The 288,358-nt window shown below is 41.0% G+C and overlaps 1 protein-coding gene across 9 annotated transcripts; it reads left to right on the forward strand.

The window, feature by feature from the left end:
• The first annotated feature begins 71,800 nt into the window (after window positions 1–71,800).
• Window positions 71,801–201,880, forward strand: LOC117518764 (ephrin type-B receptor 3-like). Of its 9 annotated transcripts, none has more exons than XM_034179987.1 (16): window positions 71,801–72,502; window positions 144,360–144,424; window positions 151,113–151,785; window positions 165,445–165,600; window positions 169,818–170,153; window positions 173,050–173,174; window positions 173,822–173,984; window positions 175,295–175,403; window positions 177,159–177,211; window positions 177,459–177,665; window positions 182,039–182,286; window positions 182,791–183,006; window positions 187,589–187,774; window positions 190,161–190,360; window positions 195,631–195,786; window positions 200,125–201,880. In XM_034179987.1, exons 1-16 carry the CDS (start codon window positions 72,439–72,441, stop codon window positions 200,231–200,233), a joined length of 3,066 nt encoding a protein of 1,021 aa, XP_034035878.1. In that variant the 5' UTR covers window positions 71,801–72,438; the 3' UTR covers window positions 200,234–201,880. The 9 variants fall into 9 exon arrangements, with proteins under 9 accessions (XP_034035878.1, XP_034035877.1, XP_034035881.1 ...); XM_034179986.1 differs by having other exon boundaries at window positions 71,802–72,502; window positions 177,447–177,665; XM_034179990.1 differs by having other exon boundaries at window positions 71,802–72,502; window positions 177,459–177,581.
• Window positions 201,881–288,358: the final 86,478 nt, after the last annotated feature.

Raw genomic sequence — 288,358 nt, forward strand, 5'->3', positions numbered from 1 at the left:
CTTCCTCTTTCAAAAGCTCTAGTTAGGGGTCACCACAGCAAATTATCAGTCTCCATCTCACCCTGTCCTCTGCATCTTCTTCTGTCACCTCAATCACCTGCATGTCCCCCCTCAGCACATCCATAAACCTCCTCTTTGGCCTCTGACTTCTCCTCCTGCCTGGTTTCCACATCCTAAGCATCCTTCTAGCGGTATACCCTCGTCGTTGTCAAATCCGCCAAACTATGGAACCGCCACAGGTCAAGGACAGCAATCATCTGGGGAGAAATAGAAAATGCTCAAAATGTGTGAAGATTAGGCTACAAAAAGATTTTCATGACCTTGACCTTTCTCCATTTGAGTCCAAAACTAGCAGGGCTCTTGCAATCAGGCTATGTAATAAACATATGTGGGTTACTCATATTTGAGAATGTACAACAGTTAACACACAAGAAATTTGTTAAAGTTATCAAGTTAACTTTAAAAAATGATGCTGAACCACACATTGGTACTTTGAAATTTTCATTTGACTGACCCGCCTTCCAAACCTGAATTTGTATGATTAGAACTCATGTGATTTAAAAAAAAAAAAAAAGGCTTTATTCATTATGTAAGATGAAAATAAATTAAAGAAACAAGCAAGTAGGACTTTTTGACTATATCCTTTCTTGCATTACTCAGTGTCTTTAAGCTTTGATCTTCTTTTCTTTACTGTCAGATGTGGCTGATCTTTGTGGTGCTGGTTGGATGAATCATGCAGATAAGGACAACTGCAGTCAAATTCAGTAAATCCCCTTGATAGCATCCATTTTTCAGTGTTGTATTACACAACATTTCCCTGGAAGGAAACTATCTCACTTGGATCACAATCACACCTACACCCTTGGCCAATTTTCAACAACCCAAACAGTGCATTGGACAGTGTAGCCACTGTAGCCATCATATCTCCGAAGACAACACTTGTTGCCTCAACCAAAGAGAATTTGTTTGCCATTTCTCTCAATGTTTGTTTTTTTTTTAGCTTGTCTCCCATTGATAATGTTTGCCACCATAGTGACTAAAAAAACAATTGGGTAGCCAATGGTTCTTATAGTGCTATTGTAGAAAGTTGCAACCAATTGCAAAAATTTTAAACATGTTCAAAATTATGACGAGGCTGTGACCCATCATGATCCACAAAAGATAAACAATGGGATTGTATTCTGTATAGATAGCAACTAATATACATCTTTAATTTTAAACTTACAAACAGCTTTGGTTTTTACCCGAGGCCATCAAATATGGCCATCTAATATTGTGAAGGCTTTGCGTCCATCCATCCGTCCGTCTGTTCTAAGCAAAAGTCCAGTCCTATTACTGCCAGGGTCTTCAAATTGATGGGGAACATTCTTGGGACACAGACCTTGTACAAATTCAAAGTTGGCTAACTTATTTTAAAAGGTATTTTAAGAGGTAAAAAGTTTTGAGTGGAGGGTGTGACAGCCAATCAGAGTAGAGTTGCACATGACATCACGGCTGGTCTCTACAAATTGCTTTGTTTTCTATGTTTAAAAAAAAACCTAGCGAGAAATAAACACTTCTGAAACTGAAAGTGCTGTTTTTGGAACCCAATAAACCTCTGCATTATTTACAAGACATTTCACGGATGTTACATGGTGACATCACAGGCTGGTAGCTAGCTGGGAAAACTCTGTTTTGTTTATGTGTAAATATTACGGTTGAGCCGGATACTCATTTTAGTCAGTCAGTTTTGAAGCTGTTCTGTAAATAGTTCCTTTACTATTGTGATCAAAAACATTGAATCTCAATTCTGAGGCTGTTCTGTAAATATTCATTCCTACACTTAAGAATATTCATGTTCTGAGTTAATAAAAAAAAAAACTTGTTCTGTCAATAGTTCTTACTTTTGTGATCAAAATCATTGATTTGAATCTCAAATTTGAGGCTGTTCTGTAAATAGTTTTCAAATAAACAATAAATATAGCAACGTCTGATCAATCCGTATCAATTTCAGGCTTAAAATAATGTACCAATTTAAGCCCTGCCCATTTCTGGTTAAACCACACCCACTTCCGGGTTAGGTGCCGCCCACTCCGAGTACAGATACAGATCATTTAGATGGTTGAACAGATACAGATAGTGGTGTACTCGCTAATCCCTAGTAAATATATCCTCTTTATCATATACGTATTATGTAAACATGAGGGAGGAATAAATACTTCTTAAAATGAAAATGCTGTATTTGTTGATAACACCTCTGGAGTCATTTACAAGACATTTTGCAGATGTTAGCGTACATACTAACTCAAAGCTAACTTCCTATGGAGTTAAATTTGTCTCATTAATACCTGCAAATGCACAGAGGGTGGTCTATAAATATTCCTTGATTTGCAGAACTTCTGCTCTTAAAACATAAATATTGTTTTTGATTGATTGGTTGATTGATTGATAGATAGAGGGGCTTTATTGAACATGTACAAATTGTACATAAGACAATAGGATCTTAATAATTAATTAAATACTGCAAATTATAAAGAACACCATGCTTATATGGCCGAGGGTATTGCGTTATATTTATTTCTTTACTGCATCTTGAAGTAACCCATTTCTGTTTTAATGTGCATTTGGCTGTGCAGTCACTTTGATGCAAAGTTAAAATTACAATACAATGCAGGTTGTTTTTTGTTTTGGGGTCGAGAGATTTCATTGACCTCTGACTGAGCTATGATCGCGCGTGGTGATGTGCATTAGTTGTGCGCTGGGGGATTGGGGAGAGATTTGCACAACTCAGCAAGACAGCGTGGTGGGATGCACTGCGGCTCGGCAGGATGCAGGGCGGCTCAGTGGGATGTGCAGTAGCACCGTGCTGTGGCACACAGCTCCACTCATCACACTGGCATAAGCACAGTGGAGGTTTTCACAAAGCCTGTACAGAGAATTTGTTACATACCGGTAATGCACTCAACACACTATACAACTATTTTGTTTGTACAGATGGTGTTGTTATGGATGGCATTGTTATTATTTCATCAGTGCTTCTTGTAATAAATAATCTTCAAACATTTTTTAAAATTTCATTGAGTAGTAGCCCTTAGGTCAGCGAAGAGCTGATTACATTTTGGTGTTGATCCAGATCAAGGGGCATCGCTTGCCTTTCATCGTATTCATCTATCTAGTCCTATTCTGATTATTTGATGATGATCAAGAAATCCTTTGATCCTTGAACCTGGATCTTGGGCCTGCCCATGCTTTTTTTTTTTTTTTTTAATCCTGATTCTGCAAGCAGGAGTCTTTATTAATTTGTTCAGATAAAATGTCAGGATCTATTCCTTGATATTGAGTCCACTGAACCTGATTCACAGGATCAAAACAAGACAATAAATAAATAAATAATCATCATCAGTAAAGATCAAGAATTATAGTGTCAGAAAGTGTCAAGATTACAGATCAACAATCAGAAACAAAAGGTTATCAATCATGGTTAGGATTTAGCAATTAGGAACAAAGCTGAACAGCGAACATCAGGATAAAAAATGAGTGATCAGGAGCAAAGATCAAGATTACAGGTCAGCAGTCACAAAGATGATGAATCCTTATCAGAATTCAGCAATCATGATCAAAGCTCAGTATCAAAGATAAGAATCAAAGATGTGCAATCACAAACAAATGTCAATGCCAGGATCACAGGTCAGGAGTCATGATCTAAGAAACTTTGAACAGAGAAATCCCTTTTCACAATGAAAAGGAACAAGAAAATAGAACCGTAAACAGAGGGCTGTTAGACGTTGGCAGAGGAATTTACTCTCTGAGTCCCCTTCTTGTTTGGGAACACATATTTATGTGAATCCTGGGCCCCATTGCCCAAAAGTAGGATATGGGATTAAGCCAGGATATCATGGTTATCCTGGCTAAATTTATCCTTGATCCAGTTGCACCAAAGAGGGATAGTGGAAAGTGGGATATGTTTTGGCAGAAGACACCATGGAGATTTATTCTGTGGAGCTAGCCTGCTCCAGACCGGACTAAGGGCCAGGATCTATTTAATCCTGTCAACCCCCACAATGTGAATCAGCTACAAATTGTGAATTACCCTCAAACTGTGAATTGCAAAACGTGAATACTGAAAAAAAAAAAAAAAAAAAAAAAAAAAAAAAAAAAAAAAAATATATATATATATATATATATATATATATATCCTGAAACGTGAACACACATCTCGCAAAATGTGAATTTCTTCAAGATTTGGTGTACCTGTACCGTATGTGCTTGGCTGAGGAGCCAGTGGTTCAAAGCTACTATTTGTGGGATTATGACTACACGCCTCTCACTTTCATTGCACCACGGGGCTTTGTTCCACCCCTGGATTTGCAGTCAAACTCCTCACCTGCCATTACGGGTCACACGCAGCGGGGCTGGGCGCTTGACACCAGAAGCGTGACCCTGTCCTGGGCTCACCTCCCTGCCTCACTGGGTGTAGTGACACCCCTCACCAAAGAAAATAAAATATTTGTGCGGAGATAGGGTTTTTGATCAAGATTTCCTGAAGTAACTGATCCATAAACTGACATCTGTAAGCTATTGAAACTGAAAGAAAATCTACGTCATGAATGATGTTCAAGTTTTGTGACTTACATTCACGTTTTGTGGGATTTATTCACAGTTTGCAGCAAAAATATTAAGGCTTCACATATATTCACAGTTTGTGTAAATTTTCATTAATGGTTTGCAGATAATGCACAATTTACAGCAAATTCACATTTTGGGGCTCAACAGCCTCACCCCTTATCTCAGTCAGCAGTCACCTCAAATAGAAACCAATAGTTATTCCACTGCCCACTACACACTGTTATCACATTCAACTAGACCCACTGTCATTATTTAAACACCTCTGATCATTAATTCCAATCATTTTAGATAAATAATTATTTTAGATGACGTGACAATCGTTAGATAATTTACAGGTTCACACAAATACACTTGCATACATGTCGGCTAATGACAGAGCAGAGGAGCAAACATAAGAGGAACTTTTGTTTTCCCAAAGAGGAATTCAATTAAGTCCAATTAAGAGCTCATCTATTTATCAAAGAGTTATACCCTCTGATGGATTTATATTTACACACTTTCACTTGCAATTTCAACTAATTCAAATTCAGAGAAGTACTACGTTTTATGGTGATGTTAATTAACTATTTCTTTTGCGGAGCAGTGTGTGTATTTGTGCATTACATACGCATTCAGGCGGTCTGCAATACTTTGCCACACTTGCTGTAATTTAATTTAATTTAATTTATTTTCATTTATATAGCGCCAAATCACAAGAGACTTGCCTCAAGTTGCCTCAAATGTCAAAGTCGTGGTATTATTACAAGAGGAGCTGTGAGTGGAGACTGTAGACCAGCCCGATGTAAAATGACTTTTGGACAGAGTGCATTTGCAGTAAAAGGTCCACAGATCTGGAACACCATACCTACCTCTTACAGATCTGAATGACTTTAAGCACATAATAAGACAATGGCTTAACCTAAATCAAATCTGCAGACATTAGCCATATTTTATTGTGTTTTCTTGTACTGTTTTATTGCTACTGTTATGTGCTGTTTTATGATTGCGTAAGTGTCCTTTTTATGTTCTAGGGACCAGGTCTGCGAATTAGCTATTAGCTATATGACCTATGAACATGGCATCGGTTATTGTAACAATGCTTTTTGTTCTGTCCCTATCAAATAAACATATAAAGAAAGGGACTTCACACAAGTTCAAGCAAGCTTCACACCTTACTAACCCCCAGAGCAACAGTGGTAAAGAAAAACTCCCTCTGAGGAAGAAATCTCAAGCAGACCAGACTCAAAGGGGTGACCCTCTGCTTGGGCCATGCTACAGACATAAATTACAGAACAATTCACAAAACGAATATTCAGGAAATGTTGTTGCTGCACAGGACAGGCTGTCATTGTTTAATCACTGTGGTGGTTTTACCTTTGTTTCTCCTCGTCACCCTCCATGAGGACGTCCACCTCTGCCGGGGAGAAGTACGCCAATCTGGTTGCCATGGTGCATCGGTGAATCTGTAATCAATGGCAGGGTGTGTTTGAGGGATCTGCATGCGTGAACGTATCCAGGATTGGTTAGACCTAGCTCATTGGTTCTGTGTCTGCTCATCCTGTCTTGGTCTCTGTGCAACCAATTAAGCCGGAATGCTCCTGTCTTGGATTTGTTGAACTTAGTTCAGTCATTTATCCTGGATGTCTGAATCCTACATTTTGTGCAATGGTGCCCTGGTGCACTTCCCTGATGGGTTTTAGGATTTTTTTTTTAATAAAATGCCATTTAAAGCATACATTGTATGTGATAATTTGCTGTACTAACATAGATGACTGAACGGTGATCCATTTGAAAGCTCTCATCTCAAATCAACGTGGAAAATCTGCCTGCCCTAAAGGAATCTTGAACCATCATTAACCACTCCTCCAAAAAAATTACACCCTTGTTGGTAGATTTCTGCCAAAGCAAACACATAAACTCTGCCAGAGAGCAAAGCAAAAGCAAGTGGCTGACACCTTCATGAGGATGGTGGATAACTAAACTGTGAGCAGCCTCAGTGGGCAAACCCGGAGTGGAAAGTCAGTGCTAAGAATTTCCGCCTTTTCACAAATGGCCGATAAACACACTCTCCAAATGTTTTCCATGTCATTAGTCATACATCTGACAGCCTACGTCTGAGAAACAAATGGATTTATATCATTTCAGCCAGATCACATGATTCACCCCTTCGTGCGATTTCAACACCAAAACTGGCAAAGACCTCTTCCAAAGCTAAACCAACACACAACACAATGTGCTGTACACATTACGGTACACCGACATAGAGTTTGTGAGATAGAAAATATGTAATGAAGGTATGATTTATTCATTCATTCCTAATGTTAGTGCAAAAGATATAATTATTTCCAATGTTTAATGAGTTCCTGTGCACATAAGTGCCTACAATGTGCCGACCTGCCACGTGTGCACAAGAATCAATATATAAAATCCCTACAAAGTATGCATTATTATAATGTATTCATGTGAATAATACAAAACACAGAAATACATTTATTGAGCAGAGAATAGATTTTGTTGCTCAGAGAGAAATATGCATGTGAGCCAGCACATTGTTCTTTCCAGTGACTTTGCCCCATCTATCCAGCCATCCGTCCATCCACCTTTTGAATCAGCTTAGTCCACTTAATAGTAATGGGGGGGGGTAGATCCTACCCCAGTGGTCATTGGGTAGAAGGCGGGATACACTTTGTGCAGCCCACCAGTCCACCACAGAGCTGACATGTCAACATGTGCTGCCCAAAATTTTAAGTGTTTATCCATGTGCACAAATTACTTATCATGAGAATGAATAATTTGTCACACACATGCAATAATACAAGGGTCTGCTGAAACCTTCTTCCCTCTCCACGATCATTTAAATTACAAGTAACATGAATCACATATCTGCTTAAAGCTTGGAGTGTTCTTTATCGGGCAGTGTCATTACATTTCCACACACTTACACCAGTGCCAGACACATTTTTGCATCCTCTGCGTGAAGAAATCGTGTGTCTTCTCTTGGCACCAGTGATTTGCACCTCTGCATCATTAGTGTAATGGTCTCCCTTCAGGTGTTTTTTTCAGCATGGAAAAATTTTTAAAAAGTCAAATGATGCAAGATCTGGACTGTGGGGCAGTGTCAGATTTCATGGCATGGAATGAACAGTATGCTGGACACAGTATGCAGACTCAGATTCAAGAGGAATAGTAATAATAAAAAGGCTTTATATTAAAAAAAAAAAAAAAACAGGCACAGGTTTGGTAATCCGGTGATCAGTCAGTGTGGATAAAGGTAATAGGCAAACGTGAGGCAGAGATAAGGTAAAAAACCAACCCAGTCTCACGGCAAGTCGTGTTTCAGCAGCACAAAATATACATTAATCTATTGGTTTGTGATATTGTGACGAAAAGCCCTTCATTTTCGTCAAGGCAGCACAAATTCATTGTAATTAATTCCGTGATGGCTGCATGAAATTAATAGTAAAGTGGGGGTGGGGGAGTCGGGGGTGGTTATGGTTAGCATGGGGGGGAAAGAGTAAGATTAGGTTATGGTTAAAGGGTCTGGGGTAGGAGTAGGGTTAGTTATAGTGAGTTAAAAAACCCCTGTCACAAAAATTTGACTCATTTCGTCATGGAAGCATGAAAGAAATGTAAGACTGGGCTGTAAAAAAACAAGCTTGGTTCAGAGGCACAGAGTAACGAGGTTATCAGAGCTGAGACAAAAATCAGAGTCGAAAAAAAAAACAAGCAAGGTTCAAAAGCACAATGAGTCCAAATTCAAGAGGCTGTGGCAAAAGTAAAGTCAAACACGAAATAAGGTCATACACGAAAGAGCAAACGGTCAAGGATAAAACTTGGCTGAAACACAGACAAGGACAAAACAAACTGGCCCAGGCGTAAATAATAGGCAGTGGTTAAGAGAAGCGAAAACAGGTGTGTGGGATGGTTCAGGAAGGTGACCAAGCTGAGGCAAGCAGAAGCAAGATAATGCAGGAAAATAAACACTAAAGATGACAGAAATTTAGGCGTGAAAGAATGAGGCAAAGATGACGCGAACAGGTGCGAGAGCGTGCAGTAAAGGAAACACTAAGCAAATAGAAATAAAATGGAAGGTGAATTCCAAACAAAATGCAAAGGAATCTACACATGGAAGGAGCAAAGAAAGAAAACCAGGAAATCAAAGGTGAGGACTGAAAAGTGATCAACCATAGAATTAAAGGCTGGGCCAGAAACTAGAACAGAACTTACATGTGACAACAGCAAAAACTAACAGAAATTACAAGCAATGACTATAGTGGCAAAACGCAAAATAAAACCAGTGACTAAAGTAATCCTAAACTGAAAATCAAAGACATGGGATATGAACACAGACAAAACCAGTATGAAAACCCAGGCCCGGGGCAGGTCATGACAGGCAGGTCTCATGAAATTTGAGCCGCTGCAATGCATCATGTGTTTGGCAACTTGTGTGGACAAACATTATCTGCTGAAGAATGGTTTCTCTTCCAGGATGAACCCACTTCAAGCGTGTTTGCGGCTTTTGCTGCACTGCCAGCTCCAACCAACATGGTTGGAGCTGGTCGGAGCTGACAGTATTGCCATATTCCAAAAAAAATATCTGAACACTATGCCATTACAGCAGCACTTGAAGGTGTGCCTCTGTGGGTGTTATGTGGCACTAACTACATCCCTGCTTGTGCAGACTCATCACGACTAGATTTTTTTTCCATTTAAACTCTTTTCCCACCTCCTGACTATACTAGCAACCACACAGATTTTGCAATAAACAAGATTCATTTGTCACAGAATATCCACAGGTGTGCAACCCTCCGCCATAAGGAATTACATAACAGCCCATTGTTTCAAACACACATCCGTGCACATCACCAGTCTTATGGACTACTATGCGCATGAGATAATTTCAAGGCCATTCTGCGCATGTTTGAAATTACAGATGAAAACTGCTTGGTGTAGCGATAGTCACTATTCATTAGTAGATAGTCACTATTCATAGATAGTCATTATTCTTGTACCAGTGTCACTTTAATACCTTGCTTGTTATTAAAAACCAACAGCCCTTTAAAAAATGTTTGAAGAATATTTATTATAAGAAGCACTGATGAACAGCAGCCGAAGGGACTTACCTTACTTGTTATTAAAAAGATCATGTTGAAGGCAGAACTTTTTAACTCACCCTCCTATTTCAGGTACCGTATGTCTTGTTTTGTGTGCATCTTGGAAACAAGAGCAGTCGGAGATTTCTGCCGTCCACCAATCCAGATCAAATTCTGTGGAGTCTTCCATGCCCAATATGTATCTGTGGTGCAATTTTGGTGAGAATCACTGAAGTAGTTTTGATATAATACTTAAAAAAAACTAGAAAGTAAGATTTGATCTAGAATCCAGATCCAGACTGGGAAATTTAATATGTATCTGTGGTGCAAATTTGGTGAGAATTTGTGAAGTAGTTTTGACATAATCCCTCGAAGCCTATATAAAGTTAAATTTGATCCAGAATCCTGATCCGATTCCAAGTCCACTCCAAAATATAAAGGGGTCTTTCATGGCCTAATATGTACCTGTGGTGCAAATATGGTGAGAATCCATGCAGGAGTTTTGATGTAATCCTGCTAACAGTAATCTTTCAAAGACTATATAAAGTGAAATTTCATCCAGAATCCGGATCCGGATTTGGATCACCTCCAAAATTGAATGGAGTCTTCCTTGGCCTAATATGTATCTGAAGTGAAAATTTTGTCAAAATTTGTGCAGTACTTTTAACATAATCCTGCTAACAGTCAGACACACAAATAAATAAATAAATGCTAATGACTTTATCTCTTGGCGGTCGTAATTAAATCCTTTCAATGTGCACAGCTATTCGCTTTTGAAATAAATTATTTTGTTTCTCAATGTTTTAATGACAGAATCAGACTTCACTTCAAAACACAAATTCTTTACTGACATCTGGTGGACTTTCGTGTTTTATCATGTTTATCTTAGGAGCAAATGTGTGTTACCTTCATGTACCGCTGTACCCAAGTCACTCAACCTTAGCTGTGCAATTTCAACAATCACTTATGTATTCTTTCCAAAGTTTTCCTTTTATACAGTACAACGTTGGGTTCAAATAAGGCAATGAAAGACAGTGTTAAAAAAACAAGGAAGGAAGGATGAGCCACTTTTAATGTGTGCTGGAGCGACAGCTGACAGAAGCCACGTTGTCAATAGGGTGTGAAATTCCTACTTGGATGGAACTTCTGTGTGCTAAATAGCTGAAGGGACAAAAATGGGAGGAGGTATCGCGTCAGCCTGTCTGCCCACACTGCTCCCACGGGTCTTCCCATCATGCCCAACAAGAGAAGAGGGTTTATCTGTGTGGCTGCTGGTGGCCAACAAATCTCCCAACTGACCTCCATTGGCAACAAGCATGGCGGCTGTCATCAAGACCAACACTGGGCGAAAAGTCGCCTGTGGCCTGAGCGTTTACAGAAATAGCTTTGTGAGGATAAACCCAACCAGTATAGACCAAATCCTAAAAAAATGAAGAAAATACACCATTTATAGGCTCCTATTTCACACAGTTTTAGCACTTATTGCCTCAGCATATCAAAGTTAATTCAAAGTTGATGAAATGTGAAGGAAATGCATCCTTCAGTCAATGGAAAAAAACACAAAAAACAGGGTAATAGACTCAGCTGTCAACTCAAAAGCACAGCTGCCACTACAATATTTCTTCAAAGCACCTAGAGAACATCACACATATTGCCCCTTTTATAAAAAGAAATGACAACATAACACTTTTGGTGAGATGGGCTACTGGCAGGAACATCAGTCTATGTTCTTTGAAGTAGGTAGAATAGTGTACAACAGATGGTTGGTGCTTGTGCACAGCCTTTGACCTAACTCTACTCCACCCACCCTTTTTGGTTTTCCATTCACCAAACCTAATACCTAGGACCTGGTACTTGTCCCTGTCCACCTATCAAACGCTGACATTAAAAACACTGCAGATCGACATTTGGTTAGATAGAATCATCACTATCACTGATTTCCATTACCCTCCAAATTGCATAATTTTAGGTTGGGACTTAAAAATACACTCAACAAAAATATAAATGCAACACTTTTGGTTTTGCTCCCATTTTGTATGAGATGAACTCAAAGATCTAAAACTTTTTCCACATACACAATATCACCATTTCCCTCAAATATTGTTCACAAACCAGTCTAAATCTGTGATAGTGAGCACTTCTCCTTTGCTGAGATAATCCATCCCACCTCACAGGTGTGCCATATCAAGATGCTGATTAGACACCATGATTAGTGCACAGGTGTGCCTTAGACTGCCCACAATAAAAGGCCACTCTGAAAGGTGCAGTTTTATCACACAGCACAATGCCACAGATGTCGCAAGATTTGAGGGAGCGTGCAATTGGCATGCTGACAGCAGGAATGTCAACCAGAGCTGTTACTCATGTATTGAATGTTCATTTCTCTACCATAAGCCGTCTCCAAAGGCGTTTCAGAGAATTTGGCAGTACATCCAACCAGCCTCACAACCGCAGACCACGTGTAACCACACCAGCCCAGGACCTCCACATCCAGCATGTTCACCTCCAAGATCGTCTGAGACCAGCCACTCGGACAGCTGCTGAAACAATCGGTTTGCATAACCAAAGAATTTCTGCACAAACTGTCAGAAACCGTCTCAGGGAAGCTCATCTGCATGCTCGTCGTCCTCATCGGGGTCTCGACCTGACTCCAGTTCGTCGTCGTAACCGACTTGAGTGGGCAAATGCTCACATTTGCTGGTGTTTGGCACGTTGGAGAGGTGTTCTCTTCACGGATGAATCCCGGTTCACACTGTCCAGGGCAGATGGCAGACAGCGTGTGCGGCGTCGTGTGGGTGAGCGGTTTTCTGATGTCAATGTTGTGGATCGAGTGGCCCATGGTGGCAGTGGGGTTATGGTATGGGCAGGCGTCTGTTATGGACGAAGAACACAGGTGCACATTTTATTGATGGCATTTTGAATGCACAGAGATACTGTGACGAGATCCTGAGGCCCATTGTTGTGCCATACATCCAAGAACATCACCTCATGTTGCAGCAGGATAATGCACGGCCCCATGTTGCAAGGATCTGTACACAATTCTTGGAAGCTGAAAATGTCCCAGTTCTTGCATGGCCGGCATACTCACCGGACATGTCACCCATTGAGCATGTTTGGGATGCTCTGGACCGGCGTATACGACAGCGTGTACCAGTTCCTGCCAATATCCAGCAACTTCGCACAGCCATTGAAGCGGAGTGGACCAACATTCCACAGGCCACAATTGACAACCTGATCAACTGTATGCGAAGGAGATGTGTTGCACTGCATGAGGCAAATGGTGGTCACACCAGATACTGACTGGTATCCCCCCCAATAAAACAAAACTGCACCTTTCAGAGTGGCCTTTTATTGTGGACAGTCTAAGGCACACCTGTGCACTAATCATGCTGTCTAATCAGCATCTTGGTATGGCACACCTGTGAGGTGGGATGGATTATCTCAGCAAAGGAGAAGTGCTCACTATTACAGATTTAGACTGGTTTGTGAACAATATTTGAGGGAAATGGTGATATTGTGTATGTGGAAAAAGTTTTAGATCTTTGAGTTCATCTCATACAAAATGGGAGCAAAACCAAAAGTGTTGCATTTATATTTTTGTTGAGTGTACATTGAATGGGAAAATAGGTAATTCAATTTTCAAGCGAAACTGCAAAAAAGCCATATTTCACAAAATTGGAATGGAAAGACCTTTTCCACTATTTTAGGCCAGATGACATAGCGTAAGGGTCACGTGACATTGTGAAATACATGGCATGGTATGTGTAGAAGGAGTAAGAGATGGGGAGCTGGTGTTTCCTAGCTCTTGCAAAGGCTTGTTGCACCTGTTGTAGTTAGAAAACATATAATACAGGTGATCTCCAGAGGCAGGGTTGGTCATCCCTGGTCTAGACCTCACTTGTGTATTCCGCTTAAATAAACTGAATTGAAAGGAATGTCATCTAACACACTATGGCCATGTGGCACATTTTCCTGATTGTGACCCCAGTATGCAGGTGCCTCAATGCTAAGGACCCAACAACTAGACAAAGCCAAGTTGATGGCCACAAATCACCTAGCTACAGTGAATGGATAGATCGATACTTTCTAAAAATTGGGGTACACCGTTCGTCTGTCTAGTTGGTTGATCCCTGTGCTGATCTTAACTAATTTCAAGCAAACCTATACACTGTTAAACCGAACACTCCATTTTAATACAATAATTAAGTTAATGTAACTCAAACTTTGAAAAAGTTATAGTCACTCATTTCCATTAATTAAACTAACTCAAAAATGAACTGTTGTCTCAGTTCCTTTAAGTGCATTTAAAAGTTTAGGCCATTTACGTGTTGGTGGAGTATTTCCAGTGCATTCCATTCACTCATTTTAATTGAGTTTATGTAACGGAGGCCAGCAGGTGTCGCTGTGCATATGTAGTTAGTAAACCTCACTCCCAACAGCTCAAAAGAATTCTATGGTCACAAGGCCAGAGCCCTGGGTTTTAGCCTTCTTGTTAGAGAGTCCGACTTCCAGGCCAGAGATCGTGAGTTCGCATCCTGAGGGGAGCTAATGGGCAGAGTCATAACAACACAACACAGAGTCAACAAGTAAACCAAAGAATGCATCAAAAATCTAATCCAAAATGTAATGCAAATTTTTAGGCAGAAATTTATTTGTTTAATTGAAAACATAAAATAGATTTACATAAGTTTAATTAACTATAAATTGTTAAATTACTAAAACTTTAACAGTTAAATTTGTGAAAATTAGTTTATTTAAGTTGACAAACTCAAATGGTTTAAGACAATCGGTTTCCTCAAATCGTTTGAGTTCAACTAACTCATTGAGTTTTACAGTCCACAATAGTGGACATAACACCCTTGAAGTTGATATATAATGCTTAAAGTCTTTATCTCATTTGGTGGTGGGTGTTTTTCAGATTTTTGAGAGATCTTGAGGGCATTGTGCACAGCAAAGACAATGTGCACCCTATGAATTTTGCCAAGCTTTCACTGGATGTGGAAATGACCCGGTTCAAGTCTTTGTCTGGGGATGTCAACCTTGATTGACTTCACCTCAAATCCTGGGAAACATTTCTCCAAATGCAGCCTACTAATTTCTTCAGCACATTAAAAGTGTTCATAGGTAGGACAGATCCTTGCCCGGAGCTGGCCAAGTCGTCTCAGGGGGAAGAACACATGCAAATCTGTTTGTTTCATCAACTGTGAATTCAATTTGTGAGGTACTTTTTAATCTAGCACACCTTTGCCCCCAGCGCAAAGGAGGAGACTGCACAGCTTTGCTGAAGTTTTGATGAAAAAGAGCAAAACCAAGGATAAAAGGAGAGGTGGAGAATGTCAAAAAATGATAATGAAAGAGAGCTTCTGGCTGGTGTTAGGAAGAGAGAAAAACTCAAGGTCCTGCAACCTTTGGGAGTCTTTATGAAACAATGCCAGGATCTTTACTTTTTTTACCATCAGCACCCATAGGACATGTCCCAACATTAACACAGAACAGCAGAAATACACAAGACAAAATCTCCAACATGAGATAGATGGTAGATGGAGAAAAAGATTGGTGCCATCAGCGTTTTTGTACTTGTGCTTGCTGTTTGAGGACTGTTTTGTCAGGGTGTTTCTCATGCTTGTCTGTTGGATGTGTTTGTTTCCCAAGTGGATGCAACCAGTTGGAAAAAAAAAGCAGGATTTACTACAGAGGCAGAACAACACTTTTGTGCTGGAGTTTGTAAGAGGAGGCACCGTGGTCCCTTGCGGAAAGTTTCCCGAAACAAAGCGCTCACTGAGATGTGTATGAAAACACAAATACATCCAGATGAGGATGCATGCAGACACACATGCCCACACAGAAAGCTGCTTTGATTGACTCGTAGCGCCTCCAAACAGATTGGATCCCTTCTTACTAAGCCCCAGTCTCCACTGCTTAGACATGAAGCCAACATGGAAAAGAAAAAAGTTGCAGTTCTTTGAATGGCCACTTGAGATTGGTTCCAAATGTGAGTCACGCGCCACCCCGCCCTCCCACACACACACACACACACACACACACACACACACACACACACACACACACACACACACACACACACACACACACACACACACACACCATAGAATCTTATGTTAAAATCACCAACTTTACAGCAGAAATAATCATGTTGACAGCCTTGTACAAAAATGGTTTTGGTCTGTATACCTAGTTTCTCTCTTCTTGACAACTATACAGGGAGTAAATTATTATTGTTGTTGTTATTTATTACTCATTATTTTCATATATATATATCATGGAAAATTATGGGAGTGGTCATATTGCATGACAGTTGTGTGCTGCTGAGAGGAGTTTTCAGCGCCCCATGAGCTGGCAGTGACTACCTGAAAATTTACATAAATGTCTGAGATATAATGTGAGCAGGGGCAGCATGGTGACTTAGTGGTTAGCACTGTTGCCTCACAGTGAGAATGCCATGGGTTTGATTCCCACATGTGGCTTCCTGTATGGAGTTTGCGTGGGTTCCCTCCGGGTGCGCCAGCTTCCTCCTACATCCAAAGACACACAGGTTCTTGAGGTACCGAGGTCCAAGCGAACGCTCAGAGGGGACTGAGCATTTTCTGTTACAGCTCCAAAAATTTGGAATGATCTACCTTTGCACATTAGGCAGGCCTCTTCACTGTCTGTTTTTAAAACCAATCTTAAAACCCACTTTTATTCACTGGCTTTTTAAACAATGTGAGACTTTGCTCTGTTTTAGTTTGCTTTGTTGTTTTTTATGGCCTTCATGTTCAGCACTTTGTTTCAGTTTGAGCTGTTTGAAGGTGCTCTATAAATAAAGTTGAGTTGAGAGTTAAGTTGACGTTAGTGGATTGGAGACTTTAAATTGTCCGTAGGTGTGTGTGCAGGTGTGAATGTGTTAGTTTGTCTATATGTGGCTCTGTGACAGACTGACGTCTTGCCCAGGGTGTACCCCGCCTCACACTCTATGACTGCTAGGATAGACTCCAGCCTCCCGTGACCCTTAATTGGAGTAAGCGATTGAAGATGTGTGTGTGTTTGTGTGTGTTAGCACCATTAGCAGTTATCGGTAGCAAGGTAACTTTTGGTGTTATGATGGTGCAAATGTTAATGGTTCCTTGCACAGGACAGCATCCTTTGAGAGTCCATTGTGTATCCAAAAAATCTGCCAGGATTTTCTTTGCCTAGCCAACAAAGAAGAAGCATCCCCTGTCTAATTTGATGGATTCTGTCAATTCATTTTAGACATGAGCCTCGGGCTGCACCGCTGTATAAAATTCTGAAACAGTCAAGTGAAAATGCATGCTGTGGGTCTGTGCTGCATTAATATATGCCAGAGTGTACATTAATATGTACGTTCCAGCACACGTCAACACAGAGGTCACTCACATCTGATCACATCTCTTCTTCAAAAAAATAACAAGAAAAAACACATGCGTCAATGGCTTATCCACTGTATACTTTTTCAATAGTGATTAACTGGTTGATTAATTTTATTTGCCATTACACTCGCCTGTGGTAACCTATCAGTGTTGTATAGTAACGAAGTAAAAATACTTCACTACTGTACTTAAGTACGTTTTGGGAGACTTTGTACTTTACTTGAGTTTTTTAAATTCAGCTTACTTTCACTTTACTTCACTACATTTCCGACCTTGATTGCATATGTCTACTCCGATACATTTTCTATGCGCCATGCCGTTACTCATTACAAAAAAAAAGAAAACACACACACGAAAAAGTCGTGTTTTCACCCAGAGACACCACTAATTACTAGTGACTGCAACGAAGTCAGGCCGATTTGTCATGAGGCATGTCTGGTAGGCTTTTTTGCAGTTGTTTGTCAGGAAAATGATAATTTCTCTACATTGATTACAGACCTGCAGCGGCTCTGTAATCAACTTTTCTGCAGCGCGGCTTTGCTTTGAACATTAAACCAATCGAAGCAGTGATTCGATCTGCGATTCATGGATTCATTGTCGCTTTATCCTAATTATTCCCCGCTAAAACCCTGAAGAGCATATGTTTGTGAGTAATATTTTATATTTTTATGTTAAACCAACCTGTTATGGTCTTCTGAAACAGTTGATAGATGTATTTTATAACTAAAAAATGGGACCGATGCTAACACGTTAGCATGTCTGTGGCGTTTTCAATGTTAAAGTTAGCATTAAGCTGTTTGCATCAGCACGTTTGTGTTGATTTGTTTACTGTATAATTAATGGCTCAGCGTTTGTTGTCGTAAAAGAGTCAAATTGTATTTTTTTTTATTTTTTTTTATTCATATATTAATAATAGCATTACAATAATAGTCTACATAATAGACAATAATAGTCAATAATAATAGACTAATAATGTTACAATACAATTTTAGAGAAAGAGACAAAAAGAACCTAATGAAACAAAACACAACAGAAAAGATAAAACCATGTAACAATAAAAATAAATAAATACATATAGAAATAAATAACTGTTTCCTGTGAACACCTAGGGCCTCATGTATCAATGTTGCGTACGGCGATATTTGAACGTATATGGGGTGTACGCCAAAACGGCTGCGCTACTTGGCATTTATCAATGTGGTCGTTGGCGTACGCTGCACTGAAAATATACACCAGGTCGAGAGGTGGTGTAAATTATATACCAAAATGAACCAGCGCTGGAATCCACATAAAAATGAAGATGATCAACATGATAAACAGTGCCATTATACAAATCAATGCATATGTTACATAAATAACACTTTCCTGATTATACTACTTAATAATTAATACAAATCCCGCTTTTGCGGGATTGTTATGGAGCACGATCCGTGGCTACAGCGCTGACTGCAAAGAAAGCGCTGCTCGCCTTTTTCTCCAGACGTCGAGCCTGGAGCCAGAGCAGCGCTGAGCTTAACTTCATGTGGTTTGATCGTTTTAGACAATGGAATTGATAATTGCAACTGTAGTTTCGTCATTCCCTTAATTCGCCCGTGCTGCAACCAGGTTTTGTCGTCTCCATTCGTTTGTCACAATAAAATAAATAAAGAAATACATTTAAAAAATAAAGAAATCTGACAAATTAGGCGTGTCTTATTAATTGAGAGAGCAAATATCCACATGTCAAGAATTATTGACATGAAAAGAGAATACAGTGGTCCCTCGCTATAACGCGGTTCACCTGTCATGGCCTTGGAGTCTCGTGTAGTATTTAGTCCAATTTTGCATGCCTTTTTTTTTTTACAGTGTTCTGTGTTCTGCGTATCTGTTTATAAGAATCTTGTTGCCCAGAAGAGAAAAGAGCGCCAACAACTACTCATAACTGTGTTTGTCACACGGAAACAGACACCTGCAGCAGCGAGGTGTGAGTGGAAAAAGGCGCGGCGCCAGGACGCAGAGGAGCGATCTGTGACATACTGGTCAGTCACTATTAATAATTTCTTATGTGTCCGACCTTGTTCGTTGATCGTTAAAATTAATTTGCTAGTTCTAAATGCCATCATAATTATTTATAGGAAAACATTCTATTTTTATTTCTCAAACAAATGTTTGGGCCTGAAAACAGTTTGGTCTTATTTTTCTACTAAGGCTTGAACTTTGAGAGTGTTTACACACGAGAGAAAAGTGAGAAAATGTTCATGCCTGATTGAGAAAGTGTACGAGGTCTGTCAATAAAGTAACGGTCCTTTTAATTTTTTTCAAAAGCTATATGGATTTCATTCATATGTTTTTACGTCAGACATGCTTGAACCCTCGTGCGCATGCATGAGTTTTTCCACGCCTGTCAGTGACGTCATTCACCTGTGAGCACTCCTTGTGGGAGGAGTCGTCCAGCCCCTCGTCGGAATTCCTTTGTCTGAGAAGTTGCTGAGAGACTGGCGCGTTGTTTGATAAGAATTTTTTCTAAACCTGTGAGACACATCGAAGTGGACACGGTTCGAAAAATTAAGCTGGTTTTCAGTGAAAATTTTAACGGCTGATGAGAGATTTTGAGGTGATTCTGTCGCTTTAAGGACTTCCCACGGTGCGAGACGTCGTGCAGCGCTCTCAGGCGCCGTCGTCAGCCTGTTCAAGCTGAAAACCTCCACATTTCAGGTTCTATTGATCCAGGACGTCGTGAGAGAACAGAGAAGTTTCAGAAGAAGTCAGTTTCAGCATTTTATCCGGATATTCCACTGTTAAAGGAGAGTTTTTTAATGAAAGACGTGCGGACGGGTCCGCGCGTCGGGACGCAGCCGCCGCGACGCTCCGCCACAGGAAAAACACCTCTGTTGAAAGCCTTAAGGACAAGTTGGAACATGTCCTGCCTGTTAAACAATTTCTCATATACTCACTCCACTGAAAGCCATCAAAAGCCGCCTGGATTTTACAAATGGTTATCAACACGGAGGTGTTTTTCCTGTGCCGCCGCACCGCGTCGGCTGCGTCCCGACGCGCGGATCCGTCCGCATGTCTTTCATTAAAAAAAATCTCCTTTAACAGTGGAATATCCGGATAAAATGCTGAAACCGACTTCTTCTGAAACTTCTCTGTTCTCTCACGACGTCCTGGATCAATAGAGCCTGAAATGTGGAGGTTTTCAGCTTGAACAGGCTGACGACGGCGCCTGAGAGCGCTGAGCGACGTCTCGCACCGTGGGAAGTCCTTAAAGTGACAGAATCACCTCAAAATCTCTCATCAGCCGTTAAATTTTCACTGAAAACCAGCTTAATTTTTCGAACCGGTCCACTTCGATGTGTCTCACAGGTTTAGAAAAAATTTTGATCAAACAAAGCGCCAGTCTCTCAGCAACTCTCAGACAAAGGAATTCCGACGAGGGGCTGGACGACTCCTCCCACAAGGAGTGCTCACAGGCGAATGACGTCACCGACAGGCGTGGAAAAACTCACGCATGCGCACGAGTGGTCAAGCATGTCTGACGTAAAACATATGAATGAAATCCATATAGTTTTTGAAAAAAATAAAAGGACCCTTACTTTATTGACAGCCCTCGTATAAACTGTGTAGTGAGGGGTTTTACGCTTTGAAACGTCTATCATATTATAAAAACTACGTCGCGGTTTCGCGTATTACGGGCTATTTTTTAGAACGCAACTCCAGTGATTAATGAGGGACCACTGTAACACTTTATTGATTATATACTACAAAACAATTGATACGACGGCCGCTTTTGACGCTCTATTGGCACGCGTCGTGATTGGTGGAGGTTCTTTTTCATTGCCGTCTTCCCAGCTTCAGTGTTGTAAAATGAGGGTGTGTCTGAAGTGGAGTCTGAATATTTATGGGCGTGTTTATTATAATTACGATCGTTTCCACCCACCACATTTATCAAGATCACGTCAGGTGTACGCCAGAAATGGGCAGGTGCGCACTGCTTGATACATGTCATGGCGACTTTGGTGTATTTCAAGTTTACGTCGTAAATTTACGCCACAAGTGCGCAACATTGATACATGAGGCCCCTAGTGAGCAGCCTACTCTCGTTTAGGTTTTGAAACCTTGTTTCTGAAGTGTTTTTGTGTGATGTGCACAATTTTCAGTACTTTGACTAATACTACCAGTCATTTACAAGCCTAGATAAACTTTCTAATATAAAAAAATCAGTCTGTTTTTGATTATTAACATTTACTTGTACTTTTACTTTCAGTGCTTGAGTACATTTAGTTGTACATTACTTGTTATACTTAAGTACAATAAATACTAGATACTTTAAGACTTTTACTTGAGTAGCATTTCAATCGGTGACTTGAACTTCTACCAAAGTCATTTTTTAATGGGTATCTTTACTTTTACTTAAGTATGATTTTACAGTACTTATACAACACCTGTAAACTATAATTGTAAATAACAACAGCACTTTTTATTGAACTTTTTCATAAAAATCATGACAAATAGCCCCAGTCATTGTGCGTTTGAATGTCCGTTAGCTGACCATAGTGTTGTCTGTGCCTGCCTTCAGTGTCCTCCAGTCTCCGTTTCTCTTCTGTGTTTGTTTTGATTTTCAGTTTCAATTTAATTTCAATTTATTTCATTTATATAATGCCCACATAAGGATTTGCACCACAGCAGGGGGTCCATCCAGCGCCCTAGGGTGCAGGGCCAGTGTTCCTCCATCACGCCGTCAGTGGGCCTGTCACCGCGGCAAAGTTTATTCCAAACTCAGACTGCAGCATGCTGCATCAGCTTTGGGCATGGCATCTCATGGTCAGTCCCTCGCCATGTGGTGTGCAGCTGTCAGCCTTGTGTGATGTTGTCGGTACCTCGGACAGAGAAACAAAGAGCATAATCAGTCAGCCAGAAAAACAACACCTAAGGTATGAGTGCACCAGCAGCAAATTGACAGGAAAGCAGAGAGAATACTAAGAGGGTCGCTGGCCACTAGCCCTAAGATTCACTAACAGACTCAGAATTTCAATGAAGTGGAGGCTGAGACCTTGTTCCATTGCTAATAAGTTGAATTAAAGGGATAAGAAGTAACAATACCATACTATGCCAATATGCTAACCATACAAGAGGGAGAAAAGATGCGTCTTAAGTCTGGACTTGAATGTCTCTACCGAATCTGGCTGTTTTATCTCCATAGGGAGATCATTCCACAAAATAGGGGCACGATAAGAGAAAGCTCTGTGGCCTGCAGACTTTTTATTCACCCCAGGGACACAAGTAGTCCATTGCGCCCTGAGAACTCAGAGCCGGGCAGGTATGTAGGGTTTAATTATGCCAGCTAAGTAGGCAGGTGCTTGTCCATGAATAATTTTATAGGTTAATAACAGAAACTTAAAATCTGACCTCACAGAGACAGGAAACCAGTGAAGAGATGCCAAAATAGGTATAATTTTTTTCAAACTTTATGCTTCCTGTCAAGATTCTGGCAGCAGCATTTTGAACCAATTGGAGACTCCTAAAGCTGGACTGTGGTAAAACAGAAAATACAACATTGCAGAAGAAGAGACAAATGCATGGATCAGGGTCTCTGTATCAGGTTCCTGCACCCAAGGTTCCTCACTTTGTCAGAGTGATGTGTGCTGCATGAGCCTAGGTTAAGCGTTAGCTGGTCAAACTGATGCCGATGTCTCGCTGGACCAAAAACCATCATTTAGGTCTTGTCGGAGTTTAAAAGTAAGAAATTGCTGGACATCCAGCTTTCCACTGACACAAGGCAATCCTCTAAGGACTTTATGTGTACAACATTACCAGTAGTTATCGGCATGTACAACTGGGTGTCATCAGCATAGCCATGAAAAGTAATCTCATAACACCACAATATGTGCCTTCCTTCAGTGTCCTGTGTCATCTTTTCCAATTTTGTTGTAGCACATGGGACACAAAAGGGATTTCATCCCTGTGTAAGGGGGGGTTTTACTGAGGCAATATGCCAGAAATACTTTGTCATACCCACCCCAAATCCACACATTAGGATAACCACCATCCAGCTTATAGATAAATATAGGTGAATCACACGCACACTAATGTTAGTCCTTTAGCATTAGCTTATTTGTGAACTCTGAGAAAGGGAGGCATGTTAGGGCTTCAGCTGTCCCACCCAGGTCATGCTAGTCTTGACCATGCTGCATCTCTTCCCCATTCAATGGTTGCATGGGGGTTAGTTGGAATTTCAGCACTCCAAAGATGGTGACATCCAGAGCCTCCTCATTTGAGCTTCACAACCACTCTTCAAGAAACCTATGGGTGATGTCATGGAGGATTTGTCCAGTATATATAGTCTATGGTTTAACAACACTGTGAGCTCACTTAGCTGCTAAAGTAAACATCAACCAATGCCACCTAACATACACAGAATAGATTCTCCAAACTGGTGATCATTAAGCACAATGGAATGTGTTTGGACTTCCAAAACCAGACACTTCACTTTCTACACAGGATGATTCATTCATGCTTGAGTGGGTGTTGGCTGTGATGTGTGAGTGTGTCGATGACAGACAGCCGGTTGTCAGTACTGAGGCATGCAGTGGCATGAGTTTGTGTTATCGCATGAATGTGAATCAGCCCCCAAAGCAACAGCCTGCAAATCACAACAGCATATTCTGTGTAGGAAGGAAGAGGTTAGACGGATGGGGAACAGACTTCCAAAACCTAATGGAGATAATTGTGTATTCTGTATATCTGGTTGGGCGGCACCTTGGAGTTCTGTCATAAGAATGATTCTCATTCCCAAATTCTTTGAGTGGGTTTTGCCAATATTATGATTATTTGTAATAATATTAATAATCATCATCAAGCAATCAGCATTTATTTATATAGCTCTTTACAGCAGCCACTTTTGTCAACGGTGACCAAAGGGCATTACAGTCAAATCAAAAAATAAAACTGATAAGATTAAAAGTAAACATACAACAGAATTAAAAAACCCACATAAACGCAAAATATGTCACAGCACCGGGTATTAAGAGCAATTTTAACTAAGTTTTGAGCTTTGATTTTAAGAGTACTAGGTCTAAAATAGTGTGCAAATCAGGGGGTAAGTTGTTCCACAGTTTTGGTTCAGCTACTGTAACAGTATGATTGCCCCAAAGCTTGTATTTTGACATCAGGACTCATAAATAAAGTGGACCAGATGACCGTAGTACCCTAGTGCAACTGCAGACAGTTAAAATTTCAGACAGAAATGACGCATAAAAAACATTAATGGCTTTCAAAACAAACATCAAATCTTAAAATTGATTCTAAACCAAACTATAAGCCAGTGAAGTGGGTAAAATACAAGGGTAACATGCTCACATCTGGAAGTATTCGCTAAAAGATGAGCAGCAGCATTTTGCACAAGCTGGAGGGGTGAATGGGAAGACCGTTTAACACCAGGATAAAGTGCATTACAATAGTCGTCTGGAGCTGATGAAAGCATGGATGGCCTTCTCAAGGTGATGTCTATTGAAGAAGGGCTTTACTGTATCTGGAAGACGAAGATGGAAAATAGTTGCTTTGAGAACTGAGTTTATCTGTTGATCAAACTTCAAACAGCTGTCAAATATAACTCCCAAATTCTTTACAGCTGCTTTCAAATAATTAGCCAGCACAAAAAATGTTTGAGGGTACAACATTCGGCATGCATGAATGTCCAAACACAAGACCCAGTTTTACTGTAATTCAGATAAAGGAGCCTTTGTGACAGCCACTGCTTTATATCACAAATTCAATCAAATAATCAATTCAATGCATCACTTCCGCTAATCCTCATAGGCAGATAGATTTGCAAATCATCTGCATAACAATGAAAGAACAGATTGTGCTTGGCTAGGACAGATTGTTCTTGGTTATAATTAACCTGAAAGGCAACATGTACAGTACCATGAAAAATAGAATAGGGACAAGAATTGAACCCTGTGGCACTCCACAACAAAAGGAAGTTTCGATGAGGATGGGTCACCAGTCATCACAGAAAAACTAATAACAATACCAATAATAATGCATGTGCCCTGTGAATGACTGGCATCCTGTCCAGGGTGTACCCTGCCAATCGCCCAATGACTGCTGGGATAGATTTCAGCTCCCCCATGACATTTCAGTGGAATAAGCAAGTATAGAAAATGAATGAATTAATGAATGAAATCCACCAAACAGTTTGGGTGAAGGCACAGCACAGTGGCTTTGTGATGAGCACTGTTGCCTTACAGCAAGAAGGTCATGGGATCGATTCCCACCTGTGGCATTTCTGTGTGGAGTTTGCATGTTCTCCATGTGTTTGTGTGGGTTCTGTCAATGTGGTCTGGCTTGCTCCCACGTCCAAAGACATGCAGGTTAAGTGGATTGGAAACTTAAAAATTGTCCGTAGGTGTGTGCGCAGATGTGAATGTGTTTGTCTATATATGGCCCTGCAACAGACTGGCGTCCTGTCCAGGGTGTACCCTGCCTCACACCCCTATGACTGCTGGGGCTACAGCCCCATCCCCGTGACCCTTAATTGCAGTATGCGGTTGAAGATGAGTGAGTGAGTGAGTTTGGAAGACGTTACACTTATAACATCAATATCACATGATGAATCACTTAAACACAAAATTCCAGTTTTCATGCATTGAAGATGGCATACCAGAATAATTTTCTGTCATCTCATCACATCTCATCTTCATCCACATATCCGGGACAGGCTCCTGGGGGTAATAACCCCAGCAGGGTACCCCAAACATCAACTTTCCCAGGCCACATTAACCACCTCTGACTGATGGATACTGAGGCGTTCCCAGGCTAATGTGGAAGTATAATCTCTCCACCTAGTCCTGGGTCTTCCCCGGGGTCTCCTCCCAGCTGGACGTGCCTAGAACACCTCTCTAGGGAGGCACCCAAGGGGCATCCTTACCAAATGCCTGAACCACTTCAGCTGGCTCCTTTCAATGCAAAGGAGCAGCGGCTGTACTCCGAGCTCCTCATGGATGGCTCAGCTTCTCACACTATCTCTAAGGGAAACACCAGTCACCCTCCTGAGGAAACCAATTCTGGCTGCTTGTACCCGTGATCTAGTTCTTTTGATCATGACCCAACCTTCATGACCATAGGTAAGAGCAGGAAAGAAGACTGACCAGTAGATTGAGAGCTTCGCCTTTTGGCTCAGCTCCCTTTTTGTCACAGTAGGGTAAAGTGAATGCAACACCATCCCTGTTGTGCTGATTCTCTGGCCAATCTCATGCTCCATTGCCCCCTCACTCATGAACAAGTCCCTGAGGCACTTGAACTGCTTCACTTGGGGCAAGACCTCATTCCCTACCTGGAGTAGGCAATCCATCGGTTTTCTGCTGAGAACCATGGCCTCAGAATTAGAGGTGCTGATCCTCATCCTAGCAACTTTACACTTGGCTGCAAACCGACCTAGTGAGTACTTGAGGTCACAGTACCACATCATCTGCAAAAATCAGTGACAAGACCCTAAGCCTACCAAACTGAAGACCCTCCTCCCTCCGATTATGCCTCAATATCCTGTCCATGAACAAGATTGGTGACAAGGCGCAGCCCTGGCAGAGGACAGCCTCCAACGTAAACAAGTCCAACTTCCTGCCAAGCTCTTGCTTTGTGAGTACAGAGATTGGATGGCCCTGAGAAGGGACCCCCTCACTCCATACTCCCGCAGCACCTCCCACAGTATCTCCCAGGGTACCCGATCATACGCCTTCTCCAAGTCCACAAAACACATTTAGACTGGATGGGCATACTCCCAGGCACCCTCCAGGGTCCTTGTGAGAGTGAAGAGCTGGTGAGTTGCTCCATGACCAGGACAGAACCCACATTATTCCTATTCAATCTGAGGTTTGACTACTGGCTGAACCTTCCTTTCCAGCACCCTGGAGTAGACTTTATGGGGAGGCTGAGTAGTATGATGCCGCTGTAATTGGCACACACTCTCAGGTCTGCCCTTTTTAAATTTTCTCTCACGTACATATTTAAATGGTGGTCTACCATTGTGGGACGTTTCACTGAAATCAACAAAATGGTTTCAGAAAAGCAGCACATAAAAGGCTCATGGTCATATGAACAAAGGGACATTTTGATTATTATATACCCTGCCAACCAAGTTAACCCTCTGGGGTCCGAGGGCATTTTTTGTACAGTTCACTTGCCTGGCATAAATGTTTTATTATTGCTGTTAACAGCACTCCCTGCATCCCACAATCAAGTTTTATGTCTCTTTTTTTTCAGGACAACCTGTGCTTTCAGAATATATATGTTTTTGTTGTGTTTTCTAAGTGTAATAAAGGTTTACAATCAAAAATAGGCAAGGAAAAATTAAGTGAAAAATAATTTTCCACACACATTTATTCAAAATACACAGCAAACTATAATAAACAACTGTTTTGACACTTTATAAAGGTAATTTGAGGTCTTGTGTAAAAGACTGTACAACAAAAAGGTTCAAACAATAAACACAAATGCACATTTTCAACAATATATTCAAAATGGTGTATGCATTTATTTATTTTTTTTGTCTTCATGGTAAAAGCAACACAGTTATCCAGTAACATTCACATGCAAACTAGTAGAGCAATCCTGATAGTTACACACTCTTTGTTTGAGCACGTGAGATTGTCATCAGAGGCTCTCCGTCTGCTTTCACTGATCACTGTGCGTAATGGTGCAGGGCGCACTGAGTATGTACAAATAGTATGTACTCATTGGAGCACCCAGGGGGCTATTCAAATAGGCCAACTAGTAACATTTCACTCCTGAAAATGATCTTTGGCTTTTCACGTGAGGTAAATCTGCCCTACGATTGGATTTTGGAAAACCATGTGACGGTGAACCAATTCCGATTGGACACTCACATTGCGCACATCATCACACAGCTTCTATGAGGAGTACAAAGAGGGTCCAACGGCTGGCTCAAAAGTCTGCGGAGTTAACTTTTCAGTGAAAAAAAAAGTATGTTTCTATCTCATATCATTAAAAAGTTATTTATAATCTAGTAAAGCTTGGTCTTAGCCATCGTATACGATGGCGTCGGACCCAGAGGGTTAAGTCAAGTATGGAAACTGCCTTGGGTCCTGGATGGCAATCAACCAGGTACACAACTGATCTATTCCCATCTCTCGAAAGTTTGCAGGGGTGTATGACTAAGCACAGATACATCAAATTCTAATAACATTCCCTCCATATTAATATTTACCATCATGCATAATTCCCTCTGTGTATATTTGTTTGCGAGTTATTGTTTTAGCAATACTCTACGCATTAAATGACACATTTTCGAGATCTAAACCTTATTTAACAAAGGGAGCATTGCAAAATGAAATTTTCAATGTTTCAACATAACAAAGTTCAATAATTGAGGTGAATAGCATTTTGGTCGAAGTTCAGATTTTTCATTTTCACTCCTATTTGCACCAAACTTGGCACACATGTGGAGGAGGACTTTGGAATTTGCCAAAGGTCAGTGACTGGGGTCAAAGTCAGTTACCACATGGAAGACTCCATGGAAACGCCTTGGTAACCACCCAGGCAATGAGCAGACATTTTGGGTTAGAGGTCAAAATTAGTTGTTTACATCAATTTGCACCAAATGTGGCACATAAATGGTAATGGGTTTGAAAATTGCACAGCAAGATAAAATTTGCCAAAGGACACTCATCGGGGTCTTGGTCATTTCTGTCTGTTTGCTGCTTTACTCGTCAATCCCTTTTTGCTGATTTCTACAAAACTTGATGTGTCACTGAGAAGTTGAGAAGTTGACCCTGAAAATTCCCCTTTAAGAATTTAGTTTGGCAAAGGTCATGATTTTTACCTCAGTTTGGACCAAATGTGCACTGAGCTGGATTCCAGAATTGCCTTGCGCAGTGAGGCAGAGGTCAAACATTTGGGTGAACATCAAGGTCACTGGGGTTACATGTCAAGTCTTACTGTCCCCATGTCCACAGGGACTATAACAGATGATAATCTGATTTTTACACCCTTTGGAATAAATTGTTACAGCTTATCTGAAACAATGTGCGATTGCTTTTTTTTTTTGACAGTCACGGATGAAATACAGTTTTACTTTTAAATGCTTTAATACTTTATTCTCCAGTGAGCAGTCACTGTACCTGCTTTGAAGCTCATGAAAGCGTCGTCCTCTGTGAGAAACACTTAAACTGCCTTTTTGCGGCAATATGCGGCAGGAAAATGTTTTTTCCCCCCAAGAAAAATTACACAGAACAGAAACGGAGTTTTTTGTATAAATAAATTGTGTATTCCTTGCAAGGAGACTTTTTTCTTTCTTTTTGGCAGATTGTAAAGAAACTGAGGATCTGGCTTAAATCTATGTGACTAACCGTTCTGGTGACAAGTCGCCGCAGCCCACAGGGACAACGACAGGCAGTCCTGACACACACCATGCCGCTGCACCGTGGCACCTCCGAGAGTCGCGGTAATCCTCCCGTATACCATTACACAGCGCACAGACTAAACATGAGGCCAGGTGAGAGAGTGCGTGCATGCTGTACAGTCACGTGCATGCACTTACGTGTGCAGTTTTGGGGTAATTCTGCTGGGTTGTGTGTGTGTGTGTGTGTGGGCCTTTTGGCCTGTCTCAGTGCACAAATGTTTCCACTCCCACTGTTTGTGAACAATGGTGAATGTAGCGTGCAAACCTTCTTGTGTGTGTGCCGTCTAATTCAGAACAGCCATGCCTCTGAAAAAAAAAAAGTTACAGCCAGGAGGCCACTTTGAAATACCAGGTGCTCATTTGGCAAATCCAGGCAACTGGGGTGTTTACATTTCAGCAACTGAGAAGAGAAAAAAAACAGATGCCCTTTTGAGCTGCTCAGCGGCGTCCATGCAGAGATCGCTCCCATCGCCACGGGTGACAGTCCTGCGTGTGTGTGTGTGTGTGTGTGTGTGTGCACGTGCATGGACAGATGTGTGTGCATGTGTGTGTATGTGTGTTCCGGGAGGGTTTAGAATAGAGAGCGCTGGGCAAAGTCACTAAACACCCAGTGATGGCTTGCAGCAGGGAGTCATGAAATAATGCAATAATGCTGAAAATTACCCGCTCTGTTGAATTTTGTTTATTTGAACACAACTCATTCTCTCTCCTCAACTCCCACACGAACACATGCACACTTCTCATACACTCATGTGCACGTCCTAATCATTCATGAAGCAGGACTACCTGGTGCAGGAAGGTTCTTTCTGACCTGTATCCAAGTGTTGCCAGGAATTGGTGGTAATTCATGAATTTTTCACTCTAATTGAATTATTCACTTAAAAGACCAGTTGTTTTCGAGTTATTTATAAATGCCGCCACCACGCACTCACTCATCTTCAACCGCTTAGTCCAATTAAGGGTCAGTGGGGGAGGGAGGCTATATGAGGCAGGGTACACCCTGGACAGGACGCCAGTCTGTCGCAAGGCCACATATAGACAAACATATTCACACTCGTACGCACATCTATGGACAATTTACAATTGGCAATCCATGTGGGAGGAAGCCAAAGCAGCCACGCTCCGGCTGATATCGCCAGCTCCGAGGGTGCGTCCATCCTGGAGCTCAGAGGCATCGCTGGTCCGCAGGAGTCAGCAGGCTCTACTGACTCCGCCATGAACTCCTTCCAGCTGCAGGGCTGCTCCCCGGGGGCCACAGCTGACTTCTGCCAGTCACGCAGCCGACTGCCCGACTCCGTCATGGACTTCAGTTGCCTCATGGTTGGGGCTTGAACTCTGTTTTCAGCTCCTGTGGGCCGCCTGGCCGAACTCCAGTCTTTCTCCTTTGTTTAATGATGTCTCATTGAACCGGTGTCACTTGGGTGTTCCTGGTTTATTTGTTGAGTTCTTGGGGTTTTGATTGCTTTGTTGTTTGGTGTCCCCATTTTCATTTTGTGCCTGTTGTTTGTGCATTTGTTTATATATATATATATATATATATATATATATGGGGGGTGTTAAATGTAACCTGCCCAGGTTACATTTAACACCCCCCATCTCATATTCACCAATGAAGCTCAGGCTAACAGGCTAACTTTGGTTTAGCTGTTTAATTTTTAATTTTTAGTATTATTATTATTTTTGTTTATATATACAGTGGTGGTTTTCATAATGGGTGACTTGGGGGTGTGTATGATCAGCATATTGCTTCAGGAACCATGATGTTATCATTAAAGTTAACATCACCAAGCTGTCGATACCTGCAAATTAGTGCTAAAGTTGCTAATATACAAATTGAATGTTACTAAAATTTTGCTCAACAGAAATTCTGATGCACAGACTTAATAAAATGGTCTGTTCGGACAACTATTTGCAATAAAATGCTCAAAAGGACCAAGCATGCTTGAGCCAAGAGTAGCTAGCAACCACTGCTAGCAGGGCTCAGAAAGAGGCACATTAGCTGTCAGTCAAATCAACTATGCCCCCAGTTATTAATAACTTTACTTAAAATAGCTTAAATTGTTTAATTACTGACACCCCCCTACACACATACATGCACACATATCATGAAAGAGGATGCTAGTTATAGGCACCATTTTATTTTATTTTTTTTGCACCAGTCAGTAAACATGTTCATTTCTTCTATAAAACAGAACATTTTTACTTGGGTCTCCATGGGGTGTGCCTTGCTTTTGGAGCCAGTCTCAAGTGGCCTTTCAAATAACATGCATGATTTGGTACTTTAGCGCTGGTTCCATTCATCAACATGGAGTTTGCCGCTTGGCCGCCGCTGGCCCGTGACTCACCCTGCCCATTCACCACAACTACCTGAAAGGACAACACGTTTACACCGGGGAATTCATGTGATGTCACACATTTGGGATTTAACAAGCAGGCAGAGCGGCAGTTAACAATTAAGTCAGCCTGTTTTCAGTCCTCTGTCAAAGTTTCAAACCTTGTTCCGCGGCTCAGTTGTTCACTGTACTGGCTCTCTGCAAGACAGCTTGCGTGGTCACTGGCTCTCTCATTACCAATTTCTTGTTCATTGGCTTGGGCAACAGAGGCACGTTGCATGAAGGCTACGTCATCATTCTGTCTTGCTCAAATGGCAAGGTTTATCTGCGTGTCATATGGATGCACTTATCCCACTTGATTTTGAAGTGGGCTTCTCTCGGACCGATCTCGACACTCTTAAACTGAACCAACATAACCTGGCTTTTCAGGTGACGTATAACACTGATGGAGGTGGGGACGTGGAGGATGCTGACTGTGCAATCTGTAAGATGGAGTAAAGAATTTTAGAGGTATTTTATGGGCAAGGCTGAAAGTTGATTAATCCATGCAGAGCTGACAGCTGACAACAAATTAGAGGAATTTGTGAGCCAAAATTACAAGCAGGAGAAACTAGGAATGCCAATGAGATGGTTAGCCACACTGACAGCGTGGGAAAGGGGTTGTGAGGAGGAGGTTTGAGTGAAAAGAAGATTGATCTTCCTTTATTGGATTTAAACAAGCTGCATCATTGTTCTGTACAATTAAACAAATGCTCGTCATCTCTTTAGTTACATACCTTGTAATATACAGTTTCTTTCCTGATACACATGTACTTTTACTTCAACAGTTTGTGGGAAAAGGGTTCTCTCATTCAACACGTCAGAGATGAGTAGAGCACTCACAGCCTTGAATTCTGAAAATATTTTTATTCTTAGGCTTTGGAAAAACCCTAAGAATTACTGTCACATAAAAAGTGCATTCATCCTTTCTAGATTAACATAATTACTTAAATTAGATTAGATTCTAGATTATATAGAACTTTATTGATCCCTATAATAAATAAACAAATATAAATACCAGACATAGTGGTCAATACTGGTTTACTGGCTACAACTGTTCCTCTCATTCCCATCCTCTGTCTTCCTGTTGCTCCTGAGGAGTTGTACAGTAAATACAATAAATGCAACATATTTTCATGAAGCAAAATTTTATGCACAATATTTAATGCATGGTAGGTCCGTACCAAGGTCACTTGGGGTTGCCCCAGGAGAGCCGAGGTGGCTGCATAATCCGACAAATACTTATGTGCCTGAGCAGTCCTCTGCAATGCGCAAACCCGGGTTAGGGTTTGGGGTACAGGATGGATAAAAGTAATATCATCCTTTATTTTTTCACAACTGCTTGAGCACATAGGTTTAGAATTTAGGTGTATTTATTAGCAGACATGGAATATAGCATTCATAACCATCTGTTCATTAGTGTATATTTACCTGCAAAAGGACCTAGACAGTCGCCTTGCCAAGGCCAGCAGTTCTTTTGGTCGACTCTCAAAGAAAGTCTGGCAGAATCTTGCACTGCGCCTTTCCACAAAAGTGCATGTCTACAGAGCCATTGTAGTCCCTACCCTCCTGTATGGAGCTGAAACCTGGGTTCTGTATCGCCAGCAGATCAGATTACTGGAACACTTTCATCAGCGTTGTCTCCGAAACATCTTCGGGATCAAGTGGCAGGACTACGTCTCAAATGAGGACATCCTTATCAGAGCCAAATTGCCCAGCATGGAGTCTATTATACTCAAACAATAGCTTCGTTGAGCAGGTCACGTAGCCAGGATGGATGATACACGCATGCCAAAATTAATTCTCTTTGGCGAGCTCAAGGAAGGGAGACGAAACCAAGGGGCCCCCAAAAAGTGCTATAAGGACCAGCTGAAGAAACAGCTCTCCCTTGCAGGCATTCAGCATCAGTCATGGCAGCATCTAGCTACAGATAGACTCAGCTGGCGTTCCAGCATCAAATCCGCCAGCCTGAAGTTTGAGGCAGAAAGAAGTGAGGCCTCACACCAGAGGCGTCAAAGACAGAAAGAGCGGGCAGCAGCACAAGCCCAGCCTACTCAAGTGTTCATTTGCCCCAAGTGTAACAGGTCTTGTGCATCCCGCATCGGACTTTTCAGCCACCAGAGGGCTTGTAGAAAATAAACTAAAAAAAAAAAGGCCTTCCCACTATCCTGGCAAGCGAGGAAACTGCCAACAACAACAACAACAACCTGCAACAACAAACTGATGTGTTTTCTTAACCCTCTGGGGTCCGAGGACATTTTTTGGACAGTTCAGTCGCCTGGCATCAATGTTTTATTATTGCTGTGAACAGCTCTCCGTATATCCCACAATCAAGTTTTATGTCTCTTTTTTTCGGAACAACCTGTTCTTTCATAATATATATGCTTTTGCTGTGTTTTATAAGTGTAATAAAGGTTTACAATCACAAATAACAAAGAAAAAAGTAAAGTGGAAAATAATTTTCCACACATATTTATGCAAAACACACAGCAAACTATAATAAACAACTGTTTTGACACTTTATAAAGGTAATTTGAGGTCTTGTGTGAAAGACTGTACAACAAAAAGTTCAATCAATAAACACAAATGCACATATTGAACAATATATACAAAATGGTCTATGCGTTTATGCTCCAGTCTGAGGAGTGGCCCCTCTCCCTCCCCCCATTGATATGGTAAACAGTGCTTTACGCCAGAGGGAGAGAGCCACAGAGTAATCCAGTAACATTCAAATGCAAACTAGTGGAGCAATCCTGATAGTTACACACTCTTTGTTTGACCACGTGAGATTGTAATGTGAGGCTCTCCGTCTGTTTTCACTTTCGCTGTGCGTAAATCACACAGCTTCTATGAGGAGTACAAAGATGGCTGACGGTGGATTGAAAGTCCGCGGAGTTAACTTTTCAGCAAAAAAAGGTAAGTTTCTATCTCATATCATTAAAAAGTTATTTATAATTTAGTAAAGCTTGGTCCCAGCCATCGTATATGATGGCGTCAGCCCCAGAAGGTTAAGCTTAGAATGAGTCCTTTAATATCTACACAGGAGCAGGTTTCCACATGAGCAAAAGTACCTGGGGGCTCAAAATGTGATCTTCTTCCATGAAGAGATAGAAAACCTTGAACATTGGTGGATGAATTTCACTGAAGTTGAAATTCATGCTGAAAATAATGCAAGAACAGTATTTCTCCTTTGACATTTTCTTGGAGCAGAGGACTTTTTGAAGTTTCTTGATGCCTTTCACCTTTTTCCAGCTACACTGTTTGCGAATGCAGGCTAACAAGTTTGAAGACCCTTATTTTTGTGAGAGTATTATACTACTTTTCACAACAGAAGTCAAGGGAGTGTGAATCCCTGTCCCAGTAAAGTGAAAACAACAAGGTAATAATATCATGTCCACTGACAGTAGAATGGAATCTGCAACCTTTCCAATGGATGACACTAAATCCTACAGGCTGTACTTTAAAATATACAATTTAAAATCCAACACCAAATACAAACACATCTTACATACCTAACAAATAAGGTCAAATTGACATTAATCAATAAAGTAATTACACAGGAAATAAATATGTTTTCAGATGAATCATAAAAGAATCAGCTAAAGTGGACTTTCTAATATCAAGTGTCACAGTATTCCGTAAAGCAAGATCACAATATGCAAATTGTCTGAAGCCTGCAGACTTCTTAATCCTCAGTACACTAAGCACAACAATGAAAGTCAAATTCCTGGTTATGTAGAATCTGACGTAGTGGTGTAGCATAAAGAGAAAACAGCAACGGACCCAGAACAGAACCCTGAGGTACCCCATTCTTCATACTTAAGAATTCTGATATTGTGCAGTTATTTTGAATGCATTGCAGGCAACATGACAATTATAAGGTCAGCCATGAAAGTTCCAGAAATATTAAAATAGATTTCAGTTCTCTATCTTGTTGCAGGGAATGATCTAATCATCACACGCATGATAAGGAGCACCTCCTACTTACATATTTACACTACATGTGTGACTTGAAGTTGCCTGTTAAGTGAAATGAGCTTGTCACTTTCTTTCATTTCCAAAGCCTATAGGTCTGGTGGCCACCAAGGCCACCACTGATTGTATGACTCAGGATGTAAGTGATGTTGTGCACTCCAGCCAGGGACTATTGCTGCTATTGATCTGACTGGATGTGTGAAAGCAGGAAATGGTGTTGCTGGTAGTTCTGCACTTGGGTGTAAGTGGCAATAGTTAGGTGCAGGTGTTGACTCGGGCCTGAGGAATACAATAGCAATTCCTGGTCACTGCAGGAACATTCCCTGATTAGAGTACATATGTGAAAATCTAGCTCGTTTCGTAGGTTTACAGCTCTCTCCATCCTTCTGACTTTTCAATACCTCTATTGATGACTCCCACTGTTGACAAACAGTTTGCAACCAGCTCAAGTACTTCCTTATCTGTTAAGGAAACAATTGTGGGTGAGTAAGTGTGTGTAGTGTTAGGGGGGATGTTGTACTGCATGGCAATGACTCTCTTTACACACATATGAGAGCACCTTGCTCCGGCGGGTGCTGCAGACATTTTTATTATTTCATTATTTCGACTATCAATTTACAGGCACTAAATTCAATCTGTCTTGAAAAAAACGTTGCCTGTCAATTTTCCTCCCAGCACCTGCTCATAACAAATCACAGAGGCGCTCTTTCTGACTGATTACTTCTTGGCAGAGAGTCTCATGTTGTCTGTTTGTACTGACGGCAGGAAAATGGCTGCCGGTTGTGGGTTGGTGCGTGGGTTGTCTTTGGCATTGCGATGCAACGTCACTTCTGGGGATATCCCACTCCTAACGTAGCCTGGCCATAAGCACAGTAAATTTATAACCACAATATTCCATAGTGTTTAACAGAAGATTGTAGCACGAATAATGATCAACATTGGAACGGACATTGGGGAAGGAGTGTATCATTTGCAGATGTACAAATAGGGACACAGACAAACAAACAGTCTGGAGTTTCAGAGAATTCCAAAGGATTTTATGAGAAAACACGGAACCAGTCACAAAAACTGATTGGGACTGGAGGAGCATGTGGGGAGCAGTGATGCCGGTAATGCGTTACTCTGACCACTTTTTTCAGTAATGAGTAATCTAATGTGTTAATCTTTCCAAATCAGTAATCAAATTAAAATTACTTCTCCAAGTCACTGTGCGTTACTTTTATTTTTGCATTGCGGGTCGATCGCAGCATTAAACTGGCCTGTGGGCAGGGGGTCAGGGTTCAACTGAACTGCCCACTTCGCCTGCTTTCAGCGAGCGTTTCATCTGCGGTTTTCTGCAACAGCTCCGAGTTGAAAGAACAGTTGTCATCTCTCAAAGCGCGGTGACGACAACACACCTGCACTAAGCTTTTACAAAGACATTTTTACGCTTTTTTTCCTTTATTTAAAACTGAGCCGCTCTGTGTGTCCTCACTAAAAACAGCTGATCCACAATGCGTTAACAATGACCACTTTTTTTTCCACCCAAATGTACCTAAACTCTCTTACTGAGGATGCCATGATGTAAACAACGCTGATAAAACTTTCTTACCTGTCAATATGGTCGTATTTTCTGCATAAATAAACACTGTCCATTCTTCGTGCTCAAATGCCAAAACAGGGGTGAATCCAGGCGGAAAGGGGGTGTGGGGTGTGGCAGAGACGCAGCCCCCCCCCCACAACACCCCTAGATTAAAGGTCCAGTTTTGAAGCCTTTTTTAACTACTACTACTAATACTACTTGTAATAATAATCATTTCAACAACTAAAATGTTTAGAGAGAATTTAAATGTTAGAAAAATGTTAGAACGAATTTAATAGTTACTTTTTAAACAAAGTAGGCTAGAAATTGCACGTTTTACAGTTACAGAGCTGTCAACAGTTAAATATGAGGTCAAGAAAGAGGTCTTTATTTTACTTTTTATAAAACAAGTATTTATGTTCATTGAAGTCAAGAAAAGGTGACTATAAAGTGATTATTGGCAAAACAGGTTATCATTTTCATGGTGAGGTGGCAGGGGAGTGATGTCGGCAGCTGCTGAAAGTAACTAGTAATCGAACATAGTTACTTTTAAAATTGAGTAATCAGTAAAGTAACTATGTTACTTTTTCAAAGAGTAATCAGTATTTGGATTACTTTTTCAAAGTAACTGTGGCAACACTGGTGGGGAGTGATTTTGCCTCAAACTTAAGAAGACACAAAAATCCCAAGTTCTTCTTGGGGGAACAACTTAGTAACATAGTGAGTCATGACAAGGAAAATTTGCCTTTCTTTGGAATAACAGGACCAGTGCTGAAAACCCATGCATCATCACATTCGTTTTTATTCAGTGGTGCACACATCATTGTATCGAATAAGATTGTCCTATTTTCTGTTAATTCTACAAATTTTCCACTCTTTTTTATGATTTATTACTGAGTCAAAAGATAGCATTGCTAAAACTAACTAAATAAATAAAAAGTGTGCTTCATTGTATTAATGTCAGACTGTGTCACACTGTGTGTTATGTAAATGTAACTGGAGCTTTGGAATTTTTAAAATGTGGCCAAATCCAGCATGTTGTTGTCTGTGAAATACTTGCAGGGTACATTCGTGCGCGCACGCGTGTGTGTGTGTGTGTGTGTGTGCACTCATCTTTCCTGTTGTGTCATAAAGTAAAGGCTTGTCCATGCACGGTTGCCTGTTCTTGAATTACCTTCTCTGCCAAGGATTTGTTTGTTGGTCTGCAACACAAATCTCGCAGCCACGCAAAACAACATGAAAAATCACATGCTGTGCAGCTCATCTTTGACACTCTGAAGTATTTGCTTATGTTAGGCGAAGCCCTCCATGAAAATGGCAGGCTTCAGATCAACTGAAATGCAAAAAATGTGAATGCACTGAGAGCAGAAGATCAATTATTTATTTATCTGGATAAGACATGCCCTACAGAATTCCTCACATCAAAACTTGAATATAGAACAAATGCACGTGCACTTGCATTATTAGACCCTCAAGAGGTTTATGAGAGTCTGCTTTTAAATGAAGCTTTGATCAAACCTGCAACACAGTTCAGTGTGTATCTACCTAAGATTCAGCAGTGGCCTAGGTGGCTTCGGAAATGAAACAAGCTGACAAATATGCTTATTTGAAGCTCATTTGCAAGATTTCAACTACACCTGCTCCTAATTTCTACCATGCATGTAATGATAACATAAAGACAAGAAGCCTAGACATGTACAGCAGCTACTAGATAAGTAGTTATGATATTAAATAACCAAAATAAACTTTTTTAAAATCTCGATCTGGTGCATCAAAGTTGAATTTTAATCCGTTTATCCTCATTTTATGTCCTGTCAGTTAGGAGATTTACCAAATCAGTGGTGGACACAACTAATCTCAAAGTTTACTTTTATAATCGCCAGCCTGTGAACTGAAAAGTTAACTATGATATCGCCAAATTAGTCAACTGAGAAAACATTTACTGAAGCTACCAGTAACCTCAAACCTTTATTATATGAACTCATCTTTTTTCCTATAAAACCCTGAAAATTACATAAATTACATAAAAAGAACTGAAAATTTGATATATTGTCGTGTTCCCAAAGTAAGTTGAGCATATCAAGAGATGATGATTACGATGAACATAATTAAATGAACAAATTAATTTAAACAGTAGTTTCTATTCAACATACAGTTTATTCACAGAACAGAAAGTAAGAAATTAATAACAAATATGAATAAATAAAAATACATGTGGAAATTTATTTTAATAATCTAACTAGAGCACCGTGCTTGTAGAGAGCAAACCTCCACCAACGCAAGTTTCCAATTCCACAAATTTTTACCTTGGAAAGAATTTTCAAGGTCGAAGTCCTGTTAGATTATCAGGAGTCTGGAGTAATATCAGGAGTATGTATTGAACTCATGCACTTGAATCAAAGTTTTTTTTTTTTTGTTTTTTTTTTGTAGTGTTGTCAGGTTTATTTCCCAACATTTTCAGTTTCTGAATCCACAAACAATTGGTTATCTCTGTTGTACACAATTTGTCATTGCTTTTTGGCACTTGCTTTCTGACTGACAGGCATAAAGTTGGAACCTCCATCCAATTTTGTTGTTGTAGGTAAATCCATAACAAAAAAATCTGAGTGATTGAGGTACTTTTGATTGAGAAATAATGTAAAATGTACAACAAATGGGCTTTTCAATATTAAATTCAAATATCCACAAAATCTACAACCCAGATCAGATCTAGATCAAACTTTGTCAGGCCATAGTGAGTGCCAGTCTGAACCTCACTTTCAAATATGAGTTATTGGGGCATGTTTGATTAAGATCTATTGTAAAATATACATTAAATTGGGTTTTCAATGTTAAATTTAAATGGCCACAAAATCTGAAATCCAGATCAGATCTGGATCAAACTTTGTCCATTGATAAAGGATGCCATCCTACACAACACTGTCAAATATGAAAGAAATTTGATCTTTTTTTTGACAGCGTTAAGAATTTTAAAAAAATGGTTCAGTGTTAAAGGATAGGGACTTTTTTTTTTTCTTTCCAATTTTGCGAATCAGCTCTTGCCTATCAGGATTTGAATCCTCTGTAAAAATTTCAAAATGATATATGAAAAATTATGGGTTCCAGGCTGTTCACAAACAAACAATGGCAAAAACATAACCTCCACCCAACTTTGTTGGTGGCGGTAATTCATGTATTTTCTTTGATTTGACCTCCTGCTCCTGAATTTCCTCAAGATGACCTTTGCTGCTACATTCATGGGATATATAGATATTACTTATTGGATTAATGTATAGGTTCCAAGAAGAACAATCGATAGGAAGGTTTACAAATGTTCTTGATTGTTAAAGTTTAATCACAAAATATTAGCTAACAAAGTTAGCAGAACTATATTTTGTCTAAGCTAACTGGTCTATTAATGGTTTTTAAAGTTAGCTGAAGGCTAATCCACTAACAAAATTTAGCTTCACCTAATTAGCTGGTTGGCTGAACTGTGGCTACCACTGCAACAGATATTAGCATGTACTGTTTTGAGTTATTGTGTTAACAATCTCGAACGGATGGACTCATTTACCTATGTAATTATTAGGCCCATTTCCACAGCAGGAGTTTGGCCAACAGATTCCAGGAGCGGGTACAGGAACAGCCCGATTTTCAGCTGTTGTGTTTCCACTGTGGTGAAGAACCACCAGGCTCGCAGTGACGACAAACATCTAATGCTAGTGACAATTAGTAAACAAACTTTAACTTGATGTTAGGTGCAAAGCAACATAGCTATCCTATCCAACTTTAGCGTGCTAGTCAGAAGCTCAAGTCAGGAGTAATTTATGCTTTTTTATTATTTGCACTTTCCATTAGATTGCTAGGTAATGCAAAGTATCTGCATTTAATTAATTTTTTTATCTTCATCATAACTAGGGTTGCCAACTCTGAAAAATAAATAAGGGACACCTCACTGGCAGGGCTGACCGGCCCATGGAAATAGAGACTGGAATGGACGTGCGCGCCTCAATCTATTAGCGTCGCTCAGGACAGGAAGACGCCATTACTAAGGGTGGAGATGTGCAGATCATCAATAATAAACTGACCGCTTTTTTTTTTTTTTTGCACTAGCGTCACTATTTCTTAATGGATTTTAATAAATGTAGGCTTGTTTCAAAGCCCTTTGAAAGCTCTTTCCAATGAACCTATGCATGTGTGGGTGAAAAAAAAACAATTATGTAAAATGCAGAAATTTGGGGAAATTATGACAAACTGTGCTGCTTGTCTCTCTCTATTGTCGCTATTTGTTAACAGATTTTAATAAAAGTAGGCTTGTTTTAAAGCCCTTTAATTGCTCTTTCTAATGAACCCATACATGTCTGGGTAGAAAAAATGTTTTATGTAAAGTGTGGAAATTTGGGGAAAATATGCCATTTTTTTCATTTACTGTGATGGTTTTTTCCTGTCATCATAATCATAATCATAAGTAAATAAATAATGTAAATAATATGTAAATAATCATAATTCTCGATGGATTTTTATAAATGAAGCCTTGTAAGTTGTATTCATGCTAATTAAAAGCTCTAACGAACCCATACATGCCTGGATAAAAAAAAATCCTTATGTATTAAAATATAAATCTGAAGTATGCCTTGCCAATGTACTCATTTATCTTGCTGCTTTTTCCACTGTAATATTATTGCTAGTCTTTTAATGACAGCAACATATATATGATTTTTACTAACATTTTATTACATGTCGATATAAAGCCATTCAGAATTTATGACTTTTGACCCTCAGTCAGGGTAAAAAGTACCTCCTCCATCCCCCCTAACCACACTGTTAAAATTTAAATGCCTCCTGTGACCACCATGTACATATCATATTAAACAACAACTGCAAGTATATATACATAAATATATTTAAACATTTTTGTTTCCGCATGTGAACGCAGCTTAATGAAAAGAACTTATGGCGTTGAGTTATAGTCTCAGTATACTGACATTAAATTGCGGCATAACGACTTTAAAATAGACATTTGTTTTGCATAATTACATTAAGGCTATTGTACAGTTCATTTTAGTATTGGAGAATTTGTTTTTGTGGTTCGTGCAGTTGATAATGAAGCACTGGCTGCCTTTTTTCCCCTCATTTCGCTTCTGTTTAACAGGATCAAGGTCTCTCTCCACCGTCAGTAACGGCCGCCGTGCGGCACGCCGCTAGTCACGTGACGTCCAATCCAGTCTCTATTTCCATGGACCGGCCAACTGACCATTGCCTTCACCCTTCCCAGCGTGTGTGTGAAATGATTTTTAACCATTTGACTATTGACTTGACCCTGAATTTAAGTAGATGCACACATGCATTTGTTATGATATAACATGTGGGAAAACAAATGATTATTTAGCAATTTATTTTTAGTGCAAAATAAATTTTCACTCACAATTTCAATATGAGCATCCTGTCCTGCTTCAAAGTATATATAAAAAAAATATTTCTTTAAAAATAAATCTTTCTCTGTTGTGTTATTGCTTAACTTAAAAGTGTATAAATTAGCAAAAAAATAAAAAAATAAAAAATTGCATCATCCAAAACAATGTAACAGTGATAAAAAGTGCAAAAAATAAAGTCTGAAAAAGTAAACAATACTTACAATACTTATAGATGTTGTCGCGCACCTTTTCCACCCAGCCATTTTCCTTTTCCCATTTGCCCATGAACAGTATTTTTGCTTTCTTTTTTGTTTTGTTTTTTTCAAGGAGGAGTAACGACGTTACAGACATTGCTGTTCGTAGGCGTATCTGCAGTGCCAGTGTCGGTGTCTGTGTCGGTATCAGCCATGCTGATTTGTTATGGTCGTCTGACGACCGTCGTCGGCTCATGATTCTCGTCCGGGATCTTCTTGCGAGCAGAGATAAGAGTGATTCTGTATCGTCAAGTCGTGTCTGTCACCTCATTGGTGAAGAGCAGGAGAGAGGTTGGGATCAAATTTACCGTAAGTTTCCATATAAAGCGCCAGTCAATTCCATTGACATTTTACAGACTTTCTGATTCTCACAGAAATACGGGACAAACTGCGTCCCGTTTCAGGTCAATACGGAACGCACACTTTTATTTCCAAATAAGGGACGATTCCGTTTTTCAAGGGACGGTTGGCAACCCTAATCATAACATCCTTTCTAATTGCAATGTCCTTCATGAAACAAAAAGTCTTTTGTCCCCACGTTACTGGCGCACATAGTTCTGTAGCGCAGTATTCCACTGATTTTGCGGTGTTAGCCATTTTAATGTTGTGGTTGGTCAGAAGCTTCTAGTCCTGCATTGCTTTTCTCTTTTCTCTCTGCACTTTTCTACAGTGTGTTTGTAGGCTTCCAGTCCTGCCAAAACTTTTCTCTCTGCACTATTTCCATGGTGTATTTAATGCCACAGGTATCCAAGTCCACTAACGTATATGTTTGGATTCCATCCATTGGCTGTACGTCCTCGTCGGTCCATCTGCTGCTTTTTCTCTCCCTTGCAGTTCTCTCATTTCTGTTTGCGTTCACCCTCACAAATGTCATTGAGTGCTGTTGCCTTCCTATGTGTAAGTTCAATCTATCAGCATTATAAAACCAGAAATAGCAACAATGTGAACTTCTTCCATGAGCTTTAATATAGGAAACTTTGTCCAGTACTGGAGAGAAGACAGTAACTATGCATGACAACCTGTATCCATGACAGCATAACGTGTTTCGACTAAAAGTGAAATATTTTGGGTAGCCGTTTAACAATGCTGTAGTTTTACTTGTTGCCCCATATGCTGATGATGTAATGATGTGTAAGTGCTTGCTCAAGTCAGAGACCTGAGGCAAAGCACTAATGCTGTGTTGCCTCTCTGACTTCCAGTTTACTGGAAGCAGACCTGAATGTTAAACTGCAAGTTGGTTATGAATATTTCATCGACAACTAGACATTCAGATGATAGCGCGCTCACCTATGTAGTAACGATCGTACAGTTACATGAACCCAGCTTGAAAATTTTAGTTTTAGCAGGAGCCTTAAACTGCTTTCTCAAATAGTTGAGCTCAAAAGTTTAAATCCCCTTACACTGAAATAGCAAAAAAAGCTAAACAAATACTTTTTTCCATCATCATAATATTTTATAGTCATTCAACTTCATTGTCAAAAGTAAGTTGTCAAGTAATAAGTAACAACAATGGATAGTGAAATAACGAAAATGATATTGATGTAAAGGTTTGCATTTCCCTTTATGAAATGTCTAATAATTTGTATGCCCTCACCTTACGAGTAATTTTATAATCTTCTCCAATCTCTTTGGGTTGGATTTTTTTTTTCCTTAAAAATTCTGGCACTTTCTAATCATTCCATCCCCCAAGATGAATGTTGAAATAGTACTTTTATAAATGTTATTAAATTACTTTCAACAAATAATTTACTTTTGTCTCTGATATATTTATATTCTTTAAGGTGTCTGCAACATTTTCAACTTGGCATTTCCGAGTTTACCGTTGTCTTGTGTGCAGTATAAATACGTCCGTAATAGGCAGTTATTAAAACCTAATGACCGTGCAAGAAAGAAGTTAGTGAGGGAAGCCACCAAGACACCTGTGAAAACTCTGAAGGAGTAAAAAGCTAATGTATCTGTGATGGGAGAAAATGTGCACAATACAACGTTTGTCTGTTGCATCAATTATATAGCTTCATGGTGGATTGGAGAAGAGAAGGATTTTCTCAAAAGAACACATAAAATTTCTTCTCATGTCTCCCAGAAAGCACATTGAAGACTGACGCCTAGATTTGTTTTGCTTTCTTGGAAGAGGCATCTGTGACTGGCAATGCAACAAACAACGCTGCACTAAGCACAGTTTAGACGATCACAACCACAGAAGCCTATAACTCCATTATAGTTGTCTATGTATCTTGGTGGCTTTCCTCACTAGTCTCCTTTCACAATCTTTCAGTTTTTGATAACTGCTTACTACAGACAGATTTACCATGTGGTACTATACTGCTTGGGTACTGCTAGAATGACTTTCTATCAAACGAGTGGTTACTAAGATGAGCAGTATTGCTTGCATTGTGTGCCAGCATCAGCTTTACCAGTTTGGCCAGGTGCCACATTTCTCTGTGCTTGATCCAGCACACAGGTGCCTGAGTGTTGAGGACCCCTGTAGCTGGAGAAGGCCAAGGGGACACCCATGTTTCACTTAGCTGTGGCAGATAGACGGTTATTTTAGAGATGTATGAATGACCCCCAAGTAAAAAACAAGAGAAAAGCCCAAGGGATTTACTTACTAGGAATGAACTGGTTGTCTGCCTGGGTGGTTGTCATCCAGGACCCAAGGATGTTCTGCCGTGTCATGGATGCTATGACACAAAGCACCACCTCATGCTTCTAGACTTAACTGAGCTATACTACTTTGTATTTCTTAATGGTTAATACATTTGAAGCCCAAGACATATTCACTGATTTGGAAACATTCATGTATCGAACCCCTGACTCATCTCAAGAAAATTGGCTGTAAAAGTGATGTTTTTTTACAGAAACTAAACCTTACATTTCACTTGTTCAGTAACTGGTGTCTTCTGAAAATAGAGACACGATGTATCCAATTCCTAAGCAGTTAATACAATATTTTCTTACTTCTCTCAAGAAAAACTGGCTGTAAAAGTGATTTTGTTACTGGAAACTAAACCTTACATTTAGCCAATTAAATAACTGGTGTCTTCTGAAAATAGAGGCACTATGTATCCAATTCCTTAAACTGTTTAATACAATATTTTGTTGACTTATCTCAAGAAAACTGGCTGTAAAAGTGATGTTTTTTACTGAAACCAAACCTTACATTTAGCCCATTCAATGTTGTCTTCTGAAAATAGAGGCACTATGTATCCAATTCTTAAAATGTTAATACTATATATATATATATATATATATATATATATATATATATATATATATTTTTTTTTTTTTTTTTTTTTACTTATCTCAAGAAAACTGCCTGTAAAAGTGATGTTTTTCACTGAAACCAAACCTGACATTTAGCACATTCAATAACTGGTGTCTTCTGAAAATAGAGGCACTATGTATCCAATTCTTAAACTGTTAATACAATATTTTCTTGACTTATCTCAAGAAAACTGGCTGTAAAAGTGATGTTCTTCACTGAAAATAAACCTTACATTTAATCTGTTCAATAACTGGTGTCTTCTGAAAATAGAGGCACAATGTAACCAATTACTAAACTGTTAACTAATTCCTAAACTGCAATATTTTTGTTAAATCTTCACTAAAAGCACATCTTTGACAAATTTGAGGGCCGCTGTGGTGATATACAGAGCCAACACTGCAAAAACGTAGGTAAAAAGTTGCACCACTGTCCAAATACTTATGGACCCAAAAGGAACAAAGGACAAAATGTTCGCTTCTTAATGTCTGTGGCATTTTCTTTGCTGAGCGTGCTCACTAGTGATCCGGGAGTATCATCTGGTCCGTAGGAAGGAGATAATAAGAACAAACACACGTGTGCACAGACTGTGTCATGCCAGGGTAATGAGTACTTTGGTTACATTACGCATATGCTAAGGTAATAAGGACCTTGCATGCACACACCACCACAAACCCACTCACACTGAGGTAATCAGGGCTTGGCCTACACACACACACACACACAAGCACACACACGTGCACCATCTTACCAGGTGCCAGTGTTCTCTCACCACATCCAACCAGCTAAACAGTTGACCAGCTGATTCCAGCTGCAGATGGCACCTTTTTCAATCAGCCTTCTCCCTTTTTATTTGCCCCCTTTTCAACTTTCAGATCATTCTGCAGAGCTCCGCTTTTCCAATAAAGGCAAAGTCATTATACGGGACAAGCTTTTACGAAGGGATGTGGCTGACATTTCCTACTGGTTGCCCAGATTTTGGGGGGTGGCGGTGGTTAAGCCTCTCTGCTTCCCATTACGCAACTTTTGTGGAATGGTATGTCGTATACGGGCGGAATGATCATTGATCATACACGTGGAGAACAACCGGATGGGAGCCATGTTGATGGTAGCGAGGGCTAAACTGAAAACATGTGCTTCTGTGGTTAGAAACATTTTCGTGACTAAATACCTTGTGGAGTACCAAGAGAAGAAAATTCATTCTCACCTGACTGACAGAGGCTAGACGGAAATAATTTGTTACATTCTGATGCTCATAAAAAGCAGACATCAAAGCTATTGACCTCTGCCTCCTGTAACCTCAAAGGAAGTCTTCTTTTATGAGATGGGGAGCCACCCGAGAAGCCGAAGCTCAGCAGTAACTATGCATGACGGGGTTTGATATTAGGGGTGGGCATCTCTCCCTCATAAAATGATAGCACACATATAGAAATACATGGGTACATTAGAAAAAAAAAGATCCATGATTCAGTATCACCATTGCTTGCACATGATCAAAATGTACTCAATTAACATCTTTTTCCTATGTTTCTCAATTGATGTAAGAAAATTCATATTTGGGCATATGCTCTTTTTTGAATGTACATATTGTATTACTTTTTGTGGAAAAATTAGAATAAGCCAAATGTTGCATTGCTTACCTTCAATTACATATTACCTGAAAGTCCAGAGACTTTCTTTAGGTTTTTTGTTGGCGCTGCCTCTGCCTGCCTTTTGTTCACCACTGGGGGCAGCATTAAATAAAGTAGCAGAAAGTGGAGCATAAAATAAGGCCAGAAGAAGAAGCCAGCTGTTTTTAGCCTCTTAGCATAGCATCATTTCATTCATTCATTCATTCATTTTCAATGGCCGTTTATTCCAGTTAAGAGTCACAGGAGGCTGGAGCCTATCCCAGCAGTCATAGGGCAGGAGGCAGGGTACACCCTTGACAGGACGCCAGTCTATATATAGCATAATTTCCCATTGTGAAATGAAGATAAACTTCAAACAGATATATTTACTGTATACATTATATATATAGTGGGGTAAAAAGTATTTAGTCAGTCCCTGATTGTGCAAGTTCTCCTACTTAGAAACATGAGAGAGGTCTGTAATTTTCATCATAGGTACACTTCAACTATGAGAGACAAAATGAGAAAAAAAATCCATGAAATCACACTGTAGGATTTTTAAAGAATTTATTTGTAAATTATGGTGGAAATAAGTATTTGGTCAACCACAAACAAGCAAGATTTGCTGGCTCTCACAGACCTGTAACTTCTTCTTTAAGAAGCTCTTCTGTCCTCCACCTGTTACCTGTATTAATGGCATCTGTTGGAACTCGTTATCTGTATAAAAGACACCTGTCCACAGCCTCAAACAGTCAGACTCCAAACTCAACCATGGCCAAGACCAAAGAGCTGTTGAAGGACACCAGGAAGAACATTGTAGACCTGCACCAGGCTGGGAAGAGTGAATCTACAATGGTCAAGCATGTTGTTGTGAATAAATCAACTGTGGGAGCAACTGTAAGAAAATGGAAGCCATACAAGACCATTGATAATATCCCTCGAACTGGGGCTCCACACAAGATCTCACCCTGTGGGGTAAAAATGATCATGAGAACGGTGAACAAAAATCCCAGAACTACACGGAGGGACCTGATGAATGACCTGCAGAGAGCTGGGACAAAAGTAACCAAGGCTACATATTACTCAGAGAGGGACTCAAATCCTGCAGTGCCAGGCGTGTCCCCCTGCTTAAGCCAGTACGTGTCCAGGCCCGTCTGAAGTTTGCCAGAGAGCATATGGATGATCCAGAAGAGGATTGGGAGAATATCATGTGGTCAGATGAAACCAAAATAGAACATTTTGGTAAAAACTCAACCCGTCGTGTTTGGAGGAAGAAGAATGCTGAGTTGCATTCCAAGAACACCATACCTACTGTGACACATGGGGGTGGAAACATCATGCTTTGGGGCTGTTTATCTGCAAAGGAGACAGGACGACTGATCTGTCTTAATAGAAGAATGAACAGGGCCATGTATCATGAGATTTTAAGCCAAAACCTCCTTCCTTCAATGAGAGCATTGAAGATGCAATGTGACTGGGTCTTCCAGCATGACAATGATCCCAAGCACACCGCTCGGGCAACGAAGGGGGCAATGAAGGAGTGGCTCCGTAAAAAGCATTTCAAGGTCCTGGAGTGGCCACACCAGTCTCCAGACCTCAACCCCATAGAAAATTTGTCGAGGAAGTTAAAAGTCTGTGTTGCCCAGCAACACCCCGAAAACAACACTGCTCTAGAGGCGATCTGCATGGAGGAATGGGCCAAAATACCAGCTACCGTGTGTGCAAACCTGGTGAAGACTTACAGGAAACGTTTGACCTCTGTCATTGCCAACAAAGATTATGTTACAAAGTATTGAGTTGAACTTTTGTTATTGACCAAATACCCATCATAATTTACAAATAAATTCTTTAAAATCCTGCAATGTGATTTCCTGGATTTTTTTTCTTATTTTGTCTCTCACAGTTGAAGTGTACCTATGTTGAAAATTACAGACCTCTCTCATCTTTCTAAGCAGGAGAACTTACGCAATCAGGGACTAAGTACTTTTTTATCCCACTATATATATATATATTTTATTTTTATTTTTTTTCAAGGTGTCAAAATTGTGTCACCTTGGGTATTGACCCAAGTAGGAGATTGCTTGTTGGGGTGAAATACAGTGGGGACCTTGTGTGCCCAGTGGCCACTGTGGTAACCATGGATGCCCAACAGGAACCCTGAACATGGGAAAGCTGATGGGGCTCTGGTGAAACAAGAAGTCCTCAAAAGCGGGCCAGGTGGAGGAGGTGATGGCTTGTGAGCCGATGGCTGTGAAGGCAGATGAAGGCTGCAGCAGGTCCTTAGATCCCGATCGTCTGGGATCCCATCCATTGGACCAAGCTGAGGATCTGTCAAGGACTCTGTGTTTGTTGGCGTGCAATGACATTCCCACATTAAATGTTCCAATGCATAGGCATCTCTAGATCGACCCTGGATGTATAGATATTCCATCTGGGAATCAATCAATCTTTTTCACCACTGAGTGATTGCCACAATATATATATTACGAGGTCTATTAGAAAAGTATCCGACCTTATTATTTTTTTCAAAAACCATATGGATTTGAATCACGTGTGATTACATTAGACATGCTTGAACCCTCGTGGGCATGCGAGAGTTTTTTCACGCCTGTCGGTTACATCATTCGCCTGTGGGCAGTCTTTGAGTGAGGAGTCGCCCACTCTCTCGTCAATTTTTTCATTGTTTAGGAATGGCTCAGAGACTGCTGCTTTGTTTGATCAAAATTTTTTCAAAACTGTAAGGCACAACTGAGTGGACACCATTTGATAAATTCAGCTGGTTTTCGGTAAAAATTTTAACGGCTGATGAGAGATTTTGGTCTGGTAGTGTCGCTTTAAGGACGGCCCATGGTGCCTGACGGCGATCTGCGCTTTGAGGCGGCAGCGTCTCGCTGTTTCAAGTTGAAAACGTCCACATTTCAGGCTCTGTTGACCCAGTAAGTCGTCAGAGAACAGAGAACTTTCAGAAGAAGTCGGCATGAGGAGTTTATTCGGACATTCCATTGTTAACAGACATTCTGTAATGAAAGAACGTGCGGGTAGACGGTCCCCCGCGGTCGGGTCGCGACAGGAAAAAGACCTCCGTTGGAAACCTTAACAGGCAAGTTGGAACATGCCCAAGCTGTTAAACAATTTCTCAGTTACTCACTTGTTGAAAGCCATCAAAAGCCGCCTGAATTTTACAAATGGTTTTCAACACGGTGTTTTTCCTGTCGCGGTGCACACAGATTCGCCGAGTCATCACGGAAACGACTCGGCGAATTTGCGCTCACGTCTTTCATTAAAAAATGTCCTTAAACAGTGGAATGTCCGCATAAAGTCCTTATGCCGGCCTCTTTTGAATCTTCTCTGTTCTCTCACGACGTCCTGGGTGAATTAAGCCTTAAATTAGGATGTTTTCAGCTCGAAACAGGCCGATGACGGCGCCTGGAAGCGCTGCGCGACGTCCCACTCCGTGGGAAGTCCTTACAGCGACAGAAACACCCCATAATCTCTCATCAGCTGTTAAACTTTTCACCGAAAACCAGCTGAATTTCTCAAATAGTGTCCACTCGGATATTCCTCACAGGTCCAGAAAAAATTTTGATAAAGTAACGCGCGCCGTCTCGAGCAGCGTGTGAAACAAAGGAATTCAGCCGAGAGGGCTGAACCACATCTCACTCAAGGCCTGCCCACAGGGAAATGACGTCACCGACATGCGTGAAAAAACTCACGCATGTGCACGAGGGTTCAAGCATGATTGGTGTAATCGCACGTCATTCAAATCCATATAGTTAAAAAAAAATAAATAAAAGTGTCGGTTTCTTATCTAATAGACCTCGTATATACATTATACATTATTTTACCCTTAATATTTTAGAGCTAGAGTGCAAAGCTCAGTAATTCGTGAGGAGCTCGGAGTAGAGCCGCTCTCCTTCGTGTTGAAAGGCTCAAGCTGAGGTGGTTTGGGCATCTGGTAGGGATGCGCCTCCCTAGGCAGGTGTTGCAGGCATGTCCTGCTGGGAAGATACCCCAGGGAAGACCCAGGACTGGGTGGAGAGATTACATCTCCACACTGCCTTGGGACCACCTTGAGATCCTCCAGTCAGAAGCGGTTAAAGTAGCCCGTGAAATGGAAGTTTTCGGTCCCCTATTGGAGCTGTTGCCTCCTTGACCCGATCCCAGATAAGCGGTTGATGATCTATGTAATTATGTATTATTTTACCACCCACCACTATCAAACATGTCAATTTTAATTTTACTTTGCAGGTAATGTCGATGTTGCCTCTTGCTTGCCTCTACTGGTGGTTGGCTCTCACTTCGGTATTGTATCACTTCCTGTTCCGGAGCACAGCGGTGTTTTGCTGTATCTGTTAGCTGTTTAATCTGCACAGTTAAATTGATCTAGTTACCTAGATAACGATTTGCTTCACAGTGTAATCTTCACGTGCCTTAACTAAAGCACTCCCTCTGCTGAATCACCTCTAAATTATTTACACATTATTCACTTTGTGTGTTTTTAGGAATCCGCTAGCTTAGCGCAGCTACTAGCTCTTAGCCGGTTTAGCATGGCGGCTTCTCCTGTCTCTCCCGCACTTTTCTGCTCTGGGTGTGAAATGTTTAGTTATTCCTCGGCCTCCTTTAGCGGTAATGGTACTTGTAATATGTGTAGCTTATTCGTAGCTTTGGAGGCCAGGCTGGGCGAATTGGAGACTCAGCTCCGCACCGTGGAAAATTCTACAGCTAGCCAGGCCCCTGTAGTCGGTGCGGACCAAGGTAGCTTAGCCGCCGTTAGTTTCCCTCTGGCAGATCCCGAGCAGCTGGGAAAGCAGGCCGACTGGGTGACTGTGAGGAGGAAGCGTAGCCCTAAACAGAAGCCCAGTGTACACCGCCAACCCGTTCACATTTCTAACCGTTTTTCCCCACTCGGCGACACACCCGCCGAGGATCAAACTCTGGTTATTGGCGACTCTGTTTTGAGAAATGTGAAGTTAGCGACACCAGCAACCACAGTCAATTGTCTTCCGGGGGCCAGAGCAGGCGACATTGAAGGAAATTTGAAACTGCTGGCTAAGGCTAAGCGTAAATTTGGTAAGATTGTAATTCACGTCGGCAGTAATGACACCCGGTTACGCCAATCGGAGGTCACTAAAATTAACACTGAATCGGTGTGTAACTTTGCAAAAACAATGTCGGACTCTGTAGTTTTCTCTGGGCCCCTCCCCAATCGGACCGGGAGTGACATGTTTAGCCGCATGTTCTCCTTGAATTGCTGGCTGTCTGAGTGGTGTCCAAAAAATGAGGTGGGCTTCATAGATAATTGGCAAAGCTTCTGGGGAAAACCTGGTCTTGTTAGGAGAGATGGCATCCATCCCACTTTGGATGGAGCAGCTCTCATTTCTAGAAATCTGGCCAATTTCTTAAATCCTCTAAACCGTGACTATCCAGGGTTGGGACCAGGAAGCAGAGTTGTAGTCTTACACACCTCTCTGCAGCTTCTCTCCCTCTGCCATCCCCTCATTACCCCATCCCCATAGAGACGGTGCCTGCTCCCAGACCACCAATAACCAGCAAAAATCTATTTAAGCATAAAAATTCAAAAAGAAAAATAATATAGCACCTTCAACTGCACCACAGACTAAAACAGTTAAATGTGGTCTATTAAACATTAGGTCTCTCTCTTCTAAGTCCCTGTTAGTAAATGATATAATAATTGATCAACATATTGATTTATTCTGCCTTACAGAAACCTGGTTACAGCAGGATGAATATGTTAATTTAAATGAGTCAACACCCCCGAGTCACACTAACTGCCAGAATGCTCGTAGCATGGGCCGAGGCGGAGGATTAGCAGCAATCTTCCATTCCAGCTTATTAATTAAGCTGAAATGGGTTGGTAAGGTTAGTCCTTACTGGCGTAAAGTGCCTTGATTCGACTTTCTTATGATCTGGTACTATATAAATATAATTATAAGTGAATAGTATATTGATGTGTATGTCTGTGTGTCGACATGTAGTAGTGAAATTATATTTATGTAAATATGACTGATTAGAATTGTTGGACTTGTACTAGCAGGGGTGGGCGCTAATAAGCTTTGCTTCAGCCCACACCCTTTCGGACTCACTAGTTTTGTCTGTTTGTTTGTGGAATTGTTCATTTTTTTCTATTTGAATATTTTGTGTGCCGAATTAAAAAACTTTGTCACTTGTCACTTAATCAAAAACCCAGAGCTTTAATTCATTTGAAAGCTTGACTCTTAGTCTTGTCCATCCAAATTGGAAGTCCCAAAACCAGTTTATTTGTTGTTATCTATCGTCCTCCTGGTCGTTACTGTGAGTTTCTCTGTGAATTTTCAGACCTTTTGTCTGACTTAGTGCTTAGCTCAGATAAGATAATTATAGTGGGCGATTTTAACATCCACACAGATGCTGAGAATGACAGTCTCAACACTGCATTTAATCTATTATTAGACTCAATTGGCTTTGCTCAAAATGTAAATGAGTCCACCCACCACTTTAATCATATCTTAGATCTTGTTCTGACTTATAGTATGGAAATTGAAGACTTAACAGTATTCCCTGAAAACTCCCTTCTGTCTGATCATTTCTTAATAACATTTACATTTACTCTGATGAACAACTCAGCAGTGGGGAATAAGTTTCATTACACTAGAAGTCTTTCAGAAAGTGCTGTAACTAGGTTTAAGGATATGATTCCTTCTTTATGTTCTCTAATGCCATATACCAACACAGTGCAGAGTAGCTACCTAAACTCTGTAAGTGAGATAGAGTATCTTGTCAATAGTTTTACATCCTCATTGAAGACAACTTTGGATGCTGTAGCTCCTCTGAAAAAGAGAGCTTTAAATCAGAAGTGCCTGACTCCGTGGTATAACTCACAAACTCGCAGCTTAAAGCAGATAACCCGTAGGTTGGAGAGGAAATGGCGTCTCACTAATTTAGAAGATCTTCACTTAGCCTGGAAAAAGAGTCTGTTGCTCTATAAAAAAGCCCTCCATAAAGCTAGGACATCTTACTACTCATCACTAATTGAAGAAATAAGAACAACCCCAGGTTTCTTTTCAGCACTGTAGCCAGGCTGACAAAGAGTCAGAGCTCTATTGAGCCGAGTATTCCTTTAACTTTAACTAGTAATGACTTCATGACTTTCTTTGCTAATAAAATTTTAAATATTAGAGAAAAAGTTACTCATAACCATCCCAAAGACGTATCGTTATCTTTGGCTGCTTTCAGTGATGCCGGTATTTGGTTAGACTCTTTCTCTCAGATTGTTCTGTCTGAGTTATTTTCATTAGTTACTTCATCCAAACCATCAACATGTCTATTAGACCCCATTCCTACCAGGCTGCTCAAGGAAGCCCTACCATTATTTAATGCTTCGATCTTAAATATGATCAATCTATCTTTATTAGTTGGCTATGTACCACAGGCTTTTAAGGTGGCAGTAATTAAACCATTACTTAAAAAGCCATCACTTGACCCAGCTATCTTAGCTAATTATAGGCCAATCTCCAACCTTCCTTTTCTCTCAAAAATTCTTGAAAGGGTAGTTGTAAAACAGCTAACTGATCATCTGCAGAGGAATGGTCTATTTGAAGAGTTTCAGTCAGGTTTTAGAATTCATCATAGTACAGAAACAGCATTAGTGAAGGTTACAAATGATCTTCTTATGGCCTCAGACAGTGGACTCATCTCTGTGCTTGTTCTGTTAGACCTCAGTGCTGCTTTTGATACTGTTGACCATAAAATTTTATTACAGAGATTAGAGCATGCCATAGGTATTAAAGGCACTGCGCTGCGGTGGTTTGAATCATATTTATCTAATAGATTACAATTTGTTCATGTAAATGGGGAATCTTCTTCACAGACTAAGGTTAATTATGGAGTTCCACAAGGTTCTGTGCTAGGACCAATTTTATTCACTTTATACATGCTTCCCTTAGGCAGTATTATTAGACAGCATTGCTTAAATTTTCATTATTACGCAGATGATACCCAGCTTTATCTATCCATGAAGCCAGAGGACACACACCAATTAGCTAAACTGCAGGATTGTCTTACAGACATAAAGACATGGATGACCTCTAATTTCCTGCTTTTAAACTCAGATAAAACTGAAGTTATTGTACTTGGCCCCACAAATCTTAGAAACATGGTGTCTAACCAGATCCTTACTCTGGATGGCATTACCCTGACCTCTAGTAATACTGTGAGAAATCTTGGAGTCATTTTTGATCAGGATATGTCATTCAATGCGCATATTAAACAAATATGTAGGACTGCTTTTTTGCATTTACGCAATATCTCTAAAATTAGAAAGGTCTTGTCTCAGAGTGATGCTGAAAAACTAATTCATGCATTTATTTCCTCTAGGCTGGTCTATTGTAATTCATTATTATCAGGTTTTCCTAAAAGTTCCCTGAAAAACCTTCAGTTAATTCAAAATGCTGCAGCTAGAGTACTAACGGGGACTAGAAGGAGAGAGCATATCTCTCCCATATTGGCCTCTCTTCATTGGCTTCCTGTTAATTCTAGAATAGAATTTAAAATTCTTCTTCTTACTTATAAGGTTTTGAATAATCAGGTCCCATCTTATCTTAGGGACCTCATAGTACCATATCACCCCAATAGAGCGCTTCGCTCTCAGACTGCAGGCTTACTTGTAGTTCCTAGGGTTTGTAAGAGTAGAATGGGAGGCAGAGCCTTCAGCTTTCAGGCTCCTCTCCTATGGAACCAGCTCCCAATTCGGATCAGGGAGACAGACACCCTCTCTACTTTTAAGATTAGGCTTAAAACTTTCCTTTTTGCTAAAGCTTATAGTTAGGGCTGGATCAGGTGACCCTGAACCATCCCTTAGTTATGCTGCTATAGACTTAGACTGCTGGGGGGTCTTATATTGTATGGCCTTGCCTTACAATATAAAGCGCCTTGGAGCAACTGTTTGTTGTGATTTGGTGCTATATAAATAAAATTGATTGATTGATTGATTGATTGATTGATTGATTGATTGGTTATTGTGATTAATTCAGCGGTCTGTGTAGCAATTCGTCACATCCTTTACTCTAAAATCGGTTTCCAATATGTTTTGTTGAATTGTTGCACTCAGATTTGATTACTTCATATAATGGGAAGTTCCTTCATGTGGTTTTTGGCCATTTATTTTTTTGGCTGTATTTTGGAGGTATTTGCTTGTAACCCCTCAGTAGTGCCACTGTTTGACTCTCCTCAAGATCAGAAACTCCCATTTTGCAGCTGGGTATGATAAAATGTCAAAGGTCAATACAGCATTTCTGGGTATGGAAGAAGAACGAGGTCACTTTGTTGACATTATGTCCGGACACTTAGAACACTGTTATCCCAGACGGTGTGGTGCTCTGGGTCAGTCAATCATTGTGTTATTGGAACAGCTGCAGTGATTTTTCATCTCAGAGCTTTAATATCAGCCAATGCTAAACATCTCAGGCCAGAACCTTCTTTCTGGATTCTTACGAATTCATCATAGCTGTATTTTCTTCTCCGGTATTTAGCTGTTAAAGCAAATTAAGCTTTCTTTTCTCAGTGCAGTGTGAAAGCAATTCGCTGCCACGATGGATGGATCCTGAATATTTATGAATCAAAAGAACAGCGTTGGCAAAAAATTAAGCTCAAGTTATTTCAAGCTCAGCCATGGATATAAAGACACAGCATATAAATCTGTAATATACAGTGCTGCTCACCTCAGGAATGAAGACGGAGGAGAGGATCAGGCCATTACAATTACAATGATGGTACCAACTCACAGGATTGTGGAACTGGGAAATATTGCCAGGCATATACCGTAATTTCCTGACCATAAGCCGCTACTTTTTTCACGCGCTTTGAACACTGCGGCTTAAACAATGATGCGGCTAATTTATGGGTTTTTACAGGCTTTCTCATAAGTCGAAATACGTCAGCTGATGCTGTCAATTGATTTCACACACAAAGTATATGTGTCCTATATATTCGTTCCCAAGCAGAGGGTCACCCCTTTGAGTCTGGTCTGCTTGAGGTTTCTTCCTCAGAGGAGTTTTTCCTTACCACTGCTGCTCTGGGGGTTAGTAAGGTTAGACCTTATTTGTGTGAAGCGCCTTGAGGCAACTCTGTTGTGATTTGATGCTATATAAATGAAAATAATTTGAAATTGAATTAAATTGAAAGTATAAGGTCTTACCTGTTCATTTTAGTGGATTCATCATACTTTAATTCCTTGTAGTGGCTGAACAAGAGTCCCTCTCCGTCACTCTACACCAGAGTTGCGCCGCCAGATCAGTCAGCCTTCCCCCCACCCTTCCCCTCTGGGTCATTTCGCAACAAATTGATAAAGTCATAGCGCCTCATTTACCGCAAACTCCAGGCGATCCTGGCGATGAAATCTCAAGAAAATGTTAAAATTACTCAGTTCTCCATGTGGAGCATTTATGATACATCTTTAATTAAAAGTTAAAAAAAATCTTTCTGTCTAACATCTTTCTGTGTAAATATCTCATGTTACAATGTGGAGACCCGTGGCTTATAGACAAGTGCGGCCTATTCATGTGCTTTTTTTTCTTTTAAAAATTGGTTGTTGATGCTAATATTCAGGTGCGCTCTATAGTATGGAAATTACGGTAGCAGTTCTCCTCACCTGAATACCGTACATGACCTCTTCTCTGTGTTGGAACTCAAGCCAAACGTAATACCTCTAAAGTCAAAGAGACATGGGAAAGAAAACAATTGAAGCCAAAAAAACCATTGAGATATTGGTAATGTCAATCCCCTAATTCCACATGGAACTGGTGACACTTGGAGAAGACAGTCTACCGGCAGCATACCCTCAAATTTAATTACAGTAAATGTGATTTGTATATACGAGGTCTGTGAGAAAACTATCCGACTTTTTTATTTTATGCAAAAAATATATGGATTTGATTCATATGTTTTTACGTCAGCCAAGCTTGAACCTTCATGCGCATGCGTGAGTTTTTTCACGCCTGTTGGTTGCGTCATTCGCCTGTGAGCAGGCTTTGAGTGAGCACTGGTCCACCCCTCTTGTCGTTTTTTCATTGCGAGAAAATGGCGGAATGATTTGGGCTTTGTTCCATCAGAATTTTTTCAGAAACTGTTAGAGACAGGCAGCTGGAAACCATGCGGAAAATTCATTTGGCTTTCGGTGAAAATTTTATGGGCTTCACAGAGATTAAGGAGTGTTACTACCACTTTAAGGACGGCCCACAATGGCGCACGGCGCGCCGTGCTCCGAGCCGTGATCGACAGGCTGAAACGACCATTTCATTTCTAAACGGATGGCTGTATGGATCCAGGACCATAGTGTGCAATTTCTCTAATTATCACAAGAGCTGGACATCAGCCATTTTCCGGCAGATTTCACTTTTAACAAGAGATTTTGTCATGGAAAGCCGTGCGGAGGCTTCACGCGTCACGACGGATTCGCTGATGGAGTGAGACAAAGAACACCTCCGTTTTGGAGTGTCAGAAGACAAGCTGGGACATGCCCAGCAATGAAAAAACGACGAGGGGGTGGACCAGTGCTCACTCAAAGCCTGCCCACAGGCGAATGACGCAACCGACAGGCGTGAAAAAACTCATGCACGAGCACGAAGGTTCAAGCTTGGCTGACGTAAAAACATATGAATCAAATCCATATATTTTTTGCATAAAATAAAAAGGTCGGATGCTTTTCTAACAGACCTCGTATGTATATATGACAATGAAAAATGGATTGTGTTCACTTAATTGTCATTTTCCTAGACCGTGGCCTGGAACCCTTTTTGCTCCCTGCCTTGACAGCCTTAATTCTGTGAAGCATAGATTCAACAATGTGCTGGATCATTTCTCAGAAATTTTCATCCACATTTATATGAGAGAATCATACCACAGTGTTAAACCACCAGCAGCAACCTAGATTACTTATTCAAGGCAGGATGGATCCATGCTTTCATGTTATTTTCACCAAATTTTGGCTATCTACCATCTGTTTGTTACAGCAGAGTTTGGATCACATCAGACCAGGAATGTCTTGGGTCAGTCTTCCCTTGTCCAATTTTGGTGAGCCTATGCCAAATGTCACTAAAATTTCCTGATCTCAGCCACCTGGTTTTGCTTCCTGCTCTTGTAGTCCACCTGCTTCCTGGTTTGATGTGTTGTGCATATTCATCCCTTGGGTGCAGTGAGTGGATAACTGAGGTACTGTTGTCTTTGTTGTTGTGGTTCAACATTCTGCTCCAAGCATTCTCCTCCAACCTCTGCCATCAGGTCAGGTCAGGGAGTAGGCACTGGTGCCATATGTTGTTGTATCCAACAAACAATGAAACCACCTTTGGTCCTGAATGGCAACCACCGTGGTAGGCAACCAGTCCATGTGGACATCTCAGAAGTCACCATCTCTCTGGTAAAACATGGACAACTTCTTCCCCAACCCCCTTCCTCCCTGACTGTGGACTGGATGCCTGCATGGACTCTTGTCAATTGTTGTGTTGTTTTCTGAATTGTAAACCTTTTTGGTAGAGTGGCCTAAGCAGTGGGTCACCCCTTTGAGTCTGATCTGCTTGAGGTTTCTTCCTCAATATCATCAGAGGGAGTTTTTCCTTACCACTGTCCCCTGTGTGCTTGCTCTAGGGGTTGATAATGTTTGACCTTACTTGTGTAAAGTAAGTAATTATGCTGAGTTGGAAACAGATGTGTAGCCTCGTTGGTATCACAATTTTGTGAATTCAACAGCAGCTTTTGACCTCATCAACATGTACCTCGATCTCTGCCTGTTAGTGCAAAGTTGAAAGAAACTCACTACCCTAATGCAACTTTAAATTAAAAATGTGTCCACATTATTTTGTGTTACGTTATGAGATTTTATCATAATAAAGATGACAGAGCAGTGATGTCACAGGAGCCCAGAGGATACCACTAACACAGTAATTGTCTACTTAATCTGTTAATTGGAAAGTTTTATGATACAAGTAGTTGTCATGGTGAGCTTGATAAAACTTCTTAAAGCTTGTTAAAATTATGTCCAAAATTGATTTTGTTTTCTAAATTAAGACACAATATGACACTAGAAGTCTTTACCAATGGTTGGCCGCAAAACTAGCGGGGGAAGGGTTGTTGCCACCTAGTGGCATCTATATTTTATTATTTAACCACACACAGGCACCTTAATCTCCATTTCACAAAAGTTGATTTTCTCCACTGTCTTAGCCATTATTCATTATTCATTTTATATGTGTTCATGTACCGGGCCGGCTTCGTCATGAGGCTGGTCAAGGTTTGCTCTGCCCTGCTGATGACCATAAGGCAGGGATATACATCTGGAGCTGGTCCCCGGGTGCCTAAAGGCGACTTCTGCTCCTAACTGGCAATTAGGATGGGTTAAATGCAGTAATCACATTTCATTGTGCAGGGAACATGTTCCTTTGTGCATATGACAATAAAATTCTTTTGAATCCTTTTGAATCCTTTGAATCCTTTGAATTATTCCTGTGAGGAACACAAACAACAAATGGATGGCTTCTTACCATAAATGGCTAACTGAGCACATTTCTGAATGCAAATGACCATGAAAATACAAGAAAATATGCTTTAGAAAATGTGGGATTTATCAACAGCTGATACTTAGTGGTGTGTGTACGAACACGCATGCACCTATTTGATTAATACAGATTTTTGGGGGGACTTATGCGCACACAAAATTTTGTTTGTACGACAGCTTTTGAACCTTTTCTCTGCAGTTTGATAACTGAGGGCCCTAGTACCAAATATATAGAGTTGCTGGTTAGTGTTCAAGTCTTACAACCATTCAATAAGTCAGATAGGACTCGGACCCTGATAAAGTTGACTTTCTTTCTCCTGCAGTGATATCTGCATTGCCAAGCACCTCTGTCCATCAACCTCATGACTCCATAAGCTCTTCTCAGGCGTCCTTTGATCTCAAAGGCTGACGACCCACAGACATGAATGTCACTGCCGGGATAAATGTCTCCACAAGTTTGACACTGTCGTGACACACAGATACACTCCTGTGGGTTCATTCAGGAAGTCAGTGAAAGACTCAGTGGTGATCCAGGACAAACTACCAACAATGAGGCATTTTTGCCAGATTGACCAAAGTGACCGAAGTGTTCTAAGGTTAATTCCTGATCATACAGGAAAATGTGCTTGGGGAAATTGAAAGAATAGCACTTGTTCTTATTAGTGTCACGAAGGTGCCCTTCAGCAAGGTGTTTAATCCTTAAATTGTATCAAGTGAACAGTTTAGCACAGCACTTGCACAGCAAAAATTGCAGTGTTTCAACATCTTGGAGGGTGGTTATAATGCTTAAATTGTTATTTTGACTGTAATACAGCTCTGACCAAGAGTTGAATGAGAAACAAGAAAATGGGTTTCTTGGAACGCATGTTGTGGGTTTTCAAATCTGGTGACGTGACACTGCTTAAAGCTTAAAGTTTCCGGCTCAGACTCAACCTGATGTCTTATATTTGCAGCTCTCACAACTGTAAGTCAACCATGAGGTCAAACAGTATTAAAGTCTTGCCTGTCGTGGTGAAAATGACACTGTTGGGACTTTAACATAATTAATTTTGGCAGAGTGTTGAGTGTATCTTTGGATAGAGTTAATTTAATTATATACAGTAAATTTTGCAGGGAAAAAATAGGCTGCTGTGAAAACATATGGGACCACTTCAAGTAGTGTAAAGTCAACTCTATCACAGTGTGATGGGGCTATTCCATAGAGCGTTGGTCCTTCACGTTTAATCCCAAAAATGAATTTGGGGCACGTTTTGAAGCATCATACTAACTTCTTGATCCATCAGTAAATTCCAAGTATTCGTAGTCTTAACAGCTTCAATCATGTTTGAACTTCTTTAAATGGGGTATTACGACAGCTTGAAATTTGTTTGATTGTGCTCCGTCGAGGTAAAAATTTGAAGCGGAAGCAGCGTTTGTTGTGGTTTTTGTTCAAAGTTGAACAGCGCGATCATGTCTGGCAGAGGGTGCAGCTCCTTTCTTTCAGTTGGCAGCCTCTTTAGTGGAACTGAGGCTTTGTTACCGTTACCGCTGACCCTGAGCGGGTTGCCAGGTCTGCACTTTATAAGCCAGCTTGTTGCCTACAACCCAATTTCACAGCAGTTGGTGGCACCATATAGCTTATAGTTAGGGCTGGATCAGGTGACCCTGAACCATCCCTTAGTTATGCTGCTATAGACGTAGACTGCTGGGGGGTTCCCATGATGCACTGTTTCTTTCTCTTTTTGCTCTGTATGCACCACTCTGCATTTAATCATTAGTGATCGATCTCTGCTCCCCTCCACAGCATGTCTGTTTCCTGGTTCTCTCCCTCAGCCCCAACCAGTCCCAGCAGAAGACTGCCCCTCCCTGAGCCTGGTTCTGCTGGAGGTTTCTTCCTGTTAAAAGGGAGTTTTTCCTTCCCACTGTAGCCAAGTGCTTGCTCACAGGGGGTCGTTTTGACCGTTGGGGTTTTACATCATTATTGTATGGCCTTGCCTTACAATATAAAGCGCCTTGGGGCAACTGTTTGTTGTGATTTGGCGCTATATAAAAAAAAAATTGATTGAATTGAATTGATTGACCATGACAAAAAGTACATTAATCTATGGGTTTGTAACAGGGACATGAAAATGGGGTGCTTTTCGTGATGGGGGCAGGACTTCGTTTCATGATGGGGGCACGAAATGTGGAGTGACGGGGGTATGGGGGGTTATGGTTAGCTTTAGGGGAGGGGACACACTTTAGCTATGGTTATGGTTAGAGTTAAGAGAAGGGGGGGTTCTTAATAGTAAAATTAAAAGAAAAACATGCTATAAAAATGAAGCACTTTTTGTGACGGGGGCATGGGGAAAAAAGTGTGAGACGAGGCTGCTCTTAGTCCAGCTAACATGCTTCTGACCCTGGCCAGGTTGCCAGGTCTGCAGTTTATAAGCAACCCTGATTCCTCAGACCAGCTGACATGCCTCTGACCCTGGATGAGTTGCCAGTTCTGCACTTTATAAGACAGCCTGGTAGGAGGCAAGTACGTGCTAGTACGTGGGAGGTTAAGCCATTTCATCTCATTTTTGCACTTTTTGGATAGTGGGCAATCGTAGTAGAATGGTGCACTGTGAAATAGGTCTGCAGTTCATTTATCATGTGATGGAATTCATAAAAACATGCAGAAAGGAGGTGCTACTTTACAGCGTCACGGCTGAAGCTGGAAGCCAGATTGACACGGTGGAGGGTGAATGGTGGTGGTCTTGAGGGGGTTCAGCTGGGCCTGTGTTTCTGATCTTGTGTTAAGTGCTTGGTCAGCGGTACAGGCCTGGAGGATTAAATACACCCCCACCCCCCCACCCCACCCCACCCCACCCAACTCCCTAAACTCTTGTGAACAGCCCCGTCCCACATCTCCCACAGCACCACACACCTACCTCTTCTGTGCCTGGACTCTGGCTGGAGCTCTTTTTGAGATTCTCCAGAACCACCCAATACCAACTCCTCCTCCACCGGCACAACTAGCCTTTGCTTGTACACACGTCAAAGGACACTCATACACAAACAACGGCTCGCCAGTCCATTAATATTGCCGGAGTAAAGCGATCTTCTCACACTCGAGTCACATTAGTGCCGCTGTAAGACCAAACCCAGATGTTAGAGTGCCGCATAAGTGTCTGTGAGACTTTTAAGCATGCTGCAAGAGGTGAGTTTGTGTTTGTATGTGATTTGTCAAGGTCGAAGGGGAAGTCTAGTGTGGATCACCCTCGGCCTTGTGCATGTGTGCCTCAGTAGTGTGTATTTGAGTCACGAACAGAGACACTGGTGTCCTGGCACAAGCTGAGTGGGTGGGAAGGATGGATAAGGTTAGCAAAGGTCTGGAGATGGCGTAGTAGGTGTAAGCTTGAGAAATTTCCATAAGGCTGTAAAATGTCTGCCACTTTACTTATTGAGTTTCTAATGTGTGCCAGGTGCTGGTGGGACACAGTACTCTGTGATCTGTGCCGTTCTGACTGCAATACTGGATGTGTATGCATATGTTTTTGGTGCCATCAGGAAAATAATTCAGAAACCTTTTCGCTAAATTTGTAGGGTAAAAACTGTTGAATTTGTTTCAGAGAAGGCACATTTACAGAGAAGAATCTTGACCATCATCATTTGAGTAAAAAGTAAAAATATACATTAGCAGGGTATAAATATCCAGCCTGTTCTCAGGGATCATTTGGAGTTGAATGTATGAAAGGTAATGCACAAAAGTGTGTGTATTGACCCCCCCCCCCCCCCCCAAAATAATGGCAACTATTGTGACAAAAATGCAAATATCCTCTTTTTCTTATTCTTTTTGTTATTCAAACCCACACCCTATCCCTTGTTCCAGAATGCTTATTGCAAAACATGTGTTGTGCATGCACATGGATATTCATAGGATTATACACGCAATATTGTTGTGACCTGGTACATGAGAATATAAATTGATCTCTCGGCAAGTTTGTGATGGCGTCATGAAAAGTGATTAAATGGATTAGTTTGTGATACCATCACAAAATTGAGCGTTCATGATGGTATTGCAAAAATATTTTGTGACAGTATCACGAAATTTGGGGTAACATGGGTGAGAGGGGCATTGGGGTTAGGGTTAAAATTAATGATCAATGATTGACTGTGTCATGAAAATGTAATACATTTTGTGGTGGTCTCACCCCCCCCCCCCAAAAAAAAAAGCCTCCTCCAGGGCTGTGCCTTGTCACCAATCATGTTTGTGATATTCACGGACAGGATATCGAGGCATAGTCGAGGGGAGGAGGGTCTTCTGTTTGGTGGGTTCAGGGTGTTATCACTGCTTTTTGCAGATGATGTGGTCCTGTTGGCAACACTGGCCTGTAACCTCCAACACTCACTGGGTCGGTTCGCAGCCAAGTATGAAGCGGTTGGGATGAGGATCAACACCTCTAAATCTGAGACCATGAATCTGAGCAGGAAACCAATGGATTGCCTAGGGAATGAGAGAATGAGGTACCAAGTAAAGCAGTTCAAAAGTACCTCGGGGTCTTGTTCACAAGTGAGGGGACAATGCAGTGTGAGACTGGCTGGAGAATCGGCACAGCAGGGGCGGTGTTGCATTCCTTCTACCATACTGTTGTGATGAAAAGGGAGCTGAGCCAAAAGGCGAAGCTCTCAATCTACCTGTCAATCTTTGTTCCTACTCTCACCTGTGGTCATGAGGGTTGGGTCATGACTGAAAGAACTAGATTGTAGGTGCAAGCGGCCGAAATGGGTTTCTTCAGGAGGGTGGCTCGTGTCTCCCTTAGAGATAAGGTGAGAAGCTCGGTCATTTGTGAGTAACTTGGAGTAGAGCTGCTGCTCCTTCGTGTTGAAAGGAACCAGCTGAGGTGGTTCGGGCATCTGGTTAGGATGCCTCTGTGGCACCTCCCTAGTTAGGTGTTCCAGGCACATCCATCTGGGAGGAAACCCGGGGGAAAACGCAGGACTAGGAGGAGAGATTATATCTCCATACTGCCCTAGGAATGCCTCATTTGTTATTTGTTGAAAAAATATAAAACATCATCAAAATCACATTGATCTTTATTATGTTGATATTTCAATATTGTTACCAGCTTTGCCACAGTAACTCTGAAAAGTTACTTTATTAGTTACTTTAAACAATTACATTTTACAGTTACTTTATGCAGTTACTTCATTAGCAGCCATGGACAACTTGTCGGCAGCTGCTGAATGTAATGAATAAAGTAACTAGTAATCTAACTTGGTTATTTTTAAGATTGAGTACTTAGAAAAGTAACTATTAGTTACTTTGCTTGTACTTACTTTGCTGATAACTCAAGCTTAAGAGTAACCAACTTAGAATACTAGTTACTGTATTAGTTACATGACATATTAGTTCCCAGTTGTCAGCAGCTGCTAATAAAGTAACTGCATAAAGCTGCTAATGAGGGACGTGTATAAAGAAACTGTGTAAAGTAACTAAAAATGTAACTAATAAAGTAACTGCATAAAGCTGCTAATGAGGGAAGCGTATAAAGAAACTGTGTAAAGTAACTAAAAATGTAACTAATAAAGTAACTTTTCAAAGTAACTGTGGCAACACTGAAATGTATTACAATATCTCTCATAGTGAAACACCATTGACTTACTGTCGGTCTTTGGTTGTAATTTCAGCATTGTTTCGATATTAGTTTTGGGTGCAAACATGATGCAGAATCAACATCGAAATCCAACGCTGATTCATTTAATTAACTTTGTCAATGAAATGTTGATTTAACATAATTTCAATGACCTCTTGTTATCTAGGTTATTTCCTCCTAGCTAATTCCTAAGCTGTCGACAAGCTTGTCAGCTGCTAGCAAGAAAATAAATGGTTTCATAGACAGTGCATCATACAAATGAGTATTGTCTTAAAAGAGACTGCAAATTACAGTATGTCAGTCTGTTTTTAGAACAGTTAACACTTCAGCATGAACTAATTTTAATAAATGAAAGATCACATATCTTAACGGACACAGTACAGTGCAAAGTAGACCACATTTAGCTGGCTAGTCACTGAATGAAAATTATACTGCTCTGTTTTTTAACATTACATACATCTGCAGGGAAGAATAAAAAAAAACTGGATGTCCTGCTCTAGCAACCACTATTTGTGACTTAAAAAAATCCATAATTTAAGTCCATATAATTTCATAAAATGAAACAATTAATGGTGTTTTGATGTTTTGTTTTTGGATACATTAAAGGTAAAACTAAGTGGCAATTAAGTCAGTTTTTTTCCTATCAAAAGTAAATTTTGTGGATGTCAGTGTTTTTGTATTTATTTCTCACAACAGAGGAAAGGTGGCCCCAAAAAATTGTTATTAGTTAGAAGACTACCCTGTCCAACTGATGAGCATGTGTTATGTATTCTCCAGATTATCAGATATTAGATAACATGACTCGTGTGTCACATGCACCCGGGGCACAGTGAATCGGGGCACATTGAATCAGTCTAGAAAGTGATTTACTAAGCCCCAGTATCAAGTGGATGACAAATATTACTTGTTGAAGTTTATACATTTATTTTTCCATGAATTATTTCTATAATTAGTGTATATAAACAACTGTTTTCATGTTTGAAGAGAAATTATGACAGTTGTATTTATAATAGTTTCTAAAGGACTTATATCACTATATAAGACACTCACACATTACAGAGCTGGTTTGCTAGATTATAGTTTGTATATGCATCAGCATATATTTAATAATTTTGAAGAAATCTTTATAATCATGTGTTTTTTCATTATTTTCTAAGTTGATTCACTGTGCCCCGGACACAGATTCACTGTGCCCCGTTAATTAGTTTTAAAATCTATTTTAAACACCTGTAAATTACACTTGGGGGAGAAAGAAATAACACAACCTTATAAACAATAACTTGCTGTATTAAATCCACAATAGAATGACCTAAACATATGCATCATGTGTTTATGCTGCCACAGAACAACATTTCTGATCCACTGTGCCCCGGTTTTCCCTAATATGAAACAATTATGATAATTATGGTGTTCTACCTGTACTGCTCAGTATTATATTAGAACCCAATAAAAAAAAAATATCCTTATGTATTGCAAAATTATTTGGAAAGTTAGCTAAGCTATAGCCACCACCATTTTGGACATTGTTCACTTGTCAAACTCTCAATGTAGTTAAGAGCATTTAACTTCTTCCTTGGCAACCAGCAGCACCTACGGGAACAAAATGAAACAGCAAGAATATAACTCCCACAGGGACGTCAAGCTGACCACAAAGGATACAACACTGACATAAGTAACGCATGCAGGGTCACAGGCAGCGTAACGGCCATCAACAGTCACGCTTGTGCGACAGGGATGTGGACACATCAGGGTACCCCCCATTTGCTGGTTTGCTTCCCTTCAGGGAACAACAACACAGTAGTAGAGTTTTACTGCTGACATTCATAGACGGGAAAACTGTCCACCGTCAAACCAAACTCATGTGACGCGCACTATAAAACAACAGCTACAAAAATAAACCTGCGGTAAAGCACAGGGCTGTTGATTTATTAATGTGGACTTTCCTGACATAAAGGAAAAAGTCCCCCCGGCGTGTTGGCATATACCAAGACCATATTTATGATTTGACACACTTATTTTTTACATGGACGAACAGCTGGGGGTTCAGGATGTCGGAAACATATTGTACGCCTGCTAACATTTTCCTTCTCATTATCTTCCTCTCTCTGATCTTCAGAAAAAAACTCTTAAAGGTGTAGGGGGCTTCCAACACAAGTCAATGAAACTGCAAACAAAAGCCTGAATTTTAAAGTTAAGTTGGGATTGCCTCTTTTTTTTTTTTTGCAAAGTAGAGACTTTCTACCTCATTTCACTTAAAGAGCGGTCTGAAGTATAGCAATGGAGGTGGCCGCCGTGAACTCGTTTGCTTCTGCTCGCCCTTTTTAACGGCGCCCAGGCAGGAGAGCCAAGGCTTCGGCGGTTTTTGGCAACAAATGAGTCAGTCTCCTCTTAAAGAGATCGTCTTACACCCCTTTTATAAAATGATTTTCCCTTTCAAAGGACGTTGCAAGGTACAGTGCAGTTTAACGGGATCTGACAATTGTGTGTTTGTGTTTTTTTCTCCTTTTTCAGTTCTTTTTATATGCTGTTTTTGAAATGATTAACAAGACTTTGAAACTCAATATCCATAAGTTAAAATATAAATAAATCTGAAAAGTACTACTTTTAAAAACAGTTCATTTTCAGTCATATTTGTTTTGACATTTATTTTACATAAAATATATGAAAGTGTTGCGTTTAATCTTTCAGTGTAAGGACACGACAGTCTGTGTTTCATGAGAGAGAGAGAGAAAAAATCTAATCTAATGAAATGATAACAGTGGTTGTTTTTATTTTCGGGCTGTTGATTTTCAGGATTTTTAAAGGAGTTCATTGCACGTAATGTTGCTAAATGAAGCACCAGCTATAATTACACACTTTAAATGAAATGATTAAAAAACATTCTTACTTGGTCTCTTTTTTTTTATTATTTAATTGCTGGATTAAATTAATAACAACAGCAGAGCTGTTCAACAATTTGGCAATTTTGGCAAATATATATATATATATATATATATATATATATATATATATATATATATATATATATATATATATATATATATATATATGATAGACACACTCATAATATGTGTAAAAATTAATTAAAAAAAAAACAGTTTTTAGTTGGTAAATGTGCACTACTTTGTCCCCTTGAGGAAGTTGGAGTTAACATATTGTGAAAGTGTCTGATTTTCAGCCAAAATTTAAAAATATTTTCAGCACTTTCCCCTCTAACAGACTCAGCTTTTGGCTGCTCCAGTATCCCGAACATCTAAAAAGTGACAACTTGCCAACAACTACACAATTTGGTGTTTTCAGTTGTTGCATTTAAATCTTAGTTTGCACTTCATATTTTTGAGATTCATTATTTAAATGTTATAATCATTGATGCACACTTTTGTACATTTGTATCTCATGAATAAAATGAAAAAAATATATAATTACACACACACACACACACACATATATATATATATATATATATTTCCCATCTACACTGCCATTTTAATGTACAAAAACATCACAGAAGACATCAATATTTAATACAAATAATAATGTGGTGGATTTATGTGATTAATGCTGACTGCACTGAGTTCAGCCCCAGATAAAAATGTGCCTGTCATGTGCTGCTGTGGTATAAATTGGAGTCTTAATTAAATGCATCAGTTGGCTTTTATAAAGTTGTACAGAATAAATTTGGATTAGAATATCAATCTGCATTGGTTATTTAAATGTTTGCCTGTACACACGATGGCCTGCCTATATCGTGTGCTTTTAGTTTGTGTTTCGTCAGCAGGCTAATCATCCCCACAGATGGATTTAGAAAAATTAAAACACTGACTCATTATATGAAACTTTTTTTGGGGGGGAAGATTTGTAATTACTGTTCGACTTTAGTTGCTGCTGTTTTGAGAACACCCTGAATCACTCATTGGTGCAATAAAACACACTGAGGCTGTAGAAGTCTTTGACAAACCCTCAGTAGGAAAAGTACATTCAGGTTGTGAAGGAAAAACGTCCTTTTTGTCCTGTTAATTAAACCACACTTGACTGAGTTATAAATGCAAATCATTTAAAAGACTGCAATCTTTTGAAAAGTTCCAACATTTAATAGAAAATGTTGGAAAAGTGCATGAAATCTAAAGTCGAATTATGAATTCAGTGCAAGCCTTTCATAGAACTTATTTTTACGAAAAAGGGTTTGAAAAGAAATATAAACAATAAAAATATCAAGTGGGTGATGTTGTGACGTTGAAACTAATTTGCTCCTTCAGATTCAAAATTGCCCATATTATTATTATTATTATTATTATTATTATTATTATTATTATTATTATTATTATTATTATTATTATCTAAAAGCAAAACTCATCAGACACCCTTGTCTTTCCCCGATGAATGCGTCCGCAGGGGGGCGCTGTTCGCCCACGCCTGTACACGGAGGGGATCCCAAGAAAGGAAAGTTTGAATGAGACGTGACAAAAAACCAAACGGTGCCCTTTTCTCTCGCTTGCGAAATTTGGAAGTCGAAGTCGGAACGCATCGGAAACAACGAGCCATCGGACATGTTCACGTTTTCATCATAAACATCAGACTCAATAACTGAGGGTGGAGGACATTTTTTTTGCAGTGCAGCTGCTTCAGTCCCTCCTCCTCCTCCTGATACCCCACAGCCTCTCTCTCTCTCTCTCTCTCTCTCTCTCTCTCTCTCTCTCTCTCTCTCTCTCTCTCTCGCTCTCTCTCTGTCTCTCGCTCTCCCCTTGTCCCTCCACAGCCGCGCGTCATTTTTACGCACGCCAAGCGCAGCAACGGGAGCTTCACGGCAGCTCGCGCCGATACATTCGCTCAGGGACGTAAAGCTTAAAAATATCTACAAAACCCGGCCGGCTGATTCTTTCACGGGAATAACTCTTGATCACACGCATGTGAGCGTGCACGCGTCCAGCTGGTAAAGCGTGTGTGGGGGGGGGAGAGAAGACCATATGCCATGATTTTGACACCGGCGCGGCTTTCTGCGCTTCTGCCCGCGCGACTCTGACAGAAAGTGTCTGGATCTGCTCCTTGGAAACTGTTCACCAAAAACAAACAAAAAAAAACTGTGGAAATATTCTCCGGATGGTGACGACGTGTTCTCACGCGATTCGCTCAGTGCGAAGGACAGGGACTGGAAGACTTGGACCCGCTGCTTGTTGTTTGGTTTAATGCGCGCAGGGAGTCGGAGAACGCGCTGCGACGTTCTCCACCTTTTTACACCAAAGGGTGCTTGTTGTTGTGGACACGCGCACCTTTGAGGGGGTTTGGTGAATGGGGGAGACTTCGTTCTTTGTGGTTTGACACCGCTGGAACCGGGACTGCTGCTGGAGCGGGTGCGCAGAGCGTCGAATCCTCCAGGATAGTGTCTGTTTACATGTCCAACCTGTTATGACAATGGATTACTTTCTGCTGTTGTGCAGCGTCTTGCTGCCCGTGGTGTCCGCCGTGGAAGGTAAGAACTGGTTCATCTTTTTGACGCTGCGTCGCAGGCCGCCTTACCACTTACCATAAGCAGCACCCCCCTCTGAGGATGGGCACAAAAAAATCCTGCAGCCAAAACCCCTCTTTTATCAGCCACCTTTCATCCTGAAAACCAGTCTCTGTTTTTTTTTTGTTTTTTTTTTTGTAAAAGTCTCGATGGCATCATTGGCTTTTACGCAACGATGCGCTCTGATCCGCGCGCGTCCCAATACACAATTGTTATGCGTTCCAGCCAAAGCTCATCCATTTCAATTGCATTTGTGTATTCTTTTTTGTGACATTCGCTATTTGGGGCTGATCGGCTCCTTTTCAACCCAATTGAAAGGAAATTAGCGCCACACAGGATCCCATCAGGGAGTCGCAGCTTCGAGCCCCATCAGACACTTTCCCCTGTGTGAGTTTACGCATGGGGCCATTCACCTTAAGTTAAACAGAAAAGTCTAAGATGACTGTTTATTTCATTTTAACGCACTACAGCGCATAAATGTTAATGCAGAAAATACACTTTAAAGCGCGTTTGGGGGACGCAAATATTTCTATATGCTTTTAAATGTCAAAAAAGTGCCGTTTGTTGCTTAGTGGGAATACATTCTTACACTTTCTTCCACCAACAAAGCCAGCCAGCACTGCCTTGTGAGCGGAGATGGTTGCCGTGCGTAATCGATGGCCAAATTGGAGCGCGTCTTTTTTTTTTGACGCTCACTTTTCTGACTTTTCGTTTTTTTCTTTTCTTTTTAAACCTGTCGGTCGCATTGGAGAGGAAAAAGACAGAAGCTTGGATATGAAGCTTGCTAAGGGGCCTAAATGTAAACGCTGGAGCGCAGGCAGGCGGAGGCGCTCTGTGGCGCATGCATGATGCCAGTGCATGAAAAAGTAGGACAGTGGGCCAAATCTGTGTTTGGTTCACGAACCGAACCAAGAATGTCCAGCTTAGTACCTATCCCACATTAAATAAATAAACACCCTGGACTCAGAGCTTCCACATGCCGATTTTTCTCCTCAAAAGTTGGAAATCCGAAGAAGACAAAGGGTGGAAAAACAGCAGATTTACACATACATACATACATGTTAGACCACTAAAAGTCGAAAGTGTCATTTTATTTATTTATTTTGGTTGGCTGGAATAACACGCTGGTATGAAATTCAACGATTTAGGTATTTTTTTGGCATTTCTCAATTTTCCCCGACCTGAATTGCAATAAATAAATAAATAAATAAATCATACATATGTCTAAACTCTTGTGTTCACATGCAATCTGTCCTGAGAATATTCAGTCCCAGTGTGGCTGAAGTCGTGCGTAAAATGATATCAAGTCGTCACTTGTGTTGCTTATCTGATAGATGTGTGTTTTATTGTAGTTTTTATGATGGGAGCTGCAAAGAATTATGCTGTTGAAGCGCAAGGCGCACTTTTTGTTGCTGGTACTGAGTGATGTGTGCAGACAGTTTGGTGCAACTGCTCCCTGAAACAACTAGATTTAAACCAAATTAATTTCTAGCTCCCACCCCCACCCCTCTCTCCCTGTAAAGGACCCCCTTCGGTGACCCCTGAAGGTCGCGGGACCCCAGTTGGGAACCACTGACTTAAAACACATGTCCTGAATAGCTAAGTGAAGTGCTGCGCACACGTTTTTTTAAAGTGAAGGAGATAGACACGGGAGAGAGCCTCGTGGTGTTTTCTGGGTGCGCGCACACAAGTTGAAGTTGATGGATTTCGCTAGAACTATCTTTTCCCTGCAAAAGTGATACCATAAATTGTGCCTGACTGACCTGGCTGCAGGTTTACCTAAAGATTTAATACAGCCACGTGATTTATAGCCGTTGCTGGAAGTTTTTTTTTTTTTTGGGGGGGGGGGGGGGGGGGGGGGATAAATCTCACGGTTTATGAAGAACCGTTGCGGCGCAGGGAGCTTGTCCCGGCCTCACTCGGCGTTTGCCCGCGTCCTGAGGGTCACACAGCCCCCCAGGACTGGTTGTAAAAGAATTATTTTAGTTTCCCTCCAGGTTTTCTCCTGTTGCGCATCTGTTAAAAATGCACAACATCTTTCATCTCACATGAATAAATGAAATTTTAATTATTTAAAGCGCAATTACACTGTTGTGTGATCATGATAATCTTTCTGAGTATTTGGCAGTGTACACGTGTTAGAACTGATTTTGGTGCATTAAAGTACTCATGATTTATTTATTTATTTAATTACTTATTGAGGAAAAAATGCTATAATTTAGTTTTGTGGCATTTTTGCAGTTTATTCAACTCTGCGAGTCAACGAACAGCACGAAACTGCAAAGCAGCCTCTAAGTACACTTTTCACTTTTCAGGTGCTTTTTTATTTGTATTATTATTGTCAAAATAGTGACCCTTTTTCCCCAAGTCACAGTGGCTCCTTTGGTGTGAGAAAAGGTCTTGCGTGAGGAGACAAATTGCGCTGACGACAGTCCTCTGTAGCTCACATGGGGTTCAGTTTCTCTTTTGGCATAAATTACTTGTGATAGAAAGAAGAAAAAACAGACTGCATGGAGACTCATAATTAAATTCTGCTCTTTATTCGGGCAGAAATCATTAGAAAAAGTTTAAAATGAGCAATTTTCACCCAGAAGTGAAAAGACTTTTAAAAGTTTATTATTATTGTTATTATTGTGAGCCTGACAAAAACTTTCATCATGACTTCCAGTTAAATAACACCCATTTGTAATAATTAGACAAATGGGTTTTTACAGTCGCTGCCTTTTATGATTTCCCACTCATTCTATTTATTGCGGCGCATTTACGCGCAGGCAGTTTTTTGGAGCGCGTATGCTTTTTTTTTTTTTTTTTTTTAATGTGGGTGAGATCACACTTCCACAGGAGTTTTCCTTACCTGTTTGGCGGTTGGCACATTTCTCATCCATTCCTATCTTTCCATCCAGTGCCACTGTCTGCAAGAGGCTGCAGGAAATCCACTCATTGTGACTGTGACACTCTTATTAACATGCAATTATCAAGGCACCTAAACAGACTATAACTACAGGGAAAGTAAAGCGTTTTCTTAAAAGTTACGCGCAAAAGCAAACGTGCGTAAAGAGGATTTTACGCACGGGGGTTGACGCCGCCTGACTACGCATATTTGCTGCTTTTTTGAAAGAATGTGTGACGAGTTTAAAACCTGAAAACTGAGACCTGGAAACGTGGAACATATAAGTTTTCAGAGCTGGGAAGTCGTGATAAAGGGAGAGCGCAACGGGGCCAACTCGTCCTCGCACTTTCAGGACTTAGTGTGTATCTGTGTGCGCGTCCTGAAACTGTCTGTCAAAGCTCGAGGATCCCCGGAACATTCAGAGGCAAATTACTTAACACACAATTAAAGTGACAAAAGGTTCTTTGGTGACGCGACAGAACCAATACAGAGGCAAGAAAGCGAATTTACAAAATAAAAGCAAAGCCATTGTGCTGATTCTACTAATGACCTCTTACAGAGTACAAATGATCATCTATCTATCTATCTATCTATCTATCTATCTATCTATCTATCTATCTATCTATCTATCTATCTATCTATCTATCTATCTATCTATCTATCTATCTATCTATCTATCTATCTATCTATCTATCTATCTATCTATCTATCTATCTATCTATCTATCTATCTATCTATCTATCTATCTATCTATCATCGCTAAAATTGATAATCTGATATTTGTCTAAGTTCTAATGTGTAATTGCACTTAATACAACACAAAAACATAAGTAAGCAGAATGTCAGTAAGCTATAAGGACTTGTTTTTCAATAAACATAAACATTTTGTTATTACTAGTCCTACACCTTCCCCCAACCCTAACCATCACCATCCCAATCCCCCGTTTCACTTTTAATTTCATGCAGCCTTCATGGAATGTATTAGAATAAATTTGTGCTTCCATGACAAACATTTTGCACTTTTCGTAACAATATCACAAACCAATAGTTTAATGTATGTTTTGTGCTGCTGAATCACGACATGCCTTGAGACTGGGTTGACATGAGAAACAAGCTGTTTTTTCATTCATAAGATTTTCAAGCTGCTGTGCTGTTTGTAAAACTGTAACACTCCCACAAAAAAAAAAAAGAGTATGCAAAAGAAAGGCCAACATGAGTTTTCCCAGCGAATTTCAAGACTGTATTTCAAGACGTCTTACTTGTTGCATATTTTTGTAAGTAAAAAAAAAAAAAAAATCAATAAAAGAAAATGAAAAATCTGTCAATAGAAACAGTGAAAACTGTTAAGACATCTTCAAATATGACCTTGAAAATAACCGAGGAACGTTATATTGAGGAACCTTTACTTTATCGGTATTAGGAAGTGTTATATCTTTTAGTAACAACACATCATCTTAAAAAAAATCTTACCATGACTTAAAAAAACTTGTTTTTTATAAGATATGACTGAAAATTACATTTTAAAGACTCTTTTCACTTCACATTTTAAGATGAATTTATCTAAAAACAAGTCCTTATATCTTACTCAAATTTGACAAGTGATTTTGTCTCACTAAGTGTAATAAGTTGTAATGAATAATTTGACAAATATACTCAGTAAAATGTTGTTTTTCACTCTATTGATCAGTCTATCTATCTCTCTATCTAGCTGTGTGATATTAATTATCTCATTTGGAGCAGACAACATGAAGAAATTACACATATTGCTGTTTTGTAATGACAAATGGTAACGGACAGTGGACAAAATATCAATTGATGTGGTCTTATTGATTGGGTGAATCAGCCTTTTTCCAACCGCAGAATTGGGTTTGATGCAGCGGACTGCTTATAGACGTCTTCTTGCTAAAAGCAATTACCAGTTCATACGGGTGTTTATCAGGGCAACAAATCAATTGGCTAAATCAATGGAGGCTGATTTTGCCTCTTGTGCAATAGTCATATGCACCATGGACACACATAACGGATGTCTGATTTTATGCATGTATTGATTATTGATTACAGATTAATCTTATATGCAAATAAAAAAAGTAGGACTGGTGCAGAATGTCTGCTGAATTCTGTATGAACATATTATATTAAATAACTGTGTTCCCTTTCTGAAAATGATAGGAGTTGGATGTAGTAGAATTTTGGTTTGAGAATTTCTGTTGCGAGTGGTAAGAAACCGTTCAGTGCACATTTGGTGACTGCACGGTGACACCCGTTCCCCCTTTTCATTGCTCACTTTCCTTCCCTGTGCAGAAAGCATGAGAGGGGTTTCATCTGCTGGGAGCTGGCGTGCGAGTGGAGCAGCTGGCTGACAGTATCAACACTTTGTCTGTTATTGTCTAAAAAGAAGTAATGAATGAATATTTGCACAGCGCTCTTTTTCATGTAGGTTTTCTTCGTCAAAGAAAAATGCGATGAGCCTGCCTGCGTGGCGCTGAAGTTATTAGAACAGCATACTTACTTACCCTCAGCATTGCTGCCGTTTCCACTCATGCTTGAAACAGTCATGTTACAGATGGTAGAGGTAACGGTCTTTTCCATTTTTATTCACTAAATGAAGTGATGCTGTGGAATACGTCTTTATCTCTGTTGCAGTGCTTTGTTGCTAAATTCAAGAGGCAGTTAAAATTAATGAAACGCAAGGTTTTATTGAGACATAAAAACACAACGTCATCAATGAAAACAGTTGATAATCAATATTGAACAGGATCTGATCTTTAACAGGTTCTTAAAGTTTTAGACAAATCAAATTTAATGTTTGTTAAAACCTCCAAACTATAGTATTTTTTAATCTGTAAATGTGTGGTCATTATTTTCATTTAAAATGTTTTATGTAATAAAACTACAAAATTTCTTCTCAGTAGTCTACAGACGTTTGTGTAAAAATTGAGGTGTAAAAATACTGTACTGGGGCAGTGAGTGTACAAAGAATTAGAAGAAGTATTTATATATTTATTTTTTATTGAATTTGAAAATATGGTGACATTTATTTGTATTTGTGTATGCGTGTAGTGTATTTAATTGTTTTAATTTCCTTTAATAAGAAATATGTCTTTTTCTGCAGGGACATTTATTTCATTTTTTACTTAATTATTAGAACTGCACACACACACACATATATATATATATATATATATATATATATATATATATATATATATATATATATATATATATATATATATATATATATATATATATATATTTCTTTCACAGTAGTTAATTGAAATTATCAATATGTCTTATTTCTGATTAAAAATGTTTTTTGGTGATATTTTCAAACTCACAAAAATTGAATTTTGAGAAAATGCAACTAAAACAACTACTACTAATACTACTGCTAATAATAAGAAAACATTTTGTGTGTTGTTGGTTGGTGTCTATCCAGTTTAAAATCTTAATTTTGGTTAATTAAACATGTTTCTTAATTGTAATTTCTGTTGCTGAAGTTTTCAGTTGATATACTTTAAATTGTGGGATAAATGGAAGAGAACTGACGTAGAAAACAACAGTATAGGTCAGTGGTGCTCATTGGTTTCCTGGTGTACTGACCTTACACCATCCCCTGTCAGTCGGTCGGTCATGCACTCTGCAGCAGCCATGTTGAACACATGCACAGCGATGCTGTTCGGCTTTGGCCGGTAACAGGAACCGGGACTCGGAGACACGTGGTGAGAGACGGTGGATTTTAAGATAACCAGAGTACAGTGGACCTCACCAACCTGATGCAGTCGGTTGAACCTGCATGTGCACAGACTGAAGCTCAGCGAGGCACAAATGGCGGCACAAAAAAGATTCACCGAGCTGGAATTTCACATGTAGGCAAGCAACAGCCGTGTCAGGCCTGCTGGGGCCTTTACGCACCAGGAAGTGAATGATGTAAGCTGAAAATATGGCAGCAGGCATAAAATAGTGATATTGTCAGTTCAGAGTATGTTTCTGGAGCTCTGTGATGTGGAGTCTTTGAGACAAAATATAGGAAAAGAAAAAAGTGTGACCACCAGTGCTGTAGAAACATGTCATGTTAATGGATTTTTCCAGGTTTTTAAAATGAGTTTTGAAGATTAGTTCTTGGAAATCTTTAAAAAAAAGGCCTAAAATGTTAGTAAAATATACAAAACCAGCAGGAAAAATTATTGACTTTAGAGCAACAGAGTATTCCATAAAATGGTGCTTTAAAATAATGAACCCAAACTAACCGTAATTATTTAAATTCATATAATATGGCATTATTAGGTATTTTTGTACACAGTCAATAGTGTATTCCTCATAAATGACATTTTTATAGTTTCAAGCTGTCATGGAATGGTGTCTGCATGTTCTAACAGGTTCTGCAATTTCACAGTAAAACTGCAGGCACAGCTCATACCATATTATATATTACTACAAAAAATTGATAAATCTCACAGACATATACGCTTTAACGAACCCCAGTTGACTTATTGTTGATGTTGCTTTTCAGTTATACATTTGTGTGCACATAAACAAGGCCATACTATGAGAGAGGTGGATTTCCGTCTTTCCAAGAAACCTATAGCAGCGTGCACGCTCACGTGTGAATAGATGTGCGAGCATGTGTATGACATTTGTGTGTGCAGGCCATCCTGGCCCCCAACGGAGACAGGCCTTTTGGGATAGCAGGTCTTTGACACCCACTATTGAGAGCGAAGCAGGGGAGGGCGAATGTGTCTGGGCCTGCCCACTGCACAGACACACCGCTGCTGTCTATATTCAGCCAAGCAGAACAGAAAGAGAGGGAGAGAGAAAGACACTGAACAAGAGTGGGAGAAGGCCAGAGGGAGATGTCTGCGCGCTTATAGAGAGCAGGATGGGTGGTATGGCTAGGAGGTAGGGGTGTGTATATGTATGTTTCAGTGTGGTGGTGGGAGGGTGGAAATGTCTATATATGTGTGTTGCTGTGGGCTTTTCTGAGAATGGTCATTCCATTAAAACTGTAAAAAAAAAAAAAAAAAAAACAGCTGGCAGAATGGGCATTATTATTAGAAATTAGAAGTACGGTTGAATCAAAACAATAATACATGCATCAAGTACTTGGGGCGCAATAATGAACCAGTGCGAATTAATAAAAGATTTTAAAGTAGCAAATATGATTCGCGGATCTAAATGTACTATGTAGTGGTCGATGGCTTGATTTCAATGTTAGAAATTGGTTGAGATTAGTTTGTTTAGCTACATCCTCCACATCTTCAAACGCTTTCGGATGGAATGTTCCATAACGCCTGTCCTCAGACCACTTAATGTTGCAAACTGGATGTGACCTGACTAATTTTACATGCGGCCGTGATGCATGCCCAAAAATGTCATCATGTGCGCACAGTATGTTCTTTGCTTATCACGCTGACACAAACACATTCATCACAAAGTTTTGATATAACACATACCGCTTGTATATAAAAGCACAATCACCGTCACCCGCTTAAAATGTCAAACGCAACACTCTTCAACCAATCACATAGCTTCACTGAGCCACACGGCAGGGCAAGGCTTACCCACCTGGGGGTCGGCCAGGCGAAGGCTTAAAAAGCAGCCTCTTGTCCTCAACGGTGCATGTGACATTTTGTTTCAAGAATCTACCGCTGTCTTAGCTGACTCTGTTGTTCAGTGTAGGCATTTTTTTCAATACATCTGGTTTTTGAAGTTCGTGTACAGTCAGTCTTTGAGTCTTTGAGTTCACTCACCACATAAACCTACCAGGAGGGGTCACCAGGCAGAAAAAAACCCTACAAACGCTCATAAATGTTCAAAGGTTGGCATGAGACTATGTCCAACTTTGTCGCAATATGCAAATATGCTGTCTGCAGACCCGAGGAAGACCCGAGTCCTTGTGTATGTGGGAATGATGTGTTTAACTAGCATGTATCACTGATCTTTTATGGCCCAACATCGTGAGTTCAGCAGACAAGTGTCAATTCTGCATTTCTTGCATGATAGGGGTATTAGTAATCATGTGTGCGTTTGTGGGTGTTTCACGGGTCTCAACTCAGGCGTTCTACTCTTTAGACACCAATGAGCCATACTAACAGCTTTGAAAATACTGGTGAAATGTTTGACATAATATTAGCATTCGTCAGTGCTGGCATGTTATCGGTCTTGTCTGCACCAGATGTCTATAAAGTGGAGTTGAAATTACCATGTGTTGGAATGTCAAGATTAAAAGTGAGTTAGAACCTGCTGTTGTGCTTTCCATCCACTCTCAACCCACATTCTGTGACCCCTATCTGTGAGTGAGGAGAGGGGTCTGTTCAAATGAAATTGCAGAGAATAGTGGTGGTGGTGGTGGAGGGAAGGGGGCAGGTGGGGTGGATTCTGTTTACCAGGCTTGTCTTGTTCTTTCTCAACAATGACTATCCTACCACAATCAGGCTCCAGGGGTTATGCTTTTCCAGGGGCGAATAAAAATACACTGAAAGAGGATGTGTATATTTATAGGGACAGACCATGCAATTCTCCCTGGATCACTGCTACATATAAATGGTCAAAAAAGAAAAAGCCCTGGTCAGAAACACAGTCTTGGAAGATGTGAGAAGTACCTGTAGAATAGGGATGCTGCACTATAGAGTGTTTACACTCTGAACTGGCAAACCCAGAGGTTCACCATCATGGAGACACCCACAATGTAAACACAATGTATAACTCAAGGCAAACACAAACAAAATATTAAGTTTTAACTGATTTATGTTTCATGTAAATCTTCGAAAATGTCTTCAAACATTGCTTCAGTTGAAAAGGAGACCAATCAATCCAGCCAGAGCCAGATGGACGGTGCCAAACTGGTCTCAGTAATATGTTGATCTAGCTTGATTTGCCCTTAGTCCTCATCTCTAGCTGCAAAAATATCCATATGTTAGTTGTCAAGGAGGCATTTTAGCTGGCTAACTATGCATCAAGGTTGGCTGTACTGTGCTGGAGTTAGCTGCACGTGGCTCAATCATGTAGGCTTCACTGCTAGCGAGATCTGCTCCTTTGGCCGAGATTGTGTTGGCTCTAATGCTAACTAGAGCAGCTCTTCTGCCCTCACGTGGCTCAAGCATGTAGGCTTCACTGCTAGCAAGATCTGCTCCTTTGGCCAAGATTGTGTTGGCTCTAATGCTAACTAGCGCAGCTCTTCTGGCCTCAGGTGGCTCAAGCATGTAGGCTTCACTGCTAGTGAGTTGCACTTCTCTGGTCTAGATTGTGTTGGCTCTAATGCTAGCCAGTGCCACTTTTCTGGCCTCGGGTGGCTCAATCATGTAGGCTTCACTGCGAGCGAGTTCCGCTCCTATGGCCTCGACCAGTGGTGCCCATGTTCGGTCCTAACTAGCACCACTCTTCTGGCCTAGATCGTATTGGTTCTACTGGTAGCGTGTGCCGCTCCTCCTCACTTGATCATTTTAGGAGGATGCCAAGCTGTACAGGGAGATGGCACCACTAATGTCCACCAGGGGCTGACATAGTTATTTATTACACACTTTTGTTTCCCTTTGTTGACTATGAATAATGGGTGTCTCCAATATGGCCAACTTCCTGGTTTATGAACCCCCCCACCGTAAGATCCACAGCAGTCAGCATAGCTGACATCCGAGCTTTTACTGTAAGAGAATCACTTGGCAAACAGTACTCACAGGAAGAATGAAAGTTTGAAGGGCAGGTTGGGGACCTTCTCCTGTCATCTCTTGTAGCGCATTTTCCCAAACAGAGAGTCATTTGTTGATTCTTGACAAGATAGTTAAACCACATAAATAGCATTTGTCTAGAGAGCAGACTCCGTAACGATGCACCCACAGGGGGGAACACGACCACATCACCTGGCTTTCTGCTTTTGCTGGTCCTGTAAAATATTAGCAGAAAAGAGGGAAATAGAGAGGAAAATTTCTTTGTGGAGCTTAACCATAGCAGATTGGCTGGTGAGACTTTTCAAGGCACAGGGCCTAGCTCCGGGCTTTTCTCCATTGAAGATCAGGAGAACAGCTTTTGCTCATTTAAAAACAGCTTTCACAAGTGAGCCACAGATGATACAGATGACTTCAAGGAAAAAGCTGAAGTCACGATTGGTGAATGGGTTATGATGTCCGCTGTAATGAACTATATTGCACATGTGCGAATGAGCATCTGTACATGTATTACTGTGAAAAGTGAGCATGCAGGGTTCTGAATGCTACAGGAGGAACAACATTTTTATTTTACTTCATATATCCAGGGTTAAAAAAGATCTATCACCCACACTAAACATATACTTCATAAGACACAAAGGGATTTTTTGTGCACTAAACTTTTAGTAGACCCCTCACCTATGAGTGAATAAGCACGGTGAGACTGTTAACATGATACCTCACACACACATGTGCAGGGCAACTTCCTGTTTTGTGTGACAATGATTATTAATATGAATATGATCTGATTACAATTTGGTGCATCTAGTCAAACCCAGTTGTCAGATATTGATACATTATTGATCACAATTGACTGTTGTAATCTCAGGCATATGATTGCATGCTGCCACCCAGTGGTGCATAGCACTCAAACTTTATTTTCTACATATAACAACTCATATCACAACACAATACCGTTAATGTCGAGAATGTTGAGTCTTCATAGGCTTCTATAGTTTGTTCCTTGTCTTTTCATTTTGTTGTTGTTAATTACCTACATGAATGAGGTAATGTTATATCCATTTGTTTCTCAGAAGGATATGTCAAAAAACACTTGAATTGGCATTGGACAATGTCCACTTTATTGGAATATTCTATCTACAGTAAAATATCACAATGATCAATGAAATCGGAGGAGGTTATACTTTGTACCTACTTTATTTTATATTCTTTGAAATGTCTAATTATAAATGAATAAAACTGCTATTTATTGATTGATTTATAATTACTAATAGTGGTCCCAGTAACAGCTGAGTCCTGCTTACTATTTGGCACAAGTCAAATGTAAATTTTTTGCTGAGTCAGTGGGAGCCGGAGCCACATCTACACATAACTCCAGGCAGACAATTTCTTCTTGATATCTTGGTTTAATTTTTTCTGTGCTCAACAAGAAATATGGCCACCAAGTTAGTTGCTGTTGCCAAGCTACAATGAGGAAAATCTGACCTGAGCAGCATATATGACTCATTTCAGCTTGCATTTTGCTTACAACAGCTGGTGTCCATGTAACTCCAGTCAGGCAAACACTTCTTGGTATCTCAAATAAAATTTTCTGTGGTCTGTGTGAAAACTGGGTGCTAGATGTCACTGAGCTGGCGTTCAGCTCAGTGGTGCAGCTTGGGGGAGTCTGGCAGGGAGCATGGCATCACGTTGGAGGCTCCGCATTGTAGCTCCCACTAGCAATAGATGGTGGAAACAGCCTGATGCTATCAACACCAGAACTTGATGGAAATTTGGTGAAGATGTTGTCCTGGTCAGTTGATATGATTTTATGCTGTCGACACCAGAACTTGACGGAAATTTGGTGAAGATATTGTCCTGGACAGTTGATGAGATTTTATGCTATCGACACGAGAACTTGACGGAAATTTGGTGAAGCTGTTGTCCTGGACAGTTGACAAGATTTTATGCTATCGAGAACAGAACTTGATGGAAAATTGGTGAAGATGTTGTCCTGGACAGTTGATGAGATTTTATGCCACATCATAATAATTTTAAATTTTTTGAATTTCAATTTCAAACAAAATTCCATTTGTTTTTTTTTTTTTGTTTTTTTTGTTTGTTTGTTTGTTTTTTACAATACCACCAATTATTTTTAATGTCATTTATATAATTTGGTGAAACAGCACCCCCACATGTCCTTTGGAAAAACAGCACTCACACCTACACTCCAGCTCAGCTAAGGACAGATAAAAGACTGTTGACCCTTAATTCTGGAATGTGTTCTCTGAGTGCCCTCTCTTTCTCATTTTGTCTTCTTGAGAGCAGCAACCAGGCTGCCTCTCTCTTATCACCCATGCACAAATTCACTCTGAACACTCTTCTGTGCGCGGCTCACACAGTGTGAACCTAAGATGTTCTGGTGGCTCCAGCACCAATCACACGTGACCTTTTGTCAAGATATTTACATAATCCCCATGGTTCCACTTTACAGCCTCCTGGACGCACTGCCAGCTGTGGGGAGCTTTTATTTAACCTTCACTAAAGTTGAAATGATGGCACAGTGACTTTAATGTTTAAATGAGTGCAGTGTTTAGAGGACAATGAGGCAAAGATCATAAAGCATCACGGCCACTTATTAAGCCAAATGCGTCTTAGAGGCAGCGGAGCAAATGTGCGAGTGTTGGTTCAGATGCTTTGTTTCTGAGATGGTCCTGTCACCTGCCCATTTGGTTAAATTACACTTTGACACATATGCCCGAACAAATCAGGACTTCCTACTGCGAGAACATTCCTGAACTGCCTCGTTCTCACTTGCATCCAATGTTTGTTCTTGTGTATCCCTAAAATCTACTGCCACACATGTTTATGTGATTTTCTCATTAAGAAAAATTGTTGCTGTTCTTAAGTTTTGGAAAAGCCCATACATGTTGCTCAATCCAAATACCAACTTTGTTTTGCTTTTGTATTAGGCCCCATAAAAAACAAAACAAATAAACAAACAAACAAAAAAAACATTAGTTTATCATCCTTGACATCATAAAAAAGTGGTGGGTGGATTTTTTTTTTTTTCTTAGAAACAGGTACATGTAACGTCATTTCAAACCTGAAAAACGACACAACAGAATCTGCATACCAAGGGAGGAACAAAAAATATCATTTTTAAAATAAATCTTGTTTTCATGTTGAATGCAGTCAGTGTACTGCACGCTCGTAGCGTGATAAACATGCATGAGTTAGACAGAGAAACTGACTGTGTGGTTGCCAGTGACAAGTGGCACTGACTCAATAAACTTCCGCCATCTTTGGCCAAAGTGTACTCGCCACCTAGTGGACGTGCCAGTTCTTGCACCAGCTGTATCGCCATCAATGAAATTCACCTAAAAAAAAAAAAAAATTGATGCGGGCCAATTTTGGCATGCGGGCGGGGATGATAAACTAATCTTTTTTTTTTTTTTGTAATGGGGCCTTATACAATATTTTGTATGCACTGCTTACTGAACACTGCCATCTGCCCAGTCTTGTTGCAGGGAATAATCATCATCATATTCAAAATGTAAATTAGGTGCAGGTGTGACTGAAATTCCATTCTTGTTTTCAGTGTCCTTAAATATTTGCATCTTAAATAGCCCGCCCAATTGAGAGGGAGTGTTTCAGGGATCATATAAGTAAAGTGATTTAATAAGAGGCATGTGGCAGTTATTTGAATAAGGCATGTTTGTGTATATGTAGCACACGACTAGAGTCATCTACCAAAACAAGCTCACAGGTTCGCTTCATTTTGTTGGCATCAATGCAGTCCAAAAATGTATAGGTGGAGCTGTGTTGATGATCGTCGTCATTTGGGTATTTAGGTCTCAGTTTATGTAGCATCTAACAGCAGTGGAAAAACATGTTGATTTCATGCTATAATTTTACTTAGTAGCACATGAACTTCAATTTTGGACTTTAATCATGTCTAAAAGTTGTGAAGTTGTCTGTCTACTGTGACTTGTGTGTTCGCTTATATTTTTATTAGCCATATGAATGCCAGTAAGTGGAAATAGACACTACCACTAACTTGTGTTAGCATTGGCAATGCTTAGCTCACCTTGTTTAGAGAGCTGATATATAAATAGCCTCCAAAATCAGCTTACTAGGAATTTCGCTAAATTACTGTAACACTACCTTGCCATATTCCACTTTTGTGTTTTGGGGTCCTTCTTTTGAAGACATACTGAATACGCTCATTAGTTCTGCTTAGCAGTTTAAGCCTGTAATTATGCTAACTGTCAGGGGTTTACATCGTTATCCAAGCTGACGAAGGGACTGTTGTTCATTTTGAAGCGGGTTTCTATGTGCATTGTTCGAGAAAACGTGTTCACTGAGAAGTTTGAAGTGTAGTTGTGCCCTGGTTAAAAACACAATGCTTGTCATCACTTTAGATGTGAGCCTTTTCTTGTGCCCTCTGTTTTCCCCTTCTCCTATCCAGGTCTGTCTGCATGTAAGCAGGACAATAGCTAAGTTTTCCTGCTTTCTACTTTTTTCCATACTTCTTATCAGAAACATCCTTGTTCCCCTGATTTGTTTGAGCATTTTATTCCAAATAACTGAGATAAAGTGGCTTACTGTGTAGTTAACTGTCTTTGTGCTGTTATTACTATTGAGTGAAATTTTAGTATTAATTTTTATTATAACAGCATTAACGCTAAAAAGCAAGTATCGATATCTTAGCGACGTTAATCCCACTGTTGTTTCACAGTTACTGGGGCAATATTCTAGTCACAATTGTCCATACTCACACCCAAACTAATTATGAAAACCACCTACTAGTCTGCAAAATATGCATTAAGCAAATGCCCAAGCCAAGATTAGCCATTCATTTTTAGCTTGTTTAGTGAGTACTAGAAGTGGGGTCTCTTTGGGCATCACTCATCATACCGGTCTTGACCATACTCCTCCTCTTGACCTATTCATTGGTTGGTTGGCAGTGAAACAATGCCAAGGTGGCAACATTTGAAACTGCATGGTTTCAGTTTCAAACCCAGTCTTCAGAAAACCTATGGATGACGTTAAAGAGGATTTCTACCACATAAAAGCAGTCTATGGTTTGAATGTATTTGATAGTAATTGCTGTGAAATACCAATTGCTCCAAGGTAATGGATCACAGATAAGAGGTTGGCCCCTCCTCTCTGTGCCAACTCAAACGGTTTTCCTGTCCCCCCAGTGGAACTCCCGTCTGACACGTCCATTCTCACACACACAAATGGCTACATAATCATGTGTGTATGCATTACCTTTGCCCACTGAACAAGCACACTACTCTCCCTGTGAAATCTACACCCACATCCAAGCTTCTGCTCACTCATCGACTAATGAATCAATCAGCTGGTTCCGTTTTCTTTCCTTGCTATCAAGCCCTACCCTTCAGCCCCTTTTCCCCATCTCATTAAAACAGCAGGGGAGTTCATGGATCGAGAGGAAGAGAAGGGGTTTAAAACTTCCAGACAGTTTAAAGACTCTTCATTTCTTATCTGCTTTGGTATGTTGGAAATATGGACTTTTTGATGGTGTAGTAATGTATGTGTGTGTGTGTGAGTGTGGGTGTGAAATATGAGTTAGAGCGGATTAGAAAAACTTCAAGAAGGCAAGACATGTTCGCTTAGAGTTTCGACACGGTATGTGACCTTTCTTTTACCTTTGCGAGGCTTCAGATTCCAAGATTGTAGGAAGCCTACAGGCAGCAGGTGGTAGACTTCAGCTAGGTGAAAGATTATTCCCTTCTAGGGAGGCATAATCTAACCCCCTACCTCTGCTCTGGAGTTTGGATCTCTAGTTTGGCTAGTTGAGGCATGTGTGTGATGGGTCCAATTTTTACTGTGCTCCACCCCAACACCCACTGAGCCAAAGTCTAAAAGGTTACCAGTTATTAAAGCACTTCAAAGTTGAGAGCTGTGTGTGTGTGTCCACAGTGATAGATAGTGAGGCAAAGAAGTGCACCCTCACTTTTTCAAAACCCACTTATTTCTGTTTATTGGACAGCTACTTGATTTCAAAGCACATTGTGTGACGCTGCGTGTCCCCGAGGTTGAGAAGGTTGCAGGGAGTCAGGATGAAATGAGTTGTGGTTACGGAGGGGAAAAGGTGAGGCAGGACAGGAAGGACAGGAACAGAGCAACAGAGAATTCTGGGATGCTAAGATCCTTTGTAGCAGAAAAAAATGAAATCTCCTGATTTGGAAATTTGCCACCAGTTCTCACCAGTTTTCTGATGAAAAAGGGAGATACACAGTTTCTGTTTTTTCTTGCCAAACACTCATTGGTCCCAGATGATGCATTCACAGAAATATCTGGCAGTGGATCCAATCTGTGGCAACAATGCTGTGTCAATTTCAAGAGGCAACACACACATAGATAGATAGATAGATAGATAGATAGATAGATAGATAGATAGATAGATAGATAGATAGATAGATAGATAGATAGATAGATAGATAGATAGATAGATAGATAGATAGATAGATAGATAGATAGATAGATAGATAGATAGATAGATAGATAGATAGATAGATAGATAGATAGATAGATAGATAGATAGATAGATAGATAGATAGTGTAAAACTTGCATATAATGGAATCAGGTGGCACAGCAATTTTTTTGTCTGTTATAATCATAATCCACAAAATGTATAAAACGGGCAAAATCTGCTATATGTATAAAATGAACAAAATCTATTATATGTATGAAACCGATTAGTAACAGTCAGGAGATGCCAAAAGATCAATGGGGAATCCCCAGCACTGAATAGGCTTATGTATTTCCTTGATGAAAAGCCTGACCTTGAATAGGGGCCTCAAAACTTTGTCTGAAAAAAATATACGCCTGCCTTAAATAAGAGCTGGGCATTATGTGCAATAAAAATATTACGTTTGGTTGAGTCACTTTTTGTTCTACGTCTGCTGTGGAGTGGTACCTTAAAATCCTAAAGCCTTATTTGTGCTTCTCCAGCTCTGTGGCCATGCAATTACGTCAGTGTGCAAGTGACCCTTTTAAAGTTCTCAGTCACATCTTTATACAGTTTGCTGCAGGAACAGTGGCTTTCTGGATTAACTTGTCCCTCAACGAGTTCCACTTCTTTATGTGATCATCAACCTTCAAGGCAACACTATGGTACGTACAATTCCCTCCATGAATTGCGGGTCATTGGAGCATCTTTTTCTGACTCCATGTTGTAAAGTTGGTCATATTTGCAGACTTTTCTGCCAAACATATTTGATCCATAATCAAAATGAAACCAATGGGCACACTGCAAAAGCTATTAGAATGTGATGGGAGAGGAAGGAGTGAAAACATAAAAGTGACAATATATATATATATATAAGGGCAGCACGGTGGCTTGGTGGTTAGCACTATTGCGTCACAGCAAGAAGGTCATGGGTTCAATTCCCGCCTGTGGCCTTTCTGTGTGGAGTTTGCATGTTCTCCCTGTGTTTGCGTGGGTTTCCTCCGGGTGCTCCAGTTTCATCCCACATCCAAAGACATGCGGGTTAGGTGGGTTGGAATCTTTAAATTGCCCGTAGGTGTGCGAGTGGGTGTGACTGTGTTTGTTTGTCTGTATGTGGCCCACACAGTCACTGTATCTTTATCATATATATATATATATATATATATATATATATATATATATATATATATATATATATATATATATATATATATATATATCCAACCTTTTTTATTTTTTTCAAAAACCTGATGGATTTGAATCACGTGTGCTTGCATGAGCCAACCTTGAACCTTCGTGCACATGCGACCAGATCATTTCCAAAGTGAACTCTGTGGTGATGTGGGACCGTCGTGTGACTATCCGAGAAATTGCGGAAGAGGTGGACATCAGCACTTTTTCGGCACATTCCACTGTGACAGAAGATTTTGCCATGAAAAGAGTTGCAGCGAAATTCATGCAGATGGCTTTGGCACGAAGCTGATGGCGGAGCAAAAGCGCCTCCGTGTTGAAGTCTCAGGACATGTTGTGACATGCCCAGCTCTTCCACATTTTCTCGGATAGTCACACGACGGTCCCACATCATCACAGTGTTCACTTTGGAAATGATCTGGTCATTTCAGCATGTTGATGGCTGACCAGAGCGCGGCTCGCTCTCCACCGTTGTGCGGCCGTCTTTAAACCGGTTGTACCGCTCCTTAATCAGTGTGATGCTCATAGCATTGTCACTGAAAGCCGTCTGAATAATCTGAATGGTTTCCACCTGGCTGTCGCCCAGTTTCAGGCAAAATTTGATGCAGTCGCGCTGCTCCAGTTGTTCCGCCATTTTCCTTGCAAAGAAAAAACGACAAGAGACTCCACCCATCCTCACACAAAGGCTGCTTACAAGCAAATGACGCAACCGACAGGCGTAAAAAAAATCACGCATGTGCACAAAGGTTCAAGGTTGGCTCATGCAAGCACACGTGATTCAAATCCATCAGGTTTTTGAAAAAAATAAAAAGGTCGGATACTTTTCTAACAAACCTCGTATATATATATATATATATATATATATACACACACAGTCACTGTATATGACCCACCCCCTTTTTTAGTGAAAGTTGGTTTAATGCCAACCCGCGCACAAAGATTCTGATGAATGTAATAGCAGCCGTGCTCATGTATCTACCCACAGTCCCTCTTCAGGAAGAATTTTGTTCTGGGCGTTCCGACACACAAGTACAGTGTATATACCTATAACCTGTAACCTTAACTGTAACCAGTAAAAAGGCATGAGTTCTGATTACAAGCTGAGTAATAATGGAGCGTTATGTTTGAGATTAAATTTCTGAGACATTTAAGACCTTGTTAAACTTGATTGTCATCAGGAACAGAGCGTGGTTTTGTTTCTGAAACAACTGGTTTCATTTCATATAGTGGCAGAGTTTACTTTGAATTATATAGACCAATATATTTTATTGCCACTTAACTGGTGGAAAATCAGGAGTTGTTCCCCCACCTGTATGGTAGCAGCCAAACAACTTGGTATTCCAAAGAGAAATTACCCAACAGTTCTGAGCTGTTAAGATGACGTGGGTGTTTAGCAGAGTCTTCCACAAACAAAGCCTCATTTTTTATTGTACCCTCCCTTTCACTTTCTGGCCTTGTCCCTTTCCTAGATTTACTCTCTACTATCTATCATCCCTCTGTTTTCTGTTTGTTATCTTCTCCTTTGTTCTTTCTTCACAGCCTTTTCTTCCATTGTTGCACCCGTTGCCCCCTTTTGTCTCATCCACTATGACTTCATCTTATCACATTTACAGTAGGTCCTAAATGTGGTATTATTACCCCTTGTCCTCTTATCTCACATTCCTGCAATATCAAAATCCTCATTGCAGCTGCCCAATAGTACGTATATCCAACCCAAATAGCAACTGGGAGACAGACCCTCTGTTATTGTGCACATCTTGATAAGGTCTTGACTGTCATGACTTCCTAAAGACAAGAAGCGAACAGTCCAAAATTGTTGTACTATCTCACAAAGGTCATAGCACATTCAACAACTAACACCTACTCAATTTGTTTTGTACTTTTAACCAGTCAATGCTTCTTCAGCTTTTAAAACCAGTCGTGCACTTGGTTTCAGTGCGGAACGTTCCCAGATCAAACCCCACCTCTGCCACATTTCTCCATATAATGTGGAGTTGCGTCAGGAAGGGAATACAGCATAAAACCTGTGCCAAATCAACACGCAGATCTACCTTGGATCTGCTGTGGCGACCCTGAGCGAAAACAAGGGAGTAGCCAAAGGGACTTACTAATTACTCTGCTCCCATTTTCGGCAATAAAGAGATTAGCATGGTAGGAAAAGACAGGTGGCTCAGTGGAGTGTTTGTATAATATGTTGTTTTAGCTAGAAGAGGGTGTCTAAGTGTGAAATAAGTGAGGTGCTGGGGTTTTAAATACCTCAGCCGAACAGCTCAGAGTGTAAAAACAATCCTCGGAGAGACACAAAAGTGTGAGCGAGAACCCACAGAGGGGTCGGATAACCTCTGGCCAGATGGTGACGGTCAAGTGAACAGGGAAAAAGGGTTTTGGAGGGGAGCTCACTGTTTATGCCACTGGTATCAGCAAAAGGATACAAAAGCATTCCCCCCTCCATGCCACTTTTGGCCTCTGTAAATCCCCAGGGGTACAGGAACTAACAGGGTGGTGATGATTAGAGATTCAATTTGGTTTGCCATCAATCAATGCCACAGAGATGGACACGATCTCTGTAGATAGCCCATCCGTGCAACCAGATTGGGTTTGGGCCTCTAGGGATTTACACCCTTTCTTCACGCTTTGTTAATTAAGCGACCAGGCTGCCCTCACACTTACTTATTTATGAATCTTGGCTTCGACCATTGCTAGAGCCCACTTGGTCTCCCTAATTAGTCCGTTGCTAATGGCTCTGCATGCAGAGGATCTATAGAACCTCAACACAGACGGTCGACCCCCATTTTGCTGATGTGGACGCAGTACCCTAACAACCCTATGACCTTGACTTGAGACAATCCGTGGTGTCTGGTGTTGTCTCTCTCTGCTACGAGGTAAAGTGTCCCACACGGGCTAATGAGGCAACACTTAAAATAAATCAATTTCCATCTCCATCTGTCTAAGTAATTCCTCACCTGTTCATTAACCCAAGAATAGAGGAGTTGATTGTGTTGAGCCTCCACAGTCTTGAGGTGTATAAGATAATCAAGGGATTTCCCTTTCCTGATGTAGGCTCGGTAGGCTGCCTTAGTAAAACTCAATTGTGCTTCTCAATAAAAGAATTTTAAAAGCAGTGACAGCTGCAATGCAAAGAGTTTTACTGTGAAAGTCAACATATCTTTGAGGCACATCAGTATTAGTCATGTGGCAACACTTAGTGGCCGTTAGCTAAAGTTTTCCCAACAGAACAAAATTTATCAACATCAGCACATTTTCTTCTGAGAAGAAAATGTTGAGAATCATTTTGTAATCTAAAATAGATTTGATCATGTGTATTATCAAGGGTCATATAGCATAACAACTCTAAATGATGACTGACAAAATCTTTGCTAGATAAATTCTGGAGCTGAAGAAAAAGGAAGCCACTGCTCACGGAAACACTGAAGGTGCAGACAGGGTGACCTTCGCACCTTCCAACAGGTTTGCAACTTTAACTCGTGATTTATTGATATCCTGTGTAACTTCTTTTTAGCAATGTTCCAACCATGGGAAAAAGCGAATGTAAACTACTGACTTCAGTCAAACTTTTTTGAAAGAAATATAACCCTGGAGTCAGGCCTAAAGAACCGCCATCTTATAATTAATGTATCTACCGGTCAGTCCTGCAAACACCTTGCCCAGAAGTCCTTTTTCCCTTCCTTTTAATGATGAAATCACTGTTCAGGGTCAGCAAGTCCATCCAAGTGGGCCTTGTGTGGCATGCTTTGAATCCCATAAACACTGGTCCCATGTCAGATTTACTGGCTAGCAACCCTGGAGATTCATCTGTATTCTAACCACTTTGGCTGGTTCAGGGTCAGGGTTGATGACCAATCAGGTCAGTGCTGATCCACACCCTGCAGTTCCACCATTAGCAACCCCACCTACGTTGCTCGGACCACCATGAGTCCTAGTTCATGTATGCTGTGGGACTCAGCTGGATGGAAAAACACCAAATGATATTCCTGTTGCATTTCATTTCCTATATTTCCCCAGCTGGGAGAAAACATTCTGGCATAGTGTTGTTGTTTATCCCGTTCAGATTTTATCGCCACAGGCCACAACTGAACTGAACTGAGCTGAAAACCTGTGCTAATGGCTGAGCTTAGGCATAAACATGAGGCTTGTTATTTTTTAACTAGCTAGGTTTGCCACAGGCTGTGTTATAAGGATCACAATGAGACAGGTAGCTAGGCTGGGGAAACTCTGGAATTTGTTATGAAAAAGTTAACCATTGCTTCTTTTGGGCAACTGTTAACTAACAGCAGTGTTTCTCAAACTATGGGGAGGGTGCCCCCTAGATGGCATAGTTCTACTGCAGGGTCAAATTAAACTGTTGCAAGAATAACAGCTCATTCATCTTTGAATGTTTGTCACAAAAGACCAAGATTTACTGAGACAACAAGCTGACATTTTGACAGAATTGACCTGAGTCTTCATCAGATCAGATTTTTGTCAGAAATTATTTTAAAACATGACTACAAGTGTGAGACTTGTTAACCCAAGTGATAGCGGCTACAGATGCAAGAAGTGGCCTTTTATTGTGGCCAGCCTAAGGCACATCTGTGCAGTAATTATGCTGTCTAATCTCTGTCTCATCCACATCTTGATATGTCACACCTGTGAGGTGGGATGGATTATCTCGGCAAAGGAGAAGTGCTCACTCACAGATTTAGACAGATTTGTGAACAATATTTGATATATATAAATATATATATATATATATATATATATATATATATATATATATATATATATGGTACTGTCCAAAAAGTTTTAGGCATATTCAATGCATCATAAAAGTATTAAAAACTATGAAAACCTGATAACTATTCATAACTAAACGATCTATATGAAATTGTGTTATATTTATGTGTGTTTTTTTCAGTATATGTCACACCAGAGTAAAAGTCGCAGAACCTCAAAAGTATTTTAAGAAAAACGTGACTTAAAGTATGAGTAATTGTGTTTTACAGACATTTTAACATTGCGTGATCATTTGCCACTGTGTTTGTGCGGTATTCTACCGGCCAGGACACTTACAAATAAATAATTTTTAGAATTGTTATTATTATGAAAAAAAATGTAGCCCACATATCAACTTTTGTTGGAACTGATTTCGTGGTGACATGTCAATAAAAAAGGAGTGGCGGTGGGAGCATCAAACACTACTTTTACACAGCCCAGTCTCACCTTTTTTTTGTTCCATCTTCACGAAAAGCACCCGATTTTTCCTTCCCGTTATCCTAAGTCTAATCATAACTATAACATAAGTGTCTACCCTCCCCTAACCCTAACCAAAAACCCCCACAATTCCCCTCCTTCATCACCCCACATTTTATGACCCTGTCACAAAATGAATTTGTGCCCCCATCACGAAAAGCGGCCCATTTTCATGCCCCCGTCACAAACCCTTAGATTAATGTACTCTTCATTATGCCACTACGAACTGCCGTGAGACTGGGTTGTTCTATAATTCCAAGATTCCTAAAACTTTTACATAGTGTGCATAAGTGTTTTAACTGAAGGAGTAAAAATTGAATAATCTGACATCCATCATTGGAAACTTTTGCGCACCTGTTATTTATCACCAGATCTTTCCTAAGTTCCATGTCTGAGCACCGTTGCTCCTTCTTGTCGCTACACTTCATCATTCATTCGCCGCTGTGGTTGTCAGGTAATATTCTAAACTGAGCGGACTGTCAAGAAAATGAAGTTAACGTATCGGCTGAGTATTGACAGGCCTGTGGCCTGAATTTAAAAACTCATGATACTTTACTTCAGATGTGTTTTTTGAGAACAAACAGTCAAGTTAGAAAAGGTGTTCATATGGAGGACAATACACGTGTGTGTGTGTGTGTGTGTGTGCATGTACACAAACATGCACTGTGTGCACATAAATCAATGGATACCAGGTGGCCATGTAGCTGCAGCTACTGTGTGGGAGTGTGTTGGTTAGTGGCGGTAGTGCGGGGGTAATAGGTGACACCGTGCTTCCCCCAAAGTGCCAGCTTTAGTTACACATCAACAAATGGTGAATAATACATTAGCCAGCCCTTATTTTGACAATCAGAAAAAGAGGGAGTTTTACGGAGTTGGACAGGGGGCGACACAAAGAAAAAAAACACATCTGTGGTTCATATGTTGTGTAGAAAGGTTGATGTTTAACTCAAAGCTCTCCAGTCTGGCTCTAATCTTGTTAGTACCCCTCATCATTCACCCAAATGGTGGAACGCCAGCATACCTTGCCTCCAGTTTAGACGGTCTATCCCCCTGCACCGCCCTCATCCTGATGTATTACCAGCTCTTTCTCTTAGATTTATACTGCTGTTTGGGGGTTTTAAGGACAACCGGACACCTTTTTAGGAGAGGCGGGTAGGAGAAGCGTAAAAGTCGCGGCTGCTTCCTGAAGTGTGTTAAAGTCCTTGAGCGTTCATCAGTGATGCGGTGTTGTGTAATCACCACCGGGTTGTTTAGACGTCATTCATCCCGGGACAGATACAGGACGAGGCGGCTTTGTTTGTTTGCTGTCCATGTGTTTGTGAATCCGGCACATTGTGGGACTCGTGTCCTTGCTGTTTTTTTTTTTTTTCTTTCCTAGCATTTGCACGTGTGCGTACGTGTGTGCCTCGGTGTGTTACTAACTGCTGCATGATTTATTCCGTCTTTCTCTGGTGTTGCTGTCTGGGGCCCTGTGTGTGTCATGCCAATGCACAGAGGTCTTTATGTAATTGAAGTGGGCCTCTGAAAGCCCCCTGCCATATGGACCCCAGCAGCCCGCCATGTCTGTCCGTCCATCCGTCAGTTCCCTTTAATTGGCGTGAGCCAGGATTCTGGGCCGTGACTATCTGGCGGATGTTACTCCATAGGTTAAATACATTAATACGTAATTAGGTTGGGGACTTCAGTAATCCCCGGCCGTGGGATGGAACAGATAATGCTGAGGCGGGATGAGAATAGGAACAATGTGAATGCTAAAGATTTGTATCTGTGTCTGTCACGTCCCCCAACTCCTTAAAGCTGCACATCCACCACTCCCAAACACACATTTTTGCTATTCTGTTATCCAGGCTGTAGATGTAGATGAATCCTTGATTGTATTGATTAATGACTGATCAAGAAAAATTGTAGCATCACTGTTTTTGACCCTAACCATAACAGACACACAAACACACACACACACACACAAACTTTTTGACTTGTCTCTATAGATTTAATTAGAACTTTATTTCTCTGACATAAAAGTCAAGGTGAAATTTGAAAAAAATATTTCAAAAAGCAATTCATTAGTCACAAATTGAGCCCAAACGTGGCTGCTTTCCGTGAAAGGCGGTTTCCTTTGGGTGGGCTGATTTTATTCTTTCTTAAAACTGCCTCTCTAGAGTCATGTGTTTTGTTCAACACATTTCTTAGATAACTGGCTGCTTGAAATGTTGACATTCTGTGGCCTGAAGCTAATTCTGCAGTGCTGCTGCATTCCCGCGAGTGCCACTGTGCAGAATTTAAACGATTTGGCTAAAATGTAATGTTCTTGCACAGTAAGGCCAGGCAGATATTAGCACTGAGATGGCCATATTTTAAGCTTTTTATGCATGCTCCCTTATTACGTCTTTCTGCTGGCTTGTTCATTACTGCTGCTTCTAGCTGCTAAAGAGGCAAAGTCCATTTGCACAAAGGAGGTCTAACAAGTCAAGTTATTACAGCAGCCAAGTGTGAGATTAATTAACTCAGCGCCGATTAAAAATGCAGCTACAACAAGATCTTGAAGGAAGGAACGGGGACTGAGAGAGAGATGAGATTCCACTCTAAAACAGATTAGCGATTAAATTTACTTAAGCCCCAACCTCCAGTGATGAAAAATGAAGCCAATTCCAAAGTGCCAAATACTGCAGTTCTGTGAATGGCCACTTGAGGCTTCCTCCAAAAGCAAGTCTTCTCCCTGTGCAAGCCCATGTTAAAAATTCACAGTTTTACAGCAGAAATAAATGTTACAGCATGGTACAAAAATTGCATTTAGCCTCTGTAGCTGGGTTCATGCTAACTGTAAGCGTGGTGAATTTTTATATAGCATATCAGTTTAAGTCATAAATTTATGAATCCAATCCAATCCAGTTTATTTATAGAGCACATTTAAAAACAACAAAGTTGACCAAAGTGCTGTACAAAGACATAAAATAAATAAATAAATAATCACATGGTAAACTCTGAGTAACAGGTCATGTCCTGACTTAAGGGTCCCCTTTTAGCAGTTGCTAGCTTGCTGTAGACTCAACCATGTTTGTCTTTTCTGAGCATTTTATTACAAATATCTGAGATAATATGACTTGCTGAGTGGTTAACTGTCTGTGCTCTAGTATTTCTGACTAGAATAAATTTAGCATTGTTTAATTTGTTTGTTAGCACCATTAGCATGGAGGAGCTGGTGTCTATAGCATGATGATGTTAGCCTCACTGTTACTCCACGGTTACTGAGGTAATTTTTAATATCCGCACCCAAGCCACCCATTATGAAAACCACCGCCCAGTCCGCCAAAATATGCGGATAATGAAACACTGAAACCAAAATTATCCAGTTAGTTTTAGCTTTTTTGGTACGTAGTTTGTTTGGATTTCATTTGTCTGTGCCATTTGTCTGGGTTTCATGTGTGCCTTGCCCACACACCACCTCTTTATCAATTTATGGCTTTGCAGAAACTTAGACAGTCAGGCACCTGCATGTGACGTCATGGAGGGTTACCCATTATACACCAGTCTATGATTTCACTGAGCCATTTGTGCATACATGGCACTGCAGAAAAATAGCCGCAAAAAACAGCGATCCCTCTCGTGTTGGTGAAGCCAAATAACAAATGCATTTATGGGCCAAAATAAAAGCACAATCCCCCAAATAAAGAAGCGTTTCAGTCATCAAGCCGCAGCTGTTTGTCATCATAGACCATTAGCCGTTGTTCAAAAATAAAGGCATGCAGAAACAAAGTTGTATCCAGCTATCGCACGCAACTGGGCACCACTGCTGCCAAGGTGTTCCTGTGTAGAAACATGAGCCACTTCTCTCCAACTCTATCCGGTTTGTTGGTTAGCCAGCAGACACACAGGCCAGGAGGAAAAAAAAAGACTGAACTGAATGGGAGTGGTAGCCACAAATGCGTGAAGGAGAGCTCCACAGAGGAGATAGGGAGGAAGGATTGGAGAGGGAGGGAGGGAGTCAGGACAAAACCAAGTACCCTGGCCTCACCCAGTGTTTTATATAAACAGCCTGTGGTGTGTGAGTGGACCTGCCATCATCTTGTCTTCCTGTTGGCAGGTTGTGTGTTACATAAAGATTTTAATTGTTTTGCATAAAGAGGCACTCCCTTCCGAGTTCATGTCCCTGTGCTTTCAGGAGATCCGGCAGGGATTTTTGCGGCTGTATGATTGTGTGAGAACATTGCACTGATACCACTGTGTAGATTTCTCACCCGGCAGGTTATATTCCCGTAGTTAACCTCACTTTTATTGTGCATTTCTGACCAGGTGAATACCAGATCCAGCAGGTAAACTGTAACCAGCCATCTGCCTCTGTAACGAGCTGGTCTGCAAAACAGCAGTTTTGCCTGCAAGGTTCACCTAGTCCTCCTTATCCTGGCTCCTGAACACCACAAACTTACACTGTAAAACCTGATGAGTTAGTCCTACTCAAACAGTCTGATAAATGTGGTTACTTTAAAACCAATTAAATGAACTCACATAGTTGAAGGATCAATAATGAGTTTAAACCCTCTGGACCTCAAGCAGGTTTAGTTCATTATTCTTTGCTCAGATCAGTGTGAGCTCATTTTTCACTGCACTTGAAAGTCCGGCACCTCTATGAAAAGCGTACAATCATCACTATAAGGAAAGATTTCTGAAAAATGTATTTTCTCCAGCAAAATACAAGTAAATAAAGAAAAAGAAAGTGAATTTCTTTGAAGATTCAATGGATTTTTGTTACATCACTGTTAGTCTCTGATGAGTATTTCAGTACTTCACAGTTGTACTGAGGAGTGCAAAAGTTTTGGTTTTTAATACAACTAGAGCAAAGTGTTTTTTTTTTTTGGCATTTTTTTAAATGAGATGTACAGGATAAATACATTCTCACAAAAATATCAACAGCACAACAATTTCAATTTGAGACAACACCAGCAAAAGCACAGAACATTTCCTAATGAAGAAAAACCCAAACATATGCATCACTTCAGCAACTAGTCGTTGCATTGAAAACCATCTTGCAAATTGAGAAAAAATGCTTGCCAACACAGAGTTCATAAAAAAATATAACCTTCAGCACAATTTAATTTGATAATGTGTGTGCTGAGAATTCCAACCATATCTGATGGCATTGCGTGATGCCGTCACGAAAAGTGATTTAATCTAATAAAATGTAGTCGATTTTCATAATGGTATCACAAACTAATTTCATGATGGTATTATAAAATGGGGGTGATGGCCAAGGGTTTAGTGTGTTTGGTTTCAGTGTGGAAGGTTTCCAGTTCAAACCCCACCCCTGCCCAACCCAGTCTTATGGAGGTTGGTGGCGGCATTACGAAAAGTACATTCATCTATGGGTTCGTGGCAGGTGCACAAAAAGGGGCCGGTTTTCGTGACAGGGGTACAAATTCATTTTGTGATGGGGTTCTGGGGGGATTATGGTTAGGATTAGGGGAGGGTAGACACTTGCACTATGGTTATGTTTAGAGTTAGGAGAATGGGAAGACTATAAATAGGGAAAAAAAAGGTGTCACAAAAATTGGGTGCATTTCATGACAGGGGCAAAAATTCATTTGATGATGGGGCATGAAATGTGGGGTGACAGGGGGTCTGGGGGGATTATGGTTTCAGTTAGGGGAGGGTAGACAGTTGTGCTATGGTTATGGTTACAGTTACGAGAAGGGGAAGATTATAAATAGCAAAATAAAAAACCGTGTCACAAAACTCAGACACTTTTCGTGACGGGGCACAAATTCATTTCGTGATGGGGGCACAAAATGTGGGGTGATGGGGTCTTGGGGGTTATGGTTAGGGTTAGGGGAGGGTGGACACTGAAGCTATGGTTATAGTTAGAGTTACAAGAAGAAGATTATAAATAGCAAAATAAAAAAAAACTGTGTCATGAAAATCGGACGCTTTTCTTGATGGGGGCACAAAAAAAAAAAAAAACAGTGAGACTGGGTTGCCCCTGCCACATTTCTTCATATAATATGGAGCTGTATCAGGAAGGGCATCCGGCATGAAACATGCCAAATCAAGTGAATTGACCTTGAGTGAAAACAAGGGAGCAGCCAAAGGGACTTACTTTACTATTAAAAAGAACAAAATAATTGATCAAGAATGGGGGGTTGCAGATCCGCCTTGTAGCGTTTATGTTATGGTTAGGGTTAGACAACCCCATCACAAAAATGTACTACATTTTTTTGACAGTATCATGATCTAATATTGAAAGACTGGGCTGGAGAATTCAGACAAGACGCGCAAACACGGAAAGACTTTGCAGAGCTTCAAACAATGGAAATTTCTTCTAGAGTGCTTTGGAGTGCAACGCTCCACTCTGTATCTCGACCTGGTTGGCAGAGCATCTTGGTTTTATGCTCATGTTACCTATATTGTCACATTGTCTTATTTTTTTTTTTAATGAACTGAATAGTACAAGTCAGTGAAAGTCCTCCAGGCGTAATTTTCTATTTGTGTTGCAAGTGCTTCCGTTATGTTGTGAAGCGTTATGAAGCATTTCTCTGTTTGCGTGCCTTGTCCAAATTTTCAGCAGACACATTTTCAGATTGAATTGTTACATGTGCTGCATTCTCCTTTTCTGAAAGCATTTATCAATTTGCAAGAATTGTTTTTGATGCAACTCCGACTTATTGAATTGATGCAGATGTTTTGTTTCTTTATAAATGTTTTCTGCATTTGATTGTTGTCTTAATTACTCTGCATGCCGGTAAAGCGGGAAGCAGAGAACTGTAATCGGTCCTGTGTATGTGTGTGTCTGTAAACAAGACAACTAAAAATGGCTGGTTGGGTTTTCCTTGAACATATTTTCTGCTATATCTTTGCAACCAATAGCGTTGGAGAAATGATCTCAAGTTCATATTGATCAGCAAAATATTAGTGATTGATTAGTATACGTGTTGTCATAATAATAAATGGGAATCATGTTGTTATTTACATCAGTCTGCCGATGCCTTTCTTTTGGAAGTATTTTGGCAACTATCAGCCACTGTAAATATTTCAAATTTACACTTAGATTTTTAGGACTGGATTACATTTTGATCATGATTTCGTCCTGACATGTTTATTTCAAGGATATAAAATAAATGAATTTGTGTTGAATAAACATGAACTATGCGCAACTTAATATAGTCATTCATAATTATCATGATGGGTCATGGTCCCAACAGCCAGACACCGTTCCTCATGCTGACACACCTTTCTTTAACTTTCTATGTCGATGACACTTTGTTGTTGGGAGTTTTTGGTTGATTGTCTTTCACAGACACTTTGACATTGAGGATTACTTAATCCACCAGTTTTCCAGTTTAAAAACTTGCTCAACCACTTTAGCCGTTGTAACCAAACACACACCGGCTTTACACAAATCCTCATAACCCATGCTGTTTTCTTCTTGTTTTATTTCAGCAGATATACCACCTGTGTCTGAGTCAGTCAAGGAAAAAAAAAAGAAAAAAGTTTTATGAACTCTCAGAATAACTCATTGTCAGACATTTTGACCTGAAAGGAGGGTGGGGTGGGGTTTGGGGGGGGGGGGGGATATCAGAGATGGAAGATGTTACATTTTAGTGACTATGGCTCATTTTGTAGAACAGCTTTTCTGCAATTAAAGAATCTGTGCCTTATTTTATACAAGCGAAGTGACGTGCAAGTGCCAAGATCTTGCTCATGGTAAAGGGGAGTCCCAAAGAGGAAGTGCCAAACTTTGAGTCCACAGTGAAACAAGAAATGTCAAATATTGAACACTTCCTGGATTGACAATAGAGGAGATCTCGTGGGATCTTGCAGGAATTCAGTGGCAAGTTGACACTGAAACAGGAAGTGCCAAATTTTAAACCCACAGTGAAACAGGAAATAGCACATTTTGAACAGTTCCTGGATCACACTTCTTGGATCAACAATAGTGGAGATCTTGCGAGAATTCAGTGGAAACTTCATAGCACAACAGGAAATGCTGAAGTTGAGCCCACACTTAAACAGGAAATGTCACCCCCAGAAGCTGAAGGGTTTTTGCCATGCTAATGCTCCACAGAAGCATTTATTGAAAAAAGTCTCAGGGACCTAAATGATATGGTGAGATGGTGAGGAAATTCCAGTCCTGTGAGAGGCAAATAATGAAAAATGTTTAAAATGGCGGGGTATCAAGAGGACTGAAGCTGAGTGGTCTGGGGGGTAAAGCGACCCAGAAGCAGAAGGGTTTTAGCCATGCTTATGCTCCCCAGAAACATTTACTGGAAAAAAGTCTGAAGGAAATAAATGATATGGTGAGATTGTGAGGATGTTCTAGGCATGTGAAAGGCAAATTAAAAAAAGCTTAGAATTGGGGGAAGGGGGGAGTAAAACCTCTAAAATCATTCTAAAGTCAGTTTTAAGCAGAAATGAGGCAATAATTGGTGAATTGCTGTTGATGCTCCAAAATGACACATGCGCAGTGAAGGCAGGGGGGACCGATTTTGTAGAGGGGACTGTTCAGTCAGTGACACCGGTATAGAAAATGGATGAATGAATAAATACGTCCTCCATCCTGCAGCTTTAAAGTGTTTGAGTTGAACTAACAGTTCAGATTTTAGAGTGCTTTACCGGTCGTGATGGAGATGGGGTGCGGAGCGTAATTACTTGTCTACTAAAATTCCCCGTGCGCCACTTTTTTCGCCTGGCTTTTTTTCCTTCCTCACAGGTAAAAGAGGGCATACCTGGGAAATGAACATGACTGGCGGTGATAATTGACTTGATAATTACCCTGAAACATCTTCATAAATCATCACCGCTTGCTTGATGAGCCAACAAAATGTCTTTCAGTGCATCGGCTGACTCCCCGCTAACGGTTTAGTCCCTCGCTCCTGATACTTCTGTTTTTTGTTTATCCCGTCTGTGTTAGTTTCCATGAAGAAGCAGAAAAGAAACAAGCAAACCTCAAAGACTTTTGTTTCCTCCCACTGTATTATTTTTTAAACTGTTCAAAAGTAATTGGAAGCCACCGGCATGCAGAAAATGTGAACCGCAGCAGGACTTTGCCCCTCACTGCCGGTGCACACGCAGCTGTTCCGCTTGGACTAGGAAGTAGCCGTCTTTCATCACGCTGGGCAGAATCGTTAAATGCAGCGGCGGATGAGCACTGCGAAGTGATCGGATATGTACGCATGTTTATGAAGGGAAACAATGATGGACAGAGGGGGAAGAGAGATTCAGTGGTGAGTGTAAGAGGAGAGAAAAGCAGGGCGCTAAGCCTTTTTCTTCTGCTCAACTATAAAAAAAAAAAATAAAAATCAAAAAAAGCCATGGCTTTTATTCAGTGCCCACTGTTTCTAGGCTACACCCCCAGTGAACAAACCGGATTTGTGTGTGCATATGTGTGTGTTTCCTTTTCTGTCTGTGTGAGTATTTCTGAGTATTCTTGCTTAAATTAGAGTTAAAAAAAGAAGAACAAGAAAAAGTACTGATAAAAAATATGAATCAACCACTTCTCGTCTGCATAATTTATTCTAAGTTACAAGGATGTTTCAGGTTCAACTCAGGTTGTATTTAATCAGATTTTTACAATGATTCTATCACTGAGTGATCGTTAGCATGTTGCCATGTATCCATATCAAAGTCATGTTGGTCATTTTGGTTCAATGTGGTGGAATGCTTGAGGGTCAGCCCATGAGAAAGTGATTTGATTTTGAGGGGAAAAAAAATGTTTAAATGTCATCGTCACAGCCCAAACTCAAAATTTTGGCCAATAGTTTTGCTCAAATACAGGGAATAATGCAAATATCTATTTTGAAGAATTGATTACAGACAACACCAATGTGAGGTCATATTTCACCTTTCTGTTGGTCAAATGATCTTTCACCTTGAGTCACCATAAAAAGTCATGTTAATTTACAATGGCTAGCTTGAGGAACTGCTATACATATGACTATGGTTGCTATGAAACACTAAAGTCAGTCACATGTCAACTTTCTGTTGATCACATAACCATTGGTTATTGGGTGTCCTTGAAAGATTAACCTCATTAGGGCGGCTATTTTGAGGAATCAGTTATCGATACATCTATGGTTATTGTAAAAAACTAACATGGCATCATATGTCCAACCAGTCAAATGATCTTTGACCTTGGGTGACCTTAAAGGTCAGGCTCATTTAGAATGCATGTTTTGAAGAATCACTTACAGATATTACTGAGGTGACTATGAAACACTAAAATAAAATCAACGTCTATCTATCCAGGTTCGACAGATCACATGGTGGTTTGACCTTGCTTGAATTTGAAAGGTCAATCTCAAGGTTATAAATGTAATTCAAACAGTATGAAGCCAACATGGGTTAAAACTGTTAGCCAAGTGAATCAGTTTTAGACAGAAATGACTGAGTCATATTTTAGGCTAACACTGAATTACAAAGAATTCATTTTCATGACTTGGAATTTGTAAGGTACAGTTATTGCACTCTGAGTGTACCTTCTTGTTTGAACATGAGTTTTATAGCTTCATGACAGCATTGCAGTAAAAGGAACAGATTTATTTATTTATTTGTGTGTGCGTGTGATGCACCAATTTTGAAAGATTACAACCTCTGTATCAAAGCTTTATTTGCTTAAAACCTTTCTATACTGAAAAAAGAACAGTTGAACCAACTTAAAATTGGTAAAAACCTGAATTAAGTTGTTGGAACTTAAGTTTGTTAGTTAGATCAACTCTAGCTTACAAATGTAAGTTCCAACAACTTAATTAACTGAAAAAAGAACCAATTAAAAAAAAATAAAACATTACAATTGGGAAAACCTGAAAGAATGAAGTTGTTTGAACTTAAGTTTGTAAGTTAGATCAACTCTAGATCAACTCTAACTTACAAACTTAACTTAATTCATTCAAGTTTTACCAGTTGTAACACTTTTTTTTCTTTTTTTCTGTGCACATTATTGTATGTCTGTAATGCTTTTAGTATTATGCAAGTGAGCAGTATGGGTTTGTGTGCTTCAGTTCTGTTTGTTAAATCAGCTTCTGATGACAGAGAGAACTGACAGAAACCTGCTATTAAAACAGTGAGGTCACACAAAAACCAACAGCATAGACAACACATCAGCCCACCACCTACGGATCATAATGTGCAGGGGCATGTGCGCTCCAAATAATCACATTGTGTGGCACTGTGTGGACGGGTTATATGCATGTCTGTATTTGTGTATCTTTTATGCTTCTTATGCCTCGAGATAATCACCGCTTTGCACCCGTACAAGTCAATACTCATGCAGCTAAATCCACACACAGCTCTCCAAGGGAAAGTTCACATTTTCACATATTTAGTCCAGAAATGTGAAGCTGCAGCTAGTACGGACAACCTCAGTGTAACACGAGCAGGAGGCAGAGAAAACAGGAGAGGAATCAAGTTAAAATTCTAGTCCAAATTCATACTTGAAGAATTCGTAGCATGTAACATGACTGCTTTTAACTGCTTTTTTTAACAGTTAAATGTGTCTGGAATTTCATTCTAAACATCTTCAAAGTTGCGGATTAGAAAGTGTAGAAGTTATTTGCCTTCTCTTTCTTGATTTCTTTTTTGGTAAATGGTAAATGGACTACATTTATATAGCGCTTTTCCATCTGAATCAGACGCTCAAAGCACTTTACAATTATGCCTCACATTCACCCCGATGTCAGGGTGCTGCCATACAAGGCGCTCACTACACACCAGGAGCAATAGGGGATTAAAGGCCTTGCCCAAGGGCCCTTAGTGATTTTCCAGTCAGGCGGGGATTTGAACTCATGATCTTCTGGACTCAAGCCCAACACCTTAACCACTAGACCATCACCTCCCCCTCCCCCTTTTTTTTTTTTTTTTTTTTTTTTTTTAATTGTCTCATGATGACAGTTTTACACATTCATGACATATGTCACTGAGGTCCATATATAAACTTTTGTCTCAGTGTGACACTCCCACAGGCTGTAGGTGGGCTTGTGAGGGACCCAGACTGTTAAAACAGTGGACAAACCCTCTGAGACATCACCCATAGGTCCCTGAAGAATGTGAATCTCAAGTGGGGTGGTTTAGGATGTCAACATCTTGGCAGTGCCTGACTCCACCTAACATCTGACCCTGGCACACCCTGGCTAAAGGAGTGGACAAGACTGGCGTGACCTGGATGGGACAAGTTTATTTTATTTTATTTTATTTATTTATTTATTTAACTTGAAAGGATAAAGTGAAACCAAAACACACCCATCTATGTCAAAGCTGCCAAGCTATTTAATCCAAGCAAGCAAGGTAACCTCGGTTTGGGTGATTGATTAAAACCCTGGTCACACTGAATAATAAAGCCATGAATAATGATCTATGTATAGGTTTGTCAGAAATTTCATTGGTTATTTGAATAATGAGCCACATATATGAACATTGCGCAAATAATTAAAAAACACTGCTGATTTCGTCAGCGCGCCGCATCACAGCGCAGCTCATCTGATCCATTATAACAGGATGTTAAATCTATCATAAACATATTTTTACAGCTGCTGATGATAAGGAATGAACATGCAACTGTTTTACCAAGCCATTACAATATAAACATTACAAATAATTTCCTTTTAGGCTGTTCCAAATACGTTCTCCACCTCATGAAGCGCATGAGCGCAAGAGAAAATAAAAAAGCTCCACCATAAATGGTCCTCTGTGATTCCTGAAGCAATTAGAGGTGTTTTCAACAGCCAAACTCTGACAGAAAATGATTAATCCACTATGAAATCATTATTTTATATATGCAGTGTCCAGCAGAAAACAAAGCGGGTGGGATTGTCGCAACGAAGAGTGTGGAGTCAAAATAGACTGTCCAAAATAGCCTGTCTTGTCCTTGTAGCCACCAGATACTTGGATAATGGGTTTGTAACAGAATAGTACTCACCACTAACATACCTCTAACATCCACTTTGTCCTTGTAGTACCTAGTACACAAACTGCCCCACGCTATTTTTGCTAAATTTCGAACTTTTCGAAATTAGTGCCACGCTCAGAGATGAGCCTCGTTAGCCGAATATTCTGCTTCTAAGATCCACCATTCTCCCAAGTTTGTTGAATAACTTGACTTGTACCAAAAAAAAAAAAAAAACATGCTATGTGGCTCATTATTCATTGTTCATTATTCGGTGGGAATAGGACTTAATGCATATATTTGCAGTCTGGGTGGTTGCTCTAATAGTGGCTGGTTTTGGGGTAAGTATTTAAAACGATGACCAACATTTAGCCTCAATAACCAAGGCACTGTCAGTGTAGCGAAAATTACCAAGCTATCAATACATGCTAATTAGTTATGACAATGCTAACACACATATTGAATAATATTAAAATTTGACACACTAAAAACCAGGACACACAGATTTCTAAGCAGGTCTGTTAACCACACAAGAAGCCATATGAAGTCATATTTCTTTTAAAATGCTCAGAAAGGGGCTAGCAGGCTAGTAGCGCGAGGTTGATAGCTGCGGGTCAATGTAACGTGTATCTGCTGGCTGCCTGGATGGTAGTTATCGCTCATAACAACCACACCCTTAATTATGCATAACTGTATGTCGTAAAAAAACAGCTTAAATAGATGATATGCACTTGGGATTGTGACGTGCTCACTTCCTTCCAGGAGAAGAAATACTTCGAGCGTTGCTGTGTCCCACTTTGTTGAGGATAATCCAAATTTAAGTGTGTACTACATTTTTAAAGTTTTGTCAAAGACAGTTAAATAGCCTGTTAACAGTACTGTCTAGCTTGTCTTCCTTGTAAAATAGCCTCCCTTAGTGGTAGTTTCTCTCTGGTAAAATCACATCTCTTGGTGCCACCGTGGATGCCACTCAGCAGAAGTCCAGTCCTATTACTGCCACACTCTTGAAATTCACAGGAAACATTGTTGAGACACAGACCTTGGACAAGTTCAAAGATGGATAACCTTGATGTATTTTAAGAGGTTAAAAAGTCACATTCTGTTTCAATCTGATCCGTCTTGGTTTTGAGTGACGTGGATGACAGCCAATCAGAGTAGAGCTGCATCATGACATCAGTCATTGGTCTCTTGAAAACTGCTTTGTTTTCTGTTTATATACATGTTTCTCATATAGTATGTAAAAGCTAGCAAGAAACAAACACTTCTAAAACTAAAAACGCTGTTTTTGGAACCTAATAATACCTCTGAACTTATTTACAAGACATTTTACCCAAGTTAGCATGGTGACGTCACTCCCTGGTGTAGCTAATTACTAACAGCTTTGTTTCTGGTTTTTATGTAAATGCTAGCGATAAATAAACACTTCTAAAATTGAAAATGCTGTTTTTGTAACCTGATAACAACTCTGAAGTCATTTACAAGACATCTTGCAGATGTTAGCTTGCATGCTAACTTTCGCCAATTCAAAGCTAACCTCCTATGGAGTTAAATTTGTTATTTGTTAAATTTGCAGTTTAACTCCATAGGAGTTAAACTGCAAATGCACAGAGGGTGATCTACATATGTTCCTTGATTTACACAACATGAACAACTGATGATTTAATTTGAACATGTACAAACTGTACGTAAGACAGCAAGATCTTATTAATGAATTAAACAACTGCAAATTAAAAAGAACAATGATCATATGGCAGGGTATTTTAGCATTGCATTGCATTGTATTATTATTTGTGTTCAATACTTGTTTTATACACTATATATGGTGAAACATATGATTAAAATATTTTATTTCATTTGCTGGCTGGGGCTTTCTTCACCCTGCACATTCAATGAACATTGATGAATTCTGGAAACTCTTGTGTGCACCAGAAGCAGTATTAAGCACAGGTTGGCAGATCGATCCTAATATCGATAATATCGATACCAATGCTGGTATTGATATTGAATGATCCTCGTGTAAAAAGATCGGTACTCAAGCTTTTTTTTCTCTCCCGCACACACTGACTGCTGCGCACGCAGATTCATCAAAGTCTACTCTCTGTCTGTAAGAGCAGCGCTGCGCTGTGTCACACAACATGGAGCAGCGCACCCTTGTATTATGGTTTGTCAGCCCTCTACCTCAGGAGATTTTAAGTTGTGTTGAGTGATATTTTTTAAACAAAAATGTTGATTGTGATAATAAAGTATTTTGTTGTCACGTACAGTGTTTGGCGAAATTCTATCCTAGGTCTTTTGGATCCTTTGGATATATGAAGCTTAAATATGAAAAAGTATCGGTATCGATATCGGCGATACTGGGCCTGTATTTACTTGGTATCAGATCAATACCACAATTCCCGGTATCGCCCACCTCTAGTAGTAAGTAGAAGGTGAAAGTGATCGTGCAAGTAGAACACCAGTGCATACCAAAAACACTGTACTGATGACGGAGCCATGAGAATACATAAGAATGTTCACCAGCTCTTCATCTTCTCCCTCTTTTACTTCCCTTTGTGTTGTCTTCTCTCTCTCTCTCTCTCTCTCTCCCTTTGTTACCTCACTGCCTCCCCTGCTATTCGTCCCATCATTTTCTAGACTTTGCTCTCCCTTCCTTCTTGCTTTGTGTCTGCATCGAGTATCTTTCTCCCCTCTTCCACTTTTTGTGTCTCACACCACTTTGTTTCTTTGCGGTTGTGCTGAAATCTACTGGGACACATGAGTGTGCACTGGAGGATTTTTTAATCACAAGCAGCCCCACCCAGTGCTGGGAATCTGCACTGTGTGGAATATCTTGTTCTCCTTTTCTCATGCTTATCTCCCCATATAAAACCATATCCAATAGTAGTTTTCGCGATGCCGAGGACGATGTTGGCACACGCTGTCTTATTGTTTTCACAGGGTGGCTTTTCTATCTGTTTGCACTGTTTTAAATTCACTGCAGTCATCGTTTGAATGAGTTGCATTAGTTTATGCTCTGATTGAAAATCAGAGCCGGTGCAGGTTATGGATGAGTTCGTTCTTACATTTGCATTATATGAGGGCACAGTGTGGGTTCTCATGTACTTCAGCTCTGTTTTAGCTTGATATTCAGTTAGAGTTAACATTTCAGTTAGCTTCAAATTCAATTAGGTTTATTCAGTTTTTTCTTTGTTAACTTCATATAGTTTGGTGATTTTCTTATGTTCAGTAGCTTCATATTTTTGTTTTATCTTCAGTGTGAGCTTCATAAAATTAGCTTTGTATTAAATTTGCTTCATATATAATTAACTGTATTCAGTTTATGTCCAGTTAACTTCATATTTACTGATATTTATATTAAATTTGTTGTATGATTGGTTATCTTCATGTACTAGAATGACTGTATATTAGGCATGTGAATCTCATCACTGACGACAATTCGATACCCACCTCGATACACTACCAGCGATACGATACATATAGCGATACATGATGATACTGACGATATGATTCACACCTGTTCCCGATTCGATGTGATTTGATATGTATTTGATGCCGATTCAATTCGTCACAATACGATATGATGCATCTTGGTGCAACACGATTAGGGATGGGTATTGATAAGATTATACCGATACCATTATCGATCCGATGGGTGAATTTTCTGTGTACTAAAAGTAGGCTTTACAGGTTTTCTATGTCAGCAACATTTTATTGAGTCTTAAAGTGGATCCTTAATCTCTGAACATAAATAGAAATAAACAAAATCTGTAGTTTTGTCAAAAGCATTTACTTTTAGATATTAATGGCACAAATGTAACTCCGCGGACTCTGACCTGAGCTCAGCCAGCTGCTGCATGTCAGAATGTAATTCATAAAAAACGGTTTTGGGTCAGTTGTAGTTCTGTTGTTTGTATTATAACATTTGGAAAGAGGTGTCATTTGATTTCAAACGGCGGTTCGCTCTGTGAAGTTATTAATTAACAGCTCTTTGGAGCTGTGCACTTAGTCCCACAAAACAGAGGATATTATGATTGTTATTATTTCCTTTACCTGATGGACAGCTTCAGCCTACGCACCGGCTGGCGCTCACGCCAGTTGACTTGCTGCTTCTGAAAACCAGTGAAGCAGAGAACCAGCGAACAGCGGGTCAAAGCGCTGCTTCGTTGCTTCAAGCAGACTCGTTGCAGTCTGCAATCAACTTAGAGAAATATCGTTTTCTCGATAAACAACCTCAAAAACATTGTTCACTCCGGTGTCCCGAACTGTCCGTGGTGCATTTAATGTGCCTCAGTAAAGAAATCGATGCAAGCAGACAGCGAGCGATGCAACACGATCCAACCTGTCAATTGATTCGATGCACACTGAATGAATCAACGCACTCGCATCACACGTTTATATCTAGATACCGATTTGTATCGATTAATGTCCACGTGCCTACTGTATATGTTGAGTAAGTTAGCTTGATATATTGTCACCTTTATATTCAATTTTTTTTTTTTATCTAGCATATGTTTAGATAGCTGCATATTTAGTTAATTCAACTGAGTTTTTTGTTCATCTTACTGTATGTTCAAATATAGTTAACTTTGTATTTAGTTTGTTGTATTTTCTGTAAGCTACATATTTAGCTAACTTATATTCACCTGGCTATGATTCAGCTAGCTTTTGACTTGGATACAGCTAGCAACATAGTAGCGTTACATTCTATCTTTTTATTCAAGCATTAGACACAGAAACCACAACAGAACTCTTAAATGACTTCAAGCAACTTCAAAAAGATGAAGAACTGCACACAATCTCACACAAGGGAATGTGAACAGTCAGGTCTATAAGTATTTGCAAAGTGGCACTTTTTGTTGTAGTCAACAATTAGCTTTAACTTAGTGTGTTCAACAAAAATAGTGCATTGACTACTTATAAATTGCAATAAATCTTATCCATTGTCCTTCCATTTCCAACATTTCAAAGTCACTAAATTTTTGTCAGTATTCATTTACATCATTCACGGCATTTAGAAATACAAAGCGTACTGTAAATCTGTAAGCAATTCTCATGAACCGAAAGTGTAAGAAAGAGACTAGTGAGGAAAACCACCAAGACAACTTCTAAGATGTTTGTCTTCTATGGCAGTGAATGGAGGCATTTTTTACAATGCAATTTTTGACTGTTCCACCAAAACTCACAGATTCATGGTGAAGTCACTCTAATTCTAATTTTCACACATGAAAACGGATAATATCTATACTCATGTCTCCCATGTACCTTCAAGAAAAGTTGTAGCGCAAATTTTATGTCTTGGTTTTTTTAAGAAAATCCTTCACTATGGCGCTCCACTATGGACCTGTATAACTCCTTCAGAGCTGTCTGGGTGTCTTCCATCACTTCCCTCATTAAGAAATACAAACTCTATTGGTGCATGTGTTAAATCTGAGTGGAGAAGACAAGTCTCAAAAATTGAGTGTCAGCGCAAGAGGGAGACAAGTGAGGGAATCCACCAAGACTGCTTCATATTTTACTGGCAGCGCAGTGGCACAACGATGAGCACTCTTGTCGCACAGGAAGAAAATTGGAGATTTGGCTCCACCAAATTCCAGTTTGTTTCTGTGTAGAGTTTGCATCTCCCCCTTATGTCACCCCCTTACATGACCTAACCTACTTTAGTGCAACATATAGCCTACAACTTCAACATGCTCTCCTTAAAACTAGGACTAGTGGACCCTAGGACTAGTAGGAAGTTCCCGATGAGCATACATCAACCTTGATACTCAAACCTGTGACTTTTTCCTTGCACAATTAACCTCTCTGCCATATCTCTGTGCCATGCACAGAGATATAGATCTGCAATATCCTCTTCTTTTCTTCAGTCTTCAAACTGCACTGCAAACTAAGGAAAGTGGGCTAACTTTGTCCCTTTTGGGCTACAGTATCAACATGGCGGTGCAACATGGCGGCGTCCATGAGGGGGCCACTCCTATGTGGATGTGAAGGGTTCACTCTAAGCTTATGACAACACGTGGATTTGTTGTTGCAGACACTAATGAACAGATGGTTATGAATGCTAGTATATTCTAAACAGCCCTTAATGTAATACACACTGCAGCTTTAGTTGACTGTTGAAAATGAAAATCAGTCACTTAAAACAAGGTTAATTCAAGACTAATTTAAATATCTGTTCATCTTCCACCTGTAGAGTTTGCAACACGTTGTGTTTATTAACGTTTGCGTTTCCCTCCCATAATCCTTATCAGAGTTTTAAACTGTGCTGTTTTGTTTATGAGCCCTAGACACTGAGAAGTTATCAGAGTGAGTCTATGGGTTTTCGCAGAGCAAACCAAAGAATATCCACACGGTTTTATCTCATCATACAAATTACTCATTGTTCCCCTTCCTCTGTCCTTTCATTGTAGCTGAACATATAATGAATGAGACAGTTGCTGCCATTAAGAAAAAGTTGTGAATAGTAATGACTGGACGTGATATAAAACCTGTTTTGGTTGACGGGTTTTGTTTTTCTCGCTGCCTAACTTTGGCAAGGGCAGCACAAATCAGAAAAATCCACAACTATGACATTTTCTTCATTAAAAAATAGTTACAGTCTCTCCAATAACGTCTTCATCATAATATTTGTCTTTGTGGCTTCCCTCACCAGTCACTCAAAATGTAATTTTTTGAGAACTGCCTACATTAGACAGATTTACCAAACAGTAACAAACTGTTTGCATTTCTTTGTTGCTGATAGACATGAATTCAAATATATATTCAATAGCTTTAAACAGATCTATCCCTTATGACTTATTTAAAGACAACTGGTTGATGTGTTGTACTAATCCATTCTTATGCATTCCATTGTTTTGGCTTTGTTTCTGTTTCATTTATAGTATGTTGTTGAGATTTGTTTTCACTGTGAGTTTAAAGAGCATAATTGTAGAAATTTTAATATTGAAGAGCCAACTTTTGTAAATTTCATGACATAAAAATTCATAAAAGAACAAGGGTGCCCAATTTACATATATGCCCTAGGGCTTGTACAGGAAAAATGTAGATGAGTGGTTGGGTGAGGAAGTTTAACCTGGCCAGCTAGTTCTGGCAATAACTCAAAAATAGTAAATGACATCATCTTGTAACTCGCCAAATTAAAAGTAAACATAATAAAGATGGAGTCATTAGATAGTGGCTAAATTTGATGTGCTACATTGATTGTAAGGCAGCTTTGCCTATGTCCCATAATGCCCACTTATATACACGTCTGCCACCTACTTAATGCAACAAATGATCGTTAGCTAATAAGTTAACAGCCATGGGGAGAAATGTGATCTCTCAACTATGTTGATAAATGCAGTACAAAATATACAAAAGAACAGGAAAGCAAAACCAGAATTAAAAAATAAATAAATGACAGAAGGTTTGACTGGGGATGATCCCAAACATTTTTGATTATACTGCAAACCATTGACTTTAAACATAAACCATTGGTTGCAAAGCCTTTTTTTCATTACAATGTTCAGGAGTCTGTATGTCACATATGGAACTAAATATACAAAATAGAACAAAACGGGGAAGTTAAACATTGTTTAAAGCATTCGCCCTATTGACGTATACCATAATCCCTTGTGCGCCAGAGAGTCGCTGCAGTCAACATATAGAGAATCCACATGATGACAATTGTAAATGAATATTATACTACAAAAATGTAATTTTTTTATGCTTTTCATCAAATTAATAAGAGACTGCTGCATGATACCCTGAAAACTTGCTAAAACAATTATAACAAAAAATCCATGTCTGCTACATTTAATCTGCGTGGAATTTAATAAACGCAAACTGAATTTCAGACATATTGTATATATTAGTCTGGAACAAAGAGGACAAACAGTGTTGTGAAGAACAATAATCAAGATGTTAAAGAGCAAACTTCACTTTCCCCCAGAACGACATGATCAGTAAGCGAGCGTAGCTCACAGCCGCTCCCATTGAAAATAACGGAGAGACAGCCTGTGATTATGGCATGTTTACATAAAATAAATGCAATAACAACGTCTATAAACCCAGAGAATATATTCATAAGAGTTTTAGGCACAATATAAAAATAGTTTTATGTTGCGATGTTAATGGTGTTGTCCGTGTGCAGCGGTTAAAGTGCAGCATGATCAGAGCATCTCAATGCAGTTCTCAATGTTACTGAGATCTCGCGGAACGGCGACCTCTTCGAAGTTTTGCACGATTTGAATAGGACAAATGGATCAAACGTATGGCTGACACCAAAACATTTCATAGTGACTGCACATTCAGTGATATCAAACTCAAAATACTGTTTCCGTGTTTTAAAACATTAATTGTACCAAAAGCAACACATGTTGAACAATGAAAACATTGTGATTGGATGGTTCACAAATTCTCATATATATTTATTCACTTCACCTGCAAAAACATGTTAGCGATCTAAAAAATTATCAAACCAAAGCTTATCGGATAGAGGTGGGCGATACCGGGAATTTTGGTATTGATCCGATACCAAGTAAATAAAGGCCCAGTATTGCCGATATTGATACCGATACTTTTTCATATTTAAGCTTCATAGATCCAAATGATCCAAAAGACCTAGGATAGAATTTCGCCAACACAACTTAAAACAAAATCTCCTGAGGTAGAGGGCTGACAAACCACAATACAACAAAATTAACACACCACAACAAAATTGGCTGGTGCCACTGAGCCACGTGACAGTGCAACAACAAAAGACCAGATGGGGAGGGTGCGCTGCTCCATGTTGTGTGACACAGCGCAGCGCTGCTCTTACAGACAGAGAGTAGACTTTGATGAATCTGCGTGCGCAGCAGTCAGTGCGTGCGGGAGAGAAAAAAAGCACGAGTATTGATCTTTTTACACAAGGATCGTTCAATATCAATACCAGCGTTGGTATCGATATTAGGATCAATCCGCCCACCTCTATTAACGGAAGATAATTGGTCCGATGATGGTTTTCAAAGTCATCTGAAAAGCTAATCTGATAATGAAAACATTAGCTTTGATAGTTAGCGCTTAGCAGATTAGCGGAACTGTGCCCACCACTGTGCATATAGATAGATAGATAGATAGATAGATAGATAGATAGATAGATAGATAGATAGATAGATAGATAGATAGATAGATAGATAGATAGATAGATAGATGTTGTGGGTAGAAAATGAATATAAAATGAGGTGCCCTTGAGCAAGCCTTTCATCCTCTGTTGCATGCAAAGGAGGAAACTGCTGAAACGTTTCCTGGATGAAGCCCAGACAGACGCATCTTTACAGTACGTGTTATATAAATAGGTGCAGTTGAAAGCATCTGAATGATGGAGCTGATGTTATGAGGGACGTTACCTGCTTGTTATTTTGGGATGTGTCAAATAAGTCTTTTTATAGAAGTCTGAAATTTGCACCTTCGTGTTCCCGTGCATGTGTGTGGTGCGTTTGCTTGCCTTTTATCTGTGTGGGAGACGTGTAAATGAATCAGAGCTTGCTGAGGTTGCAGTTACACTACATTGTGTTTTAAATATTCCAGGTACTGCTGCCTCCCCGAGGGAATGTGAGGTGAAACAAAATGAAATCAACAGCTGTCGTGACGCACACGCTCGTGCAAACAGACAGCCAAATTACGCCGTCTCGCTCCTTTTCTCTCGTGCCATTACAACAATACACACACGCACACACAGAAATCAGAAAACCGACAGCCGTATTTCCATATGCAGATCCTTTCGGCAAAGGTGAAGCTGCTCTTCACTTCCTTGTTTGCATTTTTTAGTCACACTTCACTGAGTCATTTGCCGGCAAATTTGTTGACGGCGCCTCGGCGCGTCACGCGGAGTCACACACTGTACAAGACGCCTCTTGCTCGGACTCAGAAATGTACTTCATCACGTCAGCGTTGTGCTGAAACAGTGTTTAAACATCCCTTACCAAAAAATAGTACTGATAAGTATATAAAAAGTTAACTAGAAGTATACTTGAAACATACTTGCATATACTACTTTTTGGTAAGGGATCTGATCTTGTTTTTTTTTTTTTTAAACAGAAAACGGCACACACACACACACACACCCCATTCCTCCAATTCAGCACCTTGATTGAATCATGAAACAGAGAAAGAGGTGGAGATAATTTCTAAGAAGGGTATAGGAAGAAAATAGATTTATTTACTGTAAAACTTGAGGCTGCCTTTTCCATGTTCCATGTCATGTGCCTGTCTTGTAATCATTTGTAAATGTAGAAGATGCCAGATTCAAAAACGAGAAGTGCGAAACGCAACACCAAACATTTACCAAATATGGCTTTGCTTATTGGTACTGCGTAAGTTAATCTATCAAAAATACCTCTCAGCAGAGTTTGGAATATATACATTGACCAACAGGGTGTGGTCGTTACCTATTGGGGGGTCTTCAGCTAACATTGTAATTAGGCAGCACAGTCTCGTTTGAGGGCGGGCGCTAAAGTGGTAAAATATGATGCATATGATGTAATTTCTTTATGACCCGGAGCACAAACATGTCGAGGCGATTGTGCAGGCGAGAGAATGGAGCTACTCTGGTTAGCTGTGTAGGCTAACACTTACCGACACGACGTCTCCCATTTGCCTTGTCTTCCCTTCTCCCCTGGGAACTTGAGGTGGGCGGATCGATCCTAATATCGATACCAACGCTGGTATTGATATTGAATGATCCTCGTGTAAAAAGATCGATACTCAAGCTTTTTTCTCTCCCGCACGCACTGACTGCTGTGCATGCAGATTCATCAAAGTCTACTCTCTGTCTGTAAGAGCAGTGCTGCGCTGTGTCACACAACACGGAGCAGCTCACCCTTGTATTGTGGTTTGTCAACCCTCTACCTCAGGAGATTTTGTTTTAAGTTGTGCTGAGTAATATTTTTTTAAACAAAGATCTTGATTGTGATAATAAAGTATTTTGTTGTCACGTACGTTTGGTGAAATTCTATCCTAGGTCTTTTGGAACCTTTGGATCTATGAAGCTTAAATATGAAAAAGTATCGGTATCGATATCGGCGATACTGGGCCTGTATTTACTTGGTATCGGATCAATACCAAAATTCCCGGTATCGCCCACCTCTATCCGATAAGCTTTGGTTTGATAATTTTTTAGATCACTAACATGTTTTTGCAGGTGAAGTGAATAAATATATATGAGAATTTGTGAACCATCCAATCACACTGTTTTCAGTGTTCAACATGTCTTGCTTTTGGTACAATCAATGTTTTAAAACACGGAAACAGTATTTTGAGTTTGATATCACTGAATGTGCAGTCACTATGAAATGTTTTGGTGTCAGCCATACGTTTGATCCATTTGTCCTATTCAAATCCCGCAAAACTTTGGAGAGGTCGCCGTTCCGCGAGATCTCAGTAACATTGAGAACTGCATTGAGATGCTCTGATCATGCTGCACTTTAACCGCTGCACACGGACAACACCATTAACATCGCAACATAAAACTATTTTTATATTGTGCCTAAAACTCTTATGAATATATTCTCTGGGTTTATAGACGTTGTTATTGCATTTATTTTATGTAAACATGCGATAATCACAGGCTGTCTCTCCGTTAGTTTCAATGGGAGCGGCTGTGAGCTACGCTCGCTTCCTGATCATGTCGTTCTGGGGGAAAGTGAAGTTTGCTCTTTAACGTCTTGATTATTTTTCTTCACAACACTGTTTGTCCTCTTTGTTCCAGACTAATATATATAATATGTCTGAAAATCGGTTTGCGTTTATTAAATTCCACGCAGATTAAATTCCACGTTGATTGTGATAATAAAGTATTTTGTTGTCACGTACGTTTGGCAAAATTCTATCCTAGGTCTTTTGGATCCTTTGGATCTATGAAGCTTAAATATGAAAAAGTATCGGTATCGATATCGGCGATACTGGGCCTGTATTTACTTGGTATCGGATCAATACCAAAATTCCCGGTATCGCCCACCTCTACCACTGACGTCACATTGTCGCTCTGCTCTGATTGGCTGTCACCCCTGCCCTTAAAAAAAAAAGAAAAAAGGAACAGAGTGAAACAGAATGTGACTTTTTAACCTCTTAAAATACCTCTTAAAATAGGTCAAGGTTAGCCATCTCTGAACTTGTTCAAGGTCTGTGTCCCAAGAATGTTCCCTGTGAATTTGAAGAATTGGTAGTAATAGGACGGGACTTATGCTGAGCACAGAAAGCTGAACAGACGGACAGATGGACGGATGCAAAGTCTTTGCAATATCCGATGGCCATATTTGATGGCCTCGGGTAAAAATATGAATTAATTGTTTCTGTAGCTTTGCAGTGTGCTGCTGTGTGTCCAGCCATATGTGATTATCACGGTTACCAATTCTCACCATGCTGACGCACTCTGTCAATTATTCATTTATCATTTATTTATTAATATTTTTCCAACACTGTCCCCAGCACCCGCTGTAATTCGACCCGTGCCTCTCAGTAAATACCTGCTACCTTTTGAAACCTTGAAAATTGAAGAAGCAAAATGAAAAGTGACATCTGCATGAACAAATTTCTCATTCACTTTAAGAGTTATGTTTCTATGTTAGATGACGTCACTATTAATATACGTGGTTCCTTTCCAGTATGCGGTGAGTTAAGCACCGGCACCCCTAATTTTATTTCAAACTACAAGGCCAAACTCCTCTGTGTCATAAATCAACAGGGCTTTGCAAAACTCCTCTGAGGGAACTTTACTGCGGGGAGTGACGCATAGAAAATATCACATCATGCAGTGAGGCCTGATGGTTAAAAAAAAACTGGTGGAACTGTGTTAATTAGGAAGTGGCACAAGAGCAGCAGGAACTTATTTTCACTCAGTTTCTCCAGAATCAGGTTTTGACTGTTCAGGGAAACCCTCAGGACAAACAGCTGTGGATTGTGGGACTGGTTAAGGGTGAAGGGTCAGGCGGTTAACTAGGCAGCTTTGTTGAGGCAGAAAATGTGCACTCATCTGCACAGACTGAAACAGTAAAACTCAAAAAGCACCCAGAGTGCATACCACTGCCGAAATGGTCAGTCTCCCCTTAAATCTAATATAGTCTGGTCCATATCGATGTGGAAATTATTTTTGCACCGGTAGTACAAAATGTAATTCTATAAGATTGATGAAAATCCCTTGTCACATAACAGAGAATTCATGTAAAATGTTGCCATATTTACCAAATGGCAAAACGCAATTTTCTGAGTTTTATTCATGTTTTTATCTAGTTTCCAAGGTCCTGTGACTTATACTCTACTGTGACTTAAATGCCGAAAAAGCATGCATTCATCATTAATAATCAAAGCACTAAACAAAATATACTCAATTCCATTTATTTTATTTATATAGTATCAGATCACAACATACATAGGTTGCCCAAGGCTCTTCACATAGGTAAGGACTAGGGGTGTAACGATTTGTTTTAACGATTTGATTGGTATCATGATTCACGGTTGCAGATATGATTCAAGGACGATATTGGTTCATTTAGGACGATCCAATCTGAAACGATTTAGTGACTTGAAATCGATTCAGTAACTTTTTAGCCAAAAATTCAACCACACCTGGATAGTTATGTGAAGCGGGTAACGTGTGAACTGAACTGGGCTTCTGCACCGGCCGCAATCATGTTCCTGGCGTTATCTGTGACGATGGCAGGATTCTTCTCAGAGATTTTCCACTCCCTGCAGGCTTAACGTAGTAACGCACCAATATTTTTACCAGGGCTTCCTTTAAAACTCTGGTTTGCAGAATAAAGGTCTTTTTCCATGATGTCCAGCCATCCGTCGTTATTGCTACTCATTCAGCGTTGTGTGAAATCCCATAGCGCTTTAGTAGGTGGTTGGAGAGATTTGTTGTGTTGCCGTGGTATTTTACTTGACCTTTACATATCCTACAAACAGCAAGAGACTTATTTAGAACATCTCCGTCTTTCCCCGAGTCAAAGTGTTTCCACACACTGGACCACAATAGTAATAATGTCTAGCTTGCCAGCTTCTCCTCTGTCATCCGCCATGCTATGTATTGTTGTCTGCTTGCGCGTGGTGATGATGTCACAGACAAGCAGTCTGAATCAAGTAACATTTAACGTCTTTTTCATTAAAAGTGCTAACAAAAAAACAAATTCATATAAAATCTGCTGTGCTTAAAAAATCCAATGTGTTATTTCCTAGTATCGAAATAATCGATGGCAGCACGGTGAGTGAGTTTGTGTGTTCTCCGTGTTTGCGTGGGTTCTCTCCAGGTGCTTTGCCTTCCTCCAAAATCCAAAGACACGCACTTTAGGTGGATTGGAAACTTTAAATTGTCCATAGGTGTGTGTGCAGTTGTGAATATGTTTGTTTGTCTATATGTGGCCCTGTGACAGACTGGCGTCCTGTGCAGGATGTACCCCACCTCACGCTCTATGACTGCTGGGATAGGCTCCCACCTCCATGACCTTTAATTGGGGTAAGCGGTTGAAGATGAGTGATGCAATCGATTGTTTACCTTTTAAAACAGTTTTAGATGTAGTAGATGAATCATTACACCCCTAGTAAGGACTAACTTAAGGATGAGAATAAGAACTCCATGGAGTGTAATTTAAGGAAGACACCTCAAGCAGACCAGACTCAGTGGGGTGACCAATTGCTAACAATAACAAAGGCTAAATAAACAAAGTACAACAAAGAATATACAGTCATGGAAAACAAGAACAGAAAGGTTATAGTCCTTTGATTAAAGTCACGTTGGAGTCCATCAGTGTTTCTATGCACCGAAAGCGTTCGTGAAAGAGTTCAACAATCACACCTCAGACAGAGAAAGTGAGAGCAGCATAAATCAGACAGAACTAAAAACTAACATAATCAATCAATCAATCAATCAACTTTTTTCTTATATAGCGCCAAATCACAACAAACAGTTGCCCCAAGGCGCTCCATATTGTAAGGCAAGGCCATACAATAATTATGAAAAACCCCAACAGTCAAAACGACCCCCTATGAGCAAGCACTTGGCAACAGTGGGAAGGAAAAACTCCCTTTTAACAGGAAGAAACCTCCAGCAGAACCAGGCTCAGGGAGGGGCAGTCTTCTGCTGAGACTGGTTGGGGCTGAGGGAAAAAACCAGGAAAAAGACATGCCGTGAAGGGGGGCAGAGATCGATCACTAATGATTAAATGCAGAGTGATGCATACGGAGCAAAAAGAGAAAGAAACAGTGCATCATGGGAACCCCCCCACAATCTACGTCTAAAGCAGCATAACCAAGGGATGGTCCAGGGTCACCCGATCCAGCCCTAACTATAAGCCTTAGCGAAAAGGAAAGTTTTAAGCCTAATCTTAAAAGTAGAGAGGGTATCTGTCTCCCTGATCTGAATTGGGAGCTGGTTCCACAGGAGAGGAGCCTGAAAGCTGAAGGCTCTGCCTCCCATTCTACTCTTACAAACCCTAGGAACTACAAGTAAGCCCGCAGTCTGAGAACGAAGCGCTCTAATGGGGTAATATGGTACTACGAGGTCCCTAAGATAAGATGGGACCTGATTATTCAAAACCTTATAAGTAAGAAGAAGAATTTTAAATTCTATTCTAGAATTAACAGGAAGCCAATGAAGAGAGGCCAACACGGGTGAGATATGCTCTCTCCTGCTAGTCCCCGTCAGTACTCTAGCTGCAGCATTCTGAACCAACTGAAGGCTTTTTAGGGAACTTTTAGGACAACCTGATAATAATGAATTACAATAGTCCAGCCTAGAGGAAATAAATGCATGAATTAGTTTTTCAGCATCACTCTGAGACAAGACCTTTCTGATTTTAGAGATATTGCGTAAATGCAAAAAGGCAGTCCTACATATTTGTTTAATATGCGCTTTGAATGACATATCCTGATCAAAAATGACTCCAAGATTTCTCACAGTATTACTAGAGATCAGGGAAATGCCATCCAGAGTAACGATCTGGTTAGACACCATGCTTCTAAGATTTGTGGGGCCAAGTACAATAACTTCAGTTTTATCTGAGTTTAAAAGCAGGAAATTAGAGGTCATCCATGTCTTTATGTCTGTAAGACAATCCTGCAGTTTAGCTAATTGGTGTGTATCCTCTGGCTTCATGGATAGATAAAGCTGGGTATCATCTGCGTAACAATGAAAATTTAAGCAATACCGTCTAATAATACTGCCTAAGGGAAGCATGTATAAAGTGAATAAAATTGGTCCTAGCACAGAACCTTGTGGAACTCCATAATTAACTTTAGTCTGTGAAGAAGATTCCCCATTTACATTAACAAACTGTAATCTATTAGACAAATATGATTCAAACCACCGCAGCGCAGTGCCTTTAATACCTATGACATGCTCTAATCTCTGTAATAAAATTTTATGGTCAACAGTATCAAAAGCAGCACTGAGGTCCAACAGAACAAGCACAGAGATAAGTCCACTGTCCGAAGCCATAAGAAGATCATTTGTAACCTTCACTAATGCTGTTTCTGTACTATGATGAATTCTAAAACCTGACTGAAACTCTTCAAATAGACCATTCCTCTGCAGGTGATCAGTTAGCTGTTTTACAACTACCCTCTCAAGAATCTTTGAGAGAAAAGGAAGGTTGGAAATTGGCCTATAATTAGCTAAGATAGCTGGGTCAAGTGATGGCTTTTTAAGTAATGGTTTAATTACTGCCACCTTAAAGGCCTGTGGTACATAACCAACTAACAAAGATAGATTGATCATATTTAAGATTGAAGCATTAAATAATGGTAAGACTTCCTTGAGCAGCCTGGCAGGAATGGGGTCCAATAAACATGCCGATGGTTTGGACGAAGCAACCAATGAAAATAACTCAGACAGAACAACCGGAGAGAAAGAGTCTAACCAAATACCGGCATCACTGAAAGCAGCCAAAGATAACGATACATCTTTGGGATGGTTATGAGTAATTTTTTCTCTAATAGTCAAAATTTTGTTAGCAAAGAAAGTCATGAAGTCATTACTAGTTAAAGTTAATGGAATACTCAGCTCAATAGAGCTCTGACTCTTTGTCAGCCTAGCTACAGTGCTGAAAAGAAACCTGAGGTTATTCTTATTTTCTTCAATTAGTGATGAGTAGAAAGATGTCCTAGCTTTACGGGGGGCTTTTTTATAGAGCAACAAACTCTTTTTCCAGGCTAAGTGAAGATCTTCTAAATTAGTGAGACGCCATTTCCTCTCCAACTTACGGGTTATCTGCTTTAAGCTACGAGTTTGTGAGTTATACCACGGAGTCAGACACTTCTGATTTAAAGCTCTCTTTTTCAGAGGAGCTACAGCATCCAAAGTTGTCTTCAAAGAGGATGTAAAACTACTGACGAGATACTCTAACTCCCTTACAGAGTTTAGGTAGCTACTCTGCTCTGTGTTGGTATATGACATTAGAGAACATAACGAAGGAATCATATCCTTAAACCTAGTTACAGCGCTTTCTGAAAGACTTCTAGTGTAATGAAACTTATTCCCCACTGCAGGGTAGTCCATCAGGGTAAATGTAAATGTTATTAAAAAATGATCAGACAGAAGGGAGTTTTCAGGGAATACTGTTAAGTCTTCTATTTCCATACCATAAGTCAGAACAAGATCTAAGATATGATTAAAGTGGTGGGTGGACTCATTTACTTTTTGAGCAAAGCCGATAGAGTCTAATAATAGATTAAATGCAGTGTTGAGGCTGTCATTCTCAGCATCTGTGTGGATATTAAAATCGCCCACTATAATTATCTTATCTGAGCTAAGCACTAAGTCAGACAAAAGGTCTGAAAATTCACAGAGAAACTCACAGTAACGACCAGGTGGACGATAGATAATAACAAATAAAACTGGTTTTTGGGACTTCCAATTTGGATGGACAAGACTAAGAGACAAGCTTTCAAATGAATTAAAGCTCTGTCTAGGTTTTTGATTAATTAATAAGCTGGAATGGAAGATTGCTGCTAATCCTCCGCCCCGGCCCGTGCTATGAGCATTCTGACAGTTAGTGTGACTCGGGGGTGTTGACTCATTTAAACTAACATATTCATCCTGCTGTAACCAGGTTTCTGTTAGGCAGAATAAATCAATACGTTGATCAATTATTATATCATTTACCAACAGGGACTTAGAAGAGAGAGACCTAATGTTTAATAGACCACATTTAACTGTTTTAGTCTGTGGTGCAATTGAAGGTGCTATATTATTTTTTCTTTTTGAATTTTTATGCTTAAATAGATTTTTGCTGGTTATTGGTAGTCTGGGAGCAGGCACCGTCTCTACGGGGATGGGGCAATGAGGGGATGGCAGGGGGAGAGAAGCTGCAGAGAGGTGTATAAGACCACAGCTCTGCCTCCTGGTCCCAACGCTGGACAGTCACAGTTTGGAGGATCCAAGAAAATTGGCCAGATTTCTAGAAATGAGAGCTGCTCCATCTAAAGTGGGATGGATGCCGTCTCTCCTAACAAGACCAGGTTTTCCCCAGAAGCTTTGCCAATTATCTATGAAGCCCACCTCATTTTTTGGACACCACTCAGACAGCCAGCAATTCAAGGAGAACATGCGGCTAAACATGTCACTCCCGGTCCGATTGGGGAGGGGCCCAGAGAAAACAACAGAGTCCGACATTGTTTTTGCAAAGTTACACACCGATTTAATGTTAATTTTAGTGACCTCCGATTGGCGTAACCGAGTGCCATTACTGCCGACGTGAATTACAATCTTACCAAATTTACGCTTAGCCTTAGCCAGCAATTTCAAATGTCCTTTGATGTCGCCTGCTCTGGCCCCCGGAAGACAATTGACTATGGTTGCTGGTGTCGCTAACTTCACATTTCTCAAAACAGAGTCGCCAATAACCAGAGTTTGATCCTCGGCGAGTGTGTCGCCGAGTGGGGAAAAACGGTTAGAGATGTGAACGGGTTGGCGGTGTACACGGGGCTTCTGTTTAGGGCTACGCTTCCTCCTCACAGTCACCCAGTCAGCCTGCTTTCCCGACTGCCCGGGATCTGCCAGGGGGGAACTAGCGGCGGCTAAGCTACCTTGGTCCGCACCGACCACAGGGGCCTGGCTAGCTGTAGAATTTTCCACGGTGTGGAGCCGAGCCTCCAATTCGCCCAGCCTGGCCTCCAAAGCTACGAATAAGCTGCACTTATTACAAGTACCGTTACTGCTAAAGGAGGCCGAGGAATAACTAAACATTTCACACCCAGAGCAGAAAAGTACGGGAGAGACAGGAGAAGCCGCCATGCTAAATCGGCTAAGAGCTAGTAGCTACGCAACCTAGCGGATTCCTAAAAACACACAAAGTGAATAATGTGTAAATAATTTAAAGGTGATTCAGCAGAAGGAGTGCCCCAATCAAGGCACCAAACAGGCCATGAAGCAGCACAGGCAACGCACGACAACGGTGCTAAAATAAAATAAAAATCAACTAAACACGCTGTGGAGCAGCACAGATAACGCACGACAACAGTGCTAAAAGAGAAAACAAAAAATAAATAAATAAATAAAAACGAAAGCGTTAGCAAGCTAGTTAGCCTGCCAACGCTGATGAAAGTTAACTGATAAAAGTGCTTCGTCGCGATGTTTTGACCGTTAGAGGTCTTCCTTAGGCGTTGGAGCACAGTAAAAAAGTAAAAAAAAAAAAAAAAAAAAAAGTAAAAAGGTAAAAAAGTAAAAAAGTCTTGAAAAAGACTGTTAATTCAAGTCCAAAGCAGCAGGTAGCAGTCTCTGTGTAAACAGTCCCAACAGAGAGCCAAAATTCTGATGCCAACACGTAAACCAACACGCATCTGAACACGTATCAACTTCCTCTGTCCTCTCTCTCAACACATAACACTATTTCTCAATGGTAAAATAACAGAATACCATTATGGCCACCAACAGCTAGTGCTTTGCTTCACTAACAGTTCCACAATTTATATATGATGAGCCAGAATCATGCTGTATTATTAGCAACAAAATTAAGATTGAAGGGAAAAAATGGTTGAGTGCAACATTCATGTCTGGTAGCAAAATATGATTTTAAAATGACTGGTCCTGTGATATTAATAAGCAAGTCAAGTCATGGTTGCTATGGTTATTACCCCCCCCCCCCCCCCCCCCCACCACCCCCTCACTGGGAATACCCATGGGGCATGATTGGCTAGTTTGAACCAAGGACCTTGGAGACAAAGTGACAAATGTTCAGGAGGATGGACATGAGTGTATATATATATATATATATATATATATATATATTTCCCTCCAAAAATGTGTCGGATTAAGTCCAGATATCAGCAGAAGAGTTTCTCCAAGAAGTTACAGAATGGGTGGACTTTGGGGATATTTAACATGAAATCCTGACCATATTTCTATATAAAAAAAATGAAAAAAAGACCCCTTTCTAGGCCCACACTTGCAATCACTTTCCTTATAATTGGTCATTACATTTGCTGTGTTGCTGCCAACAAACCAGCATAGCAACGTGAGTGAAAACATAACCTCCTCGGCAATGTTAACAAGCTTGAATTTATGCACCCAACACCCAGTCACGACAAGTGGTCAAACATATATATTACATTACATTACACGTGAATTACACATGCATCGACGGCACACTCACACATCACTCATAATCATGGGAAGATGATGACTTCTGAGAATGAACCTACATGCACGCATGCTGATGCACATCTTTTCACTCTCACACACAGGCACACCTGGTTTTGTAGACATCTGGCCTTGGGGCTACCTGTTCGTCAGATCCTCTGTGCTTTGTAATTAAAAGAGTTACGGGATGGGAGGAGGGAACAAGTAAGAGGGAGAGGCGGTTAAGACAAAGCAGCCCGTTCCATCAGTGGTACAGGAACTAGACGAGACTGTGTAAGCCACTGACAAAGCCGATGCCCTTCTCGCACGGAGCAGACGCCCGCAGTCGTGCACAATGCCCTCCTTGCTGTGATCAAAGCGCTTTCTTTTTCCATTTAAACTGCTTTGCTCCCTCAAAGCCGCTGCCAACAACAACATCATTCTGTTTCTGTTGTTGTTTACTTATCTCAAAGTTCCATCATTGCTGGGTTCAAACTGCTTGTCTGAAACAGACGAAATAGAAGCAATAAGCCAATGACACGGAAAACAATAATCGGCATACTCTCACAACCCAAGTACTGGAAATGTATCTACATTGGACCAATCCTGAAACTGGACTACCACCCCTTATCAATTCATATCTACGCTATTACTATGCTATTAGGGCAGCAAGACCTTAGTTGGTAGAGTGAATCTCACTCCCAACCAGTCAAAAATCTGCATATTGCCATTGTGCCCTTGGGCAAGACACTTAACCCACCTTGCCTGTGTATGAATGAGGTAGTGGTCAGAGGGGCCGTAGGCACAGAATGAGAGCCACGCTTCCATCAGTTTGCCCCAGGGCAGCTGTGGCTCCACTAGTGTGAATGTGCGAGTGAATGAATGATGCAACTTGTAAAGTGCTTTGGGTGTCTTGAAAAGTGCTCTATAAATCCAAATCATTCTTATTATTATTATTACATCGTCATGATGCTGAAATAATGCACCACATGAGATTTCATCTGCCCATGTCGTTACTGAATAACTACCTGTTTCCTATCCTGCATGGAACTGGAAACAGGTAGTTATTCAGTTTTGGAACTGGTCCAATATAGGTACTTTTCAGTCAAAAGTTTGGATACATGCAAAAGTGTGTCCAAACTTTTGACTTGCAGTGTACATTCCACCTATCATTTAGCACAGTGGTACAGTACAGGTAAGGTCCAGGCTTTCTGTATTTTCCTCGATTCAGCCACCAGAAATGTGTCTGTGGTCAAACTGAATTTTTTTAAAAGATTAATTTATCTCAGCAATCACATTCATGTCTCTGAGACCTTGGCCTTTGAGATTGAGAGATGCCTGAGAAGAGCTTCAGGAGTCTTAAGGTTGCTGGACAGAAGTTGTTGGTTATGCCAAGTCCAATATCCAAGTGTTTAGATGTCTGGTGCATTCAGTCTTAAGCCCCGTTTACACATAGATGGTAAGAGCTCCCGGAAGCGTCCCGGAAGAGTTTTTGGCCATCTTAAGGATCAAACGCCGTTGTTAACACCGGCACTAGGAGGCGTGGCTTAGTTCCGGCTTTACGGGAATCGTCGAAAAAATTATTCAACATGTCGAATAATTCCGGGAGCGCTCCCGGAGAATTTGCGTGACGACGGAGACAATGCAAACAATGGCGTTTGATACTTTTTAATCGCCGTTTCATCCTGCCCCTTCCTGTAGTGCCGCAGTTTACACCGCCGTAATTGGCGGCCGGCGTTGTATCCCTAATCAACGGCGTGTAAAACTGCGATAGAGCGCACATCGGCATCCTCAAGGGCGTTTTAACCGGCGACAGAGGCAGACAAAACGGTGGCACTAGCGGACAGTACGCCGTTCTAAACGCCACTTCCCGGTTATTAACAGCGTTCCAAGCGGCCTGATAGGCGGCGGTCAGGATAAAAACGCTAGCGCGCTGCATGCAGGCCTCTCACTCGCGGCCAGCTCCAGATATTTTTGCAGAGAAGCTCCAGTATGCCTCCAAAAAGAAAATTGGCAGCGGCAAGGACTTACTAAGAGGTCTGGATCAGAAGCAGAGGGGAGGTGGAGACGGAGCAACACGTTGAGGAGGTGGAAAAGGAAAGGAGAAGAAAAGGCTGAGGATGATCTCCCTCCCCCTGCAGTGACAGAGGCATATTTCCTGCTGCTTCAGCCTATTATACTCTGGGGGCGGTGCCTATATGCAAAAGTTCCTGGAGTAACGCAGGATTTGCCTGGATAAAACCAGTGGTACACAGGGCATTATCGGCGGCAGCAGAACACTGCCATTCTCACGCGCGTCTTAACCTGCGATTGTAAAGGATAGAACTGGGTATTAACCCCCATTGCCTGACATGTGCCGGATGCTACGGTGTCAAAACGCCGCTTTATTCGGCGGATTTAGCAGCGTTTTATCCGCGTATTTGCGGCTAGTACGGCGGTCAAAATGCCGGCGAAATGCTCCGCCCCTTTCCACCGCGAAAACAGCCGGAACTACCGCGAACTTCGGTCTACGTACTACCCGCCGACAAAACCGTCTATGTGTAAACAGGGCTTTACTCTATGGTTGTGATACTTGGGTCACAACCAGTAACCTAAGATGATTACTGGATGTCTTTGGTTTGGTCTTTGACTGGTATTCCATCCAGATGATCTTTGGATAATGTTGAAATTACTTTGTTCAGTTAGTGAGGGAGACTCAGGTAAGGTGTACCACTTGCATTGTGAGAGAACATCAGATATAACAGTTTGGCCAAGTGGTGAACTTCTCTGAGTATGATCTAGCATGCAGGTACCACAGTACTGAGGACCCCAGCAACTAGAAAATGCAAACAGGACAGGATGCCCACATTTCACGTAGTTGCAACACAAAGATGGCTGCATTCAAGAGGTGGGGATGGACTGGCTGTGTGCCTGGGTGTTTGCTATCTCTGATCCAAGACGGGTCCATGGTGAAGTGGATATAGCAACTTGTGACACTAGCGCATGCTGTCAGACATCACATGGCCAAACCTGGGTATCAGTCAAGGAATAGAAAGTTTTCAACAACATTTAAAAGTTCAACACACTGAGGAAGTCCCGATGTGGAAATATCAAAATATGATTGCGTCTAAGCTTAAATGTGGACCTCAGAGTGATCACAACTATATTGTTGTACAACCTCCATGTAGAAGTTCAATCATGTAAAACAAGGGCAAGGTATGGGGGGGCATATTATTAAGGATTTAAAATTGGAAATACTAATTCTAAAGTTGACCAAATGTTAACAAAGAGAGGATAACATGGTTCAAATGTGGTTGTCCTTGATTTTACTGGATGCAAACTGAGAATCAGCAAGATACATGGGATGATTGGCTAACTCCTAGTAAGTTACAATCATTAAGATGGAAAGAAATAAAATATGTATAACTTTGTGAAAATCATTCAGGGAAAAATAAGGCTTGCCTGGGTAGTCCTCACAACTGGAAGAAGCCAGTCTTGCCAGCTGAAGTGCTTGTTCGTTAGGTTGAAAATTTCAAAAATCACACTGACCTTCTGAGTAAGCTTTAATGCAGGGTATCAGCGGGCTTAGATTACAGTACCTACTAGAAAGCCAGGGAGACCCAACATTGTAATCTCAGTTTTGTTTTGATTGAGGTTGAGGAAATCCTGGTTTTAGTACTTTGTTAGGAGTCCTTATATTGTGGCATAAATGACCTTAAAAGATGCAGATGCCATCTGTACACAGTAGAAGCTAAAAATAGACCCTCTAGGACTTAGGGTGTTTTGCATATGCCATAATTTATATTCCACAACATGCCTTTTTCAATTCCCAAGCTGGGACATTTGTGTTTCATGGTGGTCCCCTTATCATTCCCTGGCCCATAAATAAATGCACCTAAAAGGGTTTTGAAGAAAACCCTAATGGAGACATATACAATGAAAAAAGAACAGGACCATGAATGGAGCCTTGAGGGACACCACAACTGAGGAATGCTGAGGAGTGTGAACATCATCCATTCTTCCAGGGGGGAAAAACACAGTATCTTGGACTACTGTAAGGGGACATAAGGAGAGAACAACAACAACAAAAAGAATGTGACAGGAAATGGAATGAGAGCGTATTTGCTAGGTATCAACAGCGTTAGCCTGTTAGCACACACCAAGCCATATCCCTTGTGTGACAGCCATTGTGGGATGACTGAAAGTGCGAGGTGGGTTGAAGTATATGTGTGTTGATGAGGAAGGGGTGTTTGTCACGGGAGATGAGCCTGTTCAGGAATTCCACTGAGGAATCACCTCCTTGGCCTGTCCATGTCGCAGCAACCAATTACCGTGACTGTGTGGGTGCTGAAGGGGAGGTCTGCAGGGGAGGGCTGTAAAATAGAGGGGACTTCTCCTAATCATCGCACTCTGGACCTGCACAAAGGCGAAAAGGCTGCTTGCACAATTTGAATTTGAATGGCATCCTGTTCTTCCTCTTTTTCTGCTTCACATTGGATGACAAAAGCAAAGCCAACAAAGATAGCACACAAAGCAATCAGGCTAACAGCACTAATAAGTTGAGCGTGGGGTCCTCGCTCTTAATGTTGACACATTTCACTGTTTCTGTGGCTAAACACAGACTTGAGTGTTTGGCAACCAGGCAGCATAGTATTTTAATGGAGTGGCTACCCCATGCCAGGTTGCCATGTGCTTGGTCTGTTTGACTGTAGAATAACACAACAAAAGCCACTCTTAGAAGAGGCAGGGAGTAGATAATTAACTGGAGCCTGAAGGGACAAGATTCAGGGAAGAAGTCAGTGGGATATATATATTTTTTTTAACCTCATTTGATACAGAATCTTGAATTCATCATGTTTTAACAATATACAAGTTCATACGTTCACAACGAGAACCCATCTTGTTTGGTGCTAGAGCATCAGGAAGCTATTTCTTTGACAAAAAACATTGAGGTTTATCAGGTTGGTTGATCAGAAACTGATGGACACAAATGCACAGCTCGAACAAACAGCTCTGGTTGTAAAACAACTTTACTCGGGTGGATAGCAGAGGTCGGCAAGCAGGCAGTCCAGAAAAAGCAGCAGTACAAAAATCTACAGGCTTAGGCGTGGTCGATCAAACAGGCAGGAGGTCATAAAACACAACGAGGCAGACAGGACTAAGGAACACAAGGAACAGCACTGGAAAGTGGCACAAGGCACTACAATCTGGTGAGGAACTATTGCACCCAATGAGCTTATATAACCTTAGGGCCCTGTCCCACTGGCGTTTAGGAGGATTTGCGGATGGAATGCGCACAGAAGTGGCCCAAATCCACCAAACAACCGCAGTAACCGTGTAACATTCCTGTATGTGTCGGCCACCATCCGAACACGTCCGTGATCATCCGCAGAGGCACGCATGTCCGCAGCCAGGATTTTTGAGCGGCTCAAAAATCCTGCTGCGGATGAGATCCGCATCACTGCCTGAATACATACTGAAGACATACGCAGGACATACACAACCAACGCGCCGCATATCCCCTGTCATCTGCTGATATCCGCAACCGACGGGTTGGCGCGGCTTGGCAGCGGACCAGGACAGCGTGCAAAACAGATATGACGCGTGCCCAGCACGGCCACATCACGGTCGCAAATGGTGTGTCGCGCATGCAGACAGAGTGGGCACGGATGAACCGAGTGCATCACGGCCGCTGTGCCCCTCATGGGGGGCTCCTCCGCGGTCGCCTTCGCTTCTGTTCCCTGTTATATCCGCTTTTCTTCCTCATGTATTTGCTGATCCACCCCGGGACATTTATCATTTCCGCCCACCTTTGTTGCAGACGCTCAGCTTTTGTCTCCTCATTTCATGCGCAAATCCTCCTAAACGCCAATGGGACAGGGCCCTTAGGTGATGAGCTGCAAATCAGGAACAGGTGTGCGGGGAAAGCACCAAAATGAGGGTGTGGCAAGAGAGAGGGAAACGCCCACCACCAAGAACCCAGGAACAGACAGGAGAGATAGAGACAGACAGAACAAAGCAGAAAAACTCCACAAGAAAATAAACACATAGAAAAACAAAGAAAATAACAAAACAGACCAAAACAAAACAAAACAGATAAAGAAAACCTCAAACCCTGACAAGGTTAACATGAAAATTGTGGCTCCCCTTCGATTTTCCACAAAATTAACATTTACTTTTTGTTAAAATCTTGTTAATATAAAAGTATATTGCAAAATTATTTGCAAAACTTTGCAGTACCTTCTGGACTACATGGAGTAAGCAAATGTGTGCATGCACAAGGTTTGAAGTTTTGATAGAAACTGGCAACTCAGAACTTCTGATTCCCCATAAGGAATAATAGATATAGAGAGTGAAGTTCAAGTTTAGTCTTTACCTCCCATACACACATATATGATTGGGGTACCAAGACCACATACATGATGTAACCACATGGAGTGTCATGGTATCTTGTTGTTGTATTTTAACCCATGAGGGTGAAAATTTTGACTTGTTTGCAAACTGGATGAATTTTGATCATACTGGTGGTAGAAGATTGCAAATCCTTTATTTAAATGCATTATCGTAGTGGCGCTGAAGAAAGTCATTTTATGACTTCACGTCTTAAAAAAAAAAAACATAGGGGACTATACCTTTAAGGAAGGAAAAAAAAACTCCCAATTTGTATTTCTTAAAATGATCTGGACTCAAGAGATGGGACAAAATATCATATCTTCATGGAAAACATCATTTTACACATGCTGTTGATGTGTTTGGCAATTTTTCTTGGCTGTTATTAGTACATCTGTAGAAACTAAATGTGAATAAAAATTAGGACTTTGAATTGTAATAACGGCCTAAGAAAAAAAATGTGCCCACCCATGCAATCAATACATCAGACAGCGGCAGTTGTTGAAGTCACTGAAGTGACGCATCAGTCTGAACAGTTTGCTGGATAAAGTATTCTGCAACAAACCATTACTGCCAGTATAGCTCATTATTTGTCAGAAATATTTAATTAAGGCGTGGTGGCCAAGTGGTTAGCGTACTTGATTTCAGTGCAGAAGGTTCCTGGTTCAAATCCAACCCCTGCCATGTTTCTCCATGTAATGTGTAGTTACATCTAGAAGGGCATCTGGTGTAAAACGTGTGCCAATTTAACATGCAGATCCACCTCAGATTTGCTGTGGCGAACCCGAGTGCAAACAAGGGAACAGCCAAAGGGTCTTACTCACATTTAATAAACCCTGTCTTCTGTTAAATATCACAAAATATACTGTGCAAAACTACCAATACCACACTAAAAATATGCCAAAATATTGTCTGATGAATAAAGTATATTGATTTTAGATAGTGATTACTTCAGTATGCATTGAGAACCCTTAAGTGCATTTGTCCAATGACAGTATTATTGATCTGTTTTACAATTTACTAGTTTCTTTGTGTATTGCTTGTTGGATCATCTGTTCGAAATTTCATGCAGGGTACGGTTCACATTAAAGTCAGTTTGCGTCATATTGACAAAAATTCAAGTCATGGTACGTACAGACATGTACAAGTGAAAGAGACGGGACTGTTGTTGGAATGTCATGGTGGCAGGTTGCACAAAGACTAGATGTTAATGTGGGTACTGTGAGTCGCAGGCAGCACTGTTAGATCGTGTGGAGCCACACCTCAACTAAACCATTATGTCTGTCTCCAGCCTATTTGACATCACTTCTGCCCTGCTGCTGTGCTACAGAACGTCACAATGACGGAATCAGTCTGCAGGAAGCCTATTTGTGAAACTGCACATTTTTGTTGTCCCAAAAGCCCATATTAAATATGTGATTGTAAAACCTGTATGAAAGAAACATTTCTTTCAGAAGATTTGGATCTACAGTTAAGTATTTATAGTAAAGTATTTATAGTAAATATTTCAGCATATCATTTTCAGAAAGCTCACAGGACAAACTATGCAGCAGAACAGGAAAACAAAAGTGGAATTAAAGAATGGATGGAATGGACAAAGTTGTGGGGGGGATGACACCAAAATGTTTAATTTCCACTGCAAATTACGGACAAAATAATGTAAAAACTGTTCCAAAACATTTTGAAACCTTTGAAACACCAGTGTTTTAGAACATTGTTCTAGACTAGTCTTCTTCCAAGGGAACACATCACTGTGCCACCTGTTGGTCAGTTCAGAAAATGAGGATCAATATCAAATTATGAATTTCACATTTAAAGGGGATGCAATCAGTGCATGGTCCATACCATGCCATATATATATATATATATATATATATATATATATATATATATATATATATATATATATATATATATAGTCAATTTCAGTTTGTACAGAGGTCAAAAGTTCCTCCAATTTTGATTGAGGTAATTGGGTTTTAAAAATGAATACTTTGCACCATTGGTCATGCTTAGTTGTCACAAGTCACATATCATAGAATCCAATGGATGTTGACATTGTGCAGTGTCGTGTTGTGAGTACTTTCCAGATGCACTGAATACATAGTGGGTAAACCCTCATTGATATCACCCTTGGGTTTTCAGAAGAGCGGGTTTGAAGTTCAAGTGAGGGCAGCTCTAGATGCTGCCATCTTGGTAATACCTACCTAATTGCCAACCAACCCATAAATCTGAAAAAAGGTGGAGTGTAGGCAAGTTTGGCATGACCTGGACAGGATAAGTGTAGCCCGACCAAGTTTCTGTGACCTCGATATTAACAAGCTAGCTAATGCTAGCAGGCCAGGTCACCTGAATTGTTATCATTGATTAATACATATTTTTGCGGATGAGGCAATAGTTCTTATAAGGTGTTGTTTGGTTGCAGGTATTAAAACTTGGCTTATTGGCTCTATAACTGTAGAACTATCATTGTACTGAACACCACCAGGCTATTGATCCCTGCTAGTTAATGCTAACAGTACTGATATTCAAAATTAAATGATACTAAAATTTCACTCAATGGAAATACTGGAGCACTGACCCCTTAGATGTCTTTCAGTACAAATTACTTTGCCGAAAGCCATATTATGTCATGTATTTGCAATAAAATTGTTGTGTGGGCCGCTGAAGAGGAGGTACTGCTGGCCCACCACCACCAGAGGGCGCCCTGCCTGGAGTGCGGGCTCCAGGCACCAGAGGGCGTCGCCACCTGAGATGAGCAGCCAGGGTGACAGCTGTCACCCATTATTGGACACAGCTGTTTCTACTTGGCACCAAGGTATATCAGGAGGACGGCGTCTCCACCTCAGTGCCGAGATATCGCCTAAGACTGAGGTAGTATCTCTGCATTCTTATTCTGATTAACCAGCTAATCATTTGTTAAACCTTTTCAGGATTGTTGACTGCTAGAAGCTATATTGCTTGGAGAAGTACTCACCTTCCTGTTGTGCATTGACAAGAGGTGGAGGCGGCTTCTCCCCTCTCCGTTACTGGGTGCTGTCGCATCACACCTGTGTGTTGTTGCTCTCTCCTGCCAGCAGTACCGGATCCGACGAGCGGAGGCAGTGGCCACCTGGGAATTCGGGACTTGGCGGTTCCAGTATTTCCAGGGTTCGGTGGCAGAGGAGATCGGGGTGGTTCCGGTTCGACTGAGACGGGTGTCTCCTACCTTCGAGCCTGCCCACACGACACCAGCAAATTCGACCCCAAATTGTGATTGTTGTACTTATTGTGCTTGTTTCACAATAGTAAACCTTGTTATTTATCTTCCTCCATTGTCCGTTCATTGCGCCCCCTGTTGTGGGTCCGTGTTCCTACACTTTCACAACAAAAATGCTCAGAAAACAAGGTCAAGTCCACAGCAGCTTGCACCTTCTGTGAGCTAACACCTCAACCCTTCATCCTAAGTCTCAATCAGTGGCCATACCCCTAATGTTTATAACATGGCTTATGATAGATTAAACAGATGATTAATGTGAAACTTTGTCCCCCGCACAGCTGTTATGACTGAGAAAACTAGTTATAGAAACGAAAATGATTTGGATATTCAAGGAATTTCAGGTTTTGGCTCCTCTGTTTTGGCTGTTCATTTAATTTTCCAGCACAGAGAATTTTTGCCCATCTCATAAACATTGAAAAACTGCAGCGTCTCACACTGTCATCTACCATCTGCCACTGCAGACGACAGCTTGTCTGCTATAACGACGGGTGCGAATGTTTTTCTACCTGCAACATGTCAAGGCAGTCGTGGATTTCTGTCCATCCTTGCCTACAGCCGTCATACTTTCAACACAGTTCAGACGGAGCTTTGAGCTCCTCAGGGTTCAGTGCAGTTATCTTTCGCTTGTCATCCACGGGGGTCACGCAAACAAGGCAGAGAGTGCTAAAAAGCTTAAAGTAGCCGCAATAAGATCTAAAGCCAAATCCCTCACCTGTCTGCTCCTTGCGACCCGGAGACGAAGCCCAACGACTTCACATTCCTCTCTCTCAATAATAGTCTTTATTCCCCTTTTCTCCCTCAACCCTTCTCTCTCTCTCTTTAAGTCTGCTTGTTTGAACAAAGAAATATTTTAAGAGGCTTGTAACTTTGGGTGCCGTGTGTGTTTATGCGCGCGCACGGGGGCGTGTGTGAGATGCGGCCATAAGGACGAATGCTTGGGTGCCCTCCCCTGTTATTAGGCCTGCCCTGTCATTACAGGATTAGAGCGTACAGGGTTGGCTAGGCATGCACGCGTATGACTGTGCGCGTGTCTGACTGTGCGTGATCTTTTTCAGGTCTGTTTGCATTTCTTCTGTTTTTCTCACACAATCACGGCACACAGAAAACAAGCGTCCCTTCCATTGAGGCGCGTCTGTCGGACTGATCCCAGGTGTGTTTAACCTCTCTCATAAATAACACTTTACTCAGGTTTCTCAGACAATGGCTCCGTAATTGAAAGAAAAGGAGGGACAAGATGAATGAACAGAGGTCGGGCACAGGGACAGGAGAAAGTGTGCAAGGTACGAGTAAAAGGTGAAGGGTCTGTCTGTCAGTCCACAGGAGAGATGAGAAGGAGATTAAAAGGAAATAAGAAATTAACGAGACAGCATCCTGATCAAACATCGCTCATCTGCACGCTCTCTCTATGATCTGCAACCAAATGTTCACCTTTAGACTTCAGATCAATCAAAAATGTTTGGAGCTAAAAGGCAAACAAATTGTGATTCCCCAGAACAGGGGAGGGTCACTTACATATGTCATAAGTTTCTCAACCTGCTCCACTGGTTTTCTTTTTCTTTTTGGAACCTGGCCAGTTGCCATCATGGAATCAGAAAGTTGTTTGCTTTAAAAAAAAATACTTGTCCACCTTTCACTGGCTGTCACTTAATACAACACAGATATATGACTGTGGGCAACCACATTTATTTGAATTTAATCTATCTCAAAATTGTAAAAGCAATATAAACCTGCTAAATATCTATTGAGTATAAATTAATACAAACATGAAAAATGTGTCACCTCTTTTAACCATTAAAAAGTCATAATTTGGTTTTCCTTGTCAAACCACTTAATTTGATTGTTGCAACCTCTGTTCGTTTTATTTATACAGAACTTATAATATTGTATTTAATCAAGATTTTACAGGTTTTTTATTTGATATACCTTATTTTGAACATATATAAAAATTCTGCAAAAATATGTGTATTAGCAGAATGTTCCAGCTTTCTCCCACTTCCAAAGACATGCATGTTTAGTGAATTGGACATTCTGTACTGAACCTAGCTGTGGGTTAGAGTGTGGTTAATGAGTTTGTCTGTATGTAGCCCTATGATTAGACTGCTGTCCTGTCCAGTACCTTGTCTCTCGCCCAGTGACCACTGGAATAGGCTCCAGTTCCCATGTGACCCTTAATTGTAATGAGTGGATATAGAAATTGAATGACTGAGTAAATTAATTTAATTTTTTTTAATGATTCATTTAAATTAGTGTTCTTGAATTTTTTTTATGTCAGTCCAAACATGCCACCATACCTATTATTATTATTATTATTATTATTATTATTATTATTATTATTATTATTATTATTATTATTATTATTATTATTATTATATAACTGAACTGGACTAATTACAAACTGGACTGGACAACCCACACCAACCACCTGTACAGGCAGGGACAGAGCACGCTGTACTTTCTGAGGAGGTTGTGGCCGTTTAACATAGTCGCCAGCGTCCTCTTTTACACTGTGGTGTGCTGGGGGGTGCAGCACATCCAAGAAGGACACATCCAGGCTGGACAAACTGATCAGACAGGCTGGCTCTGTGGTTGGCATGAAGCTGGACTCTCTGGTGACGGTGGCAGAGAAGAGAACACTGGACAAACTGCTGGACATTATGAATGATGCCAGTCACCCTCTGCACACCGTCATCAGCAACCAGAGGAGCTTCTTCAGCCACAGACTGCTCCTTCCCAAGTGCAGGACCAACAGACTGAGAAACTCCTCATCAGACTGTACAACTCCTCACTCAGGGGGAGGAGGAGTAACAAGAAGACAGAGGACAGGAAGAAGAGGAACAGTAGTAGCCAGGAAACCAGTATTGATCGGTATGCCTGGTATTTATATTGTGTATCAACTGTTATTCTTTTTTTACTCTCATTTTTGATACTCTGTGTACTTCTTACCCTGTGTGCTGCAATACAATGGTGCTGGAACCTGAATTTGCCTGAGGGAGTCTTCCCAAGGGATCAATAAATTTTTATGTATTCAAATGTAATCTAATTGTATTTAAAAATTTTGGTGTGTACAATTTTAACAAAGTTAAAAATAAATATATTACATTAAAATTGAACAAATTAAAAACAAAACACATCAATTCATAATGTAAACCATCACCTGATGATTTCCTCACACAGAATGTGTGCAGAGACAAACGCACCGCCCCTATACCCCAATCCCCCTCCCCCAGACAGAGAGGGTTAGGTCGAGGTCATTCTGTGCTTTTGCTCTGGCCCATTGACTCGGGATTGACGCTCCACTTTGCACACAATGCAGGGCTTTGCAAAAGCACCGGTTAGATCAAACAATGCAGATGCATCGAGAAATGCGGGGAAGGGTTACTGCTGCGCACGCACACACGATGGACTCGCCGACCACATCGTTGAGTCATGCCAGCCAGGTGTGTTTGTGTTTTGCATGTTGTTGTTTCTGCTCTTCAAGTCTCGCCATCTGTCGCCTGTTGCATTGCTGTTTTCGGCAAGGTCGGCACTCGTGACAAACCGTAGCCCCCTCCATACAGTCAGCATAAACATGCGTCATTTGCAACCACGCCAACAGGCTACAAATCAAAAATCTTCACCCTATCAGATGGGGACGTCCTGCAGATAACCTGCACTGAGACATTGAAAACATGATGCATTGCAAGTAAATTCGCTGCAAATACATTCCATCCAAGACACGGATAACTTGAGTGTTGCAGTGTGTGTCTGTGTGTGTGTGGGGGGGGGGGGGGGGTAGAAGGTATGTGGCAAAGCTTTCGAGTCAGGATTGTCTTTCTGCTATTACAGGCATACGGCGAAGTGAACTACTCACAGAGAGTCAGTTTTCACTGCACAAACTGGCTCACGATGATGCTTCCCGACCATTTCGCCTGAGGCCAACAAGTCGATGCTTCGTTTGAAATCTCATTGTTTTATTTTTTTGCTGATGTTCTATTGAAAGTCACAGTTTTCTCACCGCTGTAATAGGCACATACACACGCCGGAGATGCTGTCACTCAAGACATGTGGGGGTGGAATACCTAGCTGTAGGAACATGCTCACCACAGTGTTAGACATGATTACCCCGCAAAAAATTAGGTCTTTGAGTGTAACATTCTTTTGTTTTGAATGCGGCGGGAGTACATTGCAGAAGAGATGGTGAAATATGGAGGTTGAATGCTTTATTTTATTTTATTTTTTTTTTTTTGCTCATGCCCTATTTCCTGTCAGAGTACTAGGCAAGGAAAACAGTCAACAAGGTGGAAAAAACAGAGGGGTAGGAATCAGAGAGTGAGAGTCCTTGAAACACAAAATTATCACCCGCTACAACTGAATACAATGAAATGCAACAAAAGTGGTAGCTTAAATTAAACATTTTCCATCTATGACCGCCAATACAGCAAGCTCTCTTTTGGCTAGTGCCGTTTCATCATCATTTACTGTCTTGTAGAACAGCACAGCAGTTGAGATAATAACTGTGGCTGCACACTGCGCTTTGAGTGCCAGGTAGTAAAAGACTCAACATTTATATTCGTATTTCCCTGCTGTCACCAAGAGCATCTAAGCCAGTAGAAACAGGAGAGTTGATAGTAGAGAAGAGAATGTGGCAAACTTCCCTATCGACCTTTTAGTGGAGTTGTTCACATTGTGCACATGGAGTCTACATCCTTGCATGCGTGGGAGACGAGTCGAGCAAGCGACACTTGAAGTGCAGAAAGTGAAACCAATTGGAGTTTATTGACCTCTGCTTTGGTCAAGAGCTCCTCCTTTGTGTCGCCTAACTTTATTACCCTGCTCTCTCTATTCCACCAATTTCTTGGGTTGTATATCTGCTGTAGTTTTACAACCTGTTGTGCACTGTATGTGTGCAGCAGTGCCTTGTGGGAAGCAGGATGTGTTCTCAGCCAGAGAAGTCGTCGTATCCTTTCCATGTATAATGATAGCGACTAATTAGCTCGACAAGCAACGGCAATAAAATGTCAAGCAATGCGTCACAGATTACCCACCTTGAAATCTGCCTCGCTCACCCACGTTACTCTTCCTGTCATGCACCCCCACCCGCCCCCACTGTGGGTGTCCAATTGAATCTGTTGTTGCATGCACTGTCTGAGTTATTTCTAGGCCTTTGCCCGGGTACCTGAGTGCGGCATATTTTGCTCAAAGCGGCAAGTCTGTATCTCTTCAGCAAATGATTTTACAAGATTTATGACCTCATTGTAAAAACCATTTGAAGTTCTCTTCTGTTCCGGTTTGAATGACCTGGTTGTTTTCTTTCTTCTTTGGTTTTACAGAGACGCTTATGGACACAAAATGGGCCACGACAGAATTAGCCTGGACTGCACACCCAGAGACCGGGGTGAGTATATGGCAATGTGGATAGATAGATAGATAGATAGATAGATAGATAGATAGATAGATAGATAGATAGATAGATAGATAGATAGATAGATAGATAGATAGATAGATAGATAGATAGATAGATAGATAGATAGATAGATAGATAGGTAGGTAGGTAGGTAGGTAGGTAGGTAGGTAGGTAGGTAGGTAGGTAGGTAGGTAGGTAGGTAGGTAGGTAGGTAGGTAGGTAGGTAGATAGATAGATAGATAGATAGATAGATAGATAGATAGATAGATAGATAGATAGATAGATAGATAGATAGATAGATAGATAGATAGATAGATAGATAGATAGATAGATAGATAAGAGAGCGTCTGATGCAGATGGAAAAGCGCTATATAAATGCCGGCCATTTACCATTTATAGATAGATAAATACATAGATGGAGAGATAGATGGAGAGATAGAGAGACAGACAGACTTTAGACACTTTTCTATTGCTAGAACCAGATCATGTGTATTGTACGACACTTGAATAAAATTAATTAAAAAAGAAAGTCCATGAGGGCCAGTGCTTACCTCTGGATTCTCTAGCATGAAGAAATGATAGTGTGCAGTTCACTTCCCCTGGATGAGACACCCATCTGAGGCAGGTTACATCCCCACCCATTCACAGCTGGTGGACAGAGACAATGGAGATGAAGTGTTTAGTCCAAGCACACAGAGAGGTAGCATGAATGCACAGTAAATTTTGCTGAGTAAAATATACTCTGCCAGGATAATATTTGGTCCCAAGTCCAAATAGAGTTAAATATACTCTATCACAGTGCTAAATCAGTTCCATCACTGAGTTAAATCAACTCTATAATGCTGTGAATGACTCTTATTGGAGCTGAAAAACGTGATTTGACAAGACAGTATTGCTGGTTTCACGCTATAATAGAGTGTATTTAATTATATTTGGACTGGGACCAAATGTTGGGTGCAACTCTGGATGTACATAGAGATTTTTTTTGGGGGGGGGCAGGAGGTTTGGCACTAATAGGGGTGCTGTGGTGAGTAAAACAGGTTGTAGTTCTGAGGCATGCTCCCCCCTTTGACTCTTGACCACAAAAATTACGACCACTAATGCAGGAACTCAAAAAGTCCTACACACATATATATATATATATATATATATATATATATATATATATATATATATATATATATATATATATAATTTCACCCACTTCTATTCGCCCAACTAATACAATACATTACACATTACACTAATACAATACACTAATACATGTACTGGTTAGGAGATAGCTCTCCCCGTGGCAGCACCTTTTACCATATTACCATACAAAGAGCATTTTAGCATTCAACAGAATACGCCGCTTAACAACTAGAATAAGATACACCGCAATCCAATTTCAGTGACCTGCCCAGTCACAGATGGTCCCGTCCCCATCTGTCAGTGCACTTACAATGTGAAAAATATCGGTTTCCTCATGAGTTAACTTTAAAACATTAAAATATTTCTTAGCATTGACCCTTTGCACACCCAGGAATCCAAATCTACCGTAGACAAAGTGTCAGTGACAGGCTCAGTTTGGTTTCCCATGTGATCTCTACAAATGGCTAAAGAGGTGCAAAACGACTCTTGAACCCTCCTTGGCTATACTTAAAAGGCCAGCAGCACTCCTCCCTTTGCCTTTGTGTGGCCCTCTGACTTTGGCTCTTGTGTTTTGAGGGATGGAGAAGGATTTAGTTTTTACCCTAACGCAACCCCAGCTGTTCTGAGTCACCCACCCTCTTTATTTCCAAATAACTAGGCACTAATGAAGCCAGACAGACAAGCCGTCACCACAACAATCAGTCGGACAGCACGCCCACCAACCTTTGTGTCTTCCCATCCGTCAGTCTCCTTTGCCTTCCTCTGCCTTTTCTTTCTTGAGGTCCAGTCCATAGCGATGCCTTGCCCAATAGCACAGAAGCTAAACAGCACCTCATCAATGCATTTTCTAACCACAACCACAACAGATGTTCCTATTTAAGCCATATAGATACTGTACATTGGGGAGCCTCCTGGACTCCAGACTTATAAGATATCAGCGTAACATTTGTCAATGAGTTCCTCTCCTGCATTTTAATTCTTCCATCTCGTGCCCGAATGCACCACAGAATGTCTGGCCACGAATTGTGTTCCCCTCCTTTGGTGTATTCTCCCATTTATTCTTCACATGTAAAAACAAATCTGTCTCCTCCATGTGCTTGCTTGTGTCTTTATGCACAATGCATTGGAGTTGTGTTTATTTGGCTGCTTTCACAGTTTTGCAATGAGCTTGTTTTTGTTGTGGGTGATGAGTGTTTATGAGGGGCCCATACAGCGGCCGAGAGGAGAAATAATGCAGCACACTGAGAGAGCAGTGGGGGACTGTGGAGCACTGAGATGGATATTAAGTCAAATCCAGAACAATTTCCATACAGAGAGCGGCGGCACATACCGTAAGAGAGAAAAATTATGAAGAAATGTTATGCCTTGACATGGTGTACAAATAGTCTGCACACTCTGTACCAGCGATTTTGTCCAGTAAAATCTCAGACAGATTTACATTTAATCTCACACAAAGCAGCGTTTCGCCCAGTGCAGGTAAATTACTAGTTTCTACCCTGCACCCAAATATTTGCCGGTACAATACTTTTGCAGGAGAACGTAGGTCCTGGTGCTTCCTGTCTTACTGTGTGGTTATGAGGCCTGGATGCTAACCAGTGACCTAATGTAACGACTGGATGTCTTTAGTACCAGGTCTTTCTGGAGGATCCCCGGGTACAGATGGAATGACTTTATGTCAAATAAGTGGTTACTCGGGGAGACTCAGATGAGGAGGATGACTTGCATGGTGAGGAAGCACCAACTGCGAAATTTTGGTCATGCGGCACGTTTCTTTGGGTATGATCCAGTACGCAGGTGCCTCAATGTTGACGAGCACTGGGATGCCTACTTTTCACATTGCTGTGAATTTCAATTTCATTTTCAATTTATTTTCCTTTATATAGTGCCAAATCACAACAGAGTTGCCTCAAGGTGCTTCACACAGGTAAGGTCTAACCTTACCAACCCCCAGAGCAACAGTGGTAAGGAAAAACTCCCTCTGAGGAAGAAACCTCAAGCAGACCAGACTCAAAGGGGTGACCCTCTGCTTGGGCCATGCTGCAGACATAAATTACAGAAATAATTCACAGAACAATTCACAGACGAATATACAAGAATTGCTGTTGGTGCACAGGATAGGAGGGTTGCAGGTGTGAAAGATGGATGGTTAGTTTCAACATGTGGGGTTGATACAGTTGTCTGCTTGAATGGTTGCAGACAGTGCCGGTAAAAAGTGCCCACTTTTTGTGATACTGTTTTCTTATTTTGCCATTTCTAAACTTCCCCTTCTCCTAACTCTAACCATAACCGTAGCGTAAGTGTGTACCTTCCCCAAATGGTAACCGTGACCCCCCCAGACCTCCCTGTCACCCCACATTTTGTGCCCCATCACAAAATGAATTTGTTCCCCTGTTACAAAAAACACCCCATTTTCATACCCCTGTCACAAACCTATAGAATATTGTACTTTTCGTAACCCAGTCCCACGAACTGCTATGAGACTGGGTTGTCCACGACTCATGGTGGTTCTATAGTGTCGTGGATGCAGGGGCACTGGCCTATGCTGTCAGACCTGACTCGATTAGATGGTACTTTTATTTCAGCTTTAATTTTGTTTCCAAATCAGTTTCATGGTCATATGATGAGCAACGTATGGGCAATTCTACAACAACGGAATGACAATAACACCAAAATCTGGCTATATTTCATCTTACCATTCAAAATTTGCTCTGATTGTAATTCCGTTACCCCAGGATTGTACTTGCATGTCTGTGTGCACAGGATGTACTTGCATTGTGGACCGACCATGTGAGACTTTTTGACTATTGGTCTGTTTTTAGAGCAGCGCTGGACTTCAAAACAGATGTTAGGGTAAAACATAGAGCACAGACCTTTCGGCGCCCTTATAATTGCATTCCACCTGCAGTCTGCCTGACCACACCTCATTTTTAGGTAAAAACACCCCTGGGCGAACAAATGAAAGCAAGTATTTTGGGTATTTAAAGAAGATGGTGACAGACATGAAATCCATAACTCTGTCGGATGGAACCAGGAATGACGGTTGCGTAATGTGCTCCTTTGCACTGGGTTGGTAGATAGTGTCCAGTGTCTTCACAGACTGTAATGCTGGCTTGTTTTGTGTCTGTGATGTTATCTGGGTTGGTTGTTGTCATTATCTGTCTGTCTCTTGCCTGTCTGTATTGTGTGCATTCTGTCTCTCTTCTGTGCATCTGTGCAGTCTGAATTTCCCAGTTCACACCATCGCACTTGTTTTTGGCTATATAATGTATCATTAGTCCTCCAAAACAGATGGATGATGGTGGGGGAATTCCAGTACTCTCCTCGGGCCCGGAATGAAACCTCAGGGCTTTGTAGATCTGTACATCTTTGGAGATAGCTAGTTAGCTAACGTGCAACGATAATCACTAGTGTTATTGTGTCTCCTTTACGTGTACACAACATGCTAAGTGAGCCTGCCAGCTTATACCTAAAGCTTTGCCTGATTCCACAATTTAGATGTCTTTCTGCGGTGCTGTGCCTCTTTGATTGGGGCTTTAGCAAATCTTACAGTAAAATTGGGACAATCGATTGGAAAGGACAAAGGCAAAATGGTGTTGACTGCAAATCTTGCATGATAATTCATTCCACTTACAGTCGATGCCAAGAAATTTGACCCTTTTTCTTTCAGATGACCCATTTAATTCACCCAGGCTTGGTAAGCAGACACTACAGAAACAGGCAGACACTACACAAGCTCAGGCAGATGCTTTAAGGAAACACTCACACACCCAAATGTGGACAAACACTCGGCTCTATAGCTCTTGTGCAGTTACTGATTTATTACTCTAAACTAAATACTCATTGACACTTCATGCTTTTATCTGTCCCATTGACCTGCCTGGTGATTATCGATTCCCACAGGTCGCTTCCTTCCTCTCATCGGACCATTTTAATGCCATGGCTTAGCTACACCCGTCCTCCCCTGCTCTCTCTTGGCCTCCGGGGTCTTGGATGAATAGCCTTGTCTCTTCCACATCCATATCATGGCTTTAATTAAGATGGTCAAACGGAATCCACTGTGCTCCCACAGAACAAAATGAGGCCTTTTTGCCAGAATTTCGAAACTGTCAAATGTTCAGAGACACATCTGTCTCAAAAGTGCAACCAGAGACGCTTAATTTCATTTTAAGTGAGTCAGCCTTTAAAAACTTCAGTTTCTCAGGCTTTTTTTTAAAGTATTATTGCACACTGGGCAGAGATCAAGAAGGAACCAACACAGTCCAGCACTCACGAGCATCCAGCATTGCCAGAAGTTAGAGTCACACAGTGATGATTGAGTTAACTGATTAGTAACTGATTAATCTAAATTGTCCAGTGGCAAAAATCTGACAAAATTGCCTAATCTGGTGGTCTCCAGTGGATTTAGGGCTCTGATGAAATGAGTAGACAACCACCGAGTCCATGAGTGTAGGGCTTCTGAGTGCAAATACAAAATAAGCAGATAAGGCATGGGTAAAACGAATGTACTAGATGTCCATTGGCAAGCTAATGCAGAAGTACAGGACAAAACAGTAATCAAAAGTGCAACCACCATGGAAGCTCTTTCTGTCTGATGTCCACTCAAAGTTTTGAGTATGTACAAACCTTTCCGACAGACTCGCCGGACATCAGCTGAAGAGGAATACATTTAATGAATGAGAAAAGGATTTGTACAAGACAAAAACAGACATGCATAGAAATCAAAATTTCATACCTTTTACTCATACTAAGTCCATCAGTATGACTTAGACTTTAGATTTGAACTTTATGTATTATCAGAATTCGTACATGATTAATTGTCTAGTCAATGACTAATGGTGTCCAACTAGCCAACAAGTCAATGAGTTTCATTAGTCGTCCCATTTCTACTCAAAACTAAACAGTATTGGTCTGAAATGGTGCATCACATTGCAAACGCCCTCACACAAACATACAACCACACAGGATTCCTTAAAATAAATGATGAATTGTATTGGGAGAGTGAAAAAAGCATTAAAGTGTCTCACTCCAAGGCTTTTATAGTCTAGTTTGCTTGTGTTCATTTAATGAAGCTCATAATCAAAGTTTAGAAAATTTAATCCTGTTTTTATCCTTCGTAATTTACCCCCTGGGCACTGTAGCAGCATTGAAGGATGTAGAAGAGAGGAAAAAAGAAAAAGCGTGAAGGTTATCCGGTGCCTTTTCCCTCTTGTTATTAGAGGACATTGTGATCATTGCTCCATAATAGAAGTGTAATTGGTTGTGAAGCGATGTGGCTGCTACTCCCAAACAGATATGAGGTAAACACGCTGGGGTGACTCAGTGAAAAGAGGGGTGACAGTTAGTTATAATTATGATGAATTTGCAATCCTCATCTTCAGCTCTTTGCAACAATAACAACAGATGAAAACTGTAGCATGGCAACGGTTAGGAAATATGACAGAAAATCCAGAAAACAACTTAAAAACATAGAAAAAATATATACTTTGCTAACTTGTGCTGTTGGATGGGAATTAGTTGAAAATCTAACCTGTTCTCTTCTTTGCAGTGGGAAGAGGTGAGCGGCTACGATGATGCCATGAACCCCATCCGGACATACCAAGTCTGCAATGTACGTGAAATCAACCAGAATAACTGGTTACGCAGTGACTTCATCCCACGCAAGGATGTGCTGCGCGTGTATGTGGAGATGAAATTCACAGTGCGTGACTGTAACAGCATTCCTAATATCCCAGGCTCTTGCAAAGAGACCTTCAACCTCTTCTACTATGAGTCCGACTCAGACTCAGCCACAGCCACCAGCCCATTCTGGATGGAAAACCCTTATGTGAAAGTAGACACTATCGCCCCAGACGCAAGCTTCTCTACACTTGTGTCCGGACGCGTAAACACAAAAGTGAGAAGTTTTGGGCCACTATCCAAAGCTGGGTTCTACTTGGCCTTCCAGGACCTTGGTGCTTGTATGTCGCTCATCTCAGTCAGGGTGTTCTATAAGAAGTGCTCCACCACAATCGCCAACTTTGCAGTTTTCCCGGAGACAGCAACTGGAGCTGAGGCAACATCTTTGGTCATTGCTCCAGGAACTTGTGTCCCCAATGCCCTGGAGGTATCTGTGCCACTGAAGCTTTACTGCAATGGAGACGGGGAGTGGATGGTTCCTGTAGGTGCCTGTACCTGCTCAGCTGGTTTTGAACCCGCCATGAAAGATACCCAATGTCAAGGTGAGTGTTTTCACAACAGGCATTTTTTTATGTCAGTCCAAGATCTTATTGCTCAAGGTTACAGAGATATGCGTCAAGAGGGTAAACAAAGCCAAATCTTTATGTGGTGTTGATGCAGCTGAACAGATCCAAAGCAAATCACCTGAGAATAGTCCAGAACAGGGCTTCTCAGTCCTGATCCCAGAACACTCCTCTGCTGAAAATAGGTGTGTTGAACTGATGAAGAGTTGGTGTCTGTCAGCTCTGCATTGGATGAAAATGCCTAATTTAGATGATTAAATATGAGGTAATAATACCCTTGGGCATAAAGACACTAAAGGCTACTGCAATCTGACCTATTACCTCAGTAACCTTGACTTTGACTACTGAATGATCTTGCTTGGACTTTTCTGGAATCTACGGTACCTAGGTGTGCTTCAGTTTGTACAAATCGGGTTGAAAATTAAATTTCTTAATTCTTGAAGGGTAATTCCAGTGACTGACCTTTGGCAAAGTTGACCTTGCTGGGAAATTATACAACTCACGTTTGAGCTTGTTTGGGCACTTCCAAAAGCCATCCCATGAATGTGCCAAGTTTAGTACAAATTTGAGTGGAAAATATAAATTTTGATCAGTGACACAATGACCTTCACTCTAATAATTGTACTTTGGTCAACTTGATCTCGCCTGGGAAATTTCAGAACCCACCTCCACATATATGGCAATTTTGGTGCAAACTGAGATGAAAAATATACATTTTGGGCTTTGACCCCAATGACTTTGCCCCTAATAATTGACCTTTTGTAATATTGATCACGTGTTGGAAATTCCAGAACCTACTTCCATCTTTCTGCCATGTTTGTTGCAAATCAGACTGAAAAATTTAAATTTTGATCCTTGACTGCAACAATCTTTACCCTAATAACTGATAAGTTAAATTTTTAGCTGGGCAATTCCAGAACCCACCTACATATGTGTGCCAAGTTTACCAAAACAAAATAAAGCTTTTAGGGACAATTCAGGGGTTGCTGACCATCCGTGCATCACGTTTGGTGGAAACCGGCCAATGCACCTCGAGGAGTTGGGAAACAAACAGACAAGTGTCGCTCAAATTACAGTATGATGGGTGCATCATCGACAGATGAAAACTGTGCGGACAGACCCAGGCTTTCCAGGATCACATTTGAGAAGCTCTGGTCTAGACACACGGCTATTATGGACACACAGGGTGGTTACTGCAAATACTGACTTGTGTTTTAGTTACAGGTTACTGGATTGCCACCTTATTATTAAGTATTTTGCCGAGTTGTATTCCTTAACACTTTTTTGGTGATGGGTGCCGGTAAAAACCCGACTGGTGGAGCTGCACAGCGCAGCACATGGCAGTGCAGAGGCGGGTGTCAGTGTGTGATTGCTGTGGAAGGCTCTGTGATGTTTTCAAGTCTGATGGAGAACATGACAGGTTCACAGGTTGAGAATAAGGTGAATGAAAACAGCAGGTCTCACTGACACGGAGTGACGGTGGCAGAAGAAGGTGAAGGAAGGATAAAAGCAAATCAGACTGGTCAGAGGGTGTGTGGACTTACAGTAACTGTTTCTTGATCTCATATTTAACTGTTGACAGCACTGTAACAGTAAAACTTGCAATTTCTAACCTACATTGTTTATAAATGTAACTATTAAATTCTAACATTTTTCTAACATTTCAATTCTCTCTAAACATTTTACTTGTCGAAATTATTATTATTTTAAGTAGTATTAGTAGTTGTAGTAAAAAAAATGGCTTCAAAACTGGACCTTTAATCTAGGGGTGTTGTGGGGGGGCACATCCCTGCCCCACGCCCCCTTTCCATCTGGATTCGCCCCTGCTTTGGCGTTTGAGTACAAAGAATGGATAACATTTATTTATGCAGAAAACATGACCAGATTTACAGATAAGAAGGTTTCATTGCATTTTCACATCATGTGGTCCTCAGAAAGAGAGTTTAGGTGCATTTGAGTGGAAAATAGTGTTAGTTGTTGACGCGTCGCGGAGGATCAGCTGTTTTTAGTAGCAGATACGGAGCGGCTCGGAGAAAAAAAAAAAAAGCATAAAAATGTCTTTGTAAAGCTCAGTGCAGGTGTGCTGTTGTCACCGCGCTTTAAGAGGTGAGGACGAGTCGTAGCTGCTGCAAAAAAACGCGGATGAAAAGCTCACAGCTCACTTAAAGTGGGCAGTTCAGTCAAACCCCGACCCCCTGCCCACGGAACAAGTTTAATGCTGCTATCGACCCACAATGCAAAAATAATAGTAACGCATAGTGACTTGGAGAAGTAACTTTAATCTGATTACTGATTTGGAAAGATTAACACGTTAGATTACTCGTTACTAAAAAAAACTGGTCAGATTAGAGTAACGCGTTACCGGCATCACTGCTTATGAGTATCTGTAAAATTATGTTTGTGATAGATTTAACATCTCGTCATAATTGTTCAGATGAGCTGCGCTGTGATGCGCTGTGCTGACGCAGTGACTTGCATTGATACTCAGTGTTTTTGAATTGTTTGTGAAATGTTCATGTGTAGTTCACAAAATTATTATGTCAGAGATTTTCAACAATTCAAAATTTTCTTTGTGCACTTGAACGAAGCAGCGCTTCAAGCTAACCCATTAAAAAATGATGCAGATTATTAGTTGAGGTAACAGGGTTTTAAAAAGGAATAGTTTGCACCATGTATCATGCTTAGTTATCATGCTACAGGGTAACATATGTCACATGTCATAGAATCCAATGGACGTTGACCTTGTTTGACCTTTACTTTGGAGACCAAACATTCAACACAATCAAAACTATTCCATTTATTAATCCTATTAGCTCAACCAATAATTTGTATCACTTTTTACCAAAATTAGAGCAACTTTAACTTTTGACCCCTGTACAAACTGACACTGACCTTTGTCACCATTTTTGCTGTTTTTACCCCATAACTTCTGGTCATTCAGGCATAGATAGTCAAAACTATACGTTTTTGGAATCTTTACGATCAGACAAATAATGTGGTGTAGTTTTCAAAATGATTTCAGCATTTTTAATTTCGACCCCTGTGTAATTCTTCAATTAACCCCTACCTGGCCCCCTATTGAAAATTCAAGTGGCCAGTCGGTTTGTTCAAAAGAGTAATGTCTAAGGAGTATTTGTGCCAACTTTGGTGCTTGTATCACGATTTTGCTCTAAATATTCTCTTAGCCGCTGCACTTCAAGTAGCCAGTCGAGGAAATGCAGCTTTTGACACTACTTCGGCTCCATTTTTAATCTGTCGCCATTTGTGAATAACACACACACAGTACCAAAGCACTTTCCCATTTCCTTTGACAGGTACTGAATATCTGCAAAACAGTTAAACAGCCTGTTGACCAATTACTTTTGGCCTCCTAATGGAAAAATCACAGAAATTCCCTTTCTGCTTGGACTGGAGCATGAGGCTGAGAAGGCCTTTTGTTCACCATCACCACCAGAGAGCAGCGGCCTGGATATCGATCGTGCACTTGCATCTTGGCGCGCACGTGTCAGAGGGAACGAGAGAATGTGTGAAAGAGTAAAGCTGGGCGGTGGTTAAAAACTCATTTGTTTGTCCCCCTCACCATCTCAAGGTTAAAGCCCTGGCGGCTGGGCTCCAATAAAATGTTTTCTAATCAGGAGCCACTGGAACACACGCGGGATGAAGCTCCTTCACTTCTTGTGCTCTCCTGGTTTTTGTTTTTTTTTTCTTAACATGTTATTCCGTCGTCTTTATCCTTTTGCTGTCTGTGTTCCAACACCTTGTCCTTCTTCACCACCATTTCTCCTCCGCTCCTTCCCCCGTATGAAGGCCATTTCTCTCATTAATACGCTGCCGCTTACACACAGCAAGGATGTCCTCATTAAGATTACTCACTGAGTGCACTTTTTTTTTTTTTTTTTACTTTTTCACTTGTGCTGCAAATATTTCACTCCTAATTTTCTGGAAATTCTTTCTTCTTGCAGCACATGATCCATTCTAATCGCTTCTTTGAGTTCTGTGCATGAGATGAGGCACGGGGAAGTGCACCTCTCCTTTTTTGACACCTGTTCCCCTTTGTTCTTTCGCTGCTTCACTTTGGGGTGTAAAAGGGATGAAAGACAGATGATGACCCCTTCACTTGCTGGAAATGATGAATCGGCGTTCCCCCCTCCCCCTTAAAAATGCTTTTCTCATTGTCATTCAGCTCCAAAACCAAAAGGTTCATCTCCTACAAGTTTACACAACAGTCTGGGGTTTATTTAGTGAACTCCTCAAGAAGCTGAAGGATCCAGTGGCGGCTCCAAAGGTTCATTTCTCGTGGGCAACACGATTCCAACTATCGAATGCATACATGTACGCTAATGCACGTACATGTCAGTGTGTTCCATGATGTATATTACAAAATGGGCGACGTACACCCAAAATGTCCTTGTAATTATCTGATCTTAACCTAACTGCTTTCCAAAATGGCTTACGCAGATCCAAAATATCCTTGTATTTGGCACGGTTATCTGATCTCTTTATATAGCTGTTTAATTGATAAAGCCAAAGTATTCGCATCTATATATCTACATTTAGATGGCATGATGGAACACTGATTTATTGTGTGACACGCAGACATACACTATGAAATTTTCACAAACTGCCTTGAACGCAATGTGAGCATGACCACAATGTGAGCATGACACCTGCCTATAACCGCTTCTCACTTCACTTTGCAGCCAATCACATAGCCACTGATTCACGACAGTCTAAGGACCGCCCACATGGGGGCTGGCTGGAAGTTAGCGTAGAGATGAGATTTGTAGCATGTGATCTGGTCAAAGACCTCAACGCTGCTGATGACTCTCTGTATCAGTGTAGGAACGTTTTCAATACATCTAAACCTTGAAGTCCGTTTCCTGTCCAATTCTTTTTGAGATCACTCACCACATAAAAGAACCTAACATAGAAGTAATTAAAAACACATTTTTGTTGGTTAAAAATCATGATTTTGAAAGAACAATGCAATTTTATAAAATAAAAAAAAACAAAAATTACAGGCAGAACAAAGAAAACAAATAACATATGACATAGTCGTGTTAGTTGTTGTCTTATCATTTATTATTTTCATTAGATTCTTCTTCCTGGATGGAATCTGGTAGAGACAGAAATGATGCATTTTGAATTTGGGTATCATACAAAAACAAACAGAAGATTTTAGAAAAATACACTCACCAGCCACTTTATTAGGTACACCTTGCTAGCTCCGGGCTGGACCCCCCTTTTGCCTTCAGAACTGCCTTACATTGACAGGCATTTATTCAAGCCTTTGTCTCTTCTAGATTAAAGAAGAGAATAAAGACTCATCTGTTCTGTCTTTTTTTTTTTTTTTTTTTACTAATTCAGATTTGTGCTGAATTACCTTTCCCCTCAATCCTAAATTTACACTCACTGGCCACTTTATTAGGTACACCTTGCTAGTACAGGGTTGGGCCCCCTTTTGCCTTCAGAACAGCCTTAATTCTTCGTGGCATAGATTCAACAAGGTGTTGGAAACACAGATGTTGGTCCATATTGACATGGTAGCATCATGCTACCAGTCTACCCATTCTCCTCAACACGACATCAACGAGGCATTTTTGTCGTCACAGTTGCCGCTCACTGGATATCTTCTCTTTTTCAGATCATTCTCTGTAAATCTTAGAGATGCTTGTGTGTGATAATCCCAGTAGATCAGCAGTTTCTGAAATACTCCGATGAGCCCATCTGGCACCAACAACCATGACATGTTCAAAGTCACTAAAATCCCCTTTCTTCCCCATTCTGATGCTCAGGTTGAACCTCAGCAAGTCACTTCACTACGTCGAGAGGCCAAAATGCATTGAGTTGCAGCCATGTGATTTACTGATTCGCTATTTATGTTAACCCTCTGGGGCCGACGCCGTCATATACGATGGCTAAGACCAAGCTTTTCTAAATTCTGACTAACTTTTTAATGATATGAACTAGAAACATACTTTTTTTTGCTGAAAAGTTAACTGCGGACTTTCGAGCAAGCCATCGGTCATCTTTGTACTCCTCATAGAAGCTGTGTGATGACGTGCGCAATGTGAGTGTCCATTCGGAATTGGTTCACCGTCACATGGTTTTCCAAAATTCAATCGTAGGGCAGATTTACCTCACGTGAAAAGCCAGAGATCGTTTTCAGGAGTGATATGTTACTAGTTGGCCCATTTGAATAGCCCCCTGGGTGCTCCGATGAGTACATACTATTAGTACATACTCAGTGCGCCCTGGGCCATTACGCACAGCGATCAGTGAAAGCAGGAGCAGACGGAGAGTCTCTGATGACAAGCTCACATGCTCAAACAAAGAGTGTGTAACTATCAGGATTGCTCCACTAGTTTGCATATGAATGTTACTGGATAGCTCTGTTGCTTTTACCATGAAGACAAAAAAATGCATCGACCATTTTGTATATATTGTTCAAAATGTGCATTTGAGTTTATAGTTTGAACCTTTTTGTTGTACAGTCTTTCACACAAGACCTCAAATTGCCTTTATAAAGTGCCAAAACTGTTGTTTATTGTAGTTTGCTGTGTGTTTTGAATAAATGTGTGTGGAAAATTATTTTCCACTTTAGTTTTTCTTTCCTTATTGTTGATTGTAAACCTTTATTACACTTATAAAACTAACAAAAGCATATATATTATGAAAGCACAGGTTGTCCTGAAAAAAGAGACATAAAACGTGATTGTGGGATGCAGGGGGAGCTGTTAACAGCAATAATAAAACAATTATGCCAGGCGAGTGAACTGTCCAAAAAATGCCCTCAGACCCCAGAGGGTTAACAAGCAATTGAACAGGTGCACCTAATAAATTGCCCGGTGAGTGTTCAAACACATTGCATTATGTGAGAGGCATCACCTCGCTCAGTTAGTGGAGCCGACATTGAACACAAACACAACCTTCAAAGTGAGGGACTTATATTGTTATCTTCAGCTGTTTTTAGGTGAACACAACCCATATGCAAAATTATGAACTTGCTTCTGTGGTTCCGTCAACAATGCAGCATAGAAATGTTGCCTTTGGGCTAGAGAATGAACTAACCCAGAGAATGAACTAACTGGAGATATGGAGGCATAATTACCAGACTGAAGGAAAATATCTGAATTATTTGCAGTCTGAGCCCACGTGCCACTCGATTCAACCTGAAAATATCTCACCCACAGCAGGAACCTCAAGGTATAGTCTTGACGTGCTGTATATGGACTGTAAAAAATGAAAACAGCCTCCTGTGCAGGTGTAATAAGTTATGGGTACTATAAAAACGTCTGAAAAAGGACGAAACTCATGCTGAAAATATGATTTTGAAATGTAAATGTCAGTTTTCTGGTAAGGTTCTAGTGAAGCTACTGGAACTTTTAGGTGGGGATGGGGGACTACAGCCCATCCAACCCACCTGTGAATCCACCTATGGAATGATCTGTTCTTCTACTTAACAAAACTCCAGGTCATTCCTTATCTGTTTATCAAGCAGGACTTCCTGTTAACCACCCGTGTGGATAACACTGATTAATGGTGGAAGAACAAACACGCTGAGCACTAATGTACACGCCGCAGTCGACTGGCAGCTTTGTGCTAATATTGAACTTACAAAAACAGAAACAGCAGTACGACTAAATGCGTCGCGGAAGAGCCGACCTCCAACCTCAATTGGGGAGCAAAATAACAAACTGAGAAGCTTCGGTGATCATTACCATGCGGGACCGGCACAGCGGCTTGTCCTTGACACCGACGATCAAACGCGAACTCGCGGGTCATCTCTTCAGCTGGTCACTTTTAACTTTACCTCTTCTACCTGCTCTCGTTCCTTTTTATTAAGCACGGCGGCAGAGTCATTCATCTTTTAACAAGACAGTTTATCAAAAGGTACGGTGCCTGCCAAACTGTTCCGGATTACAGTCCGTGCACGTCTGCAACTTATCACCTGAGTTATAAAAGGCCAAACAGCCCCACTGTAAACACTGATAAGCATTTACAAGGGCAGGCGGTGTTTTGATTTGATTAATTTAATAAGGTGAGAAGAGCCAAATGAGAAGAGTCGCATTCAAATCATTGCTAAATCTATTTTGTGATGTTGCCATAAAAGCGCTGTAATGCCGCCAAGCGGATGTCCTTGCACGCATGCGCACGAGCACGCAGCATATGTTCCTCTTTTGAGTGTCCATGTGTATGTTTCTTTGCTTTTCATTGAAGATAGAATGCAGATGAGTGAACCGTGCCAGTGTTTTGTGTGTAATTGGAGTTGACAGTCTCTTTGCATGAGCGCGGCTTTGTGCAAGCTGCTCCTAGTGCATGCTGCACAAGAAAAAAAATCATAAAAGCAACGACTTTTCCACGACTGTTTCAGAGGATGAACATTCCGTAAGCAGGGGGGAGCAAGAAAGGGACAAAACTGTATGTACACATGCTGAAAAAAAATCATCTGTTAATCATGAAATGAGATGTATATTTATTTTATTTACAGTATTCATGAAGCTGAAACATTCTATTATAATGTGTGTAGTGTTTGTCTGTTTGTTCCCCTACTCCTCCTAGGTCCCTTGGCTGATATCCAACACATTTGATATGTAGATGACAGTCAACCCTTTTAAAGTAATTTTTTGTTTTTGTTTTTTGTTTTTTTGCAAAAGGCATTGGGTTAAACATTGCACCAGCAACTTGCACCAAACTTGGCGCACAAATGTAGGTGCATTTTGGGATTTCCCAGAAGACAGAATTTAACAAAGGTCATGCATTAGGGTCAAGGTCATTGAGCTCAAAAGGTCAAAATTTTTCCACTTTGACTTGCACCAAATGGTACAGATATGTAGGCAGGTTTTAGAATTGCTCAGACAAGGTCAAATTTGCCAATGAGGCAAAGATTTGACCGCTTGTTGGCCTACTCCTCCTTGTCCCCTTGAAGAAATCGAGAAAACATGGTATGTCAATGAAGGTTGAGCAAGAAATTGTCCTGGAAAAAAAAAAAAATTCTAGATGAGGTCAAGGTAAAAGAATTTCATTTTCAATCTGATTTGGACACTTAGGTGGATTCCACAACTGCCTTGGCAAGATCAATTAGTGGTCAATGATTTGAGTGAAAGTCAAGTTCATTTGGGTCTAATACTAGATTACTATAGACTTTTTTGTCTTCATGTCTACGGGTACTATTACCTATGTATTGCACATAATGGATGACGACAAAGTTATTCAGAAAATATGATGAGGATATATCCCAGTACGATGCCCTTTTATTTCCTGTTAATTACGTACTGTCTCCCTTAATGTATTTATAAGTTGTTTAGTATATGTCAGCTCTCCCCAGTTTGTCCATGATCAAAGCCATATACATACACACACACACACACACGCATACATGCAGACAGAGGCCAACTGGCTATTGTAGATTAGCTGTGTTTATATTATTTAAAATGTCCAAATTTATTGATTAACATCAATAAAAGAAAATGGTTTCATATCGTGAAAATAAGAAAATACAGAAATAAAATGCATGTATGACAGTTATAGGCATGCTTTAATAAAATGTTCAGTAAGTTATCACATTCACAACCATCTTTCTTTAGATAAGTCAGGAAACAGATACATCGATATTTCTTAATCACCACATATGTCTTGGAAATTCAAGCAGTATAGTACCCTATGGTAATTCTGATGGAGTAGTTATCAAAAACTGAGTGACCATTCAAGAGGGGAAACTAGTGAGGGAAGCCACCAAAACACCTATGACAATGCTCAAAACAATATAGGCTTCTGTGTCTGTGAATGGAGAAACTGGGTCATGTGCATGTTTTGATTGTTCCATCACCAGTCACAGCCTCATGGTTGCGTGGAAAACAGAAATATTTTCGGAAAAACAAGACATGAAATTTCAGCTCCAGCTCAGCGGAAGGCACATGGGAGTCTCAAGCCTAGATTTGATGTGTTTTCTTCTGCTTATTTGTTCCACTTCACCATGAAGCTGCTACTAGAGAGGCAACAAACCAAAGTTGCACTAAACCTATTTCTCCATTAAGATCCAGAGAAACCTGTATCTCCTTCACAGTTGTGATGCATGTTTTGATAGCTTCCCTCTCCAGTCTCCTTGTTTCACAGTTTGAAAACTGGCAGCTCTACAGATACTTACCATACAGTACCATAGTGTTTGCATTTCTTAATGATTAATGTAAATCAACTCGTGGACTTGGAGGCTCTCATGTATATCCATCCCTTGACTTGTCCCCAACTGGCCCAAAGTGAGGATTTACAGTAAACTTGTCAATGACTGTCAATAAGTACTTCATACACATATTTTCTGTTTGCATTTTTTGATTCAATATATGAAATACATTTTTGTTGTTAGTTTTCAACACCTTTGGGCATTGCATTTATTTCTGAACATATTTTAAAATCTGTACATAAAACATCAGGGCACCAATAATTCTGACCAGAACTTTATTATTTTTACATCCGCCAAGGATGCAATAAAATCATTGGCGTTAGCAATCATGTCTGTTAGCAAGATTACGTCAAAACTGCTGCAGGGATTTTGACGAAATTTTCACCACAGGTACATATTAGGCCATGGAAGAGTCCATTACATTTTCAAGGTGATCTGGATCTGGATTCTGGATCAAGTTTCACTTTATATAGGCATTGAAGGATTACTGTTAGCAGGATTACATCAAAACTACAGTGCGGATTCTCACCAAATTTTCACCACAGGTACATATTAGGCCATGGAAGACGTCATTAAATTTTGGAGGTGATCTGGATCTGTATCTGGATTCTGGATCAAGTTTCACTTTATATAGCTTTTGAAAGGATTACATCATAACTACTTCACAGATTCTCACTACATTTTCACTACAGACATATATTAGGCCATGGAAGACTTCATTAAATTTTGGAGGTGATCTGGATCCAGATCTGGATCAAGTTTCACTTTATATAGTTTTTGAAGGATTTTGTCAAAACTACTCCATGGATTCTCACCATATTTGCACCACAGACACATATTAGGCCATGGAAGACTTCATTCAGTTTTGGAGGTGATCTGGATCCGGATCTGGATTCTGGATCACGTTTCACTTTATATAGCTTTTGAAGAATTATGTCAAAACTACTTCACGGAAAACAGATACAAATTAGGGTATGGAAGACTTGACTGAATTTAGGAGGTGATCCAGATCCAGATTGGTAGACATCAAAAATATCAGGTTGCTCTTGTTTACTTATTGTTTCTGTGCCATCACTGCAGGATTGTTACAACAGCAGAACAAAGACTCCATCAGTGGGTTTTAGCACCTACTTCATCTTAATTTATTTATTGCACTACATCACTGTAGTGGTGCTGTAGTTTTATGCTGCATCTATGAAATCACTGTTGGGTGCTGAGTTGTTTAGATTGCTTAGAAAAAGAAAGGCAAGTCAGCGTGGTATAGTGGATCAAACAGAGCCAGGCGGTCCTGCTGATCAGTTTTACTTAATACAACAACTGCATTTATAATAAAACTTCTACACCAAGTTCAGTTTGTTGTGAAATATAAAGCTACAGATCACAGACAAACTGCAAAGTCAGCAGGTTTTCTACGAGAACAATCACTGCTCTTGGAAACAATTACGAATGTGGCGAAGCTGCTGTATTTTCTACAAGCATTTGTTTAAAGTCAACCTCTTTAGTATAGAAAAGTCTCAACTTTCAAGGATATATAACCTGGAAAGTCAAGTTTTAAAATTTGTCCTTACCTTAGAAAACCACACAGGGTCTGGGCCAATGTTTGTCAGACTTTTTGAGGCCAGGGACCACCAATAAAACAAAACAAAAAAATCTTGGGGACCATCTAACTGCCCAATATCCAAAAACAACAGGTCTGCAGTGTGTGCCACTACAACAGTATATTACTGTCTATTAGGCATTGGACTCTTTTTTAAACAGTCTGAGGAACAGATTTTAAGTTAAAATATGATATTAATTTAAAATGTGGTATTTTACCAATATACTCACAGACCACTAGGGGGTTGTCACAGACCACCAGTGGTCTGTGAACCAGTCTCTGAGAAAGACTGGTCTGCGAGGTTGTCCATAATGAACTCCAACATTCCATTATTGTGCTGTGGGTTTTTTGATAACTGTGGCAGGATTTTCAAATTGCTCAATAATTAATCTTTTTCTATTAAGAACTTTGACATACTTTGGTAAGCTTTTGCCTTTCTGTAGATACCAGAATGTTGAGATTACATGCTATGACATCACTGGAAGGTTTTCTGGATGGGCCATGGTTGTGTTATAGGTATACTATTGTGTCTATGGTTAGGTTATGGTTGGTTTTACACTTACCAGAAGCTTACCTGTATGTGGTGAAAGTGCTGAACTTGTAGAGGCATTCACTTGTATCTGCAGTGACATTCATAACTCTACGTCTGCAGCCTTTGAGATTATGAGACAACTAAGAACAGTTTATGAAATCATGAGGTTACTCGACAGAGGTGTTTAGTGATGCCAGTTTCTTCATAGGAGAAAGGAGGTGGCATCTGGGTATTGGATCAAATAGGGGATTACCTGTTGGGGTAAAATACTGTGGGAACCTTTTGTGCCCCGTGATAACCATAAAGACCCAACAGGAACACTGAAGATGAGACAGTTAACGGGGCTCTGTTGAAACAAGAAGTTCTCAATGATGGATCAGGCAGAGGAGGTCATTGCTCATAACCCAGCAGCTGTGAAGATGGATGAAGGCTACAGTAAGTCCCCAGACCTTGATTGTCTGGGATTTCCCAGCTTTCAGACCAGGCTAAGGATCTGTCAAGGACTGTGTGTTTATTGGGGTGCAACAATATTCTCACATTAAACAAACCCACGCACAGGTGTCTCTAGATCGACCCTGGCTGTAGATATCCTGTCTGGGAATCAACCAAGAGACTGTCTTCATTGCCGCAACAGGAGAAAGAAGGACAAGATGTTTTGCTTCCTGGTGCTTCCTGTCTTAAAGTATGATTTTGAGACTTTGATGCTAATGAGTGACTTAAGGTGACAACTGGATGTATTTGGTACTAGGTCTCTTTGGAGTATCCTTGGGAACCACTGGCCTGACCAAGAGCTAGATGAGGAGTATCACATGGCTTGTGAGGAAATATCATCTAGAACATTTTGGCCATGTGGCATGTTTGTCTGGGCAGGCCCCAGGATGTAGGTCCCTCAGTGTTGAGGATCCCACCAACTGGAGAAGTCCAAGAGGACGACCATATTTCACCTGCTTGTGGCAGATAGATGGTTATTTTTGAGAGGTTCTGGATGGACTGGTTTTTTGCTTAGGTTGCCACCATCCAGGATGATCTACTGACTCTATATTGACTGACTGAATAACTCTACATTGTTTTCACATGTTGATTAGTTTTTTTAATCCTCTAAGTCATATTTCAAACTGGTTTGTACTTTCTTTAAGCACAATAAGTTGTTTAACCTCAAAATGTGGTACATTTTGAAAAGTGACCCTTCTGCTGCTACGTATGTGGCTACATGATATTATTGTGTGAATGTGCAGCTATAAAACATTTGTGTTCCTCCATCAGCCTGCAGACTGTAAGCTCTTTGTGATAAATCATTCTTAGAATTTTGATTCTCTCTTTTACTTACAGCTTGCAGCCCAGGTACCTTCAAGTCCAGGCAGGGGGACGGCTTCTGTGTACCCTGTCCAGTCAACAGCCGCGCCACCTCCGGAGCTGCTAGCATTTGCTCCTGTCGAAACGGCTACTACCGTGCAGACACAGACTCACCTGACTCCCCGTGCACCTGTAAGGAAGGTTTCTGTTTCATTGTATAGATTACTCGCAATACTACGGAACATTTGCTGGGATGGGTCTGTCTCTGTCATATGCCATTCTTCCAATCAAAATATCGACACACAGGCTGCATCTTCTCAGGCTGCATTCAACGGCTGCATACATCATAGCACCGCAACTAGGCTGTCTCTTTTCAAATAGTTTCTCTCGCTCATTCACCCTACTGGTGCTTTTCTCGTGCACAGGCAGACACATTCAAAATGACCATGCAGTTCAAATTTGAACTCCTGTCCCCCCCTTTTTTTTTTTTGGAAAGGACAGTTTCTTATGAAGAAAAAATAGATGCCGTTAATGCATGAAAATGGACTAATACCACAGCACAAGGCACATTCCTCAATTGTTTTGACAGCAGCCATAGGACAATGAATACTTTATAGATGTATTATGATCTTTCCCCTGAAAACAAACAGGTGTATCTTTTGCAACCCAACATTCCCAAGAGTCATGGTTGGTAAATTAAAAATGTCGGGCTCCATATGTACAATTATGAATAAGTCATGGTCAAAGGTAAAGTATAACAAGTTATTTAAAAATGATTAGTAAACAACAGGTAATGCCCACTATGGTAGGTTGTCATATATGTAGCCTTATGAGCCATTATGATGGCTCTTTTCTGGAGCATGCATAACGGTCAAAGTGAGGATTTGTAAGTGTTGCCCCAAACTTCCACGCAGTAATTCAGATATGGCAAAACAAGTGAACAATATAAAACATGTAGAGCTTTATAATTCAATAAATATTTTTGCTTTGTTGAGGACTGAAATACTTGTAGATATTTTAGCTTGAACATGTTTTATGTGAGGTTTCCAGCAGATTTTATGGTTGATCATCACACCGAGAATGTTAGCTAGCAAAAGCTAACATTTGCCTTAGCTAACATTAGCTAACTAAAATGAGGTAAAGACCCCAGTTGTCATTGAAATTCACACTCCGTGTCCGCGTTCAGCTGGTGACTGGATGTAATGACTAGAGGTGGGCGGATCGATCCTAATATCGATAATATCGATACCAATGCCGGTATTGATATTGAACGATCCTCGTGTAAAAAGATCAATACTCAAGCTTTTTTCTCTCCCGCACACACTGACTGCTGCGCATGCAGATTCATCAAAGTCTACTCTCTGTCTGTAAGCGCAGCGATGTACTGTGTCACACAACACGGAGCAGCACACCCTCCCCCTCTGGTCTTTTGCTGTTGCGCCGTCATGTGGCTCAGCGGCGCCAGCCAACAGCCATGAAGGTAGGCTCAGCCTGGCCCTCCCACTCAACCCTCTACCTCAGGAGATTTTGTTTTAAGTTGTGCTGAGTGATATTTTTTAAACAAAAATATTGATTGTGATAATAAAATATTTTGTTGTCACGTACAATGTTTGGCGAAATTCTATCCTAGGTCTTTTGGATCCTTTGGATCTATGAAGCTTAAATATGAAAAAGTATCGGTATCGGCATTGAAATCGGCGACACTGGGCCTGTATTTACTTGGTATCGGTTCAATAACAAAATTCTCCGTATCGCCCACCTCTAGTACTGACAGCCCTTAGCCATAACCCTTAGCTGTGAGGTAAATGTCCTTCAATATTATCAATGTGAACTGTGCCTTCGGGAGTCTTTATCGGTTCTCAGGAGTGTTTTCCCATCATGCCACCCACACGGCAAACAATTCTGCTTTCCCAACGTTATCCACAATGTTATCACTGCCAGCGCCACATGAGAAAATGGAGGAATTTTCACTGAGTTCCTGAGTTCTGAGAAAAATAACATGTGCATGGAGGAACTAATTCATTCACTGGGGAAGAGAGAAGAAAGTCTTTTTTCTGTTGTTGCTGGGTGGGTGGTGGCGGTGGTGGTGTTGGAGGGGCTGCTGATTCTCCCACAGTGCATTGAGAGATAAGACTCTGGTAATTGGATAAGGATTGCAAAGGTTCTGCCAATAGTTTCTCTCGCTCATTTGCCCTACTGGCGCTTTTCTCGCACACAGGCAGACAGTCGAAATGAGCATGCAATTCAAATTTGAACTCCTGTCCCCTTTTTTTTTTTTTTTTTTTTGGAAAGAACAGTTTCTTATGTGGAAAGAAATAGATGAAAATGGACTAATACCACAGCAGAAGGGAAATTCCTGAATTGTTTTGATAGCAGCCATAGAACGATGAATACTTTATAGATGTATTACGATCTTTTATGATGTTTTCCATTTTGAATCTCTGTGTATTGTCAGTATTTCTGTGTAGGCTCTCAGTTGTCAGGTTGGTTTCCATAGTAGAGAAGCTTGAATCTTCGACTGGACTGGGTTGCTTGACGCGAGGACGTTTTGCTTCAAATCGCAGAAGCTTCCTCAGCTAAAATTCTTGCTCTGGTGGTCTGACTTCTGTCTTGACTCTTGTAGAGAAGAATAATCAAGAAGTCACAAAAGCTGGAGTTTTAAACCTAACCAGACCCCTCCTACCGAGAGGCAGACTGCTATAGGCTGGTGACTAAACAGTAGCTCTGATTAGCACCTATTGTGCTCTAGCTAACACCCTCCTAATGACAGGGCAGCTGTCCCTCTCCTGATGGCTCCCTTGACGACTCTGCTGATGACGTGAATGACTCATTACCATGAACAAAAGACTGAAACTGCTTTGACCTGAGTACCCCATTGTAAACAGGGGATAAAGCGTGTCTCAGACCCCCTCCCCGGTTAAGGCTAGGTTTCAAATGTTTCACAAAGAATGCCTCCTTGACCCCTCTCTCAAACCATTTCTTCTCTCTGGCTAATATTTTAACTTCCTTGTCCTCAAACGTGTGGTTAGTGTCTTTAAGGTGGAGATAAACTGCAGACTGAGGTCCACTGGCGCCCTCTCTGCGGTGCTGGTATAGCCTTTTGTGTAAAGGTTGCTTAGTCTCACCTATGTAGTGTTCGTTACAGTTTTCCTGACATCTGATAGAATACACTACATTGCTCTGTTTGTAACTAGGGATCCTGTCCTTAGGGTGAACTAATTTCTGTCTCAAGGTGTTAACCGGTTTAAAGTAAACTGGGATTTTGTGCTGTCTGAAGATCCTCTGTAGTTTTTCCCCTACTCCTGCTAAATAAGGGAGAGACACTCCTCTTCTTCTTGTCTCCGTCTCCTGTCTATCTGGTCTCTTTGTTCTCTGGGACTTCTGCACTTTGTCCAGGGACCATCGTGGGTACCCACATACTGTGAGGGCTTTCCGGACAAGTTGTTGTTCTTTAGCCCTAAAGGGCTAAAGAAGAAGAGGAGTGTCTCTCCCTTATTTAGCAGGAGTAGGGGAAAAACTACAGAGGATCTTCAGACAGCACAAAATCCCAGTTTACTTTAAACCGGTTAACACCTTGAGACAGAAATTAGTTCACCCTAAGGACAGGATCCCTAGTTACAAACAGAGCAATGTAGTGTATTCTATCAGATGTCAGGAAAACTGTAACGAACACTACATAGGTGAGACTAAGCAACCTTTACACAAAAGGCTATACCAGCACCGCAGAGAGGGTGCCAGTGGACCTCAGTCTGCAGTTTATCTCCACCTTAAAGACACTAACCACATGTTTGAGGACAAGGAAGTTAAAATATTAGCCAGAGAGAAGAAATGGTTTGAGAGAGGGGTCAAGGAGGCATTCTTTGTGAAACGTTTGAAACCTAACCTTAACCGGGGAGGGGGTCTGAGACACGCTTTATCCCCTGTTTACAATGGCGCACTCAGGTCAAAGCAGTTTCAGTCTTTTGTTCATGGTAATGAGTCATTCACGTCATCAGCAGAGTCGTCAAGGGAGCCATCAGGAGAGGGACAGCTGCCCTGTCATTAGGAGGGTGTTAACTAGAGCACAACAGGTGCTAATTAGAGCTATTGTTTAGTCACCAGCCTATAGCAGTCTGCCTCTCGGTAGGAGGGGTCTGGTTAGGTTTAAAACTCCAGCTTTTGTGACTTCTTGATTATTCTTCTCTACAAGAGTCAAGACAGAAGTGAGACCACCAGAGCAAGAATTTTAGCTGAGGAAGCTTCTGCGATTTGAAGCGAAACGTCCTCGCGTCAAGCAACCCAGTCCAGTCGAAGATTCAAGGTTCTCTACTATGTATTGTCAGTACATCACCCAAACATTTACTCAAACCAAGTTTGTGTGGATTTTAAATCATCATTAAACTGAAACTATTATGTCTAATGTTTTGCAGCCATTCCTTCCGCACCGCGCAATGTCATTTCCAGTGTCAATGAAACCTCGCTCTTGCTGGAATGGAGCGAACCGCGTGACCTAGGTGGCCGCGAAGACATCTTCTACAACGTCATCTGCAAAAAGTGCCTGCCCGAGCGGAAAATGTGCTCGCGATGCGATGACAACGTAGATATCTCGCCGAGACACCTGGGCCTGACCCAGCGTCGCGTGGCTGTCCGCAACCTTCAGGCCCACACGGACTATAGCTTTGAGATCCAAGCGGTCAACGGCGTTTCAAACAAGAGCCCCTCAACACCTCAGTTCTCGGCGGTGAACATCACTACTAATCAGGCCGGTGAGTGCAGAGCGCAGGGCACTGTGGTTAGAGCAATCTGTCAAAGATCAGTATCAATTATGCAGGCACTGACAAGTTTCCAGGCAAGCACTACAAAAAGAACCAAAGAATATCTTACGCGTTTGAGGACTTCTGATCAATTTCTTATGTGTATGTAGGAGTACGCGCCACGCTTTCGCTTTGAACAGGGATTGAGAAGGCAGATGTTCTTCTGAATGAGCTTAGAAAGGGACCTTTTTCTCACACCGACAGCACGCTCTGTACTGACACTGCTGCAAATAGCAGGAGCGAGGCAGTCTGTATTCAGCGCATTCAACCTTCAGTATTCTTCCTGCCCACTGCTTCCAACCCACCAAACCTCCAGCCTACAGCAAATACCGTAACTAGGCCAATGTTGCTGTCAGTGCTTACAAGATTGAAGCCCAGAAATATTCATATTCATAATGACTGTCTGCAGTAAGGTTTGCTCTGAGATTTGCAATATAAATTGAATGTTGGGGTTAATCCCAGTGTCGATTGAGCTAGAGATTACAATGCATAGGTTACTATGGAAATCAGTGAAAGGCTATGCACACTGCTCAGCCATAACACTGTGGATGCTGACAGGTGACTTGAATAACACTGATTATTTCATTACAGAGGTGGCTGTCTGTGGATGGCATATATTAGGCAGCAAGTGAACATTTTGTCCTCAAAGTTGATGTGTTGGAAGCAGGTAAAATGGGGACGCAGAAATATATGAGTGACATTGACAAGGGTCAAATTATGATGGCTAGATGACTGGGTCAGGGGATCTCCAAAAATGCAGCTCTTGTGGGATGTTTCTGGTCTATACTTGTCAGTACTGTTCAAAAGCCATCCAAGGATGGAAAGTGATCAGTGGTAGCAGGATTATGAGCAACCAGGGCTCATTCATACACATGGGAAGCAAAGTGTGGTTCGATCGAACAGAAAAACAAGTGTATTTAAAACTGCTGAAAAAATGTTCGTTCTGATAGAAAGGTCTAGTGAAGTCCATATGGATGGATCTAGCCTGTTTTAGTGGCAAAAGGGGTCCTTCACACTATTAGCGAGGTGGTCAAAATGCCTGATTGGTCTATTTATGTTTCTGGAATTTGTCATTGTTTTTCTTTGGGTTTACCTTAAATGACCTCAATAAATTTCGGTGCTCTTGAGGTTTCTCTGCACTTTTGTCCTTGTGAGTTGGGCCTTTTGTTGACATTCTCGCAGGGCTCTTAAATTGCGCCTCTGATGTGTTTATTCTCTATGTTAAATTTGCTCTTTAGGCAAGCTTAGACAACACAGAGGATTATCCTTTGCTCCATCCCCCATCATCTTTCACTTCACTCCATGGCTTTGTTTCCAGCCTTACCAGAGCGTTCCTGCATGCAAAAAGACATTTGTGGGTCTACGACCCAAAGGCCCCACAGGGCACATGTGCAGGGCTTCGCTGTGTTACAAGGGTTTAGGCATAGGGGTGATTGGGGTCAGGGTCTGTCCTAGGGTAACATAGGTCAGAAAGGTGCAGGAAGGGAGGACAAGAAGGATGGAAAGAAGCTTCAACCGTGATCAGCTTATCCTTTGCTGTAGTCCCAAGAATGCCCCGGTATGTGCCTTCACCTTTTAAGAAGCAAAATAAATAGTAGGGTAGTGATAAGCCCTGGGAGCTACCTCCATGGTTACTTCACCATATTCTCACATGAAGGGCCCCTAATCCCCCAGCCCAAGTAGCCAGTCATCTGCCCAGGATACATTGTCTTCTCACACAGGAAAAAAAAAAGAAGAAATGGAGAGTCTGAGTGGACGGGGCTGGTCTGGGAGGTGAAGTAGGGAAAGAAGGTTTGTGAAGAGAAAGCGAGAGACGGAAACAGAAGGCTGTCTGGCCATAAACACAAGCATCGGAGAGAGAAAGAGAACACAAGAAGGAGGATCAAAGAAGCAAAACTCTGGATTAAACAGATTTTAAGAGGAAAAAAATGAGAGATTGAGGAGGAGGGGTGGGAAGAATGATGGGAGTGAAGCCGAGACACAAAGGAGATGTACGTAGGTCTACAATGCTGAAAAGGAAGTGAAAAAGTGAAGACCAAATCAATGGAAAAACACTGGGTAAGGCGAATCCGCGAGTCTGGGAAACAAATAAACACAGCCATTGTGAGATGGTTGAAGTTATGAAACAAAAATGACAGAGTAGATAGAGAAGAGGGAGTGAGTCAGTGGGGGGGAATAAGCCTGAACGCACAAAAGAGGAAAGGGAGACGGGGACGCAGACAGCACTTGGCTGTTAATAGGCATATGTGAACAAAGCGCGAAAAGCTCAGGTGGGTGGAGTGCCCATGCGCTTTATCCTTTTCCACTGGTGCGTCTGTGCAACCTTGCAGAAACAAATGAGTGTCATGTGTGTACACAGTCGATGTGTGCGTTTTAATTTTAATAGTTCCTCAAAGTATTATTTCTTACAGCTACGAAGGCTTTAAAAAGACTAAAACATGACTTTCGCTTGAGGACAGAGTAAAAGCGCGGCAGTAGAATGGACGGTCTACATCTGTATTCCTGCATGTGTCTTTAATCGTGTCTGTAAGGCAGAGAAAACTGAGATTTATCCACCAGTTTTGTCATTTCATTCTCCTGTCACCGGAGAATTAAACACCATAACCCCCCCCCCCCCCCCCCCCCCCCCCCAAGGACTCGAGGAGGGAGAATTTGAGCATTAGTGGGGAATGGTTCTGCATACTAACTATAGGCCGAAGCCACTCACAAAGCCCTCGTCTCAGACTTTGTATTTGGGCTTGTGTGGATGCACAAAAGGGGCACAGAACTTGAAAAGGCGTGACAGAGAAAACAGAAAATAAAGCAGATTTTTTTCTTCTTCTTCTTTTATTTGCTTTGGCCTGCACAGCTCCATCTGCAGTGCCCACGGTTCACCTGATGGCAGCCACGTCCAACACCATGAGTCTATCCTGGCTGCCCCCGGAGAAACCAAACGGAATCATTCTGGATTATGAGATTAAGTACCATGAGAAGGTAAGATGGAATGTAAGTCAGTGCCTCTAATTCAATCCCATTTCATTCACTCTCATGGTTTCTGTTTCATCTGTGTGTCTGTAAATGTGAAAACAATGGGCCCGCTGATAAACAGATGGTTGCACTGAGGCAAATGTCACCATTTGGAGTCTTTGTGTGTGATCATCCTTCCTTACTTATTCTCATCTTTTTATTCCACCATTCTTTCTTTTTTCCTTCCCCTTCCCCCATTCCCATTCAACATTCTCATTATTCCCTGCCCTTTTCAGCACCCCTAATTCCATCTCTCCCTCTTGTTCACCCTCTTACTCCCTCAATCCATGCATTTGGAACTTTCAGTGTTTTCCACGGGCCCCCAAAGCTGTGACTGGATTTGCTTCAGTGAGAGAACAAAGCCGCTCAGTGTAGATCTGCTCTGTTTGCTGTCTTGTCGTCCGCCTGCCGAATTAACATGCCGGCTATAATCTATCTCTCTCGATTTCGCTCTCTCACTCTTTCTCAGCTCTTCCCTTCTGTACATTCTTGCATGTGGCCGCACGGTCACATCAGTTATCCACGTCAGGGACCGTAAAGAACAGCAATGGAAGCAAGCACAAGAAGCTGTCACTTGCTAACATTTTCATCCTTGGCTTTTTATGCTTTTCTAGGATCAGGGTGAAGCCATTGCCCATACTATGACTGCCCAACAGAGCTCTGCTCGCATTGAAGGTCTCAAACCCGGTACACCATATGTGGTACAAGTCCGTGCTCGGACAGTGGCTGGTTACGGGCGTTACAGCAGCCCAGCAGACTTCAGCACCAACTTGCAAGGTGGGTTACTTCTATTGCCATTTTTGTTTTGTTTCCCCCTTTGTTCAGCGTGATAGGAGTTGTGCTACCATTACTATATAGACCAGGGTAACAATATTTGTCTGTGTCCTTGGGCAAGACACTTTATCTACATTGTCTGACTCCACCCACCTATAAATAGGCACTGGCCTTGGCTAGAAAGGTAACCTGTGATGGACTGGCATCTTATCCAAGGGGAGTCTTAGATTGTCATCTGCTTCACACTAAGGTATTTGTAGATGGATACTCGTGGGCCTCAAGGCCACACTGGGGCTTACTTTTTCTTGTTCTTTTTAATTCTAAGCCATTGAGATATTTTCAGCTTAACTAAAATATTTCAGTAATAGAGTCATGCAAAACTTTATTGGCATATCCCTTTAGGTCAGTGGGACAGGGGTTGGGCTACTACTATATAGACTGAGGTTCAAGTCCTGTTCACACTGCCCATCTGTGTCCTCAGACAAGACACTTCTTCTGCATTGTCCCAGGAAATGGGTGCTTGGCTGGAGAAATAACCTGTGATGGACTGGCGTCTCAGCCAGGGGACAGGCACCAGTGGACCTTTAGGTCTATAGCAGGGGTACTTCTTTGTGTTCTTTTTAATTCTAGGATGTATTGGTATATTTAAAGCTTTGTCAAAAGGCAGGGGTGATGGCCAAGTGGTTACTGAGTTTGTTACCAGACTGGAAGGTTCCTGGTTCAAAGGTTCCTGCTCAACTGCCACGTAATGTAGAGTTGCATCAAAAAGGGCATTCGTAGTAAAACTTGTGCCAAGTCAACATGCAAGTCCATCTTGCCTCTGCTGTGGTGACACATAGTGAAAAAAGGGTGAATCTGAAGGGGCTTACTTTTGTATCTTAACCAAAATATTTCAATAATGGAGCAGTGTACAAGCTTATGGGCATAATGGAGTATCATCACCATAGAAAACAAGAGGCTACTTCACCACTTTTTATGCAAATGAAGTAAAAACCTGGTAGAGAAATTCACTTGTGGGTTGATAATCTCATATTGCTCAAGGTATCATCCTCATTGTTAAACACACAGTATATAACAACTGAATCCTCTAAACTGCAGTCTTTATAACTGTATTGCAGTCCATTCTGTTTAATACAGCCTGAGGAACACAAGGGTATGACTTTGCTTATGCAAGCACAACAGTAAAGAAGGCATAAGAGGGATATTATGCTATATTTAGAGTACAGACACAGTGGTACAACCACCACCACACGTGCATATCTACATTCATGCCATGCTGATTATGCAATTCTTTTCTCATTTTCACCCTAAAGATACCATGGAGAAGTCACTGCAGGAACAGTTGCCGCTCATTGTGGGATCAGCCACCACTACTTTGGTCTTCATCATTGCAGTTGTTGTCATTGCAATCGTCTGCCTCAGGTGGGGAGATAATTCCAGTATCAGATACTTTCAAACTTCTGAAACGTGTGCTTGACATATCATCCTCAAATTTAACAATCCAGTTTGCACAGCAACAGTGGACTTTTTGTTGTTTGTCAGGTTAGCAGAATGCATACATACAGTATACATAACATGAAATGTTCCCTTGTGCATTTCCTTCAAACCACCTCTGAAATGTGATGCCACTGAGTGTCAGATTAACCCTCTGAATCTGTGAATGCTAAACAGTGTTGGTCTAGTTTGCTTACTGGCTGCAGCATGACAGAGCAGGTGTGGGACCTAATTGTCCTGCCCTCGTGGCCCTGCTGCACTTGTACCCAGACGCGCCCTTGTGTCTGTAGGGTGCCATCGTACGAGCACCTGCTCACACTTTTTTATAAAGACTGACACAAGATCACCTGTATGTACATACCTGCGCTTGTTTATCCTTATAACACTGGTGGTGAGTGCATGTGTACGTATGTGAAAGGTTGGCACTCACTGTTGAGTGACGCTCGCTCAATTCCCTCTGCAAGGCAATTCAGCCAGTGGCTGACAAGTGCGGGCAGCGGTCATGCTAGACTGAATAATAATCTCCCTGGCTTCCCCCCTCTGCTCCTTCTCCCTCTTGCCTCTTAGCTCTCTTCGATTTTCACACCGTTACATTGTGTCTCTCTCAGGGTCTTGGCTTAGCCTCCTGCTGTGAATGCCACAGACAAGGACAGAAAAAATCCTAATAATACAAACAGAGATTTGGCATATTCCGGAACCAAATTAGAATTTGAAATAAGATGCAAATTGCCATTGGGTATTATTGGCCTGGTTACTGGTTAGACAACAAAGAAAGCACATTAACATGTAATTTCAACAACCCAGCCCCCTCGCTCTGTCGTGCATCTTTGTGTCCCGCGAGTGCAAAGGGAAAACGTGCATAAAGATGGGAACGCAGCAGAAGAAATGCACGGGGGAAGAGTAAGCGAGAGATGAAAAATAGATAAAGAAAAAAAGGAGCGAACAACTGCGAGCGAGCGGGAAGGAGTTCGCGAGGAGAAACTGTGAGGCAGATTGGATTGAAATGAATAACCTGACGTCTGCGGGCTGAGGAAGGTGAGACAGCTGAGCTTGCTGTTTGAGCACGCCTGCTCATTTTTAGGAGTGAAGGGCTTACAGTGGCTGGCTCAGACAATGGTACGATCGCCTTTTGTTTGTACTCTTGATACAGTCCCAACGTGTGAATCATTTTACCGCAAGGCGTCAATTCAACCTTTATGCAGCGTGTTCTTGTATTCCAGTCCAAAAAGACAAAAATGCATCATCAAGCAACACTACAGTGTAAATACTTGAATACAGATATTCAAGTCGAGTCTAGTCTGAGAGCATCCACTGGTGTCACTCATCACCGCATACTCCATAACACGGAACTGCCTTGGGTCCCGGATGGCCACCGCCCAGGCAGACCTGGCCCAACTATTGAATGTAACCACACATCTGCTACAGCAGGCGACGCGTGGGCGTCCCCTTGGCCTTCTCCAGCCACTGGGGTCCTCAGCATTCAAACATCTACGTGCTAGAACATGCATACACACACACACGGCACATTTTTCTTGGCATGTTCCAGCATGAAAGTGTCTCAGGATATGCGTAGTCTTTAGATGTTATCAGGAATCATTTCCTTAATGTGCTACTTTACAGTATTGCACTGTGCTTTATGGATGTCCACGTGACTCAGGTTGTTTTTTTTATCTTTGTCCGCAGAAAGCAGAGGAACGGTTCAGAATCTGAGTACACAGAGAAACTGCAGCAGTACAGTAAGTGTCTTTGCTGAGATCCACTGCCTTTCACATCGTCCACATTCCAGCACAGTCAGTGTTCTTTGACTTCAATGTAATGAGCACAATCCCAGTATCTCATCAAGTGATGTGTGTCGCACATTTTGTCCACACATGCATGAAGAGGCACTTGTGTTTAGATTAAACTTACTTTTGCACTGACGCTGAGATTTGTGTTTGGCGGCATTGATTCACGTTCCTGTTCTTGCCACTGAATCCCCCATAGTGACGCCGGGAATGAAGGTCTACATTGACCCCTTCACCTACGAGGACCCCAACGAGGCCGTGCGCGAGTTTGCCAAGGAGATTGACGTCTCCTGCGTGAAGATCGAGGAAGTCATTGGCGCAGGTAACCCACCAAAGCTCCTGAGCTACAGGGGGAAGACTGCTAGTCACCTCCAGGCCATACCGCTAGAGGACTTCACGCCAAGCGGTACTTTCACTCAATTCATTGCTAGCCCTCTCCTTGCTCCCCTCGTTACTCCACTCGCCACCTCTTAGGAACCGCTTTCCAGTCTTACAGTTGTCTTCACCCCTCTCCTCTGTGTAGGCATTACTAGCTTTGTCTTCTCTAAGGAAGCTTGACTCACAGTACTAGCACCCTTGCACTGTTTGTACAGTAGTTTAAATACACTTTCCATGTGGTGAGTGTTTATTGTTTCACCCATGTCCTCAAAGTCCTCGAACAGGAGATATGCTGTGAAAAGAAACTGATTTACGTATTTTAAATAAGTATGACACAGCACTCAGCTCCAACTAATTAAAAACACCTTTGTGAATCTAATTAAAACAGACATTCGAGGATACATCACTAAAGCCCCATAAAGACGGGATTTATTTTTGAAGGGGAGATACAGTGATTTAATAGAGGACTCATTCTAACTCGAAGTGCATATGTGACTGCTTTTGCTTTACCACAATTGCATTATTATTATTATTATTATTATTATTATTATTATTATTATTATTATTATTTTATATTTGATACTGCACTTCTTACTTTTCTTACTTTTAAACCCAGCCGAGATCAAATCCATTTTTAAGTATTTATGCATGAAAAATGCCATTTATGAAAATTGCTGTTTTTCCAGAAGTATGTTAGATCTGTAATACGTTTCAAAGTTTTGTGTCAAACTTCATGAATAGTCTTGCTTTTGGCTTCTTCCATTTGTACTCGGGGTCAGTGCCAGCAGATGTACACTCTAAAAAAAGAACTGCTGTCTAAACGAGAAAACTGATGTAACAATTTGCATAGATTTTGAAAGTTATTTAAACTCAGTTATTTCAACTTTCAACTGAGTTGATGCCACAAGGCCTCTCTAGTTACATTGAAATAACTTTACTTAAGTTGAAATAACTTTAACAAAATAATGCAATACTAAAATACCCTCAGCCATATGAACATTGTGTTCTTTATAATTTGAAGTTGTTTAAGTAATTATTAACATCCTATTGTCTTACCCCTCTATCAATCAATCCATCAATCATAAACAATATTTATGTTTTAATGGCATCTACAGGAGGCTTGTCGTGTGTGTTTCTACAAGCTTTTGACTAGCGTGGAAGTTGTACAAATCAAAGAATGTTTGCAGCTCACCCTTTGTGCATTTGCAGGTCTTATTAAGACAAATTTAACTGATAGCAAGTTAGCTTTGAGTTACCAGATGTTAGCATTAGCGGACATTAGTGTGCATGCTAACGTCTGCTAATGTTGACATCCGCTACATGTGTTATAAATCACTTCAGAGGTGTTATGAGGTTATATTTACACATAAACAAAACAGAGTTTCCACCTAGCTAGCAGCCCGTGATGTCACCATGCTAATGCTAAATGGTTTGTAAATCCTTCCAGAGGTGTTATCAGGTTACAAAAATAGTGTTTTCACTTTTAGAAGTGTTTATTTCTCACTAGCTTTTACATAATATATGAGAAACGTATATAAACACACAAAATGAATCAGTTTTGAAGAGACCAGCAACTGACGTCACAGTGTAGCTCTGTTCTGATTGGCTGTCACCCACGTCACTCAAACACAAAATGGTTCAGATTGAAACAGAATGTGACATTTTAACCTCTTAAAATACATCAAGGTTAACTATCTTTGAGCTTGTCCAAGGTCTGCGTCCCAATAATTTTTCCTGTGAATTTCAACATTTCTCCATGTAATGTGGAGTTGCGTCAGGAAGGGCATCCGGCGTAAAACCTGTGCCAATTCAACATGCAGATCCACCTTGTATTTGCTGTGGCGACCCCGAGTGCAAACAAGGGAGCAGCCGAAGGGACTTGCTGGCAGTAATAGGGCTGGACTTATGCTGAACATTGGTAGGTGGATGGACAAAAAGCCTTCACAATAACCGATGGCCATATTTGATGGCCTCGGATAAAATTAATGCAAATTGTTGCATCACTTTTTCTCGTTGAGACAGCAGCTCATTTTTGAGCATGTAGTATGGATCTGCTTGTTGATTTGGTACAAATTTTACACTGGATGTGCTTCCTGAAACAACTCCAGATGTGCAAGGAGAAGTGGTAAAAGAATTGGGGCAGTGGTAACCTTGAACGTGGAAACTTTAGGACTAGAGCCAAGCATAGTTACCGCTTGCGCCACCACAAACCTGATGTATAGACTGTAGAATATATCTATCTAATATATTTTATATATCTCAGACTTTTAAATGCATACAGGCTCAAATATGATTCAGTTTCACTCCATGATATAATGCAAAATACAAGTTGTTGTGTCTTTTCACATTTGCTTGTACACCTTGTACGAAGCTATTAATCCACAAGATGATAGAATAGCACTTCATTGGCTGTGTTTTACAACACAATTTATGCTGTTTTTTGATTTTAGTCAAGTCAAATCATTTTATGCATCCTGCTATTCAAGTTCATACAGTCGGAGAACATGGATAGCTGCATCTAAGCCAGCGTTTTAGCTAGCTAGCTGACCAGCTAGCTTCTAGCTTTTGCTTAAACCCGTACTTTTTATCTATCCAAAAACTCACACAGAAAATACATTAAAGAGGTTTAAAATTTAAAAACTTAAATCTAAACGTTCTTACCTTTCACTGTTTATGCAGCTGTGGTGAATGTGACTTCATATGTGCTTGTACTTGGAATTAACAGAGCTCTTGACATGGAATTCTAGCTTTTATGATCTATTTTATATTTCTGAGTCCAGAGTAGAGCAGGTAGCTCAGTCGCTAAGGAGCTGGCCTGCCAATATGTAGACCTGGATTTGAATCCCATACTTGGACAGGACATTAAATGTGCATTGTCTCAGTTCACCCAGTTGTAAATGCATACCAGCTTAAGCTGGGACAATGACCTGCATCATACTGGCGTCCTGTCCAGGGGGAATCATAGACTCTCATCTGCTTCAGACTATGGAATCCAGAGAGAAGCACTGGCCCCAACTGGGCTCAGGGCATATATAGGACTTCTGAGAAATCCAGATTGAGTAATGAATGAATGGGGGAATAGTCCTTCCATCATGACATCTTCTGGCATGGATGCACTCCGTGTTTGATGTTGGTATTGCACCTTGCTGTAGTGTTTTTCTTTTGGCAAACACATTGTTAATGATTTTAGGATACATCACACGTTATGTGCGGTCATGTAGAGAAAATGAAGTCTGTTTGCACCTTTCTGAAGCAATTCCAGTTGTTATCCAGTTGCTCTTCAAAATTACAAGTCATCAAATGAGGATCATGGTTAGTATTTATCATCAATGTCCCCTTGAAATATCAATCCTGTCCACATGGGGTGAAACATTTTAAATGCTTTTTATCAACTCCAGGTTTCAGCAATCTCCAATTCAGCTGTCCCTGACCCTTGCCCCTAGCACTTATCCCTCAAACTCTGTGGTTGTCCTGTCCTGGTGGAACCGTCTGTATCTTTGGATTTATTATAAAGTAAATTAATACTAATGTGTTTGATAGTAACATCTCTGCTCAAAAGCTACAGGACTGTGCCAAATGAGGTTGAGTTTGCTAACTTTGTATCTGAGCCCAAATGGAGGATGTTGTGATGGCAGAGATGGGAGTCCCTGCTACTGGTCCTGCTACTACTACCATTGCTACTGCTACCGCTACTACTACTACTACTACTACTACTACTACTGCTACTACTACAACAGCTCTTCCACTGCAGAGGCTACTTCTTGACTCCAATCGCTTCCCAGCATTCGCCTTTTAAGTGACAAACCCTCAACCCTGTCCTTCCTGTCCCCTCTTCATCATGTACTCCTTTCTCAATCCATCCCTCCATCCCCTCTCCTCTCTTCCTTGATTTTTTTTTCCTTTTCCTGTTACCTTTGAACACATCACATTGATTGAACTTTTTCTTGCACACACTTGATGTAGATTTTAAATGTACATCGTCCACAACGTTGAGAACACCCAAGCTTCTATCTCCTCCTATCTCCTCCTCCTGCGCCCGCTATGCTACATCCTCCGAAGCATAGCCACACCCCACATCACTCCCTGTCCTTGCACCTCCTCTCCTATCCACCCCATCACTTCTCAACCTTTTTTCTAAATTATACATTCAGATATTTAGCATTTTACATCTCGCACCTTACCCATCACAGTACACACTTGTCACCAAAATTACAAAACACCACTCAAAAGTCCTGGATTCATGTAGTTTCCTTCCTGCTACCCTTCCCTGGTTCCTTGGTTCTAACCAGTTAACTGTCCCCTCTCCCCTGTTTTTCCCTCACTCTCCTCCACTCTTCCATCATCCCTATCTTGTCTCCCTCTTTGGCTGTTTCTCTGGCTGTCTCACCTGGGCTCTCACAGGAGAGTTTGGGGAGGTTTGCCGGGGTCGCCTCAAGCTGCCGGGCCGTCGGGAGATCATTGTAGCCATCAAAACCCTGAAAGTGGGTTACACCGACCGCCAAAGGCGAGACTTCCTGTCTGAGGCATCAATTATGGGCCAGTTTGACCACCCCAACATTATTCGCCTCGAAGGTGTGGTTACCAAGAGTCGCCCCGTCATGATTGTGACTGAGTTCATGGAGAATGGAGCACTGGATTCATTTCTGAGGGTGAGAAAGAAAGCACATACTCCCTATGACACATGTGATCTTATCAACAAAGCACCACCACTCAGAAGATAAAGCTAACCAAATCTGCTTGAAGTGGCGATTACCTATCTCACTTTTTCTGGGAGTTGTAAAAGGTCTATCTTAAGCTCTACTGCAGGGTCTACTGTGCAAATCTGACATATAGTGCATTCAGGCAACTGGTGACATTTGCAGAGAGCTCAGTCTCCAATGAATCACTGTCTCAAAGTCACGTCATGCGCTGTCTGCCAGCAAGCAAACAGTAATACACGGAGACAGAGAGAGAGTGGGGGACAGGTAGAAAAGAGTTAGTTAAAAAAAAAAGATCTATATTCGAATGAAAGTTTCAGATGAGATACTGAGGGTAGTATATGGAAACAAACAATGAAAAGAAAACACAAACACAAGACAGGGAGAATAAGAGTCCTTTGGTTGTACATCCTTGATCTGAAATCTAGTCTGCACTTCTCTGTCTTCCTTTACTAGCTTAATGATGGGCAGTTCACAGTGATTCAGCTGGTTGGAATGCTCCGTGGGATTGCATCCGGCATGAAGTACTTGTCAGACATGAACTATGTGCACAGAGACTTGGCTGCACGTAACATCTTGGTCAACAGTAATCTGGTGTGTAAGGTCTCGGACTTTGGTTTGTCCCGTTTCCTGGAGGATGACCCCAATGATCCCACCTACACCAGCTCACTGGTGAGTGAAGGTGTAAATCTGTATGTGTGTGTGCGAGATTATCAGCATATTCATGTTGAAATTGATATTTAAAGGTGCTATACGAAACATCAATCAATCATTTTCAAATTTAGTTCCTGTCATACATAAAATCGACAACGGTGCTGTTTTTGTCAAGTCTTTTCCCACACGACACAACTGTTCTGGGGAAATACATAAATATATATATAAAAAAAATACCTCCACCCATATGTGTCAGCATTGCTGGAGAACAAGAATAGGAAAAAATTATATATATATATATATATATATATATCACCTGTTGCTTTTCCCCATAATCTATCATTTTTCAAGGAAAAAAGATAAAAGATTTACTATGCTGTATTTCCATGCGTGTGTTGATTGTTGTAAAATTACTCAAAAACTTGTGAGGTAGAATTTACTGATATATTATGGTTCAAGACACCAACATGTACTCACAGTGTCTTATGAGAAGAATGATTATGTGAATATAAAGACATTTCAAGGTTTTCCAATGTAGAAAATCATTAAAATAAAATTAAAAAATAATGAAAATTGATAAAATTAGAAAGTTCAATATTTTATCTATATTGTAGAATTTCAAAAGTGCACCGTTAAATTCTCAGAACCAAATTCTAGGCCTTTAACATTATCCAGAATTGTACAGGCTCTTGTTTGCTACCAGATCTCCAGTTATTCATGTAACTCCAGCTTTATGTAAGTCCAGCTTTATGTAAGTCCAGCTTTACTAGGGTTCGATGAAAACTGATGTCTTTAGACGGTATTGCTTAAATTTTCATTGTTACGCAGATAATACCCAGCTTTATCTATCCATGAAGCCAGAGGATACACACCAATTAGCTAAACTGCAGGATTGTCTTACAGACATAAAGACATGGATGACCTCTAATTTCCTGCTTTTAAACTCAGATAAAACTGAAGTTATTGTACTTGGCCCCACAAATCTTAGAAGCATGGTGTCTAACCAGATCGTTACTCTGGATGGCATTTCCCTGATCTCTAGTAATACTGTGAGAAATCTTGGAGTTATTTTTGATCAGGATATGTCATTCAAAGCGCATATTAAACAAATATGTAGGACTGCCTTTTTGCATTTACGCAATATCTCTAAAATCAGAAAGGTCTTGTCTCAGAGTGATGCTGAAAAACTAATTCATGCATTTATTTCCTCTAGGCTGGACTATTGTAATTCATTATTATCAGGTTGTCCTAAAAGTTCCCTAAAAAGCCTTCAGTTGGTTCAGAATGCTGCAGCTAGAGTACTGACGGGGACTAGCAGGTGTTGGCCTCTCTTCATTGGCTTCCTGTTAATTCTAGAATAGAATTTAAAATTCTTCTTCTTACTTATAAGGTTTTGAATAATCAGGTCCCATCCTATCTTAGGGACCTCGTAGTACCATATTACCCCATTAGAGCGCTTCGCTCTCAAACTGCGGGCTTACTTGTAGTTCCTAGGGTTTGTAAGAGTAGAATGGGAGGCAGAGCCTTCAGCTTTCAGGCTCCTCTCCTGTGGAACCAGCTCCCAATTCAGATCAGGGAGACAGATACCCTCTCTACTTTTAAGATTAGGCTTAAAACTTTCCTTTTCGCTAAGGCTTATAGTTAGGGCTGGATCGGGTGACCCTGGACCATCCCTTAGTTATGTTGCTTTAGACGTAGACTGTGGAGGGGTTCCCATGATGCACTGTTTCTTTCTTTTTTTGCTCCGTATGCATCACTCTGCATTTAATCATTAGTGATCGATCTCTGCCCCCCTTCTCGGCATGTCTTTTTCCTGGTTCTTTCCCTCAGCCCCAACCAGTCTCAGCAGAAGACTGCCCCTCCCTGAGCCTGGTTCTGCTGGAGGTTTCTTCCTGTTAAAAGGGAGTTTTTCCTTCCCACTGTGGCCAAGTGCTTGCTCATAGGGGGTCGTTTTGACCGTTGGGGTTTTTCATGGTTATTGTATGGCCTTGCCTTGCAATATGGAGCGCCTTGGGGCAACTGTTTGTTGTGATTTGGCGCTATATAAGAAAAAAGTTGATTGATTGATTGATTTATGATATGCCAAGCTCCAGGGACGTAGGTTTGCATATGGACCATAGGGACAAGTCACAACCAATATTTTGGGATGGCAAAATAGTCCCCACCAATATTTAGCATTTTTGTTTATATAACAAAATCATTCACTATTTTTTTGCGAACTCGATACTATAATTTTAGTCGTCACGTTTTGTGTTTTCGACGTGCCAGAATGACAGGGTTACCCATGTTGCAATTTCATTGGCTCACGTTCTTCTCACATGGACGTAAACAAAGCGCATCTCATGGCAGGCAGTGCTTAATTTGTAAAGTGGGAGGTCCCGGAGCGCAGAGGATGGGTGGCTCTGGTGCAGTGTTGCAAGATGTACGATAATTATTGTATTTGTACGATAGTTTTGCCATCTGTACGATGTACGATCTATAATGGGAAAAAACCCAATATGTACGATAATTTCAGTTGGTTGCCCAAACACGCATCTCTCTCTGACACCCAAGAATCATTTTGCAGGCGTTGCACTCAGGCGGCATCAAAGACACAACACACACAGGGCTGCTGCTGGCTTTGGGCTGCCGGGACAGTCATTTGAAAGCCCGCCCCCTCCCCATACAAAGTAATGAGTTCCCATCCAATCTCTGCAGGACAGGACAGGAAGATTCCCCAACCAACATCTTTTTTTTTTTTTCGAAACTGTATTTCAACAAATGCAGTAACAAACGAACAAAACACAAGAGCAAAGAGATATACAAGAAAAATAAAAAAAGTTCAAGTTCCTTATGGAGGTGTCAACATTTTTTCTGTGTTCAACAAAATCTGCACAAGTGGCCATGGCATCGGATGACGACAGCGACCTCAAGGTTGAATTCGACTCTTTCTAGTCTGGTAATTAACACGTTTGTGTTACTTCACAGTCTGGTAGTGCATTTGCTTGTGCATTTGCGTTCTTTTTGTGCCATAGTTTCCCCATTAATATAATTACTGTTTAAAAATGTGACATAAAATTCTTTGTAAATTAAAAAAAAAACGCTAAAATAGCTACGTTGTATGCGTTTTGTTTGTGTACGATAATTTCTCCCAAAATACGATAATTTTGAGGTTTTGGTACGATAGTTTCATATTTCATATCTGGCAACACTGCTCCGGTGCAGAAAAACAAGAAGGGCAGCGGGGAGGGGTTGCGAACAATGCTGTGCGCCACACTTAAAATAAACTGCACACCCACACAAACACGCACACACACCTTCACAAATGACACTAACACCCTGCCTTTTCTTCAAAAAATACTACATTTATGTTTGCTGTCTGTCTATGTACTTTTCTGTCACTTTTGCGCTCTTTTTCATACTTTTCCCTCGTTTCAAAAGTCACCGAACGCACTTTACTGTAATATATGCAACATATAGCACACTGTTGGAAAGCACGGGTTCTTGGCTTGCTGTCAGTGTTGAAATTTTCAGCGTGAGGGCTTACATGAGAACTTACGGTAATGAGAATCAGCGGCGCACTAGTGTGAAACTTCCGTGTTTTTCCTCTGTGTTATGACATCACAGGCTTACGTTTACCGTAATACACCATATATCATTGGAAATCCCTTTTTTTTTGGCAAATTAGGTTGCCAGATACCTACAACTGCATTATTGATGAAGAGAATAGATTATACATCTTGTTTGCAAAAACTTATTTTTTTTGTTAGCTCCACAAGTATTTTTTTTTGTTGTCTTGTTCTCTCAGGTGTAGGCCTATAGAATAGATTCATGATTTTGGGTGCAATTTTGTTATTTAAGCTATTTGTTTGTTTGCCTACACACTTAATATTGTAAATAAAGTGTTAAATTATTCAGCATTATGTCGTCATATGTTATGTATTATGCTGTACTTGTGCGTCTAATGGTATGAGTGGGTTAGGGGGTGATGGTGGTGAGCAGGGGGGCCGGGTGGGGTGTGTGGTATTGTCCCTACCAAAGCTGAGACCAAACCTACGCCCTTGCCAAGCTCACATTGCGGTACATCAGTAGTCCCCAACTGCCTTTACAAATCCTCCATCTATTGCCAGTATTTACATCCCCAGCTGTACCTTACCACTTCAGGTTCTGACTTGATATCAGAAGGAATCACAATAACTGTTAAAAGGAAAGAAATGAAATCAAAATATACACTCCATGTTTGATCAAGGTCAGATGAGACATTCTTAATACGATATGTTGCTGTCTTCATACATACCTACAAACATAGTTACACAGAGAATAAAGTGATGACGAGTCTCTGGAAGCTTTACCAATAATCTGTCATTATTAGCTCAAATTAAAAAAGAATATGGGAGCTTAATGATGATATATTGATGTTAAAGTTCAAATTATAGCACTTTTAATATCCTGTTTGTGCATATCGTTTTTGTAACTGTGGTATTAAACTTGTGTTTGTGTTGTTGTGGATCTCAAGCATGCACTGTTGTGTTGTACATCGACACTGTCTCGGACTGCTTTTCTCACCCTCTCTCTTCCTCTTGTATGTCTGTGACTCTGTGTCTGTGCTCCATCCTCCCAGTATTTCATGCTCACCTACTCATTCGCATATCCACAGGGAGGAAAGATCCCCATTCGCTGGACAGCTCCCGAGGCGATTGCCTATCGGAAGTTCACCTCAGCGAGCGACGTGTGGAGCTACGGCATTGTCATGTGGGAAGTCATGTCGTATGGCGAGCGGCCGTACTGGGACATGAGCAATCAGGATGTAAGCTGGACACGAGGGTTGGCGGGAAGTTGAATCAGCATGGAAAATGATTTTTCTCAACTGTTGTGATTTTGAATAAGAAAATGTTACTGTAGATATTAAGTGTCTGTCTCAGGGGAAGGGGTCATATAGTGTATTTGATTATGGTCAGTATTCAGTCGCCAGGGGTTGGATTTATGTCAGCTACAACCAAATTTAATGAGCAGTTTCATGCCAATCCCATGTATACAAACAGCCAAAAGATGCCTAGAGTAACCTTTAGCACAATCGAGAAAATCCCATGGTAATGCCGCATCGTGCGATAACATTACAGGCTCCATGGAAATATAACAGATTACCAAAATTTGTGAGAGAACAAACAATTTTCAAACATTTTGAAAATCTCTACATGGCTAAAATATGACAATAGCACAATGACGGAATACCTCAAAATACCCCATAGACTCTGAGGTTATGCACCTCAAATGCACCCATTCCCTAAAATAAGACTTGCATAAGTGGTAAACAAATAATTAATGTTTATGATTTTAATTTTAAGAATATTTCATGAGGTGAAAGATGGAATGTTCCATTCAACGAGGCACAGCCAAGTTGAATGGAACATTCCATCTTGCACTGAATTAAATATTTTTTTCCATTGAACAATTGAAAAAACATTCATTATTTGTTTTATATAACAGCTAAAACAGACCCTTGTCATTTGAAATTTTATTAATTTATAAACAAGAAAAAGGGACTAACATTTTGTTGTGCATTACTTGTCCCTTGACGTAAACAGGTTCCAAACAGGCCAGCATGAATTTTAAATAGGAGTCCAATCCAAAATTGTTCTCACTCAACTTGCAAAAACAGTCAGATTGTTCAAAAACAACCCTGACAGTGTAGTCCATAGCCGATGCCGTGCACTGTATTTGTGTACAGACTGCCGTCTGCTTTCCTCAGTCTATCAAAAAAATTGTGACAGGAATGTGTCGAGCTCTTCATCCGACAGCAGTTCCACTTCACCTAGAGACATCCCAGTGAATACTGCAAATTCCTCTACATGGCTTACAGCATACTGGATTTGTTTATTTGTGTTAGAAGAATGACCAGTGTCAATAAGCTCCCGCCATGTTTGTTTTTAAGCAGAGTGCCATCGCCGCTGGTGTGCGCCTGCGGTGGTCGCAGCGTGCAATGGTGCAAATCAGCTGGAACCAAATTTGGACGCTAAATGGAACCAAAATTGCACGGTAAATGGAGCACAATGGTAAATGGGACGAATGATTAATATCACGTGACATACAAACCTCCAGTCAAATGATAAGAATCTATTCAGGCATTATATAAAAAGGAATGTCTCACAGAGTGCAAAGTCGCTGAGTGGGTGGATCTAACAGGCAAGCAGGCATCCAAGTATGGACGTGTAACACGTAACAAAAATATATAATGAATCATTCGAGGCATAAATGTTCCTTATGTATGCAGAGTTTCTACATACAAAGACAAATAATTGTAGGTCTATGAGGATTTTGTTTGAGGCCTCAACACAACTCAACTGTTTAACCGGAAACAGTAGATAACAACAGTATGTATGCACAATATGCCCCCTTTGAAATAGTGAGATGCCACTTGTCCTACATATTTGTATAAACACTCTCTCACATCTATGGTAAATGGACTGCATTTATATAGCCCTTTTCCATCTCTATCAGATGCTCAAAGCGCTTTACAAATAATGCCTCACATTCACCCCGATGTCAGGGTGCTGCCATACAAGGCGCTCACTACACACCGGGAGCAACTAGGGGATTAAGGACCTTGCCCAAGGTCCCTTAGTGATTTTCCAGTCAGGCTGGGATTTGAACTGAAGATCCTTTGGTCTCAAGCATGCTTAACCACTAGACCGGGGTAGACAACCTGTTCCAGAAAGAGCCATGAGGGTGCAGGTTTTCTTTGCAGCCACTGACTCCACCAGGTGATTTTACTGATTAATATCACTTTGAGCAGATGGAATCAGTTAATCAGTGAAATCACCTGGTGGAGTCAGTGGCTGCAAAGAAAACCTGCACCCTCATGGCTCTTTCTGGAACAGGTTGCCTACCCCTGCACTAGACCATCACCTCCCCTAATCTATCACTTCATTCTGACTGAAGCCTGTCTTCCTACTGATGTATGACTCTTAATTTCACTCATTCTTCCTCTTGATTTTCCATCGCTCTTCGTGTCATTCACCCTCCGCCAGACAAGCGTTTTCAAACTCATGCCATATAGGGTCGAGAGGGTGTAGTTTTTATTGCATTGAGGGGGAGCCTGCAGTTGCACCCTCTTTGACCTTTTTGAAGCCAGGTTGAGGCTGCTGCTCGAAACCAGACTTGGTGATTACAAATGATGATGATTTCTTTTTCAGGTGATAAACGCCGTGGAGCAGGATTACCGACTGCCTCCGCCTATGGACTGTCCCACAGCGCTTCACCAGCTCATGTTGGACTGTTGGGTGAAGGAGAGGAACCTACGACCTAAATTCACCCAGATTGTGGCCACGCTGGATAAGCTTATCCGCAATGCTGCCAGCCTCAAGGTGGTCACGAACAGCACACAGTCCTCCGGGTGAGTCCTAATAGAGTTTCTTGGACACATTAAAAAATAAGTTTCTGTTTTACAATCCCAGTCATATAAAAACCTTGTTACCAAACAAGCCTCTCAGCCTTTCAGGTTTGATGAGTGTTTCATTTGTTAGAAATCCTACCTAAAAAAAGGATGTTAATCCATGAGAGTGAACAGGGAGTTAAATGATACACTCCATGATACACTGAAACAAGCAAAGGAATAATGCGAACCAACCTACTTGGAAGTATGTGCTGCTTGGTCTATTTTTTTTTCTCATATAATGGTATATCAACCCTGCATTGGTCATTGACATTCCAGTAGTTTTTTGACATTGTTTACAGCAAATATGACTCACAGTAAATAGTCCCAAAAGAAATCCAATAATATCACAAGCAATATACGAAGAAAGGCTGACTATCACTGACTTCCGAGGTAATACTATGACCTTTGTAGAATCAACAGAATCCCCGATTTATAGCACTTGTGAAGCTCAGTGAGAAAACAGACTGTATTGGTTTCTGATTCCTCTCGACCAAACTAAGATCCACCCTTTCAGTGATGTGTATGTATTGAAAGCATTGAATAGGTAATTACTCATTTCGGCAGTGACATTCATGTCCCTTGGCTTCTAAGATCTGTATATTTGTGAGACGTGGATGCTCACTAGTGATCTAAGACAACAGCTAGATGTCTTTGGTACTAGGTCTCTTCAAAGTATGCTTAGGTACAGCTGAATGGTTTCACTGAGTACCAGTTACAAGATGTTGGACATGTGATTTGTTTCTGTAGGTAGAATCCATGAAGTAGATGTCTTAGTATTGAGTACCACTGGAGTCAAGAAAGTCTTGAAGAAAGTCAAGTGAACGTGTCCTTTCACAGTAGAATTTTTACAATATACCTGTAAGATCATGGTAAATGTGATTCTTCCCTCTGTTGAGGACTTTATCTAATCACTGGCATTGGTTTAATTATCAGCACTATATCTCAAAATGTTATGAATGGATTAGAATCCAAGTTTTGTGGATGGGTGGGAAATGGCTCAGGGAAGAGCTGCTTTGTTGAAGAGTATAATGACACCAAATTGTAACTTTGATTTGTTTATAACTTTTTAAAATAAACAATGAATGAATTTCAGTATGATCCAACTCAACTCAACCTTTATTTCTAAAGCACGTTTAAAACAACAGCAGTCAACCAAAGTGCTCTACATAATTAAAAAATGGGCACCAAGTTACCCCCAATTGTAACTAAATGAATAAAAAAAAACAATAAAATTAAAACCAATAAAACAGATAAAAGACAAAGTAAGACAAAGAGTAAAAAGTAGTAAGAAATCATTTCATTTGATTTAATTTTATTTCATCCAGATGATCATCTGGAAAGATTAAAGTCATAATTTGATGGAGAAGCATATTTGTGAACTTGCCCAGCTGGTGTCAGTTCATAATTTGATGTCAATGTGCATTTCTGAACTGTCCACCAGGTGGGAGTATTCAGCAGGTGGCAGACAGGTTTGTGGTATTTTATATAAGCAAAACAAAGTTGTTTTTTTTCAATTAATTTAATGCCTCAAAGTTAACCACCATCTGTCACCAATCAATTACTTCATTCTCATTTTGTGTTTGTTCAATGTGGTGACTTATACAATGCCAAATACCCCATCTATGTATTGCCATATATTGTTTTTGAGTTATTGTTGGCTGAGATGATGAACCACTCATCTACATTTTTCGATACTACAAATATTCCTCTTTTGACTGTGGTGCAGTTGGTTATTTACACCTGAGGTCTTTGTGGAGTTTCAGAAGATGGATAAGTGATTTTTACATGGATCGATGATGTCTGTTTATCAGTGTTGGAGAGCAGCCTTCAGGCTGATTTTTTTATGCCTCTGCCTTGGCCTTGCTATGTAATGACTTAGTTGTTGCCTTAACCTGGGCATTGTGTGGTCTCAAAGAATAAACCAGTTCGAGGCCACTTGTTTTTACTTATTTTTGGCACTATTTACTTCCCACCAAACCAAAAAAGCACCCGTCATGGTAACTTTATGCATACAATGGTATATGCACGCAATGCTTGAATGCATTGTTTTCTAGTACTACATGCATACATGCTACATTACACTATGTCTACAATTACTAGCATGTAAAATTCTTCTGAAACAGCCTTCTCACACCCCAAGCATTATTATCTTCCTTTGCCTGGGTAACATATGAATGTTTGTGATCCCAACACAGTGAATCACAAAAGTACACTAAAGATTTTATAAGGATGCTTCCAACTCACTTGGCTATGACTTGAAATTAGGCACGAGTCTATGGGAATGGGCCACGGAAACTACGGTAGATTTTCGATTATACTAAGGCAGCATACAATCCGCAGCCACAGAGGCCTCAGATGCCTTGGCATCGAGTTGTTGTAACTCAGTGTTGGCCTTGGTCTCGGAGATGCAGGACTCCGACGTGACTTTTGCCTTGGCGGAGGTGGACTCATCTACACCAGTAATTGTTGTCATTGCATTATTGGTATCCCTCTTCTTTGTGTCTTTACACACATTCGCACACATACACACACACACACACACACACACACACACACACACATGGACACACACACGCACACACATTGGCTTATTGAATCAAATCACTTGTGTTGGCTGAGGCATTTTGTGTGCACCTGAACCTGAGCTCCTATAATAATGATTTCCGCAGTGCAAATGTTCCTTATCAGCACTGATAATACGAGTCACTCTGATTCAACTGTAACAGTCTCTTAATGCCAACAAAAGTGCACATTTCTTGCCCTACAACCCTTGAGTTCCCACAAATGGAGGTAGGGCCATTATGCAAATTCAAATTGCATTGCTCACAAAGCAATTCTACTACCAATGGGGAGCTCAATCAATGCTGCCACAGCTACATTCAGCTTTAGTGCTGTGATCCACAAGCAAAGACTCACGTAGAGAGGGGTGACCTATCTATCTGTTCCTGCATTCGGGTCTTTCTGTCCTGAGGGAGGGGAGTAGACAATCCTGCTTTGGCCTCTTGAGGGAAAACGGGGTCTCGGTTGCCCATCGCAGTGACATTCTTAGAAGATTAAGCTCGCGGTTAATTAGCTCCATTAGGGTGATACAAAAAAGAGATGGGAGTGCCTTTTAATTAGCCACTAACGAGATTTTAAACGGGCCAGAGGAGAGGTTGCCTCCTGCCGACAAACCTAACGAGGGAGGAGTGAGAAACGATACCGCCGTCCCGGTCGGCAGTGAAGGGTGGCTGGAGGTTAGCAAACACTGTCTGGCATAAAACCTGTGTGTCTGCTTGTTGGTGTAATGTGTAACTCAAAACAGCCTCTGGCACCAGTGCGAAGAGACATTATGAGACAGATAGAGTTAGGTCCATAAGTAGCTGGAAAGTGACACACTTTTTATAGTTTTGTCTCTGTGCACCACTGCAGTGGAAGTGGAGTTGAAATTGAAATTTTCTTTTACTGTTTTCTCTTTGGGGTGTAAAAGGATTGTAAAAGTGTGTAATAACAGTTGTTTCACTGTCCAATAACTGTATGTAAAAAAAAAAAAAAAAAAATACACTCTGAATATGTGGCTAATGCAGTTTCGTACAGTAACCTACCACCTTTGAAGAAACTGCACAAGTCTAAATCATTTTTGGCATGTTCTGTAGTCATCTTGCCTCAAAAACTGCATCATTTCCCAGCTGTCTTGCTGTGCTTGTGGATCACATGTGGCCAGCAACGGTCTGGATCTTTTTGAAGCTGACTTTAGAGAAGAGCGACTAACAATACTCCATTAAGGGAAGCCAACGTCTGGCGTTAACGATGGCCCAAGGCCTCGGGCTCTGAAGCACAGCCCTTATTAAAAATCCCTCCATCTACACCACTCAATGGAGCCTCTGTATCTCTGTTATTAACTCCCCTCTCTGCTGTTTCTCTTTTTCCCCCTTTTCTGCCTCCATTCCTCTTTTAATTGTTAATGAATCTAATGCCATCAAAAAGGATGACAGGGATCAACAGAGCAGAGAGGAGGAGAGACAGTGGTGCTCTTTCTCTGAGCTCGCTGCCTCCCGTGTCGGTCCACCTTCACCTCCCTGCACCTCCGATCGCCCCGTCCACCCCCTCTTTCGGTCATCTACTCCACATCACCCAGTTGGAGAACGATTTTATTAAAACTCCCAAGGTGGCCCTCTGTATCTCCAGCACCCATCTGCAGAGGAGCTTCGCCTTCAGGAAGGCACCTTCTCCTGTCGACAAGCACGTCCAGCACACGAACTGCCACCGCACACGTCAGCGCCTTCAGTGCACAAAAATGCGTACCGTTCCCAGCATGTATTCACACCCTCTGCGGTGTCATGACTCGGTGCCAACATGCAACTGCACACACATCTGAGCAACATCTGTGTTTACATGCCGTAAATATTCTCGTCACAAAGTCGTTTTTGTTTTTTCTAAAAAGACACGTCAAACACACCCCGTTGTGACGCACAACGTACAACGCACAGTCTACAACTTCAACAACATCCTGACATGCAACCCAAATCAGATTGGGGGCTGACCAGTACAACCACATGCAATCCAACCCTCCCAGATCAGATGTAAACCACATCTGTGGCTGGTTTGAGAGTATAGCTGTGCACAAACGCTCAGATTGGGTTTCAAGTGTTTTTTGTGTTTCTTCATCTTGTCATACCCCAAGCAACACACCGATGCGTCACTGTACAACAAGAAGAACAGGAAAGAAAAGAAGAAAAAGAATGAAACAGGAAGGAAGCCTGTCACACAATTCCAGGGTTTGACGGGGATTTGTGCTCTCACATACAAGTGTTTGTGACTTGTAAACGCTCTACGAGCTCCTATAACAACGTAACCATCAAACGATTACAGTTTCTAAACGTTTAAATCTGCTCTGCTGCTTTTTGTCAATCACGATGTGCCCCGTTCAGTGTTCAAGATTCAATGTGAAACCGAGATTTGCCTCTTCTGCTGTCTGAGTGGACGTCGCAGCTGCAGCGTCCGCCGCACCTCCAGCCAGTCTTGCCACAGTGAATAAAGGTGCGCCCAACCCCAACCCCCCCCCTCCCCCACATCATTAACGCCTTACATGTTGAGAGGAGAGAGGAGGAGAGAGGAGGAGAGAGTGGCGCTCTGTGGGGGGCGTTTTGGGGGTGAGGTTGGCCAACAGAGGCGGTAGAGTGACGACCTTAACCCTCTCTCTCTCTCTCTCGCTCTCTCTCTGTTTCTCTCCCTCTCATCTCATGTAGGGTATCCCAGCCCTTGCTTGACCGCTGCGTGCCGGACTATTCCACTTTTACCACTGTGGGGGACTGGCTGGATGCCATCAAGATGAGCCGCTACCGCGACAACTTTGTCAACGCTGGATTTGCTTCCTTTGACCTAGTGGCCCAGATGACAGCAGAGTGAGTGGATGTGGTTCTGGCCTGATGTGATTGGTTGAGTTGAGCAGGGAGTCAAGTTTTAGTGTCGTACAGATTGACCTGGATGGGGTGAAAGAGTCAGGTGGTTAAATTAACGATGAGATGTGGGAAAGTGCACGCACCAGTGGCTTAGACATCAAATTGATATTACACAAAAACAAAAGCAATAGGGGCCATTTTACTATTTTGGTAGTTTTAGCTGGCATATCAATATGAAGGGCATCAGAGGGGCAAAGCATACTCTATAGCTACACATGAGACTGCAGATACCCAGAACCTGTAATTTTCAGACTATCTGAGACATCATCATGGTGTTCCTTATATCACAACACTAATTTATGCTTCAGATCGCATCTCTATCCCCACTGGCTGGACAGGTATCCTAGAAGACACGTTTTTTTTTGGACAATTATGACATCATAATAAGACGTCTCTCTGATGTCAACATAAAGTCACTCACACCAGTTAATTACAAATTATTTACTGATAGATGCAAGCTTTAAATAATTTCTCCAACCCTAATGGTTGTTGAGATATCTTGGAAAACGTTTTTTTTTTTTGACATCATTTCTTGATGCTTTTCACTGTTTGATTGCAAGCAGTTGATTTTTTTTGTTGTTGTGTCTGTGTTCCTGTGTTGTCAGGCAGGTTGCTTCTGTTTTGTGTGTGTGTGTGTTTTTTGTTGTTTTTCTTTTTTACTAGTGCAGTGCCTGTAGGACATTTGTATTCCTAGAGAAAATTGGGAGCTTAAGTAGATTTCTCATGGCTGGTCGTATGAGGCTGTATTTGAAGGTGGGATATACAAAGAGATGTACTTATGTTATATTATATTATTATTTGAATATTGTATTTCATATTGTTTTAAAAAATCAGTTTTGTTGTCAATTATATATGAAAATAAAATGATTCCTATTAACCATGTTATTGGAAGAGAGTCAGACAAAATTTAGAAATTTGAAACAACAAATCATTACCCCACCTCATGAACACAGTTTATTTCAACTTGAACTCACAGCAAATCTAAGATTTTATTCAGCTTATGTACTTAATGAAATGTACAAATTGTGGGAAAATATAATATTATATTCAGCTTATTGAAACGTTGTATAAATAGTGGAAAATTTGTTGATGTTACCAAAAAATGAATTATCGCAAATGTCTCCTCAGTGTTAAGTCAAGTTAAAGTGTTCACAAGGAACACTGACAACATGCCTTTCACAGTAAAAGTATTTGCTGGGATGCTAGCATTAAACATTTTATTGTGAAAAGGTGCAAGCAACATGAACTATATGATGTTGTTTAACTTTGCTACTAGTAACATCAGCAGGCCACGCCATCTTGGAAGTACAAATTTTACACTGTTATTCAAAATAAAGGTTTTGAAAATTAATCCCAAAAAATTTCATAATGAAGGATGCACATCATCATGCTATGTGCAAGTCATAGCCGAAAGCTGAGGTCAATCTGACAAATAGTCAGAGAGATATGTGAGCCACATACCCACACACAGATGTTTCTTGCTTTATGGATAGATATAGTGGGCAGTGCTACACCAACATTACCATGAGAAGTCTTGCAAGAGACTCACACTAACATGTGAGCTTCTACAAGCGTTTGGAAGTAGCAGCATAGCATCTAAACTCGACCAAATCCTATCTTGAACAACTGTCAGTCCTCTGGTTCATAAATGATCCTGGGGTCTGTGTATCAATGTAGTCATATCTATTACTTGAAAATTGAGTTTTGATTCAAACCGGTTCAGATGTGCATATTTTTTTAATTCCATAAAACTGTTTAAATCTGCATTTAACGACCATCTCTACGTGACCTCATCGTACCGCCCTGCTGAGTTCACAAACTGTTTACTTCCATTCCAAAACAATGTAATGGAAGTAATGGAAATTTGAGGCCAATGATGATCAAATAAATGAATTTGGATTATCATGATAAATAAATTGTCCTCATTAGCTGCATAATAGGCATGGAGGTGGAGGTAATTTGTTTCAATTTGACTCGGCTGACAGGTGTGGTGTTCTGTGCTTCTCTGTTGTCCTTAATGGCCAGTAATTCCTCTAATGGCACCCATTTATTATCATTTCATCCTCTTCTGCTGCGCTGATGGCGATGGTGAAAATATTAGAAAAACAAAAACCCCATCATTTATTTGTGAGTGAGTAAAAGAGATGCACATTTTGTACACACATATGGAGGATTAGGAGCAGCATTTTGGTCTGCGAGGGGCGGGCTGGCGGGTGAAGTGGATCAGTAAAAGCCCTGAGACTGCAGTGTAATATTCGGTTATGGCATAGTTGTGCATGCCTGAAGCTGAACCGAGAGAATGCAGACGGCAACAGAGCGTCAGAGTTTGGAGACTCAAGCGCGGTCGCGGAAACGAGACGTTGTCATGATATTATTGTACAGTGTTAAACCAACACAGCCATAATGATTTGATGACAGCGTCTGACTAATGACGGCTAAACCAGGTGCACTCTCTCAGGGCTTTTTGAGGGTGCTGTAACGTCAAAAGCATGTCAACATTTTTAGATTTCCAACACCAACCCACCTCCACCCCCCACCCCCCCCGCCTTCCCATCAACCCCAGTTAAAAACGCTGTACTGACTCTTTGCGATTCTGATTTGCTTTAGCTTTCCTCAGATGTTGGAATACAGTTAATTATTTGGAGATTGACACAATTTGTGTAATTTTGCTTCTGAACACCATCACAATAGAGTTGAAATGAAGCATCAAGATGTGTTTGCATTGTAGACTTTCAGCTTTAATTCAAGGGGTTTAACAAAAAATACTGCATAACCCTTTAAGGATGGTTATACCTCCTCTATTTTCAGAGGCCAAGTCAGAGGATGGATACATGAACATTTCCAAGTTGCTTAACATGTGTTGGACTTCATCTACATCAATCCATAGGGAATACAAACAGGATAGTACTGCATCCTAAATTTGTCTGGAGTAGGCACTTCTCAAAAACCAAGCGACTGGAGTGTCATGAGGGAAGCCACCAAGACAAAAACTGGCTTCTTTTGGCTGTGATTTGATGACGTGTACACAATTCACTGCCTGTCTGCTGCATCAACAGTGATACAGCTTCAGGGTAGAGTAGCACAGAGAAGGATTTTCTTAAAAATGAGATATGAAATCTCAGCTTCTGTTTGCCATAAGGCACACAGACGCTTTTTGCCTAGATTTGACCTCTTTTCTTTTCTGTAAGTACTTCACTGTTCCACTCTGTCATGAAGCTGTGACTGGTGATGCAACAGACAACACATCCTCCAATCACACCCACAGAAGACAATATTTCCTTGAGAGTTGTCATGGGTGACTTGATGGTTTCCCTCACTAGTCTCCTTGTTACACAGTCAAACAGTTTTTGAGAACTGCCTACGCCACACAGATGTACTATGCAGTACCATACTACTTGTATTTTCTTAAATTTTGATGTATATGAAGTCCAAGACATTTAAAGTTGGAAATGTTCAAGTCTTGTCTAAAGTAAACTGTCTGTAAATGTGATTGTTTGTATTGACAGTAGTCCTTTAGTTTGTCCAAGCATCTACACGCTGTGAAAATGGAGGAATTGTGCATAAAAATTAGCATAATTTCTAAAAGGTTCAAGCAATATACTTTTAAAACTCCTTTAATTAAATCTGAAAGTTTACAACAGAAGCACATCTTGATTGTTTTATATCGACTCTGCTGCGGTGGTGTACGCAAGCAAATAAAAAAAAAAAAAAGAAAAAAAAAAGCTGTTGCTGTCCAAATACGTATGGCCCAACTCTACAGCTGAAATCTGATTCTCATTGACCGAAATATGAAAGACAAGTTCTTTATCTGAGTAATGTAATATCTCCCAGAAACTACTGAATACCTTGTTGTTGTGCGTCCGTGGCCCTTTGGCTAAGCGGTGACCTGGTTGGGACTCTGTGAAGTCTGCCAGATGCTCACCGGCAGCTACACTGTGTTTGCTTTAATCATTAACTATCACATCATAGCTGTTTGGCTCTCCTCACCCACCTGCCAGGCAACAAAATTATGTTGCATTAACACCAACAGTCACTATAGCAGGATGAGTGTCCACGTTTTATTGACACGCCCCTCCCCAGGATGCCATTTTACAGGCGATCCCCCCCCCCCCCCCCCCCCCCCCACACACACACACACTTGGCGAATGTTTTATTTACTTGTGTGTGAAGGTGAAGTTTGCACTTCATCTTTCAACATGTGATGTTTGCCTAACTTTGCGTTTTACGGCCTGCACACCTGTTCTCACGCTCTTCTCCTTTTTTGTTTCCTCGCCCCCGCAGGGACTTGCTTCGGATAGGGGTGACGTTGGCGGGCCATCAGAAGAAAATCCTCGGTAGCATTCAGGACATGAGACTACAGATGAACCAAACGCTGCCGGTCCAGGTCTGAGACGCGACATACAGACTGATGCAGTCAACGGACAAAGACAAAGGGGGAAGGAACTGAGCCAGAGAGAGAGCCATTGGAAAACCTGAGCTGCCTGACCCATCGGACGCTGTCAAACTGGCTTGCAGTGCCTCTGATTTACTTTTTTTGGGGGGTTTTTGCGTTACTTCACCAACACTTCCATTTGCTGTCCCTGTTTTTTGTTCCTCGTCATTTTTGTTTTTTTGCTTTTTTTATTCCCATCCAGCTCTTTGAGTGTTTTTTTTTAACTATTTTTTTTTTTAGAGGTGAGGAAGAGTGCATTATCCCACTCCTATCCCGTGCGTGCTGCACCAGCTCTGGTGTGGACTGGCGCTTTCATGCATGTGCGTTTTTAAATGAGGATGGCCTTAACCTTGCGCCTCAAATGCCCTCCTCACCCCGGCTCGAAAGGACATAATTCATGATAAGGAACGCCAGGATAAGAACAAGCCTCCACACAGGCACACACAAACACAAAAATGCGTTTTTGGACGCAAAGGAAAGTGAGGACCGGACTCTTTCCCCTCAAGTTGTTTTGCAGTGTGTGTGTTCTTCATCTTCATATTGAAGGTGTGTTATCTCAAAGGGCACTTGCTGGAAAAGGGTGAGGCAGAGGAAATTCGATCAGACAGGGGTCTAAGGTTAAGAAGGTTATAAGGTCAGAGGAATGCAGTCAAGTGTGTGGACACTTCTTTTAGCTGCTGGGTTTCCTCAAAAGTCCTGAAGCCGATCAGGATCCTTCCCTGCTCACCAGCTGTGGGTTTGTTTGTTTGTTTGTTTTTTTGTTTCCATAGAACTTTTACTTTGAGTTTTCTTCACCTTCCATTTTTCTTTTCGCACACTTTATTTTTTTGTCAGAATGGGAGATTTTTGATTTCAAAATTGGCCGGTCAAACCTAAAAACTTCCACCGGACGCTACTTGCGATGAACGGGAGATGAGGACTGTGGCGACACAACGAAAAGACCGCATGGCCTTTTATGTGTTTTTTTTTTTTTTTGTACGTGCGTGTGCGTGTATGTGAGTTTTAGTGTGGCTGAATGTGCGGGTGTGCACATAAATATATACTGTACAATACAGCTTCCGCTATCTGCCACCGTGGAGAATTAACGCATGAACTAAACAGTGACAAGGAGTAAATATATCTGAAACAATTATGCTATAATCTGTGGACAACTGTTAAACATTTTATATTGAATCCAAAAATGGACTTTTGGCATATATATATATATATATATATATATATATATATATATGAATGAAGAAACTGAGCGAAACCCATGATGGACACCTTGCTTTCTACTTATTGTTAGAAATTATCAAGATTTTTGTTTTTAATTTTTCTGTTCTTTTTTAAATTTTGACATCCTGCCCTTTGTATTTATTTGTACGTCACCTCCGTCACCAACAACCAAATGGACAAGAGGCCGTTTGGGACTGTGGACTTGAAACAATCAAACGGAAGAGAAGCTCCATGAGGATTCAGTTCATAAATTGATGATTATTAAACCAACAAAAACTATTGCATATAAATTGGATATTGTATTTTTGTTGTTGTTCTAAACAGCCTGTACATGTTTTGTAACAAAAGTACATCAAATAACATTAAGAAAATGGTGTTTTAACAAAATTAGAAGGTGTGAAATGTTTGAGTCCAAATGAAAGGATGGTGATCAAGACTCGATGGGCGAAATCCCGTTTTGTTTTGTTTTTTCCCTTTTTCTGTACCTTGTTGTGTGAGTGTTTCAGTGTGTTAGGGCTCGCGTTAAGTGCTCCGGTGTATTCGCATTTTCAACATGAAGAGTTGTCAAGCAGTCATGTTCGTGATCATCTTCTGAGCACTTTTTCTTAAATTCTAAATCATCATCAAATCCCTAAAATCGCATCTACACTGCAAAAACTGATATCTAAGAAAGTAAAAAAAACAGACCTGCACTGAAATAAAGTCAGATCTTTGGACCAAAAAATGACTTATATTTACACATAAGATCCTTCTGAATGTAGTAAAGTAAATCTGCAAACCCAGATCTGTCATTCAACGGAGAAATCTTCATTTAAAAATGACAAATTTACAGCTAAAATGTAGCCCTCCGCAAAACTGTCATCACATCCGGGACGCCGCCGAGACGTCAGAGAAAAGACCCTCTCCCAGCATGCATTGCGCGCGCCAACTGTAATTTGTGGATTTACGTCAGTTTGTATCTGCACCTTTTTCTTGTCTTATACGGAAGGATCTACTTTTTTAAAACTTCATACTGTCTTGCGGCACATTTGGTGAGTACACATTTCTTTTATTTGTGCTTGAAAATTATTTTTGGGGACTTTTTCATACGCCTGTTTGATTGAGTGGTGTCGCATTGAAAATCTACTGTCTTTCGCCTCCGGTGTTACCGTCGTGGGGTATGGAGGCGGGACCTGCAAAGAATCCAAGTCATTAAAAAGATATAAACCTCTCTCAGCGGCCACGGAGCTCTGCGGCTCCGATTACTGAGACGTGCGGTGCTGCGGAAAGTCTGTCCTTGCAGCAACAGGTGTCACCGGCCGCTCCGCATCAAAACAGTGAGCATAGTCTCTGGACTTGTGCCAAGTTGGCTGCACCTCCATTCAGTAGACAGGGACGTGGTGCCGGCTGCACAGCAGACACGGGGGCGATGTGAGTGGCCCGCTTCAGCGTTTACCGAGCCCGCAGTCTCAGTAAGCGCAGCGGAGGCAGAGAGCGAGGCGTCAGGGAAGAACGTCGCCCGCTGTCGATGTCTGAGCATGCAGAGCTGTATCTCACATTCATTCCAGCTTACTTTTGGATGCTGAAACCAGGACGTGTATAACAGTAACATTACTAACAGATAAAATCAATTTTAATGCGGGATCGGACTGAAGGCGTGAGCGCTCCGTCTTCTGCCGGACGTCACTGCAATGACCCGGATGTGCAAACAGTTTTCGCTGAGGGCCAAATTTTAGCTGCAAATTTGTCATTTTTAAATGAAGATTTCTCCGCTGAATTACAAATTTCCTTTTTGAGTAAATAGAAAAATAATCTTGTCAAGCATTTCTTTACATAAGAAAAAATGTCTTATTTTGGGAAAATCTACAACCCCTGGCAAAAATTATGGAATCACCGGCCTCAAAGGATGTTCATTCAGTTGTTTAATTTTGTAGAAAAAAAGCAGATCACAGACATGACACAAAACTAAAGTCATTTCAAATGGCAACTTTCTGGCTTTAAGAAACACTATAAGAAATCAAGAAAAAAAGACTGTGGCAGTCAGTAACGGTTACTTTTTTAGACCAAGCAGAGGAAAAAAATATGGAATCACTCAATTCTGAGAAATAAATTATGGAATCACCCTGTAAATTTTCATCCCCCAAATTAACACCTGCATCAAATCAGATCTGCTCATTGACATTGACCCTATGTGTCTTTTTGCAAGGAATGTTTTTGCAGTTTTTGCTCTATGGCAAGATGCATTATCATCTTGAAAAATTATTTCATCATCCCCAAACATCCTTTCAATTGTCCAAAATATCAACATAAACTTGTGCATTTATTGATGATGTAATGACAGCCATCTCCCCAGTGCCTTTACCTGACATGCAGCCCCATATCATCAATGACTGTGGAAATTTACATGTTCTCTTCAGGCAGTCATCTTTATAAATCTCACTGGAATGGCACCAAACAAAAGTTCCGCCTTGGGGCAACTGTTTGTTGTGATTTGGCGCTATATAAAAAAAATTGATTGATTGATTGATTGATCATCACCTTGCCCAATGCAGATTCGAGATTCATCACTGAATATGACTTTCATCCAGTCATCCACAGTCCACAATTGCTTTTCCTTAGCCCATTGTAACCTTGTTTTTTTCTGTTTAGGTGTTAATGATGCCTTCGTTTAGCTTTTCTGTATGTAAATCCCATTTCCTTTAGGCGGTTTCTTACAGTTCGGTCACAGACGTTGACTCCAGTTTCCTCCCATTCGTTCCTCATTTGTTTTGTTGTACATTTTTCGATTTTTGAGACATATTGCTTTAAGTTTTCTGTCTTGACACTTTGATGTCTTCCTTGGTCTACCAGTATGTTTGCCTTTAACAACCTTCCCATGTTGTTTGTATTTGGTCCAGAGTTTAGACACAGCTGACTGTGAACAACCAACATCTTTGCAACATTGCGTGATGATTTACTCTCTTTTAAGAGTTTGATAATCCTCTCCTTTGTTTCAAATGACATCTCTCGTGTTGGAGCCATGATTCATGTCAGTCCACTTGGTGCAACAGCTCTCCAAGGTGTGTTCACTCCTTTTTAGATGCAGACTAACGAGCAGATCTGATATGATGCAGGTGTTAGTTTTGGGGATGAAAATTTACAGGGTGATTCCATAATTTTTTCCTCAGAATTGAGTGATTCCATATTTTTTTCCCTCTGCTTGGTCTAAAAAAGTAACCGTTACTGACTGCCACAATCTTTTTTCTTGATTTCTTATAGTGTTTCTTAAAGCCAGAAAGTTGCCATTTGAAATGACTTTAGTTTTGTGTCATGTCTGTGATCTGCTTTTTTTCTACAAAATTAAACAACTGAATGAACATCCTCCGAGGCCGGTGATTCCATAATTTTTGCCAGGGGTTGTATGTCACGTTTTCTTGGTACGTTTTTCCAGCTAATAGGTCGGTGCATACTCATTTGAACGCTGCATATCATGGGATTTGACCACTTATGGGGACAACCGTTCCTGTTGCGTAATACATACACAGCATAACTTCACATGGAAAAATGGTATACTGTTTTGTTTTCGACCACCAAGTCAGTTGTGAAAAGTGCAGGTTTTTTTGGTTTCCAGTGGAGAAGGGAATACGAGGCGAATGGGAGCGGTTGTGTCCGTAAGTGTTAGCCTACACAGCTAACCACAGTAGCTGCATTCTCTTGCCTGCACAATCGCCTCGACACATTTGAGCTCCGGGTCATAAACAAACCGCAACACGTGTCACTTTTTCTTTGTATTTTCACTTTCTTTATGTGTAATTTGCTCAAAATATCAGAGAAAGTGTCGTGTTTATGTCCCCATAAGTACAGAAATTATGCCATACGCATCATATTTTGCCCGCTCTCAAACAAGACTCCGCTGCCCAATATCAAGCTGTATTTAACAAGTAACAATAGCGAGTAACAAGGGAAGGCAAAGGATTTCAAATCATTCAAGCAAAGGAACAAGATTGTTTTCCTTATTTTAAGAGAGAGGCTAATCTTAAAATAAGAATTCTGTCTAGTTTAAATGCACATTTTGATTATTAAGTGTCTCAACATTATGCTACTTTTGAGAATTCTAAACAAGTAAGCTTTTTTTTACCCCATTGGCAGATTTTTTTTTTTTGCTTAATACAAGACAGTTTGGATAGATTTCAGATTATTTGGCTAATTTTGAGAGGAACAGTTTTTGCAGTGTAAGCTTTCTCAAAAGGATCCACCCTGTGAGGAGATGATTCAAAGATGATCAGGTGTCAAAACACTTAACCTACATGCCAATCATTTGCACAGAGCCAGAGGTGGAGCTCTGACACAGGGGCCTACAATGCGCCTCCCTACAACATGAATCCTCATCCGTAATCCAAGAACTGTCAGAGAAGAGACCTATCGGTCCTCATCTGTCAACTCGATTAACACAACAGCCAGTCCGGCATTGTGAGGATGCGAGCATGTTGCGCGTGCAGACGTACAGCTGGCTGACCCATCATTATCTCTCTTCATTTCCTGTCTGGTCTACAATCATCCTGTCTCAGCTCCGGCTGCTGCGTGATTAGTACAGTGCAGGATCAACAACCCCGGCACGCAGACAGCACAAAATCTGCAGACCCCCTCATCATAAATGATAGCAGCTGCATCACACAGACCGTACTATTTGCACGAATCACAGAGGGGTGTTTGAAGGTAGCGGATTAAGAGATGGGGCGGAATCGCTGGTCTGATCTTTGAGACAGTCTCCATATTGTTTGGGTGGGAGTTAATCGATGCAACATGGGAATATTAGCAGTTAGGTGTGTCGCAGCCATGTTCGCTCTAGTCCATATTACGGTTGTTAGTCTCCATGAGCCGTTTGAGGGTGAGATGCAAAGCAATCTGTTTCTTATTGTTTCAAGTTTAGCCACATTTTCACAGTTGCTTGTACGCTTTCTTTCAAGGGCTCAGTCAAATGAAACGGCTGTCGTACACAATCAGTTTCGGCACTCAGACTGTTCTGGAAGAACGTCTAACAAGGTTTTGTTTGAGGTTTCTGATACAGAAGCTTGGTTAAAGGGGTAGTTCACCCATAATGCCCATTTTAAAAATGAAAGAATTCTTGAAAATGCCAAATCCAATAAAAAAAATCAGCATCTTACTTGAATTCATCCACCCGTCCATTTTCAATGTGCAGATATTCTAATTACAGGTCATAGGGCAGCTGGAGCCTATCCAGACAGTCATTGATAACAGGCAGGGTACACCCTAGACCAGGAGTGGGCAACTTGTTTCAGAAACGGCCAAGAGGGTGCAGGTTTTCTTTGCAGCCACTGACTCCACCAGGTGATTTCAAAATGCAAAGAAAACCTGCACCCTCTTGGCCGTTTCTGAAACAAGTTGCCCACCCCTGCCCTAGACAGACTGTCAGTCTACCGGAGGGCCAAATATAGACAGACAAACCCATCCATGCACACCTATGGTCAGTTTGGAGTCAAATTTGCTACATTGTGATATTTCCTGATTTTTGTTGAAAACTTAAAAATGTGAAGGGAGCAAACATTCCCCACAGTGTTAAGATTACGTGATCAGTTCCAATATGCAAGATGCCAGTCTTGTGTTAAGCCCCTTTCTGACTTCACAGATATACATACAGTACCTTGGAAAACCTTATATGGTCCAGGAGATTATCCGTGAGTACACAGGATATTTTGTCATTGAGCCGAGGTCTTATTTTAACTAGCTGAGTTTTCAGGATGTTTGAAAATGTCTTTTATCCATTGTGACCTTTGACATATTTTGGAAATCCCTTGCATTTCCGTGTAGCTGGAAACGTTGTACAAGCTATAACACTACCTGGAGGTTTTATGAAAGTTTTTGCAAAAAGGTTTTGTGAAAGTTAAACTGGGGGTTGCTCGCAGTGCCTATGGTTACACTATTGGTTTTGCTGACATTACATGGTAAACTCCCCCCCCGGCGGTTTGTTAAGTCATGAAACTACATGCAACATTACGTTTATGGACAACCCTGATCTTCCCGCTTTGTCACTTTGTAGGGCGTGACCTTTCAGGATGCATATTTGTGAAAGTAAGAACAAAAACATTACCCTCCACACTATTCCATGTTGCGATGAGCTGCTTCTCTATCAATTCATGCAGGAAAGGAATGAAGTTGGCCTCATGCACATTTCCAACTGACTTTCTTGAATTTGGCACCTGGCAATTATATACTGGCCCAGGCCAAAAAATGTTTCGTCTTTGTCACTGTGGCAAGTCCAAAAAGTTGAGAATTTTTACTTTTGATGTCAGTACCGCTCTCCCGGTTGGCAGTTGTTGAAAGCAATGGAACATCTGATTTACCGTCTGACCCATAACAGAAGCCTTTGACGTTGCTCTAGTTTGTGAGAACAAACAGCGATGTCACATACGCTATTCATTGACAGGTTACCCAAAATCAAAGTCATTTCAGGACAGTTCCGACTCCATTCCATCAACATTATTGCTGTTGGAATGTTGGTTCAGATCCCCAAGTTCAATCTGGTATGGCCTTCCAGCTCCATGGCACCTCACAAAACAGCAGCTTTATGACTTGACACGTATTAATCACAAGTGTGATGTCAGTGCTCCCATCAAGTCGCCATATGAAAAATGTACGAATCCACTGTTTTTCGCAGTTAACTGTTTATAGAGTTATTGAATTCAATCCAATTCATGAAAAACAAAATAAAGTAACAATATAAGACTGCAAAATTGTTGTCGGTGCATAGTAATTGACCTTATTTGCTAGTTCACTGGTTGAACTATTCCTTTAGCATGATTGGGTGATGACGAGGTCTTGACATGCAGGGTTTTTTTTTATCTTTTAGATTGAAAAAAATGATACCATCTTCATCTGAAGTGGACAAAAGCATAGAATGAATGTGATTCTTTCTGGTATGCTCCTTTTTATCCACAGCTCAATTACCTAAGCCCAAAAACATGTGCAACCAAACAAGACAAGTACAAAACAATGGGGGGGGATTGGGAGCATAAACAAAATCAGATGGTAGACGTGCTTGTTCAAAAAAAAAAAAATGCCAGTGCTGTTGAGCTTGCATGAACTATTGATGAGGTGCACATGGTGCGCCGCGGGTCTAGCGTTGTGTTCACCGAACTCAACCGACTGTGAGTGATGAGCTCAATTGGCACTGTTGCACATCTGACAATGATTAAACTGAAGCCACATCAACTACTATCATTTAGTCTGTGGGCGGGGTTTTCACACGTTCCTCTAGTTTTAACAACAAAAAAGTTAACAGTTTGCATATTGTTTTTGACCTCTTGACTGAACATTGCCAATGTTAGGAGTGTGTTTGAGTGAGAATATGTTGCCATTTTCTACGGAAACATTTTTATCATTGGAATTGAGGCTTTGTGTCTTCATGTGCCAATACAAGCTGACATTCCCCCTGTTTTAACCTATTTTATATCTAGCACCTCATCAGAATCACCTTCACTTGCAGCTTCCTTTTACTAGCCTTCTAACAAGCTAACTTAAAATCTGTCATCAGGTTGTTCTGCTCTCCTCGTCACAAAAAGAAGTGAGATGTTTTACAGAGCGCTGTACATGCATCAAGAAACGGGAAGGTAACGGGATGAAACGCTGCGAAATGCAAATGTTAATTCTTGTTTGGAAAGCATTGAGATGTATTTAATGGTGCAGACATACAGTACACAACAAATTACTAAAAAAATGATGATGCATTCTTGTAGAAATATTTTTAAAATACCCTTTTGCAATTAAATTATTTAAGAAATGTGAACACCATGTCCTGTGTGAGTCTTTTAGCCACTGTTTGGAATTTATTTTTAGATTTTGGAAAAATCTCTTGCAGTCAGTGAGTAGCAGAAAGCTTCTAGCTAGCTAGATAGATATATAGATAGATAAATATTCATTATGACTTATACAATACATGCTAGTACCTAGTAACAATATATGCTAGTACCTTGTAACAATAGTAATATTATAAGTTGGTTCCACTCCTCCAGCCAAGGCAAAGGAGTCGGTATCAGGTTATTTGGTTACATGACTTTTAGTCAGGATTCTGACATTTTGCTATGGGTTAGGGTTATGCAAGGACCCAGTGCAAGGAGGATGGTAAGTTGGTTCCACTCCTCAAACCTCCAAAAGTTTTCTGTTGCCATGCGAATTCCAGACACACAAAGCAAATACCTGGTTTCCATTTTGGTTTGACAGGGGTGAGATAAACTCCCACCCCTGACATTTGCAACATTTTGCTACTAGTTTGTCTCACTTTTCAAGTCTTTCGGTTTGTTTTTCACATTTTCCATGGTTGCGCCACAGCCTATCGCAGAGTGTGGCGTGATAGCCAATAGCAGTTGACGTATCAGATGGATCAATCACAGCCATGTTTTCAAAAACACGCTACCAGTCTCTTTGTACAAGAGACTGTGGTACCAGTGCTAGTGATATTAGAGTATATACCGAACTGGTTTCCATGATATTTTGTCCACCATCTTCTGTGAGGAATTACTTTGGGTAAAATCAATAAAGGTAAATGGATGTCAGTGGCCTTCTCGTTGAATATCTTGGGAAATGATTTCAATAACTGTGTTCTTGTACAATGAAATATAATATTTATTGATATGATCACTTCAAACCTCCTGTTGCCTCTGTAACCACTGAGGCAATGGCTATAGCTTTATGATTTTAATTCATTCAGAAGTTAGCTGAGAGGACTGGATGTCCACCTCCCCAATTATTTTGGTGTGACCAATAAGCAAATAGCTTTCTTTACATTATGTTGCATCATTCAGTTCCTTCTACAAGATGGCAGTCTGAGCTACTTGCTAATACGACTCATGTCATATGATTGCTCTAGTCTTTTTTCATTTCTATACTTGCAGCTCAACATATTAGAGTGGGATATAATAAGGACATACTCAGTGAACCTTGATGCTTCAGATCAGTCAAAAAAGCAGTTTTATTTATTGTACTTACCACCCTATAAATGTTCTGGAGGGTTAGCGTATGATGGATTGATGATGAATTGATGATAGGTTGGAACCAAGTGTTGTCATCAGTAAAAGAGAAATTGTACTTTTTTTTGCAAAAAATACTCTGAATCAGACAATGAAACTATTATTCTCTGATTGTTATGTTAGCAGTCATATTATAAAACTACATATAGTCAGACCTTCACAACTCTGCAGAAAGGATTTTGTATGAATGTAGCTGAAGTAGACACTTCTTCTGTCTCTCTCTGTTTCATTCAACATATATTGGGTCTGAAGTTACATTAACTTGAAATGAGCTTGTTTGTCAGTTTCTTTCTTTTCTAAAACCTAGGTTTGGCAGCCACAAAGGCCACTCGGGCTGTTACTTCACCTTCAAGGGGTGTTACTATACCTTTTCCAGCAAGATAATAATATAGGTTACTTGGGCTCCAAAAAAAAATGAGCAGTTTGCAGGTACAAATGCCTCAAAACACTGGCATGGTACACCCAACCTAATAATAATTGTATAGTAGTGTCCTTCATCAGATTCAGTTATATGAAACTCCCAGTACTACTACTGTTAATATTGAAAAAAAAAAAAAGTCAATCTGGAAGTTCTTAAAGAACTGGCCTGCTCAATGGACTTCTCACAAATAACTTCAGATATGGACACATGCATTATATGGTATAGAAGTCTAAAACTAATCCTTCCAGTTATAAAATCTGCATTTCACAGGAGAGAATAGACAAAGAAAAGTAGGACTCTGGGGATACTTAAACATGAACCCCAAACAAATTGGACTACAAAATGCAGGTTAAAAAACAATTTTGCACAGTATTACCTCTATAAAGTAAGCTGTTCTTCAACCTACATCATAACTACATCGACTCTTTCTCTCCGATTGTTCTGCCTGAGTTATTTTCATTAGTTACTTCCTCCAAACCATCATCATGTCTATTAGACCCCATTCCTACCAGGCTGCTCAAGGAAGCCCTACCATTAATTAATGCTTCGGTCTTAAATATGATCAATCTGTCTTTGTTAGTTGGCTATGTACCACAGGCTTTTAAGGTGGCAGTAATTAAACCATTACTTAAAAAGCCATCACTTGACCCAGCTATCTTAGCTAATTATAGGCCAATCTCCAACCTTCCTTTTCTCTCAGAAATTCTTGAAAGGGTAGTTGTAAAACAGCTAACTGATCATCTGCAGAGGAATGGTCTATTTGAAGAGTTTCAGTCAGGTTTTAGAATTCATGAGGGGTGGTGGCCAAGTGGTTAATGTGCTTGGTTTCAGTGCAGAAGGTTCCGGGTTCAAATCCCACCCCTGCCACATTTCTCCATGTAATGTGGAGTTGCGTCAGGAAGGGCATCCGGCGTAAAACCTGTGCCAATTCAACATGCAGATCCACCTTGGATTTGCTGTGGCAACCCCGAGTGCAAACAAGGGAGCAGCCGAAGGGGCTTACTTACATAGTACAGAAACAGCATTTGTGAAGGTTACAAATGATCTTCTTATGGCCTCAGACAGTGGACTCATCTCTGTACTTGTTCTGTCAGACCTCAGTGCTGCTTTTGATACTGTTGACCATAAAATTTTATTACAGAGATTAGAGCATGCTATAGGTATTAAAGGCACTGCGCTGCAGTGGTTTGAATCATATTTATCTAATAGATTACAATTTGTTCATGTAAATGGGGAATCTTCTTCACAGACTAAGGTTAATTATGGAGTTCCACAAGGTTCTGTGCTAGGACCAATTTATTCACTTTATACATGCTTCCCTTAGCAGTATTATTAGACAGCATTGCTTAAATTTTCATTGTTACGCAGATGATACCCAGCTTTATCTATCCATGAAGCCAGAGGACACACACCAATTAGCTAAACTGCAGGATTGTCTTACAGACATAAGACATGGATGACCTCTATTTCCTGCTTTAAACTCAGATAAAACTGAAGTTATTGTACTTGGCCCCACAAATCTTAGAAACATGGTGTCTAACCAGATCCTTACTCTGGATGGCATTACCCTGACCTCTAGTAATACTGTGAGAAATCTTGGAGTCATTTTGATCAGGATATGTCATTCAATGCGCATATTAAACAAATATGTAGGACTGCTTTTTTGCATTTACGCAATATCTCTAAAATTAGAAAGGAATGCTGAAAAACTAATTCATGCATTTATTTCCTCTAGGCTGGACTATTGTAATTCATTATTATCAGGGTTGTCCTAAAGTTCCCTGAAAAGCCTTCAGTTAATTCAAAAATGCTGCAGCTAGAGTACTGACAGGGACTAGAAGGAGAGAGCATATTTCACCCATATTGGCTTCTCTTCATTGGCTTCCTGTTAATTCTAGAATAGAATTTAAATTCTTCTTCTTACTTATAAGGTTTTGAATAATCAGGTCCCATCTTATCTTAGGGACCTCATAGTACCATATCACCCCAATAGAGCGCTTCACTCTCAGACTGCAGGCTTACTTGTAGTTCCTAGGGTTTTTAAGAGTAGAATGGGAGGCAGAGACTTCAGCTTTCAGGCTCCTCTCCTGTGGAACCAGCTTCCAATTCGGATCAGGGAGACAGACACCCTCTCTACTTTTAAGATTAGGCTTAAAACTTTCCTTTTTGCTAAAGCTTATAGTTAGGGCTGGATCAGGTGACCCTGAACCATCCCTTAGTTATGCTGCTATAGACTTAGACTGCTGGGGGGTTCCCATGATGCACTGAGTGTTTCTTTCTCTTTTTACTCTGTATGCACCACTCTGCATTTAATCATTAGTGATCGATCTCTGCTCCCCTCCACAGCATGTCTTTTTCCTGATTTTCTCCCTCAGTCCCAACCAGTCCCAGCAGAAGACTGCCCCTCCCTGAGCCTGGTTCTGCTGGAGGTTTCTTCCTGTTAAAAAGGGAGTTTTTCCTTCCCACTGTCGCCAAGTGCTTGCTCTAGGGGGGTCGTTTGACCGTTGGGGTTTTTCCGTAATTATTGTATGGCTTTGCCTTACAATATAAAGTGCCTTGGGGCAACTGTTTGTTGTGATTTGGCGCTATATAAATAAAATTGATTTGATTTGATTTGATAAGAATATCATGTAGTTTCCCAGAAGTTTTCTCAGGAGCATTTCATGTCTGATAAAAATGATTTAATGTTTGTGTTTGACAGGTTTAGAGAATTATTTCCCTTGTATCAAGTAGCCTCAGGACATTGAGAGGAAGTCTGGTGGAAAGAAATATTTTTGTGGAATGGCGTCTTTCATCTTGAGCGCCGCAGGCTGCTGATGAGTAGGTATTGATTCTCGAGAGAGAGACAGACGTTACACAGGGTTCATCTACTGCTAATGCTTCTTTTGTTTCTCAGTTGTCGAACAGTACTGAGGTCATTACTGCTCGTTGCAGACATCCATTCTGAATTAGTTTGCCAAATTTGACTATAAGTAAGTCCCTTCGGCTGTTCCCTTGTTTGCACTCGGGCTCGGCACACCAGTTCTGAAGTGGATCTGCATGTTGATTTGACACGTTTTGTGCCGGATGCCCTTTATGATGCAACTTTACATTACATGGCAGAATGTGGCAAAGGTGGGGTTTGAACCAGGAACCTTCCACACTGAAACCAAGTGCACTAACCACTTGGCCACCACCACAAAAACTGAAATCCTGTCTGTCATCGCATGATCTTTATGCTCTTACTTAAATGTGTGCGAAACACATCAAAGGTTCTAATTATTATGAACTCATAGAATTTTTCTATTTGTGAACAGACAAAAATGTAAAGATACCTCGTAACTTTTCTTTCCTCATCTGGATCTCACCTCTCAGTGTCCAATTACATCCAGAGCCTCCAATCAGCTACCTGCTCTACACTGTGAAGAGGCTGAGCAGATAAAGAGTTGGGCCTGCATGCACGAAGCAGCCGAAGGCTAAAAATAGCTCTGAGTGACGTAATTCCAAGAAAAATCTTAGAATTTCTCAAATTCTTAGACATTTCTTAGAATTTTCCCTTGGTAAGATAAATGTTGTCCACAAAGCACCTTAGGCCTTAAGAGAGCTCCTAAGGTGCCAAACTAGTAAGAGTAGTGAGGAGGACTTTTAAGAAGCCTAAGAGTGTCTTAAGCAGACAAGCTGGTGGAAAAGACAGAGAGGAAGCAGAGATATTCTCCGTATGTAGGATGACAGTGAGTCAGTAACACACTACCGGCTTGATCTACGTAATTATTTTATATTAATTTACTGTCCTAATGTATTTATAAATAGTTTAGGTTCTTGTTATCATGGTCACACATAAATATTATAATTATTTTTATTATTATCATCAGTATTATTGAGATTTTATTTTATTATTACTTCTATTTTGTCATTTGATTTTAAATGGACATATTTACAATTATATTATGTACTTACATTGAACTTATTAATAAACTCACGCACCCACACACAAAGCTCTTGATTTACCGATCGATCTATGTTCCGATCCTCACCTATGGTCATGAGATTTGGCTCATGACCGAAAGAACGAGATTGCCTGTTCAAGTGGCCGAGATGAGTTTCCTCCACAGGGTGGCTGGGTGCTCCCTTAGAGATAGGGTGAGGAGCTCGGTCACTCGGGAGGAGCTCGGAGTCGAGCCGCTGCTCCTCCACGTTGAAAGGAGTCAGTTGAGGTGGCTCGGGCATCTTTTCCGGATGCCCCCTGGATGCCTCGCTGGAGAGGTGTTCTGTGCACGTCCCATCGGGAGGAGGCCCCGGGGAAGACCCAGGACACGCTGGAGGGACTACGTCTCTCAGCTGGCTTGGGAACGCCTTGGGGTTCCCCCGGAGGAGCTGGGGGAGGTGTGTGTGGATCAGGAGGTCTGGGCGGCTTTGCTGCTGTCCCCGCGACCCGACTCCGGATAAAGCGGAAGAAAATGGATGGATGGATGGATGGATAATCGGCATGTGAATGAGACATGTTCAAACAGCTTCAAGCTGGGTAACAATTCATTTTGTGGTGAGCTGAGTGAAATAATGAAAGACAAGTGAAAGCTTTTGTCTTTTTGGCACTCTGCCACTAGGGGGCGCTCTTACTTTTCAGATAAAACAACACAGGGACGACATTAAACATGATACACTTTTCACTTATGGTGACAACATGGTGACACTTAACTCACTAACCCAATTGAACTACAAAAACAATAAATCAACAACACTAACAACATTTTTAAACTAACATGAACCACAATGACATTTAAAGCCCCAAACCCAGAACTCCGCATTACATCACAAGAATTTACAGGTTTAATGACCGGCCCAGCGATCGCTCGAATTGAATTATGCTGAGTATCATCATCATGACATTAAATTATTTTCACAATTATGCATTTCTTAATGCAGTTATATGATCTGTGATTTTACTGTTCATTCATATGTAGGAGTGCAGAGTGCATTTATTTTTTTTATTTCCTCTTCTGTGACAACCAATCACAGCTCTAACAGGACCATGTCATACCTGGTAATGGGGTCAACCCCACCTCCTCACTAAGATAGGAGTTTCTGTCAACTCCTTGCCCAGAGTTGCTCTCAGACATCTCTTGAGTCTCTCTTAGGCTGGGGAGTCCTTGCCAGAATATTTTAGGCTATGTTAGGAGCTCTTTGCGATGCACCGAGCATACAGTCCCTGGTCTTCCAATATGTAAGTCTGGGTTCAAATCCCACTCATGCCACCTTTGTATGTCCTTGGACAAGACCTACATTGTCTCAAGCTAACTAGCTGGAAATGGGTACAGGTTTTGGCTGGGGAAGCAACCAGCGTCAGAATAACATCCCATCCTGGTTGAGTCATAGGGTCTCAACCTCTTGATGCTACAGAATCTGGAAATAAGCACCAGAACCAAAGGGCCTCAGGGGCTATACTGGACTTGTTTCTACTACTTCTCAGCTCAAGAGGTATTTATTTTATTTTGTTTTGTTTAAACATACATGTGCTCCCAGATGTTTCAATGGGTTCTTGTTGTCTTGGAGGGAGAATACATTTCAGTAACTGGAAATCCAGACACTCTCCACAGTTCTTTTCAAATGATGGACTCAGGTGGCCTCATGGATGTCTTTGAAAGGGCCAGCAGTGTATCACTCACTCGTGCATGCCCGCGCGTGCACACACACACACACACACACTATCTACATCTCCTGTTTATTATTGTTACTGTGTTGAAGCAGCACAACAGTGATACAGGAAACTTAAAAAAAAAAACAAAAAACTGGTCAGGTCAGGTATGGGAGCATGTGTTGGTCCCTCTGCACCTACCACACCACAGAACCACCTTAGGTCCTGGGTGGCAACTACCTAGGGAGACAACCAGTTGAAAGTAAACCCTAAACAAACTTCTTGAAAGTAACCATCTATCTGTGACAGCCAGGTGAAATGAGTGTGTTCGATGCCTTGGCTTTCTCCAGCTGCTCGTGTCCACAACACTGAGGCACCTGCATGTTGGATCATACACAAAGAAATGTGCCACATTTTCAAAATGTCATTACCGATGCTCAGAGTGTAAGTTTTACTCCTCATCTTAATTTCCCTAAGTAACTGTTTGTTTGACAAGAAGTCATTCCAGCCGTAACTAAGAATCCTCTGAAGAGAGCTCGTACCAAGACATGTAGTTTGTGGTGGACATTCAACACATAACGGACATAATTCACCATACCAAGTGTGTTTCCTGTTGGTATGTGGTAACATGCCCAGATGTGCGAAGCACATACCAAAGTGTCGCCACTGGTGGTTAGCGTGTGTCCTCTGTTGTGCAGGTGTTAACATGTCGAGGTGTGTTATTGATATTTCCTGTGTCAGCCCCTTCATGGATGACTGGCAATGTGTATTCCTGCTGTGCATATTACAAGCTGTCTTGGCCCCCTGTGGTGCTTTTCCTGCCAAAATTCCTGTGAGGTTAATGGGCAGGACCGAGCTGTTATAAAAGGTCTGTGAATTGTGTGAAAGGAAGTGCCACACTGATGCATTGTCAACATGAAAAATTGTTGCTCCTTTTTCAGCAATTATAATTTCCACACGTCATAACGTTAGGTCATTAGTTAGCATCCAGGTCTCAGATCATACACTAAGACAGGAAGCACCAGGACCCTACAGGCCAGGACTGTCATTCTCAGGCAAAAAATATCACTGGCATCATCAAACACTTTACAAGGTGTCTCCTGTTCTCAAAGGCCAAGGACCTGGGCAGACGAATGTGAAGGAATGTCAGTGATGGCATTTTAGTGATGTAGCACATTTCTTTGGGCATAATCCAGTGTGCAGGTGCCTCAGTGTTGAGGACAGCAATAGCTGGAGAAGGTCAGGACAGCATCCCCCTTTTCACCTGGCTGGAGCAGATATATGCTTACCTTTGAGAGGTAGAGATGCACTGTTTGTGTACCTGGATGGTTCCAATGGAGGACCCAAGGTGGTTCCGTGGTATGGTGGTTGCAGCAAGGCTGCCTAACCTGACCTGACCTACTGTCACAAACAGTGTCACAATGTCAGAAAATGTATTTTTATTCCTTGTTAAGGGCAAAAGGGTGTGATAACATGACTTCACTGTGTCTCCAGCTGGCAAAACACAACTAGCACGTGTAGCAGCATACCTCAGTCGCCCCTGCACGTCATCACTTTGAAGAAATAAACCATCAGTGACTGATAGTTCTTCCAACCATTCACACAGAGTCACATTACACCAAACTGGAGAGTATTGATTGTATGTTGGTCTGTTTCATCAAAACATCATAAAATACAAAGGAAGGGAGTTATTAGAATAAATATTGTTATGCATTAGCGTGTCTTAGCCACAAGTCCGTCAGGACGAGGATCAATGCAGAACATGATCACAGACCCCGTACAAGAAGGAATCCCTCCCACCCCAGTCCACATGCACCACATTTCCAAAGCTAATCCCGGTCTTCTTTTCTTCTTATTCCCAACAGACAAACCCCCTCACTTGCCTTCTTTTAAGCTTCCCCAACAACCCCCCACCCATTTTCTGCCTTCTTCTTCATCCTCCACCATCGCTTCAGCCCCGACTCTTCTATTTTATTTTATCTTGCAACTAATTGGCTACGTCTGCACTATGACACGGGGACATGACATAATTGCCGGACAAATAGCGAGACATCTAGCTTGAGACCTGTCTCAGTAAAGCTGTGCACAGACACCAGCTGACTGTAAAACCTAATTACTGCTTCAGCACCACATCTTGCTAATTGGCAAATGCATCCAACAGTGTGTGTGTGTGTGTGTGTGTGTGTGTGTGTGTGTGTGTGTGTGTGTGTGTGTGTGTGTGCGCGCGCACACATGCATACAGTTTATTTCTTGTAGTTCAGGGTATTTAGAAAGAAAAGTCTGTAAAAATACATAAATGTAACAAGCGATATGAATAATATCAATCAAGAGATTTTATAACAGTTCAAAAATTAAATATTAGATTTCTTAAACTACATTTAAAGTGATTACAGTGATTTTTTTTTAAATCACTGTCCAACACTTTGCCCTATGTTCTACTTACTGTACATAAGGCTGCAGCATACTTTATCTGTGCCAGTCGCTTCTGTTGGCACTGGAACTAGTTCTTTTGTCATTGTACACAACATATCAACAGGTCATGTGTGGAAGCATGTGTTGAGGTTGTGTGATACTGCATCCACTACAGTGTAGAACCACCTTAGCGGACGGATGGTTACCACAAAATGGGACAACCAATCCATCCCCACCTCTCAAACCATCTACCTGCTGCAACAGGTGAAACATGAGTGTCCCCTGGACCTTGTCCAGCCACTAGTCCAGCACCTCGTAGCTGACCTTCCCTCACAATACAACTTATTCTCATGCTGTGATTTGTATATGTTGCAAAAGTTAAAAGAAATTTTTCTCACATGCGATTTTTGTTCAGAAATACACATTAACATTTTGGTTAGGTTTAGGAATAGGGGCAGAAGAATAATAAGGCAGTTAGGATCACATCCAACAGGGTCACATGACCACCATCTGCTAAGTGACAGCCATTCTCATGTCCCCAGCCAAGACTGACTGAAGCAATTATCAAATCAATCTTTGTGATGTCCTAAGTTATGGTTGCACATTTCTCCCATTGTTTGTCTTGGGCTTCAGAAAATCATAACTATAATTAATAAATTACAAAAAGAAAGTCCAATATCTTTCTTTATTGAGCACTGCAAAATCTATAACCATTTCTAAAATCACAAATGATAATCATACTCCTCAATGCCAGAAATATTCAACCACTCGCCACAAAAAGAGCTCAGCCACATTCAGTGTACAGCCAGTGCATTCAGAGTGTCAGTTCCAAGTCAGGATAAATGAGAAGGGCTGTGTCAGGAACAACATCCTGCATAAATTTACCCAAATCAAATGTTTTTTTATTGGCTCGGTCATGGCCGAGGTTAACAAAGACTGTCACTGCTGCTGTTGTCCAACAGGGTACCAGCGGAAATTGGGTTACTGTATGGCGTCAGATCAGTGGCAAAACCACTATTGCGTAAAAATGCATTTGGACGTATTATATTATTTCACACGCTTAACTATTAACTGTGTGCATGCAAATTGTCTCTGCACACATGCACACTCAGAAAAAACTGTTCCTCGAGCAAGGAAAAGGGTGCTACATGCGAGGAGGAATATGTGACCAGTGTGACACGGCCTCTCAATGTTGGTTTCTGCTCTCTCGCTAGAATTTTGGGGGAGGGTTTTGGCAATTTAAAGACTAAGAAATCACATGTATATAAATATCCACAGCCTTTGCCATGAAGCTCAAATCTGAGCTCAGGTGCCTCCTGTTTCAGACCTTAAATAAAAATCAGTTCTTCACATCCTCATCAGAAATACATATTGGTGCTTGTCCAATCTAACAATTGCATATTTTGTGCAGATGTTTGTACACTATTTTCTGGAATATAAGTTACATCTGTCAAAAATGCATCTTGAAGATGAAAAAAAAAAAACCCCAAAACAAAACATGAATAATTCACACTGGAGAATGAGTTGCACTTTTTTCGGTATGTGGAATTCACTTTTTGACACAACAGTTTAGCAATGGTCAGCAATTCAGAGTAGCACATGTGTACACCACAGCATGCACTGTTACCTAACACAAAGATTTCAAGCAAGCTGGACATAAAAAAGGGTGACGAACAACATAGTGGATCTTAGTTGATGCAGTTTGCACAGCAGGAAACATTAAATGGACACGGATGGAGAAGTGAACAGTGGATTTTGGCAGGATGCCCTCATCCTGTGGTGCATGCCATAAGGACTTTTATATTTTAAAAATTATCAACATAGACAAATACACCTGTGATGGACAAACATATTGGATGTTCTTTGATGCAGATCAACACAGATTGCTGACCCAAACAACAATAAAAATGTCCATTTGCCACATAACATAACATCAAACTGAAGCTGCATCCATATGGGCGTGTATGGGGACATTGATCCATGGCGGTGCCCCCACCTCAGTGGGACGAAACATGCACAGGGATAGGATATCTCATGCTACCAGGATGTGAAACACAGCCACTGGGACCACAAAGCAACTGTTCAATGAGAGAGCGAGCATCCAAGCACCCCACAAGTGGACACGAAGCAGTCCCGCAAGCATGGGACACACACCCCTGGTTCCAACATCAGGCAGAGGGAAAACTACTTATTGTTTTTCTTTTACCTGACTGTAGCAGATATATGGATACTTCTGAATGGAATGGCTTTCTGACTAGGTGGTTGTCATCTAGTGCCCAAGGCAGTTCCATGGGGTGCTAGATGTGGCAACATGTAGCAGCAGCACATGAGCCCAGATTTGACCTGACCTGGAATCTGTGTGTATGCATGTTTCAAGATTCAAGGTCATTTAAACTGTTACATGCATCCATGCACCTATGGAAAAGAAAACCTTTTAATAGATTTTCAAAGTAAGTGTCTGTATTTCACAATGCACGCATTCAATCAAGAAAAGCTGCAGGTCAAAAGGAGTTGAATACATTTTTTTCCCAATCTTGCTTTTTTCTCTAAAAGTGACATCCTGGTGATGCAAGACAATCTTGCAAGGGTTCTTTAATGTTTATTTTCAGCTTGCTTTATCTGATCAGTGGCTTTGGTCTATATTGCTTTTATTACTCAGTGCAGTGATCTCCCCCTACAGCCTGGTCCAGTCAATAGTAATCTTGTTTAACGAGGCACTAAGTGGACGATGCACACTGCACATGTTTTAAGCTGTTTTATAATGTTTGGGGAAAAAAGAATCTTTGGCATTTGTATTAGTTTCTTGGTGTCAAGTGTGTGAATGAAGTAACAGCACATGCATGCATCCATTTTCCAAACTTAATTGGGTTTGTCCTGAAGTCGTTCTCCCGAGTTGTATCTGTCACCTCTTCCAATGGAAGGGAAGGTGTTCCCACTGTAGATAAAATATACAATCACTCCAGTGCTTTCTGGGTCTATCCCACATTTGGTAATGCCTGATAAACATTCATTGTGAGGCATTCGGGAGGCTTCCTGGTCAAGCACCTGAACCACCGCAACTGACTCCTCACAACATCAAAGGGCAGTGGATCTGATCTGACCTCCTTCTGGATGGCAAACCTCGTACTTCTGTACTTAAAAGTAAGTCCAACCACCTTGAACGGGACATTTTGGTCAGCAGTATCAGAAATCTCAACCTTTCGGTCAGTACTTATAGTTCCTAACCATAAGAGAGGGTTGGAATGCGGAGTGTCCCATAAATTAAAAGCTTAGCCTTTCAAATTAACTCCATTACCATGCATAACTGTTGATGCTGCATCACTCAGCTCACTGAACTTTGTCCAATCTTTCCCTCACTTCAAGACAGTTACATTTTCTTTAATGTACTTCATTTGGAACAGTAACTTGATTGCAACCAAGAGAGAGCAAATCACTGGTTTCATAAAGCGTATACGAGGTCTGTCCATAAAGTATCGTACCTTTTTATTTTTTTTTTTAACTATATGGATTTGATTCATGTGTTTTCACGTCAGACAAGCTTGAACCCTCGTGCGCATGCGTGAGTTTTTCCACGGCTGTCAGTGACGTCATTCGCCTGTGAGCACGCCTTGTGGAAAGAGTGGTCCCGCCCCGTCGTCGGATTTTCATTGTCTGGAAATGGCGGAATGATTTGGGTTTTTTTTCCATCAGAATTATTTCAGAAGCTGTTAGAGACTGGCACCTGGAAACCATTCGAAAAATTTATCTGGCTTTCGGTGAAAATTTTACGGGCTTCACAGAGAATAAGGTCTGTTACTACAGCTTTAAGGATGGCCCACAATGGCACTTGGCGCGCCGCGCTCCGAGCCGCAATGACAGGCACGAACCACTGGATTATTTCTAAACGGATGGCTGTGTGGAGCCAGGACCATCATGTGCACTTTCTCTGGTTATCACAAGAGCTGGACATCAACCATTTTCTGGCAGATTTCACTTTTAACAAGAGATTTTGTCGTGGAAAGCCGCGCGGAGGCTTTGTGCGTCACGACCGATTCGCTGTTCGAGCGAGACAAAGGAACACCTCCGTTTCGGCATGTCAGAGGACAAGTTGGGACATGCCTATCTCGGCTTTCAATGCTTACCAGTCGAGTGAGCTATAAGAGAAATTGTGGAGAACACAAAGCCTCCGCGCGGCTTTCCATGACAAAATCTCTTGTTAAAAGTGAAATCTGCCAGAAAATGGTTGATGTCCAGCTCTTGTGATAACCAGAGAAAGTGCACACGACGGTCCCAGCTCCACACAGCCATCCATTTAGAATAATCCGGTGGTTCGTGCCTGTCGTCGCGGCTCGGAGCGCAGTGCGCCGAGCGCCATTGTGGGCCGTCCTGAAAGCTGTAGTTACAGTCCTTATTCTCTGTGAAGCCCGTAAAATTTTCACCGAAAGCCAGATAAATTTTTCGAATGGTTTCCAGGTGCCAGTCTCTAACAGCTTCTGAAAAAATTCTGATGGAAAAAAACCCCAAATCATTCCGCCATTTCCAGACAATGAAAATCCGACGACGGGGTGGGACCACTCCTTCCACAAGGCGTGCTCACAGGTGAATGACGTCACCGACAGGCGTGGAAAAACTCACGCATGCGCATGAGGGTTCAAGCATGTCTGACGTGAAAACATATGAATCAAATCCATATAGTTTAAAAAAATAATAAAAAGGTACGATACTTTATGGACAGACCTCGTATAGCTTTAGATATGGAAATGCTAATCCTCATCCTGGTCCCTGCATATTAGATGCAAAGATCCAAAATTGGGCTGAAGGAGGAGGAGGAGGAGGAAGAGGCGAAGAGAAGGGCCTTTATTTGTGGGGGAAAACCGGAGTGATACAGGTGGAACATATAATCTTCACACAGAAAGGAACCGGCCATAGGATCAAATCCCAGACCTTGTTGTGAGGCAAGAGTTCTATTGGCAAAAAAAAGTTAATTCTAATATAGTCACCCATGAGAAGCTATGCCCAGATTCTTTCTTGGAGACAACTGTACAAGGTTCTTTTTTAGGGGGGCGGGTGCTGGTGCCCATGTATTTTTAACTAATCTAGCCAGTTTTCAGCCAGAAAGCCCAATGTAGGCTCCCCATCCATCACCTCTCAAGCACACGTGGCACAGATCTGAAATATTGTGTAAGCAAAACATTAATGTTCCTTTGCAGGTCTTTATCCCACATGAGTCCTTAGTCCGAAGCAAAAGCATTTTTGCATTGCTGGTTTTTCCTCTTTTTTGTGCTTCTGCAATCAGTACTAATACTATTAAATAGAATAATGTTGATTCTGTTGAATGCTTGGTCTCCAAAATACGAGGGCTGTCAATAAAGTATAGGTCCTTTTTAGCATTGACTGGTTAAAAGTACAAAACAAATTGAGTAGGTGTTAGTTGTTGAATGTGCTATGACCTTTGTGAGATAGTACAACAATTTTGGACTGTTCGCTTCTTGTCTTTAGGAAGTCATGACAGTCAAGACCTTATCAAGATGTGGACAATAACAGAGGGTCTGTCTCCCAGTTGCTATTTGGGTTGGATATACGAGGGCTGTCAATAAAGTATAGGTCCTTTTTATTTTTTTCAAAAACTATATGGATTTCATTCATATGTTTTTACGTCAGACATGCTTGAACCCTCGTGAGCATGCGTGAGTTTTTCCACGCCTGATGGTGACGTCATTCACCTGTGAACACTCCTTGTGGGAGGAGTCGTCCAGCCCCTCGTCGGAATTGCTTTGTCTGAGAAGTTGCTGAGAGACTGGCGCTTTGTTTGATCAAGATTTTTTCTAAACCTGTGAGACACATCGAAGTGGACACGGTTCGAAAACTTAAGCTGGTTTTCGGTGAAAATTTTTAACGGCTGATGAGAGATTTTGAGGTGATACTGTCGCTTTAAGGACTTCCCACTGAGATTTTTTTAATGAAAGACGTGCCGCGTGTCAGGACGCAGCCAGCGTGGTGCGGCGGCACAGGAAAAACACCTCCGTGTTGATAACCATTTGTAAAATCAGGGCGGCTTTTGATGGCTTTCAGTGGAGTGAGTATATGAGAAATTGTTTAACAGCTGGACATGTTCCAACTTGTCCTTAAGGCTTCCAACAGAGGTGTTTTTCCTGTGGCGGAGCGTCGCGGCGGCTGTGAGCCGACGCTGCAATCTGCCCGCACGTCTTTCATTAAAAAAATCTCCTTTAACAGTGGAATATCCGGATAAAATGCTGAAACCGACTTCTTCTGAAACTTCTCTGTTCTCTCACGACGTCCTGGATCAATAGAGCCTGAAATGTGGAGGTTTTCAGCTTGAAACAGGCTGACGACGGCGCCTGGGACCGCTGCGCGACGTCCCGCTCTGTGGGAAGTCCTTAAAGCAACAGTATCACCTCAAAATCTCTCATCAGCCGTTAAAAATTTTCACCGAAAACCAGCTTAAGTTTTCGAACCGTGTCCACTTCGATGTGTCTCACAGGTTTAGAAAAAATCTTGATCAAACAAAGCGCCAGTCTCTCAGCAACTTCTCAGACAAAGGAGTTCTGATGAGGGGCTGGATGACTCCTCCCACAAGGAGTGCTCACAGGTGAATGACGTCACCGACAGGCGTGGAAAAACTCACGCATGCGCACGAGGGTTCAAGCATGTCTGACGTAAAAACATATGAATGAAATCCATATAGTTTTTGAAAAAAACAAAAAGGACCTATACTTTGACAGACCTCGTAAAAGGTCAAACAACGTCCACGTCCATTGGATTCTATGACAAGTGACATATGTTACCCTGTAACGTAATAACTAAACATGACACACGGTGCAAACTCTTCCTTTTTAAAACCCTACTAACTCAACCAAAAATTTGCACCATTTTTTTTTAACCAAAATTTGAGCAACTTTAACTTTTAACCCCTGTACAAACTGAAATTAATCTTTGTCACTATTCTGGCTGTTTTTACCCCATAACTCCAAAACATTCAGTCACAGATAGACCAAACTATACCTTTTTGAAATCTTTGTGATCATACAAATAATGTGTTATAGTTTTCAATATGATTGGAGCATCTTTTAATTTTGTGTAATTCTTCCATACCTGACCACCTATTAAAAACTCAAGTAGCCAATCTTTTTTTTTTCAAAAGAGTAATATCTAAGGAGTGTTTGTGCCAAATGGTGCGTCTATCACCATTTTCATTATTCTTCTGTAAATATTCTGTTATCTGCTGCACTATATGCCACAGCTCAAGAATGTTTTTTTTTTTTCTTCTTCTTCATAAGCAAAAATGCCTCAGTTTTTAGTTTTTGTATTTCAGAGAGTGTTCTAATGGAGAACTAATGGAGAATTTGGTCACAAAGGCTTAAATAATAAACTAATTCGTGATGAATGAATTAACCAAATAAGCCTCAACATATAGCAGCAATCATGGAAATTGCTGTATGCATATATAATAGCACTTATATTGTATGCTAATGCTGCATATGCAATTGCGTTAAATTTAATTGAGTAGATTGGAGCAAACACAAAATCATCTACACATATCAGGTGCTTAAAGATGTAATGCATATAACTGTTGATATTTTCTGCAATGCTCTCTCGAAAGTGTTTTGCCTCTGCAGGAAAGTCAACAGAGAAAGTGCTGCAGGTGAAGGAAGGCATTGATATCTTCCTGTGAACCAGCTTTGCAGGTAAATAAATATAAAAAACAAAGGAGGATCAGCTTATGTTTTGGCACATTGGAAAACCTCTTTGGCTTTCTGTTCCTCCGGCACTGTAGGTCACAAAGAGCTTTTCTTTTGTCTGAAAGCATGTGTTAAATATGACCAAATCGAGGGGCATTACAAAATCTACTGTCCTCACCCTTTACCCAGTTCCTTCTCCTGCTCCTCATCCTCCAGCAGTCACCTTCCCTCCATCTTGTGTCACGTTAAGCCCTGTTTCTAATTGAGCCTTGCTTTTCTTCCTCTTCGCTGTCAGTTTCTTATACACTTTGGACCTTTTTGATGAATGAAATGTCAGTGGACAGTTGTTGAATTAGGTGGAACATGTACGTTTTTGGATTTGTGTCAGGGATTGCCTTACTTTACATACCTATGCTGTCATCTTTGCTGAATCAATGAATGCCCTCACTGAATAGGCTGACCATCTGGGATTGTTCTGGCTCAAGACTAAAGGCTCCCTGACACTTGCATGACTTTGATCTGCGCGCTTGCATGCACTCGGCCATACACGAGAGTAAACTCAAACTCATTGTAAACCATTGTAAACTGTGCGCAGCTCCATGCAAGTGCACAAAGAAAATTTTGAAATGTTCAAAATCTCCATCACGCATTAATTACGTGAACATTACGCAAACAATTAAAAAATACTGCGTGAGTGTGAGTGATTGCATCAGTGCACCGCATCAGAGTGCAGTTCGCCTGAATGATTATAACGAGATGTTAAATCTATCATAAATGCACTTTTACAGTGCTCATAAGAAGGAATGAACATGCAACTGCTTTACCAAGCCATTACAATACAAACATTACAAATAATTACCTTTTTAGATGGTTCCACATGCTTTCTGCACCTTGTTCAGTGCACCAGTGAGAGAGAGAAAGGAAAGCTGCAGCTGCAACAATCGTCTGTGATTGTGGAAGCTATTAGAGGCATTTTCAACAGCCACGTCAGAGAGAAAATGATTAATCCACTACAAAATAATTATTTTATATGTGCATCGTCCAGTGCACAGACATCCAGTTGAACAAAGCACAACATCCAGCTGGGAACACAACGGGTGAGATCGTCACGACGATGTGCATGCAAGTGTGTGGATCAAAGTTGTGCAAGTGTCAGGGAGCCTTAAGCCCTGTTTGCACGTAGACGGTAAGAGCTCCCGGAAGTGTCCCGGAAGAGTTTTTGGCTCCTCCGTCTTAGGGATCAAACGCCGTTGTTAATGCCGGTGCTAGGGGGCGTGGCTTATTTACGGCTTCACCGGGAATCATCGAAAAAATTATTCAACATGTCGAATAATTCCGGGAGTGCTCCCGGAGAATTTGTGTGATGACGGAGACAACGCAAACAACGGCGTTTGATACTTTTTAATCGCCGTTTCATCCTGTCCCTTCCTGTAGTGCTGCAGTTTACACCATCGTTATTCGGCGGCCGGCATTGTATCCCTAATCAACGGCGTATAAAACAGCAATAGAGCCCACATCGGCATACGCAATGGCGTTTTAACCAGCAACAGAGGCAGACAAAACGGCGGCGCTAGCGGACAGTACGCCATTCTAAACGTCACCTCCCAGTTAAAACGGTGTTCCAAACGGCCGATAGGCGGCTGTCAGTATAAAAACGCTAGCACGCTGCATGCAGGCCTCTCACTCGTGGCCAGAAGACGGAAGAAGAACAAGAAGAAGAAGAAGCTCCAGATTAGCTCTCTGTATAATTCTAGGATCTGGAGTACACCTCGACCAAGTTCCAGCATGGTGCCTGTTGCCTCATGCAAGGCTTCAGCTTCATCAATGCCCATGGGCATGTCCATGTTGAAGTTTTCTTGATCAAAGAAGTCCATGGTGCTGCTTTTACAGCTCTGCTAGCAACTCCAGAATGATGAAAATGTGTGCAGAACCAGATCCTGGAGTAACGCAGGATTTACCCTGTTTGCCTGGGTAAAAACCTGGGTATTAACCAGCGGTACACAGGGCATTATTGGCGGCAGCAGAACACCGCCGTTCTCACCCACGTCTTAACCTGCGATTGTAAGGGATAGAACTGGGTATTAACCCCCGATGCCTGACGTGTGCCGGATGCTACGGCGTCAAAACATCGCTTTATTCAGCGGATTTAGCGGCCTTTTATCCGCCTATTTGCGGACAGTACAGCGGTCAAAACGCAGGCAAAATGCTCCACCCCTTTCCACCGTTTTTGTAGCTGCTTGTGTTTGGAGACTGGTTTCTATCACTCTTTCTGACTTCTATCGCAGTTTCTGTCCCTACCGAGCAGCGGGTGCTGCTGAGCTCCTCCACCGTCACAAAGCACTCACAGGCGGACAAACTTCACACTAGCCTCGCACCAGTCCCAGCTAGCGAGCTAGCTAGGTAGCAAGCTGCACATAATGGCAGACAATTTGAATGTTGTGGACCAGATTTTGGCGAAGCCATTTGATAGTCTTCCTTACGAAGAAGCCATGGCTGCTGTCATGGCTTCAGCTCTCAATGGTTTGCAGGCCAAAGTTAAAACAATAGCCCCCAGTGCAATGTTTGTGCATTGCTATGCACACAGACTGAATCTGGTTCTGTCTCAGGGGGCTAAATGCTTATCTGAGTGCAGAATATTTTTTGCATCACTCTCTGGGTTTGCCACATTTTTCTCAAAATCCACAAAGAGGATGTCTTTTCTTGAGTCTGCAGGCTGCTCAAGGTTGCCAGAAATGCTCCTACTCGATGGAATTTCACATCACGGATAGTGAGCACTGTGGCAAACAATTATGATGCCCTCCTGCAAACCTTTGAGATGATCATTGCAGATAAGTCCATGGATGATGACACATTAGACTGTGCCAATTTCTTTGTGTTTGTTATTGCAGTCGTCATTAAAACCAGAAATTTGTTCTTGAAAATAGCTGTTGTGAGTTAATTTGTGGGATTGTGGGTGTTCTGGACGAAGTTAGTGTTTTCATGGGTGGTGGGGCGGAGTTGGTGGCCATGTTAGTGTGCGGGGGGGGGGGCACGCAGGGGGTTTCACCCGGGGAGTAAATCACTCTAGGACCACCACTGCCGCCGACTAAACCATCTATGTGTAAACGGGGCTTTAACATCTAATCTTTCAATGACTTCCTGTGCTCAGTCATCAGAAGTGTATCTGTATGTAGTGAAAGTATCAAACTTCACAACTGCGAAACACCAAATTAAGGAGACTCATATGACGAGTATCACTTAACCAATCTCCTCTGTGTTAGCCTGATCCCATCAGATCTCAGAAGCTAAGCAGTGCAGGATCTGGTTAGTACTTGGATGGGAGCCCTCTCTGGAACACCAGCGGCTGTGTGTCTTTCCCCAGGTTACACTGTAGTTGCATCAGGAAGTGCATCCGGTGTAAAACCTGTGCCAAATACCAATGCGGATCTGGCTGTATCCACTGTGGCAACCCCAAACAAAATGGGAGCAGCCAAATGGAGAACATATGAGGAGTATCACTTGCATTGTGAAGGAATGTCAGCCAGGGAATGCAGACGAGAGATTTATTTTTTCGTGTTTCTTTCTACAATCAGTTGATTTGTCACTCAGAATCTGACAAAAAAACCTGGACAGATGCTGTGTTACTGCTGAGGGTGAGTACTTTTTATCACTGCACATTATAAGCTTGTAGTTAGCTGTTTATTGTCATTATAGAAACACATCACACTTGAGGCTTTTTTTTATATATATATACTGCAAACACTGAAACCCTTGGGTTGAAGCATTTCTGGGCACTGTCTCAATGCTTTTCTGTGAGAAAAAAATACTGAATGGACACAGAGCCATAGATCTTTAGTTTCAAAAATTAAGGACAGGTGGTCTGCCTGGGTGGGTTAAATCCAGGTGTTGAGATGGTTCTGAAGTGTGGTGTATGAAATGATGTGCAGCAGCCACACATGCTCCCTCACCTGATGTTTTACTATACTGATAACAAAAAACCCAACATCTGAAGTACCTCCGACTTGAAACAGAGCTTGCTTTGACTTTTTTAAATTAAATAAAGGTAAACTCTACCTGAATAATAACTGCCATGTTCTTCAAGTACCGTGCTTATATTCTTCACAAATTTTCCTTTACACATCTTTGAAGTAACTAAACAATGTGATATCTAAGATGTAAAGCAGCCAACAAAATTCCCATCTGTATATTTTCCCACTGAGCTACTATGTACACAGGAGTGTGTGACGCTCCCTTCCCTTTGCTTTCATTCTCACTACAGTCACAGCAGACTCACTTTGTAATGGATTAAAACGACAAGTGAAACAGAAGCCACACTTACTCAACATGATGAATAGCAATACTTTCTACATGACAGAAACACAGAAGATAAAATTTAATTGATTATATGAACAAGCCCCCAAGAGGCAGGTGAACATGAAACAAACCATTACGGGACCACAGCGGCAACAAGAAACACAGTTGACTTGTTTTTTGGGGAGGGGGTTTCTTTTTGTGCTTTGTGTTCTTTCAGGCATGCAAGCACACGTGCACACCTGTCTTTGCAGATGCACACTTTGACTTGGAGACAGAGTGTGCATGCCTGACTACACTGTGAGTACTGTGGTGCACAGTTGTGTGTCTAATTTATTTTATGACATGACCTAACCAGTGAGCTGTATTCAGAAGAACTACCCAATCAACTTATTACTCTAGATTATTTTGTTTCCTGTAATATTTACATCTGGGTATTGGTGATTTATTACAGTTATGCACCATATCTTGGAGAGTTAATGGGGGACCACAGACTTTCCAGCACTTTCACATCAATGTTTCTTTATGTCTCAGATGAATGTTAATTCCATTGCATGATATTGCATGATCTCCACAGTCCCCCATGGAGTCTTCTCCAACACTCTGAAATGGGAATTGATTCATACCTGAGACCATAAAACTATTTTTACAGTGAATTCCAGAAAATAGACCAACCAGTAAAGATGGGGCGTCTGTGGATTCCCATTAAGAAAGAGAATAGTAAGTCCTACACTGACCATGAGACCCATTGGGCTACTGTTTATTCCTGGAAACTGTTGTGTCCCCAAGTTGCTGGTGATGGAGCAAAATGCCAGGATGAGACTTGTGGGCTTCAAAGATCCTTTAGTTCATCCATCCACCATCCCTCTGATTCTATGATTTCCTTCCATAACCTGGATGCATAGAGGATCTATATGAACTGTGGAAATCCAGAACATTCTGAATGACTCTAAATGATAAATTCTGGAGAATGTTCCCACTAGTTTCCTACTTGAACCCTGACTCAGCAATTATATCCATTTTCCTGATACTCTGCTCTGCACCATTTCATTGTTTTTTGAACCATCGGTTGTTGTGACCACTGAACTCTGTATGTATATGACTGTTTAGCAGCAACTGTTTGGTCTTTATGTGTGTGACATGTCTTGGTTGCGCTTTGCTTATTTGTTATTTTGTTATTGTTAATAGTAGCCATATATAGTATTGAAAATACCTTATGTATACAGGCACGCACACACACACACACACACACACATACATACAATATATATATATATACAACCCCTGGCAAAAATTATGGAATCACCGGCCTCAGAGGATGTTCATTCAGTTTTTAATTTTGTAGAAAAAAAGCAGATCACAGACATGACACAAAACTAAAGTCATTTCAAATGGCAATTTTCTGGCTTTAAGAAACACTATAAGAAATCAGGAAAAAAGATTGTGGCAGTCAGTAACTGTTACTTTTTTAGACCAAGCAGAGGAAAAAAATATGGAATCACTCAATTCTGAGGAAAAATTATGGAATCACCCAGTAAATTTTCATCCCCAAAACTAACACCTGCATCAAATCACATCTGCTCGTTGATATTGACCCTATGCCATGACATTGACCCTATGTGTCTTTTTGCAAGGAATGTTTTCACAGTTTTTGCTCTATGGCAAGATGCATTATCATCTTGAAAAATGATTTCATCATCCCCAAACATCCTTTCAATTGTCCAAAATATCAATGTAAACTTGTGCATTTATTGATGATGTAATGACAGCCATCTCCCCAGTGCCTTTACCTGACATGCAGCCCCATATCATCAATGACTGTGGAAATTTACATGTTCTCTTCAGGCAGTCATCTTTATAAATCCCATTGGAACGGCACCAAACAAAAGTTCCAGCATCATCACCTTGCCCAATGCAGATTCGAGATTCATCACTGAATATGACTTTCATCCAGTCATCCACAGTCCACGATTGCTTTTCCTTAGCCCATTGTGTTAATGATGGCTTTTGTTTAGCTTTTCTGTATGTAAATCCCATTTCCTTTATGCGGTTTCTTACAGTTCGGTGACAGACGTTGACTCCAGTTTCCTCCCATTCATTCCTCATTTGTTTTGTTGTGCATTTTTCGATTTTTGAGACATATTGCTTTAAGTTTTCTGTCTTGACGCTTTGATGTCTTCCTTGGTCTACCAGTATGTTTGCCTTTAACAACCTTCCCATGTTGTTTGTATTTGGTCCAGAGTTTAGACACAGCTGACTGTGAACAACCAACATCTTTTGCAACATTGCGTGATGATTTACCCTCTTTTAAGAGTTTGATAATCCTCTCCTTTGTTTCAATTAACATCTCTCGTGTTGAGCCATGATTCATGTCAGTCCACTTGGTGCAACAGCTCTCCAAGGTGTGATCACTCCTTTTTAGATGCAGACTAACGAGCAGATCTGATTTGATGCAGGTGTTAGTTTTGGGGATGAAAATTTACAGGGTGATTCCATAATTTATTCCTCAGAATTGAGTGATTCCATATTTTTTTCCTCTGCTTGGTCTAAAAAAGTAACCGTTACTGACTGCCACAATCTTTTTTCTTGATTTCTTATAGTGTTTCTTAAAGCCATAAAGTTGCCATTTGAAATGACATTAGTTTTGTGTCATGTCTGTGATCTGCTTTTTTTCTACAAAATTAAACAACTGAATGAACATCATCTGAGGCCGGTGATTCCATAATTTTTGCCAGGGGTTGTATATATATATATATATATATATACATACATAGACTAGCTGGGGTACCTGTGCAACATTTGTTTTTGCAATGCTGATGTCTTATAAATATAATATTTAATGGGCTAAAGTTTGTCCATGAGAACTATAAGAGGTGGACTCCCCAAACTAAGTGCAAATACTTGGTTAAAAGACAAACACATTTGAAGTCCTTCATGCAGACTTTGTTTTACAATCAAATTTATAACAAAATTACACACAAAAGGTAGGTAACAGTAAATGTAAATATCAATGAATCAAAATTGAGGTAGTGGTGTGTTTCACTGTTTTTACATTGCAATTTTACAAACATAAAATTAATGTATTCAGACAGGAAGGCAAACTGGGTTGTACAGGACAGTCAGGTGCTTACACTTGAGAAGGGATTAAATAAACAGAGATGGCCAACACATATACAGGGCTGGAAATTTGAATCTGCCTGGTCATACCTACAGCTGACTATTTTGGGGGTAATTTTCAGTTCAACTTTAAAAAAAAGTTTTTTCCCCAGTTTGTTCCCCATGTCATGAGGATTCAGAATATATATAGGTTTTAGGGCCACATATTATAGTTTGGGAGTTTATCTCGGACATCAGAAAGACAGAAATGGCAGCATGAAAAGCACATGGTACAACAATGTATGGTCTTACATAAATGGCTATTTTGGGGGTAATATTCAGTTCAACTTTAAAGAAATGGTACCAGTTTGTTCCCCATGTCATGATTCAGAATATATATATTTTTTAGGGCTACATATTATGGTTTGGGAGTTTATCGCACATGATACAACACTGTATGATCTTACATAAATGGTTATTTTTGGGGTAATTTTCATTTCAACTTTTAAAAAAATGGTAGCAGTTTGTTCCCCATGTCATGAGGATTCAGAATATATATAGTTTTTAGGGCTACATATTATAGTTTGGGAGTTTATCCTGGACAGACAGACAGACAGACGTAGCCCATATATATATATATATATATATATATATATATATATATATATATATATATATATATATATATATATATATATATATATATATATATATATATATATATATATATATATCACTATCCTCGCAAGCGAGGAAACTGCCAACAACAACAAAACTATATATATATATATATATATATATATATATATATGCAACACTATTGGTTTTGCTCCCATTTTGTATGAGATGAACTCAAAGATCTAAAACTTTTTCCACATACACAATATCACCATTTCCCTCAAATATTGTTCACAAACCAGTCTAAATCTGTGATAGTGAGCCTCACAGGTGTGCCATATCAAGATGCTGATTAGACACCACGATTAGTGCACAGGTGTGCCTTAGACTGCCCACAATAAAAGGCCACTCTGAAAGGTGCAGTTTTGTTTTAGTGGGGGGGGATACCAGTCAGTATCTGGTGTGACCACCATTTGCCTCATGAAGTGCAACACATCTCCTTCGCATAGAGTTGATCAGGTTGTCAATTGTGGCCTGTGGAATGTTGGTCCACTCCTCTTCAATGGCTGTGCGAAGTTGCTGGATATTGGCAGGAACTGGTACACGCTGTCGTATACGCCGGTCCAGAGCATCCCAAACATGCTCAATGGGTGACATGTCTGGTGAGTATGCCGGCCATGCAAGAACTGGGACATTTTCAGCTTCCAAGAAATGTGTACAGATCCTTGCAACATGGGGCTGTGCATTATCCTGCTGCAACATGAGGTGATGTTCTTGGATGTATGGCACAACAATGGGCCTCAGGATCTCGTCACGGTATCTCTGTGCATTCAAAATGCCATCAATAAAATGCACCTGTGTTCTTCATCCATAACAGATGCCTGCCCATACCATAACCCCACCGCCACCATGGGCCACTCGATCCACAACACTGACATCAGAAAACTGCTCACCCACACGACGCCACACACGCTGTCTGCCATCTGCCCTGACAGTGTGAACCGGGATTCATCCGTGAAGAGAACACCTCTCCAACATGCCAAACGCCAGCGAATGTGAGCATTTGCCCACTGAAGTCAGTTACGACGACGAACTGGAGTCAGGTCGAGACCCCGATGAGGACGACGAGCATGCAGATGAGCTTCCCTGAGACAGTTTCTGACAGTTGTGTAGAAATTCTTTGGTTATGCAAACCGATTGTTTCAGCAGCTGTCCCGAGTGGCTGGTCTCAGACGATCTTGGAGGTGAACATGCTGGATGTGGAGGTCCTGGGCTGGTGTGGTTACACGGCGGTTGTGAGGCTGGTTGGATGTACTGCCAAATTCTCTGAAACGCCTTTGGAGACGGCTTATGGTAGAGAAATGAACATCCAATACACGAGCAACAGCTCTGGTTGACATTCCTGCTGTCAGCATGCCAATTGCACGCTCCCTCAAATCTTGCGACATCTGTGGGATTGTGCTGTGTGATAAAACTGCACCTTTCAGAGTGGCCTTTTATTGCAGGCAGTCTAAGGCACACCTGTGCACTAATCATGGTGTCTAATCAGCATCTTGATATGGCACACCTGTGAGGTGGGATGGATTATCTCAGCAAAGGAGAAGTGCTCACTATCACAGATTTAGACTGGTTTGTGAACAATATTTGAGGGAAATGGTGATATTGTGTATATGGAAAAAGTTTAGATCTTTGAGTTCATCTCATACAAATGGAGCAAAACCAAAAGTGTTGTGTTTATATTTTTTTTGTGTGTATATATATATATATATATATATATATATATATATATATATATATATATATACGTGTGTGTGTGTGTGTGTGTGTGTGTGTGTGCACGCATCTGTGTGCAAACCTACTCTGTGATTAAAAGTTGAAAAAAAATTGCAGCTTGTACCTTGCAAGGATACCTATTATACCCAGTTTCATCTATCATTAATTATTGCACATCTTTTGTATTGCACATTAACTGTATGAGATATAGCACATATGATATTGATGTTGGAATGACGTACTTCCTTCCCTCTTTGATGTCTTGTGCCACTTGTCTGACAGCAGCTAGAAAGAAGCTGTTGCGGAGACGAGCCCTGTAAGCACTAATGCTCCCTGGCCTGCGGTGTCTCAGGTTGTACCCTGAATCAACCCCCTGAAGCGGATCATGAGCTCCCTGATAATGATCTGTGTTTTCCTCCAGCAGTGCTGGGTGTATATTGTGCCCATAAAAGGGAGATTGGAGCCAATCACCCTCTTTGCTGTTCTGACCACCCACCCGCTGCAGACATTTCCTCTCGGCCAGAGTGATATTGCCATACCACACTGTAATACCACCAATGAGGATACTTTCAACGAGTCCTCTGTAGACTTGTATGAGGGACTGGTGTTTAAGTCCTCCCTTCTACAGCATCCCAATGAAGTGCAGCCTGTGCTGAGCCCTTTTTCACTGTTGTCACTGTTTTTTGCCCAACTGATACTGTCAGAGATGAGAAGGCCCAGGACCTTATAGCTGTCCATCCACTCCACCACAGCTCCCTTGATGATGAGAAGCTGCAGGGATGGGGGCTTGTTTACTAAAGTCCAAAATAAATTATTTGGTTTTATCTACGTTAAAAATGAGATTGTTTTCATCTCAATACACTGTGAATTTATGAACCAGGTCCCTGTAAGATAAATGGACGGCATTTATATAGTGCTTTTCTGCATCAGATGCTCAAAGCGCTTTACACATCAATGCCTCATCACCCTGATGTCAGGCTGCTGCCATGCAAGATGACTCCTCACCCCCTCTGATGAGTCCAGGGATGGTCTTATATTTATATATGCATTTTCACTTTTTCCACATTTTGTTATGTTACAGCCTTAGTCCAAAATGGTTGAAATTATTATTTTTTCCCTTAAAACCTCCACACACAATACTCCATAATGACAATGTGAAAAAAGATTTGTTGAGATTTATGTAAATTTATTACATAATAATAATAATAATAATAATAACAACAACAACTAAGAAATCACATGTACATAAGTATTCACAGGCTTTTACATGAAGCTCAAAATAGAGCTCAGGTGCACTCCTTAGTAAAATGCACATGGCAGCCTGTCTGGAGTTTGCCAAAAGGCACCTGAAGGACTCTCAGACCATGATAAACAAAATTCTCTGGTCTGATGAGACAAAGATTGAACTCTTTGGTGTGAATGCCAGGCATAATGTTTGGAGGAAACCAGGCACCATCCCTACAGTGAAGCATGTGGTGGCAGTGTCATGCTGTGGGGATATTTTTCAATGGCAGGAACTGGTAGACTACACTGTAAACCCAAACAAGTCAGCAAAACTGAAAAATATTGAGGCAATCAATTGCCACATAACTTTTGAGTTCATAAACGTAAAAGTCAGTTTTTCCGAGAACTTCGAAGTTTCGATTATATCACTCCTATCACATCCGGTCACTGCCTGGTTCCACTCCATCCTGTCTCTGTGTTTTTGCTTCTGTCATGTCACTGTGTTCTCCCATACTTTGTGCTTTACGTCCTTGTGGTTTTGCTTCATCAGTGTCGGTTATGTAATTCTCTGTGATTTGTCACCTAACCCAGTTGGTCTTTATTTTGATCACTTGCATTTGTCTTTAGGTTTGTTGGTTATTCCTTGTTGAGATTATCAGTTATCATGTTGTTTTGGTATTTCATTCTGTTTTATGATCTTTTAGTTCCTGTCGTTCTCACGTATGCTTGTCATTTCCTGTCCGTTGTTAGTTGCACCTTTCACTCATTATTCTCATGTTTTAAGCCTCACCCATTTGTCTTTTCATTGCCGGACAATTGATATACATTTGCTCATGTGTTGTGGTGTTTCTTCTTATGTTGTGTCTTGTAATACTGAGGCAATCAATTGCTACAAGATTTCTGAGTTCATAACTTAAAAGTCAGTTGTTCCCAGAATGTAGAAGTTTTGATTATATGCTTTTTGTACCTCATGATTACAATTAAAGTGTTCATTAAGGAAAAGTAAAAGTAAGTCCCTTCAGCTGCTCCCTTGTTTTTCAGTCTGGGTCACCACAGCAGATCCGAGATGGATCTGCATGGTAATTTGCCACAAAGTTTATGCCGGATGCCCCTCCTGACACAACTCCACATTACATGAAGAAATGTGGCAGGGGTGTGGTGTGAACCAGGAACCTTCTGCACCGAAACCAAGTGCACTAACCAACTGGCCACCACCCCTACTAAAGTGTTCATTAAGTCAACTCAAATATTTTCATATATAATTACTTCATTATTTTAACTTGTGCTTAAGTTATGCTTTGAAGTTTTGCTTAATTAATATGCGATTAGTTCAAGTCATTCAAAAATTCTGAGTTTAATTTACTCAAAAAGCAAGACCATGTTACACAAACTTGAAATATTTAAGTAAGTAGAATTTTTTTAAAACTTTGAGTTTACACTACTTATATTTTTAATTAATTTGAACATTGAGGTTACAGTGAAGTCAGGGTTGAGGGAAAGATGAATGCAGCATGTACAGAGACATGAAAACCTGCTCCAGAGCGCTCCGGACCTCAGACTGGGGTGACAGTTCATCTTTCATCAGGACAATGACCCTAAACACACAGCCAAGATATCAAAGGAGTGGCTTCAGGCAACTCTGTGAATGTCCTTAGTGGTCCAGCCAGAGCCCGCAGACCTGAATTTGAATTGACCGTCTCTGGAGTGATCTGAAAATTGCTGTGCACCGACACTCAAAACCTGATGGAGTTTGAGAGATGGCTGCAAAGAGGAATGCACAAAACTGCCCAAAGATAGGTGCACCAAGCTTGTGTCATCATATTCAAGAAGACTGAGGCTGTAATTGCTGTCAATGTGCATCAACAAAGATTTTAGCAAAGGGTGTGAATATGTATGTGCATGTGATTTTGTAGTTTTCATTTTAATAAATTTGCAAAAAAAAAAAAAAAAAAAAACTTTTTCAATGTCATTTTGGGTGTTGTGAGTAGAATTTTGAGAGGAATTAAAATGAATTTAGCTCAATTTTGAAATAAGGCTTCATAACAAATGGGTAAAAAGTGAAGTGCTGTGAATACTTTCTGGATGCACTATAATTTGAGGTCTGTTTTGAGACCAGCAAAAAGTCTCAAACAGTATAACTTATTCCAAGTTTATACTGACCAGTGATTGTTTCTATGTGAAACCCTTTTCTCTCTCTTTGAAAGCCAACGTATATTCCTTTTGACTTTTGTTTTTTAACTTTGCTTTTATTGAATCATTGCTTTTTATGAGATGCGATAAAGGAAGTTCGGATTGTAGGGTTGTTGCATGGAGGTAAGCAGGGAACACACCCACTTGAGTTACTTACAACTGTGACTTGTGGCCATCAACACCAACATTGAGATAATGAAGAATTATCTCTTTGATTTATTCCCTGATGAAGACAACATTTGAAAACACAGTCAGCCTTAAGATCATTCAAAGGCTTTTTTTTTTTTTTTCCATTAAATCAATATATCTTGGAGTTTTCATTTGGCCAATTTGGTTTTATTTGCTCTTTTTCAGCTGGTTTCTGCTTCTTTCGCCCACGTTTGTTTCATGTGTGAAGGGGCCCCAGGAATGTCTCCACACTTGTTGAATCTATTCCATGAAGAAATAAGGAAGTTCTGAAGGCAAAAGGGGTACGAGCAAGGTGTGCCTAATAAAGTGGCCAGTGAGTGTAAATTTAGGATTGAGGGGAAAGGTAATTCAGTACAAATCTATATTAGTCATACAAAAGACAGAAGAGATGAGTCTTTATTCTCTTCTTTAATCTAGACGAGACAAAGGCTTGAATCAATGTCTCTCTCTGCTTTCGCCATAAATAGAATAGATAGAAGCTTTGCAAATTGTTTTTTTTGTTTTGTGCCTCCAGATATTTTAATAACAAAGTAAAGTTCCTTCAGCTTCTCCCTTTATTCTCAGGGTTACCACAGCAGATCTGCCATGGATATGCATGTTGATTAGTCCACCTTTTCCACAGAATGTTCTTTCTAACATCACTCCTCATTACATAGGAAATGTGCACAGGTGGGCTTGAACCAGCAACGTTTTGTCTTAGAAGCAAGCACAATCACCACATGGTCACCATGGTCCCTGGTTGGTCTAATTATCTGTTATATCTCTGGGATTTCTTTAACAAATGGTTATTGTAAAAGTTAAATTTATAGCTTTTGAGACCATTCCAGAAACACAATGTTTAAAACTGGCTTTTCCAACTCGGTTCCTCCTCCAGCAGCTGGAACATTGTTGCCTGTACATTGTACATGTATACTGTGAAAGTGTTTGACTTGGGGAAAGAGGAATTGCTGTGTGAGACAAAAATAATAAATTCCTCTGATCCTTGTACAAATGTTCCTCCAACACCAATTATCTGATAAGTTCTGCAAGGATGGACATTTATTAATTCCACTGGCTGCTGCTGAAGGATGCTTTCAACCAGTCTGAACGTCTGCTGAAAAGACTGCTTGAAAAAGTACAAGAGTGACAGCACTTGGCTGCTAGAACAAGCATTTTTGTATGGAAGTGGACCTGATCTGAGACCTCCACCCTAATCCAGTCATTTACACCAAAATGTTACTAATACCGCAGTAACACGTTAAATGGCACTTAACGGACGGAAGATGAAAAAAATAACAACCACTCTGCATTTTTTTTCCAAGTGCCATTGTGGCAGATGGAATGCTAATGAAAAAAATCTATGATCCATTAATCTGGATCTAATTTCCACGTTGGTGCCATCACAAAGTGGCACTTGAATGTGCATGGCTCCATCAAAGGAGCTAATGGAGACAATGGTGTTAATTAGCCCAAAGCCAACAGCTCTCATCCAGAGTAAATTCACCAACCACCAAACAGGTGACAATAAAGACCAGTTTGTCTTCTTTTGAATCACTGCCACAAAAAGTGGTCCCAATGAGGAACATACTGTTATGTTTCGGACGCGGTCGGAGCACCGACCCAGCGTTTGAAAGGACCCAGCATAAAATACGCAGAGCACGGTTCAAAAGGTAACAGAATTTAATAAACATAACAGTGGGTGAAGTGCTAAACAACTAAAAAGTCCGCGGTCTGGTGAGGTGGAAACACGGCGCGCTCTCAACAGCACAAACAGTCCGGAGCCACAGCAGTTCGGACCCAGGGACCCCGCCGACACCCCCCAGGTGGTCACGACAAACCAAGTCTGTGAAGAAAGAAAACATGAGGTGAGTCCAACTCCACACAGAGAGACACAACGCAAAGGTGCACGCAATCAGCAAACACTTCCTGGCTTAAAGCTATACATCAGCTTCTCACCCTGCAGGCACGGAACAACTCAGTTCAAATCTCCACTGCAGCAGAAGCTGATTAGACAATTAGCATAACGTGACAGCTCACTAACACAAGGTGTGAGGGACACCAAATCCACTGTCATTACTTCGTAAAAGTCACCAAAACCAAATTACCTCAGGAAGTGTGCTGAAGAGCGTGAGACCTCACCCAGTCCTCCTTCACAGACTGTGGCGTCAAACCTGGAGCGGTCTCTGCGTCCGTGATGGTGAGATTGTTCTCCTGACGTCGATCTCACATGTCTGCTCACAAGGTCGAGTCTCTGGCAATCACACACTGTGCATTCAAGGTTTAAATGCAGCAATCTCTGATCAAGACAAAATACACCACAGCTGTGAGTCCTGATGACCTGCACGTGAAAACAAGCCTCAGGTGTTCAGGGTGAGGTCCTAATGCTCAGCCACTCAGTCCTGAATGCATACCACCTGGTGGGAGAAACAGAAAACAAAAACCAAGCCAGCCAAACACCCCAGCCCACAACACATGACATGCAAAATGACACTAAACATGTCTGATAAACAAGACAGAGGAGTTGAATGATTCATTCATTCATTTTCTGCCACTTAACAGGCTGTGTGCACGCCGGAACGTGTCGTAACTTCCCCTGAGATGTCAGGATGGTTGTAAACATCCGGTGCCGGTAGCCATATGAAAACCGGCACTTTGGTGCTCGCTAGCTGCGTACTTGTAGTTCTGCTTCTACCTACCTTCATACCTTCTGTCCGTTTACATGTCATGTTTTCCGTTTACAGGTTCTAGGCAAACATGACATGTAAATGGACAAAGTTATCGTTTCAGCAACGCACAGATAGTAGGGCTAATCACCACTGCTGTGTGCCATTCTGCACAGCATCAACAAGGAGCAATTCTCTAGTGAGTTTCCACAGTTTACCAAAGGACTCGGAATTGCAGAGACAGTGGGTTGTTAAGATCAGGAGAGACTATTTTATTGTCACAAGTACTTCCTGAGTGTGTTCGCGACATTTTTGTCACTGCTAATTTGATCGAGCCTACCACTTCTGCTGGACAACGATGACTACGACCTGGAGCTGTGGGCCCTCACTGTTACCTCGTTGGCCTTGTTTTTGCCTGATACTTCAATCAAATATACAAAAATGGGCATTTCTACAAAACATGGTTGACCTGAAACAGGATGGTTATTTGGTTTGTGGCCAAAAAACAACAGTCCAGTGCTAGCTCCCACCTCAGGCTAACTTCAATTAGCCCTAGCGACTTACCTTCAAAATTGCAGAGGTAGGACAAAACGTAAAACTTGAAACCTTTTTCAAGTTTATTCTGTGGCGTTGTATTTGATGGTCTGATGATACGACGCACATCATTAACGGTGAACTTTGGTAACACTAAGAGACACCTAGTGAACTTCACGGGCTCAGCCATAACACCGGCACTTCCGAAACCGAAAACAGTGTACCATCCTAGCAACAAACAAGGAAGTGATGCATGCACCGAGGCAATCAGGTCATGGTGGCAGCAGACTGTGCAGCTCAGCCCACACTACCCCATCCTCGGTTTACTCGTCTAACTCTTCTTGTGGGATCGCATTGCATTCTCAAGTCATCTGGGAAACATGATCCCTCCAGTCTGTCCTGGGTCTTCCCTGAGACCTCCTCCCAGTTGTACATGCGTGAGGTGGTCATCAGCTGGCTCCTTTGGATGTGAAGAAGTAGCGGCTCTACTCAGAGTCCCTCCCTGTTATTTGAGATTCTTACCCTGTCTCTGAGTGTAAGTTTAGGAACTTGTGTAAGTTTAGGAACTTCATTGCTGCTGATGCTTTTTTATGCGATCTTGTTCTTTCGGTCACTGCACAAAGTTGTGATCATCGATGAGGATAGGAGTGTGAATCAATTCATAAAGAGCTTCTTGTTGTGGCTCAGCTCTTTATTTACTGTTTGCAAAACATCAAATGCAGCATTGATCCATTTATCAATTTCATGCTTCATCATTCCCCACTCTTGAATCAGACCCCAACATACTTGAACTTCTCCAATTGGGATAGAAACTCTCCTTGACTCAGATGGGACAATCCACCCTTTCACAAGAGTGAACCATGGTTTCAGATTTGGAGGTGCTGATACTCTGCCCTATACCTGCCCAGTGCACATTGTACAAATTGTGTAAATGTGACAAAGACTTTACCTTCCTGAGGTGGGTATTATCCCCTGGTTGCTCTGAAAGGTTGCTAATTAGCAGCTAAAGTATGCAGGATAAGCACGTTTTAACCAACCAGACCTACCCTTTGCAAAGGTAATTCAGGCTTACATTCACTAGTTTATGCAGTTCTTTTTTATCATCCACAGTTAATTTCTCTTTTCTCATGAAAACTCTACAATTTCTTCACTTCAGGTTGTCATCCTTACACAATGCTCTGGAACAGTACAATGCAATTGGAATGAACAAGCTCTAGTCTGTCTGTGGAATGTGGAACATCTTTTACCATGTGAAAATAGAGAGTAGGGAGAATTACAAAAGAATATACAAAGTGAAAGATACCTTGGTTTTTTGTTGCTAAACACAAAGGGAGAGTGCTTTGACATACCAGTCCAACCTTACCCTTATTAGGTAACCTCAAATCAGGACACAGAAGGAAAGAAGAGAAAAAAAAAGGTGTCTGGTGATAATCACAGAAACTCTTGGAAGTGCTGTGTCGCAAATAAAGTGGATGGATATGACAACTTGTTTATAACAGCAATGTTCTGGTTTAGTCAAGAGTCTGATGCAAAGTAATTTGAATAAAAATGCCAATACACACACACACACACACACACACACATAGAAAGAAACCCCTGATAATTTTTATGATTTTCCTTGATAAATCATTGGTTGTCTGGAATATATCATATGGCAGATGAGCACTCTGATATTTGAGAAGTGAAATGAAGTTTCTAGTATTGACAGAAAGTGTGCAATAATTATTTAAACTAAAATAGGCAGGTGCATAAATTTGGGCACCCTTGTCATTTTATTGATTTGAATACATTTAACACTAATTATTGGAACACAAAATTGGTTTTGGTAAGCTCATTGACCCTTGACCTCCATACACAGGTGAATCCAATCATGAGAAAAGGTATTTAAGGTGGCCATTTCCAAATGTTTCTCCTCTTTGCATCTCTTCTAATGAGTGGCAACATGGGGGCCTCTAAACAACTCTCAAAAGAACTGAAAACAAAGACTGTTCAACATCATGGTTTGAGGGAAGGATGCAAAAAGCTATCTCAGAGATTTCAGCTGTCAGTTTCCACTGTGAGGAATATAGTGAGGAAATGGAAGACTGCTGGCAGAGTACTAGTTAAGGCCTGAAGTGGTAGGCCAAGAAAAATCTCAGATAAGCTGAAGTGAAGGATGGGTGAGAACAGTCACAGTCAACCCACAGACCTGCTCCAAAGATTTACAACATGATCTTGCTGCAGATAGTGTCTCTGTGCATCGTTCAACTATACAGCGCACTTTGCACAAGGAGATGCTGGATGAGAGAGTAATATAGAGGAAGCCTTTTCTGTGTACATGCCACAAACAGAGTCACTTGAGGTATGCTAAAGCACATTTGGACAAGCCAGCTTCATTTTGGAATAAGGTGCTGTGGACTGATGAAACTAAAATTGAGCTATTTGGACATAAGAGGTGGTAAGCATGGCTGATAAAGAACACAGCATTCCAATATATATATATATATATATATATATATATATATATATATATATATGTGTGTGTGTGTGTGTGTGTCTTGTAGTAGACTGCCGTTCTGTCAAGGGTGTACCCGGCCTTATGCCGGATAATTTCTGGGATAGCCTCCAGCATCCTCCATGGAACCTTAACCCTTATAAGGAACCCGTTTTCAGTTTTTAGCTTAAGATAAATGATACAAAAAATTATTTTTTCAAACTAAGATTCACTGGCCTTGGCTCATTTTTGTGAGGAACATAAATAAATCAATTCAATCAATTTTATTTATATAGGGAGGGAGTAGTCTTCTGCTGGGACTGGTTGGGGCTGAGGGAGAGAACCAGGAAAAAGACATGCTGTGGAGGGGAGCAGAGATCAATCACTAATGATTAAATGCAGAGTGGTGCATACAGAGCAAAAAGAGAAAGAAACACTCAGTGCATCATGGGAACCCCCCAGCAGTCTAAGTCTATAGCAGCATAACTAAGGGATGGTTCAGGGTCACCCGATCCAGCCCTAACTATAAGCTTTAGCAAAAAGGAAAGTTTTAAGCCTAATCTTAAAAGTAGAGAGGGTGTCTATCTCCCTGATCCGAATTGGGAGCTGGTTCCACAGGAGAGGAGCCTGAAAGCTGAAGGCTCTGCCTCCCATTCTACTCTTACAAACCCTAGGAACTACAAGTAAGCCTGCAGTCTGAGAGTGAAGCGCTCTATTGGGGTGATATGGTACTATGTGGTCCCTAAGATAAGATGGGACCTGATTATTCAAAACCTTATAAGTAAGAAGAAGAATTTTAAATTCTATTCTAGAATTAAGAGGAAGCCAATGAAGAGAGGCCAATATGGGTGAGATATGCTCACCCAAATCAGCAAATATTTTCAATGATGCACCACTCGTATACAAAAAAGTGATTTGATTATGTTGAATTAAAACCTCAAAATGCAATAGGTCCACCAGACCCAGCAGGACTCCCCGTGTAACAAAAAACGAAGACCCTATAAGGGTTAATTGGAAGCAAGTGTGTGTGCATATACATACATATATACGAGGTCTATTAGAAAAGTATCCAACCTTATTATTTTTTTCAAAAACCATATGGATTTGAATCACGTGTGATTACATCAGACATGCTTGAGCCCTCGTGGGCATGCGAGAGTTTTTTCACGCCTGTCGGTTACGTCATTCGCCTGTGGGCAGTCTTTGAGTGACGAGTCGCCCACCCTCTCGTCGATTTTTTTATTGTTTAGGAATGGCTCAGAGACTGCTGCTTTGTTTGATCAAATTTTTTCAAAACTGTAAGGCACAACTGAGTGGACGCCATTCGATAAATTCAGCTGCTTTTCGGTAAAAATTTTAATGGCCAATGAGAGATTTTGGTCTGGTAGTGTCGCCGTAAGGACGGCCCACTGTGCCTGACGGCGATCTGCACTTTGAGGCGGCAGCGTCTCGCTGTTTCAAGTTGAAAACTTCCACATTTCAGGCTCTGTTGACCCAGTAAGTCATCAGAGAACAGAGAACTTTCAGAAGAAGTCGGCATGAGGAGTTTATTCGGACATTCCATTGTTAACGGACATTTTGTAATGAAAGAACGTGCGGGCAGAGTCGCATGTTGGGCCGGACCCGACCGCGGGGGGTCGCGACAGGAAAAACACCTCTGTTGGAAACCTTAACGGACAAGTTGGAACATGCCCAAGCTGTTAAGCAATTTCTCAGTTACTCATTTGTTGAAAGCCATTAAAAGCCGCCTGAATTCTACAAATGGTTTTCAACACAGAGGTGTTTTTCCTGTTGCGGTGCACACAGATTCGCCGAGTCGTTTCCGTGACGATTTGCGCACACGTCTTTCATTAAAAATGTCCTTAACAGTGGAATGTCCGCATAAAGTCCTCATGCCGGCCTCTTCTGAATCTTCTCTGTTCTCTCACGACGTCCTGGGTGAATTAAGCCTTAAATTAGGATGTTTTCAGGTCGCAACAGACTGACAACGGCGTCTGGAAGCGCTGCGCGACGTCCCGCTCCGTGGGAAGTTCTTACACCGACAGAAACACCCCATAATCTCTCATCAGCCGTTAAACTTTTCACAGAAAACCAGCTTAATTTCTCGAATAGTGTCCACTCGGATATTCCTCACAGGTCCAGAAAAAATTTTGATAAAGCAACGCACGCCGTCTCGAGCAGCGTGTGAAACAAAGGAATTCAGCCGAGAGGGCGGGACCACATCTCACTCAAGGCCTGCCCACAGGGAAATGATGTCACCAACGCGTGAAAAAACTCACGCATGCGCACGAGGGTTCAAGCATGATTGGTGTAATCACACATCATTCAATCCATATAGTGTAAAAAAAAACTAAAGTGTCGGTTTCTTATCTAATAGACCTCGTACATACTACAGCCCAATTCCAATGAAGTTGGAACATTGTGTGAAATGTAAATAATAACAGAATACAATGATTTTCAAATCCTCTTCAACCTATATTCAATTGAATACACCACAAAGACAAGATATTTAATGTTCAAACTGATAAACGTTATTGGTTTTGTGCAAATATTTGCTCATTTTGAAATGGATGCCTGCAACACATTTCAAAAAAGCTGGGACAGTGGTATGTTTAACACTGAATTGAATACAGGTTGAAGAAGATTTGCAAATCATTGTCTTCTGTTTTTTATTTACTTCGTTTCCCCTTCGTATGGCTAGCATACTGGTACAGTTTTGTTTTATGCTTTTTACTCTTTTAATTCTGTTTATTAGGAAACAGAGCGGGCCGCGGCCTCAACTTTACTTAAATTCTGGGTCTATCAGTGAAGTTTAGGGCTAGTGCCCGGCGATCACCTTAGTATTTCTTCTGTTGTTCTTGCTGTTTAATGCTGGCAAATTATACAGTATTTCTTGTCTTTCTGATGCCTGATTCTGTTTTTTCTCTCCGTTTAAGGTGCAGTTCCATCCAGAGATGGGAGTTGTATTTGTGTTGGTGACCCTCCTGTCCTGTGCACCAACAGTATTTCTTGTATATTCATCAGCGAATTGTTCTGTGAATTGTTCTGTAATTTCTGTTTGTAGCATGGCCCAAGCAGAGGGTCACCCCTTTGAGACTGGTCTGCTTGAGATTTCTTCCTCAGAGGGAGTTTTTCCTTACCACTGTTGCTGTGGGGATTAGTAAGGTTAGACCTTACCTGTGTGAAGCGCCTTGAGGCAACTCTGTTGTGATTTGGCGCTATATAAATGAAATGAAAATAAATTATATCTAAATATTTATATATAATATAAATGTCCCAACTTCATTGGAATTGGGGTTGTAATATACACAGTGGGGAAAATAAGTATATGATAGATACACTGTTGGTTTGCAAGTTTTCCCACCTACAAAGAATGGAGAGGTCTGTCATTTTTATTGTAGGTAAATTTTGAATGTGAGAGACAGAATCTAAAAAAAAAAAAATCCAGGAAAAAAATAACATTGCATGATTTTTAAATTATTTATTTGCATGTTATTGCATGAAATAAGTATTTGATACAATAGAAAAACCAAGACCTGTATTTCCTGAACAAGTTTACACTGCAGCAGGAATTTTGGCCCACCCCTCCACACAGATCTTCTACAGACCTTTGAGGTTTTGGGGCAATTACTGGGCAACACTGACTTTCAGCTCCCTCCAAAGACTTTCTATTGAGTTCAAGTCTTGAGACTGTCTCGGCCACTCCAGGACCTTGAAATGCTTCTTATGGAGCCCCTCCTTAGTTGCCCTGGCTGTGTGTTTGGGGTCACTGTCATGCTGGAAGACCCAGCCACGACCCACCTTCAATGCTTTTACTGAGGGAAGGAGGTTGTTTGCCAAAATCTCATGATACATGACCCCATCCATCCTTCAATACGGTGCAGTCATCCTGTCCCCTTTGCAGAAAAACACCCCAAAAATGATGTTTCCACCCCCATGCTTCACGGTTGGGACAGTGTTCTAGGGATTGTACTCATCCTTCTTCTTCCTCCAAACATGGCGAGTGGAATTGATACCAAAAAGCTCTATTTTGGTCTCATCTGAGCACATGACCTTCTCCCATGCCTCCTCTGGATCATTCAGATGGTCACTGATTAACTTCAAATGGGCCTGGGCATGTGCATGTGCTGTGACCTTGCGTGCCCTGCAGGATTTTAAACCATGATGGTGTTGTGTGTTACTAATGGTAATATTTGCGACTATGGATCCCTGCTCTCTTCAGGTCATCGACCAGGTCCTCCTGTGTAGTTCATCCTTACCCCACAAGGCGAGATCTTGCATGGAGCCCCAGACTGAGGGAGACAGTCATCTTGTGTTTCTTCCATTTTCTAATAATCATGCCAACAGTTGTTGCCTCCTCACCAAGCTGCTGTAGCCCATCCCAGCCTCGTACAGGTCTACAATTTTATCCCTGGTGTCCTTAGACAGGTCTTTTGTCTTGGCTATGGTGTAGGTTGGAATGTGATTGATTGTGTGGACAGGTGTCTTTTATACAGGTAACAAGTTCAAACAGGTGTAATTAATACAGGTAAAGAGTGCTGAATAGGAGAACCTCTTAAAGAAAAACTAACAAGTCTGTAAAAGCCAGAATTCTTGCTGGTTGGTTGGTGATCAAATACTTATTTCATGCAATAAAATGCAAATGCGTTACTTCAAAATTGTCGTGATTCAGCCCGTTCTGGGCTCTTGTCATGATCTGGACTGATCTGGTGTATCGGCTTTCGATCCTCTGTCTTTAATTTTCTGTTTGATATATTGAGGTCACTGGTTTTGTTTTCTATTTATCGTGTATTTTCTGTTCATCATGCTTTAGTCATGTGTCAAGTTCTGTTCTAGTTTGTGTCCAACATTTGCTTTTTCCCCTTTGTGTAATCATTAGTTGTATCACCTGTTTGTTTTGATTTTATCATATGTTGAATTATCTGTTTATCTTTCTTAGGCCATGTGTTAGTTCCAGTCTAGTTTATCTGAGCCTTTATTTTTGTTGATTTCTTTTCAGTGCTTACATTTGTTCTCTGGTTAATTATTTTTTTTTTTCATGTTAGGTATTAATTTTATTTTTACTTGGGGTTTTGTTCGTTTCTGGTTTTGACATTTTGTTTAGATCATGGTGGTTTTAGTTTCACCTTTGAGTTGGGCCCAATTCACTTTGCTTTTGTCTTACTGCACTCTCTTACCTGGTGTTCAGGGTTTGGTGTGGGTGTGTCCTGTCCCTTCTTTTTGCCACACCCCCCTTCCAGGTTGTTCTCCAGCACCTGTGTCTTGTTCCCTAATTACCACTGATTCTATTTAAGTCCTTTGTTTTTGCCACCTCACTACCAGTTTGTTGAATTTCCACATTCACTTACCAGCCTTCCACAAGCCTTGTTCTTTTGTCTACCCGTGTATCGACCTTGCCTTATTTTTGACCTCGCACTAGTCTCAGTCTCTGTATCCTGCCTTGCCATGTTAGAGAAACCAGACACAGAGAAATTATTTATACCAATCTAGGAAAGTCACTCAAACCTTGTCAACTGAAGGCGATCAGACCAAATATGACAAAATGTTAATGAGCCATCATTTAACTATACACATTAGGTTAACAAAGCAAGGTTATAATTGTAATTGCATCACAGTCATTTTGCACTGCTCACATTCCCATCTCATACAGTCAGACATTCATTCATGTCAGTCCCCCTATAGCACTTGACAGGGGGTAAGCACTAATGAGACACCATGAGGAGCCGTTATCTTTGAATCATCAATGATTTAAACTCATGGTGAAAATGTGGTCAATTATCTGAGAATATTGTGATAGTTTTATCATTGTTAACTTGTCTGCTGTGTATAATTCAAAAATTTGTTTTTCATATTTATTATATTTATCTTTGCTTGGTTTTACCAGTATTTTTGCCAGTATTGTCAGCATTATACACGCTTGCTACCTACATAGGTATGTAACTATGTTTCTATGTATGCATGTTAGCAAGATATTGTACACTCAACAAAAATATAAACGCAAAACTTTTGGTTTTGCTCCCATTTTGTATGAGATGAACTCAAACATCTAAAACTTTTTCCACATACACAATATCACCATTTCCCTCAAATATTGTTCACAAACCAGTATAAATCTGTGATAGTGAGCACTTCTCCTTTGCTGAGATAATCCATCCCACCTCACAGGTGTGCCATATCAAGATGCTGATTAGACACCATGATTAGTGCACAGGTGTGCCTTAGACTGTCCACAATAAAAGGCCACTCTGAAAGGTGCAGTTTTATCACACAGCACAATGCCACAGATGTCGCAAGATTTGAGGGAGCGTGCAATTGGCATGCTGACAGCAGGAATGTCAACCAGAGATGTTGTCCGTGTATTGACTTTTCATTTCTCTACCATAAGCCGTCTCCAAAGGCGTTTCAGAGAATTTGGCAGTACATCCAACCAGCCTCACAACCGCAGACCACGCGTAACCACACCAGCCCAGGACCTCCACATCCAGCATGTTCACCTCCAAGATCGTCTGAGACCAGCCACTCGGACAGCTGCTGAACAATCGTTTGCATAACCAAAGAATTTCTGCACAAACTGTCAGAAACCGTCTCAGGGAAGCTCATCTGCATGCTCGTCGTCCTCATCGGGGTCTCGACCTGACTCCAGTTTGTCATCGTAACCGACTTGAGTGGGCAAATGCTCACATTCGCTGGCATTTGGCACATTGGAGAGGTGTTCTCTTCACGGATGAATCCCGGTTCACAGTGTTCAGGGCAGATGGCAGACAGCGTGTGTGGCGTCGTGTGGGTGAACGGTTTTCTGATGTCAATGTTGTGGATCGAGTGGCCCATGGTGGCGGAGGGGTTATGGTATGGGCAGGCATCTGTTATGGATGAAGAACACAGGTGCATTTTATTAATGGCACTTTGAATGCACAGAGATACCGTGACGAGATCCTGAGGCCCATTGTTGTGCCATCCAAGAACATCACCTCATGTTGCAGCAGGATAATGCACGGCCCCATGTTGCAAGGATCTGTACACAATTCTTGGAAGCTGAAAATGTCCCAGTTCTTGCATGGCCGGCATAGTCACCGGACATGTCACCCATTGAGCATGTTTGGGATGCTCTGGACCGGCGTATACGACAGCGTGTACCAGTTTCTGCCAATATCCAGCAACTTCGCACAGCCATTGAAGAAGAGTGGACCAACATTCCACAGGCCACAACTGACAACCTGATCAACTCTATGCGAAGGACATGTGTTGCACTGCATGACGCAAAATGGTGGTCACACCAGATACTGACTGGTATCCCCCCCAATAAAACAAAAATGCACCTTTCAGAGTGGCCTTTTATTGTGGACAGTCTAAGGCACACCTGTGCACTAATCATGGTGTCTAATCAGCATCTTGATATGGCACAGCTGTGAGGTGGGATGGATTATCTCAGCAAAGGAGAAGTGCTCACTATCACAGATTTAGACTGGTTTGTGAACAATATTTGAGGGAAATGGTGATTATTGTGTATGTGGAAAAAAGTTTTAGATCTTTGAGTTCATCTCATACAAAATGGGAGCAAAACCAAAAGTGTTGCGTTTATATTTTTGTTGAGTGGTATGTCTTATGTTAGTAAGATATCTCCTGAAGGGCCCATAGTGGTCCTTGAAGGTGACAGCTTTTGTGGGGTAAGTTGGACCAGGATGGTTTATTTTGTGTTTATGACAGGAACCCACAGGGTTGCAAGTTCCTCTCCAGACTGGGTTTCAAAACTCCCAGCAAAACGTGCAGAGGTCTTGAGAACACAGAATCCAATTTTGATCAAACATGGCAGGTGCATTAGGCATGTATGTGCATGTGTGTTCATTGTGCAAAGCCACAGCAATTAAGCAATCAACACCAAACTTGGTGTGGTGACTGGGGGGCACCAAGAGGGAGGTCACTGGGGCCCTTAGGTTGAAAGCATACGTGCGCGAACACACACACGGTCAGCCTTATATATTAGATCACAACCCGCTCACTGGAGCCCTTATTTTCACAGTTCACATGGTACTCAGGTCAGGCAGCACGCATCACACTTTACTACTTATGAAGTAGCAGCTGACTAGGGTGCACTTTAATTATAATCCAGTTGAGCCAGCACACACGGCGTGTGCTACAGCAGACTTGCTTTGCAGGGGTGGTGGTAAGATATCCAGTTCAGGATATCTTACCCCCTACCCAATCATAAGTGGGGAGGCCGTGGTTCTCAAGACCAGACACCTGGGTGGCTCTGTCCCTTCTTGTTTCTTCCTCTTTTTTAATATTTAGAAGTACCTTAGTATACACTAGTTGAGTTTTGAAGGATTATGTCAAAACTACTTTATGGATTCTCACCAAATTTGCACCACAGATAGATATTAGGGTATGGAAGAGTACACTGAATTTTGGAGGTTATCCGGATCCAGATTGGTGGAAGTCAGAAATCTCGGATTGCTCTTGTTGAATGTTATTATTGTTGTTTTGCATGTTATGCAGTATTTTTTACAGAGTTGATTCCAAATATGTTGCTGACCCTGCCACTCAGTGACTCAGTGACTGCCTCACTGTCTGACTGACTCCACTAATCCTGTGCTTGCCCTGCTGATGGGAAATTAGCTTTAGATCAGATGTGTTTTTCTGAATAAGCTTTAGTTTAAAATGTATGTACCATTATCTCTACATGGATGATACTCTGAAATGTGGATTTTTTTGTTTCTTTTTCCAAAAATTCTCCCCATTGCACAAAAACCCATAGTGATACTTATTTACAATATATCCATCTTCTTCTCTGTCACTGCTTATATCTCATCCTCATACATCACTACTAATCTTACCACTGTCTTGTGAAGCTGACCTTTTAACCTTTGCTTTCATTATCCCCGGTCACTCCCGGTCCCCAATCGGACCGGGAGTGACATGTTTAGCCGTATGTTCTCCTTGAATTGCTGGCTGTCTGAGTGGTGTCCAAAAAATGAGGTGGGCTTCATAGATAATTGGCAAAGCTTCTGGGGAAAACCTGGTCTTGTTAGGAGAGACGGCATCCATCCCACTTTGGATGGAGCAGCTCTCTGGCCAATTTTCTTAAATCCTCCAACCGTGACTATGCAGGGTTGGGACCAGGAAGCAGAGTTGTAGTCTTACACACCTCTCTGCAGCTTCTCTCCCCCTGCCATCCCCTCATTACCCCATCCCCATAGAGACGGTGCCTGCTCCCAGACCACCAATAACCAGTAAAAATCTATTTAAGCATAAAAATTCAAAAAGAAAAAATAATATAGCACCTTCAACTGCACCACATACTAAAACAGTTAAATGTGGTCTATTAAACATTAGGTCTCTCTCTTCTAAGTCCCTGTTACTAAATGATATAATAATTGATCAACATATTGATTTATTCTGCCTTACAGAAACCTGGTTACAGCAGGATGAATATGTTAGTTTAAATGAGTCAACACCCCCGAGTCACACTAACTGCCAGAACGCTCGTAGCACGGGCTGAGGCGGAGGATTAGCAGCAATCTTCCATTACAGCTTATTAATTAATCAAAAACCCAGACAGAGCTTTAATTCATTTGAAAGCTTGACTCTTAGTCTTGTCCATCCAAATTGGAAGTCCCAAAAACCAGTTTTATTTGTTATTATCTATCGTCCACCTGGTCGTTACTGTGAGTTTCTCTGTGAATTTTCAGACCTTTTGTCTGACTTAGTGCTTAGCTCAGATAAGATAATTATAGTGGGCGATTTTAACATCCACACAGATGCTGAGAATGACAGCCTCAACACTGCATTTAACCTATTATTAGACTCAATTGGCTTTGCTCAAAATGTAATGAGTCCACCCACCACTTTAATCATATCTTAGATCTTGTTCTGACTTATGGTATGGAAATGAAGACTTAACAGTATTCCCTGAAAACTCCCTTCTGTCTGATCATTTCTTAATAACATTTACATTTACTCTGATGGACTACCCAGCAGTGGGGAATAAGTTTCATTACACTAGAAGTCTTTCAGAAAGCGCTGTAACTAGGTTTAAGGATATGATTCCTTCTTTATGTTCTCTAATGCCATATACCAAAACAGTGCAGAGTAGCTACCTAAACTCTGTAAGTGAGATAGAGTATCTCGTCAATAGTTTTACATCCTCATTGAAGACAACTTTGGATGCTGTAGCTCCTCTGAAAAAGAGAGCTTTAAATCAGAAGTGCCTGACTCTGTGGTATAACTCACAAACTCGCAGCTTAAAGCAGATAACCCGTAAGTTGGAGAGGAAATGGCGTCTCACTAATTTAGAAGATCTTCACTTAGCCTGGAAAAAGAGTCTGTTGCTCTATAAAAAGCCCTCTGTAAGCTAGGACATCTTACTACTCATCACTAATTGAAGAAAATAAGAACAACCCCAGGTTTCTTTTCAGCACTGTAGCCAGGCTGACAAAGAGTCAGAGCTCTATTGAGCCGAGTATTCCTTTAACTTTAACTAGTAATGACTTCATGACTTTCTTTGCTAATAAATTTTAACTATTAGAGAAAAAATTACTCATAACCATCCCAAAGACGTATCGTTATCTTTGGCTGCTTTCAGTGATGCCGGTATTTGGTTAGACTCTTTCTCTCAGATTGTTCTGTCTGAGTTATTTTCATTAGTTACTTCATCCAAACCATCAACATGTCTATTAGACCCCATTCCTACCAGGCTGCTCAAGGAAGCCCTACCATTATTTAATGCTTAAATCTTAAATATGATCAATCTATCTTTATTAGTTGGCTATGTACCACAGGCTTTTAAGGTGGCAGTAATTAAACCATTACTTAAAAAGCCATCACTTGACCCAGCTATCTTAGCTAATTATAGGCCAATCTCCAACCTTCCTTTTCTCTCAAAAATTCTTGAAAGGGTAGTTGTAAAACAGCTAACTGATCATCTGCAGAGGAATGGTCTATTTGAAGAGTTTCAGTCAGGTTTTAGAATTCATCATAGTACAGAAACAGCATTAGTGAAGGTTACAAATGATCTTCTTATGGCCTCAGACAGTGGACTCATCTCTGTGCTTGTTCTGTTAGACCTCAGTGCTGCTTTTGATACTGTTGACCATAAAATTTTATTACAGAGATTAGAGCATGCCATAGGTATTAAAGGCACTGCGCTGCGGTGGTTTGAATCATATTTATCTAATAGATTACAATTTGTTCATGTAAATGGGGAATCTTCTTCACAGACTAAGGTTAATTATGGAGTTCCAAAAGGTTCTGTGCTAGGACCAATTTTATTCACTTATACATGCTTCCCTTAGGCAGTATTATTAGACGGCATTGCTTAAATTTTCATTGTTACGCAGATGATACCCAGCTTTATCTATCCATGAAGCCAGAGGACACACACCAATTAGCTAAACTGCAGGATTGTCTTACAGACATAAAGACATGGATGACCTCTAATTTCCTGCTTTTAAACTCAGATAAAACTGAAGTTATTGTACTTGGCCCCACAAATCTTAGAAACATGGTGTCTAACCAGATTCTTATTCTGGATGGCATTACCCTGACCTCTAGTAATACTGTGAGAAATCTTGGAGTCATTTTTGATCAGGATATGTCATTCAAAGCGCATATTAAACAAATATGTAGGACTGCTTTTTTGCATTTACGCAATATCTCTAAAATTAGAAAGGTCTTGTCTCAGAGTGATGCTGAAAAACTAATTCATGCATTTATTTTCTCTAGGCTGGACTATTGTAGTTCATTATTATCAGGTTGTCCTAAAAGTTCCCTGAAAAGCCTTCAGTTAATTCAAAATGCTGCAGCTAGAGTACTAACGGGGACTAGAAGGAGAGAGCATATCTCACTCATATTGGCCTCTCTTCATTGGCTTCCTGTTAATTCTAGAATAGAATTTAAAATTCTTCTTCTTACTTATAAGGTTTTGAATAATCAGGTCCCATCTTATCTTAGGGACCTCATAGTACCATATCACCCCAATAGAGCGCTTCGCTCTCAGACTGCAGGCTTACTTGTAGTTCCTAGGGTTTGTAAGAGTAGAATGGGAGGCAGAGCCTTCAGCTTTCAGGCTCCTCTCCTGTGGAACCAGTTCCCAATTCGGATCAGGGAGACAGACACCCTCTCTACTTTTAAGATTAGGCTTAAAACTTTCCTTTTTGCTAAAGCTTATAGTTAGGGCTGGATCAGGTGACCCTGAACCATCCCTTAGTTATGCTGCTATAGACTTAGACTGCTGGGGGGTTCCCATGATGCACTGAGTGTTTCTTTCTCCTTTTGCTCTGTATGCACCACTCTGCATTTAATCATTAGTGATTGATCTCTGCTCCCCTCCACAGCATGTCTTTTTCCTGGTTCTCTCCCTCAGCCCCAACCATTCCCAGCAGAAGACTGCCCCTCCCTGAGCCTGGTTCTGCTGGAGGTTTCTTCCTGTTAAAAGGGAGTTTTTCCTTCCCACTATCGCCAAGTGCTTGCTCACAGGGGGTCGTTTTGACCGTTGGGGTTTTTACGTAATTATTGTATGGCCTTGCCTTACAATATAAAGCGCCTTGGGGCAACTGTTTGTTGTGATTTGGCGCTATATAAATATAAATAAATAAAAATAAAATAAATTATTTGGTATGTATGTCTAGAATATGCAAACATCTTCCAGCACCTTGATGTTCATGTGTAAATGCCGTTTTTGATTATTTCTCCTTTAATGTTAATAAACGACAAGTTTCAAATTAGAAATGTTCAGTTATACATGAGAAAACCAAATAGTACACAGACTTTTGTCTATTTTATTAAAGAAAAAGGGTACATTATAGAAACACAGCACATTTAAGAGTAATAAAACCCTGATTACTTTGTAAGTTCACAGCTCAATAAATTATTCCACACAAACAACAAATCGATTAATACTCAGTCAGTTATGAATTGATCATAATAATGTTTTTGTACAAACAAGGTTTTGTTCCCCCACATGAATTGTGTTTTAAAGGTTAGTCACACAGATAATTATTGAATTTCATCTTAAAGTGGAATGCTGTGATTTTTCAGCCTGAGTGCTATTTCTAAATGTTTTTGTGCTCAACTTTTCATGAGATAAAAACACTAATTATACAATAGCATACAATTTACAATAGTGGAAAAAGGAAGGAGATTTTTCTCATACAACGTGTAAAAGTATGTTATTTAACCCCAAATACAAGCTAAACACACACATTTTGCATGTTTGTGCACATCAGTGTGCATGTATACATTGTTGCCACATCTGTAGTTTTCCTGCAAAACTGGGCTACTATGGAAGAGTTGCTGAGGGTTGAGCAGACTTATTTTGTATGCAGATTGTGTTGCAGTCACCTGCTGGCTGTATGTGATGATAAAACAGATGTTCTATTGTTTTCAAAGAGAAACGGACCTCATCTTCCTCCACAGGTCCATGTGGGCATTTTGAACTTTTGACACGTGGCAACTACTCGTACATGGACCTGTTTTAAAGATGATGAATGATGAGCAGCAGATGAGTTATTTTAGTGCCGAGACACTCGGTTTTATTTTGGCTGAAGCTTCTTTGAATGGCCTGTTCTATCTTGCAACTCATGGAAGTACTCTTAGTGTTGCACTCATAAACAGTGATTATTTGTATACTGTCTTGCATTTCATGCAGGATTTTAAAAAGTGATCTGTGTGTCTGTGGTGTTGAGGGAGGGGTGGGGCTGTGCCCCAATAACACACTATGCATCTGTCAAAATGAACAAAGTGAACAGTAGTAGTAATAGTAGGCACCAAATTGCCCATTTAGGAATAAAAAGTATATCAGTTCCACTGAAAACAAAAAAGAGTTTCAGCTTAACCCTTGTGTTTGCTCTGCAGGATATTTTTGAATGAGGTCCTGCGATTAGTTGTGTGTCCTCTTCAAGTGATGCACAGTGATATGCAAAGTGTCCCTGAATGTCTCAGGAGACAAAAAAAAAAAAAAAAAATGGGGGGTTGGGGTGCACAAAGCAAATCTCAAACTGTGTATCACTGGACAGGGGCTGGGTGGTGGGGAGGATTATGCAGATGTGCGTTCGAGTGTCTGCATATGCAATTACCAGCTTGATCACAAGTGAACGTTGTAAATATAGAAACAGAGCACTGACTTAATGCATGTGGGGATGGTGGTAACGGCGGTGGTGGTGGTGGGGTCTGGTGCTACAGTGGGGCTCTAAGCCATTTATGACTCCGGGCACCAGAAGCCCCACAGATGGCTAATCTAACCATTGTCTTCCCTAACTCCCACTGCATCGCTCCCCCCCATGCAGCAGCATGCTACTACTTACCCCTATTCTAACCATTTCTAATCTTGTTTAGCAACATTCCCAGAAGCCTGAATAGCATGTCCCCTTCTCACTCTGCCTTCTCCTCTTCTTCTTTTTTTTTTTAAGAATAAAACAGCATTGCTGAATGAAGATGGGTTTCAGTTATCGCCGGCTGTGTGAAGGAAGAAGAGAGGGCCGCTGGGTAAAGTTTAAAGGGAGGCCAGGTGGAAGGGTGAACAGACCTTGGAATGTTCAGGCTTACTTTCAAGGCAGGTTCGTGCCCCCGATAATTAATGATTATGCTTCATATTTTCGCATTTGCTAATCTAGGAGGATGATGGATGTGGTGCTGACATGTCCAGCCTCCTGATAGTGAGCTTCTCTTCCTCTTCTGGCTCATCATCTGTCACTCCATCTCTGCTGAGTCAATCTAAACTCAAATCTCCCCAGCTGAGACTCCCAGAATTCCTTTTTTTCTTTTTATATGGAGGTAAATGTTTTTCAGCTAATTGTCAAGAAACATTATTGAAACATTATTGATTTTGTCAGATTCTTCATCAATTCTCTTATTGATTCTTAATGAGTTTTCAGTGTGTAAAATGTAGATGTACATGTTTTCAGCATCAGCATCCTCTGATGTCATTGCACTTTTGATTTTTCAATATTGAACTGTCAAAACAACATGGAGGCATTGAAACGAGGAATTGATAACGTCTGAGGCATACAATTGCAAAGGATTGAAATATTTGGAGCAGTTCTTAGCTGGAACCAGTTCTTGATTGACATCCATTCATCCAGTTTTATACATTACCAGTCAAAGGTTTCCTCTACCAGTCACACTTGCCCATTCAACTACTTCAGATTCCGGCTCTCAATCTGGAGTAACTTGCATCGGAAAGTGACCCTCCAGCGGGAGTCGTAGACTGTCATCCGCTTCATGCTACAGAATCCAAAGATAAGCACCAACACCATCGGGCCTCGTGACCTGTATGGGAACTATTTATTCTTCATATATGAACTTTAAAACCTCCATCCAAACTCTGAGTGTACCCTCTAAATCTTTAAATCTCGACCAGTCGATCACAATCAACAGACAGTAACAGACAGTGCTGCTATAATGGATTGATGCAGAAGGTGGCAGCACTGCACCAATAAGGATGTTGGCTGCCATTAAACACGATAAAAGAAGAGCTTCTTCTTCTTCTATGGTGCAGGATGCAGAGGAGAAGAAAAATTAAAATGAGAAAAACAAAAGTTTTTTAAGCAACATAACAGCTTAAAGAGCCGAAATAAGTTACACTGTGGGCAAAAACGGTATGTAAACGGTGCAAAATTATTTTTTGTGCATTTGTTGTGTTTGTGAACGCAAATAGTGACCTGTTAGCTCAGTTAAACTGTGACTATTAATTTTGTGATTTACTGCATTTGTTGAAGATGATGACTGTGTTTGAGATTTTATTTTATTTCATTTTTTTGTGCATTCATTTTGTGTAATGTTTACAAAAGTGACGCGGGTGAGCCGTTTCTGTAACAGTTTATAAAAATAATACAGATAACTGTGACTATTAATACTGTGATTCCCTGCTTTTGATAAAGATGAGTGTTTGTGGTTTTATTTTATTTGTATTTATTTTTTCGTTATTCCATGTGCAGCTGGAGGACTGCTGCACACAGACGTTAGGTGGCTCAGCAGAGGTAAATTTCTGAACGTTTTAATGAATTGTTGCCCAAAATTAAAAAAAAATATATATATATGAAATGTTCAAACCATGCTGAATATGCACAGCTTTTGGATTTAGCCTTTCTTATTTCTTGCCTCCTCTCAGTGCCAGAAGTCCCACTAAGATAGGGAACAACTTTTCCAACTTTAATTAGACGTTGTGTAATTTGAGTTGTTCTTTTGTTGTGTTGTTACAGGCTAGTCTTTGCACATTTACTTCAATAATGCATTATTATGGTTAAAACTTTATCTTTGTGCCAGCAAATTGTGTTATTATATTGGTGCACAATAAATTGCAGCTCCGTTATGGCGTTCGATATGGCTCGATAGATCTCGATACACTGTCAACTTTAAAAGTAGATCTCAGTTCAAAAAAGGTTGGGCACCCCTGCTCTCAGCCTCAGGGGGATCAGTGTGTGTCTCGCTTAGCACCCTCTGCACTGGTCTTTTCACTTTTGTTTCCCCTCATATCAAAGCATTTTTTTACTTCGGTTCTCTTTGCTGCTAATATGACATGTTACCATTTATACTGATTTGTATAAGTAAGTGGATAACAGCACAAAAGGCCACAGAGAAAAGGGACTGACTTGAAACTCTTTCGTCACCCACTGAAAAGGGCATTGTCACCAACCAACCTGAACACGAAGTTCCAGAGGCAGTGAGATTACAGGCGAGGAAAGAATCGACTTAACACATTTTGTTTTGTATTTCAATCTCTTGTTCTCTATGTATGAAAAGGGTGAATTATAAGCAAATGGGATTGCTGTCTATCTGTTGCAACCAGGTATTGGCAAACCATGACTTCAAAGGCAACTGGAGTGCTTTGAAGTAGAGCGTGAAGAGAGACACCTGTTTTTTTTTTGTTTTTGTTTTCTTGTTGCAATAATTGTTCAGCACAACGAAATTTTACACCCTGCTGAATGGCGAGCTTGAATTCTGTGAACATGACAATTGGTCTTGGTCAGAAAATCCTCATATCCAGTGGCGTGTCAGAGGAAATGACACTCAGAAGCAAATGAATCTTGAATAAGGAGGTTTAACGTCCACAGTGGTTGGTGTAAATCCGCCAAGGATGTAATAAAATCATCTGTGTTTCTTTGTCTGTCTCTTAGCAGGATTACGTAAAAACCACTACACAGATTTTGATTACATTTTCACCACAGATATATATTAGGCAATGGAAAAACCCTTTAAATTTTGGAGGTGATCTGGTTCTGGAATCTGGATCAAGTTAAACTTTATATAGGCTTTGAAGGATTACTTCTAGCAGGACTACGTAAAAAAAACTACTACAATGATTTTTATTAAATTTTCAACATAGATACACATTAGGCCATGGAAGACTCCATTAAATTTAGGAGGTGATCTGGATCCAGATTCTGGATCAAGTTTCACTTTATATAGGCTTCCAAAACTACTTCACAGATTCTCACCAAATTTTCACCACAGATAGATATTACATCATGGAAGACTCTATTGAATTTTGGAGGTGATCTGGTTCTGAATCCATATTTTGGATCAAGATTTCACTTTATATATGTATTGGAGGATTACATCAAAACTACTTCACGGATTCTCCCAAATTTTCCACACAGATAGATATTAGGCCACGGAAAACCCCATTCAATTTTGGAGGGGATCTGGATCCAAATCTGGATTGTGGATCAAGATTTCACTTGATATAATCTTTGTAGGATTATGTCAGAACTACTTCACAGATTCTCACCAAATTTGCACCACAGATAGATATCAGGGCAAGGACTCCACTGAATTTTGGAGGTGATCCAGATTGTGAGAGAGAGAGAGAGAGCTGAGTAGGGGGGCAAAGCTCTCGATTTACCGATCGATCTACGTTCCGATCCTCACCTATGGTCATGAGATTTGGCTCATGATCGAAAGAACGAGATCGCGGGTACAAGCGGCCAAGATGAGTTTCCTTCGCAGGGTGGCTGGGTGCTCCCTTAGAGATAGGGTGAGGAGCTCGGTAAATCGGGCGGAGCTCGGAGTCGAGCCGCTGCTCCTCCACGTCGAAAGGAGTCAGTTGAGGTGGCTCGGGCATCTTTTCCGGATGCCCCCTGGACGCCTCACTGGAGAGGTGTTCCGGGCACGTCCCATTGGGAGGAGGCCCCGGGGAAGACCCAGGACATGCTGGAAGGATTACATCTCTCGGCTGGCTTGGGAACGCCTTGGGGTTCCCCCGGAGGAGCTGGGGGAGGTGTGTGTGGATCGGGAGGTCTGGGCGGCTTTGCTTGAGCTGCTGCCCCTGTGACCCGACTCCGAATAAAGCGGAAGAAAATGGATGGATGGATGGATTATAACATAAATTATTACCAAAATACCAAAATTACTATGTATTTTTTGTGCAAAAGTGAAATTAATAATCTCAACATTATTTACCATTTACCTAAAGGCAAAAACACACACAAAACATTTTTTTATATACAGCTATATAAATTCAGGCATTAAGGGGATAAAGCTTCTTTATGATAACACAAAGATCAGTGATCCTGGGTGTCAAGAACCTGAAATGGATGAGCGATCCCTCTAATCACCATTGGGCCAATGGAATAGCATGGATGCATGGACAATGGTTGGCTGGATAGATTGGAGTGGTTAAATTAATGATAGCAAACATTTTTACAAGTCATTTTTTGTCACGCTTTTGTATATTTATGCATTGCGAATCATGATAAGCCTGTATTGAATTGTGCTTTTATTTTTAATTAGTATTACCATGAAAAGGGACCTGCTGCATGGCTGAAATAATGACCTCTTGCAGGAGCATCAGAAGTGATTTGTAAAATCTACAAACAGGAAAAACATCAAGGATTACAATGCTTCATAATATTTTGTTTCTTTAAAGTCAAAATATTTGCCACAGATTACTTTCTGCATAATCACGTCATGTATTGGAATTCAGTAGGTATAACTGTGATAATATACACACATAGCACATACATACATACAAAATATAACATGAGAATGAAGAAAAAGAATCAAGTGGTTGCTCCTCGATAGTACATTGTTGACTGGTTGCTAGAAATCCCCAACGTCCACACATCTCTGAACCTCCGCACCGTGGTGAGCGACACCCGGGACCCACTGCAGTTTGCCTACAGGCCCAACATCGGGGTAGATGACGCTGTCATCTACCTACTGCAGCGAGTGCTCACCCACCTGGAGACCGGCGGGAGCACTGTGAGAGTCATGTTCTTTGATTTCTCCAGCGCTTTCAACACTATCAGACCGGCACTGCTGCGGGGGAAACTGGAGGACGCAGGTGTGGATGGACACCTCGCTGCCTGGACCATTGACTACCTCACTGACCGCCCGCAATACATGCGGCTGTGCGGCTGTCAGTCTGAGGTGGTAAGGTGCAGCACCGGGGCCCCCCAAGGCACTGTCCTCTCGCCTTTCCTCTTCACCCTCTACACCTCGGACTTCACCTACAATACAGACAGCTGCCATCTCCAGAAGTTCTCTGATGACTCCGTCATTGTGGGTCGCGTGTCTGAGGGGAACGAGCTGGAGTACCGGTCGGTCATCACAGACTTTGTGGACTGGTGTGAGTGCAACCACTTGTGTCTCAACACCAATAAGACGAAGGAGATGGTGATCGACTTTAGGAGGAAACCACCACCTCACCCACCGATGAACATCCAGGGGGAGGACATAGAGACCATGGATGGTTTCAAATACCTGGGTGTTCACCTCAACAACAAACTGGAGTGGACTCACAACACTGACGCCCTGTACAAAAAAGGTCAGAGTCGCCTCCACCTCCTGAGGAGACTGAGATCCTTTGGAGTGAGCAGGCCTTTGCTTAAGACCTTCTACAACTCTGCTGTTGCCTCAGCTCTCCTCTATGCTGTCGTCTGTTGGGCCCCGGGCAGCACAGAGAGGAAGAGAAAGAGACTGAACAAGCTGGTCAGGAAGTCCAGCTCTGTCCTGGGCTGTCCTCTGGACTCTCTGGAAGAGGGTGCCTCAGTGACAGACTGAGGCACCCTCTGTGACAGACTGAGGGTGCCTCAGTGCAAGAAGGAACAATACCACAGGTCGTTCCTCCCTGCTGCTGTCAGGCTGTACAATAACACTGTGAAATAGCCACATGCAATAATATGTCCACAATCACATGCAATATTATTAATATGTCCACATATCATGTGCAATAACAACTCATTTACAAATCCCAGCACTAATGTCACCTTATCACATCTAAAGTCCATTTCACATATTGTAAAGAAGGTGCTCCTATCTCCTTTTCAATCCCAATCATGTTTATATATATATATATACATATGTATGTGTATAGGTATGTGTGTGCATATATATAGGTATGTACGTGGGTGTGTAATGTGTGTGTGTGTGTGTGTATACATATAAAATATATATATATATATACCGTATTTTCCGGAGTATAAGTCGCACCAGCCACTATATCCATTATAAAGAAAAATAAACCATAAATAAGTCGCACTGGACTATAAGTCGCATGGACATACAGGTATGTTAACTTAACATGAAAAGTTCAGATGATAATGTTGTGATGGCAAAAGGAAGAAATAGCGCCACCCCGTGGTGTCGACGCCAGGTCCTTCTAAGTGACGCTAACCCTCCACCGTCGCTCACCCAGTGCTCCCACGCAGCTCTCAGCGTCAACTTAAACACTCTGCTCACACTGATATCCAAGGGTTGAAGCTGTTTTGTTAGCCATCCCGGAATAACAGCAAGCACCGTGTTTGTCTGCTTCGCACGCTGTTTCACAATCATTGTCTGTCAGGTGGGTCTGGGTGATGTGAGCAATACGCATCCAATGTTCTGTTCTCTGATTGGTTATCATGACCAGCGTGACCTATAGGGCGGCCGCCATACTACGATGCCCATGATGCATTGCATTTCCGTTTCCAGTGGCCATTTTAAAACATAGAGCGACTCTGTCACGTAAAATTGTTTTATTACGGTAAATTAATTGAGAATCTACCAGTATATTTTTCATTTATAAGTTGCTCTGGAGTATAGGTCGCACCTCCGGCCAAAACATGTAAAAAAGTGCGACTTATACTCCGAAAAATACGATATATATATATGCACGTATGTGTGTGCATGTGTGTATATATACATACATGTTCTATTTCTATCTAATTTCTTATGTCTTGTACTGTTACAAGTATTATTATTATAGCTTATCCTTGTACACGCTGTTTGATGAATATTTTCCTCTACTTTCCAATATTACTTTTAGCTGGTGATATTGAAATAAATCCTGGACCAGTTCTGAGCACAGACTGGGTTGGACTACAGCTAGCAGGCCCAACCCCTAAGCTAACCAGGCTACAATTACAGCTACCCTGGTTTCTACCTCAGCTGCCTGGGTTACAGCTTCAGCTAATTAGGCCTCCACCATCTGGGCTACAGTTAGCCAGGCCTCCACCACCTGGGCTACAGCTAACCGGCCCACCACCATCTGGGCCACAACTAACCAGGCTAACCGGGTTACAGCTAACCGGGCCTCTACCACCTGGGCTACAGCTAACCGGGCCTCTACCATCTGGGCTACAGCTAACCGGGCCTCCACCACCTGGGCTACAGCTAACCGGGCCTCTACCACCTGGGCTACAGCTAACCGGGCCTCTACCACCTGGGCTACAGCTAACCGGGCCTCCAACACCTGGGCTACAGCTAATCGGGCCTCCACCACCTGAGCTACAGCTATTCGGTCCTCCACCACCTGGGCTACAGCAAACCGGGCCTTTACCACCTGGGCTACAGCTAGTCAGGCTTATACCATCTGGGATACAGCTAATCGGTCCTCCACCACCTGGGCTACAGCAAACCGGGCCTCTACCACCGGAGCTACAGCTAACCGGGCCTTCACCATCCGGGCTACAGCAAACCGGGCCTCTACCACCGGAGCTACAGCTAACCGGGCCTTCATCACCTGGGCTACAGCTAACTGGGCCTTCACCATCCGGGCTACAGCTAACCGGGCCTCCACCACCACAAAAAAGGGAGAGAAATCCTCTTTTCAAAAAACATTGGACATCTAAGATTTTCCATACACTTAATCAGGCAAAAACAATCTGGGATCCGCGAGCCAAACCAAAAGGCTTGTTAGGTGGACACTTGAATATACGGAGTATGGCATCTAAAAATGAAGCGCTTCAACACCTGCTCTGCAACTCCAATATTGACTTTTTGGGGCTTTCTGAAACCTGGTTATCACACGACTCTCTAGATTCAGTGGTAACTATGCCAGAGTATAATGTTTATAGGAATGACAGGGCACATGGGAGGGGTGGAGGTTTTCTTCTCTATGTTAAAAGCACTCTAAAATGTAGACGGATAAACTTGCCAGAAGAAATCCAGCTTGAGTATGTTGGTGTAGAAATTTCACTCTCACCTGCAATGTCTTTCATTGTAATTTGCTTGTATTGTAAACCATCTGCTAAATTGGATTTTTATAACAACTTAAAACTTCTTCTTAATCATTGTGATTTAAATAAAGAAATTATAATTACTGGAGATTTTAATGTAAACTGGAATGATAAGAAAGCTAGAAAGAACCTGAAACAAGTTATTGAACATTTTAATTTTAAACAGTTAATAGAACAACCTACTCGAATAACTTCACATTCCAAAACTTTGATGGACTTGCTTTTTGCAAATAAACCTGGAAGAATTATCAAAACGTTTAATTACGTGACTGGGTTGTCTGACCATAATGCCATCTTCTTCTCAAGAAAAATTACAAAAAAACGTTTTGATGATTTGTATAGGCCAAATGTAAAAGTCTTACCTAAAACAATAATTCCCAAAAAATTACTACCAAATCTTGTGGCAGCTCTGCAAAGTTGTGATTGGAACGAAATCACTCAAAGTAAAGATGTTGAAAATAGTAGCTGCCTATTTCACAAGAAAATTAACGAAGTAATGTTAAAATTTACCAAAAAGGGAAGCCACAACAAAAGAAAGAGAAATCTATTACCATGGATAAATGATGAATGTAAGAAATGGATGAGAGACAGAGATGAGCAACTAAAAAAATATATCAAATCCCATCTCATCACAGATAGGAATAAATTTACCTCACTAAGAAATAAGGTTACTCAAATTATGCGAAAGGTTAAAGCAATTTTTTTCATGAATATCATTTCTGAAGCAAATGGAAATTCCAAAAAGATCTGGCAAAGTTTAAATAAATTAATGGGGAAGGATAAAAAAGCAAAACAAGAAATTGAGCTAAAAATGAACAATATTGCTGTGACTGATCCAGATCTATTGACAAATGAATTTAACAATTATTTCCTCAATTCTGTGAGGGAAATAAGTGAATTATTTCCATCTCCTGATCTCAAGCCAAGGTCTATTGATCTCACACAGCCTGTTTTTAATTTACGTGAAATAACAGGGCTGGAAGTGTCCAAAATTATTGGTTCACTAAAACATTCGAAGGCTAAAGACATTCATGGACTAGACAGTCATCTCCTAAAATTATGCAAAGATTCCCTTGTTGCACCAATAACACACATGGTTAATTTATCACTTAAACAGAGAGTTGTCCCATCGTCCTGGAAACTGGCTACAGTCACCCCAATTTTTAAATCTGGTGACAGTTCAAATATATCCAATTATCGACCAATCTGTATACTTCAAGTCATTTCCAAGGTTGTTGAGAGATGGGTAGCAAATATTATAAATGAACATTTAAATTATAGTCCCTTTAATCTACATGCTATGCAATTTGGGTTCAGAGCAAACCACTCCACTGAATCAGCAAACAGCTTCTTTATAGAAAAGGTGAAAAGTAAATTGGATATATATCCTTGTGTTGGTGCAGTGTTCCTTGACCTTAAAAAGGCTTTTGACACTGTTAACCATGAAATTCTTCTAACAAAATTAACAGACTTTAATTTTTCGCCAGAGGCAATTCAGTGGCTTAAATCATATTTATCCTCAAGAAAACAATGTGTACAAATTGACAGTGTAAAATCATCGGTCTTGGATGTCTCTGTTGGTGTGACGCAAGGATCAATACTTGGTCCCCTGTTATTCTCCCTGTATATAAATGATCTTCCCAAAATATGTAATAACGTGAATTTCCAAATGTATGCAGATGATGCTGTAATTTATACTCATGCAAGGAGCGTTAAAGAGGCAGCTTCTATTTTGACCTCAGCCATGGAGCAAGTAAATGACTGGCTTTTGAAATCATGTTTGCTTCTCAGTTCAAAAAACGGTCTGTTTGATGTTCTCAAAGCAATCAAAAGAAATAAAAAGTTCCGGAGTATTCTTGAGAGGAGAAGAATTACAACTTGTCACAGAATTCAAGTACCTCGGCGTGATACTTGATTCCACTTTGTCCTTCAAAAATCATATTAAAAACTTGCCAATACTGTCAAATTTAACCTTAAAAATTCTGCCAGAATGTTTCTCCATTCAATGATTTTATCTCATATTGAATATTGCATCACAAGTTGGTCTCTCACCACAGTTACCAATTTGAAATTAATTGAATCTCTGTGCAAAAAATCTCTTAAAGTTTTTGACCGAAAACCTAATTCTTTTCATGTATGTAATATTTTAAACAAGTACAGTCTTCTCAATTTTGAAAATTTTATAAATTTTAAGTATGTATGCTTCATTTATAAAGTGCTACATGGACTAGCCCCACCTCCAGTGTCTACCTTGATTAAACCTAAGATTTCAAGTGGCCTGAGAACCAGGGCCTCCTCCCGAGGAGACTGTGAGGTCCCCCACAGGAGAACAACTTTTGGACAGAACACTCTCTCTGTGAGGGCCACTAACACCTGGAACAGTCTTCCTCTACACATACGGGAGAGTCCTACATTGATCAGGTTTAGAGCTCAACTCAAACTATGGCTGAAAACAAACCAGTCATGTGACCACTAGACTTTTAACATTCCCTTGTGTTGTTTATTTTGTATATTATATTTTCTTTCTTATGTATTTGCCTGCCTAGGGACTATGGATGAAAATTAGCTTTGTAGCTATAATCCGGCATATTTACATTTGTTTTTATACTGATGTTCATTAATGTGCATTGTCCCTATTCAAATAAATAAATAAATTAAATTAAATACTTGCACCCACCATGTGTGTGTTTTTTAAGAGCTGACGTAACATGTGAATTTCTCCTCTGTGAGATCAATAAAGTTTATCTTATCTTATCTGGCCATCTGAAGTGAAGTAAACCCAGAAATGGGAAGCTTGCAGTTCCTTGAATAGCCACTTGAGGTTGGGTCCAAAAGACAGCTACAGCCTGGTACAAAAAATGGTTTTGGTGTCTATAGCTTGTTTAAGCCTCCATGGTATTTGTAACTCATGAGTTTAACATTTATGAATTATTAGGGACGTGATCACTTTGAGTGACAGGTAGTATATGCCTTGAGCAGAATCCAGAGCATCATTGGCAGAGACTGCTAGCAGTGGCTGCTAATTGTTGTGAACCAAATGTGCTTTTGCTTTCTGAACATTTTATTACAAATACATGCAATAATATGGCTTTTGTACAGTTAACTGTCTTGACTTGATTGAAATTCTCATGTAATTTAATTTATGTAAAGGTAACCTGGTGACCTTCATGCCACAGATACAAAGGCAATAAGCCAGTCTATCCATCCATTTTCTATACTTACTCCAGTTAAGGTTCACGAGGCTGGAGCCTATCCTAGCTGTCATAGGCCTGAGGCAGTGTACAACCTGGAGAGGATTTGATTTTTTTTCCTAAAAATTCTCCACATAATACCCCATAATGACAATGTGAAAAAGTTCTGTTTGTTTTCTTATTTGGAGATTTTTGCAAAACTAAGAAATTGCATGTACATAAGTGTTCACAGCCTTTGCCATGAAGGCCAGAAATGAGCTCAGGTGCATCCTGTTTCCACTGATCATCCTTGAGAGGTTTCTGCATCTTAATTAATCTCTGCAGCAATACACCAATCAGGCCTGTATGGTAGAGTGACAAGACTGAAACCACTCCTTAGTAAAAGACACATGGCAGCCCACCTGGAGTTTACCTAAAGGCACCTGAAGGATGAAAGATGAAATGTTGGAATCATGGAATATTTTTACCATTACATTCATGAACATGCATTATTTGTATACCAATTCACCTAACATGCATGTTTTTGGACATGGGAGGAAGCTGGAGCACCCGGAGAGAACAATAAGCCAGTCATAATTGTTAATACCCTAAGTCATCAGTCATGAAAACCACTGCCCAGTCACCAAAAATGTTTTTTAAAACACCTGAACCTACGTTAGACTTTTAGCTTTAGCTTGGTTTGCAGGTTTGAGCTTCATTTGTTTGACCCAGGTCATACATGGTCATGCCAGTCTTCCACCTCTTTACTCATTTTGGGTTGGTCAGGACTTTGCTCAACATGCCGACCCCCAGAGCAGCAAGCTTTCAGCTTCAAACCACATACTGCTTATTGTGAGAAGGCAACTGAACATGAATCCCCGTCATTAAAGAAGGAAAAACAAATTATGACCAGCAACAGCATAATGCAACCTGCAACCTCACCACGAGATGACAATAAATCGTACATACTGTAGCTTTAAAGAAAATGATTCATTGTTAATTGCCTTTTGTTTCGCACAAATGGTGTGCAGGGAGACACCCTGTCAAGATAGGACCCCTATTCGGTAGCCATACATGAGACTTCTCAGCCTCCCCTGAAAAGATGAAAATAGAAACGTTTTATGTTTCTGACCTCAAGCCAAGCATAAGCAACCCCCCCCCCAAACCACTCAACAGAAAACTCTCAAAGCGTTTTCCATATTCCTTGTTCTGTCACATTACTTCATCTCCTTTTTATTCGGTGGATGCTTTTATCAAATGGATGGCGTGTGCATTTTTAGCACACATTCAATTTGAAACCCCAACTAAATAAAATTTGTTCTTTTCATATGTACGCCTCTCTGACACTATTTCATTTTACAACTGCAAATCACAGAGATCTTTCCCAACACAGCTTCTCAGAGGTTCATATTTCACTTGTTTACTACTTCAGAGACATTACTGTATATCATGTCTAGATATCACATTAAGGCTGTTCAACAACTCAGCTTTGGTTACGGGTTTTTCTGAAATTCTTCTAATCCTGTAAAATGTGTTTTCCACATCCACAGCACATTCTTTCTCTTTGCGCTTAATTTGCATAACTAATTTCATTATTTTATAAATACTATAGTGCAGTGCCCATAGAATGTTTGGATTCACATAGAAAATTGGTAGCTTAAGTATAGTATTTTGTGTTGTTGTTTTTTTTTTTTCAGTTTTATTATCAATTATATCAAAATAAAAGGATTCCTAATATGCATATGCCCCCCAGACCCCCCGCCTTTTTAAGCATTTTTCTTTATTTGCCTTTCACATACTTGGAAAAGCTCCTCGCCATATAACCATGTCCTTTAGGTACTTCAGACTTTTTTCAGTAAAATTGTTCTTGGGAAAATTGTTCTTCTCTACAACTTTTATATCAAGTTGTAGAGATTTGCTTCCAGTTTGAGTTAAGGAAGACAATTTTAGAAAAAAAAAATGCATTTGAAATGGAATATACAAATTAAAATGTGTGAAATACCAAGTGTTCCAATACTTTGAGTACAACTGAGAAACAGGAGCAGCATCTTACATCTCATATAGTGCAGCAGATAAGAGAATATTTAGAGTAGAATAATGCAAATGGTGATACAAACATCACATTTGGCACAAATAATCCATAGACATTAACTCTTTAAAAAAAAAAAAAAAAAAGAAACTGATTGGCCACTTAAATTTTCAATAAGCAGCCAGGTAGGGGTCAATTGAAGAATTACACAGGGGTCAAAATCAGCGGTGGGCAACTTGTTCCAGAAAGGGCCAAGAGGGTGCAGGTGTCTTTGCAGCAACTGACTCCACCAGGTGATTTCACTGATTAATATCACTTTGAGCAGATGGAATCAGTTAATCGTTTCCATCTCACCCTGTCTTCTGTATCTTCCTCTGTCACACCAACCACTTGCATGTCATCCCTCAGCTCATCCATAAACCTCCTCTTTGGCCTCCGTCTTCACCTCCTGCCTGGTGGCTCCATGCTGAGCATCCTTCTCACTATATACCCTGGGTGCCTCCTCTGCACATGTCCAAACCATCTCAATCTCACCTCTCTGACTTTGTCTCCAAACCCTCCCACCTGAGCTGTCCCTCTGATATGTTCATTCCTAATCCTGTCCATTCTTGTCACTCCCAAAGAGAATTTCAACATCTTCAGCTCTGCCACCTTCAGCTCTGCCTTCTGTCTTTTTGTTAGTGCCTCCGTCTCTAAGGTGTACAACTGTTGTGTAGACTTTCCTCTTCACCCTTGCAGATATTCTTTGGTCACAAATCACTCCTGCCACCTTTCTCCACCCACTCCAACCTGCCTGCACTCTCTTCTTCACCTCTCTACCACATCTCTCCATGATGTCCATTACTTTGGACAGTTGACCCCAAGCTTTTAAACTCATCTACTTTCACCACTTCTACTCCTTGTAACTGCACTATTCCACTGGGCTCCCGCTCATTCACACACATGTACTCAGTCTTGCTCCTACTACTGATTTTCATTCCCGTGCTCTCCATTGCGCATCTCCACCTTTCCAGGCTAGACTCAGCCTGCTCTCTACTCTTGCTATAGACCATATGTCATCTGCAAACATGATATTCCATGGAGACTCCTTCTGATCTCATTCATCAACCTGTCCATCACCACTGCTAACAAGAAAGGACTCAGTTCTGGTAGTTCTGGCAGCCAAATGTAGTAAGTTTGGTATTATTACTGTCAATTAATCCTCGTGCGCATGCGTGTTTTAGATCATTGGGAAATCCACCTCTGAGAGCCACACCCCAACCAGACCAATCACAGTGCACAGCAGTGTTTGCTGTATCTGTTAGCTGTTTGAACTGAGCTGTTTGAGTTCTTTGAATTAACAGTCTTTTTCAAGACTTTTTACTTTTTTACTTTTTTACTTTTTCACCGTGCTCCAACGCCTAAAGAAGACCTCTAACGGTCGAAACATCGCGACGGAGCACTTTTATCAGCTAACTTTCATCAGCGTTGGCAAGCTAACTAGCTTGCTAACGCTTTCGTTTTTATTTTTATTTATTTTTTAGCACTGTTGTTGTGCTGCTCCACAGCCTGTCTAGTGGATTTTTATTTTATTTAGCACCGTTGTCGTGCGTTACCTGTGCTGCTCCACAGCCTGTCTAGGTGATTTTTATTTTATTTTAGCACCGTTGCCGTGCGTTACCTGTGCTGCTCCACAGCCTGTCCAGTGGATTTTTATTTTATTTAGCACCGTTGTCGTGCGTTACCTGTGCTGCTCCACAGCCTGTCTAGTGATTTTTATTTTATTTTAGCACCGGTGTCGTGCGTTACCTGTGCTGCTCCACACCTGTCTAGTGATTTTTATTTTATTTTAGCACTGTTGCCGTGCGTTACCTGTGCTGCTCCACAGCCTGTCTAATGTTTTTTATTTATTTTAGCACCGTTGTCGTGCGTTACCTGTGCTGCTCCACAGCCTGTCCAGTGGATTTTGATTTTGATTTTATTTTTTTAGCACTGTTGTCGTGCGTTACCTGTGCTGCTCCACAGCCTGTCTAGTGGATTTTTATTTATTTTAGCACTGTTGCCGTGCGTTACCTGTGCTGCTCCACAGCCTGTCCAGTGGATTTTTATTTTATTTTAGCACCGTTGTCGTGCGTTACCTGTGCTGCTCCACAGCCTGTCTAGTGGATTTTATTTTATTTTAGCACTGTTGTCGTGCGTTACCTGTGCTGCGCCACAGCCTGTCTAGTGGATTTTATTTTATTTTAGCACTGTTGCCGTGCGTTACCTGTGCTGCTCCACAGCCTGTCTAATGGTTTTTATTTTATTTAGCACCGTTGTCGTGCGTTACCTGTGCTGCTCCACAGCCTGTCCAGTGGATTTTGGTTTTGATTTTATTTTTTTAGCACTGTTGTCGTGCGTTACCTGTGCTGCTCCACAGCCTGTCTAGTGGATTTTTATTTTATTTTAGCACCGTTGTCGTGCGTTACCTGTGCTGTTCCACAGCCTGTCTAGTGGATTTTTATTTTATTTTAGCACTGTTGTCGTGCGTTACCTGTGCTGCTCCACAGCCTGTCCAGTGGATTTTGATTTTATTTTTTACCACTGTTGTCGTGTTACCTGTGCTGCTCCACAGCCTGTCCAGTGGATTTTTATTTTATTTTTTACCACCGTTGTCGTGCGTTACCTGTGCTGCTCCACAGCCTGTCCAGTGGATTTTTATTTTATTTTTTACCACTGTTGTCGTGCGTTACCTGTGCTGCTCCACAGCCTGTCCAGTGGATTTTTATTTTATTTTTTACCACTGTTGTCGTGTGTTATCTGTGCTGCTCCACAGCCTGTCTAGTGGATTTTTATTTTATTTTTGCACCGTTGTCGTGCGTTCGCTGTTGCCGTGCGTTACTTGTGCTGCTTCATGGCCTGTCTGGTGCCTTAAGTAAAGCACTCCTTCTGCTGAATCACCTCTAAATTATTTATACATTATTCACTTTGCGTGTTTTTAGGAATCCGCTAGGTTGCGTAGCTACTAGCTCTTAGCCGATTTAGCATGGCGGCTTCTCCTGTCTCTCCCCGCACTTTTCTGCTCTGGTTGTGAAATGTTTAGTTATTCCTCGGCCATCCTTTAGCAGTAATGGTACTTGTAATAAGTGCAGCTTATTCGTAGCTTTGGAGGCCAGGCTGGGCGAATTGGAGACTCGGCTCCGCACCGTGGAAAATTCTACAGCTAGCCAGGCCCCTGTAGTCGGTGCGGACCAAGGTGGCTTAGCCCCGTTAGTTCCCCCCTGGCAGATCCGGGCAGTCGGGAAAGGCAGGCTGACTGGGTGACTGTGAGGAGGAAGCGTAGCCCTAAACAGAAGCCCCGTGTACACCGTCAACCCGTTCACATCTCTAACCGTTTTTCCCCACTCGACGATACACTCGCCGAGGATCAAACTCTGGTTATTGGCGACTCTGTTTTGAGAAATGTGAAGTTAGCGACACCAGCAACCATTGTCAATTGTCTTCCGGGGGCCATAGCAGGCGACATTGAAGGAATTTGAAATTGCTGGCTAAGGCTAAGCGTAAATTTGGTAAGATTGTAATTCACGTCGGCAGTAATGACACTCGGTTACGCCAATCGGAGGTCACTAAAATTAACATTAAATCGGTGTGTAACTTTGCAAAAACAATGTCGGACTCTGTTGTCTTCTCTGGGCCCCTCCCCAATCATACCGGAGTGACATGTTTAGGCCGCATGTTCTCCTTGAATTGCTGTCTGTCTGAGTGGTGTCCAAAAAATGAGGTGGGCTTCATAGATAATTGGCAAAGCTTCTGGGGAAAACCTGGTCTTGTTAGGAGAGACGGCATCCATCCCACTTTAGATGGAGCAGCTCTCATTTCTAGAAATCTGGCCAATTTTCTTGGATCCTCTAAATTGTGACTGTCCAGCGTGTGGGACCAGGAGGCAGAGCTGTGGTCTTATACACCTCTCCTGCAGCTTCTCTCCCCCTGCCATCCCCCTCATTACCCCATCCCCGTAGAGACGGTGCCTGCTCCCAGACCACCAATAACCAGCAAAAATCTATTTAAGCAAAAAAATTCAAAAAAGAAAAAATAATATAGCACCTTCAACTGCACCACAGACTAAAACAGTTAAATGTTATGATCAAAAATATAATATTTGATCAACGGATAGATTTATTCTGCCTAACAGAAACCTGGTTACAGCAGGATGAATATGTTAGTTTAAATGAGTCAATACCCCCGAGTCACACTAACTGTCAGAATGCTCGTAGTACGGGCCAGGGCGGAGGATTAGCAGCAATCTTCCATTCCAGCTTATTAATTAATCAAAAACCTAGACAGAGCTTTAATTCATTTGAAAGCTTGTCTCTTAGTCTTTTCCATCCAAATTGGAAGTCCCAAAACCAGTTTTATTTGTTTATTATCTATCGTCCACCTGGTCGTTACTGTGAGTTTCTCTGTGAATTTTCAGACCTTCTGTCTGACTTAGTGCTTAGCTCAGATAAGATACTTATAGTGGGCGATTTAACATCCACACAGATGCTGAGAATGACAGCCTCAACACTGCATTTAATCTATTATTAGACTCTATTGGCTTTGCTCAAAAAGTAAATGAGTCCACCCACCACTTAATCATATCTTAGATCTTGTTTTGACTTATGGTATGGAAATAGAAGACTTAACAGTATTCCCTGAAAACTCCCTTCTGTCTGAACATTTTTAATAACATTTACATTACCTGATGGACTACCCTGCAGTGGGGAATAAGTTTCATTACACTAGAAGTCTTTCAGAAAGCGCTGTAACTAGGTTTAAGGATATGATTCCTTCTTTATGTTCTCTAATGTCATATACCAACACAGAGCAGAGTAGCTACCTAAACTCTGTAAGGGAGTTAGAGTATCTTGTCAATAGTTTTACATCCTCATTGAAGACAACTTTGGATGCTGTAGCTCCTCTGAAAAAGAGAGCTTTAAATCAGAAGTGTCTGACTCCGTGTATAACTCACAAACTCGTAGCTTAAAGCAGATAACCCGTAAGTTGGAGAGGAAATGGCGTCTCACTAATTTAGAAGATCTTCACTTAGCCTGGAAAAAGAGTTTGTTGCTCTATAAAAAAGCCCTCCGTAAAGCTAGGACATCTTTCTACTCATCACTAATTGAAGAAAAATAAGAACACCCCGGGTTTCTTTTCAGGACTGTAGCCAGGCTGACAAAGAGTCAGAGCTCTATTGAGCTGAGTATTCCATTAACTTTAACTAGTAATGACTTCATGACTTTCTTTGCTAACAAAATTTTGACTATTAGAGAAAAAATTACTCATAATCATCCCAAGATGTATCGTTATCTTTGGCTGCTTTCAGTGATGCCGGTATTTGGTTAGACTCTTTCTCTCCGATTGTTCTGTCTGAGTTATTTTCATTAGTTACGTCATCCAAACCATCAACATGTTTATTAGACCCCATTCCTGCCAGGCTGCTCAAGGAAGTCCTACCATTATTTAATGCTTCAATCTTACATATGATCAACTTATCTTTGTTAGTTGGCTATGTACCACAGCTTTAAGGTGGCAGTAATGTAAACATTACTTAAAAAGCCATCACTTGACCCAGCTATCTTAGCTAATTATAGGCCAATCTCCAACCTTCCTTTTCTCTCAAAGATTCTTGAGAGGGTAGTTGTAAAACAGCTAACTGATCACCTGCAGAGGAATGGTCTATTTGAAGAGGTTCAGTCAGGTTTTAGAATTCATCATAGTACAGAAACAGCATTAGTGAAGGTTACAAATGATCTTCTTATGGCTTCGGACAGTGGACATATCTCTGTGCTTGTTCTGTTGGACCTCAGTGCTGCTTTTGATACTGTTGACCATAAATTTTATTACACGAGATTAGAGCATGTCATAGGTATTAAGGGCACTGCGCTGGCGGTGGTTTGAATCATATTGTCTAATAGATTACAGTTTGTTCATGTAAATGGGGAATCTTCTTCACGGACTAAAGTTAATTATGGAGTTCCACAAGGTTCTGTGCTAGGACCAATTTATTCACTTTATACATGCTTCCCTTAGGCAGTATTATTAGACGGTATTGCTTAAATTTTCATTGTTACGCAGATGATACCCAGCTTTATCTATCCATGAAACCAGAGGACACACACCAATTAGCTAAACTGCAGGATTGTCCTTACAGACATAAAGACATGGATGACCTCTAATTTCCTGCTTTTAAACTCAGATAAAACTGAAGTTATTGTACTTGGCCCCACAAATCTTAGAAGCATGGTCTCTAACCAGATCTTTACTCTGGATGGCATTTCCCTGACCGCTAGTATACTGTGAGAAATCTTGGAGTCATTTTGATCAGGATATGTCATTCAAAGCGCATATTAAACAAATATGTAGGACTGCCTTTTTGCATTTACGCAATATCTCTAAAAATCAGAAAGGTCTTGTCTCAGAGTGATGCTGAAAAACTAATTCATGCATTTATTTCCTCTAGGCTGGACCTATTGTAATTCATTATTATCAGGTTGTCCTAAAAGTTCCCTAAAAGCCTTCAGTTAGTTCCAAATGCTGCAGCTAGAGTACTGACGGGGACTGGCAGGAGATAGCATATCTCACCCGGTTGGCCTCTCTTCATTGGCTTCCTGTTAATTCTAGAATAGAATTTAAAATTCTTCTTCTTACTTATAAGGTTTTGAATAATCAGGTCCCATCTTATCTTAGGGACCTCGTAGTACCATATTACCCCATTAGAGTGCTTCGCTCTCAGACTGCAGGCTTACTTGTAGTTCCTAGGGTTTGTAAGAGTAGAATGGGAGGCAGAGCCTTCAGCTTTCAGGCTCCTCTCCTGTGGAACCAGCTCCCAATTCAGATCAGGAGACAGATACCCTCTCTACTTTTAAGATTAGGCTTAAAACTTTCCTTTTCGCTAAGGCTTATAGTTAGGGCTTGGATCAGGTGACCCTGGACTATCCCTTGGTTATGCGCTTAGACGTAGACTGTGGGGGGTTCCCATGATGCACTGTTTCTTTCTCTTTTGCTCTGTATGCATCACTCCGCATTTAATCATTAGTGATCGATCTCTGCCCCCTTCCACAGCATGTCTTTTCCTGGTCTTTTCCCTCAGCCCCAACAGTCTCAGCAGAAGACTGCCCCTTCCCTGAGCCTGGTTCTGCTGGAGGTTCTTCCTGTTAAAAGGGAGTTTTTCCTTCCCACTGAGCCAAGTGCTGCTCACAGGGGGTCGGTTTTGACCGTTGGGTTTTTCATAATTATTGTATGGCCTTGCCTTACAATATAAAGCGCCTTGGGGCAACTGTTTGTTGTGATTTGGCGCTATATAAAAAAAAAGTTGATTGATTGATTGATTGATCCTTAGTGTAGTCCCATCTCCACCTTGAATGAGTCTGTCATTTCTGCTGCGCATCTCACCACTGTCACACTATCCTTGTACATGTCCCGCAGTACCCTCACACTTCTCTGCCACTTCAGTCTTCCTCATACAATTCCACAACTCTTCTCTCGGCACCCTGTCATAAGCTTTCTTTACATCCACAAACACACAATGTAACTCCTTCTGGCATTCTCTGTACTTCATCAGTACTATCAGACCAAACATTGCATCCGTAGTGATCTTTTTTGCATGAAACCATGTTGCTGCTCACATATTTTGCCTTTTTACTAACACAAGCTTCTAGCTGATGTGAGCTGCATTTTCCACTTTTACTATTACCTCAGACACTACACTGTAAATACTTGTGCACTTTACTGTCCTTATTGTCGAAATGTCTTGTCCTGTCATCACTGAGGGAAGGTAAGAAACAAAATTTTCAATTCCTTGTATGTCTAGTACATGTGAAGAATTGACAATAAAGCCGACTTTGACTTTGATATTTATCATCATCCCTTCAATTTCCAACTTCACACTCATCTCCCTGTCAGACACTCGCTTAACCTCAAACACACTCTTAACATACTCTTGTCATGCTGTAAAGCAGGGGTGCCCACGTTCGGTCCTCGAGATCTACCTTGCTGACACTCTTAGTTGTCTCCCTGCTCCAACACACCTGAATCCAGTGAAAGACTCATTCGCAGGCTTTTAATGAGCCTTTCATTGGATTCAGGTGTGTTGGAGCAGGGAGACAACTAAGAGTGTCAGCAAGGTAGATCTCGAGGACCGAACTTGGGCACCCTTGCTGTAAGGCAATGTGGCTCAGAGAGGGTGGGGACACAAAGGCAGACTCACACACAGAAGAGTAGGACTGATCAAAAAGGGTTTATCTTATAAGCAGGCAGTAGTTCGGTCCACAGCGTAGCAGTCAGAGTGGCAGAGGTATCAGGCAGGGGTAAGGTTGAGGTGTGATCAGAAACTAGCTGTGGTAAAAAAAAAAAAAAAAAAAGTAACACAGAGTTCAAAGGCTGAGACAAAACAGTGATCCAAAAACACAAAGCAAAGTCAAAAAAATCTGCAAGGCAATCAGGGCTATGACAAAAGGCTTGGACGAGGGTTACAGAAACAGCGAACAAGCAAGAAGAACAAAATACACAAGGCTTAAATAACAGAGGCGGCAATGACAGCAAACAAGACACAATTGTGGGGAACAAAGACACAAAGATGAGAGCAAGAGGGTGCAGTGAGACAAAAACGAAAACAGAAATGGACGTGTGGAGGGAGAGGACAAAGATGAGGTGAACTGGTGCAAGAGAGTGCAGTTGTGTGAATACTAAGCAGACAGAAATAAACTGAAAGGTGAATCCAAAATATAATGCAAAATAATCTACACATGGAAGGGACAAAGAAACAAAACCAAGAAGAACAAAGGTGAGAAGTGGAAAGTGATCAACAAGATTATTAAAGGTAGGGGCTGAAACTAATATGTGACAAAAGCAAAAACTAACAAATTACAAGCAATGACTATAGTGGTAAAATGCAAAATAAAACCAGTGACCAAAGTAATCCTAAACTGAAAATCAAAATCAGAGGATCAATGTGTAACGCAGACACAGACAGAGTGAAACACAGAGCAAAGCAGAGGAGGACATGGGTCCAGAAAGGGGCAGACCTGACAACTCTTGACCCCAGTACAATTTCTCTTCCTATCAACACCATGATACAACAACTTGAACCCACCGCCTATGCTCCTGCACTTACTTCCCTCCCACTTGGTCTTTTGCACACACAATATGTCTATCTTTCTCCTCTCCATCATGTCAGCCAGCTCTCTCCCTTTACCAGTCATACTGCCAACATTCAAAGTTCAGACTCTCACTTCCATCCTTCTAGTTTTCCTCCTCTCCCACTGTCTGTTGACATTTTCTCCTCCTCTTGTTCTTCTTCTTTGCTCAGCAGCAGTCCGATGTCTGCCAGCACCCTGTGAGTCACCGGTGGCTGTCATTGTTAACCTGGACTTTGACCATTCCAGTGTGGAAATTCAATTTGTATTATTTTGGCTTGTTTTATGCCGGATTCCCTTCCTATGCAACCTTACTCATTTATCTGGGCTTGAGACCTGCATTATGATTGTACTGGCTGCAAACCCCATGTGGCTGAGATTTAACAAACTTTAAGGTTAATGTCCTGCATCTTTCTACCTTTCTCTTTTATCCGGGCTTGGGAATGGCACTCAGAATGTAGTGGCTGCACACCCCGAGTTAAAATGTGCATATATTGGGGGAAAACAACCTCATTTTCTTTTGTTTTCAATAATGTATGGAGCATAAAAATGGTGTCTCTACACATCCGGTCTCTTGGTTTGCAGACTATTTGGCAAGCAGGACACAGTGTGCTCAGATGGCTGGTGTTAATGCTGCTTTCCTTCAGGTAACAAAAGGTGCTCCTCAAGGCTCAGTTTTGGGACCTATCCTATCAAATGTCTTCTATCATCAATATGCTGATGACACCGTAACGTACTGCTGTTCAAACTCAGTGACACAGGCATTCGAATTATTGCAGTCTGCTTTTGATGTGGTGCAAAATTGTATAGAGAAATTCAAAGTTGTCTTGAATGCAGAAAAATCTAAAATAATGTTTTTTCTCTAAATCACCTGTTTCCTTGAAGAACATGCCATCAATCAAAACTGCCTGAGTTAATGTTCTCGAACTAGTCAGCAGCTACAAGTATTTGGGATTAACTATTGATATGGAGCTCTCTTTTAAAGTTCCTCTTAAATACATGATCTCCAAATTAAGGATGAAACTAGGCTTCCTTTATAGAAACAAGTCATGATTCTCCTTAAGTGCTTGGAAGATCCTGATAAGTGCTACCTTCCTGCCCTTATTGAACTATGGCGATGTTGTGTATAGGTGTGCCTCAACCAGTTGTCTACAGTCCTTGACCCCACTGTATCACTGTGACATGAGATTCATCACTGGTTGTAGCCACCTCACTCACCATTGTACGCCAAAGCGGGCATGCCCTCTTTGTCTGTTAGGTGATATACACATTGGATGACTCGAGTTTGCAAAAACTTCACAATGTTAGTCTGACCAAGATGATTGTATTTTATTTATTACCACAGTTTCACGTTGATGTTAACCTGTCCATTATGATGTGTGCTGCCATCTTTCTTGGCCAGGTCACTCTTGTAAAAGAGGTTTCAATCTCAGTGATTTTTTTTTTTTGTTTCTAAGTTGGTTAAGAGAGGGCGACTGAGCTGGGGAGCAATAAGCAATGCGACCCCAGCTCAGTCGCCAAGTGTTGGAGTTCACTCCGGTGAACGAGAGGGTCGCGTCCCTACGCCTTCGGGTCGGGGACAGGTCTCTCACCGTTGTCTCGGCCTACGGGCCGAGCAGCAGTGCAGAGTACCCGACCTTCCTGGAGTGCCTGGGAGGGGTACTAGATAGCGCTCTCTGCTGTTTGCGGACAATGTAGTTCTGTTGGCTTCGTCAAATCAGGACCTTCAGCATGCACTGGGGCGGTTTGCAGCCGAGTGTGAAGCGTCCGGGATGAAAATCAGCACCTCCAAATCCGAGGCCATGGTTCTCGACCGGAAAAAGGTGCTTTGCCCTCTTCAGGTTGATGGAGTGTCCTTGCCTCAAGTGGAGGAGTTTAAGTATCTCGGGGTCTTGTTCACGAGTGAGGGACGGATGGAGCGTGAGATCGATAGATGGATCGGTGCAGCATCTGCAGTGATGCAGTCGCTGTATCGGACTGTCGTGGTGAAGAGAGAGCTGAGTAGGGGGGCAAAGCTCTCGATTTACCAATCGATCTACATTCCGATCCTCACCTATGGTCATGAGATTTGGCTCATGACCGAAAGAACGAGATCGCGAGTACTAGCGGCGTAAACTTGAAATACACCAAAGTCGCCGTGACATGTATCAAGCAGTGCGCACCTGCCCATTTCTGGCGTATGCCTGACGTGATCTTGATAAATGCGGCAGGTGGAAACGATCGTAATTATAATAAACACGCCTGTAAATATTCAGACTCCACTTCAGACACACCCTCATTTTATGACATGGAAGCCGGGAAGACGGCAAAGAAAAAGAACTCCACCAATCACGACGCGTGCCAATAGAGCGTCAAAAGCGGCTGTCGTATCAATTGTTTTGTAGTATATAATCAATAAAGTGTTACTTACAGTGGTTCCTCATTAATCACTGGAGTTACGTTCTAAAAAATAGCCCATAATACGCGAAACCGCGACGTAGTCAGCGTTATTTTTTACAATTATTATAGATGTTTCAAAGCTGTAAAACCCCTCACTACACAGTTTATACACTTTCTCAATCAGGCATGAACATTTTCTCACTTTTCTCTCGTGTGTAAACACTCTCAAAGTTCAAACCTTAGTAGGAAAATAAGACCAAACTGTTTTCAGGCCCAAACATTTGTTTGAGAAATAAAAATAGAACGTTTTCCTATAAATAATTATGAAGGCATTTAGAACTAACGAATTAATTTTAACGATCAACGAACAAGGTCGGACACATAAGAAATTATTAATAGTGACTGACCAGTATTTCACAGATCGCTCCTCTGCGTCCTGACGCCGCGCCTTTTTCCACTCACACCTCGCTGCAGCAGGTGTCTGTTTCCGTGTGACAAACACAGTTATGAGTAGTTGTTGGCGCTCTTTTCTCTTCTGGGCAACAAGTTTCTTATAAACAGATACGCAGAACACAGAACACTGTAAAAAAAAAAAAAGGCATGCAAAATTGGACTAAATACTCCGCAAGACTCCGAGGCCACGACAGGTGAACAGCGTTATAGCGAGGGACCACTGTATTCTCTTTTCATGTCAATAATTCTTGACATGTGGATATTTGCTCGCTCAATTAATAAGACACGCCTAATTTGTCAGATTTCTTTATTTTTAAATGTATTTCTGTATTTATTTTATTGTGACAACCGAATGGAGACAACAAAACCTGGTTGCAGCACGGGCGAATTAAGGGAATGACGAAACTACAGTTGTTATTATCAATTCCATTGTCTAAAATGATCAAACCACATGAAGTTAAGCTCAGCGCTGCTCTGGCTCCAGGCTCGACGTCTGGAGAAAGGGCGAGCAGCGCTTTCTTTGCAGTCAGCGCTTTAGCCACGGATCGTGCTCCATAACAATCCCACAAAGGCGGGATTTGTATTGATTATTATGTAGTATAATCGGGAAAGTGTTATTTATGTAACATATGCATTGATTTGTATAATGGCACTGTTTATCATGTTGATCATCTTCTTTTTTATGTGGATTCCAACGCTGGTTCATTTTGGTGTATAATTTACGCCACCTCTCGACGTGGTGTATATTTTCAGCGCAGCGTACGCCAACGACCACATTGATAAATGCCAAGTAGCGCAGCCGTTTTGGCGTACACCCCATATACGCTCAAATATCGCCATACGCAACGTTGATACATGAGGCCCATTGTGTGAAATGTAAATAAAAACAGAATACAATGATTTTCAAATCCTCTTCAACCTATATTGAATTGAATTGAATAATTAATGTTCAAACTGATAATCTTTATTGTTTTTGTGCAAATATTTGCTCATTTTGAAATGGATGGTTGCAACATGTTTCAAAAAAGCTGGGACAGTGGTATGTTTACCACTGTGTTACATCACCTTTCCTTCTAACAACACTCAATAAGCGTTTGAGAACTGAGGACACTAATGTCCCAGCTGTTGATGGTCCATCACTCTTTTTTACAGTTTTGAAGATGAGGCACCTTTGTGGAGGCAAGAAAATTCAGTGGCTCCTCAAGACAGAGCACCAATCAATGGACAGCATTGATGGATGTATTTCAATTTATGAGTAAATTACATGAAAGCCTGTAAAAATCCATAAATTAGTCGCATCGTTGTTTAAGTCGCAGTGTTCAAAACGTATCAAAAAAGTAGCAGCTTATAATCCGAAAATCAAGGAAAGTGTGCGTGAAAATCCCCCATTGAGAGGTTGATGTCACGCTGCTGTAAAGGGGTATTCGGTGTCGTAGTATCGGAAAAGTTTATCATTTCATGTACAAGTAAATGAATACGGTATTGACCGATATACAATACTTGTATCAGGATCGGTGCATCCGTAATGATTATAAAGGATTGCATGTCAACATATTCTGTTTAAAGTTTATATAGCATCTCAGGTTTGGTAAACAGCCTCCTATGTATCATGTGTTCCACCACATGATGTGAATCAGCCAACAAGCTGATTGATTAATGCCCTCAGACTTCAATTTTCAATTTAATTAGCTTATAATGCACCAAATCACAGCAAAAGCCGTCTCAAGGCGCCTTACATAAACCAATTCAACATAAAATTTAAATAAATAATTAAAAATGATAAAAACAATTCAAATACGTAAATAAAAAACAGAAGTAAAAGAATAAAACAGATAAAAAAAAATAAAAGTATTCATAAGAAAGAGAATAAAAATAGACTTGACTTAAAGTTTGTAACATAATTTCAAAGGAAAAAGACACATTCGAACCATGCTTTCAATCATCCAAATTTGACTTCTTTAGACATACGTCTTCATTTCCACTGACTGGTTTTACAATACAGTGCACCACCTATTGGTTAGTAGAAACAGCAAGAAATCTGCAATGCATCATGGGATATTATGAAAATCGCAAGCCCAGAAGTGAATGATCCGACATATGGTGTTTACTATGTTGGGGAAAATATAAACAGCTCAAAGCTGTGATTCCATCATATTTATTCAACAATTTTCATGCCTTGCTTGATATATTCTGCAATATGTAGTGTCAGTGTTGCTCCCATTCATCACACATCTACATTTGCTCAACCCACATTAACGTCGATGTCGACCCTGGATGTGCCTCTCGCGAGCGGCTGCTTGTGGCGCTCTGTCTTGCGGAGCCACTGAATTTTCTTGCCTCCACAAAGGTGCCTCATCTTGAAAATTGTAAAAAAGAGTGACAGACCATCAACAGCACTGACATACAATGTGGTTTCCTCTCTGAGCAATAGGCTCCAGCACAAAGACGAGCTCTGTTCCTTCTCTGATGAGCCAGCACAAACCGGCAGCCTCCTCACTGAATCATTCCCCTAGTAAATGTCCTTCACCATCAGCTTTTATGCTGCACAGCTCCCTCACCCAGACTTCAGGCACTGTAAACGGCAGGCAGGGTCAGAGTAATTGAAATCATTAATCGTGTTTTATTCCACTTTGGGGGCAAAGTAAGCTTGAATTGGAAAGAGGTAGGTAATGGGTTTGGATAATGTACCTCTCTTTGAGAGAAGCAGATGAACATATTGAGTTGCATAAACGACTGAGTTTCAAAGATTGAACAGTAGATCATTTATTATTATGCCGTCATAATAAAAGCATTGATTTATATTTTTTAAATTAAACTCGTATTTTATGATATATTGCATCAAATTAAAGACACCAGGACCACAAAAAACAAAGGGGGAAAACCATTATTTTGTTGGCACTAAAGGTGACTTTGACATAACAGAAACAATAAATTGGGGTTATTTTAAAGAAAAACAAGTTGGTGTAATAAACACATCGTGAACCTTTACAAGCATTCTTTGGGAAAAGTCACAAATACTTCTTTAATGAAGCTGTATGAAATTGTCAGTATAATATATCATTTGGGATCTCAATGAGTTAACCACAGCAGAGCAAAGGTGAAAGTTCATGTTGTTT

This window comes from Thalassophryne amazonica, chromosome 10 (assembly GCF_902500255.1).
Source record: "Thalassophryne amazonica chromosome 10, fThaAma1.1, whole genome shotgun sequence".
Classification (NCBI taxonomy): Eukaryota; Metazoa; Chordata; class Actinopteri; order Batrachoidiformes; family Batrachoididae; genus Thalassophryne; species Thalassophryne amazonica.

Bases quoted from the DNA above. Each gene is read 5' to 3' on its own strand.
- LOC117518764 (XM_034179986.1), top strand. From the start codon at position 72,439: ATGACAATGGATTACTTTCTGCTGTTGTGCAGCGTCTTGCTGCCCGTG. The intron at 187,775-190,160 runs GTAAGCTGGACA...TTTCTTTTTCAG, and splicing joins GGGACATGAGCAATCAGGAT to GTGATAAACGCCGTGGAGCA. The intron at 195,787-200,124 runs GTGAGTGGATGT...TCGCCCCCGCAG, and splicing joins GTGGCCCAGATGACAGCAGA to GGACTTGCTTCGGATAGGGG.